This window comes from Neolamprologus brichardi, chromosome 1, assembly GCF_056152115.1.
Source record: "Neolamprologus brichardi isolate AB-2024 chromosome 1, ASM5615211v1, whole genome shotgun sequence".
Lineage (NCBI taxonomy): Eukaryota > Metazoa > Chordata > Actinopteri > Cichliformes > Cichlidae > Neolamprologus > Neolamprologus brichardi.
This window is the reverse complement of record NC_142104.1, coordinates 34,976,199-35,197,946: the sequence shown is the minus strand read 5'-3', so window position 1 is coordinate 35,197,946 and position 221,748 is coordinate 34,976,199. Positions and strand designations below refer to the sequence as shown.

Sequence of the window (221,748 nt, the reverse complement as noted above, 5' to 3'; positions counted from 1 at the left end):
GAAAAACTTTGTGCACTGTTTTTGGAAAAGTTATTTGCTGCTGTACATAAATGAGTGTTTCACATATATGTGCATATAAAAGGCTACAGCCTGGACAGATGACCTGGAATGAGCCCATGTTGACATCATGTTGCAGTGTCTGCCTTTTTTTTAGCAAATTAAACTGAATCTTTTTTCATAATGTTGAGCAGTTTTGCAGATTAAGTACACACTGCATAAAAGTGTGCATTTGTAAGGCAATTTTATTATAGTGAAGATTTCTAACACAATGCATGAATCATATTAAAGATGATCAAAAATAGAAGAAAAATCAAACACAGGCTAATTATCTGCTCAAAACTGCAAAGTGAACGTCTCTGTCGAAGGTTTGGACGACAACGGAAAGTCTGTGTATGTTTCTGACAAAAAGAGCAGCAATGCTGAGTTACAGTAACAAAGAAGGAATATTTGTCACTCCATCCTTTGAATGAGACAGTAACTGTCCAGTAATAGAAGTGGAACAGTAAGACGCAAAAATAATAAATCCAAGGCTCTTAATTTACTTATAAAGGAAGTGGATCTTTGCGATATATGGAGAGAATTACACCTTCTGGAGAAGGACTATACACATTTTTCAGTAGCCCATACACTCAAGGATAGATTTCTTTTTGATAAACAGAAGCGATAAACATAGAGTCATAGATTGATCTGCCATACACTTGACTATTCACTTATATAATCAGAATAAGAAATCACTGTGGAAATTAAATACTGGTATTCTTAACAATGAATCTGTGGTAAAGAGATTAAAAAAGAATTACAAGTCTGTATCGCTGACAACAAGGATGAACAGATGGATCCAACAATACTGTTAAAGCAGTAATTTGAGGGTATCTGATATCAAGGACTACCCATATCAAAAAAATGAAAAAGCTCACACAACTCAAATTAGAACAACGATTAAGGGCTTTAGAGAAAAACCAGCATACAGATTTGAGTGCCGACTTGGCTGAAAGCATTAAAGATGTAAGAAAACAACTAAGCGATCTGTCTGTGGAGGAAATAGAAAAGAAACTGAGACTCACAAAACAAACATTTTATCTGGTTCCAAAGCAACCAAAGTACTGGCTAAACGGTTAAAATCAATACAAATAAGTAATGCAGTTAATAAGATTAGAGATCCAAACACCAAGGAACTATTATATGAACCAATACAGATAAAAAAATGCCTTTCAAAAATATTATTAAACATTGTATAATCAACCCGACCAGAAAAACAGACAAGAAATTGAAGAGTACTTGGATCAGTTAGACCTTCCTTCTATTGGGACAACTCAAAATGAATTTTTAACTAAACCAATCACTAAGGAAGAACTGGATACGGCAATAAGGAGACTGAAATCTAATAAAAGTCCAGGGAGTGATGGGTATCCCAATGAGTGGTATAAGACTTTTAAAGAGGTTTTGGCTCCTATTTTGATAGATTCCTTTAACTGGACATTGAAACACACTAAAACTCCTCTTGGAAAGAGGCGATTATATCAGTCTTACCAAAAGAAGGTAAAAACAAGGAAAACTGTGATTCTTATCGCACAATTTCTATCTTAAATGTGGATTATAAATTATTTACATCCATAATCACAAGACGCTTAGAGCTGTTTCTCCCAGATCTGGTGGATGAAGACCAGACAGGGTTCATTAAGGGGCGACAGACACAAGATAATATACGACGCACATTGCATATAATTAATGAAGTTAATAAAGAGAAAATCCCAACAGCCTTACTGAGCTTAGATGCTGAAAGGCCTTTGATAGAGTCTCTTGGATATGGGCTTTAACAGTATCTTCATCGAGTGTATACAATCCTTGTACCACAGGCCATTGGCTGGAGTTAAAATAAAGACCTGACAGACAGTTTTGAGCTCTTCAGAGGAACCAGGCAGGGTTGCTGCCTGAGTCCAGCCCTTTTTGCTCTGCATATCGAGCCTTTGGCTCAGTATATACGGCAAAGTGCAGACTTAAAAGGGTTTTAGTTTGTAAAATTGAACAACGAATAGGTTTCTTTGCTGATGATATAATTATATACCTACACGACCTTTCCTCGGTTGATTAAAGCATTAAAATATTTTGGCAAAAATTCAGGATATAAGCTATATATCGTAAAGACTCAAGTACTTTGTCTGAATTATTTCCCCAAAGATTCAATTCAAAACGAATATAAACTAAAATGGGACTCAAATAAGATCAAATATTTAGGTGTCTATTTAACTAGCGAAATAAGTTCACTATACGAGGCAAATTATGTAAAGATTAGTAATACAATCCAAAAAGATTTGATTAAATGGGCTCCGCTTGTCTTGGACCTTAGCTCAAGAATAGAGGTAATAAAAGTGAATGTGCTTCCTCGACTACTGTATCTGTTCACTTCATTGCCGGTCCATGTACCAGATGCACAGTTCGGTAGATGGGATAAATTAGTGAGTAGATTTATTTGGAAAGGGACAAAGCCAAGAATACGATTTAAAATCCTCCAATTAAGAAAAGAAAAAGGAGGATTCGCCCTCCCGAATTTCAAGGAATATTTCTATGCAGCCCAGCTGAGATATATTGTTTACTGGTGTTCACCGGATTACACCTCAAAATGGAAGCATATGGAGATAAACTATTGCTCATCATGTCATCCACAAGCAAGATTGGGAGAACACAAATCTCATTACTGAATTCACTATTAAACTCTGGATTATAGTGAAGAAATACAGAATTATAGAAGACTGTAAACTGCTGATTTGGCCTGCATATTCTCGAGAATTCCAAAGTGGACAATGGGATAGTACATTTTTAAGATGGGTCAATAAAGGAATTACAGTAATGTGCACATTAACAGACGGGACAACATTCAAATCCTTCGAGAATCTACAGAGACAGTTTGGACTGGATACATCAGATTTATTTAGGTATTTTCAATTAAGACACTTTTACAATACAGAAATTAGGAAGAAGCTCTTGAGAGAAGGAAGTCATATAATAGAAATAATAACAGGTGCATATAAAAATCCTCCATCAAGAATTTTATTGAAATTATATAATGGTCTGCAAAATTTGAATAGGAATGAAACATTATATCAAACAAAAGTGGGAATCTGAATGACATCTTGAGTTGTCAGAGGATGACTGGCTCACACAGCATAATCCCACCAGCTCTAGACGATGGAGAGAATATGGCTGGAAAAATGTGATTAGGTTCTTTATTACTCCTTATATCAAACGCAAGCAGCTGAAAACACCCCAACGATGCTGGAGATTATGTGGAGACTGGGACGCCAATCATTCTCATGTGTTTTGGAAGTGTAAAAATTAGGGATGCACCGATACCGATACTGGTATCGGAGCCGATACTGTAAAATGTGTGTGTACTCATACTCGTAAAAGTTAACCGATACCATGAACTGATACTAACTTATTTCATTAATCAGAGGGTGGCTTGTCATTTCTGTTGTAGTTTTTTAGATTGGCCACTAGGGGGCCAATTATTATTTTATTTATTATTTATTTTATAATAATTATTTTGTTTGTTTGTTTACAATATGGACACTCTGGAATAATTTAAAAGTTTATTTTATTCCAAAGAGAAGTGTTTATTTATTATTCTGAAAGCTCGAGACAGTGCCAATAGTTCAGTGATATTTTGTAAAATTACAATGTGGAGACTCTGCAATAATTTAACAGAAGTGCTTATTTTTCACTTGAAATTTTTTTGTGGTCACTTTTATTAAGATTTTATTTTTTATCGGCAGGGAAATTAATAAAACCTGTCTTCCAATTCATTGCATGTGTGTGTGTGTGTGTGTGTGTGTGTGTGTGTGTGTGGTAGAAGTATCGTTTTTTGTACTCTGTATCGGCAAGTACTCAGATCCAAGTATCGGTATCGTATCGGTTTGAAAAAATTGGTATCGTTGCATCCCTAGTAAAAATATCAAACCTTACTGGGAAAGCATTGCAGTAACAATGAAGAAAGTGCTGGGGTATGATGTGCCGTGTGAGGCACGAGTAATGTATTTTGGAATATGGGAAAATGTAAGAAAGGAGGACCATTACTTTAAAATCATGTTGTTGTCAAGCAAAAAGGTAATAACAAAAAACTGCATGTACATGTACTATTGTTTGCATGTTCTATAAAATTGGAAAAAGTACAAAATAAAAAGTAAAAAAAAAGAAGTGGAACAGTAAAGTTAACATTTACTCACGTCACAGTATGTTACCATGTTTTAATATCATTTACAACCTTAATGTATTTTTTACAGTGTAGAGCCATCGGCTTCAACCCAGAGGAAAAATACTGTGTATTTGTAGCTCCAGCCAAGAGATTAGATCAAGATTTGCAGTTGATTGCGTCTCATTAAAAGGCCTGTTTATGAATATCAGTCAGATAAATGCTCGTCTGTGTCTGATCCTCCTCTAGTTTGCAGTAGGACACTGTGATAAAACAAACCCGGGGACCTCGGCCCCTTTTAAACATCCAAAGCAATTATTGGAGAGCAGTGAATCTTTGTGATCTAATAGTGCTCTCGTGTTCTTTTTGAGCTTTTAAACTAATTCCTGATTGATCGCTAATTATCGGTGACGGGGTCTCTAGAGGGAGCTGGGCCCCCTCCCTTCTTTTACCACCAAGTACAAAGCAGCTATAACTTTCAGAGACTCTGCTGCTTCCTGTTGCAGCTCGATATTCTGCAAGAATATTAATCGTAGCCTTTCTTTCCAATAAAGAGGGTGGCGCTTCCCAATCCCGATAACACCTGGTGGATGGTGCAGTAGTCTGGGAAGCAGCTTTATTGATCTCAAGTAGTTTGACTGTATCATAATTTCAGGTGCATGTCCATACCAATCAGCTGTTGAACTTTCATTCTCAAGTCCAGCATCAAGTGAGTCCTGCTGCACTTTTTCTCTGTATTGAAAACATGGAACTGATAACCTTCTGTGTTAACGACAGAACTCTTAATGGCACATCGATTGATGTTTGCTGTTTGGATGTGAATCGCTCTGCCAACAAAAGCATTAACAAAGAGGATCATTGATGACAACGTATTTATTTCTTTCAAGGTCGGATCAATCGAGGTGCAGGTTTTGTCTTGGAAATCTATTCCTTCAATTTGCACCGTGCAGCAGGATCCAGGCTATAAAGGTGGAGGCAGTGTGGTTGTGCAGCTCAAAGCTGCTGTCCTGCTTTAACCGGAGAGGCTCTCTGAAGGAAATGCCGTCAGACTGCAGACCTGTGAAGGTACGGTCATGGCTTTGTGATATGCAACGTTCGGAAAGGTCAGTTTTTATGATTATTACCATCATCTCATAATCGCCCTGAGCCAGCTGACATCACCGATTGCTCCTCTGGGAAGTTTTTCAAGTGTGACGCCCCAAAACAGGCTCCTTCATCTAAATGACCACATGATGTTTCCAGGTTTGTCTTTCTGTCTGAAGATGTTTTATTTTAACTGTAAATTTGGTGAAACAACTATCAGCATCTTTACTTTTGTCACAATCCTCTGTTAGTCACAATGAAAATGATTTAAGGATCAAAATATACTTAAAAGTAGTCAATCTCAAACATACAGCAGGCCATGTTATTTCATAGATAGTCCCATTAAAAACAGGCACAACAGCAGTGGAGGCTTTACTGACTCCAGTTAGTAGAAGTATTTGTCTACAGCTGCCTGTACTGGAAAACCAACCACTGCTAACTCTGGTGTCTAGATTGTCAGCTGAGTTGTGAGAAATCAGCCACCACAGTCAGCTGGTGTTACGGGGAAACAAGTGAAACACATGGATGGATAAGAATGTGTGAATATTCTTATCTTTGAAATGTCAAACTCATTTTCAGCTCCGTGCGTTTCTCTGAGTAGCTGTGCAGGATTCACATCTGTTTTCATACTGGAGCTGAGTGCTGTCCCTCAAGTTATTTGACCTCCTCTCCATTTGTGGCCGGCCTCCTTGTGGGGGACTGTGGTAGAGTGGATCAGTCAGAACGTCACTGGTCCAGTCCCTGACTACTCCAGTTTGTACACTGAAGCACGATACTGGCTCCAGTGCATCTGTTAGAGTGTGAGTGTGCATGAATGTGACTGAGTGAATGAGGCTTGTAGTAACAAGTGCTTCGAGTATTCAGTTAGAAATTCACTATATACGTCTCAGTCTGTTTACCATTTCATGTCCTAGCCTTCCTCGGATTTGCTTTTAACTCTATTCTTCTAATAATAATAATGATAATGGATTTATATAGCGTTTTTCAAGGCACCCAAAGCGCTTTTCAATGCCACTATTCATTCACTCTCGCATTCACACACTGGTGGAGGCAGCTACAGTTGTAGCCACAGCTGCCCTGGGGCAGGCTGACAGAAGCGAGGCTGCCATATCGCACCATCGGCCCCTCTGGCCAACACCAATAGGCGGTAGGGTGTCTTGCCCTTCCCTGTGGCACTCTGCTTTGGGGTGTGCCACAGGGATCTATTCTTGGGCCGTTATTGTTTTCATTGTACCTTTTGCCTCTTGGCGCGATTTTCCGAAAGCATAAAGTTCCATTCCATCTATACGCAGATGACTGCCAGCTCTACTTACTTTTTAGTCATTCTGATAGTCTCCAAACTCGACCTCTGCTTGACTGCCTTACTGATGTCAAAGCATGGATGGCAAAAAACTTTTTAAATTTTAATGATCGGAAGACAGAAGCGATTTTATTTGGCCCAAATCGTTCTTCTCATACTCCGGATGTTGATCTTGCAGCTTTGACTTCCCAACTAAAGAGTTCGATCACAAATCTCGGAGTTAAAATTGATTCTGCACTTACCTTTGGTGACCATGTAAACGGGGTGGTAAAATCAGCATTTTATCACCTCAGACATTTATCGAAGGTTAAGCCCTTTCTTTCCAAGCGTGACTTGGAAAGTGTTATTCATGCCTTTATTACCTCACGTTTAGATTATTGTAATTCTCCTTTAATAGGGGTTGGGCAGGGCACTTTGTCACGCTTGCAATTAGTGCAAAATGCTGCGGCACGATTTTTAACTGGCAGAAGAAAATTGGATCACATCACTCCGATTTTGGCCTCTTTACACTGGCTTCCAATTGAATTCAAGATCCGTTTTAAAGTCCTTTTATTGGTTTTTAAATCTCTAAATGGTCTGGCACCTGTTTATTTGTCTGACTTGTTGAAGCCCCACGTCCCCACTCGTTCCCTTCGGTCAGCTGACCAGTTGCTGCTCTCGGTCCCAAAGTTACGGCTGAAGCTTAGAGGAGACTGAGCGTTCTCTGTTGCCGCGCCGATGCTTTGGAATAACCTTCCTCTCCATGTTAGACAGGCTACATCAGTGCCAGTTTTTAAGTCTTTATTAAAAACCTATTTTTATTCCCTGGCTTTTAACTCTGTGGGTAACTGATATTTTTTATTGTGTTTTTAAATTTTATTGCTATGTCTGGTTTTATTACTATGTGCATATTAGTATTGTACAGCACTTTGGTCTACCAGGTGTGTTTTTAAAGTTCTATATAAATAAAAAAAATGATGATGATGATGAAGGACACAACGACCAAGACAGAGAGCCCAGGGATCGAACTGGCGACCTTCCGGTTACAGATACGAAATATATCCCAAACTGTTCTTTGTTGTCTTTGTTGTTATTACTCTAACACCACAATTACTGTACCAGCAACAGCATAGTCCAAATTACTGACTTTCTTTTTAATAAAAGAAAGTCAGTAATTTGCGACCGGTTGGAGTCTTACCCCAACCGGTTGCAGCAGATGGCCCCGCCCCTCCCTGAGCCTGGTTCTGCCGGAGGTTTCTTCCTGTTAAAAGGGAGTTTTTCCTTCCCACTGTTGCCAAAGTGCTGCTCATAGGGGGTCATATGATTGTTGGGTTTTTCTCTGTATCTATGAAGCGCCTTGAGGCGACTTTTGTTGTGATTTGGCGCTATATAAATAAAATTGAAATTGAATTGAATTGAATTAATAAGTACGAGTATACCTTTCTCACTTTTACAGTGGAAAAAAACACTGACTGGAGGAGAAAATGATTGTGTGCACTGCAATATGTCTAAAAGCCAGAAGGAGGCACTAGTGCTCCACACACTGGCTGATTCTATACATACAAGCGGTTCAACAGCGAAGCACAAGAGGGAAATGTTGAGCTCCATCCCGTCTCCGAGTCTTCAGTCCTGCAACACACTTACCCACAACTACCAGTCAGTTCTCTGCTGATAAACTTAAAAATAAAAGATCTTGTTTCAGATGGAAAAACACATACGGAGGATACAGGACAGTGTTCAGATATCATTATTGCTACTGATACTGCCAACGAACAGATCCATACTTTCACAAAACCAATTTGTTGTTTTATCGGTGGGAGTTATTTAACATCAGCCCATCTAACCAGCTGTTTGAGCTTTCGCAACATGCTTTTAGTTCAGCTCGTTTAGAAATAAATGTCAAAAATCGTCAAAGGAGCTTGCAAAGAAAAGCGTCTGGACTTCTTTAAGTTGCTTGAAGACGTTTCACCTCTCATCCGAGAAGCTTCTTCAGCTCTAAGGAGTCCAAAACCTCAATCCAACAAAGTCCCGAGCTCATTGATTAAATTAAAGGCACAGTCCACTAAATCCATAGATAATAGGATGCTTTTCTTACCCAGAACTGATTCCTGAGGTCTGCAGATCCATCGTGTTCATGATCTTCAATAATTATGAACAAAAATCCCTGAAGCCTTTTCATCATTGCTGTGGTAGGCTATGGTATGCTGCAGGGATGCACCGATACCGGTATCGGGTATCGGCCTCGATACCACATTTTCTAAAGTACTCGTACTCGTTAAAAGTCCCCCGATACCGAGGACCAATACCACGGTCTGAGACCTGTCTATGTTTGAGCGGCATGTAAGGGGTTAATCATAGGCGCCGAATATGTTGCATACAACATGCTTTTCATTTTAAATAAATGTTCTTAATTCCAAACTAGTCCCTTGTTTGTTTGTTTGTTTGTTAAATTATAGGACTAAAGCTGTTACCTGCAAATTTAAATCATGTTTTTATTAAGTACTCGGTATCGGCGAGTACTGAAATGCAAGTACTCGTACTCGTTTCCAAAAAAGTGGTATTGGTGCATCCCTAGTGTGCTGTATAAAAATGCAGTGTTTGAGAATTTAACAGTAAACTCATTGATTGTACTTTCACATCTGTGTGATCATAGTGAGCCGATTTTCAGGATACTGTGTGAATTTCCTGTTTCGCGCCAGTAAATGTGATCAATGAAAAGCGGCAGCAGCATACTCCATGCAGGCGCCACACTGCTTAGCAAGTTCAACATGTCTGTGTGTTCTGTAGCTACTTGTTATTGGTTTATTGACTGCAGGAACGAGAAAACAAACAACTGACTCGCCACCATTATTGCTTTTAACCCCCCCGCCCCCGCACTTAGCGTTCACTCGCCGCACTTTAACGAGACATGTGACACGTCTGTTTGCACAGGAGCAGGTGGATGGTCACTGTTCATCTATTGCCTGTAAGCAGCTTGTCATTCGTGGCCTCTTCTGATGGAGGGAGCAGCGGGCGGGTGGTCGTCAGAGGGGTTAAAGTTTGTCTGACCCGCTTTATTTCATTTTCCCGGCTGGTTTGTGGGGGCTGCAGGTCAAAGTCTGAGAGGGCAGCCAAGCCGGAGTTAATGTCAGGGCTTTGTTTGCTGCTAGGTCCTTCATCGGGATAGACCCGAGCCAGACAATAGCTGGGATCACAGGTCACCAGAGAGCCGGTGTGAGAGGGCCGGTGTATGTAGGCTGTGTGTTTCAGTCCAGGACCACAGCTCACTTGTTCCCACAGAGGTTGATTATTTGAGCTTTAGATTTAGATGTTTATGGGGAGTTATTATTTAGTATGGTCAGAGATTATATAGAACCAATGTGAGTATTAGACGCTGATATGTGCAAAGAAACCCAACCCTACTGGAATAGACTGAATAGAGTTTAGACAAAGACCCGACTGGGGTCAGGATTAAGTCTTGAATGTCACTCAGAGACTCTGTTCTTCCTGGATCTGTTTTAACTCTAAGTAGCATGAGCAGGTTGAGTGACTCTGCTGACTGAAGCATACACTCGAGCGGACTTCAAACATGATGAGATGCCTTTTCTATTTTCCTCTGGGTATCCTGAACATCCGCGGGGAAAATGAAGGCTTCACTTCTAAAACAAAGCTCTGGCTTGATTGCCTAACGCTACGCAGTAATCTGTCCTACGTTTACTTTTTACAGGCTTCACACTTCAGTCGCTGTGATGTGCTTGGCCGAGTGTGACGCTGCGAATACCTCCCAGGAGGGACTGTTTGAAAGTGCGCGTCCATATTTCCAGACAACCAAGACAGCGAGTTCTGGAGAAAGATCAGAAAAGTTGTGAATGTGCTTTGAGAAGACACTTTGTAACGGTGGTTTCGTCAAGCTCGTCTATCGTCCTTTTAATTTGGATCTCGTTCTGCTCCCACCCCCACGCTCTATCCTCCCATCAATCGACCGGCACATGTGGCTGCGACTTATCCAGCCATGGCATTGACCCCTCTATTCATATTGACTGGCTGTTTCTCATGACCTCTTGACCTCCTGGGGTCAACCCTGCAGCCGTCTGGTCCTCCTCCTCCTCCACCTGGCTCCTATCTCCACCCCTCAGATGCTCCAGATGGATTACACTGTTGTCTCCACAGCACGGGTCCCTGGCTACGGTTAGAAATGTTCCCTGAACCGGCCGCTCGTTTCAAAGTGTTTTCTCTGAATTTGTCTGCAGACGCCGCGGGAACTTTCTCTGTCTCGCTTTCATTGCCCGTCTGCCGCTCTCTGAACTCGCTGTCCTCGTTCCACAGCCTGGTTTTGATACATGGCGTCCTGATGGTTTGCTCGGGAGAATCTGGGTCAGTGTGGGGAGATAGAGATAGCACAGGCACGAGGCCGGCTTGCTGAAGAAGTGCGTCACACAACGCCGTCCAGAGATAGAGAAAACAACAGTGCTTTAGAGAGTTCAAGCGGCAGAGTCCACATACCTCACATAGCTGTCAGAATGCTTGAGGTCTGCAAATATCACCATCAGCGATAAGGCGCAAGAGAGCCGGGCCCAAGTCCTTGAATAGGATGTCACACGGGTCCAGATAATATTTGATCTGTTCGGAGCAGAAGCGACGCAGGAAACTGTTTATATGAAAACATTTCATTAGCAGAAGTGAGTGCGGCTGATTCGTGTGTGATCCTGAGTGACTCGTCCATTCGTTTTGGATTAAATGTGACATAACTGAAGTCCAGATATGATTGAATTACATAGATTGGAAATGTTCAGCAAGCCTACGATATTTTTGGCAGCAAAATCATCGAAGAGAGCGTCGCAGCGGCCGTCCCAGTACTTTTAGTTGTGCTGAAGTTGTGATATTTTTCATGCAAAGTGGGGCTTGTCCCGTGGAGCTGAGTGGACTTTGGACTAGCACCAGCAATCCCTGATCCCTGCTCAACCGAGCTGTAGGGGGAGGGGAGGGAGGGGCTGTGAGAGAGGTGGGGGAAGGCAAGAACGAGAGAGGAAGTGAGTGTTCATTACAAAGTGTGCCACGGTTGTGGGCATGCCCAGTAGAGTTCGACTCACAGCCTGAAATCCAGCCTCTAAATTTGAACAGGAGGGAGACTGAGCAGACTTTTGTTGCTGCTTTCTCTCCCCGACTCTCCCGCTCGCCCTCGCTCTCTCTCACAACATATTATTTTTCCCCTCCTCCCTCCATTAGTGAGTGTGTGTGGACAGATTTGCATTTTGCTGTGGAAGAGCGAGAGGAGGTGCAGAAAGATACAACAAGGGAGAAGAGAAGTGAAGAAAATAGGAGGAAGAGGACAAGAAGTGGGACAAAAAGGCAAGAGAGAGCCCACGTTTCTCCACCAGTGAGCTTCACCTCAAACAGAGCAGAGGGACCAACTTCAAAAGGCAGTCAGGAGGGAGCTGGAGTGTGAAACGTGAGGAGAGAAGAAGATGAGAGGCTGACCGGCGCTGTGCTCGCTGTGCTGTCCAGGTCAGTGCCCAGAAAAGGCTGAACGAGCGCTCGCTCTTTCGCTTTGCTTGGTTTTTATGCTTGCAAACTCCAGCAGTGCATCCAGTGTTTTTCTTGTTTGTCGTGTGCATGCGTGCGCGTTGGTGGGGAATTGTGCGACCGATTGACAGCCTCTGCACCGTCTCAGCACCGTCCAACCGGTGTCGCCCGCAGCCGAGCCGAAGTACAGAAACTCCAGCTGCTCCCTTTAGCGCAGCACATGGGTACTGTTATAGCTCAGATGTTCACATGCATGCACGTGTTGAGGGAGGACAGAGTCTGAACGTAGCCACGTGGTTACAATAAGGGAGAAATCACAGAGCACTCACTCGCACGCTGAGCTGGAGCGCAAAGACGGGATGAGATTTTGGACAGAAGCCGTTCCTGTGACGCTCGGATGTGTTTGTTAGATCAGCCGTGGTGGTTCAGACACTCGTAACTGTAATTACACATATACCTTTTATCAATGATGGCATCTCAGGCGTCATCTCCCACCAAGTAGAGCTACAGTTATGTAAGACGGAAAATAGAGCTGAAAAAACAGATATTTTATTTACTAATCAATGGATCCTTTTGTCAAACAGCTGAAAAATATTTATTAAATTCTTATTATCACATAAAATATACTTCAGCATGTTCACCAATCAGTGAAACATCTTTAAATATGTTTCCTGACTAATAATGTCTAATTTCTCCAGTGTTGTCCAGTATGAAGCAACCCTCGTTAGTCATGAGCTGCACTTGTGTTTAGAGGAGCTGCTGTTGCCGTCTCTGACATACCACACATGCTGGAGCTAACTCTGTGAAGTCCATTATTAGATTCATTACCCATTTAGATATTTAGGGGTTTACAGGAAGTGCTGCAGCAAAATGTTCCTCTGCTGGCCTGTGCTTGTAGATTTAGTGCCTTCACAATTAACATGTTAATAAAACACAGCTGATATGTATCTGTGTACTTGGCTCAGCAATGATCTGTGGAGAGCAGAGCTGCTATTGAATATAGAAGATCGGAGAGAGGTCGGATCAGATGTGCACGTTCTTCTTCTGCTTTATTTATCGACAGCGTTTAGATGTTGATGATAAAAACAAACAAAAACAGCAATTTTATGTTGTAACTATTTTCTTTGCACCAATCACACGACTCCACCAAACAAACAGATGGAGGCATCTGTACAGCCAGCATGTCACCCAGAAACATCAGAGAGGAGAAAAAGCTCTGCTGAAAAACTGCACACGTGATATTTGGGTGAGCTGTCCCTTTAAATGCAGACGTCAGATTCATTTGGTTGCTTCTTTGTCCTGCGGTTGATTGTATTCACGTGGAAACCAGCTGTGCGCACAGTTTCTAACTTTCTGCAGTCACAAAGCAGCACAGGTAACGTCATGTTGTTGTTACCTGAAGCAGCCAGTGGAGGTTTGTCCAGTGTTGTGTCTATTTTGGTTCTGGTTTTGGGCTCAAGACATAGATGATAGATGACCAGGACACCAAACAAAACTGTGCCAAAATGAAAAATAATAATTTAAGTCACAAAAAAATCACAATTTATCTGTTTTTTACGTTTAATGAGTGATTAAAAAGTGAGCTTTCTGAATACGGGGCTGCATGACAAAAAAGATTTATTTATTTATTTTATTATTATTGTTATTGTAATGATTATTATTAGTTACATTGTATTTTTTTAGTACCTAAATTCTTCTGTTGCACAGCAGCTGGTGTTTAGAGCAGAGAGAGGAGCTGTGAAGGATGAGCTGGGACTTGTGTGAAGCTCGTTTATCTACTTTTTTGGACTCATCATCTAACAGGACCTTCACAGACACAGACCACGGCCTGTGTGACTCTTACTCTCAGTGTGGCTGAGAAGTTTGGGGTATGAGGGCAGTGGTTTAATTAACGAGCCTACTGATGCACTATGGGAAATGTAGTTTTGTTACAGTTTCTATTTTTTCTCCTTTTATTCTGGAACAAATTGCACTAAATGCTCTGAGTGGATTGTCGAGGCCTTAAAAGCATCGGTCCTGTCATTTCTGAGCAGCAGCAGCTCCACATGGAGCAGCTCAGGAAGCAGCTTCCATCTTTTCATTTATTTAACCAGCACCATGACTCCCTTATTCCTCGGGGACTGGGTTCCCATGCGTGACTGCCCGGGTCTCGCCCCCGACGGCCCGTCAGAGGCTCCGTGATCCATCACACGCCAGGCGGCCGTGTTTTCTGAAAGGGCCGTGAACTTGTTACCTCCCTCAGCCAGCTCGCCTGAATGTCAAACTCATTTTTCTTTTCGTGCGTCCCCTCTCTCTGCTCCTTCCCAGGACTGCTGCTGTATTGAAATAATTGGGCCGCATTCAGTGCGACCAGGTTGCCAGCGCAGCGTTTGAATAGAGATATCGAGCTCGGTGCCACGACTTCCCCCTGACTTCCCTTTCGCAGCTCTTTCCTCCGCCTTCCTCCGAGGTCGTGACGGGTCATCATCGTGACTCCTGCCTCTCGGCAGAACGACACGGCATCCGCGGTACATTATCTACAGTAGCTGGGCCCTGGAGCTGCGTCTATAGACCATTCTTCCAGGGTCTGTTGTCTGTAGGGTCTCTGGATTCAGCCTGTTCGACATGGCACACATTCAAAACGGTCGCCTCGAGGGGCTTTTATTCCTCCAACAGAATTCAATCACTTTTCTCTCTCGTCTTTCTGCCTCTCCGCTGAGTTATTCAGAGTTTAATGAGGGAGGGAAGATAAAGGCCAGCTTATGGTTTGCCAGATCACGAAGAGGCCGCCTTTTTGTTTCTGCTGGAGGACCCACACAGCGAGCGTTCATGTGAAATGAGTTTTTTTTTAAACCAGAGGGGAAGGTGATTGAGATGTCTGAGAAAGAGCCGGGGAGTCTGGAAAGGCGCGGGTCATTAAAGTGTCAGAGGAGCTGCAGCTCTTCAAATATTCCTCAATACTTTGCATGCAGTGCAGGACGCAGAGGACGGAGTGAGAAGGGGGATTTCTGGGCAGCAGAAGGAGGTATAATCTGCTGCGAGGTATTATGATTATCAAACGTTAATGCACTGGTTTCACTTCAAATAGTTATGCAGCGCTACACTTCCTGCGCTGTGCATCACTGAAATGACTGCACAGGATTATCCCCTTACATAAGAAAGTGTGGGTGGTTTGGAGACGGCTCCTGACAGTGTGGGAGGGCGTCGGACCGGACCCGAGGAAGGCTGACGCTAGGCTGTTGTTGAGGTTCAGTTTAGGTCAAAGTCCATACTACGTATCAGCTGTCAGAAAGTGTGTTTGCTTTACCGGCTGCACGGGCGTCAGCATCTACGCAAGGCTCCTCTGTCTGACATCAGAGAGGTAGAAGGGTTCACGCCTTCTCTCTGTCACCGAGGTCAATGCTGGTCTCTGTGGAGCTGTTACTTTCCCCTCGAGCAGTTGCAGCACAGTGTGCGAGCACGTCTTTGACAGGTTGGGCAGGTTTGTAGGAGCATTGATTATTTTCACTCCTCTCCGAGGTTCACGACTCTCCTGGATTTGTTTTTGTAAAGCTGCTGAAATCAGATAAAATGGGTCTTTGTTGCAGAAATGAATTGGGCTTTAAAATTACAAGGACGACGCAGGAACTTGAACCCTTTTTGGGTTAGAGGCTAGCTTTAGTGCACAAGACGTCAGGCGGTTCAACTGTGGCCAAACTGATAACCACACCTATTTTTGCTGGTTATTATAACCTCTATTAGTCACTAGCTTTTGTGTTTACTGTATCGTTTTATTTTCTTGAATTTGTAGCAACTAAATATAAAATGAGTCGGGTGCGGTGTCCAGCTGGGGGACTAGCAGGTGTTCTTGAGTGTTTCTTAATGGGCCGTGGTTGCTATTCATTCTGCAGCCTTCACCCGCAGATGTCGGCTTTAAAAGAAAGAAACAGCGCCAGCTCATTTCAACTACAAGAGGACTTAAAAGTCCGTTATGTGCCAGAGCCACAGCCCAGTCCTTCAGTTTCAAAACAGCACATTTAAATCAAATCTAACGTCGTCGTCATTTTGCCAGTTTGAGTGAAATTCGGCCTGGTGTTTGATCCTGGTGGCAAACAGGAAGGAAAACAAAACACAGACTCTCACTCATCTGGTTTTGGTCCTTATAAGAACATCATTACTGACCTTTCCCAGGTGCTCGTCTCACAGATATTACATTACAGAGTAAACATTGTTATATGTGCCGTTGGTGGAACACCCACAATGTCACACATTAAATATTTAATAATTAAAATTTGAACCTACTGCCACGTCCTACTTCATTCTGAAGTCTGACTTTGTTTGATGTGAAGATATCACGTTGCAAAATCTATTTATAAGAAATGATTCGATTCCTGTAGAATTACAGTAGAAATGTTCGGCTGATCTGTTAGTGTCTGTTTGCAAAGGATAATAATTAGGCCGTGTTTTTATTGTGCAGGTGCTGCAGGGAAGCTTTCCTGGAGCGCTCAGGCTTTTATGAGCGGATATCCTAGTAATCATAAAATAATAAAAAGCTTTTACAGTGAATGTATTTCCCTAAAATAGAAGCAGGAGAGAAGGATCGGGCCTGAATACCAAAACATCCCGATCAACATAAAGCTGTGTTATAGTGAATGCATCAGGACCCGTGAAGAGTGCATCAGTGTGTCCTGTATTACTGACAGATGTTTCTGCAACATTTTAAATTACATTTGGAACATTTATCTGTGCTCACACTTCATTTACAGCCCACATCATGGAAACTGCAGCTGTACATTAGGCTTTTAATAGTTTTGCAATTTTCATTAGTTTTTATTTCTATTTAGTTTTGACTTCAGATTTTCAATTTTATACAAGTTTTAATTAGTTTTTACCAATTGTTTGCTAGTTTAGTTTTTATTTTTTTGAAAATCCTTAGTTTCAGTTTAGTTTTGATTAGTTTCAGTTATAGTTTTAGTCGTGTTTGCAATAATTAAGTGTAACAACATCCCAGTTTCATCATATCAGTCATTCTGCTCATCCTTGGGTATGTTGCTATTCCAGCTACCATACTGCACCCTGGACAGGTCGCCTGTCTGTCGCAGAGACAGACAGCTCACATTCCCACCTTTGGGGAACCTCTGGTAAAAAATGAGGGCAGATGAACAGCTATTGATACCAGGCAACTATAAAAGATATATCTTGGCCCCAATGAGACTATTAACTCTTGCAGCACCGGGTGCATTGCTAAATTGAAGACTCACACAGTTGTGTAGATATCCCAGTCTCAATAAACATATTCACCAACGCTTCCTCTCGCTTGTGATGTTCCTGCGAACGGACCAACCAGCAGCCATCGCTGCTGGAAGCACTGCATTAATGTTTTTTGTGGAGTTGTCTCGGGATGCTTCACGCTGCCTTGCCTGGGGTTAGCTTCTGTTTTCTGGGGATGAGGGTTGAGTGTGCTCCCTTACCTTCTCAAGCTAAGCTAGGTTAGCCTTCTTGTGTGAGCTTTTCAAGTGCACTTTAAGGTTTGTGGGATTTTTTCCCCTTTAGAAATGTCCCTCATAATTTGTCTGTTTCCACTACAAGACACTTGCTTTATCCAAAACACAGTCATATTCAAAGTAATCCCAAATTGGACTCTGGCTCCCGACTTTTCCTGACATGATTCTGCGCGTGGACGGAGCAGCGACACAGACGACTCGACTAACGTGCTGCCCCCTGCTGGCACAATGAGACACAGCAAGAGAAAAACCTGGAAACTACACTTTATTTTCACCCTCGACTCTTGTATGACACACATGAAAACTAAACACATTTTCATTATCAATTCAGTTAATTTTAGTTGGTTTTGTGAACACTCATTACAGTTTTAGTTAGTTTTCCTTTTTTGTCTTGTTTTATTTTTATTTCCGTTAACAAAAATGTTTTTTCACTTCTAGTTATTTCGTTAGTTTTCGTTAACAATAATAACCTTGCTGTACATTAAGTATTATTCATTTAACATTAATCTTAACCCTTAAAAATATTTAATAAGTGAGCTGCTGAACATCACTGACACACGAACACTGAGAAAATCTCAGACATTCTGGTAATTAATTTTTAGAGACTTCTGAGGAGTCTTATTATTCTTACTGTGTGTAAAAAAGAGAAAAAACATGTATTTATATCACATGGGCGCCACGTCTGGTTGTTCTTACTTTATCCCAGCTCGTGATAACAGATCGACAGTGCATGATGGTTTTGGACGCGTGTAGCTTCTCTGCACTGTTCAGGGAGGCTTTCGATCAGCACTGCACTGCAAGCACGTCTCTTTCTGTTTTTGTATTTATATTTATTTGTGAAGATGCAAAGCCACATCACTGTGCATTAGTTATCATAAACTCTTTTGTCCTGGATGTTTCTTCTTTCTGGTAAAAAGGGAGTTTTTCCTTCCCGTTCTTAAAGTGCTTGCGTATCGGTGCTCTTCTCATTGTTGGGGTTCCTTTGTATTATTGGAGGTGTGATTTTGCAGCACAACCCAGATCCTGATCATTTTGAAAATTCGAGCACTTCTGTGTCACTAAAATTTGGTTTGATTATGATTGCATGGCCTTCGTGGTGGCGGTTAATTAATGTAATTGGAGGTAACAAATTCTAGTAATTGTGAGTCCAAATAAGCAAACAGCTGATTGAAGCTGACTCCAGATGAGGTCCCTCCTGACACTTGTGTGACGTGCCACCCTCCTCAGACACAGCCTGTCAGTTTGAGAGCTGATCTGTTCTCCTTTGATTCTCCTCACTTGTTGCTGTATATTGTAAACAAAGCAGAATGCAGTTACAGGAAAACAGACAGTCGTATGAAGGTGTCAGAGAAGCTTTTATGTGAAGGATGATTGCTGCTCCACTGAGACTCGAGCCTCTAAGCACAATGTTAAAGCTGTGTGTGTGTGTGTGTGTGTGTGTGTGTGTGTGTGTGTGTGTGTGTGTGTGTGTGTGGGCGTGCTTCGAACCGACACTCCTGCCCTCGCTCTCTGTTTTAACTCTCTTCATCTCCGTCTGCCTCCCTCCACCTCTTTTTCTCATACCCCTCTCCATCGTGCCTCAGCGGGGGTGAGAGTCGCAGGTTGACAGCCTCGCAGGTCTCCTCATTACGCGGCGTCTGAGCCGGTAGAGATTTATCGAGATGATAAAAGCAGTCTGGAGGGCAATAATGACCACAGGCTCTGATGCAGGAGGAGGAAGGAGGGGAGAGGCAGCGGCTTGTCTGGCCGCTCGCTCGGCGTCTGATCATTCATCAAATGAAACGGCGGAAAGTTTGCTTCAGTGTTTGCTGAATATATTCGTGCATTATCGTTTATTTATTTTACTGGTGCAGTAGTCGATGCAGTGTTAGCATTGTTAGCATTGCATCTGTTTTTTCTTCTTTTTTAGTAATAAAATCAGGCCTGTTTTAAATGAAAGTGCTAACTAGGTGTGGCTGTAATTATTTCCCCCAAAAACATCTCAGATCTCAGATTTTCTCTTTTTACGCAACAGGACGAACATTTGTGGTTTAGCGAGGAGTACGTGTGAGCTGAAGTGAACATGTGTTGCTTCATCACTCAGATATTCCCTGTATTGCGCTTACGTGGAGGAATCGATGTTGAAAGGATTTAGTTTCTGCATAGAAACGTGTAAAATGTGGTTAACCAAACTTCAGTGCTCACACTCCCCAACCCAGTCGTTTAAACATGTACGCTGCCGTCAGGTATGTGGAGTGTGGTGTCCTACGCTGTGATGTGTGTAGCAGAGAGTCGGAGCGAACTCGACGGCTCGTCTTGCAGATCAGAGATAATAGGAACATATGGTGCGCTCGCAGTGTTGGCGGCGCTCTTCCCATCGCTGTCCCTTATCTTTTTATTGCAGTTAAAGATCAAGTGTCCCTTCCTGGCTGCCACACTTGAGCTGCGGCCTTACGCCAGAGGACAAAGAGGAGCAGCAACAGTCAGACTGCAAAATCTCATTGAGTATTTTGTCTGTTTTCATGTTAAAAACCTTCCATTCACTAAGTGTGGTTAGGGAGCATGCTCAGTTGGGTGTGGCTGCAGCTCTACGCCGTGCTGTCTCCTCCTGCTCTGTTCTCTTCCCCCCCAGCAACGGCCTCCTCCTCCTCCTCCTCCACCTTTATTCATCTTCACACCTGCTCTCCACACCCCCAGCGTTGACATCCACCTCTTTGCTTCTGCCCCCCTCGGTCTGACTAAAACGGCTGCATTTAGATTAAAAAACACAAACCTACCGTTTGGAAAATGCAATTGTTGGAAAGGCCAAATATTTGTTCTGCTCGTATTCACTCTGTTTATTTATGGACTTCATAGTGCGGTGCTTTATCCAGCGGCCTAACAAGCTAACGGTCGCTGCTTTAATCCCAGGAGCCACACAAATCCAGCATAAAAATCTGCCCAATCAAACATGCTGAGCGACCTGCTGTGGCGCTCTGTGGTGTGAAAAGGAGGGGCTTTACTCACTATCTGTATCCCACTTTGACCTTTTCATTTTAAAATTAAACATATATGTACTGTAATTTTTTTTAAAGGCTGTAAACCTTTGGTTCAGATTTCAAATAATCACTTTAACACTTTAAATGATGCTCAATACTCCGGATAGTATTCCTGATAAAATACAGAGACCATTTCCAAGCCAAACACTTCTTCACCAGGACATAATCAGGCTGCTTTAGGCCTGTTAGCATGAAAAGATATTCCTCAGGCTGAAACGGGGGGAAAATCCCAGACGCTGCCGTGGCCACGTCTCCTTTCCTTATCTGTCGCTGGGAACTCGTGATGATTGAAGAGAGAAGCAGTGAGTGCTGACAAATACTGAAAGAACAACAACTGTAGTGAAAGAGAAAGAAGCTCCACGGGGATGTGAGGCGTCATTTAACCCGGCACAGAGGTGCTGATCCTTGACTGAGCTGCTCAAGTTCAAGTTTTTACTTATTTATTTCTTTTTAAATGCTTTTGATGGTCATGCAGTCGATCAGACGTAGTGTTAGTGTCCATGTAGCTGAGGATGCGCAGAGGTAAGTCACTCGTCCCTCTGAGGTCGCAGGTTTGAAGCTGGAGCGTCAGGATACTAAAATATCCTTTCTGAATGATCTCTCGTGTTTTTGCTAACAGCACGTACATGCAGAGACGCATTCGTTAACAAAGTGCTGTAAACTGCCGCTCTGCTCGTTCGCTCGTGTCTCTGTGTCGCTGCTCTCTCTTCCATTTCTCGGGTTCATTCGTATGGTAATAGGGGTCAGGAGATGAGGGGGTTCTCACGTTCAATGTGAAACTTGGCCCTTTGTGTAGCGCCGGCTCGAGCTGCTGTGACAGAGGCCAGAGGTGAAATTGAATTTAGCTGAAATTCCCCAGTGAGTCGAGCCTCGGGCTGGACGGAGCTGGCCGGCCTCGGGGTGCACGGCTCGGGCCAGAATCCATAGGTGTGACCGGACCCTGGTGGACTCGGTAAACCCGAGGCTTAGCGAGGACTACGGCACGCTGTGACATCAGATTTGTTGTGGAGACGACTTGACCGTTTGAAGCACCAGCAGCTCATTTGTATTTGATTCAGACATGATGTTGTTTTTAATACGACTACTGTGCTGAGGTCTAAGCAGCTCCCCTAATGCTAACCTCAAAGCCAGCATTTCCAAGACTCACAAAGCCTGTTTAGGATTAAAAGTAGATAGTAGGTTTTTGTCATTGATGGTGGCTTTTTGAAGTTTATGCTAAAAAATCAATCTGATTTCTACTCTTACATGATTTTAAAATGTATATTTTTCAAAATTCTGTGTTGCAGCTATGTTTAAGTCAGCTGATGCTGGGATACGTCAGATATTTGAATAAATAAAACAAATGTTTAGGGCGACGGCTCTCCAAGTGTGTGGCCAGGAAAAAAATCCAAATTCAATGAAATGCTTTTTTTTCGTGGGGAAAATAAAGAAAACAGTTTGCTGAGGTCATCGGGCGTTTTTGCTTTTATTGTAAATGATTAATGAAATTAATAATAAGCTGTGCAGGCTGGAAGAAGGAGAACCACTGGGTGTCGTTTAAGCATAATGACAGGAGCCTGTCTGCTGCTTCGACCAGTAATCTGAGTGTAGTTTGCTGACATGCTAACCTTTGTTATTTAACCTTTGCTGAAAATCAAGTATCCATGTTTTGACCTATAGTTGTAGATGAAAAGAACATTAATGACAACTTACTAATTTGTCAATTTCATTTAACAAATTATTAAAAAGGTGATTCTACTAAAATTGATGTTGCCTTATTTTATCTAAAAATACGAAGACTAGTTTGTTACAGTAGGGAACAAATCCATTAACGTTGTATTGGTGCCAGTTTCACTGGATGATATAAAACCCGACCTGATCGTGGCAACGACGACATTAAAATCACTGAACCAACCTCTGGGAACCACTAATGCAAATATAACATTCAGTCTAGGGCTGGTGATATGACCCAAAATTCATATCTCGATATTCTTTAGCTGGATGGCGATATACGATAAATATCTCGATAAAAATTTTTAAATTGAAATTGAAATTGAAATTTTATTTGTCACACACACACAACCATACACAGTATGACATGGGGGTGAAATGCTTGTAGCTGTACAATGCCCGACCATTAAATGACAGAAAAACAAAAAGTTTTACAGTATTTACAATTTACAGGTTACTACAAAATTTACAAATTAACTTTTTACAGTAAAAAATGTGCAAATAGAAAGAGATTATAAAGATTATAAATTATAGGAATTATAGGAAATGTGTGGTGGTGCGTGTGGTGGTGCGTGTGGTGACGTGATGTGTGGGAGAGTCCAGTCCTACACCTGGTTCAGGGCCCGAATAGCCTGGGGGAAGAAGCTCCTCCTCATTCTCTCTGTTTTGGCCTTAAGGGAGCGGAAGCGCTTCCCAGACCTCAACAGTGAGAAGAGTCCATTGTTGGAATGGGAGAGGTCCATCATAATCTTCCTAGCTTTGGACTTTAAAGCCATAAAGTGAGAACAAACAGAGAGTTTAGTCACAGCTGTGTCCCAGATGTCACACAGGCAGCGTAGATGTTCATGAAAAAATTGAAATGTTCATGAAAAAAAAAGAAATAAATTATGAGCATTTATTAAACAATAATGCTCCATAAATAACAGAAAACAATGTTGTTTTTGTGCATAACAAAAAGCTCACAACTGTGCAGTCAAAATGTAAACTAACAGACGCTGAGCATAGTAACATTTCACAGCTGCTGTGTTCTTAAGTTCTACTGCGTCACTGACAGCCTGGAGTTTGAAATCCTCTTTGTAACCACGTCTCTTAACAGGTGCCATTTATGGTCCTTATACGCACACAATCCGGTAATGTTACATTGAAGCACAGTACGTATCACTCCGCGAGGCTCCAGACTACGGTAGCCGTAATGCTCCGACAATCCATCAAGCGGTGCAGCTCTGTAGCTTAGCGCCGTGTAGCACATAAAAACGGTTCGCGGTCATCAAGCACAACCAGAATTAATACATAAGGCGCACTGTCAACTTTCGCGGTTAGCTCGTTAGCGCGGTTAGCTTGTTAGCGCGGTTAGCTCGTTAGCGCGGTTAGCTTGTTAGCGCGGTTAGCTCGTTAACACATTGACGCCGTCCAGCCCCACGCACAGGGTGATCCGCGGTAACTCGTTAACAGAGATTTGCCCCGTTAATGCAGTTATGGCGTTAACGTCATGCTGCAGCACTAAAATAGTCTCCAAATGTTTTTGTTTTACCGAGCAGCTCCTCTTTGATAGCTGCCGTGTCCGTCCTGTCGCTGCCTGCAGGTGAAGCGATGGGGGAGGGGGAGTTGTGGCAAGGCAGAGCAAAGCTGCGTAGAGACAAAAGTGGACGAAAGAGAGGCAAACCTGCGGCTCCACAAGTATAATTATAATGTAACATAGACTATATCGATTAAACGATATTGTCACATCTCATATCTCACATAAAAATATATCGATATTTTTAAAAAAACTCGATACATCGCCCCGTCCTAATTCAATCCATCCAATAGTTGTTGAGATATTTACTCTGGAGTGGTGACTCCACAGCCAGCATTGCCACCCTGACCAACGAGTCATTGTTAAATGTAGATGTGCACCAGGATACACTCTAAAGACTACACACTACATCTCCTAATGTGTGTTTTCTGCTTTATGCATTTGAACTTTTTGCACAATCCCTTCACATGCTGTACCAACTATAAAGCAAGTGGAACTCTCCAAGGTGCGCTAGCAGTGCCCAACGGCAGCTCAGACAAGCTTTATTGTAGGTTTATAAACTTGGGAAAATAACTTTGTCTGTACTGTGAGATCTGAGCAGACCCCAAACCTGCGTGTCGTCTCCTCTGGACCTTTTTTAGTTGGATTTTTAATTATTTAGTATTGTTTGTACAGAGAAACAACCTCGAAAAGAGTCGTTAGAAAAGATTGGACATGGTTGGTGATGGTGATCTGCAGATCTGGTTGTAAGAACAGTGTTGCTTTATAATGCCTTTTGTAAAGTTGTGTCATTAGTCTGGATGATTGCTTACCTAAACTTTTCCCATCTCTTTTAAATAGTGCTCAAACTGCTATGATGCTGCACATCTCTGCAGAAGGAACGAGATAAGTTTCCTCCATCGGGCACTTTCTCCTCTGCAGATCTTCTCCACGAGGATCTTTTACTGTTTTGATGCGCTTGGAGGATTTATTTGCACAGAGAAATACTTCATTGGTTTACGTAAAGCTCAAACGGGCTCTAATGTTGCCCTGTGGCTCCGTCCACCACCGCCTGATAAACATGATTAAACATTTCGCGTGCCCTGCAATCAAAGGCAATTTTCCCAAATTATGTCACAATTATGCGTCTCGATTCATAAACAATTTGTTTTTCTTTTCACTCGTGCTGAAAAAAGACAAATTTGACATGAAATCTCTGAGTAACTGTGCAGTAAAATGTGATTCTGAAGGCTGCGCACTGAGAGCTTTGAAGCAGTTTTGTTAAAGATTCTCCTGAATAGACTTTGGGTGAATGTGTGCGCAGCCTTGAGTAAAACTCAGCCCCCCGTCCCTTTCAAAGACAGAGAGGTCTGTCGTCCTCTCTCAAAAACAAATATTTGTGTCCTTGGAAGCTTGTGCGAGCTCGAGGTCGGACTGCATTTGTCACATTTTTAGGAGACTTTGCGTTTCCTGCATGTGGAGCAGGTGAGGAATCTGGTTTTAATTGGAATGGAAATGCAGCTGCACAATCAAGCGTCCAATGATAACAAAATCTCTCCCATGTGTTAATTGCAGCCAAGCTTCAACCCTGACAGAGGTGTTCACGCTTCACAATCGACTGATCCTGTTACACTACAACACTTTTACTTGTTCAGTGTCCTGTCTGAGGAAAGACAAAGGCAGGAGAGGGGCTATTTTTCAAACTGCTTTCAACATCCACCCACAGCGGCGATGCTGGAGAGAGCAGCTAATGCAGTGGGAGGTCTGAGACAGCAGCTACGTGCATTCAGCTGATTAACAAACAAACAAACAAAAAACAAAACAGTGTTGGCAGATTTATAGATGATTCAGCCATATTTGTTTAGTCAGGGAGTTATGATCGGAGCACAATCCACCGAGCTTCTAGCATTTTAGATAAAAACTCATATTTATTTGATGTATTAGGTGTCACATAAAAATCCTTTTTACTGCCGTTCTTATGTGCAATGTAGGGTTTATGTTGACAATACTGGTAATTACCAAAATCATTTTTCATGTTTCTCTGGTGGTTAATCCACCAGTGCAAACGCTTCCAAATCTTTAAATATCAAACAATATTTTTAATGCTGAAAGATAATTAATGTTCAAATTGTCTGTCTTACAAAAAAGATTCATAAAGCACATTATTATGCTGTGATTAAGATGCCAACTTGCAGTTATTTCCTTGCATTTCTGAACAGATAGATGGGTTTAATTAGGGCTGCTCGATTATGGCAAAAATGATCATCTCGATTATTTTCACTGAAATTGAGATCTCGATTATTTGATATTTATTTAACAATAACAATGTGTTGAATAATGACTTTAAAGATTGTCAAAAAATAATATAAAATAGTGCAAATACTGATAACAGTGCAAATGTTTGCAATATAAGAAATAAATGTAAACATCTATGTTTAGTGAAGTTTGCAGTGTTGCTCTGTGGTGCAGCTACGACACTGTAGCAAAGTTTACACACTGTGTCTACTTGATCCACGTCTGACTCATGAACACATAATGTTTCCACACCACTCAAGTTTTTTTACCTCTTTTCAACCAACAGCAGTCACTCTCCTCTCCAAATAACTTCTGCTGAGCTTTCCGAGCTTCCCTCAGGTCCTCTTAATCAGCGGTCCCCAACCCCCGGGCCTCGGTCCGGTCCGTGAGTCGTTTGGTACCGGGCTGCGAGAGTTGAGGCTCAGGTGTGAAATGTATAGTTTTCAGGGTTTTTATCGGTTTTCAGTGTTATTTTGTTATCGTTTTTATCGTTAACTTGGTTTTCCTGGGTCTTTTCACGTGTGTTATGAATAAATCTTCTTTTTTTCGGTACCGGTACTAGTTTTATTTTGTTGTATTTATCCGCGACACCTTAAAGGCCGGTCCGTGAAAATATTGTCGGGCATGAACCGGTCCGTGGCGCAAAAAAGGTTGGAGACCGCTGCTCTTAATTGTTGTGACACGTGTTCGAAACGCAGAGAGGTGCGCTCGATTTGCCACACGGAGCAGCGCGAGAGTAAAGCACGAGGGAGGGGCTAATAATCGGCTCAGTCATTTTTAATGATCGTTGAAAGCCCAGATCGTAATCGAGATTAAAATTCGATTAATTGAGCAGCCCTAGGTTTAATGTGCTCAAATTTGGGTAAAAATCTGAATTCAGCATAATTTTTAGTTTTCGACACATTTCTAAAATAGCTGTTGTCTAAGACGTTTTAAGCACTCTATTTCTGCTTGTGCAGAGACACAATGGAAACAAATTTAGCTTTAGGTTGTGGGAAACAGTGCGAACACGCTGCCATCAATACTGGGCGTGGTTTGAGGGCGGAGCTCTCAGATCGGTGCTGCACAGTCGCAGCTCCTATTTTTCCACTGTTGGTGCTGGCTACTTCATGAAAAGGATAATGGAGATAATTGTTTAACAGTACAACTCATGATTATTTGTCCACTCGTATTACAGCATCTATCCACAGATTCCTGCTCTGTCAGTGTTAAATAAAACCAGGCTGATACTTTGAGACATGCATCTCGTGCACGTTCGCTTTGTCAGTTTGTCTCTTCAGCTGTTAAATGCTTCACTCTGTTGCCGCCTGTCTGTGTGTTTCTTTTGACGTGAGGCCGAGTGATTATTGTGCAGTTTAATATATTTAGTCAATTGTCTTCCAGGGGCCAGAGCAGGCGACATTGAAGGAAATTTAAAACTGCTGGCTAAGGGTAAACGTAAATTCAATAAAATCATAATTCACGTCGGCAGTAATGACACCCGGTTACGCCAATCGGAGGTCACTAAAATCAATATTGAATCGGTGTGCAACTTTGCCAAAACAATGTCGGACTCTGTAGTTTTCTCTGGTCCCCTCCCCAATCAGACCAGGAGTGACATGTTTAGCCGCATGTTCTCCTTAAATTGCTGGCTGTCTGAGTGGTGTCCCAGAAACGATGTGGGCTTCATAGATAATTGGCAAACCTTCTGGAGGAAACCTGGTCTTGTTAGGAGAGATGGCATCCATCCCACTTTGGATGGAGCAGCTCTCATTTCTAGAAATATCGACAAATTTATTAAACCCCTCAAAACATGACTATCCAGAGTTGGGACCAGGAAGCAGAGTTGCAGTCTTACACGCCTCTCTGCAGCTTCTCTCCTCCTGCTACCCCCCCAAAAACCCATCTCCATAGAGACTGTGTAAGCTTCCAAAAAGACAAAAAACAAACTAAAAACCAGCAACAAACAACTTAAACATTTACAAAGAAAGAACAATACAGTATCCACATCTGAACCAAAGAGTAAAATAGTGAAATGTGGATTATTAAATATTAGGTCTCTCTCCTCCAAGTCTCTGTTAGTACATGACTTAATAATTGATCAACAAATTGATTTACTCTGCCTTACAGAAACCTGGTTGCAGCAGGATGATTATGTTAGTTTAAATGAATCAACACCCCCGAGTCATTCTAACTACCAGAAATCTCGAAGCACAGGTCGAGGGGGCGGTGTGGCAGCAATTTTTCACACCAGTCTATTAATTAATGAAAGACCAAGACAGATTTTTAATTCATTTGAAAGCCTGATGCTTAGCATTGTCCACCCCAGCTGTGAAACTCAGAAACCAGTCTTACTTGTTATCATCTATCGTCCACCTGGGCCTTACACAGAGTTTCTGTCTGATTTCTCAGACTTTATATCTAATTTAGTTCTGAGCTCAGATAAAATAATTATTGTGGGTGATTTTAACATCCATGTAGATGCTAAAAATGACAGCCTCAACATGGCATTTAATCTGTTGTTAGACTCAATTGGTTTCTCTCAAAATGTAACAGAACCCACCCACCACTTTAATCACACTCTAGATCTTGTTTTAACATATGGCATAGAAACTGAACATTTAACAGTGTTTCCTGAAAACCCTCTCCTGTCTGATCATTTCTTGATAACATTTACATTTACAATAATTGATTACGCAGCAGTGGAGAGTGGACTTTATCAAAGTAGATGTCTTTCTGAAAGCGCTGTAACTAAGTTTAAGAATATAATCCAGCCACTGTTATCATCGTCAATGCCCTGTACCAACTCAGAGCAGAGCAGCTATCTGAACGCTACCCCAACAGAGGTCGATTATCTTGTTAATAATTTCACCTCCTCACTACGTACGACTCTGGATACTGTAGCTCCAGTGAAAACTAAGGTCTCTAATCAGAAGTACCTGACCCCGTGGTATAATTCTCAAACACGTACCCTAAAGCAGATGACTCGTAATCTGGAGAGGAAATGGCGTGTCACAAATTTAGAGGATCATTATTTAGCCTGGAGAAATAGTTTGTTGCTTTATAAGAAAGCCCTCCGCAAAGCCAGAACAGCTTACTACTCATCACTGATTGAAGAAAATAAGAACAACCCCAGGTTTCTCTTCAGCACTGTAGCCAGGCTGACAAAAAGTCAGAGCTCTTTTGAGCCAACCATCCCTTTAACGTTAACTAGTGATGACTTCATGAACTTCTTCACAAATAAAATTTTTATCATTAGAGAAAAAATTACCAATAATCATCCCACAGATGTAATATTATCTACAGCTACTCTTAGTACCATTGATGTTAAGTTAGACTCTTTTTCTCCAATTAATCTTTCTGAGTTAACCTCAATAATTACTTCCTCCAAACCATCAACGTGTCTTTTAGACCCCATTCCTACAAAACTGCTCAAAGAAGTCCTGCCATTGATTAATTCTTCGATCTTATATATGATCAACCTATCTCTAATAATCGGCTATGTACCACAGGCCTTCAAGGTGGCTGCAGTTAAACCTTTACTCAAAAAGCCATCTCTAGACCCAGCAGTCTTAGCTAATTATAGGCCAATCTCCAACCTTCCTTTCATATCAAAAATCCTTGAAAGAGTAGTTGTCAAACAGCTAACAGATCATCTGCAGAGGAATGGTTTATTTGAAGAGTTTCAGTCAGGTTTCAGAGTTCATCACAGCACAGAAACAGCTTTAGTGAAGGTTACAAATGATCTTCTTATGGCCTCTGACAGTGGACTCATCTCTGTGCTTGTCCTTCTTGACCTTAGTGCAGCATTCGATACTGTTGACCATAATATCCTATTAGAGCGATTAGAACATGCTGTAGGTATTACAGGTATTGCACTGCAGTGGTTTGTATCATATCTATCTAATAGACTCCAATTTGTGCATGTAAATGGAGAGTCCTCTTCACACACTGAGGTTAATTATGGAGTTCCACAGGGTTCAGTGCTAGGACCAATTCTGTTTACATTATACATGCTTCCCCTAGGCAGCATCATTAGAAGACATAGCATACATTTTCACTGCTATGCAGATGACACCCAGCTCTATCTGTCCATGAAGCCAGATAACACACACCAATGAGTTAAACTGCAGGAATGTCTTAAAGACATAAAGACTTGGATGGCCACTAACTTTCTGCTTCTTAACTCAGATAAAACTGAGGTCATTGTACTCGGCGCTGAAAAGCTTAGAAATATGGTATCTAACCAGATTCTTACTCTGGATGGCATTACCTTGGCCTCCAGTAACACTGTGAGGAACCTTGGAGTCATTTTTGACCAGGATATGTCCTTCAACGCACATATTAAACAAATATGTAAGACTGCGTTCTTCCATTTGCGCAACATCTCTAAAATTAGAAATATCCTGTCTCAGAGTGACGCTGAAAAACTAGTTCATGCATTTATTACTTCCAGGCTGGACTACTGCAATTCATTATTATCAGGATGTCCAAAAAACTCACTGAAAAGCCTTCAGTTAATCCAAAATGCTGCAGCAAGAGTACTGACAGGGACTAGAAAGAGAGAGCATATTTCTCCTGTTTTGGCTTCCCTTCATTGGCTTCCTGTTAAATCCAGAATTGAATTCAAAATCCTGCTCCTCACATACAAGGTCTTAAATAATCAGGCCCCATCTTATCTTAATGACCTTGTAGTACCATATCACCCTATTAGAGCACTTCGCTCCCGCTCTGCAGGCCTACTTGTTGTTCCTAGAGTATTTAAAAGTAGAATGGGAGGGAGAGCCTTCAGTTTTCAGGCCCCTCTTCTGTGGAACCAGCTTCCAGTTTGGATTCGGGAGACAGACACCATCTCTACTTTTAAGATTAGGCTTAAAACTTTCCTTTTTGCTAAAGCATATAGTTAGGGCTGGACCAGGTGACCCTGAATCCTCCCTTAGTTATGCTGCAATAGATGTAGGCTGCCGGGGGATTCCCATGATGCATTGAGTTTTTCCTTTCCAGTCACCTTTCTCACTCACTATGTATTAACAGACCTCTCTGTATTGAATCGTATCTGTTATTAATCTCTGTCTCTCTTCCACAGCATGTCTTTTATCCTGTCTTCCTTCTCTCACCCCAACCAATCACAGCAGATGGCCCCGCCCCTCCCTGAGCCTGGTTCTGCCGGAGGTTTCTTCCTGTTAAAAGGGAGTTTTTCCTTCCCACTGTCGCCAAAGTGCTTGCTCATAGGGGGTCATATGATTGTTGGGCTTTTCTCTGTATCTATGAAGCGCCTTGAGGCGACATTTGTTGTGATTTGGCGCTATATAAATAAAATTGAATTGAATTGAATTGAATTTAGGAGCAACTTTGGCATTTTAGGTTTTCCTCCATCTTTCAGCGCTGGAAGCTGATTGGCAGAGCCCACACAGTTCTGTGGGGTGAACTTGGTCCATCCCTGATGTTTCTGACGTGGTTTATAATGTGAATAATGTGAGATCATAACTGTGCAAAACACACAAATGAAATTATTTACAATATTAACATCTGTGTAGCATCAACACAACATCAGTATTTCACATTTTAAATGCAGTGATCATCGATGCAGGTATATCATAGCAAACACAGAATAGCAGTTTGGATGAACAGTGTGCTCAAATACGCTAAAATGCTCCTTCACTGCATCTTTATGAAACATCTCTGGCTTAAAAACAAATGTTATAGAGGTAAGCCTGCAAATTTAAATATTTATTATATTGATTTGAGATTGTTGCAGTGGTGGCCATCGTGCCCCGTTTAAAACTTTTAATCCCTGAACTCGACTTATATGTCATTTATTCAAACATCTTCAGTCGTAGTTTTAACTGTGAAGAAGCAATAATGGCACGTGTGAGGTGTTTTACAGACGTGTGGGCAAAATGAAACCTTACACAAAATGCAGAGTATAAATGTGCTGCAAGTGGTGATCAACTGCAATTTAATAAATGACATGAAAGCTGATTGGCCAAGATGTTGCCTATGAGTTAAACTGTCTCGATGTGACGCAGTGCAGCATGGCGATCATGGAGAGATTGCCTATCCTTGGATGTTGGTGTGGGTCAGCAGCACAGCTGTGTTTGTTCCCTCGTCTCTGGCTCTGCTCACACTGTCTGTCCTGTAGAACTTCAGTCATCAGGACTCAGAACAGACACTTCAGGTTTGGGATGTTTTTCCAAATTTAGTCGCTGCTTTGTGGGATTTGTAGGATTTTTCTGTTTGATACATGTTTGTTTGGCACCAGAGCCTGATGATGATATTATATATTAACCTTCAGCAACTCTGCATTTAAACGCCACGAGAAGCATGACATCACATAGTTTATCCATCAGAGGGAACAACTCCCCCGATGGCGTCACAGCGCAAAGTCATAATTAAATAAGACGAACATTCGTCCTATGCACAGACTATCAGCATGAAATATATGGCTGTTTATGCTAATGTTAGCTTTGTCTTACACTTTCTTTGTTAAGGTTGCAGTTTTCTGCTGCAAGCTGCAAAATGATGAACTAGAGATGATTTTTCTGTGGAGATTTGTAATCAGCAGCGTGTTATCACTGATCCATTCATGGATAAAACTGGAGCACATTTGTTTCCTGGTTTTTGCTTTAAGTGCATAGTTATTAAATGCTAGTGTTGTCTTTAAAGATCACTGACCACCTTGTGAGTGTTACAATGGATGAAATGCAATACTTACGACACTGCATTATATTATATACTGATGATGTTTTGCACCTTTAGGGAGAATGAGGTGAAAAGGACATTATGTCCGTTTTTAAGACTGAAGTGAAAGTTTGAGGTTGGCTTTGAATTACACAACGTGCAGGAGTCATTCATCTGGCCACGCTGAATCCTGTTGAGTTCCCTGTATATCTCACTTCTTGCAGTTTGAGTGTTTGATGGGTAAGCCTGCCTCACTGGACAGATGATTGACAGCTGGTAATGAATTGTGGAGAAATGTGAGAGACCAGCACAGCAAGAGGAAGTGCAGTGCGGGAAGATAGGTGAATGAGACTGCAGTAAATTAAGGCAGAGCTGGAGAGGAGGATAAGTGCACTATCCCCCAGAAAGCTTTATTTCATGGTGTAAAAATGACGGCTTCTCACCGCAAACTGTTGCCTTGTGTGGATGGTAATTATTTTGGCGGCCAGCAAATGTCCCCAAAGCCTCGCTCTCAGGGGGCCATCTGTGCACAGCCAGCCCAGATAAGTGAGAGAAATGTAGGGCGTCCATGCTGTGATGTGAGGAGCTCGCCAGGAGCTTTAGAGGCTCCGCCCCTACTTTGTACATAATGGCAGAATGGAGGCTTAGGAGGGCGTGGCAGGCAGCAGGACGTCTTAGGAGAGGTTGGATACAGGTAAAGGGGCCTACCCGGGATGGAGGGGGGGTCGGAAAATGTGTGAAATAAGCACCAGCTCAGCAGTTTTCTACTGCAAATGTAACTTTCATAAAGATCACACTTATCTGCTCTTAGATTATTGTTCATCCTGAGTTTGGTTAAACTCTGGAGTATTGATGAGGTGAAACACAGATGCTACAGCGAGGGGAGCCAGGACGTCAGGTCAGGGGGGAGATTGGGTATCGACAGAAGAGCAGCCGAACTGGAAGACGGGATCGTGGTGAAGCTGGAAGCCGGACTTACCAAGACTATGTAAAGTGGCCTCTGAAGGTCTGCGAGAAGATGTTAATGCAGCATTACGGCGGTCCCTACTGCGACCATCACCGAGACTCACCAGCTGATCTACACCTCCGCGGCAGCCACAAGGAGCAGTGCCCTCCATGGAGAAGGAGACTAGAGGCAACACCACGGCAGCAGAGGGAGGTTAGCTGAGTATCGGAGCTGCAGAAAGGTGCACAGCGCGCTGCTCATACCTGAGGCCTGGAAACTGCCGAGCAGAGGCAGGAGAATAAACCAGCTGTGCTGAGGTGCACTCTCAGTGGAGAGTGTACCCTGAGTATACCAACACATATATTTCATTTCTTCCCAACATGGGATATATTAGATTTCCACAGAGGCACCGAGCTGGGTGCAGACATACCTCAGCATCTGCAGCCATCGTGGTTTTATGTTGTTGTATCTTTAACGCAGACAGAAGCCAACGCTGCATGAATCAGCACTTCATGGTAGTAATTACATTAGAATAATTAGTGCTTTATTCACCAGCAATAACAGACAGAAAAGGGTTTTCCTGTTTTCAGCTGCACAGGCTGGATGTCTCAAAGCTTTAAATAAGTGAATCCATTATATAAACTGAAACAATGCTGTCAAAGAGCTGACACTTCTTTTCTAAATGTTACTTTTTATAGTTCCTGTTTGTGCCATTTTTCACCCTGGAGCTCTTTTCTGTTATAATAATGCAGTCAGTGCAACTCTCTGCATGATGAGTGGGTCACCTGGTGCTCCTGTGACTACACTGGATGCATCACTGCTGTCTTTCATGTCTGTTGCACCAACTTTTGTACATTTTATGCATTATTAGAGCTCATGATTACCTACAGTGTAATTTACAACATTGATAAGGCATTTCTGGACTGCACATGAGGATAAACAGACCTTTCCGCACGTTTTTCTTATCTACAGCCCAAGATTGTTCATTTTGACTTCGTAGTTTTGCAGCCGTTATTAAGTTCGTGGATTTTTTTTCCCAGGTGGAAATGTCAAACAATAGCCTCGGGCTAGGCAGGCATAAATGATTTAGGTGCAGTGACATCTGTTCTTTGTGTTCTGCAGACGTTATATATGAATGCAAATACACAGTCGAACAGCCTACAAGTCAAACCAGAAAAGAAAATGAAAAAAAAAAGTCGAGCCAGTGTTGAAATTATGATACAAACGTGTCAGGACGGTTACATGTAAAAATAAAAGTCAGAGTAAAGCAAAAAGTAAGACTCTCCGACACTCTTTGAAGGCCTGAATCTTAATCAGGTTTCGATGACAGTGATCATGTTGTTCCACTCAGTGAAAAACTGAAGATAATCTTGCTACAAGTTTGCAGCTTCCTCTGCCCAAATGAGCCGGTTTCAGGCTTCGGGTGTTCTGGAATATTTTTAATGAGGCTGCAAAAAGCAGATTGTATGTATTTTACTAACCTTCAGAACTAAGCGACGTGCCATCGATATGCAAGAATTCTAGTCAGTGATGTTTGCAGTTATGAAGATGTTCATCTAAAGATCAAACTTTGTGTTTTTAACGTCTACCTCGTGCTTTGTTCTCAAACATACCGTCCATAACTCGTTTTGAGGGGTGAACGTTCGAGCCTCGTCGACGCACCTCTGATGATGGCGTGACAGCTTTTGGATATTTATTCTCCGCAGCTTTAAAGCTTCAGTAGAGCATACATCATGTTAATTTGGGCTGTTGCTGCCTCAACTAAACACTTCAGAAATTGTGGCTCTGCGGCTTTAATTACCCACAACAACAAGTCCAAGTTAAATAGTTCGTTCAGCTGAAACTGTTATATTCTCAGGTTGTGTGGATGTTGTTCCATCTTGAATCCCTGGCCTCCGACCTTACCTAAATGTGAGCACACAACACTCAGACTTACAACTGCTGCAACTTTGATGGTTTTAGCACCCATTTAAACAGGGCAGAGAAACGTCCTGGCAACCACCTGTCACCAGGGAAAAATGCTGCCAGTTGTGAACATGATTGGTAAACTCGAGACATGCAGGCTGAGAGACACGCTGCCGTGGGAATCACTGATGCAGAAAGGTGATGAATGAGATGATCCCTGTTAGTATTAAGTATCAATATTTGGTGTTTCTGTATTGATACAATATCATCATGCAAAATATATTATTTCTGCCCCCCCGCTCAGCCTTGTTGTTATGAGGCCGGCTCACACACATCTGACAAACTAATTCATTTACAGATGATACACATTGTGGCTGAGACTATAATGTGTAATGTTCTCACAGCTGCAGACCTTAAAGAGCTGTCGGTGTAAACGTAGTGTGAGGCTGACACAGAGTCTTTATTAGCACGAGTGAACGTGAGGCGGACACCAGCCTCCTATCACACACCACACATCAGCCGCTCAGTGTTTCATCTGCTCAGCCAGTCACGATTCAGCCAGCCAGCACGGCAGGGAGCAGCAGAGGAGGACATAAATAATACAGACTGTACAAGTGAAGACTTTAGAAGTACGGAGCTCGTTCAGTTCCTCTGGGCATCAGACAGCTCATTTTCTCTCTCTCATTTTCCTCCTTTCAGACATCTTAATCTCTGCACGACTGCATCTCTGCTCCTCAGTTCCTCTTTCGTCTTCTGCATCTTATATTTACAGTATGTTTGGAGATTGTGTGACGTGCTTTGCTAAAAAACAATACATTTGGTCACAAATGAGGAGTTTTAGATTAATTGAAGTTCTCTGAGCTGGATGAGATGTTGGAAACAGCCATTTTCTGCTTGAAGTTCACTGGGTTCATTGTGTCGTGTTGCTCCATTTTCTCCTCGACTGCCATCTCTATTTATTTTACCGCCTTCAGTGGCGAACGTCCTCTTGTGTCCATCTGCCCGTTTCGCTCTCTCTCTTTCTCACGCGCGTACTTCCTCTCGACTTCCTCTTTCTCTGCTGAGCCGTTAACAAGCTCTGCTCTGCTCTATAGGTGCCCCAACACAAGGTTCAGTATACACTGGCGACTACAGCGACTCATGAGTTACAGCCCTGTGAGGGAGCTCGGAGCTGGGGCATGCTCCGACGAGGGGGAGAGGAAGAGCTGCCTTCCGTCAGCGATGTAGTAAAAGTAGTGGCGGTGTGTACGTGAGCTGTGTGTGAGCACACTGTGTGGCGTTGCCCTGGGGGCCCATGTGTCTGTCCTCGGCCCCCCGAGTTCTATATGGTAACGCTGATTAACTTTAGACTGTTAATGAACATGTAGAGCACCTCGTTTGGAGCGAGATAAAAACATGTATTCTTATGTCAGCTCACAACAATGCAGAGAAACATGTTTCAGCAGTCGTACTGCCGGGATCAGTGTTGTGTGTATATTAGATATTTAATGTAAGGACGGTGGCACGGTGGTTAGCACAGTTGCCGCACAGCAAGAAGGTCCTGAGTTCAATTCCAACACCAGGCCGGGGTCTTTCTGTGTGGAGTTTGCATGTTCTCCCCGTGTTTGCGTGGGTTCTCTCCGGGTACTCCGGCTTCCTCCCACCGTCCAAAGACATGCAGCTTGTGGGGATAGGTTAATTGGAATTAATTAGGTGTGAATGTGTGAGTGAATGTGAGCGCGAATGGTTGTCTGTCCCAGTGTGTTGGCCCTGCGACAGACTGGCGACCTGTCCAGGGTGTACCCCGCCTCTCGCCCTATGACAGCTGGGATAGGCTCCAGCGCCCCCCGCGACCCTGAAAAGGATAAGCGGAAGCGAATGGATGTAAGGACATGTGCAGGTGCATTTGTTTTAAATGGTTTCCAACGTGGGCTAATACGGCCGTCATCACATATGTTTGAACTGCGTTTAGACTGCGTGTTTGGTCTCAGCTGACTGAGATATTTAGTCTCTGAGCTTTCGTTCCTTAGTTAACTTTTTTATGTACCAAGTAGTAGGGCTGCACGATTTTGCATTAAATGAGAATCACGATTTTTTTGCTTAGAATTGAGATCACGATTCTCTCACGATTTTCTTTTCCAGTATAAATATTTATTGCACTTATTAACTGCACATCAACTTCGTAACAGTTGAGACTGAACATAAAAACAATAAATAAACATAAAAACAACAAATGTCTCACGTTTTGTCGTTGCCGCAAAATGTTGTACTGCTTGAAATTGCGTCTCCACCGTTGCTCGACACTGCGTGTATAGAGCAGGTAGTGCAACAATCCGGTTGTTAAGTCTGACGTCACTAGCCGTGCCTGGGCCTAAACTCCGCTGCAGGTCCATATATCAAACGATCACTATGGCATTACTGAGAGTTGAAAAACTGTCTAAAGTCTTTCATCTTTAATAAAATGATCAGCGTTCTGCTTTACCAGGTGTAACAATTGAGTTTAACATCCAGGCATCCATGAAAACGGAATTTATGACATCTAACGGAGTTAGAAGTTAGCAGGAAGTTAGCTCACTAGCTAAGCTAAGCTAAGCTAGCTAAGCTAAGCTAGCGAGCTAAATTCCTGCTAACTTCTATCTAAATACAATATAGCATGTCCTGACTGCGGGGGTTTGGAAACAAATTCAAACGTACAGCTCTGTTATCACTTCCAACATAAATGAAGACAGAAAACTAAACAGCAGTGACGTTTGTAGGGTTACTGAAGTTTGGCTAGCTGGTATATAATGATGTGCTACGTGACCGCTAGCGACACAGCTATGTTAGCATAATATAAACAAGCTAACTTTTTTCCACTCGATAAAAGTTAGCGTGAGTGTTCTCGGTGGTCAGGAACAAATGTAGTCGCATGGCAGGATGCTGTAAACGGACCAAACTTCAGCCAGGAGAACAACTGAGATAATCCATCCACAATACGAGGTTAGTCATTCATATACTGCTGCATGGACTGGGCTGTAGCTACATCCTAAGGTTTTAAAAACTGAGCTTAAATAAATGATTAGCGGTAATAAAAGCCGAGGGAGGTCAACAGTGATCACTGACTGTTTTAGGAGCTTTTTGAGATTAAATAGAAGAAAATACAAAACATTAAACATGTTAACAACACAAAAGCCATATTAAACCAAGATGGCGGCGCGTGAACAACGCGAGGCTCAGTGTCTCTCCAGAATCTGCTATTTAGCGGTTTTTTATCTACTTTTGACCGGATTATTCATCCAGAATTGCTGTGCGTTGCTGACCTACAGCAGACAAGAGCTTCTGGACATCTGGACTCATAACTCCAACAGTTTTATCGCCTATCTCCGACTCATCCCAGAGATCTCCAAAACACCGGAGGCTGCCCACTCTCCCCAGCCGGGCGGAAGTGCACGCAGACGGCGCCGAGATCGTAAACAAAGGCGAGGTAGGCGCGGAGGGCTACGGGCTAAGCTAAAGCTAACACCACACCGGCTGCCTTTACCCAGTATCTTCCTCGCCAATGTCCGTTCTCTGGCAAACAAAATGGATGAGATACGGCTCTCCATCACTAACAACAGACGAATTATGGACTCAAATGTCATGTTTTTCACCGAAACATGGTTGAACAACAGCTGCCCGGACAATGCTATTGAGTTAGCAGGACGCCACACACACCGAGCCGACAGGCTAGCAGATGACTCCGGCAAGACCAGAGGTGGAGGTTTGTGCATTTATATTAACAATGCTTGGTGCATGAACTCCACTACTACTGAGAGTCACTGCTCACCTAATGCGGAGTTTTTAATGGTCAAATGCAGACCTTATTATCTCCCCAGAGAACTCACTTCGATCATACTCACTGCAGTGTATATACCCCCCGACGCTAATGCTAGGTTGGCCATGAAAGAACTTTCTGCAGCCATTAACAAACACCAGAATAAACACCCCGAGGCTGCTTTTATTGTTGCTGGCGACTTCAACCACACCAACTTAAAGACAGTCCTCCCCAGATTCCACCAACATGTCTCCTGCCACACCAGAGGAGACAAGACTTTAGACCATGTGTATTCCAACCTGGCTGGAGCCTACAAAGCAACACCCCTCCCCCACATTGGACAATCGGACCATCTCTCCCTGTTCCTCACACCTCGGTATTCACCACTCATCCAACGTGTGAAACCTGCTGTGAGGACAATTAAAGTGTGGCCAGAGGGGACAGACGCAGTGCTCCAGGACAGATTTAAAAACACAGACTGGAATATGTTCACCCACACAGACCTGGACCAGTACGCCTCATCTGTACTGGATTACATCTCCGAAACCACAGACAGTGTCACCACCCAGAAACGGATCACCATGTACCCCAACCAGAAGCCTTGGATGAACCGGGATGTTCGTCTCCTCCTGAAGGCCCGCAACACTGCCTTTAGGTCAGGAGATGCACACGCCTACAGTACAGCCAGGGCTAATCTAAAGAAGGGCATCAAAAAAGCCAAACACCACTACAAAAAGAAGGTAGAAGAACACTTCTCCAACTCCAACCCCCGACGCATGTGGCAAGGACTCCAGACCATTACAGACTACAGGACCACCAAACCCTCCCCCGCATCCTCTGATGTCTCCTTCCTCAACGAGCTCAACAACTTTTATGCTCGTTTTGAGCGAGGGAATCCAACAACCACAACCAAAACAGACATGACGCCAGACCACCAACCTCTGACTCTCTCCCCCACCGATGTAGGAGCGGTGCTGAGCAGGATCAATGTCCACAAGGCTGCAGGTCCTGATGGCATCCCCGGGCGTGTTCTCAGAGCGTGTTCTGGGGAGCTTGCAGGAGTGCTCGCAGACATATTCAACCTGTCCTTGGCCCACGCTGTGGTACCGGCCTGCTTCAAATCCACCTCCATCGTCCCGATACCCAAAAACTCCAACCCATCTTGCCTCAATGACTACCGCCCAGTAGCACTCACCCCCATCATCACTAAGTGCTTAGAGCAGCTGGTCCTAGCACACTTCAAATCCTGTCTCCCCCCCACCCTGGACCCCCACCAATTCGCATACCGCCAGAACAGGAGCACAGAGGATGCAGTCTCCATCGCACTGCACTCTGTCCTCTCACACCTGGACAACAACAACACATACGCCAGAATGCTGTTTATAGACTTCAGTTCAGCATTCAATACAATCCACCCCTCACAACTCATCAGAAAACTGACAGACCTGGGCATCAGTCCCCTCATCTGCAAATGGTTACTGGACTTCCTGACCAACCGCCCCCAACATGTCCGGCTGGATAACCACTGCTCATCTACAATCACAATGAACACCGGTGTACCACAAGGCTGTGTGATGAGCCCTTTCCTCTACTCCCTCTTCACCCACGACTGCAGACCTGCTGATGGTTCCAACACCATCATTAAGTTTGCAGATGACACCACGGTGATTGGCCTCATCAGTGACAACGATGAGGCCGCCTACAGGGAGGAGGTGGATCGTCTGGCTGAGTGGTGCAACAGAAACAACCTGCTGCTTTAACACTGAGAAGACCAAGGAGCTCATCGTGGACTACAGGAGGAATGCTGACCCACATCCACCCATCCACATTAAGGGGACGGCTGTGGAGCGTGTGAGCAGCTTCAAGTTCCTGGGAGTCCACATCTCCGAGGATCTCATCTGGACGACCAACTGCTCCAAGCTGGTCAAGAAGGCTCACCAGCGCCTCTTCTTCTTGAGGACTCTGAGGAAAAACCACCTGTCCTCAGACATCCTGGTGAACTTCTATCGCTGTACCATCGAGAGCATCCTGACCAACTGTATAACAGTCTGGTATGGGAACTGCTCTGCCTCGGACCGGAAGGCGTTGCAGAGGGTTGTGAAAACTGCCCAGCGCATCGCCGGAGCACCACTTCCTGCCATAAAGGACATCTACAGGAAGCGGTGTCTGAAAAGGGCTGGGAAAATCATCAGAGACCCCAGTCACCCATCACATGGACTCTTCACCCTCCTGCCCTCTGGGAGGCGCTACAGGAGCCTCCGGACTAAGACCACCAGGTACCGGAACAGCTTCTTCCCCACAGCTGTCAGACTCCTGAACTCTGCCTCCTGACATCTGACCCACGTTAAACTCATGGACTGGACATACACACACCCACAACCACCTACACACACACACAATGGACAACCGTACCCTCAAACACACAATAATAACATGGACTGAACCACCACTCACAATCACCAGCACTTTATATAGCCTCTGTAGAAATTATCCACATATCTCACTTATCTTAACTGCACTACTGTATAGTTCTGTGTAAATAATCATACGATAATTTTTAATCCTACAATCCTACAACTGTTTATAACTTGCATAGTTCACATTTCTGTATAACTGTATATCTCAGATTTCTGTATAGTTTTTTATTTCATATTTATATCCTGTTCATAGCCTGTACATAGCTGTACATAGCTTGTACTCACTACAGCCTGTACATACTTATAGTTATAGAATATTCCTAACATACTTCATACCGTGTACATTATAACATACCATAATAGACCCATTTCTGTAACATACTTACATATCTATATTATTGCTAATATATATTGTAATATATCTATATCACTAAAGCACTTCTGGATGGATGCAAACTGCATTTCGTTGCCCTGTACCTGTGCATGTGCAATGACAATAAAGTTGAATTCTAATTCTAAAGTTGAATTCTAATTCTAAACGCAGACTACTTTAGGAAGTAGGATTCGTCACGTCATCACTTAACGACCGGATAGAAAAATAGTTGCGGGACGGCACTGTGTAGCGTTTGTCTAGGGTGTTGATCATTTTCCTAAATCCCTCGTTTTGCACAGTGTTGATGGAGCCATATCTTTGGTCAGGTGATAAGTAACAGCCTCCGTAATTTCTTTGTGCCTGCGGGAGTTCGACGGGTATAGGGAAGCGCTGTATATGGTTCCCGTTATTGATGTTTGGGTGCTTGACCGGGACGGATTTTCTCCTGTCACTTTCTCGTCATCCCTGACGTGCTCTATGTTGTTTTTTCCTGCTAATTTTAGTAGCCAGCTTCTGTATCACGTGGTATAAGGCTCCACCCTTGTCATTTGTTGAGCAGGAAGAGTGAGCGCTTGTTTTCATGCAGATTACGTCCCGGATCAAAATGCGGTACAATCGTCGTCGTCTTTTTTTTTTTTTTTTTAAATCGTTGTCATTTGGAAATGAGATCGCACATAAGTATGAATCGAGATCGCGATTTTCTAACGATTAATCGTGCAGCTCTACCGAGTAGATATGTACGGGGCTAAGCCAGGCTTTCTGTAGAGCGGCACAGTTGGATAATATATTTAGTAGTTTTCAGCAAACCTAAAGTAAAATAATCTAATCTAAAATTAGTTTTGATCACACGGTGACTAAACGCTGTAAATGAAAGTATAATATCTATATTTTAGCCACGACCTCAGTCTGGTCGGGATGTGTTTGATGTTTAATCTGTGCACTAACCAAAACTAAGGAAGTAAAAGTAAGTAATCTAATAAGTAATCTGTTGACACCGCTTTCATCTGTTAGGTGTAAATATAGTTTGAGAACATCCCAATTAGTGCTTGGACACAAATACATTTGACGTGCAGTGCAAGAAAGAAAACAATGACTGCAATCATCAGTAAGACTCAGCACAGCATGTCCCACTCTGCATCAGCAACTCTGAACCTTCCTGCTGTGTTTAGAGCCACAAGAAACCTGAAACTGAAGGTGGTTAAATGGTGATGACCTCAAAGTAATGATCTTCAAAGGTTCTGAAAGGCTTACATTTATCTCACTAAATATGTGCTGTAGTCAGTCATTTTGATTGTTTTAGTGTGAATCCATGTCAATCAGTTTGATATCCCTCAAATAAAACTGTGAAATTACTTAATTTTGTTGTGTTGTTGGCACATATGTAACTTTAAGTATAAATGCTAGAGGAGGCCCGAGAGTTAGTGACCAAAGTTGCACAAATTATGGTAAATAATTGTGTCAGATCTCTTTCATTGTTGACACAATATGGATATTTCATTGTAAATATATGCTCACTGTGAGAATCCTGGACTCTTATAGTTAAACTTTTTAATGGAAAAACCTTCTGGATTTTCCATTTTAACAGTAGTCTTGATGGTCTTTTTGTATCTCTTCACTCAAATGTTTATTTGAATTGATTTCAGTTGACACCATCTCCAGTATCTGTCATTGTTGTCGAGAGTTACTGGATATCTGCTCAATAGCGTTTAATGGACCTGCTTATATCCTTTATATATATTGTTCTTTTATGCTTTTATATGCATTTCTTTTGCTTCTGTGTTTCCATCTAACATGCTACCATGTTGGTACTTCATCCTCCCTGTTACTTCATCTTACCCTCTTGTATGTTAAGCACTTTGGTACACCACTGGTTTTTAAATGTGCTATATAAATAAAGTGCCTCCCCGGGAAAGTCTATGCCAGGGTGCTGGAAAGGAGAGTTCATCCGCTAGTCGAACCTCTGATGCAGGAGGAACAATGCGGTTTTCGTCCTGGTCGCGGAACACTGGACCAGCTCTTCATCCTCTCGAGGATACTTGAGGGTACATGGGAGTTTGCCCAACCAGTCTACATGTGTTTTGTGGACTTGGAGAAGGCATTCGACCGTGTCCCTCGGGGTGTCCTGTGGGAGGTGTTGCGGGAGTATGGGGTGTCTGGCCCATTGCTACGGGCCATTCGATCCCTATACAACCGTTGCAAGAGCTTGGTTCGCATTGCCGGCAATAAGTCGGACTCGTTCCCGGTGGGTGATGGGCTCCGCCAGGGCTGCCCTTTGTCACCGGTTCTGTTCATAATTTTTATGGACAGGATTTCTAGGCGCAGCCAAGTGGCGGAGGGCTTTCGCTTTGGTGGCCTCAGGATCTCATCTCTGATTTTTGCGGATGATGTGGTTCTGTTGGCTTCATCGGGTGAGGGCCTCCAGCTCGCACTGGAGCGGTTCGCAGCCGAGTGTGAAGCAGCGGGAATGAAGATCAGCACCTCCAAATCTGAGGCCATGGTTCTCAGCCGGAAAAGGGTGGAGTGCCCACTCCGGGTCGGGGATGAGGTCCTGCCCCAAGTGGAGGAGTTCAAGTATCTCGGGGTCTTGTTCGCGAGTGATGGGAGAAGGGAGCCGGAGATCGACAGACGGATTGGGGCTGCAGCTGCAGTAATGCAGACGCTGCACCGGTCCGTCGTGGTGAAGAGGGAGCTGAGTGTAAAAGCGAAGCTCTCAATTTACCGGTCGATCTACGTCCCTACCCTCACCTATGGCCACGAGCTGTGGGTAGTGACCGAAAGGACGAGATCGCGGATACAAGCGGCGGAAATGAGCTTCCTCCGAAGGGTGGCTGGCATCTCCCTTAGAGATAGGGTGAGAAGTTCGGCCATCCGGGAGGGGCTCAGAGTAGAGCCGCTGCTGCTCCACATCGAAAGGAGCCAGCTGAGGTGGTTTGGGCATCTGGTAAGGATGCCCCCTGGGCGCCTCCTGGGTGAGGTGTTCCAGGCATGTCCCACCGGGAGGAGGCCCCGGGGCAGACCCAGGACACGCTGGAGAGATTATATCTCTCGGCTGGCCTGGGAACGCCTTGGTGTTCCCCCGGATGAGCTGGAGGAGGTGGCTGGGGAGAGGGAGGTCTGGGCCTCTTTGCTTAGGCTGCTGCCCCCGCGACCCGGCCCCGGATAAAGCGGATGAAGATGGATGGATGGATGGATAAATAAAGTGTGTTGTTGTTGTGCTTTCTTTCCAGGTCAAACTGGCACAAATTACAAAAGATTCACTTTTGTCCTCAGAAATACTTTTGGAGTTATTTATTCACTTGTGCTTTGAGTCCGATGGTTGGTGCCTGTTGTGGTGTAATCCCTGAACCACATGGTGGACACCAGAGGTAAAGGGAACCATTAGGCTGAAGAAGAGTCCTATAGGGCTTGGTTAGTCTGTGGGACTTCGGAGAAAGCTGATCGGTACTGACAGGCCAAGCAAAACGCACCTCGGGCAGTGGCTGAAGCAGAAAACTCGGGTGTGGGACTGCCTCGAAAGATTCTAGCAAACCATCAGGCGACTCAGGAAGGAAAGCTGTGCTTTACCTGCACTGTGCAGAAATGAGCTTCCTCCGAAGGGTGGCTGGCCTCTCCCTTAGAGATAGGGTGAAGTGTTCGGCCATCCGGGAGGGGCTCAGAGTAGAGCCGCTGCTGCTCCACATTGAAAGGAGCTATTTGAGGTGGTTTGGGTATCTGACATGGATGCCTCCTGGGCGCCTCCAGGTTGAGGTGTTCTGGGAAGGTCCCACTGGGAGGAGGCCCTGGGTCAGACCCAGGACACGTTGGAGAAATTGTATCTCTCGGCTGGCTGGGAACGCCTTGGTGTTCCCCCTGACAAGCTGGAGGAGGCGGCCTGGGAGAGGGAGGTCTGGGCTTCTCTGCTCAGGCTGCTGCTCCTGTGACCCGGCCCTTGATAAGCAGAAGAAAATCGATGGACGGACGGATGGCACTTTAAGTGGAAGGCTGCAGAATAGGGAGGTTGTATAGGAGTGAGGCAACTTTTGATGATGTAACAGGGCGGTAAAGCAGACAGTACAGAGACAGCGACTAAACAACATCACCTGATTCCCCTCTGTCCTTTTAATGCCATTACCAGCAATGACTCAAGTGGAGCTCACTGGACAACAGACGGACGCAGGAGTGTGTGTGAGGGGGGGGTATGAAAAACTCATAATAATTTCACATTAAATCAAAAAAATGATTTGAGGATTAGTGCAACAACAAAAAGGGAAAATGCAAAGCACACAGAGGGAGAGTGTGCCAGACAAAAGGTGAGCACGATCGTTCCCTTTCCATCCGTCCCTCCCTTTCTCACCCTCCACCCCTCTGCCGACCCCTCTGTCTGCTCCGTCACTCTCTCCGTCCCCTCTCTGCTCTTGCCTTTGTCTGCCTCTGGCCAGAGTCTGGCGAACTCAGACAAAAGAAAGCCGCCTGTCACGGAGAAAGAGCAAAGGTCTCGGCTCTCGGGAGGTGGTGGAGGGGTGGCCGGGTGTCAGGGTTGGAAAGGCGTTGTCAAAGCTGCGGCTATCTATTGTTGTTTTCAGGGCTTGCTCCCTACCTCGCCGTCTCCTCTGTCTCCCATTTCCTTTAATGTCCATGTGGGTTTTTTAAAGCTGTAAGAGTGAGGGATGGAGACTGTAGGGAAAAATGGGGAAATGCGACAGATGTCACACTTGAAGCTGTTTGCCCATTGAAGCTGTGGCTCAGCGGCGTGCTCGTGGTTCTCGCCACACAGCGGGCTCGGGTGCCTCCGGCAGGGTTCAGATTTTGGAGTGGTTAAGTTTAGGTGATTCATTTTCTTTGCGGAGTGAGCTGCTGTGGAAAGATGAGCATCCAGTGGAGGATGAAGTTTGCTTCTTTGCTCTTGAGTGATGTCACCACAAAAAGTAATAAAGTAACTAAGTAAGGCATGTACATGAGTATTAAGATACTTGTACTTTACTATACAGTACAGTTCAAAAGAAATGCTTTTTTAAAAAGATGCTGTTTAGCTTTTGCTGTAACTTCCTAAAATGAGCAGCATGTAAACTGAATTTTACGATGTGACGTCTGAACCCTGAGGTATCACCTCACCTGTGATGGTTGTTCTCCCGAGCCTTGGCATTCAGTGCGGTGTGACTCCTGTTATTCTCCAAAACATAAAGTTAGGATCAGGTTAGATTTGATAGATTAAGGTTAGATTTAATCATGGTGACTAGGGATGGGTATCGTTTAGGTTTTATCTGATACCAGTACCAAACCGGTACTTTTGAAATGGTGCCGGTGCTCAAACCGGTGCTTAAAGAATGGAGAACACAAAATTGGTCCAAAAACCTCTCATGTTCAGCTGTTTTTTTGTAAAAAGATAACAATGTTAGCCTTTTCTGCAGCTACGGGGCATATATGGTATCACTCTTGGCTGGAAGCAGCTTAAACAATGGAAAAAACACAAACTTTGTCCAAAAACCTCTCATGTTTAACTGTTTTCCACTTTTTCTTTGGTCATTTTAGCCTTTTTGGCCAGGGTGAAGGGAGTATCTGCCATCAAACAAGAAGACAGCTGCATGTAGCTATGATGGTGTTTGCTAGTTCACCTTACATGCATTAATGTAATAACGTGGTTAGCCTACTCAACGTAAATTACACACGAACAACATTAAGCTACTCACGCAGAGAAGAACGGCTGCTGCTGCATCATCATCCTCATCATTTCTGCTACACTGGCAGGGCTAGGGGCCAGGACTCTCCTCTTCGGGTTTTTGGGGGATGTTGCTAACTCCGGGTCGATAACAGACACCACACCCGCAGTAGATGTGCTCGGTGTGAGGTCTCGCAGCAAGCTATCAAATACGGCGCATTTCTCGGCTTTTAAAAAAACGCTATGTGTTGCCAGGTGTTTCATCAGATTTGAGGTGTTACCTCCTTTGACAGCATCACAGTATCAGCTTAAAGCACTTGTTGCAGCTGCTGAGTTTGCATCTTTTGCTGTGAAGTACAGCCAGACTTTGATCGCTTCACCTTGGGCATTTTTAATCTGTAGCTCTGCTCTAAAAGAACGTACGTACCTGGACCCGCCTACTATCCTCGGAACGCAAAATGATTGGCTAGAATCTAAAGTGTGTCACAGCTCAGGGAAAAAAAAGCACCGAAATGTGCGCTGCTTTTCGGTCTGGTTACTACCGTTTATGTCAGAACCGGTGCCATCATGGCACCGGATACCGGTACCCATCCCTAATGGTGACTTTAAAGACAGTATAACGTTAACTGGAAGGAGCTGATTAGTACTGTTCCCTCACTTAACTCCACATGCTTGAGAAACGTCTTTGTGGTTATTGATGGGTGATTTTTGTCATTTTTAGAGGGCAAACAGAACAATGTTGGTTCTATGAATAAGAGAAATTCATGTGCTTGTTTACGTTCTGGCGCCCTGGTAGTGGATAGAACAAAGATCTTCATATTTTTAATAATGAGATGTGATATGCATGTAAAGCGTTGAGGATATAAATCTACGGTAGATGAAAGTCCTGTTCTTTTCCTTTCTGAATGCAGCTCGGAGATCCCCACGCTTTGACAAGGTTACAGTAACACGACTTCCCGTTGTCAGTCTGTATTTGCGCAACGGTGTTTCGATTTGAAAGGTTTTAGGAAGTCCAGGTCCAGTCTTAGTCAGTCTGTTGCCAAATGACAGTCGGCTCTCAGAGGTAAAAAGTTCAACACTTGACTCGACTGAAGAGCACAAAGTGGAGCTGACACCTGATGTCAAACTGAAGCCGTTCTGCCCTCTGTGGGAATCATAAGTGGGGGATTGAAGCCCCCGCCATCGGGCAAGATTTTAATCTCCTTAAATATTTTGCCATTCCTAAACTTTAGCCTAGTCCTTCTGGGTATTTTGCCGCTCTGCGACCAAGTGTTGCTACGCAGCAGTCTGGGGACACATTGATTATTCAGCCAGTTGTCTCTGGCTCTGCTTTGATTTGCTGAAATGCCGGGGCTGATACTTCCCACAGTAAACACTAAATATTTACCGAGTCAAAACAGTCAGCGCCTAAATGTGAATCCTCACACTTCTGTGGTCTGGACAGTAACTGGCACATACTGCCGGACACACACAAAGTGAGACTTGCATGCATGAGTTTGACAGGATGTTTGCATTTGTTGTATACACCTTGGATAGGCGTTAAGTGCTAACTTGAGATGAATTAGTCAGGTGTGCATCCTTCAGCGACTCCTTAAAGTGTCTGAGAGCAGCGCGAGCGCTCCGTCACCGGCTCCACTGCAGTTTCCCTGTTGTGCCAGCAGATGGAGAAAGCAAACGTGTTTATAGGATAATGAGAGTGAAAGGCAGCCACATGGTGAGGGATGATTGCAGGGCTCCGTCTCTGTGGTCCGATACCCAGGTCGTCGCTTTGATTGACAGGCAACACTGTTCTTGATATTGTTGATGGTTTGCTTTTTTAAGGAGGCTCTTTACTAATTCTTTCACTAAAGAAAAGCAGAATATGAACATTTTATTGGCTTTTCTTGCTACCAGTGAAACGAGTATCAAAAATGTTGTTAAATGTTATGTTTTTATGTGTTTAAACACATTTCCTTGAAGTTAAATGGGGATAAAATATAAATGATAAAACAGTTCAAAGGGTTCTTTACGATGCATGAAAGCCTCACACACACACACTCTGCTAAACGAGGGTCTCGGGGAGATGATTTCCTTCCCTGTGTGTCGTCCCCCTCGCGCCCCTCCCCAGCCCCCTGCCGCCTCCCCCTCCCTCCTCTGCTACGCAGTGTAAACACAGTGTTCCAGAGGAATGTTGGACTCCCTGACCTCCACTGCAGTTCACTCGGTTCAGCCTGGCCGCGCTGTGCTCCGGCATCGGCAGCGGCAGCCCCCCCACCCTACCTCCCCACACCTTCCCCCTCCAGAGCCCCTTCCCTCCGTTTTTTCTTTTTCTTTCCCCCCGCCATGCCTCGCTCCTTCTCCTGTGCCTCCCCTGCTCTTTATCTTCCTCCTCCTCTTTTCTTTCCCCATTTTTCTTTTGGTTGTCCTTGTCCCTCACTCCTGCCCCCCCCTCTCTTTCCCCCTCGTTCTCTCCTTTCTCCTTACTTCCTCCCTTTACCTTGCAGTCTTTTTGCTGTGTGGATGGTTCCTCTTTATGTGCTTCACTTCACTGATTCGACTAGAAACTAAAGGGGGGTTACAAGTGCATCTGGCCACTAGCTGATTGGATTACTGAGGTGACGAGGTGGCCGGAGCAGACATGTGGTGTTTGCAGTTTTGACCCGACTGTGGCTTTTTCACCATGCAGAGGTTCACAGGGTTTAATTGCTGGAGCATAGAGCACATCATAAATACATGCAGGCGGTCACTGGAGGTCGGGCTGAATGCAAACGTCTGGGGGAATCAAAGACTGTTTGTGTGTTTGTATTAGATGCTGCTTGTGCTGCAGGTGCTACACAGGAACAGCTGTGTCCCCGCCGGCTGCCAGCTAACCTGATCAACAGGATCAGCCAACAGACAATCCTGAATATAGATAGATCAGAGGAGGGAACGAGTGTGTGTTTCAGGGTGCTCTCTCAGGTCATGGGAGGCCATTCTTAGCATGCAAACCAAATTCCCCCTTTTAAAAAAACCCTCGGTGCAAACTGCACATGCTGTACTTTTGAATGGAATAATTTGATAGATCATGCAGTAAGGTGCGCTGCAGCGTGAGCGTCAGTGCACGCAGTGCTAGAAGAAGCAGTGATGTCCTTTCCTGAGCAGGATGAACTTCAGAGGTATCCTAACATGTTCTTAAAGAGCGCCAGTGTTGGGAAGGTTACTTTTAAAATGTATTCCATTACAGATTACAGATTACATGCCCCAAAATGTATTCTGTAACGTATTCCGTTACGTTACTCAATGAGAGTAACGTATTCTGAATACTTTGGATTACTTAATATATTATCATGCTGTTTACAACTACATGAATGTACTATTGCTGTGATTTATTACTGTTACTGAAGGTCCGCGGCTCCGAACCGTAGTAAAGGGACCTCTGGCTAATACGGTGGGTTCTGTGTCGGCTCGTAGCTGAAAACTAGCTTTACTTTGTTGTCTGGGTCGACTTTGCTAGCAGAGACAGAGAGAGGCGTTGAAAGGCTGCTCCAACAGAACTTATTGTTTCAGAGGAAAACACGAACACGGTGTACAGTCGAGTCTTAATAGCTTACTTACAACTGGGCTCGTCAGGCTCTCTTCTTGGCTGCAGTGGTTATTATTATATTTACATGCTTCCAGCTCCCGTTTTTGCTCGATGACAGCTCGTACTTTTCCTTTTTCTCCTCCCTCGCTCACAGACACATAACGGGTATGGCAGTCCATTCTCCCTGCAGCACGGACTACACTGCCCATGATGCTACATTCTTTAGAGCTATACCTGTAGCATTCTGCCTGTTAGCTTAGCACAACAACAACAACAGGCGCTCTCTCACCCAGGAAACACGCAGAGAGAGAGCGTCACCCTGTAACCATGGCAACCGTAACGCTGCCTGGAACAACAGAACGTAGCTGTCAAACAAAACCCAAACAGTCCTGACCCGCCACAATATGAAACAGGGAAGTACCGCCGTGTAATCCATTTATTTCAACAAAGTAACTGTATTCTAAATACCACCTTTTTAAACGGTAACTGTAACGGAATACAGTTACTCATATTTTGTATTTTAAATACGTAACGGCGGTACATGTATTCCGTTACTCCCCAACACTGAAGAGCGCTAACTACTCTTCACTAGGTGTGCAGCTGTATCTGTCACTGTTGATCAAATCTATCATAAGTAATGCAAAAAAATGTAACTTAATTCATGAACTGTTCGGTGAGGAGATCCTGTGCTGGTTTGGGGCCAGTTGTTCCTGTAAAGCAAGGGTGGGGGACTCTGGTGTCCTGCAGGTTTTAGGGTCAACACACCTGAGTCAAATGATTGGTTCATTACCTGGCCTCTGCAGAACTCGAAGCCATTTAAATCAGCTGTGTTGGATCAAGGACACCTGGATCTAAAACCTGTAGGACACCGCCCCTTGAGGCCTGGAGTTCCCCACCCCTGCCATAGAGAGTAATCAAATCAATACAAAGTTCTGAGTGATCAGCTTCATGCTACGGTGAGACTTTTCTATCCTGATGGGAGAGATCTCTTCCAGGCAGGAGTGCAGCCGGGGGGGTGTTTTCAAATTACTTCTTGTTATATTTCAGCATCATTGCAGAAAAAGAATAAATAAAAAGCAAGACACTGTTTTCTATGCCAGCCTGTTGGTACCACCACGAGGATGGCGATGCTCCCATCCAGAGGGCAAAAGGACTCCCTGAGGATGACAGTGATGTGAATCAGTTTGTATGGAATTGGTCGTACTCCCCACTACCATCATTTAAACATTTAATAAGAGAATATCTTTAGGACGAGTGATAATTCCCCTTGTTTTAATTAGTGGCTCGTCTGTATACCATGCATGCATGTTATATGCATATGCATAATGTATATGCATTATAATTTGTGATGTGCTAGATCCTGTCAGCATTTAATAAAAGATATTCTGATGTCAGTCCTTAAATTACGGATCTGTCTTTAAAATCAAGCAGTAATGTGACAGAATGTGGTATCACGGCATCGTGAAATGGGAAAACCTATCTGGAGCTAATTGTGGCAAAGATGCAGGACTGGAGATTATTTCTGTCTGAACCATCCAGTCTCTCAAATATGATCAAATTCAGAGCACAGCATGTTTGGGAGATTTAACCAGGAGTCGAGCATGTTACAGTTGCTCTCCAAGAACAGGAAGTGGAAATTCAGGTCAGTGATTGATGTGTGTCAGTTGTGGTCTGTCATAAATACAGCGCTAGCTGTGCAGGACACATGTGACATTTGCAGCATTGCAAACACATCCACCGAACAGAAAAGAAAGAAAAAGGCAGAGCTAGATGATGCGAGCTCACAGCCATCATGTGATAAACATGACTGACGAGTATGCAGAGACATCTTGTCATCTGTGGCTTATATGGGTTCAAGTACTGTTTACAAAAGCCACAAATGCTCTTGGTCAGAAAATAAAAAGAACTCGCTTTGGCCAAAAGTCATTAACACAGATTTCACGCTGCAACACTAGGAAGCACACTGGTGTTTAGGTTGTCCGCTCCTTCATGTCTGCTTCTAACAAGGAAACAAAATTCTTCTCATCATCATCTTCAGCCGCATCATCAGCCTGACTCAGTCGTCTCTCGCGGTCCTCCCTTCCATTAACATTAACCTTCACTGGCGTTCTTCCCTGCCCGTCTCTTCCTTCCTGCCTTCTCCTCAGCGATTTGCTTTTATTTGCTTCCATAAATCCCAGCCGCCGTGCAAACAGCCAGTTTCTCTCCATATGTAATTATGGGATCTCTTTCACTCAGATTGTGAGTGAGGCTGCGAGCACGGCCGTGATCATCAGTTACCTGGGCGGTGTAATTGTTGCACGCAGATAATGAAAACGATGCTGGTGGGGGAACATGTGGCCGTGTTGCTCATTATGCAGACGGGGAAGAGGAACTTGGCTGACCTCTGCTGGGCTCTGACAGGCACTGTTGCAGATGTTGATCGGCGTTAATGACTTGATGCGGGATGTGTATGTATTCTCAAAGCTTCCTCTGGCTTCAGTTCCCCACAGAGAGGCTTTGGAGATGATGTAGAGGTGCGTCCTGTTATCCAGCAAAGAGCATCTACAGATGTACTAGATGGCAGTATTCTTACAGTCCAGTGAATAAGGGATGGGCGTAGCTTTTATTTGTGCATTCTTGCATTCAGCCGATTTATGCATCAGTTTATGGCGGACATGTCATGCCCAGAAAACACTGTGATCAGGTGTTCTGCATTACTTTTAAATCATCATGTTCACCTTTTTTAATGTTACTCTTGCTGACTCACAGGTGGACACAGTTTACCTTTGTGGGTTCAAGAGGTGAGACTGATAACAGGCTCAGACGTGCATGCTTCACCTGTTTGTGCCAGTGGCTCACATTCATTTAGCTTCATTCATCAACCCCTGAATCGATTTCTGTTCGCTAATGTTCAAAACGTGTCACACAGACGGTGTAATTCATCCTGTGCTCGTCCTGTTTTACTGACAACTGAGCGAAAACCAGAAGGTCCGCAACATTTCCCCGAGATTAGCGAGCAACGGAGCAGCAACACCTGTGAATTAGACGTCAGCGGCTCCCCGTCAAATGTTTGCCATCGAGCCGCCTTATTGGGTATCCAGTGCATGCAGTGACATCTGCATCTGTGATGTAAATGCAGTTATTTTGACCCTAAATATCATTTTAATTGGAAGGTATAAAGTGCAAAACAATGGTGGTGAGAGCAGAAACCCCCAATAATGAAAAATACATTTTCTAATTTGAATTAAACATGTGGAACCGCATCAGCAACCGCAGGCCGGCATCAGAAAGGGAGCAGAATTCGATCTGAGGGACTTTACTGGGAAGGAGAAGACTGATGGCGGGAGCATGAGCGAGCGAGGGAGCGAGACAGAGAGAGAGAAGCAGATGGCTGGAAATATAGCCTGTTAAATTATTCATCTAGGCTGGAGTCTGGAGATAGAGAGATGGATCGGCGCTGGCATGGACACTTTTATTAGGATTCCGAGAGCTGTGAGGAGAGAGTGCTTCAAAATGCTGTGATTGTCTTTGGAGACTGTATGAGAAGTAATTGCGTCAGGTCTGGGAACAGCTTTTACGGCGGAGCAATTCAACCTAAAGTCTCAAATTAAAAAAGCAAAATAAGGACAGATACACACAGAGAACCTGCAAAGCATTAAATGAGTTTCTTTTGACAAGAAAACATCTTTCACTTTACTTTTTGGAGCCATCATTGTCTCTCGACAAGCAGTTCTGAGCATGCTCAGATATTTCAGCTGCAGCGATTCATTTTCAGTTCATGCAGAGGGTAACGCGCAAAAACAGTCGCAAGTTTCCTAATCCCATATTCTGACACTCGTGACTGTGTGTGAGGTGACTGGGGTCACTGCCTGTGCACTGAAAAAGCTGCCCTCAGTTTGGCTTTCAGAGTAAGTCGCTTCAGCCGCAGCCAGGACGAATAAAAATGAAACATGGCTGCAGGGGCAAACGACCCGCTTCGTAAAAGAAGATTTGCGGTGGGCATATGTTGCGAGCGTCTGCAACAGGAAGCCTGCAGAGGAGCAGAGAGAAGCGGACTATAATTCACAGGAATGTCTAGTAGACTAATAATTTCCAATCCTAACCCTGAGTTTAGTGGTTTCAAATATTTGCATTAAAAAATCCTTTATTTGCCTTTTAGATGGGTCCTCTTAGCTTCCCCCTCCCCTCCATCCTTTCCTCCGCTGCACATGTTGAGACAGTAAATATGAGGGTTTTTTTCCATGTGCATCATATATGACTCTCCCACATTCAGAGATCACACACACACACGCGTGCACACACTGATGCACACATGCTCCTGAGCGGAGGGCTCTGGGGAAATAGAGCAGAGAGGAAGCTACGTGCCTTCGCCAAGCAAGGGCTGTCTGGTGTCATGGCAACGGGGCTGCAGATTACCCCACCCTCCATCATTCAGGGAGAGGAGAGGAGACACTCGTGCACACATATATAGGTGTGTGGAGACACAGCGTTCACAAAAGGGGTTTAAAATGATCTGATATTCACAAATAATCAGCTTAAGTGTGAATTAGTAATGGCAGCAGCATCTCAGCTACATGAGGAGAGGGAGAGGCGAGGGAGGGAAGCGTAAAAGGCGAGCGATGATGAGAATGGCGCGGTGAGATGTGCAGAGGGGCCGTAAACGTATAGTAGCACTAAATACGTCTGGGGGATGTACTGTTATTAAAAGCAGTAAGGTTATCCAGAGCGCAGCTTCACCGTGGGGTCGGACGTTTTGCTACGTGCTGCTCGAGTCCTGCTAAAATGAATTTAGCGGGAGATATTATCCTCCCTGTGTGAGTGCTGGAGGCAGTGATGCATGGACGAGCTGACAGCAAGAGAGGAGATAATATTAGAGCCCGCATGAGGGTATAAAAGGGTAGTTGGAGCTTTTTGTAGCAAAAAAAATGCAAGAAAGACAGGGCGTGGAGGAGATAAATGACACCAGCCTGGAGAGAGAGAGGATGAGACGGGTAGAAGGGAGGGAGGCGAGGTCGTTTGAGGATATCTCCTCTGAAATTGACTGCGGCACAGCCATCGTCCACAGTTACATCACAGCTGAGCTCAAACTCGGGATGAACCTCTCCCTCCTGCTCACTCGCCTCTTTGTCCCCGCCAACCTTTAAATGCTTCAAAGCAGTACGGAAACGAAGCAGCACAGACTGAGCGCGTGCAACGAGACGCAGCGCACTTTTAATGGGGTTCGCCGGGACGGGATGCGACCGGGAAACCGAAGCCGGCGTCATTTTCTCGTGAGGCTGCTCAGCGCCGCCAGGTGTCTTTAATGGGCCTCGTTAAAGCTCCCTTACACACTGTAAACAAGGCGCCAAACTCATTTTAGAAGGCTTTGTCCTCCACAGAGGAGCGGCCTGTCATTGGACATCAGTTAGGCGTCACAGCCGAATGATCACATACACACAATCTACCTTCCTCTTACAGATACATCCTTTCAGCGTCAGCAGGCCCTGACTCTCCACAGACCTTTATCTTTGCAGTATAATGTAAAACTGCTGCTTCACATTCACGATGTAATCCCCGGGAAATCGGAGAATCTTCCCAGTCCAAATTAAATACCAGTGTTTTTTCGTCCCAGATTTAACATCTGCACATCAAACTGCATGTGATCATGTTGATGTAGGGCTACGTAAGGCGGCTAAAAGCCATCACCATGATTCACACGTGTGATGAAGCGTAGACTGGCTCTCCATGAAAGGGTGCATTTAAAAACAAGTCCATTAATAAATAAAAGTCATTATTACGTTCAACAAATCAAGTTTCTGTCTCCTGTTTAACCTGAATGAAGACCATCACTCGTCGTTTTCCTGACCACAAAGCCCATCAGACGTTTATGGGCTCATTTCCCACCATGATGAATCCAGTCTCTAGAGGCCACACAGTTTGTACCTGGAGATTTTTTCCCACGTGGACGTCGCTGTTACAACCATAAACATTTTAGCAGCTCTCGGTAAATTCAGCTTTTACGTTTTCCTGGTTTTAAGTATCTTTGTGGTTCTTAAAATCCTCCCAGCCTAAATAATTACACAGCTTAAAAACTGCAGAAACATGCCAGCTTTACCAAACATAATACTAAATAAAACTTCTGTGTACAAGTAAATGCTTTTTTTATTTGTCAGAAGCTTTGATAGACTTCAACAACAAAAAAAAAAGGATTTTCTGACTTTAACTATTAAAGAAGCTTCATGCACTGTTTAAACTTTCAATTGTTTTACACGTTTGTTTTGTTGGTGCTTTGGCTTGTTGGGGGAAACACTAGCTTTAACTAAGTTTACTTGTCCAGGCAGCTCAGATCAACCATTCCTAGTTGGATTTCCGCTTGTCTCGGACTTAGGGCTGCTCAACTAATCGAATTTTAATCTCGATTACGATCTGGGCTTTCAACGATCATTAAAAATGACTGAGCCGATTATTAGCCCCTCCCTCGTGCTTTACTCTCGCGCTGCTCCGTGTGGCAAATCGAGCGCACCTCTCTGCGTTTCGAACACGTGTCACAACAATTAAGAGCAGCGGTCTCCAACCTTTTTTGCGCCACGGACCGGTTTATGCCCGACAATATTTTCACGGACCGGCCTTTAAGGTGTCGCAGATAAATACAACAAAATAAAACTAGTACCGGTACCGAAAAAAAGAAGATTTATTCATAACACACGTGAAAAGACCCAGGAAAACCAAGTTAACGATAAAAACGATAACAAAATAACCCTGAAAACTATACATTTCACACCTGAGCCTCAACTCTCGCGGCCCGGTACCAAACGACTCACGGACCGGTACCGGTCCGAGGCCCGGGGGTTGGGCACCGCTGATTAAGAGGACCCGAGGGAAGCTCGGAAAGCTCAGCAGAAGTTATTTAGAGAGGAGAGTGACTGCTGTTGGTTGAAAAGAGGTAAAAAAAAACTTCAGTGGAAACATTATGGGTTCATGAGTCAGACGTGGATCAAGTAGACACAGTGTGTAAACTTTGCTACAGTGTCGTAGCTGCACCACAGAGCAACACTGAAAGTTCACTAAACATAGATGTTTACATTTTTCATTTATTTTTATATTGCAAACATTTGCACTGTTATCAGTATTTGCACACTATTTTATATTATTTTTAAAGTCATTATTCAACACATTGTTATTGTTAAATAAATATCAAATAATCAAGATCTCAGTGAAAATAATCGTGATTATCATTTTTGCCATAATCGAGCAGCCCTACTCAGACTCTCCAGCTGTGAAGAGAAGCCTTTTAATATTAACTTGTCTCATCTCTCCATCCTTAGGACACAAGCCCTGGATCCACAGGTGACTCCTGGCAGTAATGGGTAAGTGATGATTTGACAGTCATCAGTAGAACTAGTAGAGATTTGTCGCTGTGAACACTGCTGCTGTTAGCTAATGCTACCAGCTAACACAGATGTCTCTGCTTTCTGAGAAGCTCTCATGTGCACATTCTGCTCTGTAATAAAAAAGTTACAAAGTTACAGTTTCTTCAAACTTTAAATGGTAACAAAATAAGTTCGTGGCTGTGATCGTTTAAAAGCAAATCGTAATCCTTGAAGATCCACCTGAGATCACAGATTTGCTCCTATGTTGTTTCCTTGCTGTTGTCCTCTTCGCGTGTGATGGTAAAACAGTGAAGTGCTCACACTCACAGCAAACCAGGTGTTTTAACTTGTTAGCGTGCTCGCTCTCTTGGTTTGGTTGCACCTGTTTTTGTTTTTGGAAACCTGAATTAACCTGCACTCACCTGTGAAATGAGCTGTTGTGTACAATAACAGTGTGCGCACTAACTGAGCGTTGGAAAGCAACACCATAATTTGTAACTTTAATGAGGCTTCGATATACCTGTTGAACAGGGTTGAATAGAAGTGAGTAAAAAACTGCAGGTACTCACTGACTGGTGATACGTCGCTGCAGCTTGTTTTATTTGTCTTGCTAGTGACACATAAATGCAGCAGGAACTGCCCACCTCCAGCTACAGCAGACTCCTGATTGCTCTAATGAGTGAAAAAACACTTATGTGGGTGTGCAGCCCCTTTAGGATCAGCAGTGTTTTCACTGCAAAGATTTTAACCTGTCGCAGCAGGAAAAGCTCGGGTGGTTTTGTTAAAGTGGTTCACTCACACTGCGTGCCATGAGCCTGATGCACAAACACCGAGACCCTGAAACTACTTCACTAAACACTGGTATAGTGGACATCATCACATTTCTTTTTTGGAGCCGGAAGTGATCGTATTTGGAAAAGATGCTGGTTTAGTTATGAGCTAAAAAGTTGATTTGCAAGCTCTGTCCTCAGACTGACTCGCTGCATTGCTAAATAACATACTCGTACACATGCTGTCACCTGCCCTAGAAGGTTGTTACATAGACCACATCCATCCAGCAGCACATATACAGTCAAAGAGTCCAGTTCAGATGAGCAGAGGTCATGTTCAGCAGACACTGTGGTTTTCTTTTTAGCAGAGCTGAAAACCAACAGATATTTAATATCACTCTGAGCTTTTCTTCCACTGTGAACTGCAACACTCTGTTCTTTAAGTTACAGGTGAGTAAACGCTGGCCACACGTCTGGTCTCTGCAGGGCCTGACTCACCAGGACAGTTGGCGGCTGAACATAATTCTGCTTTTTGCCAATAAAAACCAAAAAATCCCAACAAATCACACCCATATAACAACATGCAGCAATTACACTGCCAACTTAAGCAACGTGAAAAACAACACTGACATGGCTCTTTGACTGTACGGAGACCAGGACGCATAAATGCTTCTCATTCAGACACGCTGCTGTGGGCTTCAAGTCACTGTTTCTGTATCATCAACAACTTTAAACCTGACTATTACGTCACGGCTGCTGTCGGGTATAATATGCACGTCTTATTACCAGACTGTAAGCATGCTTTATGATGTTCGTGGGACTCTGTGGAGACGGACTCAGGACCAAGACCAACTGCATTTTTTGGCGCTTCCACGCTGATTCTACTTCTGGTTGGAATCTCAAGCATGATAATTCTATACCGGGATTTATCTCGAAGCAGATCGATCTCTACGACTGTAGCTGTCATCAGTTTGGATTATCGTCTATGGTGCATTATCGTTGGGGAGTCATGGAGGAGCCCTGCAACAGATGGTATGGCCCCCACAGAGCCCTGTCCTCAACATCGTTATGGTGGTCTGGGGTCGGGATGCCATACCGTTCATTGCTGCATATCAGATAAACTATTAATTGCATTTTTAGAGCATCCTCTCCATCTGCAGTCATAGAATAGTACTACAGTAAAACACTCAGACTGATTTGATTTGAAACTCACTTAAATAAAGTGTTGGCACTAAAAAGCTGGCTGCTGACATGTAGAAAAGTTTAATTTACATGTTCACAAGCGTCTAAAAAAGACAGTTTTATCTTAAAACAGTAGCATGTAAATGTCCCATTGTGGATCAGTGGTATCTACAGTTTGTACAGTCTTATTTGCATTGTGCACTTTATGCCCGTCAGCGCTGGGCTGGGCATTAACTGGCTTCTCCGGCCATTTTGAGCAGCAGTGAAATTGAAGAGATTCCTGCGTCCTCTCTCTCACTTTCTGTGTTTGTCCCCGTGTGATGCAGCTGTTGTTGTTCTGTGGTCATCACCCTATAAATACAGCAGCTGACTGATGGAGCCTGCAGCAGCTGTCTGCTGCCCCATGACACATACTGTACACACAGATACAAATGTTCACAAACACATGCGCCGTTTGTTGTTTGGAGAGTTACTGCAACACATTTCACCTGATGTTTTGGTCACAATCATCTTAATTTACAGCATGATGGGATGAAATCCATCACGTCAGTTTCCAGCTTAACAAAAAACTTGTTTGACTCTTGAAAAATCAGGTCCTTGAGTTGGAAATTTCACAACTTTTGCTTAATGAAATTTGTGACACGTGCTGGCGAAAGCAGCAGATCTGTTGAATCAGAGGAAATAAATTGTCAACAGGAGGGAGGGACAGCGAACCGCAGCTACACGACAGCAGAGAGTGGCAGTGAAACAATGATGTTGAGGATCCCAGAGTTATCCTCTCTATTCAGCGCTACAGCAGCTGCACAGACATAAGGAGAGGAATCATTACAGTGAGCCGAGGTCCGTTAATAGGCCCGCGACATGGGGGGCCAGACAGCTCTGCAGAGGCCCCATGAGAAGGGAGGTCAGGGGTCAAGAACGAGGGCAAGGTGTGGGAGGAGTGTTTGAGACAGGAGGAGCAGGATGGGGAGGGAGAGGGGGAGGACTAATGTCAATTAAACTCTGTGTCATATATTTTTCTCCCCATTACTGCTGTTTTTCACAGTAATGGATTTGTTTTCCTGGTCTGTGCTTTGATGTCACTGTAACCAGGCTGTAACTGTAACCATGACAGCAGCGCTGGTGCTGCATCCACGAACTGCTGTCTGAGCAGCTTTTACAAAATGTAGCCTCCCAAATAACCCTGTTAATTTCTGTGTTGACACGTCTCCCAAACAGACTTTCTGTAACATCGTGTTGTGTGGGATGCATGGTAAAGATGGGGAAAGGTGAGCATGTCGACACGATGCTTACGCGGATAGAGGTGGAGGATTTGTAGTGAACGTACGATGGATATGTGCAGTTAGTTGACTACACGATGAGGCATTGCTGCTTTTGCTAACAGGTTCAATACTGTAACACAACACATTTCTTTCTGTCTGCAAATACACAGCAACACAGGTACGTTCATCGTACGGCCCTCGTGGTTCTTATCTAACATACAGTATCATCATATTGAGAAGAAATAGGCTAAAATGTCATTTTTGAATACCATAATTTCATGACACAATTTATAGCCACAAAACTTGAATATTTTTATTATATACTAAGACGCCTTAATGTTGCCTGGCAACCACCTAATAATAGACTAAAATGACATTTATATAGTAGAGACCTAAGCATCGGCGATGACCCACAAAAATGGGCTAATTCTGATTTACCTGTTAATGACCTTTGACTTAAGTTTGCCAACAGCACAAACACTCCAAACACACTCAGCTACTACTAGCTTTATTAATGTTATAGTGCCGTTTAACTCTTCTGAGATGTTGTTGAGGAAAGTGTATATTTGTAATATTTGTATAAGGTGGAAACGGAGCTTGATTGCAGCCATTTAAAGCAGTGTGCTTCTGCAATACTGAGAAATATTTAGACCTAGAAAATTAACACAATGAACATATTTCAGTGTCATATTCATTATATTTTAATTACTTTTTTTTTTTTTTTGCCTGTCCAGTTGGGATCTTTAGCATCAGAATTATTGTCTGAAGGCCAAGAAAGATGCCAAGTAGATTTACTTTACCAAGTGGATCATCATGGCCTTGCCATATTGGTCTATTTGATTGACCTTTATTATAATTATGTATTTATTTTATTTTCATTTTTTAAAGATGGGACGGACATGACTGGGGGATAGGACAGGGAGAAAGAATGAAAGAAAGAGAGGGAGAGAAAGAAAAACAGAGGGGAGAAGAGATGGTGAGAAAGGGGGGAAGAAAAAACAAACAAAACACCTGGATCACCACGATCACCAAAGAGCAACATGATAAAAACAACACCATCACAATAAACTAGCTAATAATAGATAACAGTAGATACTTTGTTAATTTCACCTGTTGAGAATGAAAAAAGAAAACAAGCAAAAGAAAACGAGAGTAATAGAATAAACAACATCATGATGATCTATGGGAATATGACAGTAAATACTAAATGTTAAACATTATTGTGCAGCACGTAAGATCGACAACGCACAGTGTGCTTTGAGGTAGGAGCCAAAAAGGGTGTAGTTTGTGTGTGTGAGCACCCGTGTGTACACCTGTGAGCATGAACGCGCTTGTTTTTAAAAGGTTCCTTCATGTAATGATCTGCTAGAGGGTGTGGGGGGGCCACAGCCCCGTCCTCCAGGGCATGAAGCAGGTATGGAGGAGATCAAAACTCCAGACATCTAGAGGCCCTCAGAGCACAAGAGACCAAGGAAGACCAACAGAGAGGCAGCCGAGCCACTATCCCAGAAAGAGCTGAGGAGAGTCCCAGATGAGGGGTCACTCAGCAGCCACAGAGCAGAAGCCAGGGGGGGTTGCAGTGACGTGCCCATGAGCTCCGCCGGAAGCCAGCTGTGCCAGAGTGACTGAGCCCCAGGCCGAGAGGCCGGGGGCACCCCACCCCCAAAGTGGCCCTAGCGAGCCCCAGGCTCCAGGCCCCGACAAGCGGCCACCAAGGAGTGAGCCGGTGTGTACCTGGACGCCCACACCTGGACACAAAGAACCACCAACGCACCGACGTCTGAGGGCGTCTGCCACTGGCAGGGGAAGTGGTGGGGGGAGATAGGCCTCCATACCTTGGAGGGCCTGAGATGTCCCCAGAGAGGTGGCGTCTGATACCCGACCTGACATATAGACACAGACAAACAGGCACACACAGATACAAACATCCATTCCCACCCTCATGCTCTCATATGCACTTACTCCACACTCACCCAACGTGGAGACAGACATAAAGAGACACTGTACACACAGTCACACTCCCCAAGCGTACTCTAAGAACCGGGTCTAGGTATCCTTGCCCCTGGAGGGGGAAACTGCACCCAGACCCAGGTGGTGTTACCCTTTTCCCTGGGGTGGGGAGAAGCAGACCGCCCCGACTCCGCAGCAGCAGGAAGGCCCCACATTCCAGACCCTAGTCGGACGGCCAACTCCTCCTCCTAGCCCCCCGCTCCAGCAGGCCGCAGAGAACGAGGGTGTGAGAAGACTCCAAACCTCCCTCCACCCGCTCATATGTAGTGTTGATGCATGTGTGTTCTAAGGTGCCTTTAAAACCCAGGAGGGCATGGAGCTACCTGCCAGAGAGCAGCAGGTAAGCGCATAGCCCCTCCTGATAGCCCTCAATGTCTACGTGTATTTAAAATTGAGAGGTGGGCAACGACGCCAGGGGTGAGGTGTACACCCTGATGGTCTTTTGGATTCCGTGTAGCGTGCCCACCCCCAAGATCCTATATGTATGTGTTATGAGAGTGTGAGTAATGTGAATGTCTAAGTTGTGAGATAAAGAAAGAGGGGGGGATTCCTCCCCTGCACTCTGGTGACACATCTTTACCCCAAGGCCCTGCATGTGTGGGTGATTGTGGTGGAGCGGGAAGAGGGAGGCAGCTGGAGATGGGGAGGGAAGGAAGGGAGGGGCAAGTGACCCCTCCCTGGGGCCAGCTCCCCCGCTGACCCCAGTAGGCACCCCCATACTCTGCAACCCGCCAGGGAAAGGGGGCCCAGGCCCATCCGGACCGGGGCCCAGTACAGCAGCGCCGCCCAGCCCCACAGAGCCCGGGACAGCCCACCCAACCCCACCTCAGAGAAAACTGCACCCACCCCGTCATCCACTCATCTTCAAGACTACACAAGACAATAGACGCCCAGGCTGAGTTCTTCCTCCACCTCTCCTATATCTCCCCCTCCTGCAGAGAGAGTTCCTGAAAAGAGGAAAGCTCCTGCAAGATGTAACAACCTCCCTCACCAGTAGAAGAGCCCCCCAGGTGGCTCGATGCACCGGCGGCACCCTGCGCCAGGACTAGGCCCCCATACACCCACCCGCCCACAACCCCGGCAACACACCAACCAGGACCCAAGCCCCCGAGGCCCAGCCAGGGCCCCAGCCCAGAGACGGAGCACCCCCAGAACCTCCCGCCCGTCCCGGACCCACCCAGGGGCAGCCAGGCTACCAGGTCAGTAACCCACGTCCGTCAGCACAGACCCTCCCCTAGCCCCGCTGCCACAAGGAAACGGTCACCTAAGAGCCAACAGAGCCCTTAATAGTCCATGACCGCTACCCTGGGTTGAGCCCTCCAAGGAAGATGCTCCTGGGGAACCCCCCAACGCCCCAAGAAGAAGTAGTGCTGAAAGTTAGGTAGTTCTAATCCTCCTTTATCCTTGGTCTTTTGTAGTGTTTTTAAGCTCATACGTGGAGGTTTATTTTTCCAAAGGAACTTGGACATGTATGAATCTAGAGATCTGAACAAATCTTGTGGCGCTTTAGTTGGGATCATTGAGAATAAATAATTTATTTTTGGTAAGACCATCATTTTTATAGCGGCAACCCTTCCCATGAGTGATATGGGTAGACATTTCCATCTAGCGAGATCGCCTTCTACCTTCTTTAAAAGTGGGATATGGTTTAATTTAGTTAGATCTGCAAGCTTGTGAGAAACATTAATACCTGGGGATTGTCTGGTCATTTGTTCTGACACAAGCTGTTGGGGAATTATATAATATTTTTAACCAGTTTATGAAAGTTTATCCAAAACCAAATTTGTGTAAAGCTGCAAACAGAAATTTCCAGTTAACTCTGTCAAATGCTTTTTCTGCATCTAAAGAAAATATTGTAGTTTCAAGGTTTTTACTGTATGAGTAGTCTATCAAATTAAGTAATCTACGTGTATTTGTTGATGAGTGCCTACCTTTTATGAAACCAGTTTGGTCAGGATGAATTAAGAGGGGGGTTATTTTCCCCAGTCTCTTTGAGAGAGCTTTGCTGATTATTTTAAGGTCTACATTAATAAGGGATATTGGACGATAGCTTGAGGGATATACAGGGTCTTTGCCTGGTTTTAGCAGGAGATTAATGTTTGCAGAATTCATATTTGATGGAAGTCTGCCCTTTTCTCTGATTTCCAACAACGTTCTGTAGAAAACTGGTGCTAGAATCGTCCAGAAGTCTTTGTAGAATTCTGCAGGAAAGCCGTCTGGACCTGGAGCCTTATTATTGGACATACTTATCAGGGCTTCCTGGAGTTCACCTGATGTCAGTGGTGAATCCAGTGCCATTGCTTGAGTGTCTAATAATTTTGGGAGAGTTATGTTGTCTAAAAACTGATCAATTTCCTTTTTAGATGGCTTTATTTGTGGTAAATACAACGTTTTATAGAAATCCCTGAAAATGTTGTTTATTTGTTTCTGTTCATATATTGTGTTCCCAGACGAATCTTAAACAGCACCTATAGTTGTTTTTTCTTTATTTATTTTTAGCTGGTTTGCTAATTGACCGGATTTATTACCATGTTCATAATTTTGTAAGCGTAGTCTTTGTACTAAGAATTTTTAATTTTTTTTTATCAATTATCTCATTTAATTCTAGTTTTGTTTTGCGTATTTTGTTCAATGTTTCCTGATCTTGGTGGGACGCGTAGGCTTCTTCTAGTGATTTGATGTTTTTTTCTAATTCCAGAATATTTTTGTTTTCTTCTTTCTTTTTATGTGATGAGAAAGAAATTATTTTACCTCTCATCACAGCTTTCCCTGCTTCCCATAAAACAGAAGCTGATGTTCCGGGAGTGTCATTAAAGTCTAAATATGAAGTCCACTCTTTTTTAAAATATTTAATAAAGTCTTCATCTTTAAGCAGTGATGTATTAAATCTCCAGTTTTTACTTGGCGTAGTATTATTCTTGTGCATTAGTGTTAAAGATACAGGAGCATGATCGCTGACAGCTATAGGGTGAATCTCAGTGTCTGAAATGTCGCTCAGCAGTGAGCTGCTGACCAAAAAATAATCCAGACGAGAGTAGGAGTGATGAACATGTGAGAAAAAAGTATATTCCTTACTGTTGGGGTGAAGGGAGCGCCATGCATCGCAAAGACCAAAGTCGCTCATATACTGTTTGATTATATTTGTGGACTGCCAATTACGCTGAGTTCCTGCTGTATTGAGCCATTTCTTCATGATCGTGCTGTGCGTATGTGTCGAAATAAAGGATGCTGTTTGTGAATGAGTGTGGAAGCAGGTGATCGAAGCAGTGAAAGAAATAAAGAAAGAAACCAAGGACGAGGGTGAGCAGCATAAAAACAAGAAAAACGAAAAGAAAAAAATCCGGAAACATTCCAATTAAACCATTGACGGAGAGTGACGGTGTTAATTCTGCTATGATATCACACTTAAGATGCGATTTGATACCGGTAAGTTAAACAGATGTTAATGCAAGTTAGTGTGAGTGGATAGGGAAAGGGTGTAGCGGATTCTCATCTGGTGTGAAGTTAATACAGCCACGGAGTGATGTCGGGGTCGCGGTGAAGCTGTCCGTCCACGTACAGTCGGTCCACAGCGATGACAGCGCGGGAGCCCTTCTGGATGAAGCCGTGTCGGATTGGGAAGAGGACCCTGCGTCGTTCCAGGATCTCTTTGGGGAACTGGTCGTTCACGCTGAAGTCCGTTCCTTTTAATTCTCTGCTGCGGCTTTTCACCTGTTCCTTTTGTTTGGAGTGGCTGAATTTGGCCACAATAGGACGTGGTCTCCCGGTCGCAGCCCGCATGGGGCCAATGCGATGCACCCTATTATATTTTAATTACTGATGAAATTCAAATTTCTCTCAAACACAAAAGCTACTTTTACAGATGATATTTAACCTGATTTGTTAAGTTGGGCTCAGCTTCAAACTTTGATGCTGGTCATCACATCGCCAGACGTCTTAGCAGGGTGTTGCTAACGCTAGCAGTAGCACCACAGGCTCTTCTATGACTTTGGTTTCATATTGCACAGGTCAAGCTGCTCTTCATTTATTTTGCTATGTTCTGTATAAAATCTGTTTCCAATGCAAACTGCTGTAGACTATAAAACTAGTTGTCAGTTATTGTAGGGTCTAGCCTACAGCACACCGTAGAGCAGCGCTATATGACCAAAAATATTTATCATGATATACATTTGAAAATTTGCGATAACGATATAATTGACGATATAATTAACACTAGACAAAATACTTTACAACTCCACAACTTAATTAGTGCAAAAAAACCATCAATGTATTTTCACTTAAACAAGCAGCTGTTTTTATGTGCATTAAAGTTATATAAAAGTTTAACAGTGCAAATGCAAATTCCTTGCTGACAGTTTAAACCAGGGGTCACAACCTTTAAGACCCAAAGAGCCATTTGAAGCCGGTTTCCACGCAAAAGAAAACACTGAGAGCCGCAAATACTTTATGACATCTAAAATGAAGATAACACTGTATATATTGTTTTTTACCTTTATGCTTTGTGTGAACAACTAAGGTGTGTTGCTTATGAAATCCATGAAGTGCTACAGAGAAAATTTTATTTATGTAATTAACACATTTTGAACTCTTAAAGAAATATAACAAAAGGAAAGCTGAACTAAAATGATCCAGCAAACAAAAACTGTTGTGAGCCGCCACCCTCATATCGCCTTTGGGCTTTTGGAGCCTTGACCTGACTTTTAAAAAGTAATTGGAAAAAAAGCACTATGCTGCTAAAAAAAATAGACATTTGCAAAATTCTGCCTAAATGTGTATTTTACCAGTTTAATGTGTGTGGTGGGGCGTGGTCTGCTGCGCCGCTGCAGGAGAGGCGGACGCACCTGAGCGGCACCTGCAAGGTTCAAGGTGCTTTATTTGTCACATGCATAGTTATACAAGTATAACACACAGTGAAATGTAGCCTGACACGCTCCTCGACATGTGCAAAAATGGGGGGGGGGGGGGTAGAGGAAGAACATTATATATATATAGAGTATATACATTGGGTGAATGTGCAGTAGTATCAGCAAGCAGGTGAATTCTGTACATTAATATGAATAGACATTTGACTATTTTACAGAATAGACAATATAAACATATTTAAATCACGCCTCGCCGCCTTAACGTCTGCGCTATCTGTGCTGTTGTGTTGTTGGTGGTGTGTGTCGGGCTGTGAGCTGAAAAGCTACAGCCGGCTGTATTCGTACAGCAACCGTGTGTGAAAAGTGGTCAGTAAAGAGATGCTGAAAAGCGTGTTCATGCAAACATCGTCAGGTCTGCTGTGATGTGTTTACAATAAGACTTATGGTCCTGAACCTCTGCGCACAGCTTCTGCAGATTGGGGCTTTCATCTTTACGCAAGACTGTAAGCTGTCGTCTGTGAGGCATGAGCGGTCTTTGTTTTAACATAGTTCACGGTGGAGAACAGCTGCCGACATAATGTAGACATAATTGGCCTACCTGGGGTTGAAAGTCTCGGTAAATGCACGGCGTTTCGGCGGGTACACCAGCTTCCACGAGTGTGACGCTTATTTTGAGCGATCAAAAACTAATAGAATATAATTTTATATTTATATTTCAATATCATAATAATCTTCCAATTTAGAACTACAAGTTAAAAACAAACTAACATGAATAAAATACAATTCAGCTAAATACTTCTAATTTATTTCCCCAAACCACACGGAGCTGCACTATAAGGACTAAAGAGCCGCAGGTTGCCGACCCCTGGTTTAACCAAAAGGCATTTCCAGTAGAAACTGGCCGACATATCCTCAGCATAACCATGTATAATATCCACAAAACTTAAAAAGAGGTTATACACACACAATACGGTAATATTATGTTGAAGCACAGTACGTATCACTCCGCGAGGCTCCGCCTACGATAGCCGTAATGCTCCGACAATCCATCAAGCGGTGCGGCTTCGTAGCTTAGCAAAGTCGTACTGAAACATTTGACAGATTTTCGAGCGTCGTGCACATAAAATCGTTTCGAGGTCAGTAAACACAACCAGAACTCATACATAAGGCACACGGGATTATAAGGGGCTCTGTCAACTTTCAGAAAAATCAAAGGATTGATTTTAAGTGCGCCGTATTTTCCAAAAATCACAGTAATAACGACGTCCCGCTAGCATGCGCTACCAAAAATAGTGCTTTGTTGTGTATCTGACGGACAAAAGCTAAACCAGTTCCACACCAGTGAAGCTGCAGCATTTTTACAAACCACCATTCTGTGTCGCCGCCATGCTTTTTCCGCCATGTGCGTATGAAAACAAAGGCACTGCGCATGTGCGTTTTATCCATATCCTATCGCCAAATTTAATTTTCTTATCGTTGCCCAACATTGTACCAGTATTACTGTGAACGGTATGATATGGCCCAGCCCTAACACACCTTGAGGTGATTGTTGTTGTGATTTGGTGCTGTGTAAATAAAGCTGACTTGAATCATGGTTTTGATGCACAGACACATCATATCTCATTAAGCACACGTGAGGTTTACAGCCTTTGGTTTGTTGGTAACATGATGTCTCATCATGGATGAGAGGAATTGTTTTCTCACTAGCTTAACTATTCCCGCACATCCTTACCTTGGAAACGTACTGGCTATCTAACTGGGTTGTCACCAGTATTCCAAAGCCCACAGTTTGATGACGCACTCTTTCTAACATTCAGCAGTGCAACTTAAACTGTAAATATGAAAGGATTAAAAATAAAGCGGCTCTATGGATCATAAAAAGATTAAGTCCTACCAAGAGTTGCATAAGGAGAAGAGCAAGTGGCAGCTGCATAGAGCTCCAGCAGCTACCGAGTCACACTCTCAATCACAAAAAACCTGCAGTTTAGTCCTTTGCAGTAATATTGCTCCACATGTAGCTGGTTCACTTTAATCCACTTTATAATCACACATCCTACATCACACATCACAGCTCCAGAGATCAAGGTCAGAGTGGGGTTGGATTGCTTCGAACTGAGTGGATTATTGGTCATTTCTATTTAAATCTGCAAACCATGTAGTGGGGACTACAGTTTATACTGAGACAATCCCAGAGTGAGTAATAAACGTCTCACCGAGGATGTAGAATATTTGTAAAGTTGGAAAAAGAATGAAATATTTTTACATGATCTGGAAACCCGATCTATTTATCCAGACAGGCGGGGAGGCCTGTTTGCTGCTATTTAAGGGGAATTTGACGAGCAGGTAACAATGAGGAAAATGTGATATAACATGCACCAATACAGGTAGAAATGCTGGCGTCCAGCCATCGTGTGCTGAAGGCTTTGACACTTACAGCTATAGAGAATCTCAGGTTTTGTTAGCAGTAGTAACTGGATCCTTCTGTTATAGGAGAGCTTTGAGAAACTCTTTTTAGTTTAGCTCGCTATCCGGTCGTTCAGTCTGACGTCACTAGCCGTGTCTGGGCCTAAACTCCGCTGCAGGTCCATATATCAAACGATCACTATGGCATTACTGAGAGTTGAAAAACTGTCTAAAGTCTTTCATCTTCAATAAAATGATCAGCGTTCTGCTCTACCAGGTGTAACAATTGAGTTTAACATCCAGGCATCCATGAAAACTGAATTTATGACATTTAACAGAGTTAGAAGTTAGCAGGAAGTTAGCTCGCTAGCTTCTATCTAAATACAATATAGCATGTCCTGACTGCGGGGTTTTGGAAACAAATTAAAACGTACAGATCTGCTATCACTTCCAACATAAATGAAGACAGAAAACTAAACAGCAGTGACGTTTGTAGGGTTACTGAAGTTTGGCTAGCTGGTATATAATGATGTGCTACGTGACCGCTAGCGACACAGCTATGTTAGCATAATATAAACAAGCTAACTTTTTTTCCACTCGATAAAAGTTAACGTGAGTGTTCTCGGTGGTCAGGAACAAATGTAATCGCATGGCAGGATGCTGTAAAAGGACCAAACTTCAGCCAGGAGAACAACTGAGATAATCCATCCACAATACGAGGTTAGTCATTCATATACTGCTGCATGGGCTGGGCTGTAGCTACATGCTAAGGTTTTAAAAACTGAGCTTAAATAAATGATAAGTGGTAATAAAAGCCGAGGGAGGTCAGCAGTGATCACTGACTGTTTCAGGAGCTTTTTGAGATTAAATAGAAGAAAATACAAAACATTAAACACAAAAGCCATATTAAACGCAGACTACTTTAGGAAGTAGGATTCGTCACGTCATCACTTAACGACCGGATAGTGTAATATCAGAAATGATAGACTGATTTCATCACCTTTTTGTAACTTTTTAATAGCATTAATCCATTTTCAAGCTCGACTGAGAGACTCTGAAGGTAAATAAGATTTTGGTGATTAATGTTTTTTAATAGCATAAATTGAGATGAACTATACTCCAGAGTTTCTGTGATGAAGTCCTGAGCTCTGCAGCCGTAGGTAGAAGTCCACACAGGTGATGTGGTCGCTGCATGTACGACTACACGCCTGTTACTTTGGAGGAAAATGTTTGTATGCAGTATACAGTTCTAAATTCAACTTCTGCCAGTCTGGCTGACTTTTCCTCAAAATATAATCCTCCTACGGTCAGTGACCATTTTTAAAAGGATGCCATCTTGAATTTCCAAACGCGTTTCATGCTGCTTTTGTTAAGTCTGGATTGGTGGCATGGTGGTTAGTGCTGTTGCTTCACGTTAAGAAGGTCCTGGGTTCAAATCCACAATCTGGCTAGTTTGCACTGGGTTCTCTCTGGGTATTCTGGTTTCTTCCCACAGTTAAAAGTCAAGCAGTTGTTAGAGTTAGGTTAATTGGTGATTCTAAATTACCCGTGAATGTAAGTGCAAATGGTGGTTCGTGATAGACTTGTGAGTTGTCCTGCCTTGTAACCTATCACTTCAGGGTTATTTCCCAGCCCCCCTGCACCAGAATAAGGTTAGGAAGATGGTAGCTATTGTAGATCCATTCAATCTTTATGGTAACCAGACTCTAGACTTTGTTGAACATTATGTAATATGAAGACAACATGTAGTATTTAAGTGACCAAGTAGTACTGGGGTAAAAGTTATTGAATAGTGTTGAAATAAAATGACAAAATTGTGAAGGATTAAAATATTCCAAGAGCTCAACATACTTCATCTAAACATGTTTCAATCGTGTTTTATGAACACAAAATGCACAGGTTTACTGAATATGAAAAAGTTGTGTTGATTTAACTCAATTGTTTAAGTTTCTGCCAAAGCAAAACATTTGTGTGCAACCAATGTCCACTATTGAATCAAGTAAATCCAACATGGCCTTTTTTTCAGTGCATTAGTCTTCCTGTCATGAGGGTGTCCTGAGGCCTGGACATCCCACTTTCAGGGTGTGGATCCTCCAGAGTCCAGCGGTTGATCCTGAGACTGATTTCTGGCAAAAAAAAATGTACAGGAAATCTCCGTTAGCACACATAACACCCACAAATGCACGATGAGGTTGATAAAAAATCCCAATTGCGAGATTTCAGACATAATGGAGCAGCTGCAGCGACTGCAGAGAGTTAATTTTGTGGCCTGTTGTTTGTCTCATCTCTGTGACATTGATATGCCCCAGAATATTTTTGTGTGAGGCTCCATATTTTCATTCCATCTCTACCTGTTTGTCATAATTCATAGCACTGTGTGAGAAATGTTAGGCCTGTAGTTATGGCCTACAAGCACTGACAACATTGTCTCTTTGTGCATCACTGAGGTAACGTGCCAGCGTGAATTAGAAGCGAACCGGACATTTTTTCCCTCCTGGTCTCGATCAAATGAGCTGAGCTGTAAATGTAAAAACACTTCATGGCGGCGGTCAGGTGTCCTTGGTTTTGTTCTCGAGTGTCTTTCTTGTTGCTAAAATGCATGTTTTTCAGAGCGCTGTCATGCATCTGCAGGCTCTGCGGCCTCATTTTGTGTGTGCATGTGTTATCCGAGCTTCTTCTTGACCTTCACAAAGTAATGCCTGCTCGCCACACTCACAGCTCCTTTGTGAGAGTCTGAAGGTCCTCTCCTGCAGAGGAGAGGTGGAGTGCTACGCATGGCCTGCAGACATTTTGGGGCAGAACATGATTGGCAAGAAAAAAAGTGCAGTTTGTGCTCACGTGCACGTCTCTCCCACTGGTCCCGGCCGTCTGAAGGTCACACCATCCCCACGCTCAGCGTCGTGGAGAGCTGCCAACGCTGATGGCTGCTGCTGCTGCTGCTGCTGCACTGTGTCTGGCACATGCTTCCCCCACTGCAGGGCATTGATTAAGTGGCACAGCTATGCCTCACCTGCTGGAACCAGCCAATACCAATACAGCAGATAGTCCAGCCAGCCAATAGGAGAGCAGGGAGAGATTTGGAGAGGCTGGAGACAAACTGACATCCAGCAGACAAACAGTTTTTTTCATCTTTTGGATGAAAAAACAAAGAGTGATGGAGGAGGAGGAAAAAACAAGCGGTAAGGTTGGAGAAAAGGGGGAATAAAATATTGAAAAAGGACTCAAGGGTAATGACAAAGGACCAGATGGATGATGAAGAAATGAGGGACAATGGGCGTGAAGGAGGGAGATGTTAAAAGAGGGGGAGATGGGAAGAAGGTAAAAACTGCTTTTGAAATAGAGCCGGGGACGCACAGATATGAGGGAAACTTTGTGATCACACACACATAAATATTTTCAGTATTTTCAGGGTGCTTTAATGAAGCTGTCAAGATGAAAAATGAGCTAGTCAAATCTAATAACACGAGAAGTTAAGAAGCAAACTTTTCATGCAGAACTGTGGAGAAAAGAGGATCCTGTGCTGATGAGTGCGAGCAGAGGAGACGTGCAGCATTCGTCGGCTCAATCAGTGATTGAATAAAACAGCTTCTGCTCAACGTGGATTGATTTCCTGTCTGAACCGTCAGACACGGTTTGAAGTCACTCAGTCTGCTCGAGTCATTTACGCGTAGAGATTAAATCAGAAAAGGTGAAATTGCAAAAATGAAATGCTTTTTTGCTGTAGCAGTGAGACACTGAAGGGAAATTCTACATTTGGGTTTGGGGATTATATGCGGACAGTTCCTGAGACGATCCCGTCTCAGTCTGTGGTCTGAAGTCATCTAAGTAAGTAATACTTAATGTAAAGTAACTGTGTGAATTCAGTGTTTTCCACTAAGCAACAAAAACTGGAAAAGCTGAGATGAAATATTTTGTGCTGTATGACTGTCGTCATCATCATCATCAGCTCCAGTCTAAGACAGCAGAGTTAGACTTCTTTATCCAAACTTTCCAGAGGGGAAACATTGTTAGCCACGATATTTTCTTTGGTAGTGCACATGTAGACACAACTCATTACGTCATTAACTTGAACATACATAAGATATACTTCTGCATAATCAGAGGCTTCCCTCACATCTGCACTTGGGATGCTACCATAATAATGTCTGACTGCAGCAGCATAGAAGAATGTATCTGACTTTTGTTTTTTAACAGTAAAGTTTCAAGTCTGGGAAATATTCAGGAATCCTTGGCTCCTCCCCCTTGGCTCCTCCCCCTCGGCTCTCATGGTTGCTAGGCAAAACTCAGTTGTGAATTGTTGCTGAAGGTTGTTGACAGTCACTGTGACATCAATTACTAAAGTCCTGTCACACCCACTGTGGTTGCAGTGGGTTGCTTATGTTGCTAGATGAAATTGTTTGAATATATGCATATTTTATATACACACATATAAACATATATATATATATACACACACATACATATGTATGTTTTGTGTCTTTGGTTCATGATGTAAAGTGGGCCATCTTCTAACCAGATGGTCGATGGTTGGATCCCATGTTCTGCCAGCCTGCATGGTTAAAGTGTCCTTAGGCAGGGTACGAACCCCAAATTTTCCCTGATGCTTCCATCAGAATGAGAGTGTGGCCGAGACACTGAGGATGCTCTCAAAGACAGACAATAAAGCACTATATAAATCAAGGCAAGTCAAGTGGCTTTATTTTTATTCCACCCATGTGCCGTGGTACAGTGCACAGGAAAACGAGACAACGTTCCTCCAACACCACGACAGTCAACACGGGACGAAAAGTGCAAAAATTCCAAAAAACCAAAACAAAGACAGAGCAGTGCACTAGAAATGTGCAAAAGACGAGCAGTGTGCAAACAGTATCTTGGTGTATGGTGAAGAAGCTGGAAAGTCATTGGATAGTTTAGGATATTTCCTGTGTGTGTGTGTGTGTGTGTGGGAATTGTAGTAAAAAATAATGCTGTGGGTAAAAACAGCTATCCGTCCATTTCTTAGATTTAAGGATTTTTTCGTGACTCTTGGTCTTTGTTGGTCTTTAAGTAGTTCATGAGAAGTTTGAGTTGTGCTCCTCCTCTTTGGTCGAGGTGGAATCATTTTGGTGCAGGTATCCAAGTAATGGTAGCAAACACTGTCAAACTGTGTTTTACTGTGGATTTGGACCAACGCTATACTATTAGATAATTACATATCATGCTCATGTCATGTTATTTACCGTTTACTCAGTAAATGAGATTCTTTTTCACGATCTGTTTTAAAGTGCTAACATATCTGAACCCACCTGAAGTGTTTAGCCTCGTTTCCCCTTCTGAGGTGTGGTTTAGAGCTGTCCCACAGACCTTTGGCTAGAATGAAGGATTCTGATTCCTGACTCAATCATTATATAATCTTCAAAACTGAATTGTAATGGCTGCCTTCTACACAGCGATTAACATGTAATTTAATTAGCTACTGATTTCTTATTTCACACTTTCTATAAAAGGTGGGCGTGCTGACCAGGAGAACACCCGTCGGTCGGTAGTTCCTTGCTGAGTATACCCGGTGACTTATGATTAGTTTACATTGTGTTTATAATTTTGAATATAAAAACCTGTTTTAACCAAAATATCTTTGCCACACAAATTACTAGCTCACTCTTTATTGGTACAGTGTTGAACAAAAAGGCGCCCACCTGTCACCAACATGTCTTTGGCAGTAATATTTGGTTTGCAGGTGTCTGCTTTGTAACCTAGATTACATTGGTAATCTGCATTAGAGCAGACACAAGTCCACAGTCCAGAATCCAAAGTTTTGTTGCTTTACACCAGCGGTCTCCAACCTTTTTTGCGCCATGGACCGGTTTATGCCCGACAATATTTTCACGGACCGGCCTTTAAGGTGTCGCGGATAAATACAACAAAATAAAACTAGTACTGGTACCGAAAAAAAGAAGATTTATTCAAAACACGTGAAAAGACCCAGGAAAACCGAGTAAAAGATTAAAAACAATAACAAAATAACGCTGAAAACCGATAAAAACCCTGAAAACTATACATTTCACACCTGAGCCTCAACTCTCGCGGCCCGGTACCAAACGACTCACGGACCGGTACCGGTCTGAGGCCCGGGGGTTGGGGACCACTGCTGTAGAGGGTTAACATGGTTAAAGTTTTCCTATTTCATTTGCAACAAACATGTTTTTAGACTCCAATGAGTGTACGAACCTATTATAAAAATATTTACTGGATAGTTTGTGTCTTGATCCAGAAAAGCAGAAAAGCAAAAGCGCTCATTGAGTCGTTGTCGTTTCATCTCATCTATTAAATTAAGTCTGGGCTTTCACCCAGTGCTGCCTCTTCTTCAGTTTCACTTCTCCATCTGTTCACATAGAACGTGTTTACGCTTTACGTCAAATATGTGTTGGGTCCGCCGATTGCTTCCAGTATGAATGAAGAAAAGTGCAGCGTTTCTATCTCGGCATGCTTGAGAAATCTATAGTGTGTTTTGATGGAATAAAGCAGTAAATGGCCTCCAAAGGCTAAAAGGTTCATTAGAAGTTTCATTTTGAATGTTACAGCAGAAATGTTATCTTTGTGCTGGACACCAGTTGTTCTCCTGCTTTTACAGAAATGTAAAAGGAAAGGTCAGAGGATCACAAGTCAACAACACTGCTTTCATGGCAGACTGCCAAATTAATTTGATCATGTATTTGTTAAACGTTTCTAAAGGTCACAGAGTTCCAACAATCGTTTCTTTTAATGATGATTTCTGTGGACTGTTTCCTGTCTGTATTTCTTTATTACATTGCTTTGAGTTTTGTAAAATGTGCATGAAGGTCCAAAGTGTCAGTTGTTTAGTTTTATACCTCTGAAATTCCCTCTCAGACTTTTGTGGAGGGTAGAGCTGGGCAATAGACAAAAAAATGAAAGCTTTTTTCATATTGGTTGATATTGACCTGCACCAGTCAAAGGTTTGGACACTGCTTCTCATTTAATGGTTTTTCTTGATTTCATGACTGCATTGTAGATTCTCACTGAAGGCATCAAAACTATGAATGAACACACGTGGAAGTATGTAGTAAACACAAAAGTGTGAAACAACTCAAAACATGTTTGATATTTGACATTCTTCGTAATATCCGCCCTCTGCATTGATTCCTGCTTCGCTCACTCTTGGCCTTCTCTCCATGAGCTTCATGAGGTCGTCTCCTGAAACGGTTTCCAACAGTCTTGAAGGAGTTCAGAGATGCTGAGCGTTTGTTGGTCCTTTTGCCGTCACTCTGCGCTCCATCTCATCCCAAACCATCTCCACTGGGTGTAGGTCAGGATGCTGTGGTGGCCATGCTGGTTCAGTGCGCCTTCAGTTTGGAATAAATCACCAACTGTGAAACCAGCAAAGCCCCCCCACACCATCACACCTCCTCCTCCATGCTTCACAGTGGGAACCATGCATGTAGAGACCATCGTTCACCTTTTCTGCACAAAGACACGGCAGGTGGAGCCAAAGATCTCAGATTTGGACCCATCAGACCAAAGCACAGATTGCTACATACTTCCATATATCTTCATATATTTGATGTCTTCAGTTTGTATCTACACTGTAGAAACTAGTAAATATAAAGAAAACCCCTTAAATGAGAAGGTGTGGCTGGTAGCGTACATCACAATGTAAATCAAATCACTATTTCTGTCAAGCTTACTTTTTAGTCCAAAGGGAGAAAATGTGAGGTTATTGTTGGTTTAAATATTATTTGCTTCTGTTAGAATTTAAATTTACTGCAACAACAAACACCTGTCTCAGGTAAGTACACTGTTAAAAAAAACATCTTTAAAAAACGGTAATATTCCAGCAGCTGGGGCCAAAATACTACCGTAAAATAACTTCCTCATAAAAATACGGTTATTTCCAGTAATGACAATACAGTGTGTTGCGCTAATTTTACATGGGATCTTGCCTTTTCAAGTGATCTTAAACATTAAATTAGGAACATGTTAATGTGATTAAACAATGAAATTATCTATAAATAGGAAAAAAAACATCTTAAAAAAACTGTAATATTCCAGCAGCTGGGGCGCCAGAATACGACCGTAAAATAACAGAAAATAACTTTCTCATGAAAATACAGTTATTTTCAGTAATGAAAATACAGTTTATTGCGCTAATTTTACATGAGATTCTGCCTTTTCCAAGTGCTTTTAGGAACATTTTAACGTGATCAAACAATGAAATTACCTGTAAACAAGGTCAATGAATGTGGCGATATGAATCATAATACGTAAATGTACAGAAATGTACAGTTAACAGTTGGTTTAAATAATAATGAATTGCATGCCCTGGCACAGACGAGGCTGCCATATCGCACCATCGGCCATCACCAGTAGGTGAAGAGTCTTGACCACGGACACAACGACCGAGAGTGTCCGAGCCGGGGCTCAAACCGGCGACCTTCTGATCACAAGGCTAACTGCCAACTCTTGAGCCACGATCGCCCGAAATAGCAACGATAATAATACTTATGTGATGTAACACAAGCTTATAGGAATCATGTTATATACTTTTCCATAGCATTACATTTGAATTCAAAGGTTCAATCTTTGAAATAACGGACAGATATTTGTGGAATCATGATACATTTGTGAATGTGTTTTAACAATCTAAATATGCATATGTACAAAAAAATATATTTAAAAACCAGTAAATTGTGTTTTACTATATTTACAGTGATGTTATGTTATTTTACCTTTGACATGTAAAATCTACTTATGTAAATTTAATGATATCCTAGAAAGACAAAACTGTAAAATATACAGTGAGATACTTTGACATTACTGTTTTTTGGAACAGTGTAACATGGGTATATATGACAAAAGTCAAATCTTAATTCTGACCAGGCAGAAGTGTCAAGTGTTAGAGAAGAACAGAGTCGAACAGGAAACCTAAATTCTTTGATCAGTGCCAAAGAAATACGATCTCTGTTAATACGAAATAAGATATCAGAAACTACCCGCACACTATTTCTTTCTTTCTTCTCTTTTTATGTTGAAAAAACTGTTTAAAGTTGTTGGGAAACAATCGCACGAGCAAAAAGATTTTGAATAGATCCTCAGTACAAAAATAAACAAACCTGACATGTTCGTGGTCACACTGTCAACATTTTTTGTTTTCATTTTTATCCTGCTCACATTTCTCATACCAATATGTAGAAACCCAAACATTAACACGTGCTGCTGCTCCACCTACGTTCTGCACTGTTTGCGTCAACCGACTGGAGATCTTGTTCCAACTGCAAAATTAGAATTTCTGACTTTTGACTTATTCGGGAATGCACTGCAGGAATCTCCCCATCAGACGTTTGAGACTGAACGTACAAACTCAGAATTAAGCTTTTGAAAAGTCAAATTTCACGTGTAGATAAAAGTTGGAAGTTTTCTTAAATATAAAAACTTGAATCAGTAATCCCAGGATAATCCCAGGATAATCCCAGTATTAACAGTAACTGAGGGGCCCCAGACAGGAACCTTTAAGCTTGACAGAAATACTGATTTATTTTATATTGGGATACATTTCGGTATGTCCTGGTGTGAATAACATTACTGTGATAAGATTCTTTGCCATATTGCCCAGCATCATTTTGAACTTTGACCTACAACAAAGATCCCTCACCAATCAGATGGTTCCACTGCGGAGCGCATGTGGGTCAACCGTTTGAGTCCTTTTGTTGCTCACACATGCTGTCACAGCCTCTGTGTCACCTGACTTTGGTGTCAGGTGGAGGGAGTATGCTACTCGTACTGATTGTTTGGGACAAAACGTATGATTAGCTGTAGCTTTAGCACACCCACGCTAGTCCTGATGGAGACAATTAGCTAAGTGAGTGAGTACTGAGCAGCTTTGTTTGCGTGGTTGTTTAAGAGATATTTAAAAGCTTACTACACAGCATCCACTTCCTGTGCTGGGAAGTAAACTGACCAACATATTAGCATTCAGTGATCCATGGATGCTGACTTGATAGTGATCTTGCTTAAATGAATATGCTAGCAAACACCTGTGATGTTTAGAAACTTCCAAAGAATTTAGTTTCGTTGGTTCTGAAGTCATTTTAAATGATGGAGCAGCAGTTGCAGTAGCTGTAAAGTAGAGGTGGGAATCACCATACATCCCACGATACGATATTATTGCGATTTTTAAAAATATTTTGCGATATTCAGATTCTGTACATAAAGGTAAACTTTATCAATCATCATTTTCTCTAATATCAAAGTCTCACACTCAGTCTTTCTCTCATTTCAGTTTGATTGTTGACAAACTGAACGGTTTGTATTACAGTCTAGTCCAACTTAACTGAACAACCATCTGGTACAATTATAGCTATTCTGAACTATGCAGTTTATGAAAACTATGCAGCCCCTTCAGCAACTGAAGAATTTGAAAGTAAATTAAAACAAAATATAATTTTACATTAAATAAAAAAGTTTTAAACTTAATTAAAATAAAACATGTCTTAAATTAAAATAAGTAAACTGTCATGTTTATTAAACACATTTGGACAGTGAAGGAATGTCAGGATTCTTGCTCAGAAAAAGGATCAACATGCTCTGAAGTCAGAGCACAAAAACCTTTTTGTAACAAAATATCAATTTCTGCTGTCCCTGTATCCATACATTATTAGCAAACAAAATATCACCATGCTACACAGTATCCATTTTCCCCCCCCACCCCTACTGTAAAGGCAACAAACCTTTTCACCTACCACATCGTTATCACTGTTTCACCTCATCCTTTGTAGGTGCTGAATTTGATTTGACCAAGAAGCAGGAGCTGAAAACTGAGGCAAACCTGGAAATGCTAAAACCCCCAGTCTCCATGGACACTTTTCCCCTTTACACCACCCGTATGACTGATGATGTTTTTTTCCCTATTTTGTAATCATTTATCCAAACAGAAGCTGCAGTCGGGGAAGTTGTATCTCCATGATGTTGGCACATGTAGCTGCTTAGACTTTAGCTCCACTATTTGCACTCAGTGAAGCGACCCTCCCCACCGTGTTTGCTTTTGGTGTGCCGCAGATGATTTTTCATTGAGTTACATTAAAACTAATAGGGCCTGCTGTGTGGTACAGCCAGCCCATGACCTTACTACTAAGTACTGAATAAGAGAGTAACAGAATAGCAGGGTTCACTCACCAAAACTGAAGCAAAGATTCTGGTTGTCAGGCTCGGATATTTGGGTAAGTTAGTTGTTAAAATGCTGCGTCCAAACCCAGTAGGTGATGTCACACTGACATCTTTTAAATACATTACCTTGACCTGACGGGTTCGAGTCTGTATGCACCTCCTGCAAGAGCGTAAACCAGAGCGTACACAGCAGGCAGTTTTTATCCCACAGCGTACACACGAACACAAAAAAGAAGATGTGCAATGGAGCTCCAGCGAGGCAGCACACAGTCTGAGATGGATGCAACTTTCTGACTTCCAGTCCCCAACGGCCTTCGACCTGCAGCGTTCTGCAATGTCTGGTGTACGTGAAGCGCTCGTGTGTTTTGTGCGTGTGTGTGTGTGTGTGTGTTGCTGTAATAGAACAAAGGATTCTTTTGTACATCGGGCCCGTGGCTGCAGCGTCTCCTCCAAACACTGTGCTCTGCATGTATTTTCGTGTGTGCTGAACACATGTGTGCCTTTTCTTGCTCAATGTTTATTAAGCAAAGCCTGAGCTTCACTCCAGTGTTTTTACATCCCCGTGGAGCGCAGCTTTCGCCCCAGGCCTGGCTGACTTTGGGCCTCCTGCCTTTCGTCAGACCCCGCTCGCCTTCCTTTCCTCTGGCTACCACCTAGTAGACTTCTGCTCCGGCTAATGCTAATCCTTCTCCTGACAGCTCCTTAGCACAGCTGCACTTGTTTTGTTCTTTCTGTTTATGCGCCGATATTCAGAGATGCATGAAGAAAGGGTCGCAGGAAGATAAAAATACAGACCGTCTCCTGAACAACAGAAAGAAGCCACCAGTAATTAGATTCCATATTTTGCTTGGACTCGATTTAGCTCCTGGCATCAGTTTAGTTGGATACGATCCAGTTCAAGCAGCAGTGCTGTTGTCATTTTTTCAGTCTTTTATGCCATTGGCATGAAAATCTGCCTACTCCTGAAATAAGAAAAACTAGCATCTATGTGCTTGCTTTTTGAAAAACCATGCAAACTCCACCACTGGTGTGAATTGGTGGTATCCAGAGATGGGCAGTAACACGTCACTTGCGAGAATGTCTCATGACAGTGACGTAAGCGAGTGCGACGTTCGTGACAACAGCTGTGTGCAGATCAACAATGGATCATATATCGAGTGCAGAGAGAGTATGAGCGTGCAGCGTTTAAAGCGTGGAAGTACTGACCTTACTTTGAGTTTGATTCCATAAAAAGTGACAAAAACATTAGTGTCCGTTGTGCGTGGGAAGAAAACTTCTTTTTACAGCGAAAAAACCCCTAAACTTCCAAACAAGCACCGAGTAGCTACGACGTAATGGGAAACTCACAGAGAAACTCGCGGATTCTTCCACTGACCGCTGCACACCTGCACCAGGGTAAACCTCCGCCTACCCCACTCCTGCTTTACAGGTGAAAATAGAGCAACAGGACCGCTAGTCTTTGACTTTATTTATTTTCTGTTGTGTTTTACTTGCATCTATTTGAAAGACTGAGTGTAAACACACAAAAAATATTTTATTTTATGTGCTGGAATGTGCAGAAAATAGGTTTAAATGTTAAACTAATTTCTTCCAGTCAGAGAATGTTGCAGATAATTAAATTTTTGCTTGATGCATAAAGTTAAAAGATTAAAACTAATAAAACAAGTTTTAAAAAGAGACTTTTCCATTTGATTACATTTTGTATGATGATTATGCAGAAAAAGTAGAATTGGGCTGAAAGATCTATCACTTTATCACCTATTCAGGTTGTAAATCGTGTTTTTAAAAAGTAACTAAGTAACTAAGTAATTAATTACTTTTGAAAATAAGTAATCATTAAAGTAACGGGATCACTTTTTTTGGGAAGTAATCGGTAATTAGTTACTGATTACTTTTTTCAAGTAACTTGACCAACACTGGTGGTATCGCCAACAAGACTCCCAGTATGTGAAATTGGTATGTTTGGGTTCCTGCGACATCATCATTGTAACTGACCAATCACAGCGGTTTAATCAGGGATGTCGTAAAATACTGGTTTAATGTGATGTCACCCTGTGTTTGGGTGTGTTAAGCTATGCTAGCTTGGTTAAACTGGACTGCTGTGCCATCTGACTCACAGATGTCTCATTTTCACGCCGTTGCAGCAAAACAGATGAATATAAATGACTGCACTGCTCGTCCATTATTACATCTCCACACCTTTGCTGAGTGCACATTAGGAATGTGATGCAAAGAAGTGTCACCAGCCACGGGCCCATTCGTCTACTAAAAGAGCTCTCATTAATATTTTACCTGTCCCCTCCCACATACACTGTTTGCTCCGTGGAGGTGACACTATTGGAATTTGTCCTCGCTAGAACAGCTGCTGGAACGTTTCCCTGCGCGCCGAACCCGACAGCGACATCTTTTCAGCGTTTCTAAAATACCGACACCTGGAGCTGCTGTACAGCACATATGCTGAGCTGCACATCCGTACACTCAAAACCACACACTCGCCTGGAATACGCAGCCTATGTAATTCCATCGTCTGTGCATGCCCGTCCCTCTGTGCTGTGTTTGTTTGGGTTGTATCTAGTTCCATTGCCATATGCTATCCGCAGCCATTGGTATCACACTCTGCGGCAGGCCCTCAGTAGCCTGCTGTTCTCAGGGCTCGGCTCCTCTTGTCCAAACAATGACTCCACTGACAAACACAAGCATTAGAGTTCATGATGAAAGTTTCAGAGCAGACACTCGCATATTGTTTTACTGATCCACTTTCCATGCGCTGTGCACCTCCATCACAGTAGCGCCAAGCACAAGGCTTCTTTTGAAATTGGTCTGCAGTTCTGCAAAAAGTGGCAACAAAATGAGACAGTGCTTAAGTGCAATAAACTCTTTCAAAGTTTGCAGGAAAACTAAAATTGTTCTTCCACTGCATCTTCCTCTAAACAAATTCATCTTCATTAGACCCGCCCACCTCTAAGATGTGCCACTAAACGCTCCTAATGCACCATCTGAAAAAAAGCTGAAGCAAACATATCACACAAAGTCTGTTTCCACTTTAAAACAACACAAGTTCTGAATTTGATCAGTGCTGTTGGAATAAGGTCTGCAAACCAAAATATCGGCAGTGTTAGTCAGGAAAAGGTGACAGTTTGGGATGTCACATGTTGGAAAGCTTGCTGTCACTGCGCTTACTGACAAAACTTAATTATAGCTTGTTTTCCCATCAATGTATTTAAGCGTCATTGTTAGATTCCTATTAAATTTATTCTTCCTCGCTGTGGTTGCCATTTTTGCATAAAACACTGTGGGCATGTGCATGCATGCACACAGCTTCTTGCCTGCACCTCGGCCCTCTTTAAAATGAATCGCACGAATGCATGTCACACCACGCAGGAGTCAAAGTTCAACCCAGTTGTGTAAGTGCTCCTTGCCAACACACTTGCGCCTTGCTTGCGCAGCACAATCAATAGAAAAGAATAGATTTCAGCAGCGTGTGCGACTTCCTTGATGGAGTAACCTCAGTCATCCTAGCTTTGCATTCTTCACTTGTGGCTGTAGCTCAGGCGGTAGAGCAGGTCATCACTGATCAGAAGGTTGGTGGTTTGATTCCTGGCTTCCTTCCTTCCTTCCTTGGGCAAGATGCTAACCCCAAATTGCTCTCCGATGCATCCATCAGAGTATGTGTGTGTGAATGTTACTTAGAAAGCACCTAGAAAAATGTGCTTGTGTGAATGCACAAGTTGTTTGAGTGCTCAGAAGAGTAGAAAAGCGCTACATAAGAACCAGCCCATTTACCATTTACCTGAAGAGTTGTGGCTCTTGCACCAGATGGCACATTTCAGCTTTGATAACGACATTAATTGGACGTATGGCAGGATGACATGAACCAGAGTATACTTAGTCATTGCCTAAACGACCTGCAGATCTCGAAAATGAAGCCCAAGCTATCCATTCTGCCTGCATGTATATGTGCTTACTGGTGCCAGTTTAAGTGACTGATGGAATCAGCTGTGCAGGAGGTATATTTCTGTAACATATATGTCATATTCCCAGTATAAAGTTGTTCAAACCACAGTGTATAAACATTTATGCACTGAGTGTGTATTGGACTCTCTTGAGTCAAACGGTGTATGCTTCAGTAGTGAGGTCATAGAGCTTGTTACCATGATACAGACTGTCATAGTAACCTGCTGTTATTGCCGTTGGTATTACAGGAACCCAGATGTTGTGTCGTCTCTAGTCTCGGCGATCACTCTGCATCAATTCTTTTAAACTCTGAAGGATCATAAAGTAACTTTACCTACACAAGTGTTTTCAGCAGCCACCATGCAGTGATGGCAGCGTTAGCCAAGTTAGCACTTTACCCTCTGTTGGTGGTTAGGATGACTCCACCAGTGCACACTTCAAGGATTTAAGGCAAATTGTTCAGTTCAGCACAAACACTTTGAAACTCCGCAGCAGGGCGAAGTTAATGGAGCAAACAGCAGCGTAGATCAACCCCGGGGCCATCCTGGGTCTCTAACCAGTGAAAAAGCAATCTGTGGCAAATTCTCATCTTTCTCCAAGGACTACAAGAGTCACAGAAGTCTGCAGTTTAAATTCCAGAAAACCTCATTTGTATTCCTGATTCGATTTTTGGATCCGTTTACTTATTTCTCTTTTTAAATTGCAATTTTAAAAAAGTATTTCGAAGATGTGATTTTTAATTTTGAAGTTGAATTTTTTTAAATAAAGTTTTTATGAAGTTTTTCAAGTTGAACTGTTTATTTATAGACTAATAGTGTATTGAGTAATAATAAATTACTTTGTTAATGTCTTAATAAGTAGATATCACTAAATATAATTAATTAATATAATTGTAAAAGAATGTTTTATATTTTATTGCATAATTAATTCTTCATTTATAAAATTCTTTATATGGATGTTTGTGGGACTGTGTAGACGAATAAAATAAGTGATGTCACTGATTTCCATGAGGAATTAGAGACGAACTGATTTAAACGTCAATGTTGGCGTTTATAACAGCTGTAAAGAAGAGACTGGAGAAACACCTTCATCAATGTTATTATTATTATTATTATTATTATTACTATTATTAGTATTATTACTATTATTATTATTATTATTATTATTACTATTATTATTATTATTATTATTATTATTATTATTATTATTACTATTATTATTATTATTACTATTATTATTATTATTAGTAGTATTATTACTATTATTACTATTATTATTATTATTATTATTATTACTATTATTATTATTATTATTACTATTATTATTATTATTATTATTATTATTAGTATTATTACTATTATTATTATTATTATTATTATTATTATTATTACTATTATTATTATTATTATTATTATTATTATTACCATTATTATTATTATTCAAATTCAAATTCAAATTTTATTTGTCACACACACACAACCATACACAGTATGACATGGGGGTGAAATGCTTGTAGCTGTACAATGCCCGACCATTAAATGACAGAAAAAAGTTTTACAGTATTTACAATTTACTACAAAATTTACAAATTAACTTAGGAATTTACAGTAAAAATAAAAATAAATAAATAAATAAAAATGTGCAAACAGCAGAAAGAGATTATAAAGATTATAAATTATAGGAAATTATAGGAAATGTGTGGTGGTGCGTGTGGTGATGTGATGTGTGTGAGAGTCCAGTCTTATAGTGATGTGTGTGGGAGAGTCCAGTCCCACACCTGGTTCAGGGCCTAAATAGCCTGGGGGAAGAAGCTCCTCCTCATTCTCTCTGTTTTGGCCTTAAGGGAGCAGAAGCGCTTCCCAGACCTCAACAGTGAGAAGAGTCCATTGTTGGGATGGGAGAGGTCCATCATAATCTTCCTAGCTTTGGACTTGCACCGCTTGGTGTAGATGGACAGCAGGTCAGGGAGCTCTGATTGAATGATGCGTTCGGCTGAGCGCACCACTCTTTGCAGATCTCGTCTGTCCTGATTGGTGCTGTTCCCAAACCAGGTGCAGATGTTTGCCGTCAGGAGCAGCAGGAGAAGTTCTTGAGCACCTTCAGTGGCAGATGGAAGTCTCTGAGTCTTCTGAGGAAGAAGAGACGCTGACGGGCTTTCTTAACCTGGGTGTTGATGTGGCAGGACCATGACAGGTCCTGAGTGATGTGGACACCCAGGTATCGGAAACTGTCCACTCTCTCCACTGGCGTGCCACTGATGATGAGGGGTTTGTAATTCCTCGCCTGCTTTGTGGTGAAGTCCACGATCAGCTCCTTAGTCTTGCTGATGTTTAGGAGGAGGTTATTCTCCTGGCACCAGGTCTCCAGGTTCCTAATCTCCTCCAGGTAGGCCGTCTCGATGTTGTCGGAGATCAGGCCCACAACAACAGTGTCATCAGCAAACTTGACAATGGAGGTGGTGTCTGATGTGGCTACACAGTCATAAGTGTACAGTGAGTACAGCAGGGGGCTTAAAACGCAGCCCTGAGGCTCCAGTGCTGAGTGAGATGGAGGGGGAGACTTGTTTTCCCACCCTCACTGATTGGGGTCTGTCTGTGAGGAAGTTGAGGATCCACTGACACAGTGATGAGCTGAGTCCTAGATCCGTCAACTTGGTGAAAAGCTTAGAGGGAATTATTGTGTTGAATGCTGAACTGTAGTCCACGAACAGCATCCTAACATAATTCCCTCTGCCAGTGTCCAGGTGACTCAGGGATGTGTGGAGCAGGTGAGATATGGCATCATCTGTGGAACGATTAGTCCAGTAAGCAAACTGAAGTGAGTCGATGGTGGCAGGAAGTGAAGAAGTGATGTGATCTCTCATCAGTCTTTCAAAACACTTCATCACAATTGAAGTCAGTGCTACTGGACGGTAGTCATTGTGGCAAGCAGGCTGTTGTTTCTTTGGAACAGGAACTATAATGGACTGTTTGAAGCACGTGGGAACCACAGCTTGGGCCAGGGAGAGGTTGAAGATCTCCGTGAACACCGGTGTTAGCTGGTCAGCGCAGGCTCTCAGGACCCGGCCAGGGATTGCATCTGGTCCTGCTGCCTTCCTGGTGTTCACCCTCCTGAAGGTGTTCCTCACGGCATGCTCTGTGATGATGAATACATTTTCTTCACTGGTGCACTCCGAGCGCGCGCAGCCGTTTGTTGTTTTAGTTGCTGCGGCGTCGAAGCGAGCATAAAACGTGTTCAGCTCATCAGCCAGTGAAGCATCGGCATTCATCATTGAAGAAGCTGGTCGTTTATAGTCCGTTATAGTCCGCAGTCCTCTCCACAGGCTCCTAGAGTCGCACTGTCGTAGCTGTGACTCTAGTTTTTCCCCGTAGCTCCGCTTTGCCTTTCTGACCGCGCTGCGCACGTTGTAGGACGCAGCCTTGTATAGGTCCATATTACCGGAGACGAGCCCTTCATTGTAGGCAGCGGTGCGTGATCTCAGAGCGTCGCGGATGTTTTTATCCACCCACGGCTTCTGGTTGGGAAACGTTCGGATGATAGGTCTTTCTGCTGTGTCGTCCGCTAGTTTCCCGATAAATCCCACAACCGCTTCCGTAAACATGTTGATGTCATCAGAGCTGCGCCGAAACATGTCCCAGTCTGCGTCATCCAGTGCGTCCTGCAGCGCGGCCACTGATTGGTCCGTCCAGCGAGCGACCTCCCTCCTGATTGGTGGTTGCTGCTTTAGCCTTTGTTTGTAAGCAGGCATGAGGAAGATGGCGGCATGGTCCGATTTCCCAAATGCCGGTAGGGGTTGAGCCTTGTAACAGTTCTTGAACGGGGTGTAGCAGTGGTCTAATGTCCTAGTGCCCCGGGTGGGGCAGTTGATGTGCTGGTGAAGGTTGTGAAATGTCCGTTTGAGATTCACTCTGTTAAAATCTCCCATAACAATGAGTGCGGCATCTTGATGAAGTGTTTGTTGATGTGTGAGAGCCTCATGTAGCTCACATAAGGCAGTGTCCGAGTCCGCGTGTGGCGGAATGTAAACAGTGCAGGCAATGACCGCAGTGAATTCCCGAGGGAGATGGAAAGGGCGACATTTAACGATCAAAAGTTCCAGATTGGGCGAGCAAGAGCGTGTGAGTGGGGAGATGTTTGTGCTGTCGCACCATCTGTTGTTCACCATCAAATACACTCCACCACCTCTTTTCTTCCCCGACTCCATTGTCCTGTCCATACGGTAAACCGAAAAGAACCCCGTCGGCTGCACGGCGTGGTCTGGTATCGCTGGGTTCAGCCAAGTCTCGGTGAAGCAGAGGAGGTTGCAGTCCCGAATGTCTCTCTGGAACTTGATTCTGGCTCTGAGGTCATCAAGCTTGTTCTCGATGGATTGAACATTGGCTTGCAGGATACTTAGCATGGGTGCGCGGTGTGCGCGAGCCCGTAGCCTGTTCCTGATGCCGGCTCGTTTACCTCGAGGCCGTCGCTTAGGGTTGCGTCCTTTGTTCTCTCTCAGGATCTCCTTTGGCCAGGTTGGGTCCGGAGTTAAACATGGTGAAATGTTCGTGTATTGTAGACCAATAGAGACCAAAGTGTCTCTATTGTAGCGAATTTGTGTGTTTTGCATGATGTCCATGCAAGATTATGGCAGATATAGCAAAAAGTGACGAAAAACTGCAGAAAGTGGAGAAGTTGGGGCAGAGCATCCAGCACGGCAGCCGACCTCACCAGCGCCATTTTATCAAGTTTATTACTAATGTTATTATTATTATTATTATTACTATTATTATTATTATTACTATTATTACTATTATTACTATTATTAAAATTATTACTATTATTATTATTATTATTACTACTATTATTAGTATTATTACTATTATTATTATTATTATTATTATTATTATTAGTATTATTACTATTATTACTATTATTATTAGTATTATTACTATTATTATTATTATTATTACTATTATTATTATTATTATTACTATTACTATTATTATTACTATTATTATTATTATTATTATTATTATTATTATTATTATTACTATTACTATTACTATTATTATTATTATTACTATTATTATTATTATTACTATTACTATTATTATTATTATTACTATTATTACTATTATTATTATTATTATTGGGGTGGCTGTAGCTCAGGAGGTAGAGCAGGTCACCTACTGATCGGAAGGTTGGTGGTTCGATCCTTGGCTCCTCCAGTCTGCATGTCAAGTATCCTTGGGCAAGATACTAACCCCAAGTTGCTCTCCGATGCGTCCATCGGAGTATGAATGTGTGTGAATGTAATTAGATAGCACTAAGTATAGATAAAGTGCTTGTGAGAATGTGTGTGATTGGGTGAATGTGGCGTGTTGTATAGAGCGCTTTGAGTGCTCCGAGAGAGTAGAAAAGCGCTATATAAGAATCAGTCCATTTACCATTTATTATTATTATTATTATTATTATTATTATTATTATTATTGTTATTAATGTTGCTTAGTGTGTCGACCAGAGGACACTCTGCAACTGTGATAAACCTGACGATCAGCTGATCCAAACAGGGTTGTACAGATTATAAAGTAAAGTAAAAAAAAATTATGAAGTAAAAACAAAAGTGAATTAATAACTACACGTACCTGTAGCAAATGTTAGCTTATGTAGGCTAATGATAGCAAATGGGGCGTGTGTTTATGTGTCGTGTATCTGAAAAAACAAATTTAATATACGAATATTGGACTTTTACATCATGAAAAATCAGTATTGACACCAGTTTTAAACCAGTCAGGCTTTATGTCGAGTGACAGTATACTGAGAATGTTGAAGTAATCCAGTAAAGCTTGTAAGTGCACAAGTCCTGTGATGGAGCGGTATCCTGTTCAGCCTCGGGACCAATGACAGCTGGGATAGATTGGAATATTTTCATCGGTTGAATTCTTTTCTGGGAATTTGTAGCCGTTCTAAGACTCTTCCTGTAGTAAGCTCTCAAACTGCTGGTGATTGTTGTGCCCAAAGGCAGCTTGCTGCCCGCCATTGATTGAACTAGCGAGGATCCTTTGTATGGGGAGGAGAGTGGGCGGAGAGGGGAGCAGTTTTGGACCCATATTGTCCGTATGTGCAGACACTGCTGTACGTGAGTACGCTACATGTCTGAGTCGGCTGGCTTTGTGTCGGCCTTGGGTAATTTCAGACGGCGGTACAAACTAAACGAGACGGACGCGTCCCTCCCGTTGACTTATTTATTTTGACTTTCTGAAGATATGATTGGCATTGCTGCTATTTTTGACTCCCATCAAAGGCTTTTTAAAAAATCTTTGGCAACTCTGATTGTCCCGAAGCCAACCTGTAATCATTTAATGCACTGTACTTCTGTAGAGAGAAAGAGACACTCTTTCACGCTGCTGTCCTAGAAATTCTCTTTTAACTGCTGCTGTGTATTCTGTTTGAAGCCTCCGTTTGACAGCTTCATTTGTGAAGCGTCTCAATTAGGCAGAATATTTCTGCCGACATATCTCGACGCCCAGACTGTCTTACTCGAACATGAAAGCCCGGGCTTAAGGAAGTCATCACACACCTCAGCAGACACACACACACACACACACACTAAAAACACTAAAAATAGAGGCAGCTATCCTACTAACGCTGGTTAATACTCCTCACCCCAGACAGTCAGATTTGCATATCTTTAATGTGCTTTTTTCTCCTCTGCTTTCCTTTTCTAGTTTCTCCTATTTCTCTCTGTCTTATGTGAGTCAGTCTGGCCTTTTATAGGAATTCTCAGGAGGGCTTGCAGTGCATGTTGGGAAGGAGCATTTTGTATCAGAAAAGCAAGAAAAAAGCAGGCTGAAAAGATTTCAACAATTGCGGTAATTAGAGATTTTTGGAAAGCCGAGACACCCCATCGCCACCGACCCCACCTCTTCCTCACACTTTCACTCAGTCCTTCTCTCTGAGGCCTTTCAGGCCACTGTAATGGTCTCCATCTGGCCTGTGAGGGAGGGGGAAGGAAAGGTATTGAGTCTCCGGGCTGTATAGGACGAGCATCTGGGCTGGGCCACTCCCGTGGCTCTGGGACTGCCTCTCAGCTGCACCGACCGACCAGCAGACACTGGTCCCGGCTACATGCCGTAACCCCAGCAGTAACAATGGCAACAATAGGTCCCGGCCCCATTTATTCCATTAAGCCCATGTGAGTCTTCCAATAAATAGTAAGCATTGCAATCTGCTAGTGGGCTGTCACTCTGCTGCCTGCAGTTAGCATATGCTATACTGATGAAAACATGGCAGTGCAGAGCCAGCTGGGATCCTTCCAGTGTACAGTGTGTTTATCAAACTCCGGGGACCCATTTGTCCTCTTCCTCCAAGGCCTCCTTCTAGGAGTAAGGCAGCTTTCAAATTCAAGCATAACCCTAACATTACCACCGTAGTTAATGGTGATTGTTAGCGTCTGCAGCCTGCACGACTTTTAGAAGGAACAGAATTCCAACTGTTGCATATTTGTCAGTGGTCGTGTTGTTGTAGTTTTTCAATGAAAGGAAATAATGCAAAAATATTTCAAGTCTTTCTTTAGGCAATGAAACGATGCGTCCAAACACCAGAACCAATCCAGTTTGCATCTCCGGAGTGACGTCTCCTATTTTTGCACAAAACCACTGAAGGCGCCAGGCGACATTTTTTTTTTTTACGTCTAGCGTTGTCGTCGGTAGGACATCGTGGTACTATCCGGCTATTTATAGTCCAAATGTGGTCGTCATGGATGCTTTTCAAAGTCAAACTTTTTTTAATAATGCTTCTATGTGTGTTTTCACATGTTTGCAGAGGGTGGAGGGCAGGTGAAGGAGGGTGGAGTGATTGTCTCCAATATGGTGCCACCTCCTGAGCTAAAATGTAGCTTTTATTTTTCACCAGTGATAAATAAAAGCAAAGTTTTGCAGAAACAAATACAATACAATACAACTTTATTTATATAGCACATTTAAAAACCAAAGTGCTTCTCAATAATACAATAAATTAAAATTAAATTACATATAGCAAAGTACAAAATACACTGACAGGTGGAAGGCACTAATTACGATTGGGCGATCGTGGCTCAAGAGTTGGGAGTTCGCCTTGTAATTGGAAGGTTGCCGGTTCGAGCCCCGGCTTGGACAGTCTCGGTCGTTGTGTCCTTGGGCAAGACACTTCACCCGTTGCCTACTGGTGGTGGTCAGAGGGCCCGGTGGCGCCAGTGTCCGGCAGCCTCGCCTCTGTCAGTGTGCCCGAGGGTGGCTGTGGCTACAATGTAGCTGCCATCACCATGTGGATGACTGGATATGTAAAGCGCTATATAAATACAGGCCAGGCCATTTTTAATTAACCAGGAATGTAAGTTAAATAAATAAGTATCAGAACATAATTTAAGAATTAAATCAATTCATACACATAAATATCAACTGGAAGGTTATTCCAGCGGTACAATAAAATAAATCAAGATTACATAGAGGTGCAGTTGCAAAGTGCAAACACTAACTACCCGAAAATGCTGGGTTAAATAAATATGTTTTCAATCGCGACTGAAAAGATCGGATAGATTCAGATGCACGAATAGCGGCTGGAAGGTTGTTCCAGAGGTTGGGAGCGGCTAAAGCAAAGGCACGGCCACCCTGGTCTTCAGCTGGGACTGAGAGAGGAGGAATTGGCCCGATGATTTTAGCGTTCTCCTAGGGGTATACAGGTGTGGAGTGCAATAAGGTAGCTAGGCGCAATATTGTTTATGATTTTAAAAGTAAGCAATAAAATGTTAAAAACAATACGGTGTTTGATGGGAAGCCAATGTAGGTTAGCAAGAAGTGGAAACCTTCCTGTTCCAGTTAAGAGGCGTGCCGCAGCCTTTTGAACGAGCTGCAGGCTATGAAGAAGGACAGATTGGAGGCTGAAGTAACGGCGGTTGCAGAAGTCTAATCTCGGAGTAACAAAGGCATGGATACGTTTTTCAAGATCCTTGCGCGGTATGTACGCTTAGCCTTAGAGATTTGACTCAGTTGGTAAAAACTAGATTTTTCTACAGAGGACACTTGTTTATCAAGCTTAAAAGAACTGTCCAGGAAAACACCGAAGCTGCTTACAGTATCAGAGAGAGAATTAGCAAGTGGCCGTGACTCGCAGTTGGGTTTTAGAAATCCGGTAGCACATAACCTTTGTCCTCCCCAACCAGACAGTACAGTCTAGCATTTGGTGGTGTTCACGAGTACTCCACCTGTGACTGGAGCTTATATGCATATCTTTTCCACAAAGTAATTGCAAACTTTAAGTTAATATTTAGCATGCCATCTGCGTTTGAAACCCTGTGACGATAGAGCTAATTAGCAATTTGATGCATGTGTTTCCTACACTGTCACTAACACCTTTTCAATATGTGCTGTGTTGTTGTCTTAACATTCCCTCACCGTTAGCCATCTGACCACTGTTTCATCACATGCAGTTTTTCTCCAGATGCACACAAATGAAATATTGAAATATCTTATAAAATTATAAAGATATCATCATTTTAACACGACTCTTGTTTGTGGTTTGTTTTTTAGTAAGAAATAAAAAAGAACTGCGCTGCTTCACCTAAGATGAAACTGCAGTTTGACACAAATACAAACACGTGCCTGATCTATACTGGGATGGGAGTTTATTATAATATACGGTAAATGCTTAACCAGACCACTTAAAGGATGTTGAAGCAAACACAAAACAGAATTTAAGACCCTGAACCGCCGTTGTTTATTTATTAAATAACTGTGCAGTCGAAACGTCTTCTAATCTAAACACAGCTTGACTTCCTTAAGAGCCCTCCAACTATAAACAGTCCGTCCTGTTAGAGCTGACTGTATGTGGTATATTTATTCTTCCCAATTTAAATAAAGTTTCCTGCCGATTGGGCGGTCATAAGCAAATAATTTCAATGGAAGCTGCGTGTTGGCATGTGGAGCAGCAGGTATCATCGGATTCGTTCCTAAACATGCCCTGTTTACATTCTGGAGAGACGGAGTTATTGGAGTGTGGTCCCGCCCATGAAGGGAAGCGCCAAAACCACAAACTAAGAATCTCTTCCTGCCATTACTTCAGTCTCACCTGAAATATATTTCACCACAATAACTAATCAGTGCTTGAACCACTATAAAATACCACCAACAGCACTTACGCTGCACTAAACTAATGTGAAAGCTGTTGTGGAAGCTGAAACCAGAATATGTTAAAGACACGGCGTGCAGCGGTTTTTCTATAAGAGGAAAATAACATCAGATTCGTTAGGGAAGCTAAAGACTGCTGAGCAGACAGCATCTACACCCTCAAGTCACTGTGCATGGTTATTGTAGACTAGCAGAACACTTAGACCTCATTTTAAAAAATTCAAAGGAACTTTTTTAAAGGTTGTAGTATTCTTTGGCATCAGGTTTTCAGTCTTACTAATCATTTGTAGAAGTTACATCCAGCGGCTTTAGTAGTAGCTACTAGCTTTCACCACGCACAAGTACTGAAGTTGACATAAAAAAGCTATGTATGTATAATAGGGCTGTCACCATTACGTCCACTATCAAAATCGTCGACGACTGATTTAATAGTCGATGCATCGTTTGAAGCTTTGTAAGATCCCAAAAGACGCAGGAATAAGTAGCAGGATTTAAGAGCGTAATAACGGACTGAAACAGAAGATGGCAGCACTGCATGTACAAGGATGCCAGCTGCTGTTAAACACCAAAGAAGAAGCTGTGTCCAAATTTAGAGGCCGCATCCTTTGGAGGCTGCATTTGTAGGACTGTCCAAATTTGAAGACTCCTCCAAATGTATGGGCTCAAAATGTGGTCATAAATATTTTGTACTTGTAAATCAGTTTCGTATGTGTAAAAAGAATTTGTGTGTGTAAAAAAGATTTGTGTGTGGACTTAGCCAAAAAAAACCCTGCAAATTACAAGTATGAATTTTGACCCTATTTTTCTTCCTTTCATCTGATTGGTCAATGTCCTGTCAATCACAAATGTAACAATCCAATCAGAGAACAGATGGGTTTGGCTGTCGGAGGGGCGCTTTTTTTGAACTGCAGGTCCTTTTTTACACATACAAATCCTGATTTACAAGTACAAAATATTTATGACCACATTTTGAGCCTATACAAATGCGTCCTTCATTTCCCCAGATTTGAAGGATGGGTTGGGTGTATCCTTTGTGGCCCAACCTATCCAAGAATTCATAGCGCGGCCCAGCTCAGTTTCCAACAATGGCGGCAGCTACTTGGTTTTAATATTACTCTTATTATTCTTTCTGGGTCACAAAATAAACGTTTAACATATTTTCAGACGAGAATGTAGCTGTGTAAACCTCAAATATCTGCTCAGTTTATCAAGACACCACATATTTACAAAAGCGCTCCGACGTTTTCGGAGACGTCTGTTAGCCACTAGCTCGATAGCTAGCCGGGAGGTCAAGGGTCACTAGAGCCGTCGAGAACAGTGAACTCCCGGCTTTTCACAGCAGCAGAAAAAATATGTGCTTAATATTGGCAATATGTAAATTAGGGCTGCCACGATTAGTCGACTAGTCACGATTACGTCGACTATCAAAATCGTCGACGACTGATTTAATAGTCGACGCGTCGTTTGAAGCTTTGTAAGATCCCAAAAGACGCAGGAATAAGTAGTAGGATTTAAGAGTGTAATAACGGACTGAAACAGAAGATGGCAGCACTGCATGTACAAGGATGCCAGCTGCCGTTAAACCCCGACGAAGAAGAAGAAGCTGTGTCCCAGAATTCATAGCGCAGCCCAGCTCAGTTTCCAACAATGGCGGCAGCTAGTTAGTTTTAATATTACTCTTATTATTCTCTCTGGGTCACAAAATAAACGTTTAACATATTTTCAGGCGAGAATGTAGCTGTGTAAACCTCAAATATCTGCTCAGTTTATCAAGACACCACATATTTTCAAAAGCGCTCCGACGTTTTCGGAGACGTCTGTTAGCCACTAGCTCGATAGCTAGTCGGGGGCTAGGCTAACTAGAGCCGTGAGAACACCGGACTCCCGGCTAATCGTTTTCAAACCCACCGCCGTCTTTCGCTACTCAGGTTAAACATGATATATAAGTCACTTAGATAACTTAAAAATGTTATTGTTTGGCTTTTTTTTAGTATTTTATTTGTTCCTGAGTAAATCGGTTTGGCTGAGATTAAAGTTATAGGTTTTACACAGCTGAATAAACGTCAAGCAGACAGCTGATTATCAGAAGTGTGAGATGCTCCAGAATTTACTCCGGTGTCCTGTTATATTTTAGATAGCAAGGAGTTTATTAAACTTCACCAAAACAATCTGCAAATGTCATTAAAATTTAATAAACTATCATCTTGTCTTTATTTTTAGTTAGCACATACCTTAAACACTTAAAGCTGTAAGCTAATGATAGTTATATAAGAGCAGATGCTGCTGGTGCAATAAGCTGTACGTTTTACGTCCAATGGATGATGACCTGATTTGTCGACTAATCGCAAAAATAATCGGTGACTAGTCGACTATCAAAATAATAGTTTGTGGAAGCCCTAGCTGTAAATACACAAAAATGGAACAAATTCAGACCTTTGAATGCAGCAGAAGCCTTTTGACAGCGAAAATGATCAGATTGTGAAATGTGTTAAATATCTACATGCATTCAAACTGCTCGGTGATCATTTTAAGGTCAGTTTCTCTATAAATAAGCGGTTTAGGGAAAATTAAGGAATGGGTAGTTAATCATGAAAAAATTCCCCATGCTATATAAAAATGGAGTTTGCGTCATGATATGCTGATTTACTTCTGTTCACTCTGTCCAGTAGTACGTCAGTGCTGTCAGTAGTACTGTGATGCTGGCTGTTAAGCAGAAGCAGAGACCATAGTCCAAGTGTTGGACCATAACAAACTCATATTTTTGCTGAAAGCTGAAATGTTTGACATTGTCGCAGTAAGCCTTACTGGTTCTTGTTTCAGAGCCGAGGCAGTTGATACATGGCATTCAAAGCCCTGAAACCTATATTTTCCCTCCAATTTGTTATTTCACACTGCAGCTCAAGGCCGACTGAGCACATTAAGTGCGAGCCCTGGCAGCTGAGTGATCGTGTAGCTTCCTTTAGCCTCTTCTAACAGGCTGGTTTTGTGCAGGATCTTTAATGGAAATCCTGGAGTTTGTTTGCTGCTGTGATAAAGTCGGGTGGGGAAAAGGGTGGATTGGGCGGTGGAAGATGCTTCCATGTAAAAATACCATTAGTATCCATTGTAGCAGCAGTAAATAGGGTATTCCAGATGTCCTTCTCTGATGCTAAGGTGCATTGAAAAGTGGCTTACAGATGTGCAGCAACTGAGGACAGTCTGCAGAGCTTTGCATTGGGCAGTTCAGTGGCTAGAAGGGTATGAAGTCATGTGTCATAATCATCAGAGACCATGTCGCTGATCAAAAACGTCACCTTTACATGTGGATACAGTATCCTGATGATTTTGACTCTTTTGTATATTTTATCAGCCAGCCTGCTCTGTCGCACATCATCAGAGCTTTGGTTGGATAGAACTCCCGCCTGTACACGTATATGAGATATATCTAAAGGTATATTGGCACACCGACTGCTGCGCTGCATCGATATAAAACATACCTGACACGAGATATACTTTTGTGTGAGCTGAATACTCACATACGAGCAATAACCTCTGTGCGAATCAGTGGCCTCCACCCCGTTTGTCATCGATTCCCCTCGTCTGCAGTCTGTCTTTGCCTTTGGCCTCTGTCTGCGGTCTGCCTGTCTGTCACCCCTGACTTTCCCTTTCTGTCTCCCAACAGTCATCCAAGCTATACAGCAGCTCAGCCAGTGGAAGAACGCTGGGCGCGTTGCCAGCTATCCAGGGCGCCAGTTGGGCAGTCCATCAGTAGCATTAAAGACATGTTATCCACCCGAGTGTATCCGTCTGGCTTAGAGCCCTTATCCCCCTGTCCGAGTGCCCCCCAGCCCCATACTTCCTCTGTAGTCACCGAGGGGCCCTGCGTAAAGTGCAAAGTACCCTTCTTGCTTTATCAGCATGGTACCCAGGCATTCGGCTTGCTGCTTTGGGTCTCTTAAAACACGTACACAAATAAATGAGGAGGCTGCTGGAAATAACTACTTTCTCATCTCCAGCCAAGCTGCCCTGCTGGTCAGGTCATTGTCTTTAAAGGGAAAGGGGAACAGAGAAAGCATGCCACTGCTGACCTCCACTCGATGCTTTCTTAAAGAATACAAAGTCAGCAAAGTTCATTTAGCTCCCTTGAAATATAAAATAGACGAGTGGTTCTACAGGGGCTTAAAAGGACTGTTTGTTTCCTGTTATACTTGGTTCAATAATGGACCGAGCATTATTTTTAGCTGTGATGGGAAAAAAAAAGACTGTTTCTGTTTTGATCCTGAATATACAGGATTTGTACTGCGTCTTGTCCTCATTCTATCTGCTTTAATATGTATAATGGCCACTGCTTTGTGGCACTCTTATTATTAGTGCTGTCACTTCAAGGGGCAGCTCCGAAGCAAGTTTAGCCATGTTAGGTGAGAAAAAACTTCATTTCTGGCCTTTAACCCGAATCGAAGAGTGGCGTGACATTCAAACTAAACGTTGTCTAATGGGGAAAAAAGGAGAGCTGGTGTTCGCAGCAAACCGAGTAGTTTTTATCATTCATGTCAGGAAAAGGCCAGCCAATTTTCACAGAGAATCAAATGGAAAAACACGGTATGTGGACATCATTGTCACAGCGAGTGTGCAGAATATAACCCAAAGATTTCTCTCACACACTTTTCTGTAGTTGTGCCAAGAATCCAAGGCAAGCAAACATCCTGGAAGCCCTCGACAGTAGCCTCAGAGCGAGGCTTGCTGCAAACAAGTTCTGGATGTAGAGCGGCCACTCGCCAACAGTGTTGGTCAAGTTACTTGAAAAAAGTAATCAGTAACTAATTACTGATTACTTCCCCTAAAAAGTAATCCGGTTACTTTACTGATTACTTATTTTCAAAAGTAATTAATTACTTAGTTACTTAGTTACTTTTTAAAAACACGATTTACAACCTGAATAGGTGATAAAGTGATAGATCTTTCAGCCCAATTCTACTTTTTCTGCATAATCATCATACAAAATGTAATCAAATGGAAAAGTCTCTTTTTAAAACTTGTTTTATCAGTTTTAATCTTTTAACTTTATGCATCAAGCAAAAATTTAATTATCTGCAACATTCTCTGACTGGAAGAAATTAGTTTAATATTTAAACCTATTTTCTGCACATTCCAGCACATAAAATAAAATATTTTGTGTGTTTACACTCAGTCTTTCAAATAGATGCAAGTAAAACACAGCAGAAAATAAATAAAGTCAAAGACTAGCGGTCCTGTTGCTCTATTTTCACCTGTAAAGCAGGAGTGGGGTAGGCGGAGGTTTACCCTGGTGCAGGTGTGCAGCGGTCAGTGGAAGAATCCGCGAGTTTCTCTGTGAGTTTCCCATTACGTCGTAGCTACTCGGTGCTTGTTTGGAAGTTTAGGGGTTTTTTCGCTGTAAAAAGAAGTTTTCTTCCCACGCACAACGGACACTAATGTTTTTGTCACTTTTTATGGAATCAAACTCAAAGTAAGGTCAGTACTTCCACGCTTTAAACGCTGCACGCTCATACTCTCTCTGCACTCGATATATGATCCATTGTTGATCTGCACACAGCTGTTGTCACGAACGTCGCGCTCGCTTACGTCACTGTTATGAGACATTCTCGCAAAAAAATCACGGTTTTAGTAACGCAGTAACGCAGCGTTCCTACGGGAAAGTAACGGTAATCTAATTACCGTTTTTGCAATAGTAATCCCTTACTTTACTCATTACTTGAAAAAAGTAATCGGATTACTTTTTCAAGTAAAAGTAATCGGATTACTTGTAACGCCTTACTGCCCATCTGTGCTCGCCATCTCTGCTCGCCGATGCTGATTTACACAATGCAACTGAAAACAGAAACTCTAATGCGACCTAAAAAGACCCGAGAAAACATGTCTGTAAAGTCCAAAACCACTGATGGATGCGCAGCTGTCAGCAATGTTGGTTTTCACTTCCCTGATGTAATCGTTTGTTCATGAAAGTTTTATGTTCGTGAACGTTAAACAGACCCAGTGGAAAGATTTATTTTCATGCCATTATAGTTTGAAGTAGCCTCTATTGGTCGACAAGGAAAGTGTTGCTGCAGCCATCAAGGGAAACACTAATGGATGGATGTGCAACTAATGTATGCGGAGGAAAACCCAGAAGAATAAATGCTTTCTGTGTGGATGTTCATGGGCACTCTGCCAAAGCCGCCCTAAGCCAGGTCATAGTGCTGATGACATTTTACACTATTAACCCTTTAAAACCGGTCAGAGCAGCACGCTCTGTTTTGCGTAACTATTTTTAAATCCCGGTAGCTCTGCAACCACGTGAGCTAGCACAATAATTTTTTTTGCATATGAAACCGGAGGAATTGTACTTACATCTTATGCCATCAGCTTGTCCTCGGTCACAGTTTCCTTCCACATATAGCTTTGCAAAAACTGCATAAAAGCACTTGCAGCAACAAAAACATAATATTCCAGAAACAGGCTTTGCCGATCCGATCAGCTGTTCATAACACTTCCTACATTGGATAAGATGTCAGCGCAAACTATCGCATGTCCGCCATGACCTGCTCGAAACCGGAAGTGGCGTCATTTTCGCGGAAATGTAGTTTTTTACTATCATGGTAAATGGTAAATGGACTGGTTCTTATATAGCGCTTTTCTACTCATCTGAGCACTCAAAGCGCTTTACGATTACGACTATCAGGGCCTCATGAGCCTATACTGGTGTTTTTAAAAGTTATGTTTGACTTTCTGTGTGGTTTCTGGGATGCTTAGGACTCATATTGCACTGCTGGAAATAGTTTATTTTGATGCATATGCTGCTTTTTTGCAAATTTGCATTATAATATTTATTTTCGTTTTTCCTGCAGTAAATAAAAATTGGTGTATTTCAAAAATAAAACTATGAAGTCACTCAAAATAAATTTCCTGTGGTGGGAAACTATTTTGTGCAACTTTTTTGTATTTACAGTTTTGAGGTATAAGCCTCTTAAATTTCTCTAACTAGAAATATATGTTAAAAAAACAAAAACGATTTTCAATTTTTTTGTAGTTTATTGCACTTTTTTGCAATTAATGTAGTTACTATGCACTTAATGCAGACATATTATTAAAATCTAGGCTGTAATGGTTGTATTGATGTATATCAACTTGAAATGCTCCCAAAAATGGCTCCAAGCATGTAAAAATATAATATAAGCTCTGGCGGACTTGGTTCTATGGTAGGTCTTAAAGGGTTAAATAAATTTGGCTGAACAAGCTGAAACAGTATGCAGACCCTGGCAGCAGGCATTGCGTTTGACATTGCCCGCTGATGTTTTTCTTGTTAGTTGAGTCGTAGGTCTCAGTGACTTTGGCCTACAGACCAGTGGTGTAACCCCTGGCAACCAACAGAAATGTTTTTTCCCAACTGGCTGGTGAAGGCATCTGGGCCAAGTAGGCTGCAAAGACCTCCTTGTGATTGCTTTGGTCATTAGCAGATTATAGGTGTTTCCTATAGTTTGCGTGGAAATTGCCAAATCGTCTGCTTTGTAAAAGTGGCACCTTTAGAAACAAGCTGGTTTTAGCACACGGCACAACTTTTACTTTGAAGGTGTCAGTTTCTGGTTTGCGTTGCACTCTACAATATCACAGTTTCTTAGCAAGCAGCTTACAAGTGTTTGCAGACCGCTCACCGTCTTTCAAGTCTGTGGACGATTGCTGCAATCTGCCAGCAACCAAAGGAAGTGCGTTTTTGTTTCAGCACTCTGTAATCAGTGGTTACCAGCCTGTGTTACAGGGGCTTAGCAACAGGTTAGAAAATACTCGTTTTTGCCTAGTATCTGATGGCAACCAATCTCTATGCCTGTGTGACCGAGACGTCAATGCTTTCAGTAGACGACTGGGAACTCAACTTATTTGTAGAACACTGGAAAGCCTTTAATTGCACATACGGTTAGTACACCGCTGACCCAGCTTCTCTGATTTGTGAATAAAAGCTCGTCTTCCTGCCGTACATTATCGACCTCTCTCATTCTCCCCATAATGAATCTGACATGCAGTCTTAATCATACACTTGACTGTGTGGCCTGCAGCAGCTGTAGAAAGAAGAGCAGAGTCTGTTTGCAGCTTTATTGAGGAATTTCTCAAGGTGTCATTAAGGGTGGCGGCTGAATGAACTCTGATGAAAGGCTGACTCGGAGTCTTTTGAACCTGTCGAGAATTGATCGAGGCATCGGCGAGCCAAGTGAATGTTGTGCTGGAGCTCACTACACCAATTGAAGGTCAAGTGCTTCCAATACATCAGAAAGGAATTTTAATCAAAGGATCTCCTTTGGCTTTCACACGCATCCAAAATGATGTTCTACTTCTGATGTTTGTCTTTGTCATTAGGAAAATCTCAGGTTTTCCTTTATTATGGAGATGAGTTGGTACAGTTTCTAACATTAGAATGAATCGGGATGTGAAAGATGGCAGCGGGAGAAATTTTTTTGTGTGGTGTCTCCTTTTGTGCTCAGCTTCTGCCATTGTTTCTGTTCACAGGAGTGTTCATGGAAGAACTCGCTCCTGAAGGCCGTGAGGACACACAAAAGGTCAGCCAGTCACATTCACTGCACTGAATGGCTGCAAATCTGTTTGGCTTTTTATCTCAGTCTCCTTTCTCTTTTGACGTGACACTTGTGGAGGAGCAGCCGGCAGCTCGCACGTGATCCACAGACATGTAGGCATTCAATCCTGGAAGTGCAGTATTCAGAGATTTTGAATACAGGTTCATACAAACATGTGAAAATCAATGGTTTTCTCACTTTGGCTAAACTGCCCACATTTCTTTTCAGCTCTTTGCAGTTAGAGGACGGTGTACACAGAGTTAAATCTGTCTTTTCTTTGCTCTACATGAAAAACATGCACAATGAAGGGCTGATTTTAAGCATAGACGTTCGGTTGTCCTTCCCAGAATACGTCTCAACCAACACCTGGTAACACTTGACAAAAATTGGGGAAACGAGAGTTTGTGCTTTCCTCTGAATCACACAGAATAACAGGGTGCAGTGAAAAGAAAAGCGTTTTTATCTGTTATTGCTTTACTCATTACCAAATTTACCTCGTAAATTATCCTTTTAAATGGAGTCCACATTTTACAGCACAGCAACATCAAACTGGAATTCACTCAGCTAATATTACTAATATTACAGATTTGTAAATTACACCACAAGAAGGTCCGAGCTCGTTTGTATTTGTTCATCTTGTTTTCACAAAGGAGCGAAGACTTACCTTTAGTTATTTTCTTAACGTTGTCGGAGTCGCAACCTTCAGAAGCGTTTTGCATTTTGTTCTTTGCAGAGAATTCAGAGTTTTGCAGACTTATGAAATTGTAACTGATGAGCCAAGATGTTTGTAAAATGGCATCTTTATTTGCAGTTGGTGTGAAATAGTCCAAGCTTTTTATTTAATCTGCCCTCAAGAAGCAGAGAAAGTCCATGATTGTCATGCGGTGTAGTAGGACTCAGGCGCGGAGCAGAGTTCAGGGGAAAACAACGTTTAATTACACAATCACCAGGTGCAGATATATACAGTGAGGGGAACGGGGGTCCTATTGGAGTCACAAACACGCTGGCTCTTCTTCTTTACAGCAGTTGAAATAACAGGTTAGTCACGGGTCCGAGGAAAACTGTGCACAGGAGAAAATAAGGTTACACAGAGCTCGCAGCAAGTCTACAAAGCTTAAGGATTCGAGGCAGAAGTTCACTAACGTGTCTAGCATAATCATCCAGCGGTGAGGCTGTCTGCATCCCGGCCTTAAGAGTCCAACCCGTAATCAGAGCCTGACGAGATGCAGGTGTGTGCCAAGGGCGGGAGCCTGCAGTGAGCTCCGCCCTGGCAGGGAGGAGAGAGGAGAATGTACACAAAACACATGTGGCCTTGTGGAGCTGGCCGGGCAGACACGGGGACCATGACAATGATACTGTTGGGAAGCATTCATGTAACAAAGGCTGTGTCCCAATTAAGAGACCGAACGCTTGAAGTACGCGCACTACACTACACTACGGTGCGTACTATAAGTACGAGAAGTGCGGAAGTTAGAGGCTTGTGAAATGGGACGGTATATGCTTCGTCGCGCTGTTCAGGTTGCCTAGCAACCATGATACTAACCGCGAGAAACGTTACATACAGCTTTGTGTGACAGAAATGAAGGAGAAAAAATGTTTTGTTGGTCATTCATTTTTGTCATGACATCACTTTGATTAGTTGAGTATCTGAGGCTGAAACCACAGGACTGTAAAACATGATTGTTGGGCTTCATTTCTGTACTGAACAGTCATTTAAGATTAGTTAGTAAATAACAATTAGCTAATGTTGTTCATGAGACTAAAATCATCTCACTGTGGTAATGTGAATATAATATGGCCAATATTATAGTATTGTCAGATTATTATGATTGTTATGATAGATATATATATATATATATATATATGGCTTTACAACCAAGTTAACACTGTAAGTACAAACATCACTAGTGTCACATAACTTTGCCACATGTGGCCAACAGCAATGTTTTAATGTTCTTCGTTATTAAACATTCGCACATGAATAAGTGACGTCATATTCAGTACTTACTTTTGACAGTTCACTCTTGGCCGCTCCCTTCTGCCGTATTTTGCGGCAAAATTATCCACACCCACCGCCGCGCTATGAATTGTGGGATATATGGGACCACGAAGCGTGCACCGGACCACGCTTGATATTTGGGGAAATTGACGGCGCATTTGGAGTATGCATTTCAAGTACACTTTGGATTGGGACAGCCGTCGTCACGTGGCGGTGACGTAATCGCACTTAAAATGCGTACTTCAAGCGTGCAGACCCTGAATTGGGACACAGCAAAAGTGTTTTGCAGGTTACCTCTGTGGTGGCCATCTTGTTTTCCCAGTAAAGAGGAGGCGTGCCTCAATTGCAGCTCTTTTATAGGCCAGTCTGTATTGAGAAGGCATGGCCTTTAGAGTATTTAAAGGGAGCAGGAAATGGATTGGTGGCCATTTTGAGAAGTTGCTGTCTGTATGTGCATGATGTTGGCAAGAGACAATAAAACAATTACTTCAGTTACGATAGAGTGAAGTCTGATGTTTCCCTCACCGCGCCTCTCTGCGTAACAGATACAAACAAAGTGACCTGGTGTGTGTAATCCAAAGGTGCTTTACTGCACAACATTTTACCTCAGCAAATAGGATTCATGGAGAGAAGAAGTGTTCATGTGTGATGAAGGGCACTAACAGAACATACAGGCGTAATCTTCAAAAACAAAAAAGACAAAATTATTACAAAAATTCAAAAATGACAAAAACAAGCGGTTTTAAGAACCAGGTGAGCCCATAAAAGAGCTCAGCGAACTGACCTGCCCAAATGAGAGACCGCTCCAGCTCCAGCAAGCGAATTAACCACGTGTACACCAAAGGTGAAAACCACAGAGATGATAGCGAACCATAATTTGAGAAGAACCCCGTCCCCCCCTGCGTGGTCACAACAGATGGTTCAGTCCATTTTATTGGCCTCTGCATTTAAACCAGCTCCAGCCTCAGCCTCCGCTTTCACCCGGACCAGGAAGGACCGGAGCTGCAGCCAGCTAACCCAGAAAGAATAATTAACATATCATATCCCCGTGTCACCATAGCACACAATACAAACAGACTCTGTGCCATCATGTGGGCTGCAGCTCACTGCTGATGTGTTACAAACCAACTCAAATGTTTGAACTTATAACCACTGAAGCTTCACAGCACAAAGTAAGACAGAAAGGTAAACATGAGTATGACCCAAATGTTTTAGTTGTGTGATTTTAATATTATTGGTAATTAATAATAATCTTATTAATAATAAGAACTTTAAAGAAATCATAACTCACTGTTGTTTTGCTTCTGTAACCTAACTAGACCTGCTGTTGATTGTTGCAGACTCATGTTAACAGTTTGTAACTGTCAAACAGGTTGTTTGCTGTTTTAAATGTTGGCTGGTAGAAGTGAAACAGTGAATCTAAATTTCAGAAAAATATCTGATTTATTTTGAGCAGCTTAGAAAAACGACGAAGTAAAAAGCCCGATGATTGGTCAAATGAACGCGGACGACAGAGTCTTGTTCTTTGCTGATTCTGATATCAGTTCATGCAGACTGGTTTAAATCTAGATAGGCGGGATATTCTTTTTATTACATTAATGTTACCATTTTTTGTGTAAAATATATATTTTCCTTCATTTTTTGTCAGTACCTAATAGAAGGCAGTACATTACTACTGCTGGAAGGTGGCAGTCATGCACCTGAAACCTGTTTGCTGACCACCTTTAACAAACAAAAATAGATGAGGGCACCACGAACTACCAGGTGTCAGACCGGGATTATATGTTACCACATAAACAGCTAATAAAAGCTTTTGTATGGAAGTTCTTAACATAATTAACGAAAATGAATCTAATGTCTGCTGTGCTAAATGCTAGCTGTAAAGCTAGCATCTCAGAGGTCTGTCCCACCTGTGTGGACGCATAGTAGCAGTTAAATAATTAAATAATCTGATTTTTAATTTTTTTTCTGTGCCTAAAAGTCTTGTAAACATTTTGGTGGCAGAAAATACAGGAATAATTTGAAAAAGCCAAAAACTATTTTTATTTCCAGTTACATGCTGTCTGGCTGGTGAAGACGTGAACCTGACAACATTGTGTTTCTTACATAGTATTTCTTACATGGACCCTTTTCTATCAGAGATGTGTTCGGCAACGTTACTCCTTCATCCTGTCTATTTAAATACCCTCCAAGTGATACAGCTTTTGCTGCAGCAGATTCACAGGAAGTAATCGCTGGTTCTTGTGGGCTTACAGTTCGACATCTTGAAGTTCGCCTGTCTTACTAATACATTTTGAAACCTTGTTGTGGAGTGTTAAATTCTGGTTCTTTTGGATTCTTTAGAGCCAAAAGTGGTCTTTTTACTTTAAAAAATGATCTTTATTTTACATATCCGGATATGGAGACCTTAGCACACAACACACAACCCCAGGTCTGAAGCACAAACGGAAGCCTAGTTATTTATATACTTGCTCTCTACGTCACACCACACTTTAAGTTTCCATCAAACAGCCTAGTTCAGGGGTGTCAAACTCAAATACACAGTGGGCCAAAATTCAAAACTGGAACATATTTATTGAAAAAAAAATCTTCCTCCAGATATAAGAATGAATCTTTTCTTATGGACTCAAACAAGTTTTGCTGAAAAACTGAATATGGAACAAGCAAAGCTTAATACTAAACAATATATATATTAGCTGTATAATACCAGTAGGCCAGCTCTAATAATAATTTGGTATGGCTTCGTGGGCCAAATGTAATTAGGCTGCGGACCAAATTTGGCCCGCGGGCCAGAGTTTGACACCTATGGCCTAGTTGGTTTCACTTTCTAGCTGCAAAAGCATGCAGTTTCCCGTCAGCACTTTTTGGCACAGAGCATACTCCGAGTTAGGCCTTTCTTATATAAAGCAATGTAATCAGCATATAAACATTTAAGATGATACATTTAAACCTCAACAGGAGTTAGTCAGTCATTGCCCGTACCATCAGCATGATTCACTGCATATTGATTTTTCAGCTGCATCATTACAAGCAGATACAACCTCAGCATCAGTGCCCGTGGTGAGGCCAGATTCTGTAATATCAACATTTGGCTGTAAGTTTGGTTAAAGCTGTCCGAGAGAAGTTCAGATTAATCTGGTTGCACAGTAAGGTAGAGTCAGCACAAGTTCATTGTGACCTACGTACATATGCTAATGCACAGATATCAGGCGTCAAACTTCTGTTGGTCAGTATTATTGTAGAACAAAACCAGCAATTAAAATCAGATTCATCAAGTGCATGATTGTTGTGAGGGCTTAGAATCGAATAGAATAGAACAGAATAGAATAGAATAGCCCTTTATTGTCATTGTCCATGTACAATTGTCAGCGTCCACACCAACTGTGTGAATAAAATATAAATAGTGGAGAGCAGGAATGAAAAGCAAACAGGAGAAATAAACAAAAGAACAGAACGGCACACATTCGAGGCTGCAAAGAAAAGACTTGGTCTGAGTCCGTGTGTCAGCTGAGTGATGAGGGTTACTTAGACTGCAGCTCAGCTTGGTGGGGTGGGTGGGGTTTGGGGGGATAGTGTTTGTCCACAGTGACCCGGGGAAGAGGCTGTTAGTGAGTCTGGAGGTGTGGGACCTGACTGAGGGCAGCGGGTCAAACAGTTGGTGGGTGAGGTGCGAGGGGTATCCTGTGAGACAGGAGATGGCAGCCATTGTTTTTGGGCGGTGTTCATTACCCTCTGCCCTGTTCTCAGTAGTGGCCACAGCAGGAGGAGAGCACGCTCTCCCCTGAGGTAGAAGGGGAGAGCGTAGGTCAGTAGAAGGTCAGCAGGAGCTTCTAGTCCAAGTTATTCCTCCTCAGGACACGGAGGAGGTGCAGCCGCTCTTACCAGGCTGTTGGTGTTGTGGCTCCAGGTGTAATCGGCCATTCATCCAGATTGCACCACCAGATTGCACCCGAGACAAGTCCTCTACCTCCACCCGATACCCAGAAGATGCAGTCACCATCCTAGGCCATACTGGGGCAATATGGTTTGTGAGTGAAGATGGTGTTGGTATGGACTTCATGTGCTGTTGTGCTGTCGACCTGATGTGCTGTGTTTATGCTCGGAAACTGTACTGAAACCTCTTTTGCGCGTCTGGGTCGTAGCTGGAAATCCAGCTCTCGCCACAGGTGATTAACCCCAACGTCAAAGTCGGTTCAGTTCTCGGAGAAGTTGATTATTGTTACCCTCAAATTTGGATCCTAACATCGCACAAGATAGGGAAGTGGTCAGCAGACTAATAGCAGCCACAGGAAATGGTCTAATGTGCACAAGATGATCACCTGAAGCTGGCATGGTTTTATTATATCGGGGGAGTCACAGAACTATGTCATCATGCCTCACATGACGTCAGAAAATTGCAGGTCAAGGTTTAGAGCGTTTTAGCGTCATCAATAATTTCAGAATGGTCCTTATTAGCCATGAACCTTAAAAAAAAAGGTTTAAAACACCACAAAATTCTTTACAAATTGATTGGATGTTTTGGGTCAGCATCAAATAATTGGCTGTCTGTGTTTTCCCCTCGTTTCCTCTTGTTTTTCGACGCCACCTGTTTGGTGCAGTGACAGCCTCCCAGCACATCCTGTGGCCCTCTGCACCGAGCTACTGGCAAGGCTTTAGTGAGGGACTTCCACTAAGCCATTACTTTATCACAGTGTGATTAAAGCAGATCTCATTTGCATACACCGAAGGAGGCACTCCACAGACTTTGCCCATTATGAAGCTGTTGATGAATAATGATCCATCATGAATGGTGAAACTGTCATTTAACAACTTTGAGGTGACGTCTTCACAAATGCCTACTTTCAGTGCCGAGTCAGGAAGTGCCACATCGTCAATATAGAATTCAAGGTTTAATTAGAGGGTGTGTATAGTGTAGAGCTGAAACATGAATGCAGGAGTGTCATAATTCTCATGGCTAGCAGGGGTCAGCTACTCTGGTATTAGTTGGAAATCTGGATGCAGAAACGTTCCTTTCTCCCTTGCAGTATGACATCAACACTGTCCTGATGATAATCAACTCTTATTGATTATAGCATCTTATGTGAGATATGCTCCTCACTGGCTAACTGAGGAAAGCTGGACTTAAAACGATATTAATACAAAGTGTGTTTTAGTCTCTGAGATGTCATCCAATGAGAGAGCAGTATCCCCACAGTAAGACACTCCTTCCATGCACGTGTGAAAATCCTTCTCTTTAGGCTTAATGAGACTTAACTAACTACACTGTAAAAGAAAAATGTAATATAAAAGTATTTTACAGTTTTGTACTGTTCTTCTTGAATACCATTAAATTGACATAAATAGACTGATTTTACTTTTCAAATGTAAATTAACGTAAAATCAGTGTAAATGTAATAAAACATAATTTTCTTGTTTTTTAAATATATTTGTCTGTACATATGCATATGTAGATTCACAAATGTATCATAATTTCACAAATATTTGTCCGTTATTTGAAAGATTGAACTGTTAAATTCAAATGTAATGCTGTGGAAAAATATATAAAATGATTCTTATAGGCAGTTCGACTTGTAATCAGAAGGTCGCCGGTTCGAGCCCCGGCTCGGACAGTCTCGGTCGTTGTGTCCTTGGGCAAGACGCTTCACCTACCGCCTACTGGTGTTGGCCAGAGGGGCCGATGGCGCAATATGGCAGCCTCGCTTCTGTCAGTCTGCCCCAGGGCAGCTGTGGCTACAACTGTAGCTGCCTCCACCAGTGTGTGAATGTGAGAGTGAATGAATAGTGGCATTGTAAAGCGCTTTGAGAGCCCCAAAAAGCGCTATATAAATGCAATCCATTATTATTATTATTTAAACCAACTGTTAACTGTATATTTCTGTACATTTAAGTATTATTATTCATATTGCCACATTCATTGACCTTGTTTATAGGTAATTTCATTGTTTAATCACATTAAAATGTTCCTAATTTAATGTTTAAAAGCACTTGAAAAAGGCAAAATCCCATGTAAAATTAGGGCAACAAACTGTATTGTCATTACTGAAAATAACCGTATTTTTATGAGAAAGTTATTTTCTGTTATTTTCTGGTTTTATTTTGGCGCCCCAGCTGCTGAAATATTACAGTTTTTTTTAGGATTTTTTTTTTTACGGTGTAACTAATGTCCAATGTTGATGTCATGGCAGCTGCATTTACCTTTACATGGAATTAGTAGTTAAACCTTTACTCAAAAAGCATCTCTAGACCCAGCAGTCTTAGCTAATTATAGGCCAATCTCCAACCTTCCTTTCATATCAAAAATCCTTGAAAGAGTAGTTGTCAAACAGCTAACAGATCATCTGCAGAGGAATGGTTTATTTGAAGAGTTTCAGTCAGGTTTCAGAGTTCATCACAGCACAGAAACAGCTTTAGTGAAGGTTACAAATGATCTTCTTATGGCCTCTGACAGTGGACTCATCTCTGTGCTTGTCCTTCTTGACCTCAGTGCAGCATTCGATACTGTCGACCATAATATTCTATTAGAGCGATTAGAACATGCTGTAGGTATTACAGGTATTGCACTGCAGTGGTTTGTATCATATCTATCTAATAGACTCCAATTTGTGCATGTAAATGGAGAGTCCTCTTCACACACTGAGGTTAATTATGGAGTTCCACAGGGTTCAGTGCTAGGACCAATTCTGTTTACATTATACATGCTTCCCTTAGGCAGCATCATTAGAAGACATAGCATACATTTTCACTGCTATGCAGATGACACCCAGCTCTATCTGTCCATGAAGCCAGATAACACACACCAATTAGTTAAACTGCAGGAATGTCTTAAAGACATAAAGACTTGGATGGCCGCTAACTTTCTGCTTCTCAGGATATGTCCTTCAACGCACATATTAAACAAATATGTAACTGCTTTCTTCCATTTGCGCAACATCTCTAAAATTAGAAATATCCTGTCTCAGAGTGATGCTGAAAAACTAGTTCATGCATTTATTACTTCCAGGCTGGACTACTGTAATTCATTATTATCAGGAAGTCCTAAAAACTCACTGAAAAGCCTTCAGCTAATCCAAAATGCTGCAGCAAGAGTACTGACAGGGACTAGAAAGAGAGAGCATATTTCTCCTGTTTTGGCTTCCTGTTAAATCCAGAATTCAAAATCCTGCTCCTCACATACAAGGTCTTAAATAATCAGGCCCCATCTTATCTTAATGACCTTGTAGTACCATATCACCCTATTAGAGCACTTCGCTCTCGCTCTGCAGGCCTACTTGTTGTTCTTAGAGTATTTAAAAGTAGAATGGGAGGCAGAGCCTTCAGTTTTCAGGCCCCTCTTCTGTGGAACCAGCTTCCAGTTTGGATTCAGGAGACAGACACTATCTCTACTTTCAAGATTAGGCTTCAAACTTTCCTTTTTGCTAAAGCATATAGTTAGGGCTGGACCAGCTGACCCTGAATCCTCCCTTAGTTATGCTGCAATAGACGTAGGCTGCCGGGGATTCCCATGATGCATTGAGTTTTTCCTTTCCAGTCACCTTTCTTACTCACTATGTGTTAATAGACCTCTCTGCATTGAATCATATCTGTTATTAACCTCTGTCTCTCTTCCACAGCATGTCTTTATCCTGTCTTCCTTCTCTCACCCCAACCAATCACAGCAGATGGCCCCGCCCCTCCCTGAGCCTGGTTCTGCTGGAGGTTTCTTCCTGTTAAAAGGGAGTTTTTCCTTCCCACTGTCGCCAAAGTGCTTGCTCATAGGGGGTCATATGATTGTTGGGTTTTTCTCTGTATCTATGAAGCACCTTGAGGCGACTTTTGTTGTGATTTGGCGCTATATAAATAAAATTGAATTGGAAAATTGAATTAAATTCATGGGTATCATCCCCTTTATCCTCATCTTTCCAAGACTTTGGCTGATGAGTTTCTATTCCTTTGCCCAAACTTGACTTTTATTTTTAGAATCATCTATTTTTTAATTTATTTATTTACAAATGTACTAACAACAGCATCAGGATCATTCAGACATGACTCAAATGTTGCTGAATTGTATTGTAACAGTGGTCCTGCCGAGGTCTGGGATGATCGATCGATGATCGATGATCCTTTGACAAAGACCAGCTTGTCTGGCTGTTTGATTAGGTTGGAAATATGTCAGTGCTACTGTTTTGTTTCTATCAATAGTGCTCTGAAGAGGGACAAATACAAACTAGCAATAAAGTGACAGTTTTGAAAGAATCTGCTTTTAACCCGAAATGTTTTGTTAGATTGTACGTTTCAGTTCAGAGGTATTTTGGTGGCATTCAAGTGAACGTGGTCAGTTTAAACAGAGATTAGGAAAATGAGGAAGTTACTAACATCATCAGAGGATGTGCAGAACCTCATCTTGGTTCCTCCAGCTTTTGCGTAGCCTTCAGTAGGAATACGCTGAGGCCGTGAAAACGACTAGAAGTCACCAGAACCATCTCAGAACACACCCAACAAAATCAGTTACAATAAAGAGCTCCCAAAGCTTCACGTTGGTCACTTAGTTGGGTTATAGCATCAAAGGATTGCCTCCTTTTGTAAAACCCTTTCCTCTAGCTCACTACAGTGTACCATGGCCTTGAAAGAATGCTGATCTCTCCTTGCTGATGATCAGACTTTTCTTTGTGCTTCTCTTTGGGTCAATGCCAGCCTCCCTGGCTGTTGGCTCTCTGGAGTTTTTGTCAGCATCCTTGTAGGCCCAATGTCACATTGTATTTTCTGATGAATGCCAGTGCTGCTGATTGTTGGTGGAATCTTTCTATTTTATCCTTTGAGATGGATTCAAGATGGTACAGTTTTGCGACGTCGGTGCAAATCAGCGGTAACTTGCACTGTCTTTAGAATAGAGCTATAACAGACAAATCTCATCTTTAAGCATAATGTTGCACAGAAGCAAAGATTTTCTCTCGTGCAGTCATTTTTTTGCTGTGCAGCAAAGCAGACTGTGCTCGCGACCGCCCTGCTAATACCCATCATGCATTTGTCAGAGCATAGATACGAGAGGGAGGGGGGGCGGCTGGAAAATCGACTGACACAGTAACAAATGGCAGGCAGCCAGGCTGTCAGCTCACAGCGGCCGTCCTTCACAGGGGGGACTGGTAAATGGACAAGACAGAGGAGAAGAGGAAGACACAGAGGAGGGCATGAGGAGGGCACGGTTACTTCGTGTTATCTTACAAAAAAGGAAGATTCACACAGCAACTGGGTCACGCTGAAAAAAACCTTGTTTTGTGTTTCCTCCAAGCACTGATCAGCTTTTCCTTCAAAGACTGGAGTCAAATATACAGCATCTGTAGTCTCAGAGCCTCCAAGGGCTCAAAATCAGCTTTGAGCTCAGCGTTTCTTGATGAAAATCTCTACTTTTAAATAATGCCTACATATTATTGTTTTTATATATTGTTAAAGGAAGCTGTTGGTCAGACAAACTGTGATGGATGGTTTGAAGACTGTGACAAAAAGGCAGCAGGTCAGAGCTGGAGATCCTGAGGTTCTCGTTGAGTTGGGAGTAATAAGAACACATCAGCGGGACGGCTCAGATCACGTGGCTGAAGACAAAGTTAGAGGCGAGGCTGGTTTGGGTGTGTTCAGGGACAGGCGGTGTGTCGGACAAAGGGTGTTGAGTATGAGGCCAGGCAGGAGGAAAAGACCACAGAGAAGATTCGTGGATGTAGAGAAGGAGGAAATGCAGAGGGTAGGTGTGACAGAGGAGGACGTTAGCAGCCAGAATAAGGAGTAGATGATTGGTCTGTGCAGCGCTGACGCTTTTAGTAAATCAGCCCATATGAAAAAGAAATAGTAAAAACATATATGATTTACTCATGAAAGTGGCCACTTTCTCATTACTTTCATATATTTTTTTAGTAAGTATACAAAACATACAAGTTTCATTATATAATTTTTCAAGGGATCTTATATGTGTTTTCACTCTTGTATGCTTTTCATACAAGTTTCTCACAAGACAGATACAAACTTTATTTATTTTAGATTTATATCTTTTCCATATGGGAGGGCTTTAAATTCTATAACCAATTAAAGATATTAGTGCAGGTTATATAGATCGTTTTTATACGCATAGTAGTTTTTTTAATCCAAATTGTACCTTAATAAATTTATATTTTTAATGACTGATATTTGTCTTACATTTAAAGGCATTGCAAAATATTAATGCAGTAGTACCAGGATTGTCTTTCTCAGGGGATGAACTGATTTAATCTCAAGTAGGTAAAAAAATCAATACAACAAATGCATAATCTATATTTCTTTCAATGTAATGATGTGCAAATGTTCTGGGACCATTCTCATTAACATGTGTTGTATTTCTGTGATGTTCAATCCAGGAAAAAATATGTACATATAATAAACAGCAGTACACAGGAATGTTTCACCTACTGTAGCACACACACACACACACACACCTCTGTCATCACTGACAGTTACCCCTGCGTTGGGCTTTGGTAACGTTATTATACATGCAAGACCTGAAACAACTAGCATCAGTTTAACTAATTGCTGTGGAAGAGACGAATGTTTCTTCTGTGGAGTGACTGCATTACTTTGCATTTAATGCAACGTACTGCATGAAACGCATTGCAGAGGGGACACATTCAACAATCAGTAAGAAGTTTTTAACATATTTCATCCACTTTTTACAGTTGCTCAAATTCCACTTTAAGCGTAGCTGAGCTGAACCCTCTCAGACACCGTAGTATTTATACACGTGTGGCACAGCAGTGACTTTATATATAGATGTGGAAGTGCTGAGACTCGCATGGAGCTGATGTTCAGTTTGTTTCTGTGTGTGAAAAATTCCAATAAGATTAAAATATTTTTTTGTCTTTTGATTAGTGAAGCAGCTAGAAAACAATGGCTGTGTGTGTGTGTGTGTGTTGTTTACTGCATTTTGATTGGTCTGTATGTAAAACATCCTCATAGAAATAAACCTGTCATGACCCAAGCAGCCAGGAACACCCAGGCACAAATGTAATCTTCAAAAAATGGGTTTTATTATTTATATATTTATATTATTTATATTATATTTTATTATCCCCCAAAAAGGACGAGATGATTACAAAAATTCAAAATAACAAAAATAAAGCTTTTAAGAACCAAGTGGGCCCATAAAAGAGGTTAACTTAACAGAACGCTACTCAAAAGCCACTTAACAAAAACATAACTCAACAAACTGACCTGCCCAAATGAGAAACAGCTCCAGTTATATAGCAAATGAATAAACCATTATATACACCAAAGGTGAAAACTAAAGAGATAACAGCTAACCATCATTCAAGAAGAACCCCATCCCCCCTGCATGATCACAATAGATGGTCCAGTCCACTTTATTGGCTTCCGCATTTAAACCAGCTCCACCCTCAGCCTCCTCTTTCAGCCAAGCCAGGAAGGACTGGAGCGGAGGTCAGGTAACTCAGAAAGAGCAGAAATATAATCAATATAACAAACAATGCAAAGCAAAGTCTATGCCACCATTTGGGCTATAGCTTATTAGAGGTGCAACGATACTCGTATCGATATTGAACCGTTCGATACAGTGCTTTCGGTTCGGTACGCATATGTATCGAACAATACAAAAACTTTTCTTCAGACGATGCTGTCTGTGTTGAGCGCTCAGTGGATCTGCGCTCGACAGTGCAGCCTAGGCGGAGTAGTCGAACGCAGATTCACTGAGCGCAGCGCAAGCTAGCAAGACAGACGCTAAGCTCGTTGCAACATGGCAAACTGAACCTCCCCCACCCTCATTCAGATCTGGCGTTTGGAACTATTTTGGTCTTCATGTGACGTATGACCCTGAAGGTAAGCGAGTCATGGACAAAAGTAAAACAGTATGTTGGATGTGCCACGCAATGCTCAATTGGTGGGAACTAGTGCGTTAGCGCAGTTAGCTCGTTAACGGAGATTTGCCGTGTTGTGGCGTTAACGTCATTTCAGATTAACGCTGACAGCACTAGTGGGAACACAACGAATATGACTGCACATTTACTCCGACATCATCCTCGTGCAAAGACAAGTGGAAGCAGACAAAAACAACAAGCACGCATGCTACAAACTTTACCCGAGTCATTTAGACAGCCGTTAGCACATGATTCTCCTTATGGGGACCTGATATGTTTAATATGCTGCTGAGAATATAGCCCAGAAGAAGCGTATAGTATAGCTTTTATTTTGGAAAGAGACATTTCTCTGTAATAAACTCTCTTTTCCAAAGATGAGGGATTCCTCGATCAGAGATTTTTTTTTTATTATTTTGTTGTTTAAAAACTGTACTTTTGAGTTAAAATATATATTTATAATTTTAATAAATGACAAATTAAAAAGGCATGAACATTTTTTTTGTATCAAAAAATATTGAACCGAACCGTGAATTTTGTGTATCGTTGCACCCCTAATAGCTTAGTGCTGTCATGCATTACAGGTAAACTCAAAATATCAAATTAGTTAACTTATGATCACAGAAGCTTTAGAGCATAACTTAACATAAGACAAAAGACCAAATGAATATTACCTAAGTATCTCAGTTGTGTGGTTGCAGCCATCACAACCTCCACACTGTATAGTTAAAATGAACTCAGCAGATAGTACCACCGTTCCAGTACAGCTTTGTAGTAGTAATCCAAAAATGTGAGTCTTTTTTTAAATGTGCACTTTTTAGATTACATCTTATACCCAATTAGCCAGTAAAGCTAAATTAAAAGCAAAGTGTTGTTACAGAGTAAATTGTTCCAGTCGTTGCTTTGGTCCCATATGTTTGAAGCTGCCATCTTGTTGCAGTGATTCAGAGATGTGACTGCTGAGTGTTGGTACAACAGTGATCTCTGCATCGTTGTCTTTATATCATTAAGGGCATTATTCATGTTTGCTTTATTTGATGATTCAAAAGTAAGTCATAGTAATGGGAATTCACATGTCAGGGTTTTTCAGGATCTGCTAAAAACCCAGAAAATCCCCCAAATGCATTAAAGCTCTAAAGCTGCTGTGATTGGGTGAAATTTGAGAGATTTCCCATTGTGTTAAAAAAATGCACCCGCTGGCTACAGCTGAGGGGTGCAGAGGAGGCGCTCAACAGGAGGGGAGCTGGACGTGTTGTCACGCCAGACTGCGACCTGCAGGGATCTCGCTCTGCACACGATTACGCTTCTGACCAGAAACAGGCGCCACAGCAAACCTAAAGTCACTTTGACTCATTGGACAGTGATGAAACCCACGACGTGATTTGATTGGTCACATGCAGCTGTTTCTGAGCGGCTCTGCTCTCGGGCAGATTTGTCCACATGTATGAACTTTGTTGGCCGATCATTAAAAACAAACCCACAGAGATTTTAGTCATCACGCTGTCATTTCTCTGAAATGTGCTTAACCTGCATGTTTTTCCCCTTTTTATTAAATATGAATCATTTACAACATTTCCGTCCTCTGTTAGGAAAGACTAAACACCGACTCCTGAAACCTGTTGGGTCAGACTCATTTTCTGAATGAAATGGTTTTAAGGAGTTTTCTTAAGCCTTTAACAAACGGTGTTTCACACCTGCTGAAAACATTTAACCGTCCTCGTGGATCCAATCTGTTCAGACTTGTTTGAGTTTGATCGTTCGGTGTGAAAGGACCACATTTAGCCCTGCAGTCTTCTTCTTACAGAATCAAGCCCAACGTTGCTCGGTTCTCTCAACATGAGGCAGAATGATCAATGTATGTTTTTTACCCATTATGCTGCTAATTTATTTGGACGCCCAGATTTAAAACAGGTGTAACTGGAGCTTAAAGCTCAGGTCAATATGGCCAAAACTCTTTATCCCAATATATATTTGAAAATTTGCGCTAACGATATAACTGACACGAGACAAAAACAAAATACTTTGCAACTCCACAACTTTATTAGTGCAAAACCCATCAATGTATTTTCACTTAAACAAGCAGCTGTTTTTATCTGCATTAAAGTTATTTAAAAATATAACAGTGCAAATGCAAATTCCTTGCTGACAGTTTAACCAAAAGGCATTTCCAGTGCAAATGGGTCAACATATCCTGAGCATAACCATGTTTAATATCCACACAAGTTAAAAAGAGCTGAACTGCAGTCCAAATAAGTCAAATACGTATTTTTCGGATAATAAGAAGCGAAGCGAAACCAAACAGTCAGATAAGTCAAACTTTTCTCAACTCATACTTCTTGCTTCCTCCACTTCTGCACCGTTAATTCATTAATGCTGAAATCTCTCACAGCTGCTCTATTCCCACGTTCTACTGCGTGACTGCGAGCATGTCTCTTAACAGGAGCCATTTTGAATTCAATTCAATTTTATTTATATAGCGCCAAATCACAACAAAAGTCACCTCAAGGCGCTTCATAGATACAGAGAAAAACCCAACAATCATATGACCCCCTATGAGCAGCACTTTCGCGACAGTGGGAAGGAAAAACTCCCTTTTAACAGGAAGAAACCTCCAGCAGAACCAGGCTCAGGGAGGGGCGGCCATCTGCTGTGATTGGTTCAATCAATCAATCAATCTTTATTTATAAAGCACTTTTCATACAAATAAAATGTAGCACAAAGTGCTTTACATGGTTAAAAGCAGCTCCCCCCCACCACACACACACACACACACGCGCGCGCACACGCGCGCACGCGCGCACACGCGCGCACACGCGCGCGCACACTTAAAAAGTAAAATTGGACTGGGTACGCATGAGCCAAGCGAGGAAACACTATCATGGGGAGCCGTCTGCACCGGAAGCCGGTCACAGACCGCAGCCTCCAGGCTGGGCACACAGCAGGAGGGAGGCAAAGAAGCCCCCCAGCCAGGCTGAGAGGACCCCCAGAGCCCCAGCGGCCACGGTCGATCACAGCCCCGGTGCAGAGAGCGCCCTCCAAGGAAACACTGGAGATATGACCTAATAAGAGTATATACTGGGTAAAAAGATAAAATAAATAAGAACGGGATACAATATAAATATAAATATAAATAGAGTAAGAAGATTAAAAAATGAATAAGAATAAAATCAATAAATATTAGGAAAAACCTAAATTAACAATAGAATAACAGGATAGAATAAATAAGCGTAAAATAAATAGACGTTAAGTAAAAGCCAAGTTAAAAAGGTGGGTCTTGAGCCTGTTCTTAAAAACATGTACGTTCTCTGCGGCCCTGAGCTCCTCCGGCAGGCTGTTCCACAGACGAGGACCATACCACTGAAAAGCTGCCTCTCCGTGAGTATGTGTCCTGACTTTAGGGACAATCAAAAGGCCAGTACCAGAGGACCTCAAGGTCCGCGAGGGTTCATATGGTAAAAGCAGATCTGAGAGATAAGAAGGCCCAAGACCATTAAGACATTTAAAAACCAATAAAAGAACTTTAAAATCGATCCTGAAACACACGGGGAGCCAGTGCAGCGATTCTAAAACCGGTGTAATGTGGGCCCGCCCTCTCGTCTTCGTCAGCACACGAGCTGCAGAGTTTTGTAAAAGTTGTAAAGTTGAAATATTCTTTTTAGGAAGACCAGAGAGCAGGGCATTACAGTAATCAATGCGACTGGTAATAAAAGCATGCATCAACATCTCCGTGTTGGCCCGAGAGAGAATAGGGCGGACTCTGGCTATATTCTTTAGATGATCAAATCCAATTTTGGTTACATGTTTAATATGTGGGATAAAACCAAGCTCAGAGTCAAAAATAACACCCAGGTTTTTCACTTGTAGTGAAGGACATAGTGAAAATGCCTGTAATTTAGACAAGAGTTTCTCTCTCTGAGCCTCAGGACTGATGATTAAAACTTCAGTTTTGTCCTGGTTAAGCTGTAAAAAGTTTTCTGCCATCCAAGATCTTATATCTAACATACAGTTAAAAAGAGATAAGATAAGATAAGATAAAACTTTATTAATCCCTCGGGTGGGTTCCTCTGGGAAATTTGTTTTCCAAAAAGCACAGCACCGACAGAAGTTACAGAGTTAAGAATATTATATATATATATATATATATACACACACATATATAAATACAAAGACATATATAGATAAAATATACAAAGGGGATAAATAGAATAAATAGGAATAAAAATAAAAATAAAAATAAAAATACAAGTGGCATCCATTGGTCTGGTGTCATCAGGAGACATGGAAATGTACAGCTGAGTGTCATCAGCGTAACTGTGGAAGTTCACTCCATGCCTCCTGATGACACCGCCGAGAGGGAGCATATACAAATTAAAAAGTACAGGGCCTAAAACTGACCCTTGAGGCACACCACATGTCATTTTATGGATCTTAGAGGAGCATGTATCCATACTCACCATAAAAGTTCTGTCTGAGAGACAGGAAGTGACCCAGAGAGGCCCACCATGTGTTTCAGTCTGTTTAAAAGAATAGCGTGGTCTACTGTATCAAAGGCTGCGCTTAGATCCAGCAGCACCAGGACTGAGAGCTTTTGGGAGTCCCAGTTACATCTAAGATCATTTAAAACCTTTAGGAGAGCAGTCTCTGTGCTGTGGTTCACCCTAAATCCAGACTGGAATATCTCCAGGATCTGTCCATCACTCAAAAAGTCATTAATCTGAGTAAAAACACGTTTTTCTAAAATTTTACTTAAAAATGGTGAGTTGGATACAGGTCTGTAGTTATTAAAATCATTACAATCCAAATTGCTCTTCTTCAGAAGGGGCCTCACCACCGCCATTTTAAAGGCAGCAGGGAAGACACCCAACTGAAGAGAGCAATTCATCATGTATAAAAGCTCAGCTTCAAAAAAATCCATAAAGTGTTTTAAAGAGTGAAGAAGAGATTGGATCTAAAAGACATGTGGTGGGTCTCACTGTGGAGAAAACTTTCTTAAGGTTCTCAGCATTAACCAGGACAAAGCTGTCCAGTGTCTCCTCAGGTACAATCGAGTCCTCAGATGTGTTTAAAATCATATCGCGAGAAGATAAAATATCAGATCTGATGGCGCTGATTTTTCCCCTGAAGTGGTGCAAACTGCTCACAGAGTGAGTCTGTGGGGGTTCTGTGGGAGCTGTTAAAATCAGGGTTAAATAAATGATCTATGGTGGAAAAGAGGACCTTGGGATTATTTTTGTTATTACTGATTATTTTGGCAAAGTATGAATTTCTTGAATTCCTTAATGTATTATTGTACATTTTATGTTGCTCGCAAAATATTTCATGGTTGATTGTATTTTTATTTTTCCTCCATCTCCTTTCTGCTGCCCTGCAATTTCTTTTGAATTTTTTGACTTCTTCGTTTCTCCAGGGTGATGCATGTTTTACGTTAATCTTTTTGGTGGTAAGTGGAGCAACGGAGTCAAGGCTTTTCTTCAGTTTGCTGTTAAAATGACTAAAAATAAAATCACAAGGTGCAGGTAAAATCACAGGGGGGCATTCGTCTAAAACCCTGGTAAAATTTGCAGCCACTTCAGAGGTTAGATAGCGCCTCCTCACAGTTCGCACTGAGGTCTCCCGCTGAATAAAACCGGTGATGTTAAAAAACACACAGTAGTGGTCAGAGACAGCCAAGTCAACAACAGAGGACACACTGGTGGACAGCCCATGAGTGATGACCAGGTCCAGAGTGTGTCCTCAGTTGTGAGTCGGCTGCGTGACGTGCTGGGTAAAATCCAAACAGTGAAGAATTCTTTTGATGTACAGTCAGAAGGATTATCTATGTGCAGGTTAAAATCACCGGTTAAAATTATCATATTATATTTTGAATGTATGTTTGTTAAAAATTCTGAGAATTCCTTGATAAAAGCAGCACTGTCTTTAGGTGGTCTGTAAATTGTGACAGATAAAACTGGAGGGCTGCTGAAAACAATAGCATGGAATTCAAAAGTGGTAAAATGATCAAATAAAATTTGTTTGGTGGTGAGTGTGTTGTTGGCTAAAGATGCAGTCCCACCACCTCTCTTACCACTTCTAATAGAAAAAGAGAAATTAAAATTTGGTGGGGAGGCCTCAGTGAGAACAACTGGTGCATCCGAACCCAGCCATGTTTCAGTTAAAAATAAACAGTCAAGTTTATTATCTAAAATTAAATCATTAATAATAAAAGACTTATTCAACAGAGAGCGGACATTTAAAAGTGCCATACTGATTGAGACCGGTGGATTTTTGACAACAGAGTTGAATGGATGTTGACATTTTTGAAGAGGCCGGAGGTTATTAATGTTTTTGGAGTTACTGGATTTATGATAATTCTGTTGCTCTCTGTTTGTGATTATAACGGGTATTGTGTTGACTGTGGGAGAGAAAGGTCCAAGTCCAGAGTTTTGTGTATTACTGTTAAAAGTGGAACAAATATAGGAGCTGGGACCAGGGGAACATCAGTCAGTGACAGACAGATCAGCAGGTAATGTCGGTTTGGGGTAGTGACAGGGCGGTGTGCGGGAGTGCTGTACTCCAAATGCCAAATTGGCGGACAGCAAACGGCGTCCCCAGGCGTTGAGGTGAAGCCCGTCTGCTCCAAAAAGATGCCTCCTCTCCCAGAAGGCATCAAAATTGTTAATAAAACCCACGCCATGGGAGACACAGGTGGAGGAAAGCCAGGTGTTAAGGCTGAGCAGCCGGCTGAAACGGCCTATCCCTCTGCCACAGGTGGGGGTGGGCCCGGAGATAAAAGCACTCACCTGCAACTGACCAAGGAGGCTGAAGAGTTGGAGGAAGTCCAGCTTCAGCAGCTCAGATTGCTGTTTGGGGATGTCATTGGTGCCGATATGGATAAAAGACATGCTGTGGAAGAGAGACAGAGATTAATAACAGATATGATTCAATACAGAGAGGTCTGTTAACACATAGTGAGTGAGAAAGGTGACTGGAAAGGAAAAACTCAATGCATCATGGGAATCCCCGGCAGCCTACATCTATTGCAGCATAACTAAGGGAGGATTCAGGGTCACCTGGTCCAGCCCTAACTATATGCTTTAGCAAAAAGGAAAGTTTGAAGCCTAATCTTGAAAGTAGAGATAGTGTCTGTCTCCTGAATCCAAACTGGAAGCTGGTTCCACAGAAGAGGGGCCTGAAAACTGAAGGCTCTCCCTCCCATTCTACTTTTAAATACTCTAGGAACAACAAGTAGGCCTGCAGAGCGGGAGCGAAGTGCTCTAATAGGGTGATATGGTACTACAAGGTCATTAAGATAAGATGGGGCCTGATTATTTAAGACCTTGTATGTGAGGAGCAGGATTTTGAATTCTGGATTTAACAGGAAGCCAAAACAGGAGAAATCTGCTCTCTCTTTCTAGTCCCTGTCAGGACTCTTGCTGCAGCATTTTGGATTAGCTGAAGGCTTTTCAGTGAGTTTTTAGGACTTCCTGATAATAATGAATTACAGTCGTCCAGCCTGGAAGTAATAAATGCATGAACTAGTTTTTCAGCGTCACTCTGAGACAGGATATTTCTAACTTTAGAGATGTTGCACAAATGGAAGAAAGCAGTCTTACATATTTGTTTAATATGTGGGTTGAAGGACATTTTGGGCTCCTTATATAGACACAATACGGTAATATTACATTGAAGCACAGTACGTATCACTCCGCGAGGCTCCGCCTACGATAGCCGTAATGCTCCGACAATCCATTGAGCGTTGCGGGTTCGTAGCTTAGCAAAGTCGTACTAAAACATTTGACAGATTTTTGAGCACCGTGTACATAAAATCGGTTTGAGGTCAGTAAACACAACCAGAGTTCTTACATAAGGCACACGGGATTATAAGGGGCTCTGTCGATTTTTGAGAAAATTAAAGGATTTTAAGAGTGCTTTATAGTACGGAAAACACGGCAATAACGACGGCCCGCTAGCATGCACTACCAAAAATAGTGCTTTGTTGTGTATCTGACAGACAAAAGCCAAACCAGCCAATCAGGATTGAGAGTTCTCAGTGATTTGTGATGAAGTGTCATTCCTGTTATCTGGCCTCAAGCGTCACCTTTTCATTTTTTTGAAAGTTTCAAATTGAAAACCTTAACAGTGTTTTATTTTCTCTGTGGCTGTGGAGGCGGTCGATCGAGTTTATTAGCCGTGATCTCAGTGAGCTCAGGGAAACTCAAACCTGCTGAACCACACAGCTCCTTTGGTTGGCATCACAAACTAAATTGTCATTTCAAACATACAGTGGGGCAAAAAAGTATTTAGTCAGCCACCGATTGTGCAAGTTCCCCCACTTAAAATGATGACAGAGGTCAGTAATTTGCACCAGAGGTACACTTCAACTGTGAGAGACAGAATGTGAAAAAAAAATCCATGAATTCACATGGTAGGATTTGTAAAGAATTTATTCGTAAATCAGGGTGGAAAATAAGTATTTGGTCAATAACAAAAATACAACTCAATACTTTGTAACATAACCTTTGTTGGCAATAACAGAGGTCAAACGTTTACTATAGGTCTTTACCAGGTTTGCACACACAGTAGCTGGTATTTTGGCCCATTCCTCCATGCAGATCTTCTCAAGAGCAGTGATGTTTTGGGGCTGTCGCCGAGCAACACGGACTTTCAACTCCCGCCACAGATTTTCTATGGGGTTGAGGTCTGGAGACTGGCTAGGCCACTCCAGGACTTTCAAATGCTTCTTACGGAGCCACTCCTTTGTTGCCCGGGCGGTGTGTTTTGGATCATTGTCATGTTGGAAGACCCAGCCTCGTTTCATCTTCAAAGTTCTCACTGATGGAAGGAGGTTTTGGCTCAAAATCTCACGATACTTGGCCCCATTCATTCTGTCCTTAACACGGATCAGTCGTCCTGTCCCCTTGGCAGAAAAACAGCCCCATAGCATGATGTTTCCACCCCCATGCTTCACAGTAGGTATGGTGTTCTTGGGATGCAACTCAGTATTCTTCTTCCTCCAAACACGACGAGTTGAGTTTATACCAAAAAGTTCTACTTTGGTTTCATCTGACCACATGACATTCTCCCAATCCTCTGCTGTATCATCCATGTGCTCTCTGGCAAACTTCAGACGGGCCTGGACATGCACTGGCTTCAGCAGCGGAACACGTCTGGCACTGCGGGATTTGATTCCCTGCCGTTGTAGTGTGTTACTGATGGTGACCTTTGTTACTTTGGTCCCAGCTCTCTGCAGGTCATTCACCAGGTCCCCCCGTGTGGTTCTGGGATCTTTGCTCACCGTTCTCATGATCATTTTGACCCCACGGGATGAGCCCCAGATCGAGGGAGATTATCAGTGGTCTTGTATGTCTTCCATTTTCTGATGATTGCTCCCACAGTTGATTTTTTTCACACCAAGCTGCTTGCCTATTGTAGATTCACTCTTCCCAGTCTGGTGCAGGTCTACAATTCTTTTCCTGGTGTCCTTCGAAAGCTCTTTGGTCTTGGCCATGGCGGAGTTTGGAGTCTGACTGGTTGAGGCTGTGGACAGGTGTCTTTTATACAGATGATGAGGTCAAACAGGTGCCATTCATACAGGTAACGAGTGGGGGACAGAAAAGCTTCTTACAGAAGACGTTACAGGTCTGTGAGAGCCAGGGATTTTCCTTGTTTGAGGTGACCAGATACTTATTTTCCACCCTGATTTACGAATAAATTCTTTACAAATCCTACCATGTGAATTCATGGATTTTTTTTTCACATTCTGTCTCTCACAGTTGAAGTGTACCTCTGGTGCAAATTACTGACCTCTGTCATCATTTTAAGTGGGGGAACTTGCACAATCGGTGGCTGACTAAATACTTTTTTGCCCCACTGTACGTCTAGTGTGTTTCTCTGACAGGCTCGAGCTGCAGATGCTAGCTGATGGGCATGGATGGAGCACAATAAACTAGAGATGGACCGATCCGATATTACGTATCGGTATCGGTCCGATACTGACCTAAATTACTGGATCGGATATCGGCGAGAAATAAAAAATGTAATCCGATCCATTAAATATCAAAAAAGCACCTCACAAAACTTGCGACACGGCGTAACTCGGCTCATAACCGTAGCACGTCGGAGCAGTGTGGTCACGTGATAGAGCGGCTGCGTGTATTTGGAGCCTCGCTACCAAACCAGCATTTCATCTCTGAGGAAATTATCCCAGAGAGAAGTAAAGCAAGTTCTTCTCTGAATGTTTGTAAAGCATTCCAGCGTTAAGCTTAACATCCGATATATGGAGCGACTGGCTCTTCTCTCTCCCTCCCTCTTCTTGCTGCTACTTCAATCGTGAAACTGCTTAATGATCAGCTGATCGGCTTTTCTGTCGCGAGTCCGTCTCTCTTCTTTGTTTTTGTCCCACTTTGCACCAGAAAGAGGAAACCAGCGGCTGAACAACAGCAGCACGTTTAAGCTTGATAAGCTGTTGTTAGAATTTATTAATATTACTTTCTACACCAGGATCGTTTTCTACGCAGCTGTAACTGTACAGGGGCGGATCTAGCAAAGTTTAGCCAGGGGGGCCGATAGGGCATTAACAGGGAAAAGGGGGCACAAAGACATACTTTTCTTTCTTATTCTCATTTAAAATGTCTAGCTTTTAATAAATAATTATCTGAATCTTACACCCAAAGTTTTAATCTGATGTAAAATGAATAGAAGTCCATGACTGTATATAGTGACTAAGTCTAATATACCCTAGTAAGCTATAGTACTTTTTCCTTTGGGAAGGTACAATCTGTGAATTCTGCAATTCTGATGAAGAAAGATGTTGAATCTATTTAATTATTCTTGAAAAATAATTTATTTCTGTGCATTTTTTTTTCACCCTGCATCACATTAAAGTTGATTACATCGATTAAGCATCATGAGGAAGAGGGTGGTTCCCTATTTTCCTTTGCTGGGAGTTTGCAACCCTATTAGTTAGGTTGCTTAATAGTTCTGCTAAGTACTCTTTAAAATACCAGAATAGGGAGGATGGTGCAGGTTTAAGTTTATTAGATCGATCAATATTGCTGAACTATGAAATATTTTGGGTGCTGTGTAATTTTTACATACAGGTATAACAGAATAGCTTTAGTGTTGTTGTTTATTTAAACTTGAGTATTAACTTATACAAAATGCAGCAAGATATTAAAAAAACAGTTTTATTGATTAAAAAACACACTATATCGGATTCATATCGGTATCGGCAGATATCCAAATTTATGATATCGGTATCGGTATCGGACATAAAAAAGTGGTATCGTGCCATCTCTACAATAAACATTCTCATATCATCACCATATCTTCATCACCTGTGCACAAACACCCTTCTGTTGCATTTGATCCTAACATGAGCATTTACTTGTTGTTACTGTGCTTCAGACGTGTGTTATCTGAGCTTGCTTGCAGCACACATTGATTTTAGTCCTTTGCTTTCACTGAGCTTATCGGCACCAAGCGAGCCGTCCAATCAGCCGCAGGCGCACGCCCTCAACTTCCTGGTCTTTACCGACCCATGACAACCGATTGAAGCAAGAGGAGTGCAAATGCCCCTTCTCCTCATCTTGTCTTTGTCTTGTCCTTTTTTGCGATGGCAGACACATTTGTGTTTATTTCCCTCTCACTGTGTTTTCTTTTAATTCGTCACATTTCCTCAGGAATAGCAGATCCAATTAGATAGCTCACCCTCGAAAGGATGGGATCATTATGTGGAGTAACACAGAAATATGTACAACGAATGCACTGAGACCGTGAAAATGAGCGAAGGAGGGCTATAAGCGTTATGAAGATGTCTGTCAGACAACACAGCAGCGGTAACGGCGCTCAGCCTTCAGCGGCAGCACCAGCTGTGCCCGATCCGAATGGGCACTGGCAGGGATCCAGGCCCAGAAGGGTCAGATGAGGACACCAACAGAAGAGAGGGGGGTGGAGTATGTTTGCAGGGCAGGCAGAGCGATGGAGAGAGGGAGAAATGATTGTGCAGAAGGGGGCGGGTGGAGGAGGAGGAGAGAATGAGGGAGCGTTTGGTACGATGAAGGAAACAAAAGGACGGCAAGAAAGGCAAACAAAGCCGTGCGGGAGGGTTAGACCCATGAATTTGTTTGCTGATATACAAAAGCTGCATAGACACAAGTCCTCAAGTCATCGTCTACCTCGAACATGACACGTACGATTGTTTGCATTACATTATATCTTAGTGCAAAGGTACCGAATCCGCTTTTGTGAACACCTTTCTGTGTGCAGGAGAGATTTCTCTTAAAAACTCATTTTCCCTCGTCACCCCAGAGCAGACTAGATCATCGAACACTGACGCAGCTGTTGATAGCGGTTGATAGGGATGCTCTTTCTGGGCCAAAGACAGATTGGGCAGATAGCCAGAGCTTTTTTCTCATCTTCTTCCAGGAAAACAAAGAAGTCCTTTTGTTATAAAAGATGACAGCATTAATCTTTGAGTGCAAATTCAGTTATACGACTTTATGCAACCAGATGCCAGAAATGTGACATTTTGCATTATCCATCATTTGTTTTTTGGTGAGGTCAGGATGCCCTGTCCTAATCTCATCACAATAAAATTCACTTCATTCATTATTAGTTGCGTCTTGGATGAATCTCTCAGGACTGACTCATTCCCGTTTCTATCTACACTTCCCATCATGTCTGCCTGCAGCTTCACTTTCAATCCTCTTAGCTTTGTCTTCCCAGTGCAAGAAACGAGATTCCCAAGACCGGAGCCAAACGAGATCACACAACGTTCAAACCGTGTGAAGTAAACGCCATCAGAGGGGAGATCGCCAGGCCAAGCCGACAGATGCTGAGTAATGCAGAGGGTCTTTCTTTACTGAGTGCCAAAGAAAAAATGAGTAATTAGTAAATTAGTGACCGTGCAGTGCAAGAGCGTTAAGGAGCTTGGCATCCCACTAAGGATTTGGAAAACAGTTGATTAGTTCATTCCTGGCGGCCCTCAGGAGACACTTTGACTCACGTCTCTTAAATAAATGTTTGTATCTTTATCATGAAAATATCTGATTTCTGGCTCTCCGATAAATCCCTGTACATTCGTCCTCTCTTCACCAACACAAGTCCGCCGCTAAACAAATGTAAAATGGGGCATTCAGCACATCGGTGAATAACATCGTAGTCTATTGTCAGTTTATAGGAATTCCATTCATCGGTCCCAAGAGAGCGACACAAAAGGCAGGCTGTAAAAAGCAACACACGAGCGTAATTTATAAAACGCAAAAAGGACCGAATTCAAAGTTTAATAAAAGGAGCAAAGGCATGAAGACGTCCTGGGTTATACCACAGGGTTGAGTTGCAGAGTGGAAGCAGACGGGAAGACCAGGTGACCCGGCAGGTGGGATTGGTCGGTTTGAGGAGCAGAAACTAACTGAAAAAATGCCAGAAAATCAAAACTATGAGAGTCGCATGAACTCTTATTTCAGAAAGGGATTCCTCTGTGTTTAGTTTGGAGATGTTTTGGCTCCATCGTGTTGTTGTTGATGTGTTTGGTAGAACTTTTCTGTTTATGGGGAATCATAAAAGTGGTTGTAACTGTGAACCTTTCATAGATTCTGACAAACTCATTGCTGTTGTCTTCATTTTGTCCTGGTCTAACTCTTTGAAACGGGCATTTTTCCGTCAGTCTGCTCGACGTCCGTCACATTAAAATGCTTTTCAAATGTGAAATCTAAAACTTGAAAAACCAAGCGAGGTGGACGAGTTCTACTCCAGCGTGAGGACGGCCAGCGTCGGACCGTTGCGGTGCCGCCATTTCATGTCAAACGGACTCTGGGGAAGATTAGGAGATACTTTTGTCAGACAGGCTGCGGCTGAATAGATGGAAAGAAAAGGGGAAATTTAGAGAGTTTGAGAAAGAAAGAGGCAGAGCGAATGAAACTGGACGATGAAGAGCCACGGGGAGACCGAGTGAAAGGAAAGGGGTTGAAGAGGGAGGGAGAGGTAAGTGATAGAGAGAAGGCCAAATGTGTCTGGGAAAGTTTTGGAGCTGAGGTGCATTGTGGGAGAGCAGACAGTGTGTCTGGGGGGTCTGAGGTGTGGATTAATGCCAGCGATTGGAGGAGGGCTGCCGCAGTTGTGCGTGAGCAGAATATCAGACGAAGGGAGAAGAGGAGAGAAGATGGAAGGGGTACAGACGCAGAATTTTGGAAAAGGCGGTATTCTCCGCTCGTGTTGCATGAAGGAAAGTGCCAGTAAAGTTGAACAAAGATGTGAAACGGCGCACTTACCGAATCCTAATTTGCATGAATCGAAGCTATTAGCAGTGAAAATGCTTCACCTTGAAGTGTGCGCAGAGCTGCTACAGTCCAGGGCACCGAGACTCGGGCCTGGGTTCATCAGGTGCGTTTCAGGCAGAACCGTAATCCACGATCTATGAAATGGCACCAACTTTCATTTCTGCATGAAAAGCAATTTGAAAGGATTACCAGGACTGCAGCAAACATCTTATGAACTCGACACAGTCAAATTTCATTATAGCTAGATTATTGCAGATCTGCTTTGAGTTGAAAGGGTATATTTGTTTTTGTTCCCTGAAGGAAACTTCATGCTAGTTATCTGTGTGCTGGAGATTGGACTGAAGTTGGTACGTCGAGGCCGCTGAAGGACGGACGGCAGGTCATGAGAGCAGAAACTGGCGAATCGGCCGAGGCTCACTCAGAGGGCAGAAGTGCACAACAAGCCGGTCACTCCTTGTGTTCTTGGCTTGTTTGTTATCCTGTCTGGGCTTTAACGCTGGTCCCAAATGGGTACGTTGGGAAACTGTTTAGGAAATTTAGCAGCTCCGTATGAAGATTTAGCTGCATTTTAAAAAGGGAAAAAGTAGCTGCTGGGTCACACCTTCCCCAACGAAACGATTGCAGCTGACCATGGGAACACGTCTTATTGAATATCCACACTCTGCTTATTTTAAAGCTTCACAGCCTTCTGTGTAACGAACTTACTGAGGTATCAGGTAAAACATAAGCTAGGAACATTTTATCATCTTCGTCTGGTCAGAACTGAAAGTTAAAATGATGTAAAGTTGTGCCATGCTAATACAGGCACATTCACTGAGGCAGTCTTTCTGTGGAAATTAGATTTTCTTTCCCTCCAGCATAACTTTAAATCTATAATCAGTTGCCAGAAAGTATTAATGTGTATAATCTAGTGTAAATCTTCTTTTTTAAAGTATCAATGACTACAAGCTTCACCAGTTTAATGATTTCCCAAAAATTCAACTACAAATGTGAGTGTAGGTGTGACTACATGTATAAGCTCATGGAAGATGTTGTTGAAAATGTCCATAAAGACAGAGCAGAGTACACACCTGTGACTCACATGTGAAGCAGACAACACTGAATAACCTGTACAGAGTAACTGAACAGGCCGTGGGAGAATTTGTAAAGTCTGTAGGGACTTTGATTGGTTGTAACCAGACTAGCGGCGAGGCTTATGGGGGGCTCCTGGCATGTAACTGACCGGGGATAAACTATGGAGACGTTACTGGGCAATGTGCTGATTTGCAATGGCTTCGACTTTAAACGTCCGTGATTTGCTGGATTTGCTGCTAACATCTGAGTGCCAGGTACCTTAACAGGAAGCTGGTTGATAAAAACAGCTACAATTTAACTTCAGTCTTCGTGGTCCTCATGTGGACTTTATATGGTCACATTTTAAGCAGTAGTCAGTTTGAAAAAGTGGGACAACACTTTGCTACGGTGTGTTTTTCAGTCCTGTCTAATGTTAGCTTAGCCATGTATGGCAGGTTAGTACGTGGATGTGAGACTTCCTGGTGACCTCTTCCCTTTAAAAGAGAGTTTTTCCTTCCCACTGTCACCAAGTGCTTGCTCAAAGGGTAGTTTGATTGTTGGGGTTTTCTCTCTATTACTTTAGGCTTTTACAATATAAAGCACCTTGAAACGACAGACTCTTATAAATAAAATGTTTGTTTTTTCTAAAGACAGGAAGTAATTCCTAGTTTCAGAAAAACTAGTGCGAGGTGACTAAACGTTGACCCCTTGTGGCACAAACTAGCGCAGTTTGCAGAAAGTGGAAAAACCATCGATTGAAGGCACAGCACAGAATAACGCTAAAATAGACCAAACTTATTTCAGGGTGAAATCGACGATAGAATCAAATATGTCTGCGGATTGGTGAAGGTTTGGCCGAGTCGAGTGCTTGAGCCTCTGCCCACAAACTGTAATCGGATCCACAGATGCGTTATTTTGGGACAATCTATTTCTTACACTTGAATACCCAGAATTCCTGTGATGTGATGTCAGCATGCAGCACACGGCTGTTTGCCAAAACAGTCAGTCTGTAGCACCAAAGTAAGCTTCAGTGGGAGCTGATACTGTTACAGCTGAATACTTGAAGATTTCTGCATCTACCTGAATTTAATTTGTGTGAAAAAGCCCGAACCTGCAGCCCTGTCAGTTGGGAGTGCGCATTTCAGAACTATCTGATTCAGCTGCTAACCACTCATGATGGACCAGAGTGTGTGCTGTCACCAGCGTTTACAGAGCTGCACCTCTGCACCTGATCGTCCCGAGACTAAAACCAAAGCAGCCCCTGTTCCCGTGTTCGCCCAGTGCCGGCCACTCTCACGGTCTTATTACTGGAGCTGCATGTTATCAAAAGATATCGGTGACAGAGGACATTTTTGCAGTATTATGATACAGTGAAATCTGGAGCTGCTCCCGAGCTGTGAAAGGCAGGCATATGGAGAAATGGTCTGTATCTGTGCCTCGGTAAACCAGAGCCAAGTCCCGAAATGACTCCTTCTTTTCTGTTCGCAGCTGAGGCTAACTAAAGATTGGTATTTGTTTTTGGTGCGGGGAAGCTTTCCAAGAAATGTGTGCGTGCATGTGTGTGTTTCTGTATATGCACGAGTGTGTACGTGCATGCAAGTTAGTCTGCTTCTGGCTGTGTGTGACGCTCTGGGAGACGAGGATACGTGTGTGTGTGCGTCTCCAAGTGTTTGTGTCGGAGTAGTAGGGCATTTTGGGAAGAGGACTGAGTAGTAGCTGTACCTGGACTCTCCTGTCCTGCTTTTTAAATGCAGAGGAAGGAGAAGAGGAGGAAGGAGTGTGCAAGGAAGAGGAGGGGGAAAAAGGGGGAGAGGTTCAGGGGTGACAGGAGGACGGCTTCATGGCTGCATTTTCCTTTCGCTGCTTTTCCACACTCCCCTTTCTCTTTTCTGTTTTGCCTTATTCAGCTGAGCGAGGGAGGGAGTCAGAGAGGAGGAGAGTTTTGCAGATAAAGGCTGAAAAAGAGGGAAATCAAACCTTTTTTTCACTTTAATTTCTTCTTCGTGGGGCTGGGATCTTGGCCGTGTTACAAACAGATGCTGCTTGTCATTTGCTCGTAGTGCAGGGAGGCAGTTTGTAGAATTAACAGGCGCTTACGTATAGTTCTTGTTGCTGCCGCGCTGAAGCAAAATTGTAAAAACACCAAAAAGAAAAACTGGGTTTTCTCTCTCATCGCTCACTTTCTCCCTCCTTCTCTCCCCCTTCACTAGTTTCTCTTTGCCTTTTTTCTTTTGTCTCTCTTTCTTCACCCTCTTCTCGAGCTGCCTTTCAGGGTGCTCGTGCTCCTGTAGTTGCATGTTTGAGCCTTTTTTTGTTCTTCTCGATGGGCCACAGTGGAAATGATTGCCCGTACCTCCTGCCAAAGCACCGTAGGCCCTGCAGAGTAGAGAAAAGAAACATTTGGAAACTAAACGTAAAGGCGAATCGGTAAGTCCTCGTGCTACCAGTGTCCTCGGACCTTTTCTCCCTGTCTTTGCTTTCAGGCTGGTGATGTTGAGCCGTGTGGTTGCACATTTCTCCTGTCGTGTTTACGTTTGCTGTTTGCTGTGGTGAGACGGGCCTAATGCTACCTGTTGGCTCACACTTTGCATGATATTACAAAGTGCTAACGACACGCCACTTCCTCACCTCTCGCTCCTTCACCTCTGTTGACCCCCCTGCCTCCTTTCCTTTCTTACACACACACACCACCTCTGTTGCCGGGTAGACTGGGCGTATAGCACCGCTGGCTTTGGCTGCCGCTGCCGTTGTTCATTGCCGAACAATGCAGGTGGCGGCCTTTTGCTCGTTTTAGTTTGTCTGTGGCACGCACGCGCATGCTGGTGCGGCGGCGTTGGCTGGCAGGGTGCTGCGGCCCCCGCCGACCTCTTTGTTCGGCCAATCTCAAGGTGTCTTTCAGCTCGCTGGCAGAGACCCACTGACATACTTTAAGCAACTTGGCAACAGCTTCAAAGTCAGACATCACATTTAAATTCAGGCCGAAGGAAAAGTTTAAATGTCTGAAAGTTAAAACTCTTGTTTTCTTCTGTTGGTGTTTGTGCTGCAGAACGACAACATTAGACAATGTGTTCGAATGTCCGCGTCATCTTAAAGTGCATCGCTTTTACCTGCAATCACATTTTTATTCTGAATTTGCTGGAAAACATTTGCAAAATTAAAAGCTGCACTTTTTTTTTTTTTTTTTTTTTCCCAGAAATCAAAATTGTAAATATTTTGTCATTTTTGTTTTTGTAATTCCAGCAAATAATAATAAAAATCTGTATTCAGTTATTAAAACAGCATTTCTTAAGAACTTTTGTCTTTAATTGCATTAGTTTGAACTCAGCATAATCCAGAAATTCAAGCTGGCATTGACGGATTTTTTTCAGAGCATTTTTCCTGTTTAGAACATTTTCTGTCAGCAGCCACATGCGTGAATTTTTCCAGCTGAGTGAAGCGACTTCGTCAGAGTGGGACAGAAGCCGGCGTAGCTCCTGCAGGTTCAAGTATCTGCTGTGCTGCAGTGCATTGTGGGCCTGCAGTGAGCCACTGCAGTGTGTGCTGAGGCACAAATAAAGGTTTTGTTTGTTTTTGTGGGAAAATTATTTATAATTATTATTTCAGTTCTTTTTTTTTTTTTTTGCATTAAACACAGCGATTAAACGTCTTGTGTTAAAGGCTAAACTTTGCTCACTCGTGAATCATTTTTGCAGGCTGAAGCTGAATATCGGGCTCAGAGAGTATCACACTTTGGCTACGAGTCGTGTCGAGCTTTTCTTCCTTTCGAGCTGATTCCTGCTGCTCGGGGAAACAGTCGGACTTGTTGCGCACACGCAGACAAACACGTTTGCCATAAGTCTAAAAGATTTCCATAATTAAAGCTGCTCATTTGTTCCGTGTCGCCACGCTGATGGATTCCTGAAGTCATCTGCTCGCAGCCCCAAACCCGTAGATCCGAACTTGTGTTAAGTGACACCACAAGCTTGTATCTACAGGTCTGCGTCTGTGCAGCTCCAACCACCCCAAGCAGGATCAGCGGCCAACGGCGGGGGCTGTGCACGGCTCCCAAACGCTTTAACTGTTTGTGTCACAGACACAGTCCAGGTTGTAGCTGAACTCGAACTTCTTACTCTAAATACATCGAATCAGCGTTTAACTGTGCAAAACTCCTCACATGTCCTCCGAGCTGAAATCTTTGTAGAAGAAGAACTTTGAGAGGGTAACAGTGAGCCAACAAGGAGTCAATTAAAAGCAAAAATGTAATTACAGCTTGTGTGCATTTCAAATGTTAGCTCAGCAGGTTTCTTCAGTCAGCAGTCAATTAGCTGCGGTGTGGCCTTCCTGGTGTTAATGAAGACGACGGCCCAATTAGAGGATGCATACAGATGACAGTTGGTAAAGCTTGTTTTCTCACAAATGGCCATTACTTCTCATATGCTGACAGTTAAAAAAGAGCAGCAGGAAGCATTTTTCATTTCTTATCCCCCCCCCTCCAGAAAAATGTAAAATACTGCTTCAAGAACTGATTTATATTTGATGTTTTTAACCATAAAAATCCCAAATTAGCTCAGAAGAAACCCTTTAAATACCAGACTGTTTCTCTGTGTCTGATTTTACAGAAATATACATTAGTAATTTGAAGAAATGTGTAAATATTTTCCTGTAGTTACATACAGTAATCTTCTTCAGCTGTGTGTAACATCATGGACGATGCATTTTCGAGATTTTTGTCACTGTTGATGTAATCGAGGTCATTTGGACATCTGCAGATGTGACCAGTCAGATTATGGGTTTGTTGGTGTGTGTGTGTGTGTGTGTGTGTGTGTGTGCTGATGGATTCAGGTCTCATGTTGGAGACCTTTAGCAGCTGTGACACTGTTGTGATATACTGTAGTGTCAGGTGTGCAGGAAAGCTCGACGGGCCAAACGCAGCGAGAAGTGCAACATTTCTGACTCCAAGGAGACTTTAAAAATCTGGTCAGCATTTGGGCAGGTGTGTGTGTGTGTGTGTGTGTGTGTGTGTGTGTGTGTGTGTGTGTGTGTGGACAGGGGTTTGGAGAAGCTGTGGAGTATGTGCTTATCTGCTTTGTATATAGAGACCGTATCTAAGATACAGAGTTGCACTGCCGACACAGATGGGATGGAGTGATGTCGCGAACAAATAAGATACGACCGTTCGAGCCCACGAGCAGCTTCCTGTTCCTGCTCCACGTGTTTGTCGCCATTGAGCCCTGTGGGCCAGGTCTGCTTGCTCCCAGGTTGAGGTAGTAGGTTGTATAGTTGAGAATTACACCCCGGGAGATAACTGTACAACCTCCTAGCTTTCCCTGAGGTATGCACGGCACTCTGCACAGCTGGATCAATATAGTCCACTGTTATTGTTTAACGGCGTGCTAAATCGAGACACCACACACTCAACTTGGTCGATAACATGTCCCGACACTTTTTGGCCTGTTAGTGCGTGCGTGTGTGTGTGTGTGTTTGCACATCACGAGTTGGTCTGCGGCTGTTCGGGGTCAGATAAATCTGGACCTTTGTGGAAAATATTTTGAAATGCATCTTTCTGGTTTCGTTGATGTTTCTTTTGGGTTCAATAAACTTATTTTGTCTCGCCAACTATCCAAAAGTCACAAAGTGTTCAGTAGTAAAAACAGAAACATTTTCTTCATTTATTCCCAAAATTGTTGCCAGTAATTTCCCGACATGTTTTGCTTGTGCTGCAGTGTATCGGATGTGAATATCTCTTCCTGTATGTTTTTGCGTACTTCCGACTCAGCTCTGTTTGTGCCAGCTGGCAGCGCAGATCTGTACTGTTTGATGTGCAGGCAGCAGCGTTGGCCTGTGAGATCAGAAACGCTGCATTGTTGCGTGGCCGATGGGACTGACGTGCACCGAAGCGTCACCGGGTTTCCGTTCCGAGGCAACGGCGATGACCTCATTAGTGCTGATGACTGCGAGGAAGGAGGCCGGCTGCTTCGGTCTTGCTGTTTGTGCGCTGATGGATACGAAGGGGACTGGGACGCCACTGTAGCGTCCCAGTCCGCTCGCCATCAGTAACGTCTGCTGTCAGCCTCGACAATTATTGTCACAATATTTCCAATCGGCAGATGCAGATGCTGCTGTCACTCTGTGTGACATGTGAAATATTGTGACAGTCGGGGAGGAACAGGAAATAAACTGATTGAAATGATTACTGCACAGCAACACAGATATTCTCAAGGTTCTGGTTTCTCCAGCGCTGGAGTGGATCTGCAAAGAAATCAAAAGAGGAATATTTGAACTCTAATCCTGAATGCAAAGCGAGCAGCTCTTCCCTCTTCTAACGCTGACGTTTTGCCTCTCCTGCTTTGCTGCTGGCAACACTCCCTCTTCAGCAGCAGTAACATGAGCGCACTGGCCTTCATATGTTATATACTGAAGCCTGGCACTCGTCTACAAGTGCATATGTTTACAGCAGAGGAGCATGAGGCTGCCCCCTGTTGGTTAACCCTGCGAAGGATCCACCTCAGGTTAGACTGCAATAATTTCATTTGTACAAATGCATGTGTGCTTTTACATTCACCATGTGTGCCTACATCTGTGGGCAGTCCCAGGAGAAAGTTTTATTTACGTTTTCCATCTTTTTTTTGCAGAATTTGACACTTTTAAAAATACATTTAAGAAGTCAAGAGTAGATGTGCACCTTTTTAGTTGACCTGTTCTAGTCTAGCCTTAAGTTGGTATCAGGTTTGGTAAAAATAAAATAAAATCAAGATTAAAATCACAAAAACTCAGTTTCTACAGAAGCTTGTATGCTCTGTGAAGTGAAAACAAGATTGATTGTGGGTCCTTGAATCATTTCAAGGCTAAATTTGTGTACAGAGTGTGCTTTGGCACTGTCTTGCTGAAATGAGCAAGACCTTCAGTGACAAAGAAACGCTGCAGATGTATCGCTCCAGACTGTACGTCACTGAGCATGTGCGGTGCCTTCACACGCAAGCCTGCAGTGATGAGCGCATCTGTAATTTCCAAAGATGTTGTAATTAGTGAGACTACAGGGAGTTTTTCAGTAATTCAGTAGTTTTCTGAATCATATTTATTTATTTGTTTTCTATGCATGAGAGATTTGAAACTTGCATTTGTGGAGGTTTCTGAGTGAGCTGTGAGTGCTGCTCATGAGCACGTTCATTATTGGTTTTCAGCATTTTCCTGTGCGTAATGTTATCTCACATCGTTACTGTGTTGCTGAGTAGTTTAGGAACATTTCACACAACGTTTCATGTTTGCATCTGCCTTTGCTGCAGAACGACTCTCGGCCAGCGTTGCTCTGGGTCAGGACGCCATCAGGTTGCTGACATCACACAGAAAAATCTGATTACTGCAAAACGTTTATGCACTGTTTCCAGTTGAACATCGATGATTTTCACAGAAATCCAGTCGGCACAGGTCAGACGTCCTCTTCCTGAACCTTTCTTTTCGCCATCCCCGTTGCCACAGCAACGACCTCCCGACCTCAGCTGCGATGGTCCGATGTGACAGGTGTCAGTCAAGCTCTGCGGCCGGCAGCGCGTCGTGCCCGTCGTCGTGCCCGTCGTCGTGCCCGTCGTCGCCCCACCCGGCGGCCGTGTTTGTTTCGGGCTCTGCAGACCTGCTGCTGCAGGTTTGTTTGCAGCCCTGCTGCTTTGTTGGCGTGCGCGTGGGCTACAGCGTGACAGATCTGGGTCTCTCTTGACGCACCGCTTGGCTGGCCGGGTGCAGATTCCTGGCCGTTACCAGCAGATAATAAATACTTGGAGAGAGCGGGATGGGTAAATCGGTGGCACCTGAGCTGGATGCAAAGTTTCATTAGCCCGGTGGTTTATTATGTTGCCTTTTGCACATTTATCACACGCGTGTGAAGTTTAACCATACTTGTGTTTGAGCCTACACGCCTCAGCGTGCATGCGTGTGCGCCTTTGTCTGCCTGCTGCAGGCTCTCACCATCAAAGCAGGCTAATATTAGCACCTGACAGAAGACTGGCTCTGTGTGGACACAAAGCAGGTGATAAATGAGGATTGCTGCATTGTGTTGTGCGTGTGCACGTACGCGAACGTGTCAACGGGGAGACTGTAAAATATGTAGCATGATTATTTTTCACAAAGGCCGGCTTACAGAGGTGGATCGTGCTGCAGATCCAGATGCTCGGTTTTCTACTGCAGCTGTATTGAGAAGCAGCACGACGGACGGGAGATTAGCCGGGCTGCAGACGCAGGCGGTCGATCGCTCGCAGGAGGAAAGCAAGAGGGCAGTGTGGTCTCGGGGATTTTTCCTTTCTTCCTTTCTTTCCTCTCTCCTTCCAGCCTCTTCAGGCCCCGTCGCTGATTTGAGCCTGCAGCCAGTTGTAGGTCGCTGCTCTCCTTCGTTTCGCTCCATCTGTCCCTCCCCCCATCATCTCTCCTCTTTTTCTCCCTCCCTCCTCCCTCCCTCTCACTCTCTCTCCGTCTCTCTCCATACCAAAGCCTGGGGGAGCCAGTGGAGATTAAATGTAGCCTGTATAAGCCAAAGCACATCATGTAGCAATGTTTCTATGGCCCCTCTCTCTCTCTCTGAGAGGACGGTGTGAAAGAGGCCGGCTGGTGTGAGGCGCAGAATGAGACAGCCGACAGAAAGACGGGAAAAGTGGATTTTTGTTGGTTTTTCTCTGCATGCCAGCAAAAGAGTGGATTTGTTTTCTGTTTGGAAAATGGACAACAGCGAGGTGGGAGAAAAAAAGGACGACTTTCTCCTGCCCCTAACCCCCCCCCGCCCCCACCCTGTCTGATACAGAGGAAAAGTGGGCCTCTGGCTGTAAGCGATTACAGCTGTGAGGCAAATTAATGGATGATCTCTCCCTCTCTCGTTCTCCTTCGATCAGCTCGGGCAGCAGAGAAAGACTGAGGGAGACTCTCTGGGAAGGGAGAGGGAGAGGGAGGTATGCTTTTTCTTTTTCTCCCGTCTTCCCTCCTTTCCACCTCTGCATGTGATTGGAAAGAAAGCGGAGCGAGACAAGAGATCAGCAGGCACGTCGGTTTTTGTCCTTTAACTCGGGTGTGCGTGCACGTCCTCCCCCTTTGTCACCAACCTGCGCCGGGACCTGCAGGTTTGGATACAAAGTAAGTAGCGGCTGTGTGTGTGTGTGTGTGTGTGTGTGTGTGTGTGTGTGTGTGTGTGTGTGTGCGCGCCCCCCCACCCCGCCCCTTTCTCGCCCCTCCTCACGTCGGTGAGGCAGAAGCTGGCATGCTCCACTGGCTGCGAGCGCTGATTCTGAGGCTCAGCTCTCTTTTACCTCCTTCTCTCGCCGCCTCTCTTTCCCTCCTCGCCTACCTTTCTTACCTAACCGTAACTCTTGCATCCTTGCAGTGCTTTGTTTTCCTGGAAACGGTCTCAGCGACTGTCCTGACCGGACTGTGTGTGTGTGTGAGAGAGAGAGAGAGAGCAGCAAAGTGATAGAGGGAGAGGGAATGTGCACATGGTTCATTCCGGCTCAGTCCTACCACCCATCCTCATCTTTCTCGTCTCCGTGCCGCTCGCTATTTATTCCGCCTGAGCTCCAGCAGGACCGGCCTCGGCTTTGTACCGCTCATCGTTTTTTCTTCAAATAAAATGAAAGGAAATCTTTTTCTGAGCGTTACCGGAGCCTTGCTGGCGTGCTGTAAGTTTAAATCTGAGCTTTCTTTCTCTGTCTCCTCTTTCTTCCCCTCCCTGAGCAGGCAGCGAGCTCGGAGAGCAGCGAGCGATTGGGGCATCCTGGATCCAAAGGGGAGGGTGAGTCGATACCAACAAATTCTCTTCCTCTCCGCTCCCCATCTGTTTCCTACGCTTTAGACCACCATGGTAGCACGAAGGAACTGTAGAGCTTTGTCATCAGGCTTGTCTTTTTCCCTGCGCAGCCTCTCGGGAGGATTGGGAAGCTTGTGCTGAGCAGGGATGTGCACTTGTAAGCGCTGAGCGGTCGCCAAACGATTTTTGTTGCACCAGGCAAAAGGCATGTCGGTCGGACGAGCGTGCAAGTCTTCGTGCGAGATGGACTGTGAGATGCTGCGCAAATTTCAATGCTGAAGCCGATGCATCCACGCGGGGCTTTTGTCTTTTGCATCTCCTGCGAGTAACGGTCGATAAAGAACAGAAGCAGACCTTCGCAGATCTTTGGACGTACAGTACGGCAGCAGGCTCTGTACCTGATGGCAGGAGGCATTTTTCAAAGTGCTGTATTGTTCAGCCGAGGTGGGGGAGGGGGAGAGAGATAGTTGAGGGAGGGGGGCTGGCCAGTGTTGTGTCTGGCTGAGGCTTGCACTTGTTGTATGCTCACGAATGCATAGGGGGCTGTGGAGCTTGCAGCTAATGCGTTGGCTCTGAGGCTGTGCGAGGCAGAGCTCGCTCTGTATGCAGGAGACGCTCCGAGTCCTCATTTGACTTATGAGCAAGTCCAGCACACGGAGGTTATTCCTGCGCAGGAATACGAACGATTTCCGAGAGGGTTCAAAGCAGCTGTGCAACGAGGGAGAGGAGTTCGTTCAGGATGCGCGTCTTTCTCCATCCCTGAGACCCTAACTTGTGACGTTGTGCTTTCATGTCCACGGGTTAGGCTCTCGGGAGCTGAGAGAGATGCACAGGCAGCGCTATCTCCCGCACCTTCCTGCCTCCAACAATGGCGACCGAGGGGGGGGGGGCCGTGGCGCAGTGAGCTAAGGCGTTAACCATGTCACACTTCACAGCTTGACTCACACCCCGGCATGATGTTGTTACCTGGAGTTTTCGCTCTTCCCATCTGCCCGCTTTGCCGCCTCGCTTCTTCACGGCACATGAAATCAAATATCTGGGCTTTAGTTGATGGGAGCGTAGCGTCGTGCACGCTTTATTGAAGTCATGTGACAGAGCTGAGGCCGCCTGAGCTAAAGGTGTGCAGAGGGGTGACAGGAAGCGATCATCTTGTCACAGCTGAGGCTCGATTCTCGCAGTGTGGACCACAAGCACCATGTTGGACCGCATAGAAAAGCTTTACGCTAAAGTAGCATGTTGATGAATCTCCGCAGGATTCTGTGTTTGAGTTTTCGTGTCACATGGTCTGAAATAGAGGGCCCACTCAGAGCTGTAATGGCTAATAATACTTACTGTTAGTTACTAATTTTTTAAAAACAGCTTCAGGTGGAGCACTGACGCTAACAATGCTCGCTAAAACCAATACATGTTCCTGCTAAAGCCAATAGGTGTTGCTGAGCAGCTTGTGATGGATGGTGCTATTGCCGTGGCGATGGTCAGTCTCGTCTCGTGCACAGTGATGAGTCTCGCAGCCCTTTTTTCCCGGTTTTCGCAGCAGGCCTGGATACTTGCTCGGCTTCCGTGACTTGAGAGCAGCACAGAGGGATGTCGAGAGCGTGACTATGACAGCTCTGTACATGATGTGCTTGACCTCAGCAAACCCTCGCCAACACTAACGCTTATTCGCGCGTGCCAAAGCAAAGGTGACAACGTGAAAACACTGGCAGGCGGCTAGCAGCCATCGCCAGGGCGTTTCTAAACTGCGATGATACCACCACCGACCGCGATCCATGAATGAACGGTGCAGCTGCTGAGTCGATTCTGATTGGACGACACTTTGTCAACGATAGTAACGAGGATCCTACCTGCTGACTCGGTCGTAGGGGCACGTGGTGGCTCTTTTTGCACGAGCTGCTGGTTAATGGGTGAGATCTGCACATGCACGCCACCCTGCCGGTCGCTCTCGCGATACCTGTTTGCAGCACAGCAGCAGCTCTTCGACTACCTGATTCTTCGATATCTGCCTGAACTCCTACTCCGCCGTGTCGTGGCATTAATGGAGCGTAGCAGGGTATCGATGATAAGTTATCTCCATGGATACTTCCCTTCATGCAGAAAGTTCAGTGCTAGATTTGTGCGTTTCATATTTTAGCAGCAGGGTCGATGCACAGTGGCGACCCCTCATCTTCATTAGTAAATGCTTCAGTGTAACGTTTCCACTTGTGTTTCTCGCATTGACAGTTCTGTGTTGAGCTTCACCCTCTCAGTGCTTTGCCTCCGATCAGAAGAAGCTTTCGTGTTGTTGATGAACCAACGTGGACTGTAGCTTGAACCCTGCTGTCTTATGTAACGCCTCTGTGAGCCCCGTCTCTTCTTCTACATTCTCTCTGCCTCCAAATCGCTTTTGATTCGCTCAGCTCGATGAGCGCACACTAACCTGGAGCAAGTTAGCGCCTAGCCGCTAAGCTCCAAAGGAGCCGCAGGCTTGCGCCGTCCATTGTTCGGCTCCTCTGCACGCTGTCTGTACACTGTGTCCCCAAAGCTGAGCCAGACATGGAGGACAGACACTTACAGTGTGACTGCTGGGCATGTACCAGCTACGATAAGCTGCTCCATCACCCAGATTATGTTAGGATCTTTATGCAAAATGTGTTTCTGTGCTTGCTTTTCCACAGCAGTGGCGGTCTGGAATAACGCGTGCCTTGCAAAGCTGCTGCACCGCACAATCCCAGGGATTTACTCTGGTCTAGTTTTAGTCTTCAGACTTGCAAAATTCAGCCTGGAATGGCAACAGTTGATTGTAATCCTGTTTAATGTGGACGGACTTTGCGTTAAGACGGACCGCTGAAGGCCGACCCTGGTGTGGGTTTGTGAGGACGGTCCGTTGGTTATGCCTAAACCCTCTCGTGAAAATCGAGTCGGCTTATTTCAGAGTAAAAGTGAGAAAGCTCGCTGTGAAAATGCATCGACGTAGGCGACAGACGGCTGGCGGTGAGCCTCTTTGTGGCAGCGGGGATGGTTTCCCTCTGCATCAGCCTCGCTCGCCAATCTGCAGCTTTTTTTCTGCCACTCCCTTCGACACACAGCCGCTCGGCTGCAGGCGGGAGAAGCTCATTCATCAATAACCAGTGTGCTTCCTACACTATCTGTCAACACGTCTGTAATGTGATGTGTGTGTGTGTGTTCCCCACACTGCAGAGGGGATCGCTGCCCCTTCCAAGTCTGTCGGTGAAACAAGATGGCGTCGCAGCTCCACGTGGGTCCTCTCGTGCCGGCCGATGCTCGCTACCCACGCCATCTGAGAGCAGCAGAGGGCATTTTTTTTGCTTTTTTCTAACTGTTGCACACCTGGGGCCGATTTTCTCGCCGCGTAGCTGGAATTGCTGAGGCTCTCCTCGGCTCTGCAGCTTGGCCAAAGATTTAGAATTTGGGGCACGTCCAGAGCTTTCATTGTTTCTCATTTCTGTTCGCCCGGTCTGGGCACCGACTGCCAAACTGTACGCTGTTTTGTCTGCCATCTGGGCGGCTTTGAAATGCGCTGGTGGGATGGACCGGTGCATTTTCAGCATCACTTGTCGTTTGTCTGGGTGTGTTGGTGCGCAAGCCTGTGTGAACGAGCCGCATTACAGCAGCAGATTAACCAGACTACAGACTAACAAACCTCATTAATCTGAGTCGCCCACAGTATGTCAACAATCACACATTAAAAAGCTCCAATAAAGAGCCAGGTAGTGACGAGCGGCAGCCCATCTGTGTCGTCCTGCTGCAGGTCACTTTGCATTTAAAGAAAGGCTGGAAATCCCCCGATGAGTCAGCGTGTAACCCTCCTGTGCATCATCATCGTCTTCGTGTGTTTTTGGTGGTTTTTGTAGGTTTGAAGGAAAACATGCTGAAGCACACGAACCAGAAAGCTGTGCTCATCATTTCTTTTTGTTAACATATTTATTTCAACTGGTCGGGGAGGTGATATCAGAAACATTTGGTGGTGGGCGAGCGATGCATCAGCTGGATCTGGATGAGATCAAGTCTGTGACACAATTTGAGGCTTTTGCTTCTATGAATCAGCCTCTTATTACAACATAACAGTGATTATGAGCTTTGTTTGTAACGGTAAAAATGACTTGTCCTGTGTTTCAGTCTTTCCTCTGAAGCTGGAGTCGATGAAAGTCGTAAAAACTCTTTCTGTTTGAGCGATAATGTGAAAATCTTTTCAGAATGTTATTAAAGCAGAAGCTTTTATTTTGTAAACACTAACAAGTATCAGAACGGACGCACAGTACAGAAGCATTTTATTGATGAAGATAAACTGAACGCTGTAAACACTGAATCGTTTCTTTCTTTTAAAGCAGAAAATCCTGCCGTGGATGTGGATCTGCAGGATCACGTGTGCTCGCCGACCTGGACGAGGCGCCTTCGACTTTCTGTTCAAACTGAACAGGTGTCCTCTGACGTGTTCATGAACGTTCAGAGCTGCGATCCTTCTTTGGCGCTTTACCTTAAATGTGAAATAGAGGGCGTGATTTAAAGCTGAAAACTCTGTCCCAGTGCTGGAGCTGTCTGAGGTGCAATAAACATCCATCTAATTCCTCTCAGTGAGCTGTCTTGGTGTCGTAGCTTCATGCTGCTCTGTTCATCTGTGGTGGCTGTGATGCTTTTGTTGTAGCCTTCACAATGAGCTTCTAGTGGAAACGGAGCGAAGAGCAGAACTTGCATCGTGTGTGAAGTTCCTGTTAGATCATTTAACAAAGCCGGCGCTCGTTATACCGACACGATTCTGAAATATGCTGCATCTCAGATTTAAGCCGAGCTGCAGCTCGACATACTGTAGAGCCTGTTACGACCTGCCCAGCAGTCTCGTGTGACTCAATTCACCAGTTTTTCTCCAAACCCAGTTTTCCGACTGGTTAATGTGCTCCATTAATCCACACACGTGTGTTTTTGGATATTTCCAGATGATCCAGTTGTGCTATTTTTAGACTATTTGTCACAAGTTGTTTTATATTATATTCTGATGTAAACTTGGATTCACCCTCCTGTGTTATCTCGGTGGTGAATCTGGACGCCACGTTTGTTCATATAGAAACTTCAATTTCTTCTGAATAAATATAGAAGTTTTTCCTTCTGATGTGTCCTCTGTGTCTAAATAAAACCTCACTGACTGTCAATTCTTTCAACTCTTACACTTATTAATAGAAGCTCTGTGTGACGTGTGAGATTCGGCCGTCTAACGTGTTTTTATTTCATCTTTGGGAGTATTTTTATACTCTATTAAAGCTGTTTTTGTTTCTGAGTTACGGAGACGTGTTACAGGATCTCCTTAAAAACAATAAATTAAAAAAGACAGCTGACGAGGACGATGTCAGTCTTCTTTCAGCTCTGTCCATATGTCTTTAAATGAGACAGTTTTATATTGTTGTGAAACGCGAGTCTTTTTCTGGACCTACATGAATGTTTGCATGATTTATTAAAAGTGTGCAGATATCAATAAGTGTTACTTTGTTGCTTTTAGAGGAAAATCAGCACATTCTTGGTTGTATTTCACAGGCTGTGCTCGGCTTCGTTGTGTAACAGCTTTTAAATGACTTTGTCTCTCTCTCTCTTGCAGCCTTTTAGACCAGGTCAGGACATGTCGGGGAACAGTTCATGAACATGAGACTCATATAACAACCAGCTGCCCACACGCTGTGTAGACGTCTTTCTTTTATAGCTTATAGTTTGACCAGGACATGCGTGTGATCTGTGACAGTAGGAGCTGCTTTTTAATGCTTCACATGTCTCTGTAATGTAAACATGGAAATAAAGTCTTAATGAAATGTCCTCGTTTTCTGTTCTTTGACTAATGTACCAACATTTTAACATTTATGGGAAATGAAGAATGCTAACACAGATATGCTAGTGTTAGCTAACGTGTCTCTTATTCATATATGAAACTTATTCACTGTGTTGGGCGATTTCTAGTTTTCTGCTTCAAACTTCAGTATAATTGTTGGCATGCAAACACTAGCATGCTGTGCAGTGTTTAAGAGATCAGTGCTAACGTACCCCAGTATCTTTGGTCACATGTCAGCATGGTTAACAGTCCAACACCACACGTGGTGAATTTTTATACACTTTGAAAAAATGTCTAGTCCAGTGTAAGCACATGCAGTATCTTTAAGTGGTACGGCTAAAACTGTGATATATGCAGTGCACTAGGACCTCCAACCTAACAGTAACAATATTCTCAAAAAATATACAATTAAATTTGATACAAAGGTCACAGGAGAATCCTCCACCGGTCCATGCAGCAGTTCATTCTCCCTCATCCTGCCTCCCCATCCTTGCTGATTCACCACATTTCCAAGAAGTACTTTGAACACCCGAGAGTTCTGTCTGGACTTGTTACTTCCACATAGCTGTTGGTTTAATATTGGACGGTGATAACGAGACGGATTATGGACACAGAAAGCTTCTTTTGCAGAAGGATTAGTGAGTGCGAAGATGGTATGAGAGCCTGTACCTTCTCCAGAGTTCATCCTGTGGCTGGTGAAATCAGATCATAGCTATAGCTTCACACACACACACAGGGATGATGCTGTAAATAATAGTGTGTTTTTTGGGAAAATCAAACAATATCAATTTAGAATAAAGGAACATTTTTTTGTGTTCATTGAAATAATCTTTGAATAAAGTGACGCACTAATGGTCAAAGTTGTCGTCTTTATTTTCACTTCTTAAAGAAACATCACATTTGTAACTAATGTTTCTCAGTGAGCTGAATGTTAGAGTCGGCCAATAATAATGAATCATGTCAGTTTCTGCTCAGTTATCAGGTAAGTTCATCAGGATTGACTTTAGTGGCTTTTTTACATGCAGAGTATCTAACAGCTCACACTGTTAAACCTGCACATATTTGGATGTTTTTCACTGTTTCCACACTTGGATGTCTCGAGCCTCTCACCTCCACGTGAGTCCATCTAACACTCGTCCTGTGATTTGCCATGAAACGCTTGAGTTATAGAAAACAAACAGAGTGGAAATTCGTTGTAAAACATGATTTTTAACAGGACATTTTGACGTTTGGTTTTAGAGTCGTGCTTATTTTCCAAAACTGTCACTTGAGACTCAATTTCTGCATTTTTTAATGTAAAATGAGTAAAAATCAAATACAAATTACCATCTAATCAAATGTATTTCTTTTGGTATTGATTCTAATGTCTTAATGATTCAAAGATGATTAGGACTGTTGCACCAAAGAAGCTGATTAAATCTGTTTGTCAGCCGTGACCACTGGAACAAACACGAGGAGGCACAGCGAGCGTCCCCACAGCCCAAAGCCGAATACCTTACTTGACATGATATTTTCTGGTCACCCGGTTCGCTGTCTCTCGCTCTGCCTCCATCTCTCGCACGCTCTGCCTGTAAATCCACGCAGAGATTTGGCTCACACACACTGGAGCTCTCTGCAGCCGAAAGTAGGCCAAAAGGCATCTGAGGACAGGGCGAGCGAGAGACGGGGCGAGGGAGGGATCATTACACGAGGGAGGATATGAGTCTGTCGCTCGTGCTCCTTTCAGTCCCGTTCATTTTTAGCTGCTTCTGATCAGATTATGTAATATATTCAAAAATCTTTTTGTTATAAATACTCTACACACGGTTATTGTTTCACTTAAATCAATCGTTTTTTCTTTAATTCCAACAGTTTGATAACAATTCAATGTGTGGCAAGAAAATCCCCCACAATATATCTGAATAAAAATAAGTGAATAAAACACAATATCTAAAACATTCAAAGCATACAAACTAGGATATGATTCAGTTTTTAATTATATAAATCACAACAGCTGTAATACAAAGACAATACAATATTAAAAGTAATAAAATGCATTCGATTACATTATTATTATTTCATTATATATTATTACTATATTATTCTATTCATTATATTTGTTTTTGTTGTTTGTTTTAATTGTAAAGTAAAACAGTAGTGATGTGTGCGTCCTTTTTCTATTAACTTCTGTTGTTATAAAATTAAAACTCTTTTTATTTGTCATCAGACAAAAATCATCTACATACATATTTGTGCTTTTTCTTATTGTTGAAGCTCAGTAACATTTATTACAGCATCAAGGCTTTTTTCTTTATGTGTTTTAATTTCAGGGAACAAAGGAAACATCCGTCCGGTCGGATCAGCTGAGTTTGTTTCACACAGGCTCAAACAGCTCAAACGAACTGAGCAGCTTAAAATGCTTAAAATGCTCAGGTTTGATCATTTCACTGTTTTCCTGCATTAACTCTGATTTATTACAATAAAAATTTACAGGAGAAAAAAACATGAATTGTGTCTAATTATCAGGTCAAAAAGCTTTAAGTCTTTATTTAAAAAGTCTTAATTTTTAAATCTTAAGATTAACATTTTTTATAAATATTAAATCATTTTCAACAAATTCAATATTCTTAAAAAGAAAGAAATAAAAACTGCTGAATTGTGCAGCATCAAACTTTGTTGTATAAATTTATGTCTTAATTGATTAAACTGTGCCAATGTTACATTATCAAGTTATTCATAATTCTCAGATTTTTGTTATGATCTAGTGATCATAATGTCCTAATTTCTGTTTCACTTAATTACCTTTCCATATTTAACATTTCATATTCCTTCATACACAGAAATGTTAAATATAATTTGTTTTTTTATATGGGAATTTATTTGAAAAAATATATTATTGAAATAGTTTCCAAAGATATCAAATCAGTCATTAAATCTTTTCTTTCCTTAAACCATCCACTGACTTTATTTCTTACTTTTGGAAATGATCAAATATTGGAGAACACATAAGCTTCTGAGTCCAGGCTGTAAAGGCCACAGTGGGGATGTTGAGCATCAACAGAAACTGTGAAAGAAAACCTTCAAAATTCTCAGCACGTGCTGAAATGTAAGTATATTAGACCATAAATGATAGAAAGTCACAACAAATGTGTAACTGCAAGAACCGTGGTCAGAAATGCTGGGATTGAATGTAATGACCTCGAGTGCATTGAACCATCTGAAATGCTCAAACTTTATACTCATATATTTAATAAAGCCAACGATGAAAAGAAATTCCACATATAGAAAAATTCTATTTCATGTATTATGAAATTATTATTATTCATGTAGAGAGAAATTCTATTTCAGTTTCCTCCCAATGACAATCACCTCCTGTAATGAATATATATGAGTGTGTGTGTGTGTGTGTGTGTGTGTGTGTGTGTGTAAATTTATACAGCAGAAACAACAACAGTCAGCTCGAGGCGATTCATTAATTACAGATAAAATTATACATGAAATAAATACATGAAGGGAATCAGTCAAGAGCATCATGTGTCGGCTGACAGCCTGCCTGCTGGTTACTAGTTTACTAACCAGCATTACCAGTGCTCCCATCAACAAGTTTCTAGAAACATGTCGTAAAGACGTACACATTCCTTTTTCTTGAGCTTTAATAATTTCTTTATTTTTCTCTTGTTTTTAAAAATACTTCGAGCTCAACAAATCGAGTTTCCACAAACAGCGCCCACCACACATGGAGGAACATTTTTAACTACTAATTTATTTGGAAGGTTTAAAAGTAAATATTTTCTAATCTTTTCAACTCCTCACCAACCATTTTACTCTGTACGTGAGCCACGTATAGCAGTGTTAGACTTTATGTACCTGAATATGCGGCATAAACAGAAAAACCTCATGTTGTCCATATTTGTGCGCCCAGACTCAGTAATCTGATTACTGTGTGCTGTAAACCTCTTCCTCTCGAGCCTGTCTCTACTTCAGTGATTGGCCCTCTTAACAGTAGATCCAGATCTAATACATATTTCATACTTTACTACTCTCAGAAATCAGACACTTTCTGTGTCTGAGACTCAAAGCTGAAGCGAGAGCTCTGCCTCCTGAAGCCACGGTGGGGGAACAGCAGTGATTCATAGGGTTATTTAAACTGCGTCCCATTTAATCCTGGTTCTTTTAACTCCTATGATTTACTATCTTTAAAATTCAATAGGAAAATCCAGTTTACTGTATTGTAATCTGTTGACCTCCCAAATCCTGCAATCATTTGAATGAATCTGTTATTGGTCATTTTGATCATTTACATATTGATGATCCCTCTCACTGCACTGACACAGAATTTGCAAAGGCATTTAATTTAGTGCAACATGTTTGCGGCCCTGCTTGATTTAGTGTTTACTGAGTCCAGTGTGTTCAGTTTTCTTCATACGTATCAACAGGGGCGATTCTAGGATCAGAGCTTTGGGGCTGCTGAGCACCCAGAGAGCTGCCCGGCCAGCCAACATACACTTTACTTTACTTTACTCGTCACAATGAGACTTCTTCCCCGTCTCTGTCAGTCCCTGTTCCTCCCTGTCCTCATCGTCTGTTATCTTCGTCTCCGTTATCAGTCATCATAATTTTACCATCTCTGTGTAAGTCTGCAAATTTCTTTATTAAATCATAAGATTCTTAAATTCATCAAGTCTCTCTGTGCCTGGATCCTCGTCACAAAACATGACATCACTGTTTTGTACATTTTAACACAATTTAATCCCACATTTGTGAAAGAAAAGAAAAACACTTTTTTGAAAAGTCTGTAACAAAACCATCAAATCTGATGAAGGTTATTTAAATGCTGCCAAAGAAGAATGGATTGGAATAAAAAAAATAATACATATGTTAACCTTAATTACTGGAGGAGAATAATGAATGATGCTCATAGTGAGTAAAAAGTAACCTGAGTGCATTTTTTGGACACAGATTCACTTTTAATATGTGTGTTTAATATAATACAGATACATAGAAAACACTCCCGAAACAGAATAAATTATTACAAATAAATTATTACAAAATATAAAAATATATATATATATATATATAAAAATGGAGGCAACTTTGCCTGTGGTAGAATGTATACAATGTATGAAAAAACCTTTACTGCAGATACTAATTTTACTAATTTAATAAAACTAATTTTGTGTTGTAAGATTTATGAGTTTCATGCTTTCATAGTGGTCCTTAGGAGAGCTTAACGTGTTTATCAGGTGGTCCACACTGTAAAAAGTGTGAGAAACACTGAGAAGTGTATGTGTGCTTTTGGAAAACATTTAAAGCTGCTGTACAGAATCTTTGAAACAAGCTTAAAACATTTGTAGAAACAGAGCATCTGCTTCTCTTTACAGCTCCTCACTCCACCAGGCTGTTTGGCTCTTTCTGTGCACAAATGTGATGTACGTACTGTGGCAGTCATACAGACAACTGGACGGTCCAAAAGTTGGCCGACCTGTTACTGGCTGAGGTTTTAGTAGAGTTGTGGCTGAACCACATAAAAATATCTCATTAATTTTAATCTCCCAGATCAATTATAATGTTATGTTGGAATGTTGTTAAAAAGGGTCAAAATGTTTCAACCCAGTTTGTTTAGCAGATTCTGTGTAGCAGCTTTAATATAGGGAGGACACAACTTCCAGATTGAGAGTAAAATCAGGTTTTTTCTCTTTGTCAGTTTAACAGTTTCTGCCTGTCACTGTTCCCTGTCTGTTTCCTTACCTGGTTCTTCCTGACCTTGTACTTTCTCCTCACGTTCCCTCTTTCCGCTCTCCCTCTTTGGACTGACAATCATACACAAATAGATTCAATTAGATGATAAATTACATTAATATGAAAAAATTCTATTAAGATCACTAACAAAAAGTCCTCTCTCAGTCTACTTTCAACTAAAAGGCAAATAACCAAACCACATGAACATCTAATAAAAGATAATTTTAATTAACCAATTCGCACTGCAACCTGGTTTGCCTCTTACCTGTAATTATTTTTATTTAATTTAATAACTGTACAGTAATCTCTGTTTATAGTAACAATTGTCCTTAATGTAAATATGTAAGAAAAATTGTGTATGTTTCTATTCCGTGTCCTGTGTGTTTGTTTGTATATTTGTCTTTTTGGCTGCTGTTACAACCAAATTTCCCCCTTGTGGGACAATTAAAGGATTATTCTATTCTATTCTATTCTGTTCTATATAAATATTGAACCACTGATCCAACATTATTCCTGAATCACAGGTCATTTGATTTTACACTTTTACCTGAATGTGGCTCCTTTTTTTAAAAAAAACAAACAAACAACTTCCTTATATCCCTTATGAACCTGGCTGTCTCTCTCTACACAAACCCACACACACACACACACACACACAACAGGACAGTGGTAACAACAGTAGGCTAATGAGAATGTTAAGTTTTAGGTACAGATATTTATTTATTTAACAGATATAACTCGCATTAATCAATGTATGTGCTCATATGCACCGCTCATATGTGGAGTGCCCCAGGACTCAGTCCTTGGATGAATTCTGTTTTTTTATACTTCTAAAGAAGCTCCTCCCACTGCTATGCAGATGACACACTGTTATATTTTCTGTCGAGCCCAACAGCCTCAGCAGCCTCTCCTGCCTCAATGAATGTTTCTCTGCCATTATTTTTTGGATGTTCTCTGATTTCCTCCACCTGGATTCTGGTAGAACTCAGGTTCTAGCATTAGGCCTGACAGCTGGTCAGTACATCGGCCCCCTCGCCAATAATATCAAACCCTCTGCTAAAAACGTTGTTACCACTTTGAACCCAGTCTGAGTCAATCATCTTGAACATTGAATACTCAAGTTAATTTTTCCCCGTCTTGATTATTGCATTAACTTCTCACGTGCGTCTCTCGTTCCTCCACAGCTTGTCTCCAATTGGTTCAGACTGCAGCAGCAAGGCTGCTAACATGTTACAGCTTTCCTTGCATCCCTTCATTTACTCCCAGTGAAATTCAGAATTCATTATTATTATTATTATTATTATTATTGACATATAAGATACTACATGGACAGTAGGGCTGCACGATTAATCGTTAGAAAATCGCAATCTCATTTCCAAATGACAACGATTTTAAAAAAAGATGACGATTGTACCGCATTTTGATCCGGGACGTAATCTGCATGAAAACAAGCGCTCACTCTTCCTGCTCAACAAATGACAAGGGCGGAGCCTTATACCACGTGATACAGAAGCTGGCTGCTAAAATTAGCAGGGAAAAAACAACGGAGAGCACGTCAGGGATGACGAGAAAGTGACAGGAGAAAATCCGTCCCGGTCAACCACCCAAACATCAATAACGGGAACCTTATACAGCACTTCCCTATACCCGTCGAACTCCCGCAGGCACAAAGAAATTACGGAGGCTATCACTTATCACCTGACCAAAGATATGGCTCCATCAACACTGTGCAAAACGAGGGATTTAGCAAAATGATCAACACCCTAGACAAACGCTACACAGTGCCGTCCCGCAACTATTTTTCTATCCGGTCGTTAAGTGATGACGTGACGAATCCTACTTCCTAAAGTAGTCTGCGTTTAATATGGCTTTTGTGTTGTTAACATGTTTAATGTTTTGTATTTTCTTCTATTTAATCTCAAAAAGCTCCTAAAACAGTCAGTGATCACTGTTGACCTCCCTCAGCTTTTATTACCGCTAATCATTTATTTAAGCTCAGTTTTTAAACCTTAGGATGTAACTACAGCCCAGCCCATGCAGCAGTATATGAATGACTAACCTCGTATTGTGGATGGATTATCTCAGTTGTTCTCCTGGCTGAAGTTTGGTCCTTTTACAGCATCCTGCCATGCGTTAGCAAGTTAGCTTGTTTATATTATGCTAACATAGCTGTGTCGCTAGCGGTCACGTAGCACATCATTATATACCAGCTAGCCAAACTTCAGTAACCCTACAAACGTCACTGCTGTTTAGTTTTCTGTCTTCATTTATGTTGGAAGTGATAACAGAGCTGTACGTTTGAATTGTTTCCAAAACCCCGCAGTCAGAACATGCTATATTGTATTTAGATAGAAGCTAGCGAGCTAACTTCCTGCTAACTTCTAACTCCGTTAAATGTCATAAATTCCGTTTTCATGGATGCCTGGATGTTAAACTCAGTTGTTACACCTGGTAGAGCAGAACGCTGATCATTTTATTAAAGATGAAAGACTTTAGACAGTGTTTCAACTCTCAGTAATGCCATAGTGATCGTTTGATATATGGACCTGCAGCGGAGTTTAGGCCCAGGCACGGCTAGTGACGTCAGACTTAACGACCGGATTGTTGCACTACCTGCTCTATACACGCAGTGTCGAGCAACGGTCGAGACGGAATTTCAAGCAGTACAACATTTTGCGGCAACGACAAAATGTGAGACATTTGTTGCTTTTATGTTTATTTATTGTTTTTATGTTCAGTCTCAACTGTTACGACGTTGATGTGCAGTTAATAAGCGCAATAAATATTTATACTGGAAAAGAAAATCGTGAGAGAATCGTGATCTCAATTCTAAGCAAAAAAAATCGTGATTCTCATTTTATGCAAAATCGTGCAGCCCTAATGGACAGGCTCCTGCTTATTTAGCGGAGCTTCTAACACCTTATCAATGCAGCTCTCCGATCAACTAGCCGGGGCCTTAGAACTGTCCCTCACTAACCTCACTTTGAGGGTATAGGTCCCAAACTGTGGAACAGCCTTCCTCAGTCAGTCAGGTTGTTACAAGTAACTCGTTACTGTAATCCGGTTACTTTTTTCAAGTAACAAGTAAAGTAAGGGATTACTATTGCAATTAGATTCCTGCTACTTTCCAGTAAGCACGCTGTGTTACTGCGTTACTAAACTGTGATTTTGTTTGTGAGAGCGTCTCATGACAGTGACGTGCGAGCGTGCGGCGTCCGTGGCAGCGACAGACGTGTGCAGATCAACAATGGATAACATGGAGTGATGGAGAGAGTACGACCGTGCAGCGTTTACAGCGTGGAAGTAATCACATTACTTTGAGTTTGATTCTGTAAAAAGTGACACAAACATTAGCGTCTGCTGCTCACTCTGCGTGGGAAGAAAACGTCTTTCTACAGCGAAAAATTTAAATTCAAATCTGAGCGAGTGGCGAGCACGCCGCCACGGCAACGTGACATTCACAGAGAAACCCCCGGACCCCCCCACTGACACGACCGCTGTGGGCAAACCTCCACCCGCCCCACTCCTGCTAAACAGGTGACAACAGATTTAAGAGCTGCTGAATGTTTGATTTTATTTATTTTTACTGTGTTTTACTTGCATCTATTTGAAAGAGTGCAAACACAAAACATGATTTTATTTTATCTGTTGGAACATGCAGACAGTAGGTTTAAGTGTTAAACACATTTCTTCCAGCCAGAGAACGTTGCAAATAATTTAAGTTTTGTTTGATTTGCATAAAGTTAAAAGATTAAAACTCATAAAAAAAATTAAACAGAGACTTTTTCACTTGATTCAGTTTTATATGATGCAAATACAGAAAAAGAGAATTGGGCTGAAAGGTCTGTTGCTTTGTTACAAATTCAGGTTGTGTATCTTTTTTTTAAAAAAAGTAACTAAGTAATAAAGTAACTAATTACTTTTGAAAATAAGTAATCAATAAAGTAACGGTATTAGTTTCTTGGAGAAGTAATCAGTAATTAGTAACTAATTACTATTTTCAAGTAAGTCAACCAACACTGGTCACCATGGAAACCACGCGTGCATGTATTTGTGTGTGCTGGACTGAACGTCGTCAGTGTGTCCTCATGTTTTAACATGTGCACGTTTCTCAATGTGCAGCTTTTATTTGAACTGTGACGCACTTTGAAACTCTGTGTTTTGAAGGTCCCATATAAATAAATTATTAGTATTATTTATGTGATACACGTGAGCTGGTGATGGGCCTATATCTTCATTCACAGCTGAACTGACCTCTCCAGATGTGACACCTGAAAAGCTTCTTTCTCATTTACCGTCAACATTCGCTTCACCCGCTCTGTCTCTCCTTTTCTCCCCTCTAGCTTTCAAGTAGTTGCAGGGGCTCCTCTGGATGTTAAATACAGCTTTCATTCCAGCCAGTTCCCGCTATAATGAAACTGTAATGATGCCCATTCACTGCAACAGGCCCTGCCAGAACAAACCCATTGACCTCGAGGTAGCGACTGGCATGAAAGCCCTGTCCTGGCCGTTGTGCGCGGGGCTCCAGAGAGGGCCACCTGGAGCGCTCTCAGGAGCCGGTCAGAAGGGAGGAGTGAAGGGAGAGGGAGGGGAAAACAAGAGGGAGATATTTCCATCCCAACCCAAATACCTCCCACCTCCTCATATCTTATTTCTTGTCCACTCCTCCCTCCCTCTATCAGCGTCCAGCTCTTCTTTTCACTATTCTGAAATAGCAAAGCCCATTTAGATGTGCACGTCTACATGTAAAGTGAACATTTTTTCTTTATGTGTTAGCAACTAAGTAAGAGCAGAACTCTCTATTTCACTTCCTGTTCCATAATCATTTCCACCTTGGTCCCGGCAACAGTCGCCGCTACTGTATCCTGACGGCATCACTGTACTGCACGCTTAACGTGCTGTACTGTGCAACTTCATGCTCTCGTACAGCTAATAAAGGCCAGCTAAGCTGCACTGCTCTTTCTACTCTAATTTTTTACCTCAGGTATCAGAGTGAGAATGCTTTTGGCACAGAAACAGCAGCTAACGGTGCCAAAGATGATCGCACCAACTTTACAGTAATTTAGTATCAATCAGATGGTTGGTTAGTGAATTATCACCTACCATGCTGTCCTGAAGCAGGGGTTATTAGGGAAGTCATAACTATTAGGTTGTTCCCGATTCATTCCTCGTACACTCTTTAATGTATGAGGCTGTAGCTCAGGTGGCAGAGCAGCTCAGCCACTAATCAGAAGGTCGGTGGTTCGATGCCAAATAATCCTTGGGCAAGATACTAAGATAGTGTTTGCCTACTGGTGGTGGTCAGATGGCCCGGTGGCGCCAGTGTCCGGCAGCCTCGCCTCTGTCAGTGCGCCCCAGGGTGGCTGTGGCTACAATGTAGCTGCCATCACCAGTGTGTGAATGGGTGGATGACTGGATGTGTAAAGCGCTTTGGGGTCCATAGGGACTGAGTAAAGCGCTATATAAATGCAGGCCATTTAATAACTAAAACAGCTTTTAACAGAGTTTTGGCCACAAGTAGCAGGAAATAGTCCAGCGCTGCCTTGTGGCTCAGGCAGCAGAACATCATAAAGGGGAGGAGACAATCAGCTGGTGTAGCAGAATACCGGTCCAGCATCACTGTTTAGAAGAGAGCCGGCAGTTTGAAGCTGTGGGATCTGACTGCAACCTTTTTAGTGCATCTTTCTGGGTAAAGTCTAATAAGGCTGATGTGCATGTGGAAAGTGTCTCTTTTCCACACAAATGCAGCACTTGAAGGAGTCATTTCCACATCCTGGTCTTTAGGAACAGGAGATAAGACAAACATACAGTCAGCACTTGTAATTTTACATTTATGGAAGCAGAATTGACGTTTACATGGCGAGTGCATGCTGTTTGTTTGAGATGCAGACTGCCATTAGCCCGATCTGCTGCTGCAGGTTTAAATGCTTTAATGTGACTCGGTGTATTTGCTGTGCTTTGCCTCGGCCCGTCTGACCTCACCGAGTCCTGACCTCTGCCTCTCGGTCAGCCTTTTCCACCCTTGTTGAAGTCAGATAACTTCATAACAAATGACGTTTGAGGATAATAGCCTGCTGTTTCCATAGAAACCAGAAAGCAGATCTTTGTTACATAGCTCTCTCTCTCTCGTTTCTCACCCTCTCGCAGCTCATCTCGCTCCACGATTCTGTTTTCGCTCCTTCTCCTTCCCCATTAATTTTTTTTAAAACGCTCTCTTCATCCCTCCCCTCTTCCTCCCCTCACCCCCTACCCCTCCACCCCAACACTACTTCTCCTCAAAGCTTAATCTAAGCTCGCTGAGCCGCCAAGTGCTACACATGCAGAAAGCAGGGTCATGTTGAGTTTATGCTTGTGTTTGTACATACGCCATCGTATCGAGGAGTGGGGATGAGTTGAAATATAAGTGATAATATGACAGTGTAGAATGGAAATATCCCTCCCCACCGCCACACACACACACACACACACACACACACACACACACTGCCTCCAGCTGCGGGAGCTTTTGTCATGTGGACGCTCTTTCTGCCGCTTCCTCAATCCAGAATAGCCTGACGGGGTCCGTGTCACTTTTAAGTTTCAGGGGGAACTTTGAGTGTTCTTTCCAGCAGCACATAATGTATCATCAAAGCCAGGATTAAAAGTGTTTTTTCTCTCTTCTCGTCTTTTTTTTTTTTTTTTTCTATGGAGGAGCAGCTTTGGCTGCTGCTGGAAGATTTAAGCTTATTAGCTTAAAGAGCAGGGGAAGGGAGGTTTCAACTGATGTATGGCAGACTTCAAAGATGGTTTAATCTGTCAGTACACATGCCCCGTACAGGCTATTTATACTGGGGAGCCATGATTCTTCCAAATGACTTCCTCCATCTACCCCTCTGTAGCTCGGGGTTTTCTGTTTGTCAGTGTGTCTAGACAGCTGAGATGGCTCTTCCTGTGCTTTAACACCATTTCCCCCGGCTCACACAGACCATTTTTGATCTGCTGTGAGTGATGAAAGCGTTGCGTGTTTGATGTGTGCTGTTGTTTTGTAACATGTCTCGTGTGTCTTTTCACCTTAATGCATAATTGGTGCCGATTTTTGGTGGTGCAAGTTAGAAGTTCAAACACACACACACACACACACAGCTATATAATATTTAAAATTCAAGTACAGCTTACATAACAGCAGTGTGACACAAACTCTCAGTTTATTAAGGACTGCACTGCGTTCACTTCCTGATTACCTCAAAGAGCAGATGTTGATCAATAACTATCATTATGGAGCAGGAATGTCACCCCTGCTATACACAACCTCAATTCATCTATGCAGGAGACCTTTAACGGCCACTTTTCATGACAGATCGGTGCAAAACTTATTCACAGAGTTGACCTCAGAGTTCATCTGCTTTTGGAAAGTGCGTCTGTCTGGTTTGACTTCAAATGTGATTTAATCTAAGAAATCTTTACTGGACTGTACACAACACACACTGCGAAACAAATTACACAAAGGACAGCAAATCTATCAATGAAGTGACAGGACAATACAAAACATATACAAAAACTCCCAAACATTTTCTATATATAGGGCACAAATAATTATAAGAAATAAATATATGGTCTGTATTTGTATAGCGCTTTACTAGTCCCTAAGGACCCCAAAGCACTTTACACATTCACACACTGGTGATGGCAGCTACATTATAGCCACAGCTGCCCTGGGGCGCACTGACAGAGGCGAGGCTGCCAGACACCGGCGCCACCGGGCCCTCTGACCACCACCAGTAGGCAACAGGTGAAGTGTCTTGCCCAAGGACACAACGACCGAGACTGTCCAAGCCGGGGCTCGAACCAGCAACCTTCAGATTACAAGGCAAACTATATATATAGTTCTAACTAATATATATATATATATATATATATATATATATATATATATATATATATATATATATATATATATATATATATATATATATATATATATATATATATATAGATTATATTGATTAAGAATGCAACTACGTGAGTGAGTCTAATTTTATTTTTATTGCACATTTTGAGACAAAGATCACAAATTGCTTCAGAACAGTTTGTAGTTGTTTCTTGACAAAGACTGAAGCCACAGATCTCAAGCTCAGAGCGAGAGATTTGATTCTGGGGACACGGTGGCAGAAGCTCTGTCTCCCTGATCACATGACATCAGGGACCTGTACTGATGTCACAGTTCACTGCTGTAAGCAGGTCCTTGTCTCTAAAGAAGTCTATGTCACAACCAGAATCTTAAAATGAATTTGAATCCGTGACGCTGTGATAGGAGAGATTTAGTCAGAAGCCTCGCTGCAGCATCTGAACAAGCTGCAGACGTTCAGGGAGTTCCCCCTTAGACAAAGGAACAATGACGGTTATCGAAATGTCATTAAATAAATGCATGAATAACAATCCCCAGTTCAGAGCATGACATAAAAGGACTTGGCAATATTTCTTAAGTGATAAAAACAAGAGTGGACCAGAGATTTGACACGAGCGTACACAGTGAGAGCAGAGTTAAAAGTTATCCCAAAGAGAGATGATTTACAGAGGTTTAGATAGACGATGGGGCCCAGGAGCTTTCATTGCCTCAGGCACAAATCTGTCAGAGGCACAAACATCTTCTGTTTTTTCTCCATGAAGTTGGAGAAAGTTCACAGCCATTCAGGATCTGCAGCTTAGAAACATCTCGGGGCTTAAACGAAATATATAACAGAATGTCATCTGCATAGAGATGACATCTACCTGTGCTACATCTGCACAGGTAGAATGCTAATGCTAAGCTACCCAAAAGCCCCGAGCGATGATAAATCTGAGTGAACCCCCAGCAGCCAGACCCTGAACTTCAACAGGCAACAAACTGCTGAGCTGTCAGACTGCAGCCTGTTTCCCTGTTCATGTTTCTGAAGTCGAATCACTGCAGCGATTGGTTTTTCGTGTTGTGCTCAGAGAAAGACGTTACATGTGCGTCTTCATCAGGATAGGGATTTGTTTTGGTGTGTGGGGCTGTAGCCTGTATGCTTATATTGTTATTTGGTGATTATGAGACAACGTGTTTAACCTGTTTTACAGTATAACCACAAGTAGTTTAATGAATTACTTTTTCCTGGCAGTAATTAAGTTCTGTACTGCATTACTTGTAAGAAAAGTGTTTCGTGTAATATGTGTCATTACTTTTTTGAGTAATGACCCCAACAGTGATCACAACAAAGACTTGAACAAACATTTAAACGTGCAATTAATTTGCATGAATGTCTTTGATATGTTGCTTAGCAATAGTGGTCACTCTCAAAGCAGAGCCAATCATCAATAATGAATTTAATTTACGATTGATATCAATGATAGAATCAGAATTTAATTGTATCGTTGTGGCTCCACACCAAGCCTGGAACTCCTCGAGGTTTCTTCCTGTTAAAAGGGAGTTTTTCCTCTCCACTCTCACCAAAGTGCTGCTCATAATGAGTCCTCGACTGTTCAGGTTTTTTCTGTTTTCTTTGTATTATTGTAGCGTCTTTGGAATTTCAGGAATCTTGAACTGCTGTTGTGATATGGTGCTATATAAATAAAATTGAAATGAATCTGACATCCACGTGACTATTTATTAATTAATTAATTTATCTATCAGCTAGAAGTAAAATCTTTCTTGCATTTGATCCTCCACATGTGCAGTTTATTTTTGGATATTCTAGTGCCATCCTCAGACAAACACTAATGACAACAATCTCATCATCCAATACTCAGTTTGCTTTGATTTCTAAGACCAGTGTCCTCGCTGTGTTACAGCTGTGGACTGGAGTGAATAATGTTCACCTGACACTGAGGTAGATCAAGTAAAGGATTATTGTAAATGATTAAGTATGTTTTAAGTAAGTCAGACACCAATGTAACATTTAAAATGGCGAAAAAGGCAACGCATGTCTTCCTATTGCGTTAAATCATCCATTTGAAAGCCATATAGCAGAGAGCCGAGGTCCATAAATGACTGGGAAATGCTGATATGTACACTCTGTACTTTATGACAAAAGAAGAGGCATTTATCTCTGCTGGAAAATCTCTGCAGCAGTGACAGCCTGCAGCCTCTCTGGAGTCCTGGATTCTATTTTGAATCCATGCTGCGGCTAGCTTGAATTTTTCTTTAACATGAAGTGTGACTTTACAGCTTAATGCGACAGTCTTTGCACATATGTTTCACATGTCTGTTAAGAGCTGTTAACGGTGCTCAGAATAGAATCCTGCCTTTCTCTGTCACACACAAACCGCTGAAGCAGAGGGTTTGTTGCGATTTCATCCTCGCGTTAGTGTGTTGACAGTGCTAATATGTACTTTTAGGGCAGCTGTGGCTCAGGTTTTAGAGCAGGTTGCTTACCAATCAGAAGGTCAGCGGACTGATTCCCGGTTCCTTCGATCCAAGTGTCAAAGCATCCTTTGGCAAGATCCTGAACCCCGAGCTGCTCACAGCACATCCATGGACGTTTTAATGTTAGATAAAACACACACATATTTAAAAGCACTGCATAAATCTGTGTGTGATTGTAGTTTGAGTGCTCAGATTGAGTTGGTGCTGTACCAGACCATTTACTTTACACTGTCATCACTCAGCACCCATTTGCTGTCAACGTTTAGCATCAAGAAAATGTTAGTTTGATTATTTATTATTTATTTTTTGACAGAACTAAATGGTATAGATTTTAAAAAGTACGGCCATCTCTACTTCCTGCCTGTTCCTATTAAAGTTTCACTTCTTTCTCTCCCTAGTCATTTTCCAGCAGTCCCTTAGGCTGAGCTTAATATAGCAAACATGAATCAGAACAGGCTACAGTACAAGCGTCATCATGTAGTATTTATTTTTCTAATGGAAGGCAAAGGTTGAAGAATTTATTCAGGATTCAGAATAAAAGCTCTACATAAAATACGTATAGCATTGAATGCACTCAGACCTTGTGTGGCCTTTAAGCTAATAGTGTGGTGACTTACAATAATGAGATGAAGCAGCTTGTGAACCCTTCGTCACTGCTCTGCTTTATGAACAGGAACACATATAACAGGTCCAAGAGATGGGATGGAAAACTCACCTCTTAACTGTTTTGCTGAAACATCTTTAAAAATGGAAACCATCTTCACGTGATGATTGTCACAGATTGTCTGATCTTTGAGCTGCTATCATCATCACATATATTAATTATATCGGAGAGATATGAGAATGAATCTTTTCTTATGGACTCAAACAAGTTTTGCTGAAAAACTGAATATGGAACAAGCAAAGCTTAATACTAAACAATATATATTTTAGCTGTATAATACCAGTAGGCCAGCTCTGATAGTAATTTGGTGTGGCTTCGCGGGCCAAATGGGCCAGAGTTTGACACCTATGTGCTACGTGATCGCTAGCGACACAGCTATGTTAGCATAACATAAACAGTGAAGCTGAAGGATGAATGCTAACACTTTTCCACTCGATAAAAGTTAACGTGAAGGTTCCTGATGGTTAGAGCATGGCAGGATGCTGTAAACGGACCAAACTTCAGTCAGGAGAACAACTGAGATAATCCATCCACTATACGAGGTTAGTCATTAATATACTGCAACTACATGGGAACAGAGCAGCTGTGATAGAATACAGCATTAATGAATCAATGGTACAGAAGTGGAGGAAGCAAGAAGAATGAGTTGAATAAAGTTTGATTTTTCTGACTGCTTTGTTTCTTGTGCCTTATAATCTCGTGCACCTTATGGTCCAAAAAATACGTATTTGACTTTTTTATTTGGCACGCTGCAGTTTAATGTTGCAAAGCACCTCTTTTTAACTTCAGTGGCTCAGGATATGTCAGCCTATTTCTACTGGAAATGCCTTTTGGTAAAACTCTCAGCGAGGAACATTTGCACTGTTAAATTTTATATAGCTTTAATGCACATAAAAAACAGCTGCTTGTTTAAGTGAAAATAAATGGATGGGTTTCTTGCGCTAGTAAAGTTGTGGAGTTGTATTTTGTCTTGCATCAATTATATCGTCAGTTATATCGTTATTGCAAATTTTCAAATATATATCGTGATAAATATTTTTGGCCATATCACCCTGCTCTAGTGGCATGGATTGTGATTGTTTTAAGGCAGCTGTAGGGGAATTCAGAGCCACTGTTGTCCTGAGAGCTAACGCTAGCTGTATTCTCATTCTCACTAAGACTGTCAAAGCCCTTTGTAATATTAAAGCACTTATTATTATTATTATTATTATTATTATTATTATTATTATTATTATTATCAAAGCATGTGTAATTTAAGGCAAGTGTCTGTTGACCTCCAGCAGCGGACCACTTAAAATACAATCAGGAGTTTCCAGCCTGGACTTGATTCAGTTGTTATCATCCTCAGACATCACACTGGTCTCTAACTCCAGCATGGAGCACGAGCTGTCTGTGAGCTACATCTCATTTCCCTGAAACTAGTGGGAGGACTCTAACAAGCAGACGTGGCATACAGTGACCGAGGAACGCAGTTAGGTATCAGAAGGTGTCTCAGCAAGTGTGAAGTCTAATTTAGATTCTCTCCACATTTGATGGTGGAGGGCAAAAGTGTGGAAGGAGCTCTGTGTGCATTGTTTAACACAAAGTGTTCATCATAGAACAGGAGCACAGGAAGGATTATAGGCTTAGCCACGGCCTCTCACCACCTGCCATTTTTCTGCAATGAGAGCGGCTCAAAAAGACGGTAAATGGTCTGTGAGGTTATTAAAGAAAACTCAAACTTCTTCTCAGCTAGCTGCCGAAATGGATGTAGAAGAGAGGACTCTGCCCAGATCTCCCTTTCCCTCTAGGCTCAACCAACACTGAGTGTCCCTCACTACATTTAGGTGGGTCAAAAAAATGAGTGGACATTCAACAGAGTAAATCTATAAATGTAGAGTTTGTAAACTTGACAGAAGATGACACGACTGACCAAAGAGGTGATGAACCGTCTTTGTGCTTTTCAGCAGTGACCCAGATATCTAAGGTTTGGGACAAACCAGAGACTAACTTTCAACCAGCTGAACTGATTGCATCGTGAAATTCACATTAGGTGAAAACTGACAGAGCGAGTGTCGATCAGCATGTACCTACAGAAAAATCCGTATTTTTCTTTGGTGGACAAAGATAAAGGAATAATCTAAGAAACAGTTTGGAGTGAATATAAAGTATTTTAACATCATATGTTGTCATGTGTTAGTTAAATACTGGACAACAGTCTATTGTTAGAGAAGCAAATGACTTTAACAAATTCTAAACATGGCACATACGCTCTTTCATGATCACTGTTTTGATAAAAACAGACAAATTTAACACGACAAAGGCAACAAACATATGGTTCACCACATCTCTGACCATGAAAAAGTGGACCTTAAACATTTTAAATTACTGGAGTTTATTTAAATACTATTGTTCAGTTATTTAATAACAATACTCAATATGGGTGGAGCATCATATTTACCTGGGTCTGAAGAAGAACTGGAGAGGTGTCTCAGATGAACTTCCAAGATGCCGATGCCCTGACACGCCCACCGGAGTCTGATATTTAAACGTGGATAAAAATGTAAAAAGTTATTTGAGTGCTTGATGAGAATTATCCTTCCACTTCCTTCCACTTACCAGAGTGAGGGTAGAACACAAGGAACATATGGATGGAACAACTAATTTATGTTCTTAGACACTGGAACCAATAACCTAAGAGCTCCCACAGCCCGCTCTCTCCCAGCGCAGTGACAGGTATATTATTATTATATTATATCATATTGAGGTATCACAATACTGCCAACTGTTGTGACCATCTTCAGGTTTTACACGCTTACATTTACACACACAGTTACTGTCCCTCCATTTACAAAGGCAGAGACGTCACGGTGTGATTATTTTACATGTAGTTGTTTTTTTCCTGTAATAATATTCAACTTTGCTATCATTTTTCAAAAAATGTCTCTCTGTGCAAAATGGGTTTAAAAACATAAACAGCTGTGGGATCCTGTTTGTCCGTGATTTGGACAGGGGGAACAAATCGTGTCAGGATCAGCCTGATGTTATTTGTGTCGCAGATTATTAGGCAGAGGACTCACTCGCAGGACTCTGAAGTTTAGAGAGAAGGTGAGGGTTTATTTACAGTGTGGCACCAAGTGAGAATATCTACATATATACAGTGAGACAGATAACACGGGGCTGGGGTGGAGGGGGGTCCGAGGGGAAGGTCCAAGGCGGGGTACATACGCTCCTCTTCAACTTAATCCACAACTCATTCTGAATGTCCACTCCAAACTTCTCATGCTCACTCACACACATCCACAGAAATCCAGACGGCAGGGAAGACGGGGAGGGAATCTAGAAGGCCTGTACAGAGAGAAAAACAACGTTAGGAGGAAACTCTAGGTGATCACAAGGAATACTTCCAAAGGCTAGGCTACACCGACGCTAGGTAATGTGACGATCCAGCGAGGAAGCAGCCTCTCTTGCCATCTTAAGTAGTCTGCCAGGATCAGTGTGAATGAGCCACAGGTGTGTGTTCAGGGCGGGTTCAGAGGCGGGGAATCAAGGTTCAGTTCCGCCCTGGTGGGAGAGGCGAAGACAAAACACACACCACGACCTCTCCAGATCTTGAGAACCATGACAATTTGTATCCTGCTGTAACTTTACTGTATAAAGAGCTAACATCTCTAAAATGTCAGGAGCAGTTAGTCATTACGACAAGTGCTTGTCAAGTAAAAATCAAGAATGTGCGATACTGTTTGTCCATAATTTGCGCTCTGCGCCCCCCACTTTGGGAACCTCTGCTTTAAACCGTCTTCTGGATCAATCTAGCCCAGTTTACCTCCCAGGTTTACATGGTTATCTCTTACTCTGTCCAGGCTAGACCTCACCTGGTGCCCAGTAAGGCTGGGCGATATGGCCTAAAATTCATATCGCGATATAATTTCATGCATGTGCGGTAACGATATATATCACGATATATTATTTTCTTCTGTATAAGGTATTTTCCGCACTATAAGGCACACTTAAAATCCTTTAATTTTCTCAAAAATCAAGAGTGTGCCTTATGTATGAATTCTGGTTGTGCTTATTGACCCCGAACCAATTTTGGCTGCAGAAATCTGTTAAAAAATGTTTTAGTACAACTTTGGTAAGCGGCACTGCTTGATGGATTGTCAGAGCATTACGGCTGCCGTAGTGAGGAGCTTCGCGGAGTAATCTGGGTCCAAAACTCCATCCCTCCAGGTCCCAAAGTCAAACGAACACAGAGTAAAAACGGTCTAAATTCTTTAATCTTTAATAAAATCATCAGCGGTGCTCCTTTACCAGGTGTAACAATTAAGTTTAACATCCAGGCATCCATGAAAATAGAAGTTATTAAATTTAATGGAGTTAGAAGTTAACAGGAAGTTAGCTCGCTAGTTTCCAGCTAAACATTTCATAGCATGTTCTGACTGAGAGATTTTTGAAGCTAATTAAAACGTACAGCTCTGCTATCACTTCCAACATAAATGAAGACAGAAAACTAAACAGCAGTGACGTTTGCAGGGTTACTGAAGTTGGAGTAGCTGGTATATAATGTTGTGCTACGTGATCGCTAGCGACACAGCTATGTTAGCATAACCTTAGCACAGTGAAGCTGGAGGATGAACGCCAACTTTTTTCCACTTGATAAAAGTCATTAATGAATCAATGTTACGGAAGCGCAGTTTTTGGCTTTCCCCATATTTCAAAAGTGCTTCATCTCTTTGCTATGACTGTCGGCATATTTTGCAGTTGATAATGGTTGTAGCCGCTGCGATGCTTTCGACCAAAACCGGCGCGGCTTGATGACGTCATCAACATGCGCTATCGCGATATAGAGATTGACAGACCACGTGATTTTCGTGCATTGCATGCCGGTAACTCGTGGCAAAAAATCCAAGTACCGCATCAAATGCAAGCATTTGCAGCACCGCAAAACGTTCATTCTCCAGTTCCAATACCTTCTTGCTTTTTCTTTGCCCCCCAAAAAAGTTATGTACAAAACGAAAGAGAACAATGCCGGTCCGTACAAAGACAGACTTGATGAAAAGTCAAAGAAAAGATACGAGGAAAAAAAACAAAGGAGTGAAAGGGTTAGACCCTTACGAGCACACAGAGTGGACAAAATACGTTAGCGTGCTGCCCAACTTTCACCACGCTCATATTTATAATCATACGGTTCTTGGAGTGAGTGCATACACTCATGAAGTTTAGTAACTTCAGGTCACTGCAACAAGCCCCGGTACAGTTTACCGACGGATGCGTACAGGACCTTGAAATGCACCGTGTAGAACGAAAGACCATCATACCTATCATAAGTTTACCAGTCTCACAAATCGTCTTCATAAATACACATTCGTTAACCGTTTATTAATAGGACCTTTAAGCTAAACGGTAATTAATTAGTAGTGGAAATAATTTCTGGTTCGCATTACAGAAATGTAGCAGTGACAATAATACTGTATGCTGTAATCCTACTGTGCAATTAAAAACTGTTTTATCCTGTGAATAAAAGTATATGCTTTTGTCAATGTACCATGGTAATAACAGAAGCGAAACGCAATATTGTGTCAGGACAATTCACTATTTATGCACAATAAACAAATGAGCATAGCGCCACAATTTCTGTTCAGCGCCAGACTTGCTTGTAACCTATATCACCAATTATGTTATAAAAAATGACGTATTAACTACAACAGAAGACTGACCTTTGTGGAAATGCTTGGAGCAGACTAACCTGTGAGCTGGATGTTCTGGGACGTTATATTTGGTCTTTGAATGGCTGCAATCCAGGCCATCCGTCGCCTCTTTTTACTTCAGAAACATGGCTCGAACAATTTCTCTTCAACGACGTAATCCGATAAAAAAACGATCTCTTTACCCGTCGGCTTCCCGTGGCTGTCATGCGACCGGCTATTGCAGTTAATAATACAACAGCTTCTTGCCATTTTTTGTGTTTCTTTTTATCGCTGTGTGACTGATTTCAATTGAAAGCCTGCGTGCGCTAGTACCTCTTGCCACGAGTTCCCAGAATCCTTTGCGGTTTTACCCTTGAATGACGTCACATTTTCAATCTCTATAGTCAAAATCTCTATCGTTGGCCAAATTTATATCGTTTCTATCGTATATCGTTTATATCGCCCACCCCTAGTGCCCAGTATCAGCTGAGATAGACCTCTATGAAAACAATAAGCTGTTTAAAAAGGCTGACGGGAGGTGAAAACGCCCTGTGCCAAATGTCCAGATTTACTTGTTTGGATCATAGGGCTATTAACGAGGTAACAGGGTAATCTCTGTACCTGCGCAAAGCAGCTACAATCAAAAGACGGCATAATGTCCTATAATTCAACCTGTTACTGTGTGTGACAAAATGAAAGTAGACGACTTATCATACTATTAACTAACTGTGGCTTAACTATTAAAGGTTTGTCTTACAACTCAGTCCTGTGCTTAAATATCTGTCTGAGTCCTGCTGAGACACAGGGACAATATTCCAGAATCTACATGCATCTAACTACAGATGGACTTTTGAGGGAAACGACATAAAAGTGTTTTTGCAATATCTGGCTGTCACAATATAAACTTGGGATGTAGGAAATGAAAGCAACACTGTGTGTGTATGTGTCTGTGTGTGTCTGTGTGTCGTGCACGCAGACAGCCAGGATTGGGAATGCTGTGTGTGGTAGCCTCCTTTGATCTCACCGTCTCCCTTGTCCGATTTCAAAAGAATCCTCTAAGAAGAAAAGTGTGTGTGCTGGAGGGGAAGGAAAAAATGTAGGGGGGAGGAAGAAGAAGAGGACAAGGGAGGGGAAAGGGGTGAGGACCACTGAAGTGTGAAGAGGGTGCGACTTTCTCCCACATTGCTCTCTCACTCTAAGAATGCTATTATGTCTGTGGAAAGTGGGAGAATGAGCAGACATTTGTGCTCCCTCTCTCTCAGTTTCTTAATATAGGAAGCTGCTTTGCAGCCAGAACAAGCCAAGCGAAGCAGCATTGTCTGGGGAGAGGATTTGGTGGATGTGAAACTATACCTTCGTATAGCTCCGCTGCTTATAGCTGCAGGCGCTATAGGAGCTCTAATGGTACACACAGAGGCACCAATGAGATGGCTTTCACAGGCCAATACTGAGTCACTTGTGTTGACCAGAGTAACACAATAGGTTTAAATTTCAGAATGTTGTCTGTTATAAAGGCGTCTAAAGAGTTGGCTGTTTGTGTTCACCTACCCTAAGCAGCAACCTTAGCATGTTAGCAGGTTAGTTTAAAGCCTGGTTGAGGTTCGGAGCCACTCTATATCCTCACATGCTGATTTCCATATTTGGGTCTGTTGTGGTCTGTTCTGCGGCTTTCTTATTTTCTGTTAAATGTATTCTGTTACTGTGCTGGACGCTCCTATTAAACACGGACAATGTTTCAGTAGTGGGGTCAGCTTCTGTGCAGAAGCCAAAAGCTCAGGCTTCACACTGAAGCCTTCACACTGAATTCTTGGTTACAGACAGTTTTTCAACCCTGCTTAAAAAAATGAAAAGAACACTATAATCAATCATGGTATTGATCACCAGAATCAGAGGGGGGCCTTAATCGGTTTCAGCTGTTAATGGAAGCAACAACGAGACAACAGGGAGGTTTTACAGGTGAAGGACACTGACATTTTCCCTCTTCTTCTTTTCTGACCATTTTTTTCACTAGTTTTGCATTTGGCTACGGTCAGGGTCACTACTGGTGCCATGAGGGAACACCTGGACCCTACAGAGGTTGCACACATGCCAATCATCAATATTTGCCATTGCCAGACGGTTTGCTGTGTTTCCCTTTGCTTTTCACTGATGAGAGCAGGTTCACTCTGAGCACATGTGACAGATGAAAAAGGGTCTGAATGAGTCATGGAGAACATTAGAAACGCTGTTCAGCATGAGCGGTTTGGGTCGGTGATGGTTCTGGTTAGACATATCCATGGTCTCGTACTGGTGCACGGCAATGCCCGGCCACATGTGGTGAGAACATACAGTCAGTTTCCAGAAGATCAGGGAACCGATACCACTGAATGGTCGCCACATTCGCCTGACCTAAATCCAAAAGAATACATCTTCCAAAAGTCCATCTGACGACACCATGTTACACCTCAGACTGTCCAGGTGCTCAGTAATGCCCGGTCCAGATCTATTCAATTCTATTCAGTTCAATTCAGTTTTATTTATATAGCGCCAAAATACAACAACAGTCGCCTCAAGGTGCTTTATATTGTACAATAATACATACAGAGAAAAACCCAACAATCATATGATTCCCTATGAGCATGCACTTTGGCGACAGTGGGAAGGAAAAACTCCCTTTTAACAGGAAGAAGCCTCCAGCAGAACCAGGCTCAGGGAGGGGGCGGGGCCATCTGCTGCGACCAGGAGGAAGATCTAGGAGGAGATCCCCCTATTGTCTCATTAGGACAAACTCTGAAGTTGTCATAAAATTACCACTTTGAGTTGCTGCAAGGAAATTTTGGCAAAATGGACTAGCCTGCCATTTTATTCATTGAGTAACTTTAATTTATGGGGTCCTTGAATTTAACCCTGTGTAGGTTGACAAATTTAATTTCCATCAAGCGACATGGCATCCAACACATTACCCAGTCCATATAAGTACAGCTATCCAGCTTGATTTTTCTTCTGTTGAGATCTTAAAGTGTTCCTTTAATTTTTTTCATCACTGTATTCTTGGATCTGTTTATCTAAGACAGTGGATATTCTTACACAGGTAAACATCCATATGAAAACTTTAAGAAGGGGTAGAAGAAAGTTGGCTTATTCTGAACAGAGAATCATACAATGCTAGTCAGTCAGTCAGAGAATAAACTGTATTGGTAATGAAAATTTACAGTAAGAAGATAAAAAGTAGCTTTTTGAAGGACATTTGTACCAGCTGATTTTGTGCAAAGCTAACTGAACCTTGTACTATATTAATATAATAATATGGAGGCATGTGACACATGACACAGGAGCTCTAGTTTTACACTCCAACTTTATTCACCTCCAAACATGAACTGAGCATATTGCGCCCAAACACAGCAGAACCCTTCCTCCCAGCTTGGGTGTGGGTGGAGCCCTCTAGTGGGTCGCCACACATGCCCCCCCCACCCCCCACCCCACCCAAACACCCAAACAAACAGTCCACTAGTCCAGGACCCGGTGCTTAATCAAAACATCCAGAACGGCTGAAACGGGGAGTCTGAGAACTGGCTGTGGGTTCACCAGGTCGGGAAAGACAGGCCAAACCCTCCGCTGGCTGGACGAGCGACGGCTCTAAGAGGGAGGGTCAGAGTCCAACGTCCCGGCAGCATGTGGGCGGCTGCAGCGGGGGGCACGGGCCAGCACCACAGGAGCTTCCTTCCAAAACAAAATGCTTGAGACCTGGTGCACGCCGAACAAAAATGAAAGGAGAAGATTCCAACGACCGCGGAACAAAAACAAAAACGCGGAACAAACAGCAGGCAGTGGTGCACGGGGCCAGGGACAGAAAAGGGGCAAAACCCACGCAGACACGAACGCCCTGGCCACCACCTCAGCCGTCGTGGAAGCCAGAGGAACTGCCTCCGGCCACCTGGTGGTGCGATCCACCACAGTCAAAAGGCATGTGAAACCCTGCGACTGTGGGAGCGGTCCGACCAAATCATGCACATGGTCGAAACGCCTACAAGGTATGCAGAAAGGTTCGAGGGGCGCCTGAGTGTGCCTGTGGACCTTCGAGCGCTGGCAAGGAAAACATGCAGCAGCATGTTGTTTACCGCTTTCCGCATGCCCGGCCAAACAAAGTTGTCACTGACCAGCTTGACCAAAGCCCGGGTGAAAGAGAGCATGGATGGAGTCAAAAACACGACGGCACCACGAAAGGGTAACGACGGGGCGCGGGAAACCCGTAGACACGTCGCACAGCAAACGCAGACCGCCAGCGAGATGGGTGGAAAAATCCTGGATGTGGGGAATCGGGTAACGATCGTTGTCTGTAACGTTATTTAAACGCCGAAAATCCCCGCATGGTGGCCACCGCCTGTCTGGCTTGGGCACCATGTGAAGTGGAGAGGCCCAGGCGCTCCATAGCTGCGAACTCCTCCCGAGCAACGGACAGTTTCGCGAGGTCGAGGCGACGCGCACGTGCAAACACCGAGGGTCTGACCATGGGGATATAATGCTCAACTGCGTGTTTTGCTGCTACGCTGGCGAAATTAGGAGTTGACAGCGACAGAAACTCTAACAGCAAACGCTGAAACATGTCTCCGGAGGCCACTAAATTGGCCTGGATGAGGGGTCGGGTAAAACAGGGTAGTGAAAAGAACGACACAGCATCGATCAAACGTCTGTGGGCAACATCAACTGACAGCCCATGGGCACAAAGGAAATCGGGGCCTAGGATAGGCACAGAGCTGGTAGCAACAACAAAGTTCCACTGGAATGCCCTGAAACTAACAGTCACCTTTCTCCATAAGTTGCAATAGGAAAACCGTTAGCCGCAATCAGCCGCGGGCCGTGGCCTGCCGCTAAACGGTCCGCGGCGGATTGCGAGGCTCTTCTGGGAGCCAGAGTCCACCAGAAAACAGCGCCCGGAGCGTGAGTCTTCAATGAAGAGCAGCCTTTCCATATCGTCAGCGACTGTGGCCACTGCGTAGCGGTTCCTGCCGTCAGTGCCAGCTCATCCGCTCCGGAAAAGGCTGGTGGGGGTGTTGCCGGTGGATCCACGGCCGGGGCGTGCACTCCAAACGTGCCAGCAGGATGCGATCTACCTCTTCAGCCAGGGAGCGGTACTCCTGCGAGGCTGGAAATGGGGAGTTGGCGGGGCCGGTTCTCACAGCAACAGGCAGTTGTCTGAGAAAGAGATGGACAAAAAGGAATCCCCCGTCGTCCAAACCGAGCAAGGACAACATGTTTTCCATGAGTTCAAGAGCTGTGCCTCTGCCCAGCCCAGAGAAGGAGAGAAGCTTCTCAGCTTGCTCCGCCCTGGAGAGGGTGTATTGCCGCAGTATTAGATCCTTAAGGGCGACGTATTTCCCTTGCACGGGCGGGTCTCGGAGGAGCACCATCGCATGGCTAGCGGGTCAAGTGATGCCACCACATGACATGATGAAATTTCGTGACATCTTTAGTGCCAACTTTAGTCACCTCCAAACATGAACTGAGCATATTGCGCCCAAACACAGCAGAACCCTTCCTCCCAGCTTGGGTGTGAGTGGAGCCCTCTAGTGGGTTGCCACAATTAAATCTTATTAGTACATGGGAATACAAACTAGTAAATTCTGGTTTTAATACTAATCAATGTGCTCAGCTTGATCAATTATAGAGAATAGAGAGCAGAGAAAAGAGAGCAGAGTTTAAGAAAAACAAACGGCTCTATTTCCTGTTGCCTACATTGTAGTGGGCGGCTTTGCGTCAACACCTAAACAGGAAGTGGGATTTAGCAGGTGGAGGAACCCTAAAACTGGTTGTAGTTGCTCAGCCCAGTTAAAAGAAGCTTACAATCATTTCTATTATGAGCTCCAGCAGATGTGCAGGCTGTGATCATCAGACTGTGCTGCTGCTGCTCTGAGGTGCACTGCTCTTTGTGATTTTACACAACTTTACAATTCAACAAGATGTAAGCAGATGTTTGACAAGCTGTCTTGGCTGACTTCCATCCCCTACACTGACAGTGTACTGTCTATACTGTCTTCATATTAGACAATATAATGTTATTAGAAACGTGGAATCCAGTGAATAAATATAATTATCATTAGCTTAAATTCTCCACTGTACCTAACATAACCTAACTTTGACCATGAACACCACAGCCACTCTGCACCAGCACATTACTATAAATTCACCACAGTACAGTAAACTAATCTATTAGCATACCTGTGATTATTTCGCAGGACGTTTCACAATATGAAAAATCATAGGCTCACATCATATACAGATCCAATATCTGATGTAAAAAAAATGACATTATACATAAGCTTTAAAATTCCAGTGTATTAGAAGCGACTGAGCAGTCCTTACTTTTCTTTACTTTCTTCTCTTTCTCCATCTCCGAGTGAAGCTAGCTCTCATTCTTTTCTCTCCCGGGGAAATACAGCGGCTATACATTTAGCTAGCAGATGCACTGCATGACAAACTGCACACAACAGTTTGTGTGTTTGCTAAAAGTTGTTGAGCAGATAGAAATGTTGCTTTTGGAATTACCTGCGACTTAATAAGAAGGGGGATAACCTAGCTGTAGCTTCACCAAGCTACAGCTAGGTGCATAAAGCTTGGTGAAGTGACCATGCAGCAATTTATTCTGTATTCGCTCTGGTGTTTTACCCCAAAGCCTCCAGCACACTTTACGCCCTGACTATAGCACTGTAAATGATCCATCAATTATTTGGTTTTGCATCTTTCATGTACCAACATGTTACCATAAGACACTTTAAGTAGTCTAATAAATGCAGTCACTGTATATTAGACTGCCTCCAGCCTCCCCACTGGTTTATGGTTTGTCCTTTCCTGGAACAGCGTTGGTACATATTTGTCACTGTTAACTGGAAAATCTTCACCTTGCTGTTTTTGAGCTCCTGCCCGCTCATCAGTGTAAAAAGATTTGGTTCCCAGTGTTGCTTTCTTTTTCATCTAATACACTGACTAAAAAACTGACTGTTGGTTTTCCATCAAATGGATGTGTTGTGAAATAATTAACTGTCTTTACACCATCAGAGGTCAGATTCATTTAGCTCATCATTATGTGTACACAGCTTTTCCTTTCTGCTGCATTTATCTGTATTTCCAGTATATTTCAAACACAGCACCACATGCAGACATTTTCTCAAAGCTGCTGGAGTGTCACAGTTATGCACATGGGACCCTTTGGTGGCAGGTTATGGTCAAAGGGAGATGAATCTATTGCTCCTGGGTCATTTTTAGTGCCTACACCCAACAAAGGACGTCTTTAGTGACAAAATCGAACTACCAGGTGAAAGTGAAAGAAAAGTGAAATGACTCAATATCTTGATGGATGCTTATTCATCCAGGTTCCCAAAAGGTTGATTCTGTTCATCTAGATGATGATGGTCCTACATACTTTTGGGGTAGCCCACTGAAGGAACAATGGGCTGTGAGGTCAATTCCTTGCAAAATGTCATGACCATTGCCCAACAACATGAGATCATTGATCAAAGTCCGTTGATCAATGGTCACTGAAAACACTAACACGTTTGGGTAATGACTCAATAGTAAATGTAAACAAAGTGCAAACACAAAGGTCCAAACAGGAAACAGACCACCGTGTCCTGCTTTATGCTACCTGTGAACCCCTGTGAAATGAGGACTTTACTCACTTTGTTCATCCTGTCTTCCTTCTCTCACCCCAACCAATCACAGCAGATGGCCCCGCCCCTCCCTGAGCCTGGTTCTGCTGGAGGTTTCTTCCTGTTAAAAGGGAGTTTTTCCTTCCCACTGTCGCCAAAGTGCTGCTCATAGGGGATCATATGATTGTTGGGTTTTTCTCTGTATGTATTATTGTAGGGTCGACCTTACAATATAAAGCACCTTGAGGCGACTGTTGTTGTGATTTGGCGCTGTATAAATAAAACTGCATTGAATTGAATTTGCGGCTATCATCTCTCGGTGATGAATGCTATTGTGACTGGTTTCTCAAGGACTGACCTGAGAAGACAGTGTGTGTCGTCTCGCTCTGAGAAAGCAGCAGTATTTCTTCCTGTGGAGTACACTTGTCTTTGGCACTGTGGACAAGTGTGTCAGTACAAAAGGTGTCAGATGTTTTGCATGTTTCTACGTTCTTGAACAATAACGGCGATTGTGATAAAATCCTGTGGTTTAAAATACAACGTGAGTTTGTATTAAATAAGAAGCTGTCAGCTCGAGGCAGAAAGGTTAAACAGGACATGCTGGTGCATTTGAGAACAACCATGATCCTCATAAAGCGTTCCCCCAAAAAGCGCTTTACGAAGACCTTTGTGAGGAAATGCAATTTTCAGCGCTTTCTCCTTCCCTCTCTCTTTTTCTTATTTTCACACTCTGGCTCACAACAGCCAGATCAGAGCAGAGGCAGACCCAGCCAATAATAAGCCAGCAGCTGATACATATAGAGGAACAGTGGAGGAGGAGGAAATTACAGATCCTATCAGCTAAGTTCAAGAACATGCCTCCCCCCGCCCCCCGAATCCTTCCTTACCCTTGCTTTCCTTCTCTTTCTGTCTCGCTCCCTGCCCCCCAGCCCCTTCCTGTGATTCTTTTTCACTGCTCTTATTTCTTTCACAGGCTGCTGCACAAACGACAGTCAGCAAGGTATGCAACTCTCCATTCACGGCTACTTGCAGGAGGTCCCTCACTTCAGATTGACCCTGCTGTTCATGGGATTTAAACGTACCCCTAAAACCACCCAATCATCCAGCATCCCCAACTATAGCCTGCTGTCCCTTCCCACTCCTTTCCTCCAACTCAAACGTTCCTCACACGGTGCACTATATAACTTCAGCCCCAGTAAAATTTGGACTCAAAATAACCTGGTGAAATCTCCATCAGCCAAAAGAAATATAAAATACATATATGTTTATATTTAATTGGTATTCCACTTCTTGAAGTGACAGAGGGCATAAAGACTCCAATGTACAGCTGATTTTTTACTGGCGACTGTGCTGGTAGGTCCACTTGAACTTGAACAGTGTGCTATGTCTAAAAAGACCTGCTTTTAAAGGTTGCTGCTTTTATATGTTTCAATTCAAACTAATGTTGTTAGAAAGGCTGATTCAAGTTAAAGACGTGCTGGGGTACAATGGGCATAGAGGCTCTAGCGGAGAGCTGGATAGCAATGTGTGCATCGTGTGTGTGTGGTATAATGTGTGCTTTTGTTAAAGCCCGGCTTCAGCTTTGACAAAAGCGCTTGTACTTTTTTATCGTTCCTCTCAGCAGGCTAAAGAGCTACACACTTCTGTTGCACAGATCATTGCCTTATGGACAGGACAATATAAAAAAATCTATATGAAAGTATAAACTTCTGTTTCAATCAGTGTGCGACTAATCAAATCGTTGATGAGGACTCGGCTACTTTGGTGTAATTTTTCAGTATGCAGCCTTAAACACATCTTCAGCATCCTTCAAACAGATCCAACGAGATTATGGACAGAAGTTTCTCGCTGGTCTGTGTTATGGGACGTGTAACCATGGAAATGTCAGAAAAACTTGCTGCAGATGGAAAAAGGTTGCCTTTGAACTTGTTTAATGTTGTGACGGGGTGTGTTTTAAGTCAAACCGTGTTATCAGACGGCAACAGAAAAGGTGGTCAAGAAAAAGAAAGTAAACAAGAAAGGACGAAAGCTGCTGTTGTCGGGTTGGAGGTCCGCGTGACTGCTCTGTGTGCACCATGTTCAATTTCTGTTTGTTGTGTATGTAAATAAATCAGTCATCAATCATCAAGTGACAAATGACACACAATTAGATTGTTGCTAACCACAGATGGGTGGTAACTCAGTGATGTTTTCTTGAGTAACTTTTTGGGAAAAAATTACTTTTAGGCATAGTTACTACACTGTACTTATTATTATTATTATTATTATTATTATTATTATTATTATTATTATTATTATGAAGTATCCCTGCACTTACTTGAGAAAAATGTCTGGCTACTCTACTCAGTGTGAGTAACTTCACTGAATGAGTAACAAACACGTTTTAACCAAAAATGACACAGACACAAACCTGCCATTTGGAGATCAAACACCATACTGTCACTGGAAGTATATATATATATATATATATATATATATATATATATATATATATATATATATATATTATATATATAATATAATATAATATAATATAATATAATATATATATATATATATATATATATTATATTATATATATATATATTATATTATATATATATAATATAATATATATTATATATATATATATATATATATATATAATATAATATATATATATATATTATATTATATATATATATATTATATTATATATATATAATATAATATATATTATATATATATATATATATATATATATATATATATATATATATATATATATATATATATATATATTATATTATATTATATATATATATATTAGATATATAATGAAATTTAAAAAAAACGAAGGAAAAAAAAGCTTCTAAATTCTCTGCCAACTAATTTGGAAAAGCATTTCTTCTGCTTAGATTTATTGTTTTGTAATCATGTTTTTTATTTGCAGTTTTTTTTTCAAATACCAAAATTTGCACTAAACTTTATATTTTTGTCTGTCTGATTTTTCTCATTTGTAAACATTTAATCAGATGTTGTTACTCATGTATCCTTTTTCACTAAAGACTTTTTTACTCTTACTTTAGTAATTTCTTGGACAGCTACTTTTTACTTTTGCTTGAGTAAAACTATGTTGAGGTAGTGCTACTAATACTCGAGTACCTCTGTTTCTAACTCATTCTTTGGTAACATGTATGTTTGTTTTTAGGTTTTTGAATGAATATGAACTACTAGGACGGGAGATGTAGGTCCTCGCAGATGTAGAAAAAAGCACAAACACACTCACATCGTTCTCCTTTATACAGTCCCTACTTTCTGCTCTCTGGGAGTGCTGTTCCTAATCTTCCGGGAGGGGGGTTGGCACTCCTGTGGACCTGCAGCTGTATTTTGGGCTTCTTCACCGGTTCTTAAGGGACAAATAAAGCCCTATTATATCTCTGAGGGAGGGCCGCATTCAGGCTGTCATGCAGACACTCAGATGAAACGCAGCGCTCCTGCTACAGTATGAATGAACAGAGCTAGAAATCCCTCTCACTCAGCCAGGTGGCTCCCAGAGGTTTTCACAGGCTGCTGAATCTACAGATCGGCAGCTAACAGAATTAAGGCTGATATGTGGAAAGACTAAATCTTATTACTGATGTTTTAGTTGAAACTCAAGTTCGCTCATGCGCCAAGCTGAGACATCAAGCTAATTATGCTTATTTGAAAGCGCCCCATTGCTGTTCATCATCACGGCAAAGGAATGAAAAGTTTTCCGCTAAGAATTGGATCGCTCTCCTTCTAAAGGCCATATTATTCACTGTGACACTCTAATTATTCATCTGGGAAATGTTTGACTGATGATGAGTCAGGCTCCTGCGAAAGGTGGCTTCATTTTTAATGATTACTTTAAAGCGCTTACCTGTAATTGTTCTGAGCTTCCATTATTAAATCTAATAGATAATTCACTTGATTTTCATGAACTCACAGAAATTGTGGCTATTGACTATAGTTGGCTATAGCATTGAATATTTGTGACAAACTGAAACTGTGAATACCAGTTTAGTACGCATGGCTGCTCTTCAGCTCGTCTTCACCACGATAATCCAGGTAAGGGAATCCCAGGAAGATGATTCTGCTCATCTGGATGTAGTAGAAACATTTCATCACTCATGTTTATCAAGCAACAAGGCTTTGAAATCAATTGTCCAATATGTGAATTAAATCTTTACTTGTATATTTTAAATATGAATTGTGTCTAATTCATTCCAATTTGTGCATTTGAAGGGGAAGCTCAGTGCTGAGGCCATTGTTGGAAAACAGCAAACCTTCTGCTTCCCACACAAAGAAGCTGTTCTTGGCAGCAGTATGGGTTCAATAACCGATGACTTCGATCACCTCAGATGAGTTAGCGTTGTCCCGGTTGGCCTTGGTGATGTGGCTTACAGATTCTTGCAGCATCGTGTGTGATATCTGTGATTCATTTGTAAATCTGTAGTCTACCACAGTGGCAGAGCTGCGTAGACTACAGTTTAAGAAGAGGCCTCCTAGTCACCCACATGCAAGCTGGCCTCTGCTGCAGGCGGCTGCAGGCGGCTGACGTGTTCCAGAAGGCTGCGGTTGGTTGCAGTTTGTTTATTTTCATGCAGAGAGGTGCCCGGGTTGGTCAAAGCTCAGATGAACCACACCAGCTGATACGATCGCTCAGTGCATGCGTTCAGTGTGTGTGCCACGAGCGGGTAATTCCACTGCAACCGAGCCATAAAAGGCCTCATGTTACAGACTATTTAAATCCAATTGTGTGGAACTACATAAACAGTCTTTGCTGTAGGTGTTTTGTAGCATTTTTTTTGTAATCTCGCCAGCCCACTAAATATGCCTTCTCAACCCACCCACATGGAGATAAGTACAGGGCACTTATCAGTCACTACAGACACTGAGGAAATCCACAGGGACTTTATATAAGCAGCTGCTTGTCTCACACACTCGTAGCACATCTGTTACTGCAGGGAGCTGCAGATGTTTTCATAAGCACAAATATACAGCGTACAGTGTAGATCAGGGGTATTAAACTAAAATTTGAGGAGGTCCAGTTGGAGAAAATGTTCTCAAGCAGAGGTCCGGGACATCATAATGTCTAACTTGTGTTATGACTTTGATAGAGAAGCAGCCTTTTTTTAAATCAATATCTGAACGTATGAACAATAGATCAAATCAATGAAAATACAAGTTAAAAACATTTCAACAAAATTTATTGTTAACACTGAAACACACAGCAGGCCTACATTAGATATAGGGCTGCTGTTTAAAATGAATTGAGCTTTAGTTTGCTCTACTAGGATTTTAAATCTGGGCTGGAATGGTGTCAGGGCCGTTCTCATCAGGGTTTTAATAGTTTTGCAATTTTCATTAGTTTTTATTTTTATTTAGTTTTGACTTCAGATTTTCAATTTTATATCAGTTTTAATTAGTTTTTACCAATTGTTTGCTAGTTTAGTTTAGTTTTTATTTTTTTGAAAATCCTTAGTTTCAGTTTAGTTTTGATTAGTTTCAGTTATAGTTTTAGTTGTGTTTGCAATAATTAAGTGTAACAAAATCCCAGTTTCATCATATCAGTCATTCTGCTCATCCTTGGGTATGTTGCTATTCCAGCTACCATACTGCACCCTGGACAGGTCGCCTGTCTGTCGCAGGGCTAACACGCAGAGACAGACAACTCACATTCCCACCTATGGGTTCTTTAAATAAATAAAGGCAGATGAACAACCATTGATACCAGGCAACTATAAAATGTATATCTTGGCCCCAATGAGACTATTAACTCTCGCAGCACCGGGTGTTCGTAATTTTGGTTCAAGTGAATTGATAAACTTTTTGAAGGTAACTGACTCACAGTTGTGTAGATATCCCCGTCCTGTTGTCTCGGGATGCATCACGCTGCCTTGCCTGGGGTTAGCTTCTGTTTTCTGGGGATGAGGGTTGAGTGTGCTCCCTTACCTTCTCAAGCTAAGCTAGGTTAGCCTTCTTGTGTGAGCTTTTCAAGTGCACTTTAAGGTTTGTGGGATTTTTTTCCCTTTAGAAATGTCCCTCATAATTTGTCTGTTTCCACTACAAGACACTTGCTTTATCCAAAACACAGTCATATTCAAAGTAATCCCAAATTGGACTCTGGCTCCCGACTTTTCCTGACATGATTCTGCGCGTGGACGGAGCAGCAACACAGACGACTCGACTAACGTGCTGCCACCTGCTGGCATAATGAGACACAGCAAGAAAAAAATATGGAAACTAAACTTCATTTTCACCCTTGACTCTTGTATGACACGCACACATCAATGAAAACTAAACACATTTTTGCTATAAATTCAGTTAATTTTAGTTAGTTTTGTGAACACTCATTACAGTTTTAGTTAGTTTTCCCTTTTTTGTTTTTATTTTTATTTCCGTTAACGAAAATGTTTTTTCACTTCTAGTTTTCGTTATTTCGTTAGTTTTTGTTAACGATAATAACCTTGATTCTCATACACATGTGTAGATACTCATTGGTGAGCCTGGAACGATACTTAGTTTTTATTATGTGCATTGTGGAGAAAGCTGCCTCACAGCTGTATGTGGAGCCAAACATGGTCAAGTTGTACAGGGCAACCTTCCTCAGATTTGGGAAAGCTGTCTCAGAGACCATTTGGAACCAGAAAGGCAGGTTCAGTTCTTCCAAACTGCTCTTTCAGGGCCACATCTGCTTGGAGATCAACCAGCTGCATTTGAAGAGGCCCAGCATTTGCCCACTTGAAGTGCTGTGTGACTTCCTTTGAGAACCCTCTGACATCAGTGATGAGAAATGGGTTCTTTACATGATGAGCTGCTGTCCAAAGCTGAAGCTATCAAAACGTTTGCTGAAGTTTTCAATCAGCTTATCAACAAAGTCATCAAAAGAGGACACATCTCCCTGTCCCTGAACCTGCTCCTTCACTGTTGGGAAGTGTGCATAGTCTCCTTGCTTTCTGACTTTCCAGCTCTTCCAAGAAAGCTGCTACTTCACTTCTGATGGACCAAAATCGCTCCAATGCCCTGCCTTTGCTGAGCCATCTCACATTGTTGTGAAGCAGAAGATCATCAGCGTGTGCGTCAACTTCTCTGAGAAATTCCCTGAGCATGCGATGCTGACAAGAAGAAGATACCCTGAGAAAATTAATCATTTTCATCATTGTTTTCATCACTTCAGCATACTCATCTGACAGGGTGGAGCATAAGACAGACCGATGAATAATGCATAAGAGATTAGCTCAGGATCTCCCTGTATCGTTAATCGTCTCGCTTGTCATTCGCCTCTCACCATCTCTTTCCTCTGTCTGTCTGTGTCTGCATTCGCCTTGAACGCACAGATTTGATTGGCTAAGTAGTGTCACGTGGGTGGCTTAACATGCACACAATTGGTTTGTATGTTCCCTGGTCTAATACAAAGTAACGTTACCGCTTAAAATTGAATCGCCCGTCAAAATTAAATATAATTTAATATTTTTTTAACTATAGGTCCGGGTCCATATAGGATGGCGGACTCGGACTCGGACCCCGGTCCGCCTGTTAGTGACCCCTGGTATAGATGGAACATACCTGTGATAAGATTAATTTCTCTGTTTGTTTTAATCTTTGGGATTTAAACTGAAGTCATAAAAGACTCCAAACACATGCAGCATCTTATAATAAGGGCGAAGGGCAGTTTTTACATGGGCCAAATAGATAGCCATCTACTGGAGGAGAGCCACAGAAGAAGGAGGAAGGAGGATCTACTCTTAAAAGACCCCATTAAAACTCTGCTCATGCTGAGACGAGGCTACAGACAGGCTGGAGGAGGACATGCTGCACAGGGCTGGCCGGCTGTCACATAACCGGACTTTTTAAGCTTTAAGTTGCTCACACTGCTCACAGAATTACTAATTAATAATATACACTCCAAACATTTGTACAATATGATTCTCATCACAATAAAATAAAACTAATGCATATGCTCAGGTGTGTCCTCAGCTTGGGTCATGTAGGAATCAGTGAGTCAGTAGATTTAACAAAAGCAAGGCTATTGTTCCAAACTGGCAACATACACAAAAGCAGATCCAGATATTTCCTTACATGTGACCTCCAGTTCAAAGTGAAAGTGAGATTTGAACCAGAGGAGACCAGATGTTTTCAGAGGGCGCTCACTCCTCGGCCCTCCTGGAAAGTCTGTGCCAGGATGTTGGAGAGGAGATTCTGTCTAGGTTGAACATCAGACTCTGCCGGATCAGTGCAGTTTCTGTCCTTCGTCGTGGATCACTGGACCAGCTCTTTATCTTCCAGAGGTTGTCTGAAGGGATGTGGGAGTTTGCCCAGCAACTCAACATGCATTTGGTAGACTTGGAGAAAGTATTCAAGGGGGATTCAAGACTATGGAGTGACCAGCCCTTTGCTACCTGCCATAGTAAGAGCTTGGTTCACACTGCTAGTAGTAAGTCGGATCCAATCCCAGTGAGAGACTCTGCCAGGACTGCCGTTTGTCACTGACCGATTTCAGTTTTTGCACTGCTGTCCTCAAGATCACGTCTGTGCTCTTTGCAGACGATGTGGCTGTTCTCTCCTTACCAGGTAATAACCTCTGACTTTACAGCTGAGTGCGAAACAGCTGGGATTAGAAGTTTACAGGATTACAAGTTCCTTCCCCAAGTGGATGAATTTAAGTATCTTGAGGTCTAATTTAAAAGTGTGGAGAAAGTGCAGCTGGCAGTGACAGTGATGCAGATATTGTTCAGTCTTAGCTGTAAGTTTACCAATCGATCTATGTTTCTGCTCTCACCTATCACAAGCTCCACGGGCATCTTTAGACTGCTGTGATCCAAACACAGATAAATGGCAGAAAACTGCTGGAGCAAATATGGAGTCAATCTATCACCAGGCCTGGTTCAGATATCAAAAAGCCCAGCAGAAATTTAAATTGGTACTTACACATAATCAGAATTTAAAATGAATTACACCCATACTTTATCATTTTTTAAAATCCTCTTATTATATGAGATATATGAGAGACCCGGGTTTTTATGGACCCTGTTCTGTATCCTACAAATGTTGCTTTTAACCACAGGAAATGTGATTTGTGCTCATGTGGAAGCTGAGTGAGTCTGCCTAGCAACAGTCTCTCTCACTGCAGCCTACCTGTAGCTCGCTCCAGTTTTGGCATGCATGTGCTGCTTCCCATGGGAAATTAACCCCTGAGTGCAGAGAGAGTGGGAGGAGTGTGTGTTTAATATGTGTGTAAACAATTAATTATGTCAACCTGTATGGGCCTGTGATTGCCTCCCCCTGTCTGTACCATGTAGTTTACGAGCATCAACCTTCTGCGTGGACTCTTGCACATCTATCTCTGCTTTTTATTGTGTTTCAGCATATTTCATTTCAATATTAATAAAAATAACATAGTAATGTGTTATTTCTCAGATAGTTTGAAAAGGTTGAAAACATTATTATGTAATTCTTCATCAGGCATTTACATGTTTACATCTGTTCTGCAGAGTTATAAATATGCAGAGGGGGGATGTAAAACCTCAGCAATGTGAACAGATGTCATCATTTGCAAAATACAAACCTTTGCAGAACCCAGATGCAGTTAAAGAAAATACCTATTTATCCCAAAATAGGCACTGCTATCAAATTTCTCACAGCAACTTCATAAATGTGATCATATGTCAGTGTTGTCTCTTCTTCTTCTGCTGGCACCATGCAGCCAAACCCAAATTACTGATGCTTTAAACGAAACTGAAATAAAAATGAACCCAGCTTTTTGTAGGCTGAGTGCAGAAGTGGTATTCTCTTCCTCTTTTCGTTTCTGAGTCTCTCCATGTGTCTGTCTTTAAACTTTTTAGATCCTAATAAGCCAACACCACCCCCCGCACAGATATGGAATAGTTGAATAGAATAGAATAGAATTCAACTTTATTGTCATTGCACATGTCACAAATACAAGGCAACAAAATGCAGTTTGCATCCATCAAATGCTTTAGCCATGATATAGATATATTACAAATATGGGTCTATTATGGTATGTTACAATGTACACGGTATGAAGGTATGTTATGAATCTGCTATAATTATAATTATGTACAGGCTGTAGTGGGTATACAAGCTATGTACAGGCTATAAATATGAAACTATACAGAAATATGCAAGTTATAAACAGTTATAAACAGTTATAAACAGTTATAAACAGCTGTAGAATTATAATTATCATATTTTACAGAATGATTGTTTATACAGAATCATACAGTAGCGCAGTTAAGATCAGTGAGATCTGTGGCTACTTTCTATAGAGGCTATAAAGTGCTGGTGGTTGTGAGTGTGTGTATGTTCAGTCCATGAGTTTAATGTGGGTCAGAGTTCAGGAGTCTGACAGCTGTGGGGAAGAAGCTGTTCTGGTACCTGGTGGTCTTAGTCCGGAGGCTCCTGTAGCGCCTCCCAGAGGGCAGGAGGATGAAGAGTCCATGTGCTGGGTGACTTTGATGATTTTCCCAGCCCTTTTCAGACACCGCTTCCTGTAGATGTCATTTATGACAGGAAGTGGTGATCCGGCGATGCGCTGGGCGGTTTTCACGACCCTCTGCAACGCCTTCTGGTCTGAGGAGAGCAGTTACTGCACCAGACTGTTACACAGTTGTACATTTTTCTCAATAAATGACCAAACAAATCAAATGTTTTCCATTTTGTTTTGTTTTTTATAAACTGGGTTGTCGTTATCCGTTACTTTTTTGTCAACTTTATAACGACACAGGTCATAATTTTTCAGAAATACATAAAATATGAAAATGGTCAAAAAACTTTTACTATTTTTTATGAATTCTTTAGATTGATAATCAAACGAATATGAAACAAACTTTTTGACATCCATAAAAATGTTTTTCATATTTCATTTAATTCAGACTGTGTCAATCATCTATCCAAATTAAAAGGAATAAAATAAACACACAAGTGAAAATAAAGTCAGCGCAGCACTGCAGTTCCTCTGATGACCGCTTGAGGCTAGCTCCATTAGTGAGCCAATCAAATGCCTTTATTCAGTCATGAACATGTTCACAGCCTGGTGCATTTTCCACAGACATATTCTGATATATGCTGACTGATAGTGATCTCAGTCAGTTTATGCTGAAGCCTCATTTCAAAGAAAAAAAATCATGCAAAGTTTTCTTTTGCACATTGAAAATGATTAAAATCAGCTCTCATCAGAACAGGCTGCCTAAGTCATCCTTTGACACAGTACAAACACATAACAGCTTCATGTTTTTAATTATACTCATTTCACTGCTCTTTGATAGTAGCTAATGCAGCTTAACATATTATACATAAACAGTGTTGGGAAGGTTACTTTTAAAATGTATTCCATTACAGATTACAGATTACATGCCCCAAAATGTGTTCTGTAACGTATTCCGTTACGTTACTCAATGAGAGTAACGTATTCTGAATACTTTGGATTACTTAATATATTATCATGCTGTTTACAACTACATGAATGTCCTATTGCTGTGATTTATTACTGTTACTGAAGGTCCGCGGCTCCGAACCGTAGTAAAGGGACCTCTGGCTAATACGGTGGGTTCTGTGTCGGCTCGTAGCTGAAAACTAGCTTTACTTTGTTGTCTGGGTCAACTTTGCTAGCAGAGACAGAGAGAGGCGTTGAAAGGCTGCTCCAACAGAACTTATTGTTTTTGGAGGAAAACACGAACACGGTGTACAGTCGAGTCTTAATAGCTTACTTACAACTGGGCTCGTCAGGCTCTCTTCTTGGCTGCAGTGGTTATTATTATATTTACATGCTTCCAGCTCCCGTTTCTGCTCGATGACAGCTCGTACTTTTCCTTTTTCTCCCTCCCTCGCTCACAGACACATAACGTGTATGGCAGTCCATTCTCCCTGCAGCACGGACTACACTGCCCATGATGCTACATTCTTTAGAGCTATACCTGTAGCATTCTGCCTATTAGCTTAGCACAACAACAACAAAAAGGCCTCTCTCACCCAGGAAACACGCAGAGAGAGAGCGTCACCCTGTAACCATGGCAACCGTAACGCTGCCACCTGGAACAACAGAACGTAGCTGTCAAACAAAACCCAAACAGTCCTGACCCGCCACAATATGAAACAGGGAAGTACCGCCGTGTAATCCATTTATTTCAACAAAGTAACTGTATTCTAAATACCACCTTTTTAAACGGTAACTGTAACGGAATACAGTTACTCATATTTTGTATTTTAAATACGTAACGGCAGTACATGTATTCCGTTACTCCTCAACACTGTTCATAAATAAAACATATATTTAAAAAAAATTCCCCTTTCCTATTTTACATATTTCTATACAAATATGCAAAAGAAACTTTTTAGCTTTTCTGCACATTTGTTAAAATTAAATGTTACCCTTAAATCCAATAACTGGTTACTCATTCTTGATAGCAAGAACTGCAATCAGGCGTTTTGTATGTAGGGGAGACCGGGGATAGTTGTAACGTGGGTCAGTTGTAACACTTCCAATTTCTCCAATCAGGGCTAAGTTTCAAATGATGTGACTCATCCTGTGCATGCCCAATTCAGTTCTGGTATCACATGTGAAAAATCAGCACATTTTGTCAAACACAGACAATTTAACATGAAAAAAAGTAATTTGTATGCCAAAAAGTAAGTTTTTCTACTTTATTTCAATTTCTAATAGCATTATCTGCTTTGCAGTTAAACTCATCAAACTTAAATGATGTTATTTGTATGTCTATGGGGATATATTCTGTGTAGGTCTTTAGCGCTAATGTTTTAGCCGTTGGCTGTAATGTTAGCTAGTTCATGGCTATAGGAGTCTGGGTCAGTTGTAACAGCAACAGTCTGGGTTAGTTGTAACAATAATGCAGATGTTACAACTTACCACACTATTACTTTAACTTATATTAAACAAGTTGGGGCAACGACATCAGCAGAGAGGTTCACTGGTCACTTTTGTATATGCTGTTAATGCCATTGGCAACACAATTCCTCCACTGTTTGTGTTCCCACACATACATTATGCAGACCACTGTGTCAGAGATGGACCAGTAGGAAGTACTGGTAATGGAAATAAATCAGGATGGGTGCAAGAAACAGATTTCCTCATCCTTCTGAAGCACTTTGCAAACCACACCAAGGTCAGCCATGATAAAAAGTAATGGAATTGTGATGCTGGTGAACAACTACATTTTTACAGCTTCATTGTTATGTTCAAAATTGGTGCAAGAGTTGTAGGTTATAATGCCCACTGAGCCAATGAGGCCAAACTCAAGGAAGACCAACCAAAATTAATGAAATATTCAGTTGCAGAAAATTCCATAATTTGTCTTTTTTGGGGGGTTGGAATATGTTCAAAAGCTCGATTTCTGCATTCTGTCACACACACACACACAGCTACATAAATGGCTCTAAGTGCATTCATGTGTTGAATAAACAAAGATTACATGGTAATGTTTTGTTAGTACCCTTATTTCATTGTGTTACATTTCACCCCAGGATATGTTACAACTAACCCAGACTATGGGGTTAATTGTAACATTTCACTCTTTGTGTTTGAGACCATACCATGCAATGGGTAATTGTGCTGCAGAGAAAATAGCTGCACTGTTTAATAGCCGAGACATGTAAATACTTTGCATTACATTTTGAATCCACTACCTTAAAAGAGCTCCAATTTACAGACAGAAATGTCAAAAATGTTACAACTATCCCCGGTCTCCCCTACTCTGGTTATCTCTCTCTAGCATTAAAGTGTCTAATATTAAAATTAAATTGATGATCTGAAACATTTCAGCCAAATATGCAAAACAACAAGGACTCAAGAAGGGGGCATGCTTTTACTTGACGCTGCATCCAATCAGTGAGCGTATTTCAATCAATCGTACAACTCAGTGAAATCTAATAATAATATTAAATTAAACATTGTTATTAAAATAATTCCCAGTGATGATTTTGTATTATTGTCTCGTCCAGATGCTCACTAACACTGTCTGCTCCCTCTGCCCTCCCCCCGACTGTGGTTCTCCTCACTTTGGGACCTTAATAAGTCCAGACAAAACAACCCTTTGTTCATTCTTGCCTACATATGCTTCCTTCTTGTTTCACATCTCGTTTTTTCTATTTCACTCTCTGCTGCCCTCTTCCCACTCTTTACTCTTTTATTTTCTCCCACCTCCTCACCTCTCAGCCCATCTCTCCCCCTGTACGCCTCCACCCTCTTGCCTCAGCTGCCATGTTGAGCTGAGCTGCCACTATCTGCTTTTGCATGAAGGCTCACAGTATTTTCCTGAGTGAAGCAGCCTTACATGGTGCAGACTAGTGTGTCAGGGCTGGACTTTAGAGTTGCCAGGGAAAACTAAATCCCTGTGAAGTCCCAGAGGAGCATTGGGTTAAGCTTCACTGCACACAGAATCAGGAACAGTCCTCTTCCTGCTCAGTTAACCTTATAAAAATAGCAAAGTAGCACAGAAAAATAATGTTACAGTCATCTCAGGTCAATAATCATCAAAATTACAATTTAAACCATGCTGTGTACATGCTTTGCAGTTTCCGAGACCTCAGGTATGGATAGCTTGCTGTTCTTCTCAGGTATCGCTTTCTTCATCGCACCTTACAGTTGGCTAACTGCTACTGTGCTGCCTTAATCTTGGCCTCTAGTCTCCTTCTCCATGGATTGTACTACTCCTTGTGGTTATAGCCTACCATCTCTGTGCTCACTGCTGCCTCAGTGTAGATCAGCTGCTTGGTTTCGGTGATGGGTGCTGTAGGGATTGTCCCTAATGCTGCATTCATGTCTTGTAGTAGACCTTCAGAGGGTACGTCATGTAGTCTTGGTAATCAGCCATGGAGGGTCCAAGTTTCCTGATCTCCAGTTGTGATAGCAGTCTTCTAAATGTTGGAACACTGAGTGACTGGTTCGTTTTGCTGATGTTGGGTACCTGACTTCAGTTATCTCTCCTACTCATATCTTAGATAGCTTAGCTTGGTTAATACATGTATATATATACATGTATTTATTTTTAAATTGATCCGATTATGGATCATAATTCAGTTCAATTCACTTCATATGTGTGACCTCAATATATATATATGGTAATTCAGTCCAGTCCGCATGCCCGGTGCAGTGTGACTACTTAAGAAAGCACTATAGATGGGTTTTGGACCTTCATCAGAATAGATAACTGAATAGATATCATACTCATCGACATAGTAGCAATAGACAATCAGAGGAAGACGCCTGCAGTGATAGATGTAGCGATAACGAATGACAGCAACATCAGGAAGAAGGAACACGAAAAGCTGGAGAAGAACCAAGAGCTCGAGAAGATGTGGAGGGTGAAGGTAACAGTGGTCCCCGTGGTAATGGGGGGAAAGGTGCGGTGACTTGTTTTTTTGGTTTTGTTCTTCTCAGGTGCACACAACCTTAGCACACATTGAAAACTACTTTTTTTTCTATTTTCAACTTTATTCAGTTTTGTTTATATAACACCAGGTCACACCGCAAGGTGGTTTACACTGTAAGGTAAAGACCTTATAATAATACAGAGAAAAACCCAACAATCATATGACCCCCTATGAGCAGCACTTTGGCGACAGTGGGAAGGAAAAACTCCCTTTTAACAGGAAGAAACCTCCAGCAGAACCAGGCTCAGGGAGGGGCGGGGCCATCTGCTGTGATTGGTTGGGGTGAGAGAAGGAAGACAGGATAAAGACATGCTGTGGAAGAGAGACAGAGGTTAATAACAAGTAATGAATAAATGCAGAGAGGTCTGTTAACACATAGTGAGTGAGAAGTAAAGAAGAAGCAATCAGTGCAGTCCTGCTGCAGCTTTCTTTCTCCTAAAGAAAGTGGTTCCATGGAAGAGGGGCATGAAAGCTTTTAAAACCCTAGGAACCAAAGTAAGCCTGCAGTCTGAGAGGGAAGTGCTCTGCTGGGGTGAGAGGGTCCTCTGAGGTATTTAAGGTAAGATGGGGCCTGATTATTTGGATCTTATACGTAAACAGAAGGGTTTTAAATTCAATTTTGGATTTAACAGGGAGCCATTGAAGCAAAGCCAATATGGCAGAAATATGCTCCCTCTAGTCCCTGTCAGGACTCTCACTGCAGCACATTTGGGCAACCCTAACTACTGCACAGGGTTAACAAGATAATAGTAGTGTGGTGGATTGCACAGACAGAGTGGCTCAGGGTGGGGTCACATTTCTGGCCTAAATCAGTAGTTCAGCTCACCCTCGCAAATCACAAAAGTAAAACAAAACATTTGACAAACTGATGAAAGTTATTTGCTATGTCAGATTTTTGAGATTCCCTCTTTCCACTAAAGAGAAAATCCAGTTTTATTCTTGCCCTTGTTAACACTTTAGTGACTGCTGTAGGGGGGTGACCATTTAGTCTTGTTTACTCTCCCTTTAACACCATCTTTGAAAGTCTTTAACTCTTTATCACATTTCAGTTCAATGTTGATGCTGACAACAAATTTTAAATAAATATCCTTTCTTCTCGAGCTTTCAGCCACACATCCTACTTTTCCTTAAATTGTGTTTTTTTCCAAGGTTTTAAATGAACATATTTTGATATTAATAATAAAAACTGTATGAATAAACACAATCACTGTGTTTATATTTAAAATCAAACTTGTATCATGCTGTCACTCAAAATGCCTCATATTACATTTTATTTAGTCTTTATGGAACGCTAATGAACAGGAATGACCCTCGTTAAATATACATACTGTTTTTACAATTAATATATATAAATGCACTTTTATTCTATGTTGCAGAGACATATTGTATGAAATCCGATAGACAGCACACGGCATACAGGGTGCATGAGGGCAAATGGACACACACACACACACACACAGATGGACCAGCGGAGAGCTTAGTGGAATGAATATTGCCAGTTGTGCCAGCCAGCAGTACTTTAGGAATGATTATGTTATCTATTCAGACAGATCTCAAGGGAAATATTTGAAGCCATAAAACCGCCAGTTTTTCCTTCTGTGCGTGTGTGTGTGTGTGTGTGTGTGCATGTGTGTGTGTAGGTGTGTGTGTGTGTGTGTGTGTGTGGCTGAGTTGGGTGACATTGCTGAGTGCAATGAGCCGATGGCATCTGAAGGTTATTAGCATGGGGAGAATACATTCCGGAACTGGCCAATACAAATACTCGGCTCGCCGTAATGAGGTGTGACTAGACTGTTCTGTTACTATGGAGACCCTCAACAAGCCGGTGTTGCTCTCCCCCTCTCTTTCTTAGTTCTCACTTTAAACACCCATTTGGGTGAATCTCATTTGCAGGCCGTATCAAAGGCTGAGCTCGAGTATGATGTGAGGACAGAGGCTGTTCTACATGTGAGCTCTCTGAAGACTGACGGCTGCACCACGAGCTGCGCTCCAGAATCTCACAAGAAAGAGTGTGAATTTGTTTATACACTCTAAATACAATTCAACATAACCAAGCACGTGTCAGTGTCTGTCAGCGTGCAGTCCAACCTGCATCCTATTGGAAAAACTGCAGTCAGTCGGGAATTTCTGTTCTGTAGTGGATTCATCCAGAAATGAGCTGTGATATGGATACAATAGCTCTGAGCAACAGGTATATGCTGAGTCCCATCCATCTGTGCTGATACACACTATACTGAAAGTGTTCAGTCAGTGTATTTTCATTGCATTAGAATCCTGTTTAATAAAACATCTCTAATAAAAACCTTGGTTTCACAATAAAAACGCTCTTAAGCTATTTGAACACCTTTTTCTTATTACACTCTGTCATAACTCAGAGGCATCTTTCAGATACACCTGACCAAGCTTGAGTAACACAGGCCAGTACAGGCTGGGTCAGTAAAGGATTTACTCAGTCAGGTACATTCCACTGTTTGGCCAGTTTTGTGTTGATTTCCAAGGAATGCTCTCTTTCCCAGGTCCCTCTTAGCCTCAGAGCGAGGGCTCTTGGCTGAGGTCCACACTCCACAAAGAGCCCAGGCATTCCAGCTGTCTGCCTTTAATCCAGTGTGTCAGCTCGTGTTAATGTTGCAGCGTGAAATCTGAGGGTGCAAAGCAGCGTGGAATATCTACAAGAAAAAAACCCACCCTAAGAATTCCTCAGGAAACGGCCACCTTGCATCATTAGCCAGTGGAGCTGATGGGGGATTGATGCAAGATACGGCTGATGTGTGATATACGTGTGTGTCAGCAAGGTAGGATGGGAACATTTGAAAGGTAACTCTAAATGAAGCCACGTAGCATCCGAGGAGGCTGCTGGTCTGATCACATGGAACAACAAGGGAAAAATGGAGACCGTGGATTAATGTGAGACTAAATCAGCATTTCCGCTCCTCCTCAGGACCCCTGCAGTCTGCTCTGATACACAATAGGGGAATGACACGCTTCTGTGAACGGTTAATTATCTTAGACGCACACACACACTGACACAGCCTTGCACGCCGAGAACACGTGCATGGACCACAGTCAGATATGTAGATGAGCATATGCATTATGCTGCAGCGCACAGACATTGTATGCACACACACACACACACACACACACACACACACACACACACACACACACTGTCTGTCTTGCCTCACTCACTTCCTCCCAAATCCGGCTTTCTTCTGCCAAACTCTGTTATATTGTCTCCAATATTTGCTGCAAGCAACATCTATTCATGCAAAGCGGAACCATCCAATCTACAGTTACTGTAACACACACTCTCTTGGCTATGCATGTGTGTGTATTTGTGGGTGTGTGTACATTTATATAGGACAACAATGGCCGTGTTCCTTTGTACAAAGTATAAAGAAGCCACATAAATGTAAATGGAATCCCCACAAAGGACAAAAGACAGACTCGCAACACCATCCACGCGTCCTTCAGTTGATCCACTTCCCACTAGAAGGTGCCACCCAGGATGTCCTGACGCTCTGCCAACCTGTGCATGTTTCTGCCGTAGAAGCTTTACAGATGGATTTGGATTTTATCACTTCGTGCAGCTTTGCAGGGTGACTGTGTTCTGATTTGCAGCTGTGTGAGCAGAGATCTGCACTGCATTGTTTCACTGTATTTAAGGATTCAAGTATATTAATGGTTGCAAATTTTAGAGAGCACTAAAAGCTAATCACCACTGTCATTACCTTTTACTTTTTTCTACGGCATCATTTTGCTTTGAGCCATTACTCACAAGCAAAGTTGAATCTAAGGGAATACTAGTCTTAACTATTGGATGTGTTTGCAATTGTCAGATAAATTATTGAGTTTTTTTTTTTCAACTGTTTATGATTTTCACATATATGTTTTTCATTTATTTAACAAATCAGAAACATTAATGGTCGTATTAGACCTCTATAAAAGAGAATCCAACAAACTGAACTTTAGGTGGTCTCAGGTTGGGTTTGAAACAGGTCGGCTGCAGTTCAGACTTATGGCAAATGGACATTAAATTAAATTAAACAGGCACCTGAGCTTCGTATTATAATAGTTTCAGAAGTGAATTTCCCTCCAACTTATCCTCTTGACAATTTCCTCATGTAAAGTTCATGCATTTGTCTAACTTTCCTTCCCATCCTTCCACCGCCACCCGGCCCATCAGAGGTCATGCTGCCCGACATTCTCGTCAGCAGTGTTGGTCAAGTTACTTGAAAAAAGTAATCAGTAACTAATTACTGATTACTTCCCCAAAAAAGTAATCCCGTTACTTTACTGATTACTTATTTTCAAAAGTAATTAATTACTTAGTTACTTAGTTACTTTTTAAAAACAGGATTTACAACCTGAATAGGTGATAAAGTGATAGATCTTTCAGCCCAATCCTACTTTTTCTACATAATCATCATACAAAATGTAATCAAATGGAAAAGTCTCTTTTTAAAACTTGTTTTATTAGTTTTAATCTTTTAACTTTATGCATCAAGCAAAAATTTAATTATCTGCAACATTCTCTGACTGGAAGAAATTAGTTTAACATTTAAACCTATTTTCTGCACATTCCAGCACATAAAATAAAATATTTTGTGTGTTTACACTCAGTCTTTCAAATAGATGCAAGTAAAACACAGCAGAAAATAAATAAAGTCACAGACTAGCGGTCCTGTTGCTCTATTTTCACCTGTAAAGCAGGAGTGGGGTAGGCGGAGGGTTACCCTGGTGCAGGTGTGCAGCGGTCAGTGGAAGAATCCGCGAGTTTCTCTGTGAGTTTCCCATTACGTCGTAGCTACTCGGTGCTTGTTTGGAAGTTTAGGGGTTTTTTCGCTGTAAAAAGAAGTTTTCTTCCCACGCACAACGGACACTAATGTTTTTGTCACTTTTTATGGAATCAAACTCAAAGTAAGGTCAGTACTTCCACGCTTTAAACGCTGCACGCTCATACTCTCTCTGCACTCGATATATGATCCATTGTTGATCTGCACACAGCTGTTGTCACGAACGTCGCACTCGCTTACGTCACTGTCATGAGACATTCTCGCAAAAAATCACGGTTTTAGTAACGCAGTAACGCAGCGTTCCTACTGGAAAGTAACTGTAATCTAATTACCGTTTTTGCAATAGTAATCCCTTACTTTACTCGTTACTTGAAAAAAGTACAGTAACGCGTTACTGCCCATCTCTGCTCGTCAGTTTCATGTTGAGCGTCAAATGACAACAACTGTCACTTCAAGGTGCTTTATATTGTAAGGTCGACCCTACAATAATACAACAAAGAAACCCCAACAATCATATGACCCCCTATGAGCAGCACTTTGGCGACAGTGAGAAGGAAAAACTCCCTTTTAACAGGAAGAAACCCCCTGAACCAGCCTCAGGGAGGGGCGGGGCCATCTGCTGTGACCGGTTGGGGTGAGAGAAGGAAGACAGGATAAAGACATGCTGTGGAAGAGAGACAGAGCCAGAGACAGAGCCAGAGCTTCTCCCCCAGCTCAGTAGGGGTCCTGTCTGCTTTGGTAATGCTAGCTGGTGTCATGAAATGCCGGTGAGCCTGCATTTCACCACCTATTTCACCCATTTCTAATGTTATACAATGTAAAGATATGATTTTTAAAGTACTTCCACACTTGTAGTTTCAGAGTACTGGAGTTTCTTCGTCGAGTCTCTATGCATCTGGTTATAAGATGTGCTGACGGTCCATTTATCAGACGTACAATTACACTTCAGATTCTGCAGAATGAAACATAAACTTCCACGTCAAACTGACTGGCTCATCAATAATTATGAGAGTTACAAATCCAAATCGAACAGTGGCAAGAACCATGCTCAGTCTTGTTTTTGCTGTTTGTGGTGTTGTGCACCAGTTGTTTCATGAGGCTGTCAATGCAGACTTACACATCTAATGCAGAAATTACCTCAACTGTGGATTCATGCTGCTAAACCAACTGAAATCAAATACCGTGGGTTAAAAGGCAGAAGAATGTGCCACAATTATATGTTGTAACATATCAGGGTAAGAAAATTCTAAAAACACATTTTATGTCTTAATACGGGTTAAAAATGAACTTTCAGGATCACACACTGTTGCTATACTGATGCTTGAACCCAAAAGCCAGCCTGCCGAGCGGTTAACATCGTATCCTATCAGCCTTTAATGGCTGAGGGGTGAAAAAGAAACAGCAGATGGGGTTAGGGGTTCAGTGTGTGAGACAGGCAAACTTGCAGGCTAATTAATGGTTTCGCTTACAGATATAGGGTGAGCCGATAGTGTGCATTGCTGTCTGATATCTGATGACACAGCAGTTTGTAAAGGCCGGTACTTATTTCTTCTTCAGGAGTTACAGGCTGAGGATCTCATTATCACATCAGTGTCATCTTTCGCTGTTTTCACCCAAAAGCAAGACGGCACCTCCTGTGAGGAAGAAAGAGGAAGAAACTACCCTGTTTGTAGACGTGAAGTACATCAGGGCAGGTGTATGCTCTGTAATGCACCATGCTCAAATGCCATCATTTGAACCTGATTTCTTTGAGTGGCAGGTGACAAAGCAGAGCAGAAACTGGCAGTGGACAAATGTGGTTTTTGAATTCAGTTTAATGTTTGTAGTGCCAGCTCACAGTAACACTCATCACAAGCAGTGTTGGGGAGTAACGGAATACATGTACCGCCGTTACGTATTTAAAATACAAAATATGAGTAACTGTATTCCGTTACAGTTACCGTTTAAAAAGGTGGTATTTAGAATACAGTTACTTTGTTGAAATAAATGGATTACATGGCGGTACTTCCCTGTTTCATATTGTGGCGGGTCAGGACTGTTTGGGTTTTGTTTGACAGCTACGTTCTGTTGTTCCAGGCGGCAGCGTTACGGTTGACATGGTTACAGGGTGACGCTCTCTCTCTGTGTGTTTCCTGGGTGAGAGAGCGCCTTTTTGTTGTTGTTGTGCTAAGCTAACAGGCAGAATGCTACAGGTATAGCTCTAAAGAATGTAGCATCATGGGCAGTGTAGTCCGTGCTGCAGGGAGAATGGACTGCCATACCCGTTATGTGTCTGTGAGCGAGGGAGGGAGAAAAAGGAAAAGTAAGAGCTGGAAGCATGCAAATATAATAATAACCACTGCAGCCAAGAAGAGTGCCTGACAAGCCCAGTTGTAAGTAAGCTATTAAGACTCGACTGTATGCTGTGTTCGTGTTTTCCTCCAAAAACACGAACACGAATCTCTCGCTAGCAAAGTTGACCCAGACAACAAAGTAAAGCTAGTTTTCGGCTTCGAGCCCGACACAGAACCCGCCGTATCAGCCAGAGGTCCCTTTACTACGGTTCGGAGCCGCGGACCTTCAGTTACAGTAATAAATCACAGCAATAGTACATTCATGTAGTTGTAAACAGCATGATAATATATTAAGTAATCCAAAGTATTCAGAATACGTTACTCTCATTGAGAGTAACGTATTCTCAGAATACGTTAGAGTACTCTCAGAATACGTTACAGAATACATTTTGGGGCATGTAATCTGTAATCTGTAATGGAATACATTTTAAAAGTAACCTTCCCAACACTGATCACAAGCAGGTTTATATTCAGGTAAGACCCTAAAATGTTATGACGAGAACCCCCAACAATCGAACAATCCCCTGTGAGTGAGCACTCAGTGAGTGTGAGGACTAAGAACTTGCTTTTAATAGGAAGAGCTCTCAGTAGCAGGCCTGCGAGGGACTGCCATGTACTGTGACTTATTGGGGTGAGTGGAAAGAGCAAACAGGAAAACCACAGTAAGTTTGACTCTCTGTGGGTGATACTTACAGTAAATGGTCTATGACATCATCACTCTCTCTCTGGCACCATTTGATGGATCAGAATACCTCAAAAGTAGATGGAAAAAAAACCCCAACAATAAGTTTTCTTAAAATCTTCATGCTGTAGCACTGTAAATGTGTTGTGCAGTTTAATGGTCATAGCAGATGACATTGGGTTATGATGAAGTGGAAATAAGGCACATCTGAATCAACATCACATAGTATGAAGAAAAAGACATTTTGTAAAACAATCACAGATACACAAAGTGAAGTAAATCCAGTTTTCAGTCAGTAGGAGAAGGATGCATAATCAGTGTTGATTGCACTGCTAAAGCTAGCTGGCTATCATCCAACCATCCATGGCAAATTCTAACCCCAGGGCAACCGCCTCTTTTGGTGTTATTGGTAGGAGACATTTCAGAGGTTTCCCTTTAAAATGAATCATGGATGGAGCAGGCCATCTACTAATTGGAAAGTTGTTTTAATCCCTGGCTTCTCCAGTCGGCAAGCTAAGACACGAACACCAAGTTGCTCTACAATGCAGTGCATATGGTTTACAGCAAAAATGGGTGAAGGTGGCATGTTGTATAAAGTGGTTTGGGTTCTCAGGTAACGTAAAATACTGCTAAGTGAAAACATTCACTGTTAATGCTCGAGGCTGTAATTTCTTTAAAATGTTGAGATTTGGTTTTCTTCTGTAGCGCTTCACTCAGTCTTCACGCCCTTCAAAGCCAAGTCTCACATATCGCAATAATGCTGGTACTTCAGGACGGGTACGGGTACTACGTCCAGCTCTCTCCCACAGTGGGTCTTTGTCCTGTCTCTCTCCCCTCACTCCAACCGGTCACAGCAGATGGCCCCGCCCCTCCCTGAGCCTGGTTCTGCCGGAGGAGTTTTTCCTTCCCACTGTCGCCAAAGAGTTGCTTAAACGCGGTGGCGGTTCAGTATTTGTGGATTTTTCTCTGGAACGTAACTCCAAGTTATTTGCAGAAAATGTGCCTTTTTGCAGATTTTTTTTAGAGTGTATCTAAAATATTCTGTAATTATTTTCATCTTTTCCCTGACTCATAAATTCAGAAATACATTTTTGTATTTGATGACTCTGAAATGATATTGAAGTCTTTTAGGATGGTAGTTTAGGGCATATTTAAGATAAGATATGATAACTCTTTATTGTCATTGCACAGTCATACATAGTACAATAGTACAATGAAATTGGAAAACTGTCCTACGTTGGCACTACATATAACACAACACGACACGATATGACACATCACAACGCAACACAAACAACAAAACAAAGTATAATAACTTAGTAATAAAAAAGAAGAATAAGTGTATTTGTATTGCACACTGTTATTATTGCACCTTGTTATAAATATAAATATTATTATTGTTATTGTTGTTTTAACATTGTTACCTCCCCCCTAAAAAAGTCCAGGGAGGTAGCCAATCAGGTCAGCTATTTGCACTGATCAGGGCTGTTGCCCTGTTGTAAAAGCTGTCCTTGAGTCTGTTTGTCCGGGACCTCAGCAGCCTGAACCTCCTGCCGGACGGCAGCAGCTTAAACACCCGGTGTCCTGGGTGCATGCCGTCCCGTAGGATGCTGCGTGCCCTCTTGAGACAGCGAGTGCTGTACAGGTCCTTCAGGGAGGGAAGAGGATGTCCAATGATTTTTTGGGCCATATTGATGACCCTCTGGAGTGCCTTTCTGTGTGCTGTGGTGCAGCTGGAGAACCACACACCGATTCAATACGTCAGCACACTTTCAATGGAGCAGCGGTAGAAGACGGTCAGCAGCTCCTTCTTCAGGTCCATTTTTCTGAGGATTCTCAGAAAGTGGAGACGCTGTTGGGCCTTCTTTAAGACCGCAGAGGTGTTAGAGCTCCATTGGAGGTCCGTGTCTATGTGCACTCCCAGAAACTTGAAACTGGAGACCCTTTCCACGCACTCCCCGTTGATGCTGACAGGCTGCAGCTCGGCTCAGCTTCCTCCTTCTGAAGTCAACTACCAGTTCTTTTGTCTTGGTGGTATTAAGGTCCAGGTTGTTATCTACACACCAATCTGACAGCCTCTGAACTTCAGCTCTGTACGCCGTCTCATCTCCCTCAGAGATGAGCCCCACCACGGTGGTATCATCTGCAAACTTGATGACTGTGTTGTCTGGGTGGGAACTAACACAGTCATGTGTGTACAGAGTGTACAGTAGGGGACTCAGTACACAGCCTTGTGGAGAGCCGGTGTTGAGGCTGAGGGCTGAGGAAAGATGAGGCCCCACTCTAACTCTCTGTACACGGTCTGAGAGGAAGTCTCTGATCCAGCGGCAGGTGGTAGAAGGAAGTCAGATTTTCAGCAGTTTAACTATTAGTCTGTCCGGGAGTATCGTGTTGAAAGCAGAGCTAAAGTCAACAAAGAGCAGCCTGGCGTAACGGCCCTGCACTTCCAGGTGAGAGATGGTGGTGTGGAGCGTTGTAGCAATGGCATCTTCAGTTGATCTGTTAGCTCTGTATGCAAACTGGAGCGGGTCGAGTGTGGGTGGCAGCCAGGACATGATGTGACGTCGGACCAGTTTCTCAAAGCACTTCATTATAACAGGTGTTAGAGCAACTGGTCGGTAGTCGTTGAGGCTGCTAATGTTAGTACGCTTTGGCAGTGGGACAATTGTGGCTGACTTTAGGCACGGCGGGATGCAGGACTGGGACAGTGAGACATTTAGTGTTCAAACTATTAACACAGGCAGTAATAAGCATTTTGAGAGGGTTTGTCAAGTACTTGCGGATTGCTGCTATTTGTGGGCGATGGTGGTCCCTAACCCTCACGAATACTGTGGTTCAACTGTGTTTCGATGTGGTTCTCTCTCCATAGCACCAACATATCAGTTTGTCACAGGTCGCTGTCTATGTGATGAAAAAAGAAGCATCATAAAAGTAAAAAAAAAAAAAAGGGCAATTAATGGCTGATGTGAGCAATATGGCGTCGTAGCTAACTGTCAGAGTCTCCAAGGAATCTGTAACCATGACAGCAGAGGGCTTCTTTGTGCTTTCAGGGCTTTTGTTCAAACGTCCTGTTTAAAACATTATTAGCTTTCTGTTGACATACCAAGTACTCAGGTGTCCGTAGCTTCCCTTATGCTTTCAGCACAAATGCGACACATTCACCTGCAGTACTGTGTAACATGATGTCGTTTCAAATCCAACAGCAGCAGCGTGACTTAATCCTAAACCAAATATTCTGTATATACAGCCAGTTTTCGTTGTATGTGACTGAGCTTGAAGCATAACTCGGTTTCTTTGAGGTTCATTCCACCACCACCTCTTTTCTTTGTGTTCTGGCAGTTCAGAGAATGATCTCAAATGCACAAGTCTGTTTTTAGGCCCTCTGGTATCAGGGCCTCTCATCTATACTCTAGATGCCGACTCCAATGCAAGCCAACCTGTTCTAAACAAAAAAAGGAGGAGAGGAGGTAGAGGGAATGGGAGATAGAGAAAGAGTCAGACAGGACAAAGCTGGGAGTGGGGAGAAACTGAACACAGCGTCTGTTGTGTGTATGAAGGGAGGACTTGGCACAAACACTGGCCAGTCTGTAAGAGTATCCTGTGCTCCCTGCTCCATGCCTGCCTCCTCAATACTGTCTTTGTCCTGCCACTGTGCACAGTGACACTGAGAATGCACACACAGCAACACCTGGCCTCTTCAACTCACTGTGTCTCCTCTGCTTTAACACAGGAGGAAGCGGGACGAACACAGGACAACACAAAATAGGATGGGATTGGACGGGACATCAAAGACTCTCATCAACAGAAAAAGAAAAACTTTTATTTGTTCCAGCACCTATTGTATCTTTGCATTTCCTTGATCAGCACCCCTGTGAGGCTCTGTTAAAAATAACCTTAGTGCATCATGGGAGAAGCAAGCAAAAAATACCTGGGCTGAAAAGTGCCAAAAACTGCAGTTCCTTGAATGGCCACTTGGCGCTGTCTCTAAAACTGCGTCAGGACACATAGAATTTCTAAATGTTCTTTTATGGTCTTATTGACCTCTCGAAGTAGTATTTACAACAAACCTCATCGACCCGTTTACAACCATAGAGACGGGGGCTAAAAGCGTGCAGTCAAACAGCGAGTTCTTTTTTTTTTTGCAGTGTTTTTTGGGGGTCAAGAATTTGACGACAGTATGAACCAAGACAATGATGCTTCCAAAAGCAGCAGCAATGTTCAGAGTTTAGATTCTGTATGAATTCACATCCCTACGCTAAACTTTCCCAACAATGTAACAAAAGCCTAACTGCATTTGTGTGAGCAGGTTTTTTTGTGAGAGGTAGTCTCTCCTGATATGTGAGAAGAGTAGCTGCAGCGACTGAATGCTGTGAGCACTAGTTACTTTAGTCGGTGATAAAGGTTAAAGATAAGTGGGGCTGGAGTATATTAATTACTGAGAGTCTGTTACTTAAAGTGAAAAGAGCTACAGTAACGTATGCACATTTTAGATGTGAGTTTCTCAGTTTTAACTTCATGAATACCAACATATCAGTGTAATACAAGGTTTAACATTTGCAATACACTTTGGTTACATGGAAGTTTTGTTTACTACAGCTTCAGTCATATTAAACACATCATTATTTTTGCAAATTAACACAGTAAACTGGGCAAAAAGACAAAAAGAATGGCAATCAGAAGGCTGTTTGTGTGTGTGCGTGAGACTGAGAGAGAACTGCAAGAAGAGCTGGTGGTGGGCGGCGCTCTTTTAGCAATCTGATCTTTGCAGAGAGAGGAGCTGAGGGAGATAAAAGGAGAAAGGAGCGTTGTCCGAGCCTAGCTACAGGAAAAGGACGATTAGAGCAGAGCCTGGTATCAGGTGTGCAGGTCTGCAATCCCAGCCAATCACACTGCGAGTACATTAGGCCAGACAGCAGCTTGACTCCACTGCTCTAACCCCTCCACCATCTCTCCAGCCAATCCATTCCATTCACGTCCCACCCCATCAAATGCCTACCTCTCTCACCCGCCTGTCTCTCTTCTGTGATGATGCACTCCTCCCTCTTTTCTTACCACCTATCCTTAGCCCTTTTTATCCTGTGGCTCCTGTCCCCCCACAGCTCTGCCTCAGCAACAGTATCCAGTTTGAACACAGTACCTGTATTATTATTATTACCAGAATGAAAAAAAAGTGCATATAAGGACCACATATATCTAACATGACTCTGTTAAATTTCTCATCTAAACATAGACATTTATATATTAAAGTATGTTCAGTGTATTAGAATGAATTATGTTCAAATGAAACAAAGCAGTCATGTTTTCTCCAGAAGCTCCGCCCCCTGGAAAGGACATCCTCATCCAAAATAGTCATTTTTTGTCTCGCTTTGGGAATGTTCTTGCAGTTTGGAGTTCTCCACTTTGAAAGTCAATAAAAATCTGAAGCCAAAATCCCAGTAAGAGTGTGCAGACCCTTTTACTGAGGTAACATGTTTTTACTGGTATGTGCTGGGTATGGTTATCGAGCAAACATGAAAGACATAGCTAACGCTAATTGATATTAAATGATGTCATAATCAAATTAGTAATAACCTAATATAATGTTATTTAAGATTGTTTGCATTTTTTAAACCTAAACTTACAGACCATGACGCACTTTCACCAGTGTGTGTAATAAGCGGTAGTACCAGCACTGTCTTCATTACACAAGCTAATGTAGCGTGGAGATACAGCCGGCTTGTTGGAACATGCCTGCTGCCACATCATGGGGAAATGTAAGTTTATGTAAGGTCGTATGTTTGGGATGTTTACTCTTCTATAGATTTAATTTTTATTCTTGTCCTAAAAAGTAGTTTTATTAACATCAGTGCGGCTGCTGTTAGATAATATATATATATATATATATATATATATATTATCTTTAATACACATGTGCCCCATTATTTTATATTTAACAACTGCCTCATAATTTTAATTGAAGTAACATAAGGATAGTAAGAGTTTCTTTATATAGCGTATTTCACAGACAGATATCACAAAGTGCTTCACAAGAGAGGTAACAAAAACACAATACAGTCATAAATACATCATAAATGGTCTGATTCAAAGCTTTTTGAAATAAAAATGTCTTTTTGAAGGCCTCCAGAGTCCAAACTCTGTAGAAATAGAGGAAGTGCATTCCTGTCCATGTAGTGGTCCAAAGATTAAAGCTAAAAAAAATTTAATGGAACCTAGATCTGATTGGTAGCCAGTGTAGCGACTTTACAACAGGAGTTATATGGGCTCCTTTGTTTGAGCGAGTCAGCAGTCTCGCTGCAGAGTTTTGAACAACCTGGAAATGAGCCAAGCCTTTCTTGTTTAGACAAATTAACCGACTATTACAGTATTTGAGTCTTGTAGAGACAAAAGCGTGGATTATCATCTCAAGTTCACTTGTTGACACCACTGATCTAAGTTTTGATATGTTCCTCAAATGAAAAAAGCAGTTCTTACTGTCTGATTTAAGTTTTGCTACAATGAAAAAGCTTAATCAAAAATGACGCCTACATTTCTGAGGCTACACTTCTGTGAGGAACCTAAAGCCAGTTGCTGTTTAATGTCAGACATTGCACTGTCCAGTGCAATAATCTGTCTGGGTTTAGCTGTAAATAATTGTTGTTCAACTATTAGATGATTACATACATCAGGAAACTGCTGTATTAGCTGGCCTAGAGGAAGAATGTAAATTAAGAACAAAATAGGTCCCAGCATGGAGCCCTGAGGAACTCCACACAGCAGCTCTGCAGGTTCAGACATAATCTGGTTTGCAGACACACTAAAACTCCTATCAGATATCAGAAAACCACTCTAGAACAGAGCCAGACATCACACATTTATGTTTCATCCTTTACTGCACACATGTGTATTGTAGAATAGAGTGTAGAGAAGAGAATGGAGATCTATATCACACACCACACTGGGACAAAGCACCACCCTGGAGCTTGGAAGTAGACTGGCACGCACTGACACCACCAGGTGAAAACAACTCTATAAATTCTGGTGTCCCACTTTCCCCCTCTCTCTACCTCTACAGGTCTTTTTGTTTGTGCCACACAGGGCTTAAGATGACCCGAGGGATGGGCCGAAAAGCCAAATAAGGGGGGGCCAAGTTTAAACCGCGGCCAAAGAAAAGGGGAAACTTAAATAATCACTCCTGCTGCAGTGGTTCAAACTATTTAAATAAAACAGATGAAATAAGGGCACTAGCTAGTGGGGAATGCCAAATTAAATAAGTATGTTTTCAACCGTGTTTTGAAAGATTTAATAGAGTCCAAGGCACGAATAGTAACAGGAAGACTATTCCAGAGGTTCGGTGCAGCTGAGACAAAAGCACAATTGCCCCTGGTCTTAAGGCGGAACCTGGGGTGGACCAAGAGTAATTGACCAGATGATCTTAAGGCTCGACTAGGAGCATACAAGCTAAGAAGGTCGGCAAGATAGCTAGGCGCAATGTTATTTATAATTTTAAAAGTAAGCAGCAAGATTTTAAAATCTATACAATATTTGATGGGTAGCCAATGTAAGTCAACAAGAGCTGGAGTAATGGAAGCAAATTTTCCAGCTCCGGTTAGGAGACGAGCTGCAGCATTTTGAACAAGCTGAAGACTATGGAGATGGACGGATTGAAGACCAAAGTAAAGCTAACGGTAGTAGTCTAATCTGGAAGTCACAAAAGCATGAATACGTTTTTCAAGGTCATTGCGCTGTATAAAATGTTTGGCTTTAGAGATTTGGCGCAGTTGGTAAAAGCCAGATTTGGCTACTGAAGACACTTGTTTAGCAAGCTTAAGTGAACTGTCTAGGAAAACACTGAGATTGCTTACAGTGTCAGAGAGGAAGCTGGCAAGGGGGCCAAACAGAATGGTTAACTGGTCCCAGGGGATATGCCTATCAAACACTACAATCTCAGTTTTGTTTTCATTCAAAATAAGAGAATTGGCCAAAAGCCAGTCTTTGACCTCTTTCATGCAATCTAACAAGCAGTCCAGTGAAGATGACAAATCATCAGTCAAGTAAAAGTAAACTGGAATGTCATCAGCATAACAATGGTAAGAGATTTTATAATTATCCAAAAAAGAGCCCAGAGGTAGCATGTGCAAAGAAACCAACAAAGGGCCCAGCACAGACCCCTGGGGCACACCACAACAAAGAGGGGCAACGGTGGACGAGTAACATCCCATCGTCACAGAAAAAGATCTATCCAAGAGATAGGATTTAAACTAGTTAACCCTCTGGGGTCCAGGGTATCATTGGCCCTTTTTGACTACTTTTGATTTTACCTCTATATTTCACCTTTAAGATATGTTTATCTTGCCTTGTTTGGTATCATTATTTTCAGCACAACCTCAAATGTCTGAAATTTGAGTTATTTTCTCATTTTGGCATACTATATTAGCACAGTTGATCTAAATTCAGACAAAAAATTCAAAATCCGAGTACAAAAAAGTTATATTTTTTACTCTAAAACCCACAAACATGTTTAACGAATCATTTTCATAACTTGAAATGCCAATAGAAATTGTACATTTCTAAAAATGATGCACAAATTTTGCAAACAACAAAGTTATATGGTACTATTTACATAAAAATGCAGCCAAGGCCTCAGGCATTTTTTATACAACCATTTAAATCTATTTACAGAACAATCAGGTGTTCTGCAACAAATAAGAAGGTACACAAATTATTTGTGTCAGTCCAAAAAATGTAGTTTGTGTTCAGTATAAGACAGAGGAGAACAGCACAGGCCTAAACCAGGTCTGACAGCAGGAGGTGCATCAGTCCAGTTTTCCATGTGGGAACAGCGTTTACACTGGCATCTGCCTTTGACGGCTTTTTTTGGAGCAAATGTGACATTCAGCAGTATAACTGACACACAATACAAAACAATAACTAAACAACACACTAACTACAGCCTCCAAACACGCTAAACGTCACCAATGTCTCACATATGAAAACTCTCTCTCTCTCTTTCTTTCGCTCGCCCGCTTTCTGTCGCGGGTGTCGCTCCTAAAAACTTAGAGGATAGAGGAGCATGTAAATAACATAGAATTAACAAAATCAATAACCAAGGGGGGCGTATAACATTTAGCATCCGTGCTATCAGGATCAAAAAAGGCAGTGTTTAAGAAGGCAGCAGAGAAGTTAGCCATAGTCTCAGAATTAATTATAGGTATAGGGCGACGAGGGCCCGCAGAAGTCAGTTCTGTTGCATTTAACTCAGCATCGAACATAACCAAAAAATGGTCAAAGATGCCAACATTTTCAGTGCACTTGATACAGATATCTAGACCATATGAATAGACCAAGTCCAACGAGTGGCCCTTTAAATGTGTCGGATCACTCACCCACTGTGTAAGGTTAAAAGAATCGGTAAGGGCAAGGAAATCCTTGGCCAACAAGTCATCTTTACAACAAATATGTATGTTAAAATCGCGAGAAATAAGAGGCCAATCATAATTTAAGAAAAAATAACCTAAAAGGTCAGCAAATTCACAGATAAAAGACTTATTATATTTGGGTGGTGGGTAGATTACAGCACAAAGAGTCATAGAGGGACCAGCCAGCTCCAATAATTGTACTTCGAAGCTAGAAAAGGTGGGAGAAGGCAGTTGTCGGACTTCAAAATTATTTTTAAAAAATGAGGCTACGCCACCACCCCTCCCAGAGGATCTCAATGAGCTAAAGAAAATACAATCTGGGGGATGAAGTTGAGAGAATGAAAAGGACTCACCAGGGCGTATCCAGGAGAAAACAAAAACCTCCAAGCTTTAAAGAAAGAAATGGTGAAGCTAAGAAAGCAGATCTCTGTCATATCTGTTAACCTCACCAAAGGGGTTGCAGTGCCCTCGCCCAAGCACCATGCTTCTTCCACGCATCGAGAGCGAGAACACTCAGAGATCCCAGACACTTATTCTGTTATCATGTTTGGGAGGATGGGCACATCTCTACCAAGTGTAAGGCTCCAGAAAATTACTCCAAAGTGATACAAAAATTAATTCAGGCTCAACGGAAGCAGGGAGAAAGTATTAAAACTCCCAGTCCTGCAAAAGAACCGACCACCACCAATGTAGGGGTTAACCGGAGTGTTGTGAATGTCCAGTCCTTTCCCTGAAGGACTGGTAGGGCCACCCTCTACAGCCTGTGTGAAGGTAGATGGTGTGCCTTGCACTGCCCTCTTGGACAGTGGCTCTCAGGTGAAGATCATTTTTGACAGTTGGTATTCAACCCACTTGTCTCACGTGCCTTTACACTTGGTCACTGGTCTAGATATTTGGGACCTAAGTGAATCAGATACCAGCTTTCCTTACAGGGGCTACATTCAAATTGAATTGGAATTTCCTGAAGAGACACGAGAGAAAGTTGAGGCTATCACAGTTCTTGCTTTGGTGTGCCCAGACCCTCAGTGATCAGATAACATACTTGTCCTGGTGGGCACCAATGTTTACAAAATCAGACCCATTTCTGCAACTGAAAGAAGGTGAGGGTGGACTGGTCCTGGCCCACTTGTCATTCCAGCTGGGAGGGAAAAATAGCTATCTGTAAAGTTAAAGACATTCACACTATTGGAGACAGCATCCTCATTACGGAACGGGCATCTTCACATGCTCCTCCCCCCAGTGTGCTAGTGCAGCCAACCGTAGTGTTCTCCAAGATGCTTGCTAGAGACAGGTTTCTGGTGCTCATGAGCAACCAGTCACTAAAAGACACTGCCATTCCCATGGGCACTGTGATTGCACACCTGCATGTAGCTGATATAGTGACTGATGGCTCAGGCCCAAACACAAAAGCTTCCCCTAAGCTGACCCATCTCCTTTTAATTTTGGGGACTCTCCTATACCAGCTGAATGGAAACAGAGGCTTAGTCAGAAACTTGCAGAGAGAGGTAATGTTTTCTCGACAGATGAATGGGATGTGGGTTTGGCTAAAGGAGTTCAACACCACATCTGTCTAGCTGACCCCTTCCAAGAGTGGTCCCGCCGTGTAGCCACAGGTGATCTGAATGACTTACGCTGCCACCTTCAAGGACTTCTGGCAGCAGGGATAATAAAAGAATTAAGGAGTCCCTATGCTTCCCCCATTGTCTTACTACAAAAATAAACGGGGCGGTTGAGCATGTGCGTGGGCTATCGAACCCTGAATCACAGAGCTATTCCTGACCAATATACAGTTCCCTGTATTGACAAGGATTTGGACTGTTTGTCTGGAAGCAGGTGGTTCTCAGTCTTGGATTTGCATAGTGGATACTACAAAATTCCCATGGCGGAAGAGGACAATGAGAAAACCATTTTCATATGTCCTTTGGAATTCTTTAAATTTGAGAGTATGCCCCAGGGAATCACAGGAGCTCCCGCAACCTTTCAAAGAGTAATGGAGAAAGCGGTGGGAGACATGCACATGATTGAGGTCATAGTGTACGTTGATGATTTGATTGTGTTCCGAAGAACTTTGGAATAACATGAACAGAGATTAATCAAGGTTCTTGACAGACTGGAAGAGACTGGCCTAAAGTTATCCATCGCCAAGTGTCGGTTCGGTAGGCCACAAGTGACCTATGTTGGAAACATAGTGTCTGAGAAAGTTATTGCCACTGACCCAAGCAAAGTCAAGGCAGTATCTCACTGGAAGCAACCCACCGATCTTCCATGACTGCAGTCTTTCCTATTGTCCTGTGGGTATTCCTGTTGCTTCATAAAGAACTACTCCATCAATTGTCAAGCCCTTAACCAAACTATGTAAAGGTTACACACCAACCCATTAAGAGATGAGAACTGTCAAAGTCCATCGGGTAAATGAACTGTTTGGGGTCAGGTGGGATGCTGCATGTACAGGAGCTTTCCAGAACATTATACGTTCTCTTACAAATAAACCTGTTTTGGCATTTGCAGACCCAGCCAAGCCCTATGTGTTACAGATAGATGCTAGCCTTCAGAGGTTGGGTGCTGTGTTTAATCAAGATTACTCAGAAGGGCTGCGACCAGTTGCCTTTGCTAGCCGAAAGCTGAGCTGACAGAGAAAACTACCCCATGCACCAGGTCGATTTTTTTGTTGTAAAGTGGGCTGTAGTTGACAAGTTTCATAAATAGGGTTAGGGTTACATGCATGAAGCACAAATCACTGTGAGGACGGATAACAATCCTCTCACACATCCTCGCCACAGCCAAGTTCAACGCCACTGGTCATTGGTGGTTAGCTGCTCTTGCAACATACGACTTCACTCTCCAGTATCGACCGGGAAGCAGCAACATTGATCTCTGCCCTTGGACAGTGTCAAAGCTCTGTGTAAACAGATCTAGGAAGTCAGCAGGAGGAGGGGTATTCAGCTTTGCTAAGTCTTTAGGGGTTTCCCTGAGGTACTCCCAGAGTGTTTTGTTTTCCCCACTCATCTTGACTATGGGTGTTTGACCCAGATAAGCAAAGCCAAGCTTATCAAAGCACAAGACCGTGATCCAGTAAAGAAATCCATGAATGGAGAGATTCCCTTTTCTTTCGACAAAGACTCTAATCCAGAAGTCACATTGCTTTACAGGGAGGCCAACAAGTTAGTAATCACTGATGGAGTACTCTACAGGATAGTACAGAGACAACCTGGAAAGGAAATACATAAGGTTGTACTACCCCGAGACCATGTTGCCATGGTGCTTAGATCGCTTCATGACGAGTCAGGTCACCTGGGGGTGGACAAGACTGTGGAGCTCATACGAGACCAATTCTGCTGGCCTAGGATGAGTGCAGAACTTGAGCAGTAAATCAGGAAATGTGTTGCACGCAAAGCACCCAAACAGCGAGCTGCACCATTGAACCAAATTTACCAGCAGTGGGCCACTCGATCTCGTGTGTATCAATTTTCTGTCCCAGAGCCAGACTCCCAGGGATATGCTAACATTCTAGTAGTGACTGATCACTTTACCAGGTATGCACAAGCTTTTCCAGCTAAAGACCAAAAAGCCTCTACAGTAGCCAAGATTCTGAGTGAACGGTACTTTGTACATTATGGACTTTCAGCATGGATACATTCCAACCAGGGACATGATTTCGAGAGTAAGCTGATCCAAGATCTTCTAAGAGTGTTAGGGATCCAGAAATCCAGGACAACCCCTTATCATCTCCAAGGAGATCCACAGCCGCAGAGATTTAACTGGATGCTACTTTCCATGCTGGGAACATTGGATCCCAAGAAGAAACATACGTGGAATCAATCCATCAGTCATTTTGTACACGCGTACAGAAGCAACCGGGTACTCACCCTACCTGCTAATGTTTAGCAGAGAAGCCTGGCTGCCTGTGGACATCTGTTTCAGAATCAAGGATGAGACACAAAGCAGTCTGACGCATCCCCAGTACATAGCTAAGCTGAAAGCTGATTTGCAACAAGCTTACTGCCTAGCAACAGAGGCTGCTCACAAAAGTCATCAGAAAAACAAGAAGGCACATGACAAGCATATGAAAGAACAGAGCTTGGCACCAGGAGACCAAGTGTTGCTGAAGAATTTTGGTGTTACTGGAAAGCACAAGCTGAAGAATAAGTGGAGAACTGCACCTTACATTGTGCTTGACAAATTGCCCCATCTACCAATATACAGAGTGAAACCTGGGGGTGGAGAAAATGGTGTATCGTAACCACTTGCTACCCATTGGGTATCTAGTAAGACTACCAAATGATATTGAACCAGAGTCGTTTGCTAGACCTGGCACTCGATCCCAAAGGGGATTCGCCAAGGCTAAACCAGTTGAAAATCTGGGAGATACAATATCTTCTTCAGAGTCTGAATCTGAAGATGCATGTCTGACACGAGTCTCAAACATGGATTGTGAAAACCTTCCGTTACTGTCAGAACAGTTTTTGAGGGACCGAGGTCAAAAGCCAAATGTGTTGCATCTTGAGAGTTCAACCACTGATTTGGCAGATGTTGAAAGAAATCCAGATGATTATAACCCTCCAGATCTCCATCTGGACTCTGAGGCAGTTACAGTGATTGGCCCTGAGGAGGGAGCCAAAGAGAGTGGGATGTCACTGGAGGCGGAGGAGCAGGAAAACAGCTGCTTTTTGTACCGAGACATGAATAAACAGGACCTAGCTTGGAGGAAGATATGTGAAGAGATCGGGCAACTTGGTAAGTTCATTAATTTCTCTTTTGAAATTTTTGACTGACCCGGGGCAGCCGCGCAAAAAGCTAGCAAGCCACTGCTATTTTCCCAATGATGTACAAATACCATTCCGCTAACAAGATAATGTGTTTATTCAGAGGACATCTGCAGGAGAAAGTGGAAGAGCCTCAGGGACGCATAATCCAAGGAGAAGAGGACGGAGAACGAGAAGAGGAGTTGGTCTGCAGCAGGATTGGGGAGGAGATCGAAGTTCTTCGCGGTCATGGGGTTTCTGGACCCCTTCCTCACTCCGCGGAAGACTAGTGGCAATATGGTCGGGACCGTGGAGAACTTCCCCACCCCGAGGACCATGGAGAGCCCGGAGAGGCAGCAGGGGAGTCACAGTCAGAAGGTATGTTTACAATGAATTAATGTAGGTAGTTAATTTATGCATGTTGTCAGATTTTTTTATTGCACAGTACAACTTTCAACAATGCGCATTGCATTCTGCAGCCTGATTGACAAGTCTCCTCCGTGTCGTGTCTCCTGTGCTTGCCAAATGTATCATGTTTGGTTTTGATAACCATCACGTCCAATAGAAAAAACAGCACAAAAACACCCATAACTATGACCCTCATTCGGAAATAGACACCTGCACTGGGAGGGAAAAAGGTGCACAAAAGTGGCAGGCAGATGAAAATAATAATACTTTTACGTTTTGAAATCTACAAAGGTTTGCACTTTGAAAATCAACTTGTGAGAACTGTGAGTAATGCTCATGTGTAGGGATGGGTACCGGTTCTGACAGTAACCAGACCGAAAAGCAGCACACATTTTGGTGCTTTATTTCGGTGCTTTATTTCGGTGCTTTATTTCGGTGCTTTTTTTTTTCCTGAGATGTCATACACTTTTGGATTCCAGCAATCATTTTACCTTTGCAAGCGTAGTAGGCGGGCCAAGGTACGTACGTTCTTTTAAAGCAGAGCTACAGATTAAAAATGCCCAAAGCGAAGCGGTCAAAAGTCTGGCTGTACTTCACAGCAAAAGATGCAAACTCAGCAGCCTGCAACAAGTGCTTTATGGTGATACTGTGCAAAGGAGGTAACTCCTCGAATCTGATGAAACACCTGGCGACGTATAGCATTTTGTTAAAAGCCGAGAAATGCACCGTATTTGATAGCTTGCTGCGAGACCTCACACCGAGCACATCTACTGCGGGTGTGGTGCCTGTTATCTGACCCGGAGTTAGCAACATCCCCCAAAAACCCGAAGAGGAGAGTCCTGGCCCCTAGCCCTGCCAGTGTAGCAGAAATGATGAGGATGATGATGCAGCAGCAGCCATTCTTCTCTGCGTGAGTAGCTTAATGTTGTTTGTGTGTAATTTAGGTTGAGTAGGCTAACCACGTTATTACATTAATGCATGTAAGGTGAACTAGCAAACACCGTCATAGTTACATGAGGCTGTCTTCTTGTTTGATGGCAGATACTCCCTTCACCCTGGCCAAAAAGGCTAAAATGACTAAAGAAAAAGTGGAGAACCGTTAAACATGAGAGGTTTTTGGACAAAGTTTGTGTTTTTTCCATTGTTTAAGCACTGCTTCCAGCCAAGAGTGATACCATATATGCCCCATAGCTGCAGAAAAGGCTAACATTGTTATCTTTTAACAAAAAAACAGCTGAACACCAATTTTGTGTTCTCCATTCTTTAAGCACCGGTTTGAGCACCGTTTAAGCACTGGCACAGTTTCAAAAGTACCGGTTTGGTACTGGTATCGGATAAAACCTAAACGATACCCATCCCTACTCATGTGTGTGACAAAGTTTATAAAGTGTGTGGCGAGGGGCTAGTTATTCTGAGAACCCCTGCTGCAATAAATGAGGGACCACTGTATATAATTTCTCTATGACTATTGTTTTCAACCTGTCAACATTTAATATTGTCTTGACAGAGCCAACTGATGCTGCAGCAGAGCATCCCCTGTTGCTTCTCCTGGCTCCCCCAGTCCCTGGTCCCTCAGCACCCACAGGTGCAGCAGCAGGATAGCTGCAGGATAGCACTGATAGCTTTTTACATCCTGTTTTTTTCAATGTTGAAAATCTAGTAGCAGCCTTCTCATTACTTTGTGTTGTTTTGTGCTGTGTTTTACAGGCCCACAGAGGAGGACTGCTCCGAGGCGGACGAGGTCCCAGGACGGCCCATCGGTGGTGGAGCTGGCCATCCTGGAGTCCCTGAAGAGGCCACGCCAGTCTCCAACAGAGCATTTCCTCCTCTGCCTTGTTCCTGCTCTGGAGAGCATGCCGCCTCAGACGAGAGAATTAGTGAAATTTAAAATTTATAAATTAGTTTTTGAAAACAGCACAGCTGTGTTAAATTTGGAAACATTGGACCCTAGCGATCAGTAGTTTTCTGATGAGGCAGCAAGCTCTCCCGGGCAGAAACAATGTTCTTATTTTTCTCCTCCTTCTCCCTGAGGCTCTTCCACTTTAAGCTGGGTCCTTTTTATTCCTGTCTCTCTGTAAATAGTTACATTTTATACATCATCAGTTAAAGACCGGATACTAACAGTCCATCAGGACCCATTCACTCTGTCCAGAGAGGAATCTCCCCACGGGGATCAATAAAGTATACATTATTATTATTAAGTTAATGAGTAAAACACTGTGTGAATATCTGGGTAAAAATGTGACTTGTAGTCTAAAGTGCTTTGAATGGTTGCCAAAGCTGTGTAAAGACAGAGTAATTCATTCACTGCACATCGGTTTGAAGCTGGTGACTGGTCACATGCACATATCCCAGGCTCTAGTTGCCTAGGTAACACTCTAGTGTTTTTACTACCAGATCATGTCAGTTGCAGGTATTCTTCACTTTTTAGTTGCTAAAGTCACTCACATCGAAGTTGAGAAAGGTTTATTCTGGCTCCCTTGCAACATTACCAATGATTATTTCGCCCATCATAATTACAGAATGTCATTCACTTCATACAGACTCTGATAACCACACTCCTGTGAATAGCTTCCAGTAGTAGTTACAAGTGAGTTAAGTTAGCAATAATTATCAGATATCCATGTCTATACAATGGACCCATACACTTTGCTGGCCAAGCTCACTTAATTCTAACTAATAAAAAACTTTTTTAAAAAACCCACCAAGATGGCAAACACCATAAATGAGGGTCCATAAACCATTGATTGGACGGTAGAAGTAGAATTTTGTTTTTTACAGCCAGTAGAGACGACCATTTTGGCCTCTTGTGTATATTCTGTAGTTAGGAGTGTGGCTACTTTGACGGGCAGATGTTGCTATCTTTGGCAAACAGTCTCTAATTGTTGAACACCAAAGTTAGTATGTAACACTCATAGAGTCATAGTAACATGTCATAAAGGCTCTCTTGCTTTCTTGCTCTTCAACAAATTACTCCACGCCATTTATGACATCATCCTCTTTACTGGCCAGATCAGTTATGATCAGTCAGTCAGACTCGTGGACTTGGGTAAGTTCTTGGGATCCTGGGTGGTTCTTTCTCGCCTCTTCAGCACTTATTATCTTTCATCACTCCTACTCTGTATTTATCTTTCAGTCCTCTCTCTATTCTGTCGAACTAAATCAGAACACAGACACTACTACTTATCACCCACACTGTTTGGCTTTTCTGACCTGTCTGACCTGCAAAAAGACAAAAAATGTTCTTCTTCACACTAGTGAGAACATTTCCAGTTTATTTTCATTAGAATTTGACAACAGTTTCAGGAAACGATAATTCAGCTTGGGAGCATCGTACAGAGGAGTTTATTTTATCGATAAAGTCAAGTTGAACAGTATTATTATGTCAAAACAATAATAATCTTGAAAACAGAGTTACAGTTTGAGGAGTAAGATTAGGGTTAAGAATTACACAGTATACCTTAACACCATACCTGCAAGGATGTCATGGTCCTGGGTTGGTGACCCAGTGTTTTTGGTTGTTGTACTTTTACTTTTGATAGTTTTATGTGTCATGACTGTTGTGTTTTGGTTTCCCAGGGTTTAATTGTGTTCCCTCTGTTGGTGTTATCCCTGCCTGTGTATCCCCTTTTGTATAGTAAGGTCTCTGTGTTTAGTTCGCATTTCTTAGTCTTTGCGTGTATGTGTTCCTGTTTTACTTTGAAGGTCCCTGTCTAATGACAGTGCGTTCTGTTTACGTTTCCCCTGCCTCATAAGCTGTGATGTCTTCCAGGTGTGTTCCCCTCCTGTTTCCCATCCCTTGATTCCTGGTGTGTGTATTTATAGTGTGTGTTACCTCGTCCTCGTTGCTGGTTTGTCTGCGTCTCTCCGTCTGTCATTCTGTGTATTTCCCTGTGCCTCCCCGCATCTCTGTTTCTGGTTAGTTTCTGTTAGTTTTTCCCAGTTTAGGTTTTCTTAGTTTCATGTTCACCCTCGCCATCTCTGTTGTATCCACATTTGGTTAATAAACTCACTTGCACCAGAGCTGCCGCATCTTGGGTCCTAAATAATTCACACACGGCTTGCCCCGGCAACTCGTGACAGTGCGAACCAGCCACCATGGACCGAGCGGCACTGAATCCGTCTGAGGAGCTCCGAGACTACATAATTTACAGTGTGGAGATTATCCTCGGGCTGTGGCTGGAACAACCTCCGGAAGAGCTTCGCCGCGCAGTTGAAGGCCGGCTACAACGGCTCTTTTCCGGCCTTCCGTGGCTGTTTGGATCGCTTCCCCCGACCATACATACCTTTCTCCGGAACACA

At 42.6% G+C, this 221,748-nt stretch overlaps 1 long non-coding RNA gene across 6 annotated transcripts; it reads left to right on the top strand.

Annotated features, from left to right (window-relative positions):
• The first annotated feature begins 11,590 nt into the window (after positions 1 to 11,590).
• Positions 11,591 to 149,638, top strand: LOC148106462 (uncharacterized). 6 transcript variants are annotated; one of them, XR_015719081.1, is made up of 5 exons: positions 11,591 to 12,035; positions 58,568 to 58,609; positions 104,848 to 104,897; positions 143,774 to 143,828; positions 148,172 to 149,638. It is a non-coding gene; the product is annotated as an uncharacterized LOC148106462 (long non-coding RNA). The 6 variants fall into 6 exon arrangements; XR_015719079.1 differs by having other exon boundaries at positions 148,169 to 149,638; XR_015719086.1 differs by lacking the exon at positions 143,774 to 143,828.
• The last annotated feature ends 72,110 nt before the right edge of the window (positions 149,639 to 221,748 follow it).